The sequence below is a fragment of the Lissotriton vulgaris genome, chromosome 3_1 (assembly GCF_964263255.1).
Source record: "Lissotriton vulgaris chromosome 3_1, aLisVul1.2, whole genome shotgun sequence".
NCBI lineage: Eukaryota > Metazoa > Chordata > Amphibia > Caudata > Salamandridae > Lissotriton > Lissotriton vulgaris.
In genome coordinates this window covers 139,860,655-140,149,012 of record NC_141689.1, presented here as the reverse complement: position 1 = coordinate 140,149,012, position 288,358 = coordinate 139,860,655, and the positions used below count along the sequence as shown (strand labels likewise).

Genomic DNA, 288,358 nt, shown 5'->3' with positions numbered 1-288,358 from the left:
AATTACAGATAAGGAAGCAGGTGCCAGACTGGAATTTTAAAACAGTGACACATTAATAAATTAACCCCAAATTAATTTATGTCAGTTGAAGCAGGGCAGATGTGCTTGCTTTTTCCCCTCATAATCTACAGTGATGATGATGAACCAGAGGGTGGCATTGATGTACCAGAGGGTGGCATGGGTGAAACAGAGGGTGGCAGTGTTGAAACAGAGGGTGCTGTGAACCTGTGATGATGAACCAGATGTAGAAACAACATAGTCGCGACCGTTGCGTTCCGACAATTAAGTTCGCAATTGCGAACTGGTACAAAACCCTCGCAAACTGGCAGAAACCCTTGCAAACACAATAAAAACAAAAAAATCCGTGGATTTTGCGGATTGCGAGTTCGCAAATACGCAAATTCACGAACGCCAGATTCGCAAAATTTGCCCATGCTTAGATACCATTTACATTCTTCTCTAATAACATATCAATTCCAAGATCAGTCCTACTCATGTTCTAAGAACTGGCATGCACATTGCATACAATTCAATGTAAATACTGAAGGCAAAAATTATAATGCAAACACATTACGGTTTAGATAATAAACTGAAAAACATATTTAAAGAAAGAACAAACAATTACTATTTTTATTAAGGAAGTATAACAAATATTTTATTGATAATCATTTGAGCAATAGAATGACCAATTCATACTATTCCATTCATAACTTTATTCATACGTCCCACAAAATCTGGACTCAATTAAAAATAACAATTTGATGACATAAATATTAACAATTGATGTCGGGTTTTAATGTCCATAGGAGTACACTATGGTACAATTACAATTTACTTTTGTATTCTGTACTCCTGTACAATCCTCTCATTGACCTCTTTTAGTACACTGTGTTACAAATAGTTGATGTAAATGTATGCATTGTTATTTGTGGAGAGCACAAGAATAACCCAACAACTAGCAATGAAGTAGAAGATAAGCTAGTCAACTACCGGACTGAAACTCTTGGTGGTTTCCCAGAGTAATGTGCGACTAACAGCAAAGTGCATCAGAGCAATTACAATTGCAATATTATAGAAGGGGCATATGTCATAAAATCGGCAGCTTTGCGTACCTTAATGCCTATAGTGAAATTGTAGAGGTAACCCCAGTCGTGATGTAAATACCAGGGGGAACCCATCAGAACTGCTTGCCCTTTCGATCTGCATTGCACCCCTATTATATCAGCTCAGCTGCACTATTTTCAGTGGTGAACAGTCATTTTGTTATCAATTCTTGCAATGCATTTCAAAGGTAATTGGTACCCCCAATTGGCAAGGTACTTTAAAACTCAAACATGATCCAGGGCATGGGTGTTAAAGGGGTTACCAGAGCCCGCCGCACTATTTGTGCCACTCCGGGAGACCCAAGGGAACAGATGACTGCAGGAACAGTGCACACTGCTCCAACTCAACTTCACCCTCACCATGACTAGCAAGGTCAATGCATTTCCTGCATTTTATATATGTCAGTCACCTCTAAGATATGCCTCCTAACCCCAGGAGGCAGGATGCAGTATATTGAAAGTGTGAACATATAAGTGTAAGCCTATATGTCCCTCTAGTAGCCCTTGCCTTTTAGGATTACTACAAGTGATCTGCGGTCCATAGGATAACATTTACTGGCACCTCTGCACCCTGAGAACTTACATAAAGCTAGAGATTGCTTCCTGGCTTGTACAACCAGTGACAGAAGGGCAAACAGTTCTTGGCCATCACACCAGCATACTATAGCAGAACACAAAGTTGCATCGAAATCAAGAGTTATGGTGTAGTAAGGACTGTGCCTTGTTGCGCACATTGCTATTTTTGAAGAGGCTTTTTGGAAGTTTAAATGCCATTTTACCTTTTGCTGCTTTTTGCACAGAGTACTGCATATAGCTGTTGTTGTAAATTAGGCTGCGTGAATTTCTTCACATGAGAAAGGCTTCTTTTCGGCATCCCTAGACTTACATCGCGACCCTAGTCTGCACAGTCAGTGAAAGCCTCCAAGGTTATCATAACAAGGTAGCTGTTGTTCAGGCAGATTGACTCACGTTTTAGTCATAACATACATGCAGTTGCAAGCCAACGGAGGATCTGGCGCCTTTAATATTGCACTGTGGGCATAATTTCAGACACTTGGAAGAATTCTGTTTCCAGAGAGACAGGGAGCTTTTGCAGACCCAGATGTGATTCACTCTTGCTGACCTTTGAGGTATTGGGTCCCCCACACAAGAATAAGAGAGCTTCTATATTTTATAAAACATTGTTCCTACCTAGGTAGGGTGTTACACTAGGCACTATAAGACCTGCTTTTACAATAATTGTAATATGATTTCTCCTTTTGTGTTTTATGGAATTGTAACAATGCTGATCATATTATGTCTAATCATGTGTCAGCTTATGATAGCAAAGTACTCCATCTGAGAGCATCTAAGTCGCATGTTCGGGGTTGTCTAATCATTTGTTCCTTCGCTATAGGACGAAGAGCTAATGTGACACTGATGCTAGTCGGTTAGGGTTTCTAGGTTCTGAGGTGAGTTTTTTGATCCACCACAATTCACTGAGGTCCTAGGTCTCTGTGCACAGTTCTGTGTTGGAGCAGAATCCGTACAACAATGAGCCCTGATTTAGAGTTGGACAGGCTTTGTGCTCTACTCCTGTGGTGAATGACAAAAGTCTATGTGGTACTAGGGTCATCACTTGTTCACAGAAGAGGGCAAAGAAGCCCTTCTTAGCCCTCCAACTGCCAATGTATGCTCGCATAGCCAGTGCACACCACTGGTCGAATGCCCATATTGGGTGAGGTGTAGAGTCTTGCACGGGTTCAGATTGGGCAGTCCAGCACCCAATGAAAAAACCTGTATTCTCACTCACTGACATACCAATCAAGAAACATATATTTTTATTTAGTTTTAAAACATCGCAGTTGGATATTAATAAATCCATTACTTATGTTCATATTTACTTTTTTATGTTTTGCAACGGAAAAAAAAACTATGACTGAGACAGTAGAACACGAACATGAATGATGAAGGTTTAGTTTTTTTTGCAAGTCAGCTAACTATACTTCTATGTTTGGTGCTTGTGTTCCTTCTTCTCCAGAGGACATCACTGACCTGCACAGAAGTTAGTGCAAGACAATTCTGAGGAAGCATGTACTAATCTTTTCCTGCTGTAGAATGAACTGGGGCAGTGTGTTGTCAAGTGGGATAGCATGATGTTATATGGTGCCAAATGTAGTTGCATCTCTTCAGAGTATTGTTTTGTTTTACCTGAACTAAATTGCCTTTGATGGCTATAGTTAAGATGCTTGTTAATCAATGATATTACAAATGACATAATAGGCTTGAGTGGAGACCTTGGGCCTGATTCACAAAAGTAATAGTGAATAGATTTCTCATGTTAATTCTCACAGGAAAGTTTGCTCCCGGGTTTAGAAAGAAAAAGATCAACATTAATTACACCATGTTTATCAAAAAAAGTTAGAACGTTACTGGAAAAGCATGAGTTTAATTATTTGGGTCAAATCCTTTCAGTTATTTTTTAGAAATTAGCTTTTAAATAGGTGCTCATAGAGGACTCCATGAAGAAGTTAACAATCAGATAAAGGTAGGGTAGTAATATCTGGACAATTGGTGCCCAGATAAGAGTTGATTGGATTATTTACAGAAAACTAGTCAATCATGATTGGCTGGCCACATGAAATGCTGTGTTAGCCATTACATTACTTTGTCCCTCTTTTATGAAAATAAATTAACATGCAAAAGTGACAGAGTGAACACACTCTAACTGGACTTTTCCTACTACCTGGAAAAGCTGGTACTTATAGATGTTTTGGGCTTCCAGACATCTAAACAACTGGGACAAATCACTCCAGTCTATCTGCCTGAGGTGCCACTTTGCTGTGCTTAGGAAACAGATTTCTCACTTACAGAGCTTCTTTACAGCAGCAGATCTTATTCAGAGAATCTGGCTTTGTAGAACTCATTCTTTGAATATTAGAATGAGTGGTAAGTGGATTATCATTCTTCCATTCTTCTTGGCAGTGACACAACCAGAGCTGGATTGACGCTTGAGGGCCCATCAGTAGCAAGTTGGGGGTGAATATTGTGCAAAGTGTGACTTTGGATGTGAGTGACCGCATGATTGGTGTGAGTGACCGCATGAATCCGAACACTGAGCCAGTGCGGAGCACTGTGATGTCTCTAGTGTGATGCAATGGCTTCTAAGTGGCCTCAGTGTTGAGTGCAGCTGTACTGCTTTTGTAAGACATGTTATTTCGCTTGTGTTTAAACCTGTGGCCCTTGTCACATAACAGCAGCTTGGCATTTTTTCATCTTGTCAGAAATGAGAACTTCCAAAACAGAAAAATCCATTGTGTGAACTGGGCAGCCCAGTGCACTTGTCAGACTTTTGTGCGCTGTGTGGCTAGCTCATAGGGTGCTCAAGTAATGATGTGTCAGTGGCTACAGACATGTACAGTTGCACCTTTATCTGTATTTCTCACAGGTATTGAGTGGTGCAAGTGTGAGATGTGTAGATGATGGGTATGTGTGAAGATCTTACTTAGGTTCGACAGTCAAGGAGTTTGACAATCAGCCCTGTCTGTTGTACTGGTGGCATACACATGACAAGTAAGTTGACACAGATGTGGGGCTGGTCACTGTATGGCTTCCTATCATTCCTGGGCCAATGCATAGCTGGCATTGCTGTATCCCAGAGATATTGCACATGTTACTTTTAGTTTAATGTCAATCACTGTGCCACCCATGTCTGATTTGATGGCCTAAGCGTAGTGTGATGTCTTCCTCCTCTTGCATTTATTTATTTAAAATGTTTTATAGAGCGCAAATATGACTCACCGGTATCAGAGGACTGTCCTTAGAGTTAAAAGCAAGGATAAGTTTGGTACATTAGAGGTCAGCAAAGTGATACCACACAGAGTAGCAATCCAGATCAGGGACCAGGTAGTGGACTCTGATAGTTCAGTTTCACAAAGCGTGCAAAAGATTTCTAGTAACTTTCAGCAAGACAATCATAAAGTGAGTAGTCACAGTAAAAACAATGACAAACCTGAGATCTGCCCCGCTAATATAGATCTGGGAAGGCCCTGGTGTAAAATAGCAATTTATACACCAATCATGAAATAAATAGAGCACAATAAGTTGGGGTACATGTCAAATCTGTCAACACAGGCACTTTGGAAAAAAAAGAAGAAATAGTACCTGTGCTGAAGTTAATGTTCAACACAACAATGGGGCAACCCAATATTCCCTAAGGAACTGGGTATATTCAAAAACACAACACAAATGAACCTTGAGAAGTCATTTAACATTTCTTAGTATTTTAAATTCGTCACATCAGTGAACACAATTCCATCAGACTCAAGAAAGGTTTATCAAAACAAATATTTATTTCGTAGAGTTAATCTAGGTACATAAAGAAATATTTTATAGCGTAGCATAGGCATAAATCCATCTATTGAATCATGTATGGCAACTAAATGTCTACTGCTTCCTTGTTTTTAACATATGCAGTAGTTTCTGACACTTTTTACACACAAGTATATGGGCACCGTTGATGATTTGGCGATATATATATTACTTCTCAGTATACATACAGTTCAAACACATTGATTAGTAATGGCATATAATAAAAAAGTGTCATGGCATCGACGTTTCAGTCTCACAAACTGTTACTCCTCGAGACCATCATCAGGACATGCGTTGCACCATGAATCTAGCATAAAACAACATATACATAATCAGAAACATATTTACAAAATTACTTGAGTACAAAAATGTGTATCGTCTGCCCTCATGGTGCAACACATGTACTGATGATGGTCTCAAAGAATAACAGTTTGTGAGACCGAAACATGACTCTTTCTCTATTGGCTCCCTTCAACATTGCTGTAGACCGAAAATTCTGGCGGATCTGGACACCCCGTGACGGTCGGGAAATGTGCTATCTTTGCCCATTTTAATATGGCGAACACAAGGATCGAGCCAGGAGTGAGGAAATAGACATTTTCCGCCACCGCTAGCACCACAGATGTGCCAAAGACCGCCATCCTATTGAGCACCTAAGTCCCAATTTAAATTAATGTTCTGCAACAAATCTTTTCACAGGAGTATAAAGAGAAATCTTGCTTTGATGAAAAAGATTATTAAATATGTACATATGTGGCTTAAGAACTAGTAGACACTTTCCCACGTAGTCTATCAGTTTACAATAAAACGGATGATGAATGTTCATTAAGCATCTATAATACCATTTACATACTTCTCTAATAACATATCAATTCCAAGATCAGTCCTACTCATGTTCTAAAAACTGGCATGAACTTTGCATTCCCCTGTACAATCCACTCATTGACCTCTTTTAGTTTACTGTCTTACAAATGTTTGAAGTAATAGAGTGCATTGGTATTTGTGGAAAGCACAACAACAACCCAACAACTAGCAATGAAGTAGAAGATAAACTAGTCAACTGGGAGGGGTAGTTGGTCCCCAGGGATGTGCCTTCACACCCCTGACATGGCTAACTTAGAAGTTGATCATCTTGCTGCCCCAGCTTCTCTGTTCTCTGGCTGGCAAGTTCTCACTTGCAGATGTCAAGACATGATTCTGACCCCCTTACAGGCAATGTGATCACTCCCGTGAGTCAGGAACAAAGGCCTGGGCAAAAAATAGGTCCCACCTACTTCCTCAGGCTACTGAAGTGGCACCTTACCACAGTGAACTTCAAATGCTACACTGCCTCTTATATGCATCAGGGCTGACTCCCAAAGGAGAAAACAGCCCTCCCCTTTCCCCAGTCAAATATGCACCTGGGTATGCAGGATAGTTAGACATTCAGAAGGTTTTTGTTGGGCTCTCCTATTCTTGTGATGTTTGGAATCTGCAGACCTCAGGAGAATAGAAAGAACTGAGCAGAGCCACGTTCGGGCACAGATGGCTGGGATGAGGTGCAGAGAGGAGCTGATATTGTCCTGTTGAATTCATAAATAAATAACTTTCACTTACCTCTGTCTACGTGTCCTTACACTGGTGACCAGCTTCCAGTCAACCGGACCTCCACGTGTGTGACGATTGGCAATCTACTCCTCTTTGGAATCGTTTGAAACACTGCTGTTGGATCTTCGTCTTGTTGCCAAGAGGTATCAATGCTGCTCCATTGGGCCGTTCTACTGCTTTCAACAAGGTACTGTTCAATTTTCAGCAGGCTCTGTTTGTGCCAGATGCCCGTTTCTCCTTACAAGCTCCTCTTTAGCTTGCATATGCATTTCAACATGTACGCTTCAGAGTGAACCGTACACTGCTTTTTGTCACCACATCATATGTGGCAGCAATCTTCATCCAGGCAAGACTTTAGTAGTCTCATCCCATTTTCAACATGCTGATCTCTGTGATCCTCACTCCATAAATAATCCAGTGTATTCTTAGCTTTAGTCCTCCAGCTGTAACTACAGGCCCCACTCTCGAGGCCGATGTCGGCCCCAGGGACTCCGCATTGAAGCAAGACCAGGTTTAATTCTCTCACTTCAACAAAGCAAAGCAAAGTTTGATATGGTAGGGCGGGATATGGCGGGGCAGGAGCTCTCCACCCTGCCATAGCAAACAGCAATGTCCCAGGGGTGGGCCCCCCTGCACATTGCAGGAGCCGGCCCTGAGGTGTGGTGGTCTCCAGGGCCAAGGAGGGCTCCAAGAGGGGGGCCAGGTAGCCCCCTCCCAATATATGAAAAGCCCTGGGGAGGTGGTGGTCCCCGGGGCCCGGGGGTCCGCAATAGACACTCATATTTGCATGATTTGTGCCCTGGGGATGTGGTGGTCCCTAGGACAATTTGGAAGGCTTGAGTCCCCCCACACTTTGATTTTGAAGTCACCCCAGGGAGTTGGCGGTTCCCAGGGCTACGGGGGTCATGTGCCCCCACATCTCAATCTTGTAGCCCAAGGGAGGTGATGATCCCCGGGGCTTGGGGGGATAATTGCCCCAGGGACTTGGCAGTCCCCAGGGCTAGGGGGCCCAGAAGGCCCCCACCTGAAATTTACAATGACTAGTGGAGATAGAGATCCACGGGCAGTGTGGGGGGAGAAAGGAGTCACCCCCTTCAGTGTTAAACAGAGCCCTGGGGAGGTGGCAGTCCCTGGGGCTGGGGGGCTTCATGCCGCCTGCATATACTCATCTAAGCCCCAGGAAGTTGGCAGTCCCCTGGGGCTGCAGGAGCTCCCCCAGGCCCCAACTTTTTATTTGCGCATTGCCCCTGGGACCTGGACCGCCTAGAGGTTTATAGATAATGAAGCGCTTCATTTTTTGGTGCGGGGGTTTAAGCTGGATTCACACACACTGCTCCATCAGGATTCAAGCAAGCCGGGCCGAAGAGGCTGAAATGCCAGAAACCGGTCCCCGGTAGCTTGAGTCCTTTCTGGTAAAGAATTGGCTTGGTAGTTTAGTCTGCCCTGTTCCCATGATCCACTGGGCCAGGGACAGACTGATTTGCATATAGCCAGGTTCTGAGCTGGGATGGGGCAGTGAGATAAATAACGGTGATGGATCAAGCCCTGATCTTTGGACTGGGTAAGAGTGGTCTGCTCAATTCAGACACTCTGTTCATCACCACCCCCTTTTGTAAATCGATTTTGGCCACTATAGGTGTGGCAGGGTATACTCAGACATGAGTCCCTTTCTCACTGCTCCATCAGGATTCAAGCAAGCCGGGCCGAAGAGGCTGAAATGCCAGAAACCGGTCCCCGGTAGCTTGAGTCCTTTCTGGTAAAGAATTGGCTTGGTAGTTTAGTCTGCCCTGTTCCCATGATCCACTGGGCCAGGGACAGACTGATTTGCATATAGCCAGGTTCTGAGCTGGGATGGGGCAGTGAGATAAATAACGGTGATGGATCAAGCCCTGATCTTTGGACTGGGTAAGAGTGGTCTGCTCAATTCAGACACTCTGTTCATCACCACCCCCTTTTGTAAATCGATTTTGGCCACTATAGGTGTGGCAGGGTATACTCAGACATGAGTCCCTTTCTCACTGCTCCATCAGGATTCAAGCAAGCCGGGCCGAAGAGGCTGAAATGCCAGAAACCGGTCCCCGGTAGCTTGAGTCCTTTCTGGTAAAGAATTGGCTTGGTAGTTTAGTCTGCCCTGTTCCCATGATCCACTGGGCCAGGGACAGACTGATTTGCATATAGCCAGGTTCTGAGCTGGGATGGGGCAGTGAGATAAATAACGGTGATGGATCAAGCCCTGATCTTTGGACTGGGTAAGAGTGGTCTGCTCAATTCAGACACTCTGTTCATCACCACCCCCTTTTGTAAATCGATTTTGGCCACTATAGGTGTGGCAGGGTATACTCAGACATGAGTCCCTTTCTCACTGCTCCATCAGGATTCAAGCAAGCCGGGCCGAAGAGGCTGAAATGCCAGAAACCGGTCCCCGGTAGCTTGAGTCCTTTCTGGTAAAGAATTGGCTTGGTAGTTTAGTCTGCCCTGTTCCCATGATCCACTGGGCCAGGGACAGACTGATTTGCATATAGCCAGGTTCTGAGCTGGGATGGGGCAGTGAGATAAATAACGGTGATGGATCAAGCCCTGATCTTTGGACTGGGTAAGAGTGGTCTGCTCAATTCAGACACTCTGTTCATCACCACCCCCTTTTGTAAATCGATTTTGGCCACTATAGGTGTGGCAGGGTATACTCAGACATGAGTCCCTTTCTCACTGCTCCATCAGGATTCAAGCAAGCCGGGCCGAAGAGGCTGAAATGCCAGAAACCGGTCCCCGGTAGCTTGAGTCCTTTCTGGTAAAGAATTGGCTTGGTAGTTTAGTCTGCCCTGTTCCCATGATCCACTGGGCCAGGGACAGACTGATTTGCATATAGCCAGGTTCTGAGCTGGGATGGGGCAGTGAGATAAATAACGGTGATGGATCAAGCCCTGATCTTTGGACTGGGTAAGAGTGGTCTGCTCAATTCAGACACTCTGTTCATCACCACCCCCTTTTGTAAATCGATTTTGGCCACTATAGGTGTGGCAGGGTATACTCAGACATGAGTCCCTTTCTCACTGCTCCATCAGGATTCAAGCAAGCCGGGCCGAAGAGGCTGAAATGCCAGAAACCGGTCCCCGGTAGCTTGAGTCCTTTCTGGTAAAGAATTGGCTTGGTAGTTTAGTCTGCCCTGTTCCCATGATCCACTGGGCCAGGGACAGACTGATTTGCATATAGCCAGGTTCTGAGCTGGGATGGGGCAGTGAGATAAATAACGGTGATGGATCAAGCCCTGATCTTTGGACTGGGTAAGAGTGGTCTGCTCAATTCAGACACTCTGTTCATCACCACCCCCTTTTGTAAATCGATTTTGGCCACTATAGGTGTGGCAGGGTATACTCAGACATGAGTCCCTTTCTCACTGCTCCATCAGGATTCAAGCAAGCCGGGCCGAAGAGGCTGAAATGCCAGAAACCGGTCCCCGGTAGCTTGAGTCCTTTCTGGTAAAGAATTGGCTTGGTAGTTTAGTCTGCCCTGTTCCCATGATCCACTGGGCCAGGGACAGACTGATTTGCATATAGCCAGGTTCTGAGCTGGGATGGGGCAGTGAGATAAATAACGGTGATGGATCAAGCCCTGATCTTTGGACTGGGTAAGAGTGGTCTGCTCAATTCAGACACTCTGTTCATCACCACCCCCCCCCCTTTTGTAAATGGATTCACACACCCAGCACAAATTAAGCCGTTTTAAGAAAAAATAATTTTTTATTGGCCCTGGGGGACCTTGTGGGACCCTTTGGACTTTACTTCTGACTCTCCTTCGTGTCCCTTATTAACATATTGCAGCCTGACGCGCTTCGATGCTAAGATGCATCTTAATCATGGGCATCTGGATGTACAACTCCGTAGAAGGGCACTCTTTTATTTCTGTTCAAATGTGCAGGTGTTTCCAATTACCTTTAGTCGGTGTATGCTTAGTGCATTTTTAGGAGTGCATTCTGGGAAAAGTAGTTCCTTCTGGAGCATGATAATATTCCCTAAGTGTGGTTCTTTTGGATTTGTTAGTTTAAAGTCCATATCTATTCCTTGGTAGGATTCGGGGCATTTAGAAGAGTCTTGTTTACTCTAGATTTCAGTGCTGCACTGCCTCAGAACAGTTCTGTGGTGCAGCCTCTCTGCACTGTCCAGATGGTGCACCTCCCCAGGACAAGACTGCCCTGATCTTAACTTTCCACCAAATGTCCCAGCGCTTTGGGAGAGCATTCTACCGCAAATCTTTCATCAGGACTGTACTTCTGACTCTCCTTCATGTCCCTCATTAACATATTGATGCCTGACACATTTTGATGCTAAGATGCAGCTTAATCATAGGCTTCTAGATGTACAATTCCGTACAAGGGCTCTCTTTTATTTCTGTTCATAGGTGCAGGTGTTTCTAATTACCTTTAGGAGGTGTATGCTCTGTGCATTTTTCTTAGTGCATTCTGGGAAAAGTAGTTCTTTCTGGAGCATGAAAATATTCCCTAAGTGGGTTTCTTTTGGAATTGTTAGTTTAAAGTCCAGATCTATTCCTTGGTAGGATTCCTAGGTAGTTATATTTAGGACTTATTATCCATAGGAAAACCATAACATTCTTCTCCTAATAACTTTGGCACCGGTTGACGAATCTTCGCAAAATTTTCAGAACTTATGGCATGCTCCGGTCACCTCTAATGGTAAAAATGTTGTGGTTATTTTTTAAGCGGGTGCCGAGAAAAAAGGGGGGTCCCCAAACATGTTTTCTCCATGTTAATTCCCATAGGAAACTTTAGACACGGCTACAGCCCAAACTGCTGAATGAAATTATACCAAATGTAGCAACAAGGTAGGCCTTGTTTCAGAAAGAACTCTTTTTGTTAAATGGTGTAAATCCTTTAAGTAGTTCCTGAAAAATTCAAGAAAAAGTGGTGAAAATTGCATTTCCCTTAGGAAACTTAAGACACGGCTACAGCTCGAACTGCTGAACGGAAACATCAAATTTGGCATAAATGTAGTCCTTGCCGTAAAAAGAACAATTTTTTTAAAATCATGTAAATCCGTGCAGTAGTTGCTGATAAAAACACAAAAAAAATATCAATTTAGAGAGGCGCGGGGATCACCTCACCCTGCCGATCACAAGCTACATTCTATTTGGCTGTCAACACTTCAAACCAGGAAGTGTTGGCAGCCATCTGGTGCCTCGGTAGAACCAGAGGCTCAAGAAAAGAGCAAACAAAAAGCGCAAAACAAGACAAGGGGACAGGGTAGAAATACCCTGACCCCCTAGGCCTGCTCCGGGGGTCCCACAAGGACCCCCAGGACCAGAAAAAAGCATTTTTAAAAATAAATAAATCGTGAGATGCATGGACAATCTGCGGTTCCGGACACGAAAATAAAAAAAACAAAGCGCGCTTTGTTTAATTTAAGCCCCCTGGAGGGCCAGTTCCAGTGACAGTAAAAAATGTGTGCGGGGCCCCAATCCCCCCACACTGCCTCAAAGACCACCACCCGAGCTTTTCAAAAATATTTGCAGAGGTCACACGGCCCCCCGCAGCCTATGGGACTGCCACCCCCAGGGCTTCTTTTTTAATCTGTGGAGGGGCCTCTAAGGCCCCCCCAAACCCCAGGGACCAACACCCGCTGGGGCTTTCATTAACTAATTAGCAGAGGAACATGGCCCCCTGCTGCCCCATGGACTGCCACCCCCTGGGGCTTTTAGAAAAGAAAATACTCCTATGTGGGATCTTGAGCCCCCAACACAGCCCGGGGACCTCCACCTCCCCGGGCCACTGATATTCTAATTTGGGGGTCCGTTACGGACTTCGGAGCCCCGGGGACACCCACCTCTCGGGCTTTGTCAATAATGGGAGGAGGACCGCCAACCCCCCAGGGCCTGCTCCTGCAGTGTCCCGGGGTACCCACCCCAGACACTGCTGTTCGCTATGGCAGAGCGGGAGCCGTGCAGCTCCTGTCATAGCAAACTCTGCTTTTGTTTTTGGAAGAGAGAGCAGGGAAACCTGCTCTCTCTTCCAAAAACCAAAGCAGATTGCTTTTCCACACAGGGACCTGCATCTTAGCAGCTCCCCGTGTGGAAAAGCAATGCTGGCTCCTGCAGGAGGTGGGGAGCCGGCGGGACCATGGGGGAATTGAAGACCCCCCACGGTCCCAAAAGGGCTAGAAAGGACCTGAGGCAAGGGGCCACTCAGCCCCCTCTAAATAATTAAAATAAAATAAAAACAATGGCCATATCCTGGGGTATGGGGTCCCCACGGCCAAATATGGCCTCTGGAAGGGAGCCACGTGGTCCCGTTCCATTTTAAAGATTTTCTTTTATAAAGGAGTCAGGCTGTTGTAATTTAACAGAGATTAGGTTAAGCATTAGCAGAAGACATCTTGTATTTAGAGACTATCTTGTCCGTTGTGTGGAATCCATTTTGTATTTCTGGCAGCCATTTTCTTTACCATGTGCTCACCATGTGCTCTGTACTACCTTCCTGTTAACTGCTCTTGAAATCTGCCTAGAGATGAGATATATTTAGCCTCTCCTGCTTTGCACATGCTCAGTTGAGCTTACAGCCCTAACTTGTAACTGTCAGGATGTGTCCACCAGAATCAGCTAACTGTCAGCCCCTCCCACATGTTGCCAGCACACTCTCTGTATGACCTTATATGTATTTGAAACCAGCATTCTGTACTTGTACTGCCTTCATTTGAGCCCCTGTGTGGGTATAAAAGGACCAAGCTCCTTCCAGTCAGTGTGCTACTTCATGCATTACCGAAGGGTGCTGTGTTCCACCTCATGAGGTTTAATAAACTCTGTCTTTTCTATTCCAGTTTCTGTGCCAAATTCTTCCTATTGGTCTGAGGACTCTGTGCAGAGAAGGGTGAATTTCTTGCACTAGTAGGCCTTGCTGAGGCTCACCACTACAAATTGGTGCTTCCAACGCAGGGCTCATCGGCGACTCGAGTGCCCGAAGGACTGGTTGTGATGAAGGATTGGAATCTCGCATTGGACGCAATCACTGCCTGAGGAGACCCGAGTCTTGGCTAAGCGTGGGCGTAAAATCAGTTTTGCTGGCGAATTTGCAGATTTTTGGCAATTTCGCGATCCGTGAATCGCGCAAATATGCCCACAAATCCTCAAATTTGCAAGCTGCGAATTATTTTGCTTTATCGGGCTTGAAAAATACAATATCGTGCGTGCGGTGTTCACTTACCGTGATTCTGAGTCCGCCTAGTTGTTTTTTCTTGCACAACGAGAGTTTGACAACGCGAGAACATCATAAGGGCCCGCGATCACCCATTGCGGGAGTAAACAATGCCGAACAAGTAGATGCGGCGCGCTGCTTACTTCCGCCGGGAGATTTGAACAGCTTGCGTTCCCGAAATTGCAAAAATTGCAATTCTGCACAAGAAATTCACAGCAGAAAGCATAAACCTTGTGAAAATGATGACTTTGATCAGAATAACTCTTCAGATTGACATTTGGCTGCACTTTTTGGTGTCCATTTTTGGGGGGGGTAGGAGGAAGGAAGCGCCCCAGAGTCTCCAACTTCCTGTTCCTGTCCAGCAGGCTCCTCCCAGTGCTTTGTCCACGTCCTGGTCACTTTTGATTTGGATCTGGAGCTGGAAGGATTACTTTTTGTGGCTGCTGCTGGATATTTGTATTTGAGGACTTTTTGCACTTTGGAGTTTGGATCACTATTGGACTTGAGATTTTACAAGTAAGTTGTTGTTGTTTGTTTGGGGCATTGCAGTTGAGGCAACTACAGTTTTAAAACTTTTTTCACAACTTTAAAAAAATATATATTGTGGGTAGCCACAGTATCCAGTAGGTCCAGGGTTAGTCGTGGGTGCATGATACAACTGTTTCTGTGATTTTTTTTAACGCAATTCTCATTTATGTCATGGAATTTTAGCTCATTGTTATATGTTGAGTTTTTTTTAAATTTTGGGGTGCCTGTGAAACCTCACTAGCCAGTAGGACCAGGTGTAGTGAGTGGTGCATGGATCTAGTCTTTCTGTGGGGTGTCTTGAATTTAAACATCATTGAGGGCATGGATGGCATTGGATTGTGGTGCTTTTTGTGTGTTTTTCGACTTTTTGGGGTGTTGCTGAGGCCTGACCATGTGGGTGGGGGCCATTTTGAGGCCTGGTACAGGCAGGGCCTGGCCATGTGGTGGGGGTCAAGGGGCCATTTTAAAGCCAGGCAGTGTGCTCAGTTTGCCTTGCTTTCAACTATTATGCCCAGGGGTACTCAGTGGTGCATGGACCTACTCTTTCTTTGGGGTGTCTTGAATTTAAAAATCATTGAGGGCATGGATGGGATTGGATTGAGGTGATTGTTGTGTGTTTTTTTACTTTTTGGGGTGTTGTTGGGGCCTGGCCATGTGGGTGGGGGCCATTTTGAGGCCTGGTCCAGGCAGGGCCTGGCCATGCTGCTGGGGGTAAAGGGTCCATTTTGAAGCCGGGCAGTGTGCTCAGGCCTGCACCCAGTTTGCCTTGATTTCAACCATTATGCCCAGGTGTAGTGAGTGGTGCATGGACCTAGTCTTTCTGTGGGGTGTCTTGAATTTAAAATCAAGTTCTGGAAGAGCATCCTACATATAATTAATGACACTTATAGTTTGTGCATTGACAAAATAATAGGAACACAAGGTAAACGTTATTTCTTCAGGAATTTACATGGTATTTAAAATGATTGTTTTTATAAAACATGTTTGCCCTCAAATTGATTAGGTTTTATTCTGTTTGCACTCTAGAAACTCCTGAAGAAGGGAATTTTCCCGAAATGCATTGGGTGATTCGCATTAAAAACATGGCATAAGGAAACATGGATTCTCCTGTGTGTTTTTTTGGAATGCCAAGGACCAAAGCAAATGGATATAATGGATTAAAATACAATAGAGTGAAGAAATACTGAATACTTTATGTTAAAAGTGAAGAAAAACAAAAAAAGAATAGATTACGAATTTAATTCATTAAATTCATTAATAATAGGTTCTGCAGCTATATGGAGACCTAAATGTGTCTCCTTTGCGTTTTTCTCTTGTTTGTAGTGCACGGAGAGCGAGCATGCCAACAAAGTTTAAAATGCACAGTACAAGTAGTGAAGTACAATTAAAGAAGAAACAAGGTGTGCATCTCCCCACTACCCATGTATCGTGTCTTGAATTTAAACATCCTTGAGGGCATGGATGGCATTGGATTGTGGTGATTTTTGTGTGTTTTTCGACTTTTTGGGGTGTTGTTGGGGCCTGGCCATGTGGGCGGGGGCCATTTTGAGGCCTGGTCCAGGCTGGGTCTGGCCATCTGGTGGGGGTCCAGAGGCCATTGTGAAGCCAGGCAGTGTGCTCAGACCTGCACCCAGTTTGCCTTGCTTTCAGCTACTATGCCCAGGGGTTCTCAGTGGTGCATGGACCTAGTCTTTTTGTGGGGTGTCTTGAATTTAAACATCCTTGAGGGCATGGATGGCATTGGATTGTAGTGATTTTTGTGTGTTTTTCGACTTTTTGGGGTGTTGTTGGGGCCTGGCCATGTGGGTGGGGGCCATTTTGAGGAATGGTACAGGCAGGGCCTGGCCATGTGGTGGGGGTCAAGGGGACATTTTGAAGCCAGGCAGTGTGCTCAGGCCTGCACCCTGTTTGCCTTGCTTTCAACCATTAAGCCCAGGGGTACTCAGTGGTGCATGGAACTATTGGTTCTGTGGGGTGTCTTCAATTTAAACATCATTGAGGGCGTGGATGGCATTGGATTGTGGTAATTTGTGTGTGTTTGTCGACTTTTTGGGGTGTTGTTGGGGCCTGGCCATGTGGGTGGGGGCCATTTTGAGGCCTGGTACAGGCAGGGCCTGGCCATGTGGTGGGGGTCAAGGGGACATTTTGAAGCCAGGCAGTGTGCTCAGGCCTGCACCAAGTTTGCCTAGCTTTCATCCATTATGCCCAGGGGTACTCAGTGGTGCATGGGCCTAGTCTTTCTGTGGGGTGTCTTGAATTTAAACATTATTGAGGGCATGGATGGCATTGGATTGTGGTGATTTGTTTGTGATTTTTGACTTTTTGGGGTGTTGTTGGAGCCTAGCCATGTGTGTGAGGGCCATTTTGAGGCCTGGTACAGGCAGGGCCTGGCCATGTGGTGGTGGCCAAGGGGCCATTTTGAAGCCAGGCAGTGTGCTCAGGCCTGCACCCAGTTTGCCTTGCTTTCAACCATTATGGCCAGGGGTACGCAGTGGTGCATGGACCTTGTCTTTCTGTGGGGTGTCTTGAATTTAAACATCATTGAGGGCATGGATGGCATTGGATTGTGGTAATTTGTTTGTGTTTTTTGACTTTTTGGGGTGTTGTTGGGGCCTGCACCCAGTTTGCCTTGCTTTCAACCATTATGCCCAGGTGTACTCAGTGGTGCATAGACCTATTCTTTTTGAGGGGTGTCTTAAATTTAAACATCATTGAGGGCATGGATGGCATTGGATTGTAGTGACATTTGTGTGTTTTTCGACTTTTTGGGTTGTTTATCTTATGTTCCTCTGGCTTCCATTTTTTTTTAGGTGCACAAGAGAACCACCAGTGCCAGGAAGAAGTCCCACAGCAGTGTGTGCAGCACAACGTCACATGACGTCACGTGTGGCCACAGACAAGACAACTCTGCAACCCGTGCAACTGCGGCCTGCTGTTCTGACATCTGAAGAAGATGGCCCCAAAGAAAGATGGCCGTAGCGCCTGAGCGAAAAAAGTTGCCAGTGCCACTGCCAGTAAGAAGGAGCAGAAAAAGCAAGTGGCACCTCCTACCAAGGAGACTGGTGTGCCCACCGACACCTTTTTTGGGAAAAAATAAACTACGCTTGCAGCAGCAGCAGTGTCTGCCGGTAACAAAGCTGAAAGCAGCAGCTCCACTTCATTGGGCTTAGTGCCACCGCGCCAAGTTAGGTCCAAGACCATGAGTGCTGCTGGGCAGCCACTTTGGTTGTTCAATCACCATCGACCAGTGATGTTGGCTCATCACAAGAAAGTACCATCCAATCAATGCTGGGTGTTAAACAACCACAGCCGCAACGACAACCACAGGTGCAACTAGTACAAGCGCAAGTACATGGGCAAATAGAGGCGCAAGGAGAGGCGCAAGGAGAGGCTCAAGGAGAGGCGCATGGAGAGGTGCATGGAGAGGCGCAAGGTGAGGCGCATGGAGAGGTGCATTGAGAGGTGCAACTAAAGATTCATGGAGCAGCACAACTGCCTACAATGCTTGTTCCTCCAGAAGTAGGGGCACATCAGGAAATTGATATTCAAGCGTTATAATCCGAGGAAGCCACTCCTCCTGAGGATGATCCATTTTCTTCCAGATCCCCAGCAAGAAAAAGGTCAAGGAGGGCTTCTACTACTACAAGTTCTTCTTCAAGCCCGCTTCATTCTGATGACCTTGATCCTGATTGGAACCCACAAATGCAGTCTGAGAGTGAGGCAAGCCATGAGCCGACAAAGGTAACTAAGCCTAAAAGGAAGGTTCCCGCAAGGCTTCGACTTATGTGTGATGACGACGAACAAGAAGTGGTGTCTTCTGCTGCTGATGAACAGTCTGACGACAAGCCAGTCATCACAGTCGTCACTCCAGCCCCAGCAGGCATGCAACAGACAGACATTTTCACCCTATCCCGAATGGCTGCTGAGCGGGATGTGGGAGGCATGGCACTGGTACCACCACGGACCCAGTTAACTACAACACCAACACGACCTACAGCTTCCATCTTTTTTAGTCAGAAGGGCCGTCAGGGACCTCCATCTAGCTTGACCTCAAGTAGAGGTCCTGAAAGTGAACAACAGAAACAAATTTAGCCACGCCCATCCTCCACTTCATCTGGCATTGAAAGTCAAAGTAGCAACTCCACAACCAGCAGACATTTCCAGTCCCCAGTTTGGGACTTCTTTACTGTTAGCGAAAAGGCGGAAAATATGGTTGTTTGTTCGATTTGTAAAGTGTTGGTTAGTCGGGATAAGCTTGGTACCAACTATGGTACCGGAGGCCAGAGAGGTCATCTCAAAAAACACCACCCTATCTAGTGGTATACGCACCTACGAAAGATTGAGGAAGTCCAAAGTAGAACTGATCCAAGTGTATCCATTCACATTGCATCAGATGCTGATGAGGGGCTGATTGTGCAAGGGGGAAGTCAAGATGCGAGCAACATTTTTTCTGGTACACCCAGTACCCCTGGCAGCAGCACTGCAGTGGTAGCGCCCACACATGCAACATGTATGAGGCAACTAAGAGTCTGGGACAGACACCAATGCAAAAAAGTCCATCAATGAGCCTAACTGGTTTGAAGTCTGCATCATCATCATTATCATCAAGTAAAATGGACCAGCCCACCATTAGAAGCATGCTTTGGTCGGAGGCGCCATTTGAACGCAACCACCCAACGGTACGTCTGTATAACGCAAAGCTGGCTAAAATGCTAGCGCTGGACATTCTCCCTTTATATTTCGTGGAAGGGGTGGGGTTTCTAGAATTTGTGACAACAGTCTGCCCTAAATGGAAGGTTCCTAGCTCGTCCTATTTTGCAAGAGTTGCGGTTCAAGCACTATATCAAGATGTGCTGGAGGTGATTGGGGCAGCTTTGCAGAAGAGTGCTATTCACACTATCCACTTGACAACATACATGTGGACCAGTTGCCAAGCCCTTGATTACAAGGGAACTCCCTCCCCATCCACCTTCGGCTGACCCAGGACCACCTCGCCTTCAGGAGATAACTCAAGACCTGGCTGTTCGAGCAGTAGCGGACCCCCTCCCCCAAGCGACTTGAGACCCTTCCGGGTGAGTAGTGCGCTATACAATTGTTATGATTGATTGATTGATTGATGTACATCACTGCACACTGGGTCTCTTTTGCTCTTTTGCAGGGGTTAGAGACAAGTCAAGTGCAGGTGTTGACCCGGACACACTTTTTCAAGCTACTCGGAAACCTGCAACATTAGCCATGTTTGCCATGGAGAAAACTCATACTGCACCCAACCTTTTAGAGGAGTTTGATAGGAAGGTCTCTGAATGGCTGCATCCAAGAGATCGCATAGTTGGTTATGTTTCCACAGATAATGGCAGTAATATAGTAAAGGCCATGCACCAAGGTGACTATTTCAGAGTGCCGTGTTTGGCGCACAGTATTAACATCGCGGTGCAAGATTTCTTGAAAAATGAAAACACAGTCAGCAAGTTACTGACCACCTAGAGAAGAATCTGCACACATTTCAGCCATTCTTTTAAGGCCCGGAAGCAGCTGAGGGGCATTCAACATGAACGTAGACTGCCACTAAAAGGACTCATCCAGGATTTGGCAACACGTTGCAACTCAACCTTTTACATGCTTGAGCGTCTGTCTGAGCAGTGCATGGTAATCAATGAGTATGTCTTACAACGTGGTTCTACTATGAAAGACATGAGGCTAGAGTTGGAGGAATGGAAGCTAGTTAAAAGCCTGACAGACATGCTTCGTCCTTTTGAGGTCTTCGAGCGTGAAGTCAGCAGGGAGGACTGTTCTTTGGGCAAAGCTATCCCATTGTTGGTCATGCTAGAGCACAAACTGAAGGCGGTGTCTTCAACGTTCAGAGATGATGGTGAAAAGCAAGACGCATATCAGTTGGCGGAGAGGTTATTAAGCCGCCTAGTTGACAATGAAAGTCTTTAAAACATACATACAGAACAACATTGCATTTGTGCCACTTTCTGGATCCACCATACAAAAAGGCAGTGGCCAGCAAAGCATTCATTCCTTTTAATGAAGCAGATGTTTCAAAGTACATACATTGGCTAGCTCTGTCAGCCACTCGGTTCGAAAAAGATCGGCAGAAAATTTAAGGAGCCGGCAGAAGTCCAACTAAATCAGCAGGCCATCCGGCGTCAAGTTCCACTTCTGAATCTGTGGACGAAGGGAGTCACTTTCACTCACAGCCGTTAATGACATCAGCAGCAAACGTATCATCATCCTCACTTGCACCAGGCCCAGCCATAATATTGTCGGAAGCGGATTGGCTAACTCATCAAGGGTTTGCTTGTTCCAGTGCTGCAAAGGCCTCAGATGGTACGCAAAGTGGAGCAACCGTGGAGAACCTTGAGTCGATGGTGCAGGCCTATCTTGATGCCCCAACAGAGGTCTTTGTTAATAAGAACCCATTGCTATATTGGTACATGAAAATGCCTCCATAGCCACTGATCACCAACCTGGCTATACATTATTTGTCTTGCCCACTTGCAAATGTGTCTTCTGAATGTGTTTTCAGTGCAGCTGGTGCCATTGTAACTTCAAAAAGGACCCGCCTCTCGCACAAAAATGTGGAGAGGTTAACACTGATCAAGATGAATCAGCACTTCATACCACCAGATTACAAAGTATGTGAATGCACGCAGGAAGAAGACGACACCGACTTAGGTGACGGAAGTTCTTCTCTGTTAGCTGACCTACTCCCGTCTCAATTCATGGAGTTTTTAGGATGGCCTCTACTTCCCTGACACCGAGGCCTGAAAATGACTTCCTTTTTTTCGTCCTTATTCACTTTTATTCCTGTGTGTCTTTCTTTGTTTTGCAACTTTTACCACAACAAAACTCTAATCACCTAATCACAACAAGTTCATCAGCAGCACTGTCTTCATCTTATATTCCTTATTGATTTGAAGGTGCCGCAGTCTGCATTGCTGAGGTTCACAAGTTCACAACTCAATCATGCTCCTCTATACTCCTCCTCCAGACTACCCCTATCCATTTCCCTCAAGGCAGATGAATAGATTACGAAGAGTCCCCTCAAGTGGGACTGAAATTGCTGACTGACTACATGCTTGCTGATTGCTGACAGAGTTACTTCTGATATTGACAGGAGAGGCTGCCCTGTGGGCCCTCGCTTTCCGAAGAAGATATGGACAAAAAGTAGAACAGGTAATGAATAATTGAGAAGATGGCATGCAGTGGACAGCAATGGCTGTCTAGCTCTGATGAAACCAATTGCAGTTTGTTTTTTAGCATGAAATGATGAATCATATGTCTTGTCTTAGTTATTATTTAATCTTTTACACAGTAATTGTAACTCATGTCAACTACTCTGTTTTTTTAACCTTGTTTAATTCAAATTGTACTTCAAATTCAGGGGCCACTATGTTGCATTTCACAATATGCAAAATGTCCTTGGAGCGGACTCACTTGCCAATATACCATGATGATTGATTAAATAATATATATATTTTTTCTTTACAGTCGCTCACTGGGATGGATGGATCACCAGTGTCAGTTTACGTAAAAACTATGGCCAATTCGTGAGTGGCAAACAGGTAAACCAGTCTACAACAACTACTACAGCAGAACTACATGTCTGTCTATTCGTCGTATGTAGTGGTCGAGGGCGAGGCAGTGTACTGTTGTTGTTATGCCAGGCTGAGTCCATTCCAGACAGCAGTTCATGTAAAATTGGGGCTCTGTGGCTTGCTGCATACAATTAGATGTGCTTTGTCTGTCTGACAAAGAGCCTAGGCATGCTACATCAGGTTGCTTCACTCAGTGGTGCCTGCCTTGACTGTCTGCATGGCACTGCCTCAAGCTTGGGTCAAACATCCGTTATGTTTGCAAAATGTGCTGTTTTTCGGTATTTCGCAAATCTCGCGAAATTGCCGAAAAATCGCAAATTCTTGAGCGGAACAGATTTTTGGCCCATGCTTGTGGCAGGGCCATGCAGACATCAAGGCAGGCACCACTGAGTGAAGCATCCTCCTGATGTAGCATACCTAGGCTCTTTGACACAGACAGACAAAGCATATCTAGGGTTTAGGGTTCAGTGCGATTTACTAGGGTTTTGGGTTTAACCTTATAGGAGCGACGAACGTTCAGGGCCCAGTGCTGAACGTTCGAAGAACAAATGCTGGCCCGTTGGCCAATGGTCGTGCACAACACTGGCAAAGTAGTGCTTGACACGACCGTTGGCCGATGGCAGCACTTAAGGGGTTAAGTTGGTAGGGTTCCTGCTGAGTTTAGGGCTCAGGGACCGATGCAGGCTCGTTCATAATGACGTTGGCAAGGTTTTAGGGGGGTTTGGTGTTCCTTGGTCCAGAATTGGCAGAATTTTGGCCTTTTTGGGTGTTTTGCGGGCACGTGTGTTTGGGTGAAAACTAAGTGAGAACTAGTCGTAGACCTTCTTCTTCTTCTTCTTCTTCTTCAAAGAGCACAGTGGTTCAATTTTGTTCTGCCTTGCTGAGATTCTTGGGAATTGCTGGAACAAGTGTCCAGGTAAATTTCAAGAGATTCAAAGTAGTGGAAGTGCTGAAAACAGTAATGTTTTGTGAACAGCGCAATTTGCCATGTTTTGAATACACCAGTATTGCATGTTTTTGGGGGGCTGTTTGGGGGTGTTATAGATTAGTGGGGGTGGGTCAGGGGGGGCTGGGAGCACTGCTGGGATAGTCTAATTTTGATTGCGAGTGGTTTGAAGAAAATCCATTGTGGAAAAGGGGGGTTTGGGCCTAGTTGCAGACAGCGTTTTGGCACAATTTAAACTGAGGCCTAGCAGTATTGCGTGTTTTAGGTGGGATGTTTGGGGGTGTTCTAGATTTGTGGGGGGGGGGGGTCTAGGGGTCTGGGAGCACTGCTGGGATAGCATAATTTTGATTGCAAGTGATTTGAAGAAAATCCATGGTGGGAAAGGGGAGTTAGGGCCTAGCTGCAGAGCGCGTTTGGATTGATGTTGACTGGTTGGCTGAAAATGTTCTAAGTATGTGTTTTCGCATTTTTGCTTTTTACCTGTTTGGGGGTGTTCTGCTTTTTTGCGGGTGGCTGCAGGGATCTGGAGGCATAGCTGGGAACGTCTATTATCGGAATCAAGTGGTTTGGACAAAATCCATGGTGAAAAAGTTTTTCACTTTTCAGACTTTTCGCTCACTTTTGTGTTTTCGGGGGGCTGTTTGGGGGGGTTCCTGGTATTTGGGGGGGTTGATGGGGGTCTTGAAGCAATGCTGGGCATGAATAATTTTGGTTGCAAGTGGTTTGGAGAAAATCCATGGTGGAAAAGGGGAGTTATGGCCTAGCTGCAGAGCGCGCATGGAGTGATCTGGGAACTAGGCCTACATTTTTCGAAGTGCCTGTTTTAGCATTTTTGCTTTTTGCCTGTTTGGGGGTGTTCTGCTTTTTTGCCGTTTGGGTTCATGGGTCTGGGGTCATAGCTGGGAAAGTCTAATATCGGAATCAAGTGGTTTGGACAAAATCCATGGTGAAAAAGTTTTTCTGTTTTTGCTCACTTGCCTGTTTTTGGGGGGCTGTTTGGGGGCTTCTAGGTTTTTGGGGGTGGGTTTTGGGGTCTGGGAGCACTGCTGGCACAGTCTAATTTTGATTGCACTTGTTTTTCAGAAAATCCATGGTGGAAAAGGGGAGTTAGGGCTTAGCTGCAGAACGCATTTGGACTGAATTGAAGGTAGGCTCATTTTTGCTTTTTGCCTGTTTGGGGGTGTTCTGCTTTTTTGCGGGTGGCTGCAGTGGTATGGAGGCGTAGCTGGGAAGGTCTAATATCGGAATAAAGTGGTTTGGACAAAATCCATGGTGAAAAGGTTTTTCACTTTTCAGACATTTTGCTCACTTTTGTGTTTTTGGGGGGCTGTTTGGGGGGTTCCTGGGGTTTGGGGGGGGTTGGGGTGTCTTGGAGCAATGCTGGGCATGCCTAATTTTGGTTGCAAGTGGTTTGGAGAAAATCCATGGTGGAAAAGGGGAGTTAGGGCCTAGCTGCAGAGCGCGCATGGAGTGATCTGGGAACTAGGCCTACATTTTTCTAAGTGCTCGTTTTTTCATTTTTGCTTTTTTCCTGTTTGGGGGTGTTCTGCTTTTTTGCCGGTGGCTTCAGGCTCATTTTCCCACCTCAGGATCGTCCGCATGCGCCATGAGACTCCCTTGGGATGTGATATGTTGCACAATACAAGTATCCAGACTAGACTAGACTAGACTGAAAGGTCTAATATCGGAATCAAGTGGTTTGGACAAAATCCATGGTGAAAAAGTTTTTCAGTTTTTGCTCACTTGCCTGTTTTTGGGGGGCTGTTTGGGGGGCTTCTAGGTTATTGGGGGTGGGTTTTAGGGTTCGGGAGCACTGCTGGCACAGTCTATTTTTTATTGCTTTTGTTTTTCAGAAAATCCATGGTGGAAAAGGGGAGTCAGGGCTAGCTGCAGAGCGCATTTGGACTGAATTGAAGGTAGGCCCATTTTTGCACTATGCCTGTTTGGGGGTGTTCTGCTTTTTTACGGGTGGCTGCAGGTGTCTGGGGGCATAGCTGGGAAGGTCTAATATCGGAATCAAGCGGTTTGGACAAAATCCATGGTGAAAACGTTTTTCACTTTTTAGACTTTTCGCTCACTTTTGTGTTTTAAGGGGCTGTTTGGGGGTTCCTGGTGTTTGGGGGGTTGAGGGGTCTTTGAGCAATGCTGGGCATGCCTAATTATGGTTGCAAGTAGTTTAGAGAAAAACCATGGTGGAAAAGGGGAGTTAGGGCCCAGCTGCAGAGCGCACATGCAGTGATCTGGGAACTAGGCCTAAATTTTTCTAAGTGCCTGTTTTTGCATTTTTTATTTTTGCCTGTTTGGGGATATTCTGCTTTTTTGCGGGTGGCTGCAGGGGTCTGGGGGCATAGCTGGGAATGTCTAATATGGGAATCAAGTGGTTTGGACAAAATCCATGGTGAAAAAGTTTGTCACTTTTTCACTCACTGGTGTTTGGGGGGTTGGGGGTCTTGGAGCACTGCTGGGCATGCCTAATTTTGGTTGGAAATGGTTTGAAGAAAATGCATGGTGGGAAAGGGGAGTTAGGGCCGAGCTGCAGAGCGCGCTTGGATTGATTTTGGAAGTAGGCCTGAAATGTTCTAAGTGTCACATTTTCCATTTTCGCTTTTTGTCTGTTTGGGGGTGTTCTACTTTTTTGCGGGTGGGTTGACGGCTCTGGGGGTATTGCTGGGAAGGTATAACATGGTGCGCAAGGGTTTTGGATAAAATCCATGGTGAAAAACGGGGGTTAGGGTTCTAAAATCGCAGTTTACACTTTACACCTAGCTTGAGGGGAAAGATCCGCAAATTTCGCCCACAATAATTTATCCTTGAAAAGGAGACTGGGAGTACGTACTTTCGAAATGATGCTTGTATGTTTTGTATACTGTTGACTCTGAAACTGAAAGTGTTATTTTTGCACTACACAGCGTACCTTATATTTTTTTCTCTGTGGTGTTTTAATATCACTTCCTGTTTTTCCATCAACAATTAAAGGCTGGCTTTTAGCCTCCGCCATGGCAAAAAGGATGACCTCAGGCTTAGCGACCCGCAATTCAGCATCCACCAGGCTGGCGGTGGACAAGGTGTCTTCTGGTCCCCAACATTGATCGGCGGAGCGTCAGATGGAATGGAGGAGTACCGCAAAAAAGAAGAATGGCTGGATGCATGCAATTTCCCAAATTTAACAGGACAACTACAACAACATACAGTTACAGTATCCATCTTCATTTCTACTTATCTTTTAAGTAATGGTATTGCTGTGAACTTCTGTGAGTGTGACTCTGTGCATTTGTTTGCTCTCTGCTTCAATTCATCCCTCCAGCCATTGTATACTTTTTTCTTTGCTATTTTTTAAACTCATTTAATGTACTAAGTGGTTCTTCTCTCTGAGAGCAGATAGGCAAGTGAAATTGAGTAATTACTGCAACCCTGTACTGTCACATTGTTTCTTCATAGTAAGTACATTGTAGAAAGTACTACTTACTTTACAGTAACCTGTCCATTTTGTAAACAACTTCATGCATGCAGTAGTGCATGCACTTCCTTTATGTCCCTTAAAAGATTTATGGATGGCTTTGTATCTAAATATTTGTTTATCTTCAATTTGTTGTTTGTCCATGCTGTGTTTATTTTCCTCTCTCCACAAAACTTTCCCCACAAACCCCATTCCCATCCAAGTTTTAAACCCTAACCCTCTTCCCCCGGGCTGTGTGGTTTTCATTGAGGTGTGAGTAAATTACAACAATAATTCCACGCACTTGCTGGGGAGGATAAGGTCAAAGCAACAGAAAACCTCCTCCTCCTACACGCGGCGAATGATTACGCTGCAGTGCCCTTCACCTTCAGTACTATTTCTTGTAGTAACCAAAGCCAAACTCCACACACCTAGTATAATTTGAAAACTTTAGCTAAATTATGGCACTGTTCTTTTGTACTATGCAATCTATCGTACTGTTGTAATGATCCGCTCAGGCCACTCAAGGTTTCGTTTTCTTTTTTTTCATATGCTGCTACTGCCACTGTGTACCACCACTACCACCACAACGATACCATTTCATCCGCCCAGGATTGCCAACCTTCATCGCCAGTTGCCATGCAGCCAGCCCTGCGCCTAGCCCTAGGCCTATTCTCAAACACGAATCACAGGTAAGATAAGCGTTTGGGGGGAGGAAGAATAATGGAGTAGGAGGAGAGAGGAGAGACTGACGGTAGTACTACTAAAGTAGTAGGAGAATTGAATTCACTAACTCTGTGAGTGGCACTTACTTTTGTAAACATTTGGGTGATTACTTAGACAATTTGAATCAAGCAGCTAGTTAAGTTTCAGGAAAACAAACAAACAGTTAACCCCTTCCCCCGTCTGCCTCGCAAAACAGTAAAAACGCGTATGCAATGTTTAAGTTGAAAGTAAATAATTATTTAAATCCATACCAAAAATAAACTATCCCGTAAGACCCGACCCACCCCGCTCCCTAACCCCAAAGAATGTCCGTGAAAAAGTCCCCAAAGTCCCCAAAAACCCAACTCCCAATTCCCACCCCCCAAAAAATCTTTAAAAAAGGGGCAAGGGACCGTCTCTCCTCCTCTACTGCCACCGGCGGTGTCCTTTGGCCAGGTGGGCCCGTTGCTCCCCAAGTAGGTTCTTCTTGAGCAGGCTCTTTATTCTCTTCATCTCCTGCTCAAGGTTGGACACCCTGAGGGTTAGGCGGTGGATGCGGGCCCTGCACCTGCTGTGGGGGCAGTTGATTTTTTGGCTGCTTGGCGGTGGAGGGTGGCGGTGGTACCACGGCTCTGTACTGCTGGAGGCTTGCACTGACTGGCTGACCCAGGGAGAGCGGAGGAGAATGCAGCTGTCGCAGTGGATGTTGTGGTGGACTGCGTGTCCTCCTCCTCCTGGACCACCAGCCGCCAATATTCGGCAACAATCGCCTCCATCTGCCTTTGCCGGGCCTGTGTCAGTTTGGAAGGAACATCTATATGAAGAAAGAAAGACATACTGTAACCAATGCTCTTCAAAATTAACACAAAATAATTCAGCAGAAAGTTGTGTCACAGTAGAACTAGCAACTTGCAAGCACAGTTCATAACATTTGTGGCCTGTATCTATGTAACCTCCCACGTTGTCAGCCTCTGCTCTAACATTAGTTAGTTAGTTTCAGGAATCAGTTTTACGAGCACTATATGGACTCGCTACATTAGAGTTGACTATGACAGTACAGCAGTCTTATTCTTCTTCTACTCTCTTGTTTAGCGAAATTGGTACGTAAACATCTGGAAGCTGGCATAATGCCAACGCAGTCAAATTGCACCCGAGAAAAACAGACGAAACCATGATGACACAGACTTGCGTTACTGTACCAGTCCAGTACATGCAGTTTGTGAAGCTCTTACTTTTCTATTACGGGTGGCACTGAGAATACTCTTTTACAAGGGCTACTGCTTAATTAATTTAACTTTCAACCTACAGTGCCAATGACTACTAGAAAAGGAAAATGAAGAAGATAAATAATATGATCATCTATCCCTTCACAGGATATTGGCTTACAAACGGGAAAACTCCCCTTTGCTGACCTGACCTGAGATTTAGCGGCTCTGCTTTAGCGCGTCGAGGCGGAGAATACCGCTGCTGTACCGGCACCGGAGCCCACCGAGAACTCGGGAGGAGAGTGTTCCCAGTCGAGTGCTGGGTGTACTGTATGGTGGTCTGCCGTTAGAGCCGGGGGCTAGGTGGTGGGATAGGCTGAGGCTACGGCTTGGCGTTCAGGGACTTGCTGCCGAGTGAGGGGAGTTGAGCTGGGCTGATCTGGTGTAGCGGTGCATGGAGAGACTGCCGCCGGCCTGGCTCCTGGGACCCGCTTGTGGCTCTCTTTGGCACTCCTCTTTGCTCCCAGCTCCCTGCCTCCCCTCACCTCCCCCCGCACTCGAACTTGTTTCCCGGAGCGGGAGCTGCTGGAGGAGGAGCATTTGCTCGGAGGCTGGAGCCAAGAGGGTGCCGAAGGAACCACCAGCTCGGTAGCCTGTGCAAGCATACACCGTTGACTTGTGAGTTTGGACGGAAAGGGAGCCCCTCGCTCATAGAGAGGAACGGAGTCGAACCGGGAGTGGGCAGGCGCTAGAGCTGGTGTGGATATCCCCTCCGCCATCGGCAAGCGCCTGTTTCACTCGGCTACAAACACCCCCCACCGGCCAGTCCCCTGCCTTTGGCCAGCATAGATCCCCCTAGCAGAAGGTGACACTTGTGGAGAGTCGAGCATCTTTAAAAAAGCCCAGGATTAACCACACTGCAGCCCCTTCACAGGATCAAGAAGTGGAGGGGCGAGGAACTGGGAGTGGGGAATGACAGCCGCTGCAGTCAGTTACGAGCGGCACCCAGCTGGTTTCCACGGCGGTGGGCAGGAGCTCTTGTGGCCACTCACCCAGGCCGGCTGCAGACCGTTTGACCGAGTCCAGCAGCAGAGGCATCAGCCACAGCTGGCCAAGGCGGCAGGCAAAGGGTCCTAAGTAAGAAGAGTCCAAGCAATTTTTCAAGATCAAGCAAGTGCATCTCTCCCTCTCCATAGGGGGCAGAGCGGAGGCGGCAGTTGTGAGGTGCACCTTTCCTCCGAACAGAGGGAAGTGCACCGGCTGGAGCCGCAAAGAGCTCCTCCCCCCACAGAGAGCTGCGTTGCGGATGAAACCAGAAGGAGCACACAAGTCTCATTGATAAGCAGGCAATCCACACAGAATAATGACAAAAAAAAGAGAAGGAAAAAACACTCCGCAACAAGAAAACGGCCACGCAAAGCCACTACACCAGTCTAAAATATCACCCAGAATTTTAAGGAGTGCAAGGGTTGCAGAACACAACAAAAAGTTATTTTTAAAGTCACCACCGAGAGGTCTCAAAACTCAATATTTATACAAACTTCCGCCCAATCCAGAGAGCACTTCAGACATGGTAGATCAACCAAGCACCAAGATTAGCGACGGGTTGGAATACAGTTCAGGGAGTCAGCTCTATCACACGCTCCCACCCAGACAAGCACAAAGTGCAAACACAGGAAGCATGAGCACTGAAAGACAACGTTCTCAATATTGTTCGGGGCCAAGAAATTCACCCCGGTAAGAAACTCAGACATACAAGCGACCCAGTAGTTGACAGCACTGCATTAATCTGCGGAAACCCAGAGCAAGTTGTGACCGCCCAAATGCACTGCCAGTAACAACATAAACTTCTTTCCCCAGTGCAGACATCGCCACAGAGTCTTATAGGCTCTGGTCCAAGAAAACCAGGTGTGTCAGAGCGGCTGCAAAATTCGGGTTGCCGATCTCCTACATTTTTTCTAAACTTGGAATCCAAGATACAAAGCACATTGGAGCTGACTCCAAATCTCCTCAGAAGCTCAAATGATAACCTGCGAACTCCCCCCCCTACACCAAGCTCCCAAAGCCAGAAGCTTTACGCAAGCAGCGTCATTCACGATCTAGGAGCATCCCCCTCTTCCGGTGAAACAGCGCAAAACATGGCCAGGTCACTCAAATTGGAGTTACAAATTGATCTCTTAGCTACCATCGTACAAAGACTAGCGGAGCTAAACAATAAGGTGGACTTCTTGGAGAATAAGTTTAGTGAAATCCAGAACAAAAGCATCGGCACTTGCTTGTGCGCTGCTCTCATGGACACATGGGCAACACTGCCAGAAATCCTTAAATGCTTGGTAGAATCATTGAAAATACAAATAGGAAGCAAGATGGGCCCAAGCAATAAGTGCATTGTCACACCAGCTTCAAACCCAGGAAGCCATCAGGAAACCGCAGGTGGGGGCAACATGGGGAACCCGACAATAAAACCTGAGACACAAGATCCTTTGGGATTTACCAAATCCTTCAAAAGTCCATTCGGCTGTAACTCCAGCGTTAGTACCTTTTCCCCAGGGAAGCAAACGGAGGGTAACATCTCCAACCAGAAAAGGAAGGTGGAACCCCTTTCAAGGAGGGCTAAGAAAAAGTTAAAGAAACAGGAAAAAATAGCTAATGTATCAAAAAATGTTTACCTAATTTTAAGGTTTGTAAGGAATTCTGGGTAGGAAGACATTGGGGGACTCAAGCATGCCATACCTCCCTGGACTCCCCCGGGTGTCTAGTTTTCAGACACCCGGGGTTTTTGGCCCAGGGCTCGGCGGCCATCTTTGGAAACTACCAAACCCAAACAGTTCTGAAAACTAGACACCCGGGGAGTCCAGGGAGGTATGGCATGTGTGGGTCCCCCAATGTTTTCTTACCCAGAATTCCATGCAAACCTTAAAATTAGGTTAAAAAAAGCAATTTTCCATACATTTTTCCGTGCCGGCACAAATTACCTACCACCCAGCGTTCCCCTTGTTCTCCCGAGTAAAATGATACCTCACTTGTGTGGGATGACCCTAAAACAGTAGAATTATATGTGCTTAATTTGACAGCCCCAAAAACTACAATTTCTTAAAACTACATTTTTGGCCTGTTCCGCTTTGGCCCACCCACACAAGTGAAGTATCATTTAGTTCTCCTTTTAATAGGGGGAACAAGGGGAACGCATGGTGGTAAGATATTTGTGTCGGCATGGAGATCCCACGAAAATATATATGGAAAAGTGTTTTTTTTTACCTAATTTTAAGGTTTGCAAGGAATTCTGGGTAGGAAAACGTTGGGGGACCCATGCATGCCACACCTCCCTAGACTCCCCCGGGTGTCTAGTTTGCAAAACTGTTTGGGTTTGGTAGTTTCTAAAGATGGCCGTTGAGCCCCGGGCCAAAACTCAGGTGCCCCACCCCCAAAAACAAGGTAGTGTTGCTAAAGGTAATATTCAAGTCTCCACCATACGATTTGGGCCTTTTCCTCTTGCAGCCACTATGCCTACCCACGCAAGTGAGGTACCATTTTTATCGGGAGACCTGGGGGAACGCTGGGTGGGTGAAAAATGTGTTGATCCCTGCAGATTTCAGAACTTTCCACCACAGAAATGTTAGGAAAATTCATTCTTTTGTCAAGGGATTCTGGGTAACAGAACCTGATGGTAGGCAGTCCAGTCACCCCATTCTGAATTTCCCTGGGTGTTTAGTTTTCAAAAATGTATAGGTTTGCTAGGTTTCCCTAGGTGCACGCAGAGCTAGGGTTTGTGGGGAGAGAGGGGCGCAGACAATGAATCAGATTTGTGACAAAAACGGTCAATTGCAGACACACGCTGCAGACATACTTCGTAGCTTTGTTCATGCATACTCAGACCTTTACACCTCACAACAACCAGCACCAACTCAGGAAACGCTGCTTTATCTGCAGGATATAACCATCGCATGGCTATCAGGTGGTCAAAGAGAATATCTAGCACAAACCATAACTGTTGAAGAGGTGACCGCCATAATTCTTGCGCTCCCCAACGGCAAGGCACCTGGGCCTGACGGATATACCTGCGAATTCTACAAGAAATGTGTGGACCTGCTTGCCCACCATATGGTCGCAATGTACGGTGCAGCCTTTGACCAGGCGACATTACCCCCGTCACTGCGGGAGGCAGTAATTATCACCCTTTTAAAACCGGGTAAAACACCTGACGACTGTGACTCATATTGTCCACTATCCCTTTTGAATGTAGACTCAAAGATCCTGGCTAAATTGTTGGCGGACCGCCTGCAACCCCTGATGACGAATATGGTCCTACCGAGAGACACTTCCCATAACACTAGAACATTATTTGCACTGTCCCACTACCTAACTCCCCGGACCAAAGCGGTGGCGGTGATGCTTGACGCTGCCAAAGCATTCAACTCCATTGAATGGTCCTATATTCTAGCGATCCTGCAGAGAATGGGATTCCTGTTGAGATTCATTACCTGGGTGACACTCTTGTACACGAACCCACAGGCGAGAGTGAGGGTGAATGGGTACATTTCTGCGCCCTTCCCTATAGCCAGGGGAACAAGACAGTGGTGCCCACTGTCGCCGCTGATCTTTGCTCTGGTCCTGGAACCCCTTGCCTGTATTATCAGACAGACACATAACCACTCGGCCCTGTACTTCCCTGGGAGACCTTTACATATTTCGTTATATGCTGACGATATGCTCCTGTATGTGCGAGATCCTGAACAAAACCAAAAAATGAAGTTCTCACACACGTCGTGCACAATTGTGTATATCTCGCAAGACATGAAGCCATATCACTGGAGCAAGATTTGCCGCCGGACCCCCGGGTTGCCGGCTGAAAGGCTGTGTAGTGAACAATCCTGTCTTTCTCCCGATTGCGGCCGGCCCCAGGGTTGTAGGCCATTGGCTGTGTTCATGTGTGCAACTTTCTGATAATAAAGATTGATGTTGAACTTAAAAAAACAAACAAATGTTGATCCACGCAGATTCCTGAACTTTCCACCACAGAAATGTGAGACAAATGCATTTCTTTGTCAATTTTTTAGATTTGCAAGGGATTCTGGGTAACAGAACCTGGTGGTAGGCAGTCGAGTCACCCCATTCTGAAGTTCCCTGGGTGTGTAGTTTTCAAAAATGTATAGGTTTGCTAGGTTTCCCTAGATGCCGGCAGAGCTAGGGTTCAAAAACAAAAGGTAGGCTCTTTTCCAAAAAAGGGCACATTTTCACTGCGAAATTGAGGTGCGACGACGTTGCGTTTTGCGCTGTTTCCTGTTGCAGGCACTAGACAGACCCAGGCAAGTGAGGTACCATTTTTTTCGGGAGACGTGGAGGAATGCTAGATGGGTGGAAATTTATTGATCCAGCGAGATTCCAGAACTTTCCACCACAGAAATGTGAGGAAAATGCATTTTTTGTTGTCAATTTTTTAGCTTTGCAAGGGATTCTGGGTATTAGAACCTGGTGGGAGGAAGTCGAGTCACCCCATCCTGAATTCCTCTGAGTGTCTAGTTTCTAAAAATGTATAGGTTTGCTAGGTTTCCCTAGGTGCCACAGAGCTAGAGTTCAAAAACAAAAGGTAGGCTCTTTGCCAAAACAGGACACATTTTCACTGCGAAATTGAGGTGCAACCACGTTTCCTGTCGCAGGGACTAGGCAGACCCAGGCAAGTAAGGTACCATTTTTTTCGGGAGACCTGGGGAAACGCTGGGTGGGTGGAAATTTGTTGATCCACCCAGATTCCAGAACTTTCCACCACAGAAATTTGAGGAAAATGCATTTTGTTTGTCAATTTTTTAGCTTTGCAAGGGATTCTGCGTAACAGAACCAGGTGGGAGGCAGTTGAGTCACCCCATCCTGAATTCCCCTGGGTGTGCAGTTTTCAAAAATGTATAGGTTTGCTAGGTTTTCCTTGGTGCCGGCAGAGCTAGGGTGCAAAAACGACAGCTAGGCACTTGGCCATAAAAGGGTCAATTTTTAACTGCAAAATTGAGGTGTGACCATGTTGCATTTTGCGCCGTTTCCTGTCGCAGGCACAAGGCGGACCGACACAAGTGAAGTACTGTTTTTATCAGCGACTTAGGGTAATTCAGATGTAAATCAACTGTTAATACCTATTGAGTTTTCATGCATTTCTCACTTCCCAATGAAAGACATTGTGTAAAAAAATAATTCTCATGCTAGTATGAGTATTCCCAATTTTGAAAATGTGCAAATATATACTGTTTCTAAACTTTATAATTTGTACCAAATTCAGAAATACATAGGTGTCTTTCATACCGATTTTTCCATGTATACATTTTCCAAGAATAAGTGCTCAATACCCAGTAAATAATAAAATACCATTGCAAGTTGCATCTCAGTTTTTGGCTCTGGTTTCGTCGGGTTCTTGGTGAAACTACAAGGCCTATATATCCCCACAACCAGGAAGGTCAATTGGATGTAACGGTATATTGCTTTCCAATAGCTGTCAAAATTACAAGAAGTTATAGGTGAAAATGTTGAGACAAAAGGCTGTTTTTTTCAACAAATTTTCAATTATTCCAATATTTAACTATTAGTTTCTATAAAGAAACCTTCTTGGATTTAGACGAATGACCCTTTTCTGAATTCAGAATGTTGTCTACTTTTCAGAAATGGTTAGCTTTCCAGGATCCATTATTGCTTTCAAACTCATTTCTACCATTAACTGTAAGGAGGTTCAAAGCTCTAAAAATAGTAAAAATAGGCTATGTCCCAGAAAAATGCCAAAACTGTGTAAAAAATGTTGTTTCTCTGACAAAAGACTGTCATTCCCTAAAAGCTGAGATAATGGAAATTTCAGCCCCACAAACCCTTTTTTGATAACATTTGCAGGGAAAAATCCAGAGGCTTTCATTTGCAGCTCGTTTTTCCCATTTTTCGGAAAAAAACTAAAATTTCACATTATTTAGCTTAATTTCTGGGACCCCTTCAAGGAAATCCACAAACCCTGGGCACCTTTAGAATCCACATGATGTTGGAAGAAAAGTACGCAAATTTGGCGTGGGTACCTTATGTGGTCAAAAAGTTACAGGGGCCTAAGCTCACACTTTCCCAAATCGCCAAAAAAAGGCTTAGCATATGAGGGGAAAAGGTCTAGCAGCGAAGGGGTTAATAATCAAGATCATATACCCACATTCTTGTCTCAAATAGGACCTCACATGGAGTGAGCCCCTCAGAGAATGTCTGGGCATATTGTTCAAAACTCACTGCACTCCATACTGATTTTTTACCCAGCTCTCACCTGTGCCTAATACTCTAGCTGTTAAAGACTGAATTAAATTCATTTTTTTCTCTCCACAACAGAATTTACCTTTGGGTGGTACGGTGAGGAGTACGGAAATGCCTCACCCAATCCTCCCATAGCCTCCTTGTAAGCCCAAGAGCCAAACGCAGGGCCCTGGTCAGAATGCAATGTGCCAGTTGCGTATGTCCCTATAAAGAGTTGCAAATCTTTTATAACAGTTCGAGTATCAACCGAGCACTGTTGCCAAAGCCATAGGAATCTTGAGCAGGAATCCACTGCAACCATGATATACCTGTAACCCCATCCCTTTTTGAGGGTTCTCAGTGGTCCAAATAAACACACACTAGTGGTTTGTCAGTTATTGACAATGGTGTCTGCTCTTGACGTGTTACGGTGGAACCTTTCATCTGCAGGCAGACGTCGCATTTCAAGATCTTAATTTTTAGTCTGCTTGGTTAAACCTAGCCACCAATAGCGTTGTTTCAACAAATAAACAGTTGGCGCTACTCCTGCATGTGCAGAACCTATCCCTTTGTGTGCTGCTAGGATTAAACCTACCCTATGATCCATGTTTGGAATTACTCTATCCCCCACTCCAGGAATCTGAGCAAATGGAATGTTATTGGCATCTAACTTTTAGGAGTATTTGGGTGGAAACATCTTTGGTAGTCCATTGCTGTTTTTGCATGCAGCAATGACAGCCAGCATAATCTCACTGTCTATTCTTGTTTTAGAATGAGCGATTGCAGCTACGGAAGCTGTGCGTACAGCCCCTTTTGCGGCTTTGTTAGCCAATGAATCCCCTTCAACGTGAGCTCCATCATGCTCATGTATGTATCACATGAGTCCTTGGTAGTTCCGATTTAAACTTCAATACCTGTTCCCATAGCATTTTATGCTTAATGGTGCCACCTTTTGCATCTTTGAACCCATTTTGAACCCAGTGCTGCAAATATTCATTATGTGACTGTACAGAGTAAAATTAATTGCGCACAATTAGGGTGGGGAATTCTCGATTCGTACTTACCAGTGGCAATATCAAGACTTTTAACTCTGCCAGCTGTGCCGTGCACTCTTCTGGAGATTGCGTTTTCGTGCAACTTGGATGGAACTTTCCATCCCGCATGTGACCTTAAATGATTGCACATGCTGTAATATATTGTTGCTTTCTTCCTATGACCGGTTGAGCAGATCCTGCAGTGTAAATTATATATTCATACTGATCTAGAGGCATTGTTTTATTTTGTAGAGTTCATATTGCAGAAATGCTTGTGTCTTTAGATTTTGGTCGTGCCTATATTGTACATCTGTTGCAGTAAGAGAATTAGCTTATTATATCTATCTCAGATGTAAGGCTTTAGCGTTAGGAATGCTGACCTTTGTCGCAGCCTCTAAGGCTGGCACCAGAGTTACTACTATAATTCGTTTCCCCAGAGCCAGTGCTCTTTCTCTCACTGCAGCAGTCTGTACTGCTGTTCAAATCTTTTCTGTGGAAGCAAAGCGCATTACAGAGTTTGTGTACAAATGTGATTTGTATGCAGTTGGTACTATTTCACATTCATTATATGTTAGATAGGTGTACCCACAACTATACAGATCACCAGGTTGTGTATGTTCACGCATGTCTGTAAGTGTTTGGAAGCTACCAAGTCAGCATGTAAGGACCGAAGGATATCAGTGTGTTCCTGCATCCATTGTCTTACTGAAAAACAGGTTTTATTAAGTTGTAGAAAAGTTTTACTCTTTCTGCGTAATCTAAAATGTATGTTTTACCAAAATTTAGGAATACCAGAATGATTTAAATGTTTTAAATGATTTTGGAGGTTGGAGCAGCTCGCATTTTTCTAAAAAAATGTCTGCCAGGCTTTTTCCTTCACTTGAAAGCTCATATCCTAAAAGCAGGATACTGACGTGGGCATTTTTTGATTTTTTAAAGTGGAATTTGTAGCCCTCAGATGCAAATCACAAAATTATGGTATTCACTCTGTTCAAGCGTTTATCCAGGTCATCGTCCATCAGATAAATATCATTCACATAGGAGAATGCCTCTTTATCCAAATTTTGAATTCCTTTGCATATGTATGTTGCAAGTGCCTGGGAATATGATCTGAGAATGCCAGTAGAATTACGGTTTCTCCTTTAGGGCAATCCATGACGAATGCAGGTGGCCAATCACGTTTAGCTAACAAAATGTCATAGCCAAACATCAGGTTCTCCCAAAAGAGACCTCTAACTGTCTTACATTTGTCCCCCACCATTTGGAGTGTTATTTCAAATAACTTATGTGGGACACTCACCCTAGTATCAGGTGTTTCCACTGTGAAAGAATCATTCATGTCCACTGTCGCCAGAAATTCCATCAGGTTCTGGTGAGCTATTGTTACTTCCGCCGCATTGTCTAGCATTGTCATAGCCCATTCCCTGTTCAGTAGACAAGTCCTCAGAATTCTGGGCATGTCTGATCTTTAGACCTACAACCTTCTTCTTTTTGTACTGTGGCTTTTGCTTTGGGGTCGCTTCTTTTTTGAAGTGTAAACTTGAGTGTGCTGCTTGTCTCTGGTATTCGTATGCTCTTCTTGTCTGTCTAACCGTCCCTCCCTCTCTGAGTTTTTCGATGAGCCCTGAAAGGAATGGGAGGAACGTGTATCAGTATTCTGATGCCAGTCAGGTTTCTTAATATTATCTCTATTCCCGAAGTTATACCTCTTTTAGGAGGGCTCCTGTGGAGGAGATATAGCTAAGGATTGAGATCTATTTTGATGTTTTTTGTTGTCCCACTTCTTTTTCAGTGAAGCAAGTGTCTGCATGAAAGTGTACTTTTCAGGACTGCCCATCAGTTGTGGTTTTAAAACATTCACATCCAAACTGTCTCTGCCTAATTGTGCATATACAGTTTCAATTATTTTTGCTAGTTCGTGATCCTGTCCTAAAGGACTGAACTCCATTAGGCGTTGGAAGATAGCCACTGAAACTGCTTCCCCTTTAATATTAGCTAATGTTATGACTGATACCTGGGCATAGTTACAAAGTAACTTCATCCCTAAGTTTAGGGCAGGCCCTGCACTGTACTCATTCTGTATTTATCTTAATTCATCAGGTATCACTGTTAATGAAGGAATGCCATGAGTATTGGTATATATATTCGCGCAAAGACTGTACCCCAAGAGGTAAAATCTTCTACTTGTTGTGTTGTCCCTATGGTCAAGCAGATTTTTAGCAATGTGTGTTTTTCATACGGGTAGTATTCAGGAATACTGCCTCTAGCTGTAATATTATCTGAGCTACTCAGAATGGCATTTGTTCATGTTTTGTGGGCATTTTACCCATCATCACGTGTAATGTTTGTGGTGTGATTTCAGTTGCTATACCCTGAGCTTGAGTTCCATTTTTTGCAACGATTGCTGGTTGGACTGTAAGTGTGCTCATGACAAATTGCGTCAAATTTCTATAGATTTTCATTACATCTTTGTGTTGTGTGAGTAAGTGTCCTACTAGCATTGTATCAATGACAGGATGAGGTGTGTAGGCCGCTAATATCAGCCATGTTGCCCCTTCTCCTCCGAGCAGGACGATTCTTACTCTTCTGCTTATGTGGGGTACGGTTCCTTTAAACCAGTATAAGTGTTCCTGATACGTGAGCAGAACTTTAATGTCCTCAAACGAACAATATCCTACTGGTGCATCTCCTTCTGTGTAGGAGTGGCATTTGCTCCTGGGAATGTAACTCACAAATTAAATACCACTGTTCTGTTTGATTTGTGTGCCTCAATAACAAAAGCTACAATGCCACCCCTTGGTCTTAAACCATGCTCTAGCAGTTTCAGGGTCACTGTATTCCTGAGTTTTTCTGCAATTTGTATTGCATCTTCATCTTCTTCTCCCGCTGAGAGGTGGTGTTCTTGATTTAAGTTATCATTTCCTCAGTCATTTTTTTTAAGTAAAGAAGAGTTTTCCAAGAGAACTAGGATAAGGTGTTTTACAATATGAGGAACACTGTGTCATTCAAGCTTGATTAACCAACAGCCAATAAATAGGATTTTTTGCCTACTCAACTGAGGTGGGGTTTGTGCCCACCCACTCCATACGTCTTCGGTGTTTTGTGAGGGGGGGTCTCTGAGAATAGCACAACTGAACTACTCAGATTTTACTGTTAAATAGGTACCCAACCAACGTTGGCTGCCCCATGTTGTGTAGTTCCTATATAACCTATACAGGATCTGCACGTTTTGATAACATAAACTGTGGGATTGGTGGCGGACTGATTCCGTGCATCCCCACTGGATACGTTAGCCTGTCTGTATAAGCTAGCTCACAGTGCAACTATAATCTCCTTTTACCATGGAGGGAATAGATTCCAGCAACCTCAGAACATGACAACCCTGAGCCCACAGAATCGTAGAAACAATATAGCATATTTCCCTCAGTCTCTCGTGCTCACTTAGTTTGTCTCAAAGATACACAGAATAAACAGGCTGGGCGCTTCAATAAGATTTTCTTGAACAGTTGTTATTCTAGTGTAGAATAGATGAGCTGCAACAACCATTAGACAGTAGCAGGGATATATGATTAGTAAATGGATGGCATATCTCTTCCATTGTGCGATAATCATGAATACATATAAGTTTATAAAACACATAATACAGGGTGCATACTCCTACGATGCCTCCCTAACTAGATGTACCTAAATATACCAAGCATCTGTGTAGGTGTTATTGCAGGAATCCCTCTGTGATCCAGTCAACCCCATTTACCTGAAATAAGAGAATGTGTGACCCTGTCTTGGTCTCGAGTTGGACACACCGCGAAGGATGGTAGAGCACTGCTAGCTTGGGTGTCTGCATGCAGGAACCTCAGAATCTCTGGTCAGTGTGTCAGCCGTAAAGTCTCGGTTTCCTCTATCTTTCTAAACAAGACATGATGTATATATACGTAATAATCAAAAATAGAATGGACACTGGTATCTACAAAACCTTTGGTTTGTATTCGAAAACCCTCATAGACATCCTGGTTTTATCGTTGCGGTGTATCTTTTATCCGCCCCCTCAGGAGTCATGGCGTATTCATAGGGTAGTCGATTAACATGCTGGATACCTGCCTCACCCGAGGCTACCTCCGGTATAGGTAGAAGTGTCCAGAGATACTGGAAAAGTATAAAAGTGGGATAAAAATAGTGTCTCACCCAAGAATTTATTTATTAGAAAAAAAGAGGGGTAAGCACTATTGCTAAAAGAAAGTGCGATATGATGGTAATCGTGTTATTGGATTACTTCATGTCTTGAAAAATGTGTCAACATGTTTCAGCTCTCTTGGCCCAGCCGGGTCTACAGAGCTTTCGTCAGGACAAACACAAACGTAAAAAGGATAGAAAATTATTAACTCACACCACTTGCGTAGTTTTGATGATAAGTATAGACAACTTATACTTAGATTCCCTGTGCTGTGGAAACAAAAGCCAACAATATCCATTATATATGTGGCTCCAGACGTGAGGTGAGCAAGCAGACATGTTGAGATTACATGTGGAGCACAAATTTCCTCATTAGGAGAGTACGCCATGCTAGTGGCATTAATACCGTGTCAAGAAAGGAAAGGATTAAAAACAAGGTCTAATACAGGAAGTACATTTAGGATTGCAACGTGTGCAATGTTATATTTATATAAGACCCACTAAAGTAGGAGGTCCTGTGTTGGTAGAACTCATTGTGGACGGGATTTTAAACCCTTAGTCTAGTGATCAAAGTACAAAGCACTACAACACGGTGCGATATAATTACCTGTATTGAGCTCAATGGCAGCTTCAACAGGGGTCGGAGAGTCGTTTGTGGTCTTTGCTGTAGTGGTACAAACGGGCCCGGTGTGTTAGTAGAACGGTTAACAGTCTTACCAGATAGTGGAGATCAGGTCCTGCTGCCATTCTTACCCAAGAGGTTCAGCGCTGTGTCCCCTGTGCTGACTCTGCCCCTGGCTATGGGCGTGTCTAGTTTACTCCTTCTTTTAAAATGGGCTTAGACATAAAGAAGGGACTACTTGCGGGCAAAGATGCTCCATATAAGATGGTTGCCTCCCGGTGCAAGAAAATGTACACATTCGGTGTTATACAGGATCAAATGTTTGATGTTGTGTGGAAAATGTCCACAACGGACGTAGTGTATGTACTAAGGGCAATTTCTTCACAAAATTATGAGTGTGGTTAAAATTAGTTATCACTAAGGCTGGGACTCATAGTAAGTACACACTTGACTCAGTAGAAATGGTGCCACGGGATGTTATCGTTCATCCCCACAATGTCTGTTCTGAGACTGTCCACCCACCTTTGTTCTTTTTCAAATAGGACCTGCTCAGCCTTGTTGCTTTTGTCTAGTAGCATTTCAAGAACCGTCCATCTCAAGTCGTCACATGAATGTCCTGCTTCTACGAAGTGAGTACACAGTTTGGTGGTATTTTTCTTGAGTCTCACATTACTTCTGTGCTCTCCTATGCGGAGTTTGATTTTGCGACAGGTCATGCCCACGTATTGTCGTTGGCAGGGGCAGGTCACTAAATAAATTACATGTGTGGAGTTACAATTTGTATGTTGTCTCTGGGTCCACAATAAGGTGTCTGTCAGTTGTAGGACCTTTGTGGTCTTGGTGAACTTGCAGACTCCACAGGTGCCACATGGGTAGTGGCCTGTAACTGGGGCCATAGTGATATCTCTGATTGTTGGTTTCACTGGTTTCTTTTTTGGCCTAGTATGTACAAGGACATCTTTGATGTTTTTGGTTCTTCTGTTGGCGAATCTTGGTTTGGGCCAGTTGAATTTGCCTGACGTAACAATCTGCCAATTTTTCCTTATCAATTTTTAGACGTCATAGGTCGCAGGGCAGTAGGTAGTGACGCATGTGACGAGATCCTTAATGGGTTCTTTACAGTTGTTTCGTAAAAGGCATTCACGGGGCTGGTGCTTTGCCCGTTTTTTACACTTAGAGATTACTGCTGGGGTATAATCTCTAGATTGTAACTTTCGGCTGAGTTCCTGCGCCTGTTTCCTGTAGTCACTCTCTTTACTGCAGTTACGTTTGTGTCTTAAAAACTGACTGTAAGGGAGATTATCCCGCAAGGGTCGGGGGTGGTAGCTTTGATACGAGAGTAGGCTGTTCTTGGCTGTGGGTTTGGTGAAGGTTTTGGTCTCCAATTTCCCATTTTCACAAAAAATCGTAAGGTCCAAGAAGTCAATGTGCTGGTTACTCGAGGTGAAGGTGAATTTTAGTCACCTATCTCTCCCATTAAGCCATTCCATGAAGGTGGTGAGATCTAGTTCGATATCCCAGATTAGTAGAATGTCATCGATATAACGCTTCCAGTGTATTATACTGGAAACGTAGGGGTTGGTATTGTTGAGGACAAATTCTTGTTCAAACTGGCTCACGTAGAGTCCAGCTACCGAAGGCGCAAAGGCGCTGCCCATGGAGGTACCATGACACTGTAGGAAGAGTTGGCCGTTATATTCAAAATAGTTCTCTTTGAGAGCTAATTGGCAACATTCAAGGATGAAATGCCGTGGAGTCTTGTGTGTCCATTCTTTCATGAAAAGCAGGTCTTCCAACATCTTTAGGGTGTCTTCTTGGGGTAGGCTGGTGTAAAGGGACTCAACATCAAGACCCATCAGTAGCATCGTGTTGGGATTGAATTCACGATCCGCAATCTGGATCAGGAGATCTCTAGTGTCTTTCAAGTAGGTTGGTGTGCCCTGAACTAAAGGTTTTAAATACTCATCGGCAAATTTGGATAGTGGCTCTAGTAATGATCCAATACCTGAGACTATCGGGCGTCCCGGAGGGGGGGACTTGTTTTTGTGAGTTTTTGGCAATGAATAGAAAAAGGGTACCTTGGGTCCTTTGGGTGTCAAGAAGTCAGCCTCCTTCTTTGAGATCCAACCATTGGCCTCTGCTTCATGTGTCATGATTGCGATAGTGTTGGTTAACCTCTCGGTGGGGTCGTTGTCCAGTTTTTTATAGAAGGTTTCATATATACCCATAGGACTCCCCATGGGTCCTACCTTGCTGTGTTACTATGTCAGCCTAAAGGGTCTCAACTTTATACAGAGACATTATACAGGAGATATTCGTTCTACTGTTAGTCCTGCTGTGCTTCCAAGAAGCCTCATGCATAATGTATGAGATTCGAACTAGGGAAAAACCCACATTCTAAATTCAGTGTCGTATCTAGGTAAAAGGTCAGTCCCTATGAACTATTATGTATGTAATATAGGGAAGAATATAGGTGAAAGGTTGCCATCTTACCTGTGCCTATATAGTGTACTTACATGTAATATAACACCCTGTCCCTTAAGGTTTCATGCCCCTCCCTCATTGCTCCCCTCGCCCTCCATGTGTGATCCCCTTTCCCTCCATATGCACTCTAAATTGTTCAGCCTTCCTCTGAGAAATGCAGATGTGAGTTGGCGCACCCTAGGGTGGCAGCGGTGTTGGCATGTCCCTTAGTAGCACATGCACTGCTGGGGCAACGCACTCCTTCCACCCCTCCACCCCTTCGGCTATCAGCCATTCTCAGAGATATGCTTGAAGCAGTGCTTGCAGGGAGCTGAGCCTGACACAGAAACTTGAGGGTTGCATACAGCCACCCCATCTAACGACAAACTACCTGGGTTAAATTTATTTCATTATTTGTCATGATGTGTTGTCTGAACTGTGACATTTGCCGAAGCTGACGCAGGGGGTTGCATCTGCGTGAGTCAAGGATGCTCCCAAGTTCTAGAGGCTGATGTTGTGCTTCTCAATCCTGAATGTCAAAACAATGCGATTTCTCATCCCTCCCTTGTTGTTCTCTTCTTCCTTCAGGCCTTTCGTCCCTCCTCTTCGGGTCTCCTCTCCCTCCAGGCCTATCATTTCTCCCCACTCCCTCCCTTTTAATGTACAGCGGATATTATTTATTATATGTATACTTCACCTCTACTCATATTTTACAGGTTTCTTTCTCTCATTTTCATTCTAGCTCCTTTCTATAGCACTGTATATCACCCTAGTCCCTCAACTAGTCTCCTTACACCTGTTATTGGTTATGTTATGTTATTGGTTCATTTTTATAGCGCACGGCTACTCAAAAAGAGTGTCCCGGCGCTTTTATTGGAGAAGGCAAGAAAACTGCAACATAATAACATAACACCAAATGAAAGACTAAAAGAGTAGTGAGCCAGAAATACCAAAAAGAACGGCTACTGAATAAAAAGCCACGTCTTAAGGCCTTTCCTAAAAGCCAATAAGCTAGTGGCACCCCGCAGGGCCAGCGGCAGAGAGTTCCATAGCTGAGATGCCAGCAATCCAAAAGAGCGTCCACCAAGGCGCGCTTTCTTTACCCGAGGGACGACAGCAAGGTGCAGGGATTCCGACCTCAGAGACCTGGTCGGATGATAAAAGACCATTCTCTTTTGGAGATACTTAGCTCCCCCCTTGTGAAGAGCTTTATAGACCAAGGTCAGAGCCTTAAAGGCGATCCTCTTGCGAATGGGCAACCAATGTAACGTTACCAGCAAGGCCGAGGCACTGGAGCACCTACTAAGGCCGAAGATAGCCCTGGCCGCGGCGTTTTGCACCACTTGAAGGCGCTGCAGCAGGTACTCTGGAAGGCCCAGGTAGAGAATGTTGGAATAATCCAACCTGGACCCAATCAGAGCCTGAACTGTCAACGTCCTATGTTCCACGGATAACAAAGGAAGAAACCTCCGCAGCATCCTAAGGATGCCAAAGCACATGCCAGACACCCCCAGGATCTGCGATTTCAAGGTTAACCTGTTATCCAGCTTCACCCCCAGATTCTTTGCCACCTGAGAGGAGCTGGATGGAGGGAACATGTCCTGTGGCCACCACGTCTGCCAGTCAGGCTCGGTGTCGCACCCAAAGAAAAGTACTTCGGACTTGTCGGAATTGCACTTGAGGCTGTTTAGATGGAACCAATGAAAAACAGCCCCAAGGCAATCCCGAATACTCTCCCCGTCAAAGTCGCCTCCTCTCATACAGGAGAAGAGGAGCTGGGTGTCATCCGCATAGGATACGATCTGGGCACCATGCGACTCCACCAGTGCCGCCAACGGGGTCATAATGATGTTAAAGAGGGTCGGGCTCAGAATAGAGCCCTGAGGGACCCCGACTCCCAGAGGCGGCATCACGGTGGAATCAGGCGGGGCCCAGATCGTTTGCCGGCGGCCGGCAAGAAAGGAGGAAAACCAGTCGAACACCGTCCCCCGTATGCCTATCTCGCGAAGTCTTGCGAGGAGACCATCATGGGGAACGGTGTCGAAAGCCGCCGACAGGTCTAGCATCACCAGCATGACTTTGCCCCCAGAGTCCAGAACCCCTTTAATGGTTTCCGAAACCTCCAGGAGCGCCGTCTCAGTGCTAAGATGGGGACGAAAGCCCGATTGGGTGGGGTGCAAGATCTCATTAGATTCAAGGAAATTGGAGAGCACGCCTTGAACGTGCTTTTCCAGAATCTTCGTGAGGGCCGGCAGCAAAGAAATGGGCCTATAATTAACTGGGGCCTTCGGGTCCAGGCCAGATTTTTTAAGCAAGGGGATCACCATCGCCTGCTTCCAGGCTTGCGGGACCACACCTAGCCTCAACGAAAGATTCAAAAGCGGATTAGCCAGCGGGTTGATCACCTCCGCGACTTTCGCTAGAAATTTAGCCGGGCATGGGTCAAGGGGAGAACCCGATTTTAAATTGCCCATCAGAGCCAGGGAGTCCGGAGCAGAGATCGGAGGAAACACACTCAACGTCGCCCTTGGCCCGGTCTGTGGCAGTGTGGTGATATCCCGTTCAGTTTGGCCCACAGACATTGGTACCAGGAATGACTCCTGGATGCGTTGGATCTTGCTCGTAAAGAAGTCAGCAAGATCCGCAGCCCAGGTACCAGATGGTTTTTGGTCCGAGGTGTTCGACCAAGGTGAGGTGAATTCTCTCACGATGGAGAATATCTCCTTGCAGGAGTTGGACGCAGCATCAATTCTCCTGGCAAGATACGCTTTTTTTTCCAGGCGAATGTCCCGGTGATAAGCCTTGACCACCGTTTTATAGGTCAGCTTGGCAACAGTGTCATATTGTGCCCGCCAAGCTCTTTCGGCTACCTTGCACCTTGCTTTACTATCCAATAATCAGGGTTGTGCATTATGGTAAAAGTCTGATATTACCCTATGGCATGTGATTTATATGCCGTCTGTTATTTCATCATGAAATATATAGATTGGCCATAAGAAGAATCTATAACTGTGACATGAATTTATCACATTACGTGTTGAAACATGTTGTATTCTTTCTACTTTTTCCTTCTAAATCAGCAATTTAAGATATTGTATTAATTATCTTTTTCTGCTTTCTTTCATAGGATTGCCTCTTCAAATATGTCTATGTCAGTGATTGGTGTTGGAGTTTGAAGCTTGTCTTTTGTCATTTTTGTGAAGCATGATTAATATTTATGGATGTGATTCTTTGCTTCAAAATTGTTTTTGTTTTTCTATGGAAAAAGTCATTTAACCCTCAGAATACTTCTCTTTGCACAATTAAGTGGACCTAACTCCACCTTAGGGCCTATTTTAGACACTTCTCTAAATATATATTTTCAATCGGTGATGCATTAAACATTTTGTCAGGTTAAATGGAAGTTCTGTGCAAACAATGAAATAGGTTTTTCTTAGTTTTTATTTTATTTTCATCAGTAAAAAGCGAATGCAATCTTCATAGTGAGCTCCCACGTGTAATTCAAGGTCTGCTTTTGAGTTGCAGAGAAACATAATGATATATTTTCATATAACCAAAACAATATCTTCATTGTTTAGCTATGGCTTGTATGGTGCTCCTTTTGCATTGAGTCGACATGAGAAGAATAAAAGGCTCAGCAGGAGCTTCATTGAATCTGACCAATGTGAATTATGACGTATGAGTCAAGGCACACTATGGGTAAATATGCTATTTTTATTCGCAAGCAGAACAGTGAAAATCAAAGAAACATTATTTAGTATACAGTCAATCATAAGGCAGAAAAGTGTTCATCACATTGAGTGCGAAGAAACTCAATGGCATCATCATCAAGAGGCATACATCACATAACAAGAGAAACACAGGAGTCACATTCAATTTGGAAGTAGTGGATCATTAATTAAGGCAAATGTCCCCACAAGATGTTTTTTTTACAAAAGTTCATCTTTGACATTACCTCTCCTCTATCTTTTCATCAACCACTGCAGGATCTAGCATTATTAAGGTGGAAATGTGTCCCCCTGCCCTGATAAACATTACCGCCGATTGCTAAGGTAATGAAACATGTTGGACTTTCAACTTAAAATGGTATAAACATGCCCTCTTTTTAATTGGGTGTAAACACTAGGTAAATATTAAACACATATGATAGGTGTTCACAACATATTTTAATGGGGAATGCAGTTGACTGTATGTTACACGTTATGGGGTTGAGATGGTAGATAGTTTGCACCATTATTTGTTACACCTTTCTCATTTAGGGTTTACATTTTCACATTTTCTTGAGTTAGGTCACATTAATTTGTTGCAAACTGGTGAGTACCTACCAGCAGCTCTGTGGACATTGCGTATGTGAGGCACTTTCTGACCCATCTCACATTTGTTTTTCGCTTTTTTATGACAAATGTGCCAGTATCATCATCAATTTTTAGGATAATTGGGATGCGTTTGTGGTTGAATGTTTTGACAAAATAATTGTACACATATGGGAGGTGTGACTAAATAATATAGGCATAGCCGCACCCAGGAGGCATTTATTGATACCCAGTGAATTAAGAATGCATATATTTATTGTGTGTCAGTTGCAGCCAGTCCTTTTTGTTGAGTAGCTTTGTGAGTGGAGGACGGCCTGGAAACATATCCCTCTGATGCTCCTTGTTTAAGAGTTGCCCAGAAAAAGGAAGCGTTGCATCATCAAGGTAAAGGCTTAAGTAAGATTTACAAATCCAAGCAGGGGGGGGTATGCATGACTTTGTAAAGAAATGTAATGCAGCACTGTGGCTTGTGCCACGTTGCTTTAAATTTCACAGTGGGAGTCATTTGATGGGTGAAGCATGGGGGTTCCTGTGCATCCATGTGAAGCAGGAGTATTACTCATGTATCCACGATTACATTTGATACAATCCTAGATATGCAACAATCATGGCACAATGAGGAGAACTCTGTTTATATTGCCTTGTTATTTCCTCTTTCATTACGTTATGCATTTAGCATCACACATTGAAAAAGAAATTTCTTCTTTGAACTGTTTTGTGCAGGAAGGTATTTCTTTTTGTACAAAAAGTATCCTGCCCCTAATGCAGGAACTCTGCCACCATGTGCAAGGGTGTCTGCTTTGGCCCAAGGTTGCCTCAATTGAGCCAGTGGTAGGTGAGAGGTGAAGAGCACTATATATCAGTAAATATTCAACACCCTCCCATTAATGCCGCAAAGAGTGGCACTTTCCTTGCTGCCCTTTGTTTGTTAATAATATGCCCATTGGTTTCCAAGGTCTAAAGGTCGGCAGCTCAGGCTACTGGGCCACATCTCATTTCACCTGTCAAGTTGATCATTTCAAAGTGTGGAAATGTTCTGACAGCTGAAGGAAAAGTGGCCTCATATAATGCACACAGGTTTCAGCCACACGCAGGAGAATCCTCTTCATGCTTAGATGGCATACAGCAAATTCTCAGGCGATTCAGCTCTACCAGCATCACTGGTGTCCCCCTCATTATAAGTAATGGAGCCGGCACATGGCCCTTCATCCATTTCAGATAGCAAAGTATCTACCTAGAGGGTTTAATGTAGAGAAATAGACACCTTCTGTGAATGTGAATCGACTTTAACATATGCTTTTCAAAATAAACAGATCTAATCTGTGTCATTTCAAATGTGTTCCTCCTATTGAACCAGTCAGGCCTCTAGATGTTGTAATTGGCTTCCCACCATAAACAACTGAGGACCCACGTTTTCCACAAGACAACAAACAGTCACAAAGTAACAGGTGGCAAAGCGAAATATTTTATATCCTAACAGGACCTCACAAGGACAAATCTTCTATATCCACCATTTGTCGAGGGGGTGAGCAGCACCAAAACCTTTGCCTACTGTGGTAATCGTTTAAATAGAGTTCTACCTCTAAATGCCTATTTACTTTAACATGTGATGTTCACAATAAAACACCAGATCTACTACCTTTCAATTATAAACATTCAAGCCAATAATTTTATCCTTTTCTTGTCACCAAGCCAACTCAAGCCTACAATAAATCTTCATCACCCGTATCCTCCAGGTCACACTATTCACATTTTTGTTGCACTTAAAGGAAGTACTCTTGCCTACCTAACAGATAGGAGCAAAAAGTCATTTAGGATTGCATCTACTGCATACTTGAGTGTGATCTGGGCATTCCTAATCTGAATATAAATAGCCTTTTTGCCACATCTACAGCAACTCATGCCTTTCACATCTTCTGTACGCTGTCCACATGCCAACTATCTGGAATAGGGTTATGCAGGTATGAATGTAAAGAAAATCACTGTTGGCAAAACAAAAGACACTCAGTCCTAAGAGAACCTAACAAGGATTATTGAACTCACAGACTTTGTTTGGGTGGATCACCAGCACAAAAACTCTTTACTACTAAATCTGTGAGTTTCCATCTAACAATATATCAGCAGAGTATAATCACAATTCATCCCTATAAGGCGTTTTCCCTTTGTTGTTGCTTTACACCTCAACCATGACCTGCTTATTCAAGTTTTCTTAAACTTGCAACGCCCATGCATACAGATATAACATTTCAAATATGTAAAAAACTACAAAGGCAAAATAATAAGCAATCCATCTAGATGGGGTCTATCAATGAGTAACTTAGGGAAAACCCTCAACATTTTATAAAGTGGGTGGCCAATGCAATAACCCTTTCCCACTCTGCTGATCTGTGAGATAACATGTAACTAAAAATCTGTCTATAGCCTGTAACTCCATGTAGTAAGCAACTATGAGTTTTACAGTTAATAAGCTAGACAGACTACCTTTGTCATAATGCTTCATAATAAGGACACCAGACCTGTCATTGGAGACACCATTTCCATAGCACCTAACAGGTATATATCCGAACCATCTAAGGCTTACAGTTTTAAGAGTAAGCCTTCCCAGAAGACAACCATCAGACACACAGTCATAAAACTAGAAGGGTTTGCAAAAAGCTGCCTGTCCAACTATGGGCTAATATGGACTCTCACACAGCAAGCCTTCTACATCTACAGTTTGTTACACTGAGTGACCGACACAAAACCCACTATGGAAAATGAGCGAGATTCCATATTACTTCTAACCTATCTATAGGCTTTAAAACAGACTAATAACATTCCAACCTTAAATATCCATAGACATAAACACAGGCTTTTCACAATAAATTTGTCAGGCCTAATGCCTACATGATAACATTGAATCATAGGCAGTTCAGGCCTATAGTCAGAATCACAGGTTGACACTTTAAACTGCTCAGTCCTGCTACATTGAGTGTACACTTTTCCATAAGCCAAAAAGTGGAACACAAGCAGTGTGGTCTTAGAAGAACACATGTTTGGCCCATTCATATCCAGGAGTCATGAGAACCATAATGCGGGTGGAGATTATGCCCCTTTCTCAGTAAGACGTCCAAAGCTTTTTTTGTTTAATTCATATAAGGTCAGGTAACAGTTGAACTTTTGTGCTAGAAAAAAAAGTCAATATAGATAAGTGAAGCCCTGGGTCTCAAACACAAATCTGCAGTGTGAAGTGTAAAGGTATTAACCATCCTCTTCTCATCTGTGCTTCTGCCTGAGAAAAGCAAACACTGTATATTATCTTGTTTCCAAGACAATGTCATGTATTTACGCATGAAAGTTTAAGCTAGGTCAGCTGGCTACATAAAACATTATCACAGCTGTGGGTAGGGCAAGCAGTTTTTTTTAATAGAAGCTCAGTATATGTTGCCTAACCAAATAAGTACTCCAGGCTCCCAACATGAGGAGGGAGCCAAAGCCTCCACCTGTAGGTCCTCCTTATAGTCTGTTTTATGATTGATCGCATAATGTCCGGCAACAGCTGCAATATCAGCCAGATCCAATGAGCTTTTGGATGAATCCAGATGAATGTTTTATAAGTGATGGGCTGATAGTTGGTGTGGTCATCAGGGCCAGTGTAGGATTCTCCAGGCATGGGAGTACCCGGCCTGGCCTGAGAGCTGCTGAGAAAATACTTTGAGTGAGGGAGGCATTGACAATGAAGAGTATGGGTGAGAGTGAGTTTCCTCAAAGGTCTTTGAAGAAGGACAATGGTAAGACATTATGGACCTCATTTACAAGGCCCCTGTACCACTGGAACATCACTTGTAATGACGCTTTGGAGGAACACGTTGCAGTGCCATATCTACAAGGCCATGTAAAGCCACTCTGCAAGGCTTTTGTAAGCCTTGTAGATATGGTGTGATGTACAGCAGCATAAGACGCTGCATTGCCTCACACTGTGTTGGGGAGGCGTGCCTTGGGCATTACAGTTTCTGTTCTCATGTAACACCCATGGCATTTGACATATGCCCAGATGTACACTGTAAACATGGCAATGGATCAAAAGTCTGCGCCTCTCAAGGGGAGGAGTAGAGGAGGCGAAATACAATTTTTTTTTCTACTTCTCCTAGTTTGTTCCTCTTTCTATGTGTTTTACATTCAGCAGAACACATACAAGGAGGACATTGACTCCATAAAGTGTAGCTGTGAAGGATGTTGTCCAGTGCTTAATTTGAGGTGCTGCTTTCCGGTGCTCAGCAGCGGTACTTAATTGGATACCGGTCCTCAGCACCGGCACCTGATTGTCAACACCAAACTTAGAACAGTCTGCCACATGGTGGAACTGCTCATCTAATTTAGAAATGAGCAGAACAAGGATTGTTTAGGAATACAATATCAAAAGAAAATGCTAATACCTACCTCCACAGCCGTTCCTTTAGCTTTGGGGACCTAGAATAATCTGAACTGTCGCATTTACATGCAAGATAGAGGGTTAGTAGTTTTTTGGGCAGCGATGACAGGGGCGATGAGTGGTGCAAGAGTCAGTGACCTCCTTGTCAGTGCCCTGGCCCTTAATATTTTACAAATTAACCACTGATGCTGTCCCTTCCTGCCCAAAAAGAATCATTCATAAAACAAAGCCACCCTTGCATCATGGGGTGTCTGCATTGGCACACGGCAGTCCATTTATCGCTTGTGCAGTGAAATAGAACAGGAAAGGGCCGTATATGATAGACACAGCACATTCCTGCCCTTTCTCTTTGCCATACCGCAGCAAGAAGGCTTTCAGAGCAGCTCTACGACAGCATATTGAAAATGCAGCCTTATCTTGTGGCTTTGAAGGAGTTCAATATGATGTTGAGATTGGAGAGAGACAGGAATTTGAAGACTTATTGTTGCTGGATTATATGGGAAGGTGCAGGTGCAAGAAATGAAGGAAGGTTAATGTTGTTAATGTGCTGTTGGATGTTCTTCATTCATTCACTGAAAAAAGTTTACTGGGATTGCATTTTTCTGTACAAAGAGTAAAAGAAGGGCCTGGACGGGGGTTGATGCAGTGCTTGGTTGTATGCCTTCTTCAGGCTAGAGGACCTGGTCAGCTATCAGCCCAATCCCAATTAAGGAGAGAAGCTTAGGAGGTGTGAGAGCTTCACCCAAAGGTATTGCAAAGCAAAATACAAGAAAAGAAGCAGATTACAGGAATTGCACACAAACTGCAGTGCTATAGGAACACACTGATTTAGGGTGCTGCAGCTTTCTTCAACCTGCTGTTAGCCTCTTCCAGCTTATGTATGATGGTTGGTAATTTAGCAGTGACCAGGAGTGAGTACTCTGTACTACTCTCAACCAATGGGCGTAAAGTCACAACGATTTCATCCAAGACTCCCAGCAGACCATTAAACTCAATGGAGATGCTGGCTGCACTGGTCTTGCCAGCCAAGGTGCCCAGGAAACTGGTGCATTTCCTCAATGGAAGGAGGAATTTGTTTAACTTTTTATACAGCGCCCTTTCCGAGTTTAGGTCTCGCTGTAGGATTTGAATTTGTTGAGTGTTAGCCGAAATGGTCTGTTCGGTGGAACGGATTGCCTCCTTGTCGGATTGAAGCTCAGATTCAAACTTGTCCACAGCAGCCTTGTGTATCTGTTTCAACCTTTTAGCTTCGTTAGCTCTATTTATTGCATCACGAATCGCTGCATTTGCTTTAGCGATCATGATCCCACCTAAAATAAATGGAAAAAAGACTACATGATTATTGGCACACTGTAACACTGAAGTGTGTGAATGAATATGAATTATGAGATTTTTCAGGACATTTAATTAATAGTGCATAAAGCATCTAATTGCATTTTCTTTTAATTTGGCTACGAGGCACCTTCTTCAAAGCATTTTATGTTTTGCTACTAGGATGACATGCTAACTATTAATATTGGGCTTGGGTGTATTTTTTTATTCTACCAGTGAAATTTGGTAATTCTGCATTACTCTTGTCTACAGGCACCAGCACCAAATTCATATTAATTAGCTGCAACATAATTTTGTGGTCTAAACCAAATGGGTTTATACCAGAAAAAAAAGATAAACCCATTTGGGTTAGATTCTATCTTTTTAATAAAAATAATCACAGCAGGAGAGCTACCTCGCTGGAAGCCACAAATAAAAAGTGAGCTTATTCTTACATTGTATATCCATCACGCTAGAACTGATTTTTCTTTTTTATGTGATTTCTAAACTGGCTAGGAGGGATGAAGCAGTCCCTCTATGTTTAAAAAACATATTTTAAACTTCAATCTGCAGTGTTTTTTTAATGTAGAGGAATTTCTCCCACTTTCTGCCGTGTTTAGAAACCACTGCCGGCAGTGCATACCCTTGAGCACCCATAAATACTCAGTAATCATTGTAGAGTATGTAAGGTCGCAAAGGGGTATGCAGTAAGCACTGGTGCAAAATGCATCATCACTTTCTGTGTTTGGGCATAAGGGTGCTTCGTGCGTTAAGAAAATAGTATTTATTGCTCACTCTGCCCTATCGGAATTCCACAGAATTTTGTGGGATTTTAATAGAATTCAACAGAATCAAGCTCTGCTCATTCCACCCGACGCTTGTCATCCTATGAAAAAACTATCAATTCCTTGACATTTTTTAAAACAATGCTGCATCTATGATTCATCTGATACCCACTGCACATGAAAGTGCAGGACATGAGTGAGGCTGTTTTGAGGGTGCCCCCCCCCCCGCAGATGTGCCATGTGCGTTTGATTTTAGACTGCACTTGTCATAGCCAGGCTGAAACATTTAAATACATGTCGCTTTCGATATTCCTAGTGAGCGAAACATAACTTTCAGGTCCATTGGAGGGACATTCACTAAACACCCCTGCGATCGCGGGCAGCAAGCACAGATGCAGGACTGGACTGCTTTGGGTATAATGGATACAGCAGGAATGAACTATATTTACAAAGATATAACACATTTCTGCTCTCTTCTTGACCTAGTAGACTGTGTGCAGCTAACAGCCATGGCTGACCCCTGGGCATCAGAGTGAAAGGTTCCTGCATTGCAGGCAGGACTGGTTCTGTGCAGAAGGGGTAACCTTCCTGCACAAAACAATCCTCAGAGGTATTTCCCTCTCTATATGTGTGCAGCAGAACTGAAAAGAGGAAATCACCAGAAATAAAGATGTTTCTCCTCCCACACCTCACTTGGGAAGGTGCAACATTCTGATGTCATCAAAGGTTTACTGACCTTAGTAAATGTGGGATTGTGTCAATATTAATAGGTGGACCCATGGAACGCCTCATCTATTCAGAGTAATCGAAGACACCGATTTAGGCCAAGCCATGCAGAGCTACTCAAGGTGGGTTTACATGGCTGAGTAAATGCCATTTAAAGGCTAGTGTTGCCTTCTGTCACCTTGGTGTCTTTCTGTAGTTATGCCTTGAGAGTTTGTATTTGTCCACACTGTATGTGTTTTTGTGTGTGTGTGTGTGCACGGGCAGGTGTGCACATGTGTGTTTGTGTGTGAATATGTGTTTGTGAGTTATGTGTGTGCAGCTGAGCCTTTTCATGTGTATGTATTAGTGTGAGCACGGTGAGGTTATGTGAATATGTCTTTCAGTGTATTCGGCCTCTCTATGTGTAAGTGTGTGTTAGAAACAAGGGCACAAATTAGCAAATATTTAGCAAATTATTTTGTGTTACTTTTTAAACACAGACCTGACGCAAAATTCAGGGTGGTATTTCTAAACCAATGCAAATGATGAGATGTGTTGTCAAATGACCACAAGTAATGCAATGCAGTGCAGCACACTGCCTTGCAATAATTTGCATCAAAGGAGTGTTCAGTGGACAGCGCATGGGCATTCCTTTGCATCCACTGATGGATTCACATCAACGCAGACTGGTGTACATGGATTTACAGCTCCCTGAGGCTGGCATCAATATTTTTATGATTCCTCCATTCTTCCTCTCTACATGTGTGGTGCATTCTGCAGCACCCAAAAACAGAGGAAATTGCATTAAAGCATAGTTTCTAGGCAGAAACATATCATTGCAGCACAAAAACTAACCTACCCACAACTCATTTACCCCGTCCTAGGTCGCAAGGTTGTCTGCCTTGATGCAGTGCTGCAGAAAGTGTGCCAGCACATGGAGCCAGCATCACCATGCCAATTCTTTGTAGATATGGCACAGTTCATCTCTCGCTAAAACAGCACAGAGCAGCAGCTATTTTTGCTGCGCGGCGTCGCAAAAAATCTTTGAAAATCTGTCCCTAGGACAGATTTTGAAAATCTGTGACTCTGTTGAGCCACGCCTTGCCTAACCTTGCCGAGCAGGATCATCGGATCATCGCTGGAAGAGAGAGGAGTGATGTGCGCAGCCGTGCGCAGCCGTACGCAGCTCAGTCAATCGAACGCCGTCCACGGAGGACCAACTGTTGTGTTTTATCTAGGACCCCGATCAATATTGTGACCTCATGCCCCTATACGGCTATAATCAATACATATCCCCTGTAATGGCATAACGATCAGAGCCATATTTCAGTAACTCGTCTCTGCAGCTCATGACAAGTCCATGACACAGCAGAAGCCACTTCCTTAGATTCCTAGATAGCACACCGAGTTCTTTCGACATCTCAAACCCCCAGCAACCTGTGAATGCCCCGCTTGCTTTGTTTTGATTAGTAATAGAACTCCTGCGAGCACTGTAAGAATGACCAGTTCTTAGTGACATCTTTATTGACGTCTTATGTCCAAAAACGTACGTCAAACTCGGCACCTTTCGGTATAAATATACCAACGTTGCTTTAAACAAACACACGGTGGTGGTGAATAATTGAGCAGATCAGCTGTCCCCTTGCAGAGCCCAGCAGATGCGAGAAGCCCACGGACGCTGCCCCTCCTCCTTGACGCGCTGAGAAAGACGCTGTCTTTTCTCCTGCAGAGAAAATCCAGCTCTGGCGTTTCCAGCCTACCCTTGCGGGTAACTGGGATATCGGGTCCTGAGAGGAAATACCAGACCTCCTGCATTCTATTCCAGAGGTACGGTGCTGACTAAACCCTTAGAGAGAATTCTTGAAAACAAACTCTTGGCAAAAACAACTTAACTTAAACTGACACTTACTCCCTCCCTTGTATTAGGCTTAGGTCAGGTACACCGGGGTAGGAGTAGTTAGAAGCACCAGTTGAGGTTGTTAGCTAATGTATATGTAAATGTATATATTTTATTCATTTTAACTATCTTATGGCTAAGAAAGCATATCAATGCTTTTACAGTGTGATTTCGTAATACTTCTTTTACTGAACGCACTTTTCTTAATAACAAGTCTTGCAATTGTGGCAATTCATTTCTCTTGCATGAGAAGGAAGACTGCTCAATAAATAATACTTTTTATTAAAAACGTCCGTCTCTCTATTCTCTGCATCCTGGTGAAAGTAAATCTGCACAACTGACTGAGTGAAATAGCTGTCTATTGTTTCACACGACTCTAGAGATTGACTCTTATTCTGAGGAGCAAAGTTGTCATGTTAATACGGTTGTCGGAAACTGAATCCCTTCTTGTCTGAGCCAAGGAAGCTGATAACTTCCTATTCAGTCAAGAAAGTTTCCAGTGACCTCTGTGCTAGCTGGCGCAAACCTAAATTAAGTCTAACATAGTCAGTAGAGACCTAGAAGACTGCAGTCCTACGTCTACACTGCTGTTTATGTTATTCCAATGAACAGGGCCTATAGGGAAAATAGGAACTACACTACACAGCAGCGCCAAACATCACGGACTAACCTACCCGGGAATGGGAAAGGTGAAAGACAAACGCCGCGGACTGTGCGTCCTGCGAAGGCGCACAGAGAGCAAATATACCTCGGACTGTTCGAGCCGCAAATCAGGAGCGGCACGGAGAAGCGGTGGGCGAGTGACTCACCTCTCACCCTTATCCCCTGTGTCTTCCATCGGAGCCCAGACCGTGCTGCCTGTAAAAGCCCCTCAAGCGTCCCAGGTCGTAGTTTGGGAGACCTAGGGACGCAGTGACTGAGTGGGGTGGGGCGCAACAGCCTGACATGACACCAGGGGGACAACGTGGAGCTGGAGCCCGAGTGCCCCGGTAGCTGGGGCAGAGGCTGATGCGGTAAGCCTGAAGGAAGCTGCCGAATTTTGGAGGGACAGAAACTGCATAATTGTCTAAATGGAATGGCTAACAGCTAGCCCAGCCCACCCAAAGAACACTAGGACACCCCTGTTTAGGGGTAGAAGACAGAAAAAGACCATCAGAGGAGGAAGGAGAACTCCATTCAATCCTTCGTAAGGCAGGCTGGTGGACAGTGCACCACAGAGTTAAGTGAGCAGGAGTGTGCAGGAGTGCATGATTAAAGCCGGAGCATATTAGCACTATCTGCTTAGTATTTGTTCTCACTGGAAAGTAAGAAGAAGCCAGGGAGCACAGTAGGGATAAATTAAGAACTCCCCCTGTATAATTCCAAAAAAGGATATGGGCCCTAAACTAAGGCAGAAATCACGGAAGGAAGCGCAAGATAATAGCCTGGAGATGAGCGAGGTACTGGCAGGATCCAGGTCATGGGAAGAGAGCCAAGAAAGTCAGATTTCCATGAAGATATTACAGAGGGAAGACGTAAGAAAAGGAAATGTAAAAAAGGATCTAAAAAGGCCTGCAAGCAAAAAAGGGGTGCAGCTCAATATCTACTAAAAAATAGACCACTGCGCCCTCTATTCCCTTAAAGGACCTTGTAGGCAAACATTACAAAGTCCAAAATCCATCAGCAATAAACGTGGATTCTGAAGAGGAGTCTCGCCCCAAGAGAACAATAAACACAGAAACAGAAGACGTGCCACAAGTGGACCAAAGCAAGAGGGGAGCTCAAGAAAAAGAACTAGAGGATAAGATAGAGGACCCTCTGTTAATAAACTTATCACTCCACAGCCAAAGCTCAAAATTGATGGCACCACGACTCTCTTCATCCCCAAAACTGTCTTCCCTCCAATCACCGGGGATTGAAGAGCAAGTGAGAAGGGAAAGCCTTGGGACTAGCTTCATCTGGGGGGCATCCCCCGACCAAGTGCTACAGAGCCACGAGAGTAGAAACGACTCAAATCGGCAGAACCCTGGATGACTGGAAGACAAGTAAATCCAGAGAGAAACAGCCCACAAGACCCAGACCTCTCAGCAGCACCTACTTCTTCAATGATGGACTTATTACTAATGTTACAGAAAACTCTACAGGGAATTCTCGAAGTATCATTGCTGAACAATGGGGTATTGAATGCTCAAAAGCAATTTCTAAAAAAGATAGAATACGAGCTGACTGTAATTAAAGGACAAATTACTACCTTGATAAGACCAGCAGGAGCTTCTCAAATTATTGATCAAAGTATAGGAAGTGAATTGGAACAGCCTATAGATGATGTGTATATATCTAGGCGCCCAATGCTGGTAAGAAGGTGTGAACATGTAAGAGCTCACACCAAAGGCAGGGTAGGCAAAAAGCTTGTCCCACAGGTAGCGACAAAGGAAAAGAAGAAGAAAAAGGAAGCTGGGGGTACACTAAATGTTTCAGCCCGGCCCTTTGTTCCTACCGGATATTCGGCAATAGAAGCCATTAGAAAGACACAAAACACACAAAAGAAGAGTCAGAGTTGCAAGGTTCCAAAAGACAGAGTACTAAAGAACAAACCTATAAAGCAGAGAATAATCCCATCACTAAAAGCCAAACGCAGACCCCCCTGAGGCATTGTAATCTGGAGGTAACACCTCAATCACATGAACTAGAAGTGGGTCAAACAGGGAGGGAAAAGTTAAACATAGCATCCCCCGAGAAAGGAAATGAGCGGGGGAACAATACATGGGTCTACTTAGAACCAGCTGTAGAAGGCCAAAGGGGCAAGAAATCAAGGAAAATAAAGCCCTCAAATAGAACACAAATTCTGTCGATCTTCTCCAAATGTATTAGCCTGAGTGGGATTGGCACAAACAATCTGAGACAAGTGGGCTTCATAGAAAGCACGACAGGTAGGGAAGTAACAAAAGTATTATTATACTCGGACCTGGTAAAGAGGGCGATTACGAGAGCAGCCAGTGAAATACTCCAAGGGGGAGTAAGGGTGATCACTGAAAAATACCTAAGGGGCGATGTATTACCAGGAAGGAATTTCCTAAAGTGCCATGCAGGGTTGGGGAAGAGACAGGTGAGGCTAGATAAGGTTAATGAAGAAGTGGGTAGCCGTCTGAAGGTAGTGATAAACAACACTGTAAAAGAGGATTAGTGGGGTAACTGGAGTCAAGGCAGTTATCTAGGAGATTCCTCTCAGAGTGATTTGAACGGAATTGGGGAAGCTTGAGGTCTAAGCGAGATAGAATAGGAGAGAGGGGTGCCGCATACCCTAAGCCTCTTATCGTGGAATATCAATGGGTCAGGCAAAGATCTAAAAAAAGAACACATAAAGAACCAAGTAAATGAAGTAGCAATTGTTTGCCTACAACAGACATGGGCATGCGGCGAAACCCCTATCTTCGAGGGCTTCTACCAGTTAAATCGACTGGCCACAAGGCAAATATTTGGACGCCCCTCGGGGGGAATTATGACACTTATCTCAACGAGAATATTAAGTAATGTAGCATTGCTAAAAGTGAAGTGTAAATCGCTACTGGCCTGCAGGATAAATCATCTGACCGTGTGTTAGACCTGACATCATTGGCTTGAGTCTCTCCTCCATTTTTTCTGTTTGCCTCTACTGTGTTACGATGTTTTGCTGGTATATGCTTTGGGCGCCGTGTCACTGCTGATCAGTGCCATAGCGCAAGTGCTCCCTCTGTTAAAATGATGTATCTATTGTATCCATGTTTGGCTTATTTGGTTTACTGTCAGTCCCTAGTCTAGTGCACCCGGAGTGCCAGGGCTTGTAAATACAAATGCCGCTCGTGGGCTTGCAGCACATGTTGTGCCACCCACAGGAGCGGCCTTGTAAACGAATGTCTACGGGTCGGTCATTGCGAGACCCACGTGCAGTCCTGCACTGTCACGTCGGCTGCGCAGGTATACCTACCTGCCAGCCCCTCCAACCTTCCCTTAGCTTCATGTTAGTCACCCCTATGGTAGGCCCGTGGGCAGGGTGCATTGTAAGTGTAAGGTAGGACAAGCCTGACCAAGTTGGCATGTCCTGATAGTGAAGTGCCGCCATCTTAGGGCTTCACTATTGCGAGGTAGCCTGCTCTCCGTTGGATAGAATGGGCCGCCGGGATTATTAACGCTATAATCCTAGCTGGCTCGGGGAGCATGGTGCAATGTCGAGTTTGGTATCCCTGAACTCGGGGTTTAATTACGCATCCGTTGGTGTGGATGGTTTTTGGACTCTGGGTTCGAAAATAGCACTTTTAGAAAGTGTCTATTTTCTTGTCTAACCATATCTGGTCTCTGCTGGTATTGCGTGTATGTGACAGGAGCTGGGTGGCTCCAAGAGGTCTGGATGAGTCAGTGTGGGATGAGTGGGACATTACGTTGAGATTAGGGGGAGAGTAGTTGTTGATAGCCTGCCTTGCCTGATACAATGCTGGCTCCACCTCCTGCCGAGCGACTGATGGCTCTGTACCTGCCATGGACGATCCTAGCCCCACCTCCTGCCAGGAGGGCGATAGCTCTGCTCCTGCCAGTGTCAATGCTGGCTCCACCTCCTGCGGGGCGTCTGAGGACCCGGCCCGGCTCAATGAATAGGCCAGGTGCTACTGCCTAGCTCCACCCACCACAGACCCAGGATGTTGGGAAATCCCCGGCATAGACAAAGGGATCAAAGACGAAAAGGGGTATAAGAGGGGGACCCCTGAACTAGGAAATCAGATCACTTCTGACAAGGAACCCTGTAACCAAGGACAAGAAGCCTGCTGATCTAAAGGACTGCTTACCCCTTCTGCCAGTGTGCTGTTGTTGGGGGAATCCTGCAGCGCTTCTTTATTTTTGCCAAGGAACCAGGAGAGAGGAACTGTGTGTGTACTCTCACGCTTGCTAAGAAAATCTCCAAGGACTGGAAGAGTGCCAGTCTCCTGCCGAAGTCACAGGGCTAAAGGACTTCACCTGCTACAAAGTGCTATCTGCTGGAAGTGTGAATCCAGCATCTCTGAAAGAACCAGCAACCACGACGATCGGACGCTGGGCCCAACCGACGCCAGCAGCAACGCCAGTGAGTAGGAGTACGGCTCTAACTCCAGAGGACCTCGTGTCTGCCCCGCTGCTGATCGCATCAACCGTGTGCCCTTCGACGCCGTGAGCGCTGCTCACTCTGTGCAACTGCATCATCGACAACGCCTGCTGTGGCCTGATCGACACCGAAGACGCGACGCCGGAGTGCTCGACGCCGCTGATCATTGTGTGCGTCCTTTTCCTAAGGTACTGTGTTGTTGGGGTCCGTGTGACTCCAGGCCCGACGTAGCGCTCCTCGCGGTCGACGCCGAACCTGTGGATTATCTCTGCCCAGCGTTGTGTAGCTCCCGTGTGAGTTACCCTGTTGCTAAGGAACTGTGTTTCCAAGAAGAAGATTTGCTTGATACTAAAAGACTCTTGTGCTAAAGAAGAAACTACCTTTGAACTATCCTTTTTCCTTCCCGAACGTATTTATTCCGATTGTGTACAGTTTTGCCGTTATTTTGGTCTTGTACTAAGCCTTATATAAAAATACTTATTTTTATAATACTACGGTGTTGTGTCCATTTGTAGTGTATTCACTGTATTACTGTATGTGGTCATAATTGCTTAACACACAGCCTCTGAGATAAGCCTGTTCTGCTCTGCCAAGCTACCAAGGGGGTGAGCAGGGGTTATCGAAGGGTGTGATCCCCTTGCCCTGACTAGAAAAGGAGTGTCCCTATTTGTCAGAAGTGTATACCTCTGCCAACTAGAGACAGCCGGTTCTAACATTGGATGCAGCGGTGAGGATTTGGACCTTGCATTTATGACCCATGTACAGTGATTAGTGTGCGCTACGTAGTGAAAGCAGACCATAACGCAGTCACAATCTGATTCGGAAGGATCCTATTTTTGTTCTCCGCTTTCCTGAAACTTGATTTTCTGAACACTGCCAGTTTAACCATGAGTGACAACGGAGTCACTGCCCCTGCTATCGTTGTTGTGGAGGAGTTCGAGAGGAGTAAGCTAAAGAAATACAAGAAAGATGAGCTGAAACACTTTTGCAACCAGTTTGAAGTTCCTACCACCGGCCTCTCGAGAAAAGATGATTTTTATAAAGCATTGCAGGACTGGTGGGAGTCCAGAAATCCCTCTGATGTGGTGGTGGTACCCACAGAGGAAGGGGATGAGGAGGTGCCAGTGAATGGACCTGTGCCCTCTCCCGGAAGCAGTGTTTCCTCCAAAGGTCTTTCCCCTGAAGAAAGAGAAGAAAGGGCGAAAGAGCGAGCTTACAACATGGAGATGGCAAGGCTAAAGATAAATGGGCAGTTGGAGTTAGAAAATGCAAGAGGTAGAAGGGAAGCTGATTTAGAGATCAAAAAGTTGGAGTTTGAACGAGAGAAGTTAGCTTTGGAGCGTGAAGCCAGGTTGAGGGAACTGGATATCCAAGCTAAAAAGTTAGAGTTGAATCCCTCTGGTGGCAGCATTCCATCCGAACCTGCAGAAAGTAAGTTTTACTTCCCGAAAGATGTGATCAAAGATTACAATAAGAATGAAGATATTGGTCAATGGTTTAAAGCATATGAGTTAGCATTGTTGGCCCACCAGGTCCCTGAGAAGAATTGGGGAGCAGGGTTGTGGGGTCGCTTTGTGAATGAGGGAAGAGATACCCTGTTAGACATGCCTGTTGCGGATAGGATGTCGTATGCTCATATGAAAGATGCTTTAATGTTGCGATATGGTTTAACCCCCGAGCAGTACAGACAAGCTTTTAGAGAATGTAAGAAGTTGCCTGGTACGACGTGGGTTGAATATGTGTCTTATTTTTGCAGAGCCATGGATGGTTGGGTAAAGGGCAGCAAAGTGGAAAGTTATGAATCTCTCTATGATTTGTTTGCGTGGGAGCACTTGTCTAATAACTGTTTTCCAGAGCTGCGCCAGCACCTGATTGATAGCAAGATATCTAACCCTAGAAAACTTGCTGAGGAGGCGGACCGCTGGGTCAGTACCAGGGTCCACAAGGGTCCAGTGGGAGACTCAGCCAAAGGTGGGCAGGGTCCCCAGCAGAAGAGTGGGGGGGACAAGGGTAAACAGAAGGAGTCTCAGAAAGGGCCCCAAAGTAATCCCCAAGGGAACCAAGGGAAGGGTTCCCAGCCTCCCCCTGAGAAGAAGTCAGGGGCCCCGACGGGTAAACCTGTTCATAGGGGCCCCCTAACCTGCTACGGTTGTGGGCAGGTGGGACACCGGTTTTATGACCCCCAGTATCCCAAGAAGGATTCGAATGCACCGCCGCGTGCACACCCTCGTCAGTTGGCAAGTGTAGCCTTGGGAGGGGAGGAGATGGTTGTCCACGGTGGGAGGGGTCCCGCAGAAATGTCCCTGGTCTCGCTAGGAGACATGCAAATGGTCCCTCCACCCCCTCTGCCTAGTAACACTAGTAAATATAGGCAGTGGGTGACCATTAATGGCCATAGAGTGGAAGCTCTCAGAGACACCGGAGCGAGTGTGACAGCTGTCAAGTGTCACTTGGTGTCCAGAGAGCAGGTGGTTCCCCACGCATTCTACCCCGTGATAGCTGCCGATAACTCCCAGAAAGAGTGTGAGGTGGCTCAGGTTTCCTTTGAATGGGGGGGAGTTTCAGGTACTCTTCAAGTTGCTGTGAGGCCCGCCATGCCTGTCGACTGTCTCCTGGGCAATGATTTGGAAGACTCCCCTTGGGCTAAGGTGGAGAGAGCGGCGCACTTGAAAATGTTGGGTGTGCCAGAGTGGGTGTGTGCAACCACTCGATCCATGACAGCGAGTAAGGGTGTTGATGGGGTCCCGGAGCCTGAAAGTACGGCCCAGGACCCAGCTGTGAAGAGAAGAGGCAGGAGGCGCGGGAAACCGGCCCCCGTTGTTCCCGTGGTCCAGAAGGAGGTAGACCCTGAGGGGGATGCCCTGGAGCCCACCGGGGAACAAATTGCCGAACTGGGAGATCTGCCCGAGCTGACCCACTGGCAGCAGGATGGTGGTCCCTCCAGGGAGGAATTCTGTGCGGAACAGAAAGAGTGCCCTTCTCTTGTGGGCATGAGGCAGCAGGCCTCAGCCCAATCCTCAGGTGATCAGTCAGGGTCACATTTTGTGTACTGGGAGAACGACCTCCTGTATAGCGAGCCTAAGGCTGCTGAGCCTGGGTCAGCCCGTGTGCTGGTGGTACCCCAGCGCTTCAGAGCCTTCCTACTGGGTTTGGCTCATGACGTACCGTTAGCTAGACATCTGGGGCAGGACAAGACCTATGACAGGCTTGTCACCCATTTTTATTGGCCTCAGATGCGTAGGGATGTAGACATCCATTGCAAGACTTGTCGCACTTGCCAGGCAAGTGGGAAAAGCAGAAGGAAGCAGAAGGCTCCCCTCCAACCTTTTCCGGTAGTCAGCACCCCCTTTGACCGGGTGGGTATTGACATTGTTGGGCCCCTGGACCCCAAGACAGCCCTGGGCAACAGGTTCATCCTGGTCTTGGTGGACCATGCCACAAGGTACCCGGAAGCCATCCCTCTCAGGACAGTGACGGCCCCCGTGGTGGGACGGGCACAGATGGGTGTTTTCTCCCGGATGGGGTTCCCCAGAGAGGTGGTGTCCGACCGAGGCACCAACTTCATTTCGAACTATATGAAGTCTCTGTGGAAGGAGTGTGGGGTAACCTAAAGTTCACCACTCCTTACCACCCTCAAGGAAACGGGCTGGTTGAGAGATTCAACCGGACCCTGAAAGGCATGATTATGGGTCTTGAAGAACCAATGAGGTGGAAATGGGACGTCCTCTTGCCATGCCTGTTGTTTGCTTACCGTGAGGTGCCGCAGAAGGCTCTAGGGTTCAGTCCCTTTGAGCTCTTATACGGTCACCCGGTAAGAGGACCTCTGAGTCTGGTCAAGGAAGGCTGGGAGCAATCTCCCAGGAAACCTCCCCAGGATGTATACAGCTACATGCTGGCCTTTCGGAACCAGACTCGGCGCTTCAGAGAACTTGCTCAGGCAAATCTGGAGGCCAGCCAGGAGGAGATGAAGCGATGGTACGACCGGAATGCCACTATAGTAGAGCTTCAGCCTGGTCAGGAAGTGTGGGTCATGTCCCCTGTGGAACCTTGTGCGCTCAAGGACAGGTGGACGGGACCGTTTAAGGTTGTGGAGAAGAAGAGCGATGTCACCTACTTGGTGGACTTGAAAACTCCCAGGAACCCCTTGCGGGTCCTGCATGTCAACCGTTTGAAGCCCCAGTTAGAAAGGTCCGAAGTGGGCATGCTCTTAGCGACAGATGATGGAACGGATGATGGAGGAGAGTGAGCCTCTTCCTGACCTCCTGTATGCTAAGGAGCAAGACGGGTCAGTGGATGGTGTGGTCCTCTCTGACACACTGACCCTTGAGCAGAAACAGGATTGTCGCCACCTGTTGGGACAATTCCCGGATCTGTTTTCCTTGGTTCCGGGTGTCACGCATTGGTGTGTCCATGACGTTGACACCAGAGACAGCCCTCCTGTGAAGCACAAGGCTTACAGGGTGACTGACAAGGTCCGAGCGTACATTAAGGAGGAGGTCTCCAAAATGTTCGCATTGGGGGTGATTGAGTCCTCTAGCAGTCCTTGGGCCAGCCCAGTGGTCTTGGTCCCGAAGGCTGCAGCGCCTGGTGCTTCACCAGAACTCCGGTTCTGCGTGGACTACCGAGGGCTCAATTCAGTCACGAAGACTGACGCGCACCCCATCCCCAGAGCTGATGAGCTCATCGATCGGTTGGGGGCTGCCCGGTACCTTAGTACGTTTGACTTAACGTCTGGGTACTGGCAGATCGCCTTGACTGATGGGGCAAAAGAGAGGTCAGCATTCTCCACACCAGATCCGGGTGATGCCCTTTGGGATGAAGAATGCCCCCGCCACCTTCCAGAGGTTGGTCAACCAGGTCTTGGCTGGACTGGAGGAATTCAGCGCCGCCTACCTGGACGACATCGCAGTGTTCAGCGCCAGCTGAGAGGAACACTTGCGCCACCTCCAGGAAGTGTTGTTGGCCCTGCGCGGAGCAGGCCTCACAATCAAGGCCAGTAAGTGCCAGATTGGGCAGGGTTCTGTGGTGTACTTGGGGCACCAAGTAGGGAGCGGTAAGGTGGCCCCCCTGCAACCCAAGATTGATACCATCCTGGCTTGGGCACTGCCCAAAACCCAAACACAGGTGAGAGCCTTCTTAGGACTCACGGGTTATTACAGGAGGTTTGTCAAGGATTACGGTAACATTGTGCACCCCTTGACTTCGCTGACTTCCAGGAAGCAGCCACGAAAGGTGATCTGGACTGATGCCTGTCAAACGGCCTTTGACACCCTGAAAACTGCAATGTGCACAGCACCTATACTCCAAGCACCCGACTTTTCGAAAGAATTCATTGTTCAGACGGACGCTTCAGAGCATGGCGTGGGGGCTGTTCTAGCTCAGGTGAATGAAGAGGGCCGAGACTTGCCTGTAGCCTTCATCAGTAGGAGGTTACTTCCCAGGGAAACGAGGTGGAGTGCGATAGATAGAGAAGCATTTGCTGTGGTCTGGGCGCTGAAGAAGCTAAGACCCTACCTGTTTGGGACTCACTTCCGGGTTCAGACAGACCACAGGCCCCTCAGATGGTTAATGCAAATGAGGGGTGAGAATCCAAAACTGTTGAGGTGGTCCATTGCTCTACAGGGGATGGACTTTACGGTGGAACACCGCCCTGGTACAGATCACGCCAATGCTGATGGTGTGTCCAGATTTTTCCGCCTTAGTGATGAGGACTCCCTAGGTTAAGGGTAGTTCTCCCCACATTTCAGCTGGAGGGGACACGTGTTAGACCTGACATCATTGGCTTGAGTCTCTCCTCCATTTTTTCTGTTTGCCTCTACTGTGTTACGATGTTTTGCTGGTATATGCTTTGGGCGCCGTGTCACTGCTGATCAGTGCCATAGCGCAAGTGCTCCCTCTGTTAAAATGATGTATCTATTGTATCCATGTTTGGCTTATTTGGTTTACTGTCAGTCCCTAGTCTAGTGCACCCGGAGTGCCAGGGCTTGTAAATACAAATGCCGCTCGTGGGCTTGCAGCACGTGTTGTGCCACCCACAGGAGCGGCCTTGTAAACGAATGTCTGCGGGTCGGTCATTGCGAGACCCACGTGCAGTCCTGCACTGTCACGTCGGCTGCGCAGGTATACCTACCTGCCAGCCCCTCCAACCTTCCCTTAGCTTCATGTTAGTCACCCCTATGGTAGGCCCGTGGGCAGGGTGCATTGTAAGTGTAAGGTAGGACAAGCCTGACCAAGTTGGCATGTCCTGATAGTGAAGTGCCGCCATCTTAGGGCTTCACTATTGCGAGGTAGCCTGCTCTCCGTTGGATAGAATGGGCCGCCGGGATTATTAACGCTATAATCCTAGCTGGCTCGGGGAGCATGGTGCAATGTCGAGTTTGGTATCCCTGAACTCGAGGTTTAATTACGCATCCGTTGGTGTGGATGGTTTTTGGACTCTGGGTTCGAAAATAGCACTTTTAGAAAGTGTCTATTTTCTTGTCTAACCATATCTGGTCTCTGCTGGTATTGCGTGTATGTGACAGGAGCTGGGTGGCTCCAAGAGGTCTGGATGAGTCAGTGTGGGATGAGTGGGACATTACGTTGAGAGTAGGGGGAGAGTAGTTGTTGATAGCCTGCCTTGCCTGATACAATGCTGGCTCCACCTCCTGCCGAGCGACTGATGGCTCTGTACCTGCCATGGACGATCCTAGCCCCACCTCCTGCCAGGAGGGCGATAGCTCTGCTCCTGCCAGTGTCAATGCTGGCTCCACCTCCTGCGGGGCGTCTGAGGACCCGGCCCGGCTCAATGAATAGGCCAGGTGCTACTGCCTAGCTCCACCCACCACAGACCCAGGATGTTGGGAAATCCCCGGCATAGACAAAGGGATCAAAGACGAAAAGGGGTATAAGAGGAGGACCCCTGAACTAGGAAATCAGATCACTTCTGACAAGGAACCCTGTAACCAAGGACAAGAAGCCTGGTGATCTAAAGGACTGCTTACCCCTTCTGCCAGTGTGCTGTTGTTGGGGGAATCCTGCAGCGCTTCTTTATTTTTGCCAAGGAACCAGGAGAGAGGAACTGTGTGTGTACTCTCACGCTTGCTAAGAAAATCTCCAAGGACTGGAAGAGTGCCAGTCTCCTGCCGAAGTCACAGGGCTAAAGGACTTCACCTGCTACAAAGTGCTATCTGCTGGAAGTGTGAATCCAGCATCTCTGAAAGAACCAGCAACCACGACGATCGGACGCTGGGCCCAACCGACGCCAGCAGCAACGCCAGTGAGTAGGAGTACGGCTCTAACTCCAGAGGACCTCGTGTCTGCCCCGCTGCTGATCGCATCAACCGTGTGCCCTTCGACGCCGTGAGCGCTGCTCACTCTGTGCAACTGCATCATCGACAACGCCTGCTGTGGCCTGATCGACACCGAAGACGCGACGCCGGAGTGCTCGACGCCGCTGATCATCGTGTGCGTCCTTTTCCTAAGGTACTGTGTTGTTGGGGTCCGTGTGACTCCAGGCCCGACGTAGCGCTCCTCGCGGTCGACGCCGAACCTGTGGATTATCTCTGCCCAGCGTTGTGTAGCTCCCGTGTGAGTTACCCTGTTGCTAAGGAACTGTGTTTCCAAGAAGAAGATTTGCTTGATACTAAAAGACTCTTGTGCTAAAGAAGAAACTACCTTTGAACTATCCTTTTTCCTTCCCGAACGTATTTATTCCGATTGTGTACAGTTTTGCCGTTATTTTGGTCTTGTACTAAGCCTTATATAAAAATACTTATTTTTATAATACTACGGTGTCGTGTCCATTTGTAGTGTATTCACTGTATTACTGTATGTGGTCATAATTGCTTAACACACAGCCTCTGAGATAAGCCTGTTCTGCTCTGCCAAGCTACCAAGGGGGTGAGCAGGGGTTATCGAAGGGTGTGATCCCCTTGCCCTGACTAGAAAAGGAGTGTCCCTATTTGTCAGAAGTGTAACCTCTGCCAACTAGAGACAGCCGGTTCTAACACCGTGGATAAGACATGTGAAAAGATAATTGTCATATATGTATATATGACAATGTGGGTGAATATGTAATTGAGATGGGGAACTTCAAACAGGATATAGACGATATTTTAGAAATGTATACCTCAGACGTATTGTTAATTTTAGGGGATTTTAACCATAAGTTACATCCAATGAAGGCAGATCGCTGGTACACAGAATTATTGGACACCTATGGAATAAGTTATGCCAGTTTTCCAACATGTGTTCCCTCGAAACTGGATTGGGATTTGGTCAACTATCTAGGGGAAAAGGGCCTTTTTTGCTTAAATGGCAGATTTAAAACGGACTGCTCAGCAAAGAAGACCTTTAAAAAAAGATTACAAAACTCCCCAATCGACTATGTCTTTATGCCAGCTTGGAACTTCCCCTTAGTGCAGGAATTTAAGGTACATCACAGTGAGGGTAGTGACCATAATCAGCTCTCACTGAGGGTAAAAGGGGGAAGGATGGAACCTAGAGAAAAGGTCATCCCTCAAGAAATGGAATATCCAAAACGGGCAACAACAAGATTAACTGATGAGTACCTGGAAAACTTAAATCATTCCAACAAAAGATAGAATTAGTAAATCACGAGAGGGAAAATCTGGAATGGTATGAGGAGAAAATAGCCCAAGTAGTCCAATGCCTTAGGATAGAATTAAAAAAGGATAAAAGAAAAGGTATAACAAACCGAGTCAGCCGCCTGAAATGGTTTTCAATGGACTGCCAAAGTAAAAAAAGGAAGATAAGGGGAGAAGCTAGAAAGCAAAGGAAAGAATTCAATCAAGATAGAAAAAAACACATTATTATTCTGAAAGCTGTGCTTAAAAAGATGGTTCTCGACGCAAAAAGGGAATACAAAGAGAAATGCTGGAGTAAGCTGTTAGAATCAATTGAAGATAAGAACTTGAGACAATTTTGGAGATTGATAAAATCAGCATCGTCCCCCCCAGCCAGAGACATGATTTGCGTTGTAAGTGAGGCAGCCTGGGATAAATACATAAGGGAACTGTATGAAGCTAGATTAGTCGTAGGAGCTAGAGTACCCCCAGGTTGGCAGAAAATCTCAGAAGAATTCAAATTAGACTTTACAGAACACCATGTAGAAGAAACAATCAAGTAGCTGAATCTAACCAGGGCTGCAGGGCCATATAATCTCACAGCAATAATACTAAAGTCCCAAACAAAATGGTGAGCAAGATTCCTTTCTTATCTCTTCCAAGTAATTTTAACAGTGGGTAAAATGCCATTAAACTGGAAGGGTGCAATAATCATACCTATCCACAAAAAGGGTGGAACTGAGGAACCTCAAAACTATAGACTGATAAACCTCCTGGATATAGGGGAAAAGGTATTCTCAAAACTAGTCTTAAATAGACTAAATGACTGGGTTGAGGAGAACTCAATATACCTATCGAACAGTTAGGATTCAGAGAGGGACACTCTAGAATAGACCACTGCTTCTCTCTATGGGCAATGGCAAGGAAGTCGACGGAGCAGAATGGAAAACTCTGTTGCTGCTTTGTGGACTTCTGAGCCGCATTTGACTCGGTGGAGAGGGACTGTCTCTGGGAAACATTAGTTAAGAAAAATATCCCAAGAGACCTGTTGACGATATTAAAAGAATTGCACCGGGACAACTGGGCTCAAGTAATTAGGGATACTGAGGGGTCACTGACGCCAAAAATACCTATCGAAAACGGTTTGAGACAAGGCTGCATACTGGCCCCTCAGCTATTCTCCATATTTATATCAGAATTACCGGAGTGTCTTGAAGTGAAGGGTAGCGCCAGCCCAAGAATGAATGGCAAAAAGGTGTTGTGACAGTTATATGCGGATGATCTCATAATAGTGGATCAAACAGAAATTGGCCTTCAAAGGAAGTTGAACTCTTTTAACGAATATTGTATGAAGAATTTTTTTACGGTAAACCTAGACAAGACAAAAATCTTGTGCTTTGGGAAAAAAGTGATTACGTTTAATTGGTTTTTAGATGATCTTAAATTAGAATCTGTTAACGAATACTGTTACCTAGGTGTATGGTTTGACAAAAGGTTAAATTGGCAAACACACCTAGAAGCCCAAAAAGCGAAGGCACAATCTTCAATTGCTGGTCTAAAAATGTTCAACCGTGACTATGGGAATAAGTCACATCGGGAGGAACTAAGAAAACGTCCCCACAGAAAATAAACTCAAAATGAAAAAGAACCCAAGTGTAGTTCACTTTTTGCTACCACTGACAGATTTTGCTTAAATTATCTAGCATGTATACATAAGCAATTGTTGAAAACAGATGTAAATCATAGAGAGTGTGTTTTTTTAAAAAAATGCCATTTATTACAAATCAACATTAAAAACAAATATATGCGGTAAATATGCCCAAAACATACAATTGTAAATGCTTTAAAAACAATTGAAAATCACAATTTATTAAAACAATGTATAAAAATAAAATTAAAGTTTTGATCACGAATATCACAGTTGTTCTTGTAGTCGACGCAGCGTTTCGGTGAATCGGTGATAACACCTTCTTCAGGACAAACAATTCTGTGTGTTATTCAACACTCTCCTCACGTATTCAATTACGAGGAGTACTGGGTCAGCTTCAGTCAGACATCTGGTATTTATTAATAAACCATTTTCATTCCCTTAGTATGTCAGGAAAAACAGCCTGGATGGAGTTACCGGAGGGGGGCCACCGAATTATGAATATGGACACCAAAGAGGTGAGATCTATAATTTTGTGTATGCCTGCCACTGGATGCTTTCAATTTCGTCCGCGGCGACCACCTGGCTTGTGGTTATGGTTAGTAATCAATCCAACCTTCAATTAATGGATCGGCCTCCTTGCTCCCCTCGCGGTCTCTCGGCGTCTTGTCTCCAGGACGATCTGCCTAACTAAATACCAGATGTCTGACTGAAGCTGACCCAGTACTCCTCGTAATTGAATACGTGAGGAGAGTGTTGAATAACACACAGAATTGTTTGTCCTGAAGAAGGTGTTATCACCGATTCACCGAAACGCTGCGTCGACTACAAGAACAACTGTGATATTCGTGATCAAAACTTTAATTTTATTTTTATACATTGTTTTAATAAATTGTGATTTTCAATTGTTTTTAAAGCATTTACAATTGTATGTTTTGGGCATATTTACCGCATATATTTGTTTTTAATGTTGATTTGTAATAAATGGCATTTTTTTAAAAAAACACACTCTCTATGATTTACATCTGTTTTCAACAATTGCTTATGTATACATGCTAGATAATTTAAGCAAAATCTGTCAGTGGTAGCAAAAAGTGAACTACACTTGGGTTCTTTTTCATTTTGAGTTTATTTTCTGTGGGGACGTTTTCTTAGTTCCTCCTGACTAGACTCCTTGTCCCCTATTTAAGTATAGAGGAGGCCTCCCTTCATTTTTATTAATAAGTCACATCGTCCATTGTTAAAAGCTTTCAATGCAATGATCCCACCACAAGTACTCTATGGAGCAGAAATCCTTTATTTGAGCGGTAAGGGAGTCTGGGACCTAGAGGAAGGAAAATGCGTGAAAAACCTCTTATCCCTGCCCCCATCAGCAATGGTGCAAGCTATAAGAACAGAACTGGGGACAACAGCATGGGGGGTACAGTCACAAGTCGCAGCGATTAGTTTCTGGAAACGCCTCGAAAATGAACAATAGAAATACAACAAAGTAATTTAAAATGGGCAAAAATGTGCAGGAAGAGAATGATACAGGTCTGCGAAAATATGAAAGTGGATATATGCCGTGATTCCCTAATAGTAGAGAGTTCAAAAAATGAGCTAAAATTGAATGGACAAGCTGCTAATAGAAGTATGGATAGGGAATACCTTGGTAAGAAAATATCGGTTGAATTTATGATGAATGCATGGGCAAAGGAAAACTGGTTCCCCTATTTGGATTTCTTGCCAATCCCGTGGCTTAGACAAGAGATTCTAAGATTACGCATTGGGATTAACCCATGGTTATCAAATAAAGAATTTAAAACCAAAATGTTGGACCCTAATGAGCGTTGTAAATGCAGGCTGGGTACAAAAGGGGATACCGTGCACTTTTTGCTGGATTGTATAAATATCTTAGATCAGCGTAAACTTTGGCTGCGCCCAATATTTATAAAATATGATATAAGAACTAGGGGACAAGCAATTGAGCTGATCACAGAACTACCAAGTATTGACATTGCAATTGCCCTTGGGAAATTTATAAAGGTAGTACAGAGTTTTATAATAAGTCAGAAATAGATTTTAGAGTTTTTAAACTGAACCTTGTCTAGAGATAGCCGGTTTTAGTAATTTTATCATACGAATCAAATGGAGGAATCAATTGTATGAGCACCCAGCGTTAAATGTCATATGTCTTGGGGAAGATCTTTTTATAATCAATGGAATAAGATTTTAACTATAAATCTGCATGAGTGATTGTTGGGAAATATTTTAACTCAATTAATTGTTATGTATTTGGTTAAAGATTATGATGTAAATAAACATACTTTTTGACTTGACTTGACTGTCCCTAGGTGTTTACTGAGTGTTATCTGTGACTATGTGATATGAAACTGCATGTGCTGTTGATTTTACAATATTCAATATGGGACAAGAGCAAAATATACCTGTTATTGGTCCAACTATCGGAATAAATATAAGTCCCATGCCCACTTTCTTTTGATCCTCTGCAGCGTGCCAAGCTCGAATCGCACTTTCTAGATCATTATCTGCATTCTTGAGGGCTTCCTTTGCTGCTTCTAGTTGTTGTTTAACAATGGACTCCTGCCCTTTCTGTCCAGAGAGTTGCACTTTAAGTCCTTCTTCCCGAGCTAGTAGCGCCTTTTGTTCATCATTTAGGCTGTTTATCTTGTCTAAGCGCTCTTCCATATTTTCGTTCAATGCTTTCACTTGTGCCAGGGATGATTCCTCTGCCTTTGACAGACTTTTCTCGGATGCCTCTAGAAGTTGGCGAACATTTTCAATGCCCTGCTGTAGGTCGGGGCTGGTCAGCAAGGTATCAGCAACAGACATCAAGGAATTTAAGCCATCCACAAAGGGCGGCAGAACAGCTTGTTCATAACTCTTTTCTGTAACAGGAATGGCACCCAGAATGTGACCCTGAAACACTGTACCTTAAAGGGCAGAAGAGAAGAACAAAGGTTAGAGATGTATTCAGGAGGAGACAGTCGTGTTTTACAATATTTTTAGATAGGGATGTCAGAAAACAAAGATACTGCTCTACAGCTTGACAATATTTTACAAATAACAGAGCATTGGCATTTCAGGCCTCAAAACAGTGCTGGAAATGCAATAAATCAATCAATCAGAGAACTTGTAAGCGCTGTACTTACCAGTGAGGGTCTCAAGGCACTGAGGGGAGGGGCGGGGGGTGCTGATACTGGTCGAAGAGCCAGGTCTTGAGGAGCCTTCTGAAGGTGAGCAGTTCTTGGGTCTGCCGTTGGTGGGTGGGGAGGGTTTTCCAGGTCTTGGCGGCGAGGAAGGAGAAGGATCTGCCGCCGGAGGTCCTTCGCTGGATGTGGGGAATAGCGGCAAGGGCGAGGCTGGAGGAGCGCAGCTGGCGTGTGGGGGGGTAGAAGTTGCGTCTATCGTTCAGGTAGGCTGGTCTGGTGTTGTGGAGTGCCTTGTGTGTTTGGGTTTAGGAGATCAAAGGTGATCCTCTTTTTGACGGGGGGCCAGTGCAGGTCTCTAAGATGGGAAATGATATGGCTGCGGTGGGGGACATTGAGGGTCAGTCGGGCTGAGGCGTTCTGGATGTGTTGTAGTCGTCGCAGGTGTTTGGCCAGGATTCCAGCGTAGAGTGCGTTGCCGTAGTCCAGCCCACTGCTGACAAGGGCTTGGGTCACTGTTCTTCTTGTTTCGGTCGGGATCCACTTGTAGATCCTGCGAAGCATGTGGAGGGTGTTGTAGCAGGAGGAGGAGATGGCATTGACCTACTTTGACATGGAGAGAGAGAGGAGTCGAGGATGAATCCTAGGTTGCGTGCATGGTCCAAGGGTGTTGGAGCTGCTCCCAATGTGGTCGGCCACCCGGTCTTGTCCCACACAGAGGGGGTAGGACCTAGGATGAGGACCTCCGTCTTGTACGAGTTTAGTTTCAGGCGGCTGCTCCTCATCCACTCGGTAACGGCTTTCATTCTCTCATGGAGGTTGGTTTTGGCAGTGTGTGGGTCCTTGGTGAGGGAGAGGATGAGCTGGGTGCCATCCGTGTAGGAGATGATGTTCAGGTCATGCTGGTGGGCCACTTGTGCGAGGGGGGCCATGTAGACATTGAACAGGGTCGGGCTGAGGATGAGCCCTGGGGTACACCGCAGATGATGTTGGTGGCTTTGGATCGGAAGGGCAGGAGGCGGACTCTCTGGCTTCTGCCGGAGAGGAAGGACGTGGTCTAGTCCAGGGCTTTCTTCTGGATGCCTGCTTCTTGGAGGCATGTTCTTAGTGTGCAGTGGCAGACCGTGTTGAAGGCGGCTGACAGGTCCAGGAGGATGAGGGCTGAGCTTTTGCCGATGTCTAGCTGGCGCCTGATGTCGTCTGTGGTGGCGATGAGGGCAGTTTTGGTGCTGTGGTTGCATCTGAATCCAGACTGGGATTGGTCTAGGATGTTGTTGTCCTTGAGGTGGTGGGTCAGCTGCATGTTGGCGATTTTCCGGATGACCTTCGCCGGGAAGGGGAGCAGGGAGATGGGCCAGAAGTTTTTGAGGTCTTTGGGGTCTACCTTGGGTTTCTTGAGGAGGGCGTTGATTTCGGCGTGCTTCCAGTTTTCCGGGTATGTTGCTGTGTCGAAGGAGATGTTGATGATCTTCCTCAATTGGGGTGCGATGGTTGTGTCAGCTTTGTTGAAAACGTGGTGTTGGCAGGGGTCTGATGGGGATCCTGAGTGGATGGACTTCATGACCTTGCGTGTCTCTTTGTCATTAGCGTGGGACCCGGAGGTCAGCTGGTCAGTGCAGGTGAAGTTCAGGGTGTGGTTTGTTGTGTTCGGGGTGGATGAAGAGTTAAAGCTGTCGTGGATGTCGGTGATCTTGCGCTGGAAGAAGGTGGCCAGTGAGTTGCACAGATCTTGCAAGGGTGGGATGCTGTTGGTGTTGCCTCTGGGGTTGGAGAGTTCCTTCACTATGTTGAAAACTTCTTTGCTGTTTTGTGCGCTGTTGTCCAGTCTGGCTTTGGAAGACGATCTCTTGGCTATCCTGATGAGGTGGTAATGTCTGAGACGGTGACCTTGTGGGCTGCGCGGCTGTCAGGTGCGTGGTCATGAAGCCATTTCTTTTCCATCTTCTGGCATCTTCGTTTGCAGATCTGGAGTTCTTCGGTGAACCAGGCGGCTTTCTTCCTGGGTTGGTTAATGGAGGGTTTCTTGATCGGGCCGAGGATGTTGGCACAGTCGTCGATCCACTGTCTGAGATTTCGGGCGGCGGCGTCTGTGTCAGTGGGGTCGTTGGGTGGGTTCTGGGCGAGGGTGGTGATCAGCTGGTCGTCGATGACTTTGCTCCAGTTGCGGCGAGGCAGCTGTTTAGTGCAGTGGTGAGTGGTTGGTTACTTGAAGTTGAAATGGATGCATCAGTGGTCAGTCCAGTGAAGTTCGGTGGTATGGTTGAAGGTATCATGGGTGCTTATGGAGAAGATGAGGTCGAGCGTGTGGCCGGTGGCATGGGTGGGTTCGGTGACAAGTTGTCGGAGGCCGAGGTTGGCGATCAGGGCGGTGGAGTTGGCGTTGTTGTTGTTCTCGAGGTGGAAGTTCAGTTCCCCGAGGAGAATGTAGTCCGTGGAGGCGAGTGCGTGGGTGCTGGCGAGGTCTGCAATGGAGTTGCTGAAGAGGGCTCAGGGTCCATAGATGGGTGTTCCTCTGAGGGTGGTGTTTGGGTCAATGTGGATTCGGAAGTGAAGGTGTTTGACGGAATTGAGGGGGTCATCTGCGAGGGTGTGGACCTGGAGGGTTGATTTGTGGACGATGGCTATCCCTACTCCCATCCCTTTGGTGAGGTCTCAGTGGGAGATCTTGTAGCCGTCTGGGATGGCTATGGTGATGTCAGGTGCCGAGGAGTCGTTCCACCAGATCTCGGTCAGGAAGGCAACTTCTGGTTCAAAAGTGTCGAGCAGGTCCCAGAGCTCGACGGCGTGTTTGCGTGCGGAACGGGTGTTGATGAGTATGCAGCGGAGGTGGTTGGGTCTGGTCCTTGGAGGTATGGTGGTTCTGTCGCAGGTTAAGTTGCAGGTGTGGCAGGAGAAGGCTCCGTGGGTGTGTTTCGGGGTGGGCTGGAAGCAGCGGTGGTCTCGGCCGGTATTGAGAGCGTGGAGGATGTTGGCATCTTATTGCAGTCTGGGGGTGTGGATAGCGCGAGGCCCAGGGGTTCTAGCGCTGGGCGTGGTCCAGGTGTGGACGGGCACAGACGGGCTTGCCTTTGGCGCGCCAGCTGCGCGCGCCAGCTGCGCGTCCGAGCAGTGGCCGCCATATAAGGGGTGGCGGGAGGGAGGAGCAGCTGGGAGGTGGGAGCGGGACAGCGAGAGGGCATGGCCTCAGGGTTTTCGGCAGAAAAGAGTGGGATAACAGAGAGCATGGGGGTATCAGTGTAAAAGAGCGGGATAACATAGAGCAGGGGGGTTGCGACCAGAGCGAGAAAGGGCTAAAAAAAAGGCACAGAAGGGATAACAGCGCACAGGACAAGAGCAGGAACTAGACCAAGAGCACAGGTCTGACCCAGGTCACCGAGGTGATCAGTGGCAGACAGTGGGCGCGAACGCCCACAGGAGCAGGAGCGGCAGTCAGATGCTGGAGCTATTCAGCAGCAGGGTGGTGACCTGGCCTGCAAGCAGGGACCGGGGTACTGATGCAGGCTATCCTCCTGAATCTTGCATCTGGCAACTACTGCAAAGCAAGATTCGGTTACTCCAGGGAAATAAGCCAAATTTGTCCTGGTACCCTCATCAGGGAACTTTCAGCAGAGCTGTACGTTATGTGTTTTTCATTCAGGGCATTATCTTACAAGAGATGGGTAAGGTCTCTCGATTTCAGTTCCCGCGTGGCCCTATATAATTGGCTCCACTAAGAAGTCAGATCCACTACTTTTATATGAGTCTTAGGGCCACAACTACAGAACATTTTTGCAGTTGGAAACAGCCAATCAGGCTGTTTCTGCTTGAATACATGCATTTACATATGTACAAAACACAAATTACGATTCAATGACACATTACCGAATCACAATGTATGTGTGCAATTCGGTATTTGGGAGGGACGTGTTTAAGGATTCCACTCCAAATACTTTATCTGAATGGGATGTATTAATCTTTAGGGCTGCAAAATATTCCTGTTTTATCAACTCCTTAAAGGAGCTGGTAAACTATTTGCAAATAGGAAGGGGTCCCCGGAGCACTCCTTTAAAATGATAAAAAATATATTTTTGAGATCAGGCAGTTTAATTTATTTCTTCTTTAAATGCAGCCCATTTCCCTCTATGAACAATGGGCTGCATTTAAAAATTATATATATTTTTTTAATATCAGGCAGTTTAATTTATTTCTTCTTTAAATTTAACCATTTCCCTCTAAGAAAAATGGTCTGCATTAAAAAAAAACAAAGATTGCTTTAATAAAAACCAATCACAGATATGGTTGTCTTTTGACACTAGCAGGCCACCATCCATATGATGGTTGTGATTCCTAATGGGTCACAAATTTCGATCTACCTCTTTAATATGCATGAGCTAGGTCTATTTGCAAAGCACTAGGAATCACTAATGAAACTCGAAAGGGCTTCATAAATAAGGAATTCTGATTGCCTAATTGAGATTCATGAGGACAGCGCAAATATTCCTAAAATTGATACATCTGGCAATAAGTCTTGGCTGGGGGGCCAATTGAGCTTTAATATCTTTAACATCTTTATTCCAGGAAGTAAACACAATCACTGTGATTTGGGGGCACGTCTTAAGTTTTCTAAGCTTGGTATGAACAGTTATGCATGCACTTTAAGACTGTCAGATGAAATGGGGGCATATTTTGAATTTCAAAGCTGTAAATGGAAGTTATGGATGCCCTATAAGGATGTCAGATACAAATGTACTGTTAAGTCTTTATAACTCTCCAAAGGAATTCATTTTAGGAACACCGGAATAACAAAACATTGAGACAAAACAGGAAGGCTCAAACGTTATGATTTGCTATTCAAATGTAGCTCCTAGATGCCAGTCCCAAAAAATCAATAATTGGTGGAACTTGTATCACACCAGTATATCTGTTACGGAGCCAGTAACCTCCCAAGCTATCTGTATAAAATGCAAATCTGTGACCTTTATACTAAATGGAGTTTGTTGCAGAAGACTCCAATTGTCTATTCAATTTTTTGACGAGTCAAAGTGGTGTTCAGTCTGAACACTGATTTCACCAACAGCGGCATTAAACACCAGAGGTATCTTATTAATTTCATACTGCATAATTTGCATGGGACACAAATGTCTCTGCAGCAGCTGTATTCATTCCATATGCAACTTTAAAATGCAGAACATTTTCCACAATGAAATAAGCCTGAGTGTGTTAACTATCACATTTGTCTTTTTTGCTAATTTCTTGTGGTAGAGTTTAAAAAAAAAAAAAGAGGTAGAAGTTAACATTCAGATTCATGCACTTGCTTTCCAATGCCAATCCTTCACCCCAGATTTGTAAGTTCTCAAAGTAGAGTTTTTCCAATTCAAAGTCTTTAAAAAACTTAACCATTGCATCACTGGAAGTGACATCACATGATCTTTGCCCTGATGAAAACAGTACTGTAAATCATGACAAGACACAGGGTCCTAATCAGAGGAAATCTTATGGTTCTAACAACACCAACATCTTGTGATCTTTCAGCAAATCCTTTGAGCACTATAACCATCCTTCACCTCACAAACACTCCGCTTTGTCATCACCACACTTTAGCAGTGTATCATGTTCAGTTAGTAACTCCAGCAAAACTTTAGATACATCAAGTTCAGGAAACTGTGATTCTTTTAAAGACGTTTTCATCATTTTTTTGTTGCCAGGAGACTTGTTTTATTCCCTTAACCTTATCACTACATAGATTCCCAAAAAGCAGGAAGTTAAATGAAGTAATTGCAGACTGTGAATTGTGTCAGAATAAATCATATTTGTGGGTATGACCCTTGGAGGGAAAGTGGTAAAACTAAAGTGCAGCCTCCCCCATCTACATGTAAACTCTCAAATATAAAAATGTTGGCACATGGGGGTGTGTCTTTAGTCTCAAATTCTAAACCAAAGACTGTTTATAAAACAATTGTGCTTAAACCCACTAACAAAAAAATACATTCAATACACTTGCAATGTACTCTCCTTAACAAGGATTGTCAAACGTTCTGTATACTAATTCTTAATGTCTCCTACCATCTCATTACACACTCTTCCAATCCAAGAAAAATGTTGGGGGCATATTCTCACTTGAATCCAAAATTGTGATATTTGAGAGAAAGAAGTCACCGACTGGGAATACTTGCTTCTTTGTCTTGTCTTTTTCCATTCTTGATTCCAGGTTTCCAGTCATACTCAGGCCTAGTGTTGTACTCATTGTCTGAGGGAGTGGTACCACATGAAGTGAGCTTTGGGAATGCTGATTAAAGAGATGGTATCAGTTACACTGTTTGACACAGTTTCCCACCTCATCCGCATCTTCATCTAACACCTACATTATTGAAATCCAAGGACACGCACTGCCATGGATCTGCTCATTCCTGACTGGAAGAACACAGTCAGTCAGCATGACACTGTACACCTCTGATGCCTGCAACCTCATCTGCAGAGTTCTGCAAGGATTTCTCCTGCATACATGATCCTTTGCGCCAGCACCATCTGTTCTCAGGACATCAATGTCCTTTGCTGTGGCAACAATACACATATCATTCTCTCTCTCATGGACTAGACTCCCAGTACTCAGATCAAGTTAAATGTCTGCATGACTGATATTACCCAATGGATAAAGACCACCTGACTGAAGCTGTGATCTTTGGGAAGATCATTCAACCATTAGATGCCAATTGGTGGCCATCAGAATTAAGACTGGATGACACTCATCACCCATGCCCAGAAACTCTGGATCATTATCAACATCAAACTTGATTTGATCACCCTAAGTAATGCGATCATCATCTCAAGCTTCCTTTCTCAAGATGCTGAGGATGATTGTCAAATGTGTCACAATCAGCACCCAGAAGACCGTCTTGTACACCCTTGTCATGAGCAAGTTGGACAAGGCAATACCCCCATATGCTGGGAACAACATAAAACCCACCTGAAGGCTGCAGACTATTCATAAATCTAGCTAGTATCCCTTTCAATCTCACATGACACACTCACACAACACTAGACCCGTATGAGCCCCACAGGCATCTCATACACAAGCAAGCACAATTCAAACCCTTCATCCACACATTTATGTCTCTATGTAACACTTGCCCTTCATACCTCAACACGCGCATTTACTTTCACAAACTTTTCAGTCACCACCACTTGCCAGAAACCTACGTACAGACATTTAATTTGTATGGAAAACCAGATACTGTGATTGAGCCTACACCCACATCACTCCTTGAATTCCACAAGAGCAGAAAACCCTAAAATGCAGGTATCCCACTGTCTAAGATTTCCGTTTACCTAGCTCAGTGCCAGGATACCCTCTAAGGTGATAGTGTGCTCTACAAATGTGTATCACATAACGTAGAATAACATAACATAAGTTAGAATAACATAAAATAACCAATGTTCTCGATTTGGCCTGAAACTTTCATAACAATTTGAGTAGCTGGAACAGGGCTATCAGCCTGATTCATGATCGGGCCGTTTTGCGAGGCTCAAATAGCGAATCATAAGGAATCGCTATTTGAGACTCGCAAAACGGTAATCATGTAGGAATCGCAATATTAATTGCGATTCCCACTGATTCCTTATTTGCGATTAGCTAATTGCTAATCGCAAATAAGGAATGACTCCCCATGCATTCCTATGGGCCAAAAGGCCCATAGGAATGCATGGGGAGTATTCCTTATTTGCGATTAGCAATTTGCTACTCGCAAATAAGATAGCGATTTAAAGGGTGCCAGGGGTGTCCAAAGGACACCCTGTAGCACCCCTTAAATGCAAATTGAAACAGGTGTTGCGCAAACACATGTCCAAAGGACATGTGTGTGTGCAACATAGCAAGTTTTTGCTATTTACCGAGAGGTCTGACCTCTCGGTAAATAGCGGCCCAAAATTGCATTTTCGCAATTTTCAAATGCTTCATGAATTGCATTTAAGGAATCTCAAATAGAGATTCCTTAAATGTAATTCCTCGCAATTTAGCGATTTTGCAATTACCGATTTTTGCATTTGGGATGCTGAATCCCAAATGCAAAAATCGCACTCGCAAAGGGCCGGATTCTCAGAATCCGGCCCTTTGCGAGCCGCTTTAGCCTTCATGAATAAGGCTGTATTTTGTTAACTTACACGGTGATGATTTTTAAAGTCATGTGCTCAAAGCTGGAAATAGTACAGTATTTATATCCTTATCTAAAATAAACAAGAGAACATAACATATATGATACCCACAACAACTTAACAAAGAAATAACTGAGTACAAACAGCCAACACTTTTCCAAAACTCAGCAGCCTCAGTACAACACATCACATTGCAACATACACACAGCATCACCAAAACAACAGAAAGTATTATTGCATTGACCCATATACATAAATGTTCTTGTCATACATTACCACCAACAGAAACGTGTTATCATAACACAGTGGTAAAATGAGTTTGTCCGAAGCACTTGCTTAAATTTCCATCAATCTTTACACAGGGCTTTGAGGTCATCAGCATCTTGTAGTCTGCCTGGAGGGCCAGGAAAGAGTGAAAGAGTGATGCTTGTGCATTCAAAAACTCAATGTAGAGGATGTCTGCATATATTGATATGTAAGACAGAGGGGCTAGAGCAAGTAACCCGGAAGGAGTACTAAAGGTGATATGAAGAATTTTGTGTTCCAGGGAAGAGTCATTTGGTATAATTTCCCTGTATATTCTTTGCAAAGTGGCTTTGGGTGTTCAATCCAAGACAATTAGTACAAGGCTCTGAGAACCATTTCAGGTCAATAACAAGAACTAAGGGCCTGATCAATGGCTTTGATATACATCATTTTCAAATGCAAATTCAAGTCCCTGTTTTACAAAATGTAAAACTGAACTTGAAAACCCACTTACTCATTTTTAAACTGGTGAAACTATGGTGAAATTCATTACCAATGGTGACATTTGTGGGTGATCAACAATATTGATTTGTACCAAAGTAGGTGAGGGTTTTCACATATATTTGGCAAAGACATTTCAAACCCTAAATGTAGTTGACATGGACAACTCTACCTTATATACATTTTGCATGTCCATTTCCACACTTGAATTAGTTGGAAATGTATACCAGATTAATCTGGGATGGTGGTTAGGATGGGATGGGGACTATCTCTAACACGGTTAAGGGGCTCAGGGGAAACAGACACCCAATTGAAAAAAGAATGCAAACAAAAATCTATCATAAACAAAAGAAATGATCTGTGTTTGAAGTGCCGGATATGCTAAAAAAAAATATATTGGGCATCTTGCTTAGTTTTTTTGATCTGCTTACAAATTGTGTAAAATCCTTGCATGTGGAGGACTCATCTAAACAGAAGACAATCATGCATTTAGCAGTAAAAGTGCTCCTGCATGGTGAGAGCAGCAGAAGCTGAAGAAGAGAGCAGCAGCAGCAGAGAGGAGCGCCAAGGAGCGCCAAGCTGTGGCCGGGCCTCTGACAGAGTCCGGGGGGAGTAGCTCTAAGCACAAGATGCTCCTCAAGTCAAAACAGAGCCGTGAATCTGTAATTATCTTCGCTGTGTCCGCTGCAGTTGCTGCGATAGCCTCGTTTGATGCTAGTGCAGGAGCCGTACAAGGGGACTGCGCGGCTACGTCCAGGTGCAGCCTGCGGTTCAGCTGGTGTGCCTTACTCACTAGACAGGCTTCTGGAAAAGACACAGCTGGTGGGGGACTGTAGGCGAAGAACCAGCAAAACAACCAGGATTAGGACCAGGTCCAGACTATTGGGATCCATTGTGGCAGCAGACTGTAGTATTCTGGGCGCTAGGCCCACATACTAGCTTAATGACTGCACAGACACACTGAGTAAGGTACTGTAACTGGCCACAAGCACGTGCGCTCTGGCCCTTTTATTAGCCGGGTCACGTCACTCAAGACGCCTTTGGTGGATGGGTGTGGGGTGTGTGTGCCCACTCCCATGAGGGAGTGGTGTTTAAACCAGTGCCTGGCGAGACTCTAGAACGTGTCTCGCAGGACACCACATTCCTTTCCAACTTTATTAATGAACAAACAAAAGGTTAGTCCAACCAACGCCAGGCGTGGGATGATGACTCTGCCTGCAGCAGGACCTTCTCAGTTGGCACTCGTAGTTTAACCTGAAGGGTCCAGGACAAGACCGCTGGCTTGGTGATGTCCGCTGCAAAGCGACAGTTTACTTGTGATGACATGTCTTGCATGTCTTGCATGACTTCCCTTTTGTTTACGTCAGAGATGGTCTGTGGTGGATTCAAACAGTTTTTCAATGGGATGCGTCATAAGCATGGACGGAGTTCATGGTGATGATTCGTGGAGGTGTTGCCTGATCACTTGTCTCAGTGGACCCTTTTGGCTGTAACCACTGAGCCGTCGGGGGGGAAAAGTCTCTCTGCACTCTCCTGTCTGGAGAGGCCCATTGCCGGGGCTGCTGCGGGACTGCAGGAAGGCTACACTGGGGCCACTTGTGTGCCGACTGGGGCAGCTGCAGGACCACCTAGGAGCCGTTGCTTGGTCGCACGCACAACCCTCTAGGGTGGAGGTGAAGGATCCAATTTCTCTTCCCTTATCCCTAATCATTTTGCCTCCTTCAGCCATAGGTTCAAGGAGTCAAAACTTGACTGGCGTCTCTTCTTCATAAACAGTTTGTTTTGGATGTAATTAATCTTTTTCTCATCAAACTACCCCATTAGAGGCCATTGCAAATTGGAATTATCTTTAGTGTACTTATTCCAAATCGTATTAAACAAAATCGGTGTAAGACCGTGTTTCACATACATATCAAAACTGGGGCTGCCCTCGGGAGGGTCTTTCTTCCAGCCGTTTATTTCGCCGACAGCAGCACCCAAAACATATTTTACTAAAAAAAGACATTATTGTAATGTTCACACAATTCTACTCATATACTCCAGAAACCATTTACATTCGGACATGTCCTCTTCACCACTCACACTCTCATATTCTTCTATTTTCTCGCAATAAAGTGCTGTGAAGCGTTGTAAGGCAATTACTTCTTCAGTACTGATTACTTGTTCTATGCAGATGACATGTCTTCAGAATGAACAGAGCCTGTCGACTCCTGTTTGGGAACCGATTTAACAGAATTCCAGACCACCTAAATTCAACAACAAAAGGAACAGTCGCTAGACTGTTCTGAGATCACCTGGTAGGCGAACCACGAACCCTCTTACAAGCCATCCTATGGTCCTGTTCTGGTTTGGCCGGGCGTCTGGGCGCGTAGCTCCAGAACCCTAGCTTACCCAGTTGCTCCCAGGGCTTTCCCAAAGAGGATTTGGCTGAGTGAGTAACTCAGTACACCGCTACCAGGTGTTGTCTCAGGTTTTCACCAAACAAGTCCGTGAGGTATCTACCCGCGCAGCCACTTCGCCACAACATCAGACCCTCAGATTCCCTTGTGGTCCGGCTTCCCCGGCCACCTTTAGAATGCAGTTAACCGCTACCAAGGAGACACTCCTTCCAAATGTCTCTCTTCCAATACAATAAGAATTCACTCACCTGGTGCACTCAGGTCGATTGCAAGTTTTCCACTGCCGACTCCTAGACAGACCGGCACTGTCTGTTTCTCTCTCGGGTTAAGCCCGTAGGACTCCAACGTGGGGTCTTCAGCAGCTGGGAGGGATACTGGGCTCGAGAGTGGAATTTCTTGTTTTCGTACCACAAACAGGTGTTTCAAATCAGGATTCTCTTTCCGTCCACCCACTCGGCCAGAACTCCCCCCTGTCCCTTCTACTCCTGTTTACAGGAGGGGATGACCCTATCGCGGAGTCCCGGCGGAGTCGCCAACTGAAGGAAACAAAATATTATACTAATGGACTATATCCACCAATAGCCCATATACCTTATTTATAAATAATAAGTCAGTCGGCAATAGAGAAGTTTCAATCCTTTATTCTGCAGATGCAAGCCCTGACAGGGGAGCCTCAGTCTACACGACCCTCGGAGGTGCACAGAAGAGACTGGCTACATACAAACAGGGCAAAGCATATGTATGTTTCACACATAGCACGATGTCACCTTACTAGGAAACATACAACTTGTCAGTGAGCCAGCAGGAAAACCAATATAAGGCAAAATTGATTGCTAGTAGCTGGGCCTAAGCTATTCTGGGGGCAGGTCAGTAAGGTGCCTCCCTTTCTATCTTTAGCTTGGGGAGTGCAGGAACGGGCTCTGCTAGAATGTGCGCATCCCACAGGAAGTGCAGGTGTGACCTTGGGTTTCCCTGAGCTACAAACTAACAAGTGGAACAAACAGCTAGGTCTGCCATCGTGGTTTTGTGCAGAAAGCCTAATCACGTGATTTCAAAGAAACAGCATTGAAAACAGGGAAACAAAACAAGAAGGCTCCGGTCATACCAATAGTTTCACGCAGCACAAGAGTGAATCATTCCTAACTACAATAATACAGTGTGACTAATGCTATGCAAATGTGCGGTTATAAGGTTATATTGTATATATTAGGCCAATAACATGTATTCATCGTATTTATATCCCATCAGAGGTGTCTTGGCCGATGCTTGCTCTCACCCTACAGGTTAGCCCTAACAAAACCCTCCAAACAAAAAACAATTGGTGACCCAAGCACCACCAAGGCCACTGTTTGGGGCTGGCAAAAGGACAAATCCCAGGATGCACTAGTCCCGGTTCTAAGACACGCATTTTACAGGACACTAGTATCACAAGTGCGAGCCGAAAGCCAACCGGCTGCACACATACCCCAAAAGAGCCCTACTTTTAAGTCTGGCAAGCTGCAGTGAGCCGAAAATTGATGACTCTCTTCTAATTACTGGGTCGCATATGGCCAACATTGCATCCTCATCCACAGGAAAGGCACCTCACCTCTCAATTGACAGGAAATATGAGGCAGCATCGTCAAATGTGAAACATGCTCTAGTGACAGTGGCTCAAATTCACTTGAACAAAAGCCATGATCAAGATGTCCAGAATATCAAGAACACTAAGCCTCTTTTATCAGCCACAAGCTTTGTCTCATCTTTATATGACCCAATTCCAGATTCTCCAGTAGTAGGGGACCTCACTGCCTCCTTCTTCCAAAAACTCGGTCAAAAAATGTAAAGAACTCTGAAGCTAACCCCAAAATTGATGGGGTTTTATAGCCTCCATGGTACTCAAATGATAGTGTTGATGAAGATCTACGAAAAATGTCCATAAACAAAGCATTACTGTGACAATCATCAAAGATCGAGGTCCACATACACCTCCTGCAATCAATAGCAGCCTACCTCATTAATTTAGGCACCACGGTGGAAGATCTGGAAAAGAGAATAGTTCAGAATCCTGTTGCTAACCCTGGCCCATGTTCCTGCCGAATTCTCTTTGACAAGTGGGCTTCTCTTCCTGAGGTCCTAGCGGACATAGTAGAGATAGTCAGAGGAAGTTGGGTCATGTTGACTTCCAGTTCAACAGACGGCCAGGCGACCTCAAACATTTACCACCTGGCTATGAGCAAGGAAGAGGCAGTCCCTCCAGGCCCTAAGTTAACAGACAAAACCAAACACATTCAGGTACAAAGGCCGGGGAGCCCGGCAAATGGGCCTAATGCATCTTCAGGCATACACAGGGCCAACAGCAGGGAAAGCGATGCTCCAACAACCAATACTCAAGAACTCGCCCCAAGTATAATGGATAGGACAGATACTCCCCTATCAAGGTGAGCAAAAAAATCTGAGTAAACAACTGAGAAAAAAACAAAAAGGAGACAACCACCGCTATGGAAGACAGATCGCTTACCCCCAGAAAGTAATGTTAAAAATAGACAGTTCTATCCAATATTTACAGCCAAAAAGGGGGACAAGATGGATGCTTTGTCTGACCCGAACCATGGAGACCATACAGGGCAGATAATCTTACCAAACCATAAGACTGCGAAGGGCCCTAAGACTCCTGCCAGACCAAGTCCTTCTCCAGGGCATGAATTAGCGGTTAGAACATGTACTGCACCAGTAGACATAACCGCCCAGGCAACGACAGCTGTTACACTACCGAACCTTGATGGCCCAACACAATTTCAGCCAAATATCGAGAAGCGGATAAGAGCAAGAGCAAGTAGGAAATACCTTGAAAAATCCAAAAAGTACAAGCCCTATGTTAAACTCGAAGTTCATGCACTAAGAATAAAAGATTTGGCTCCAACCACAGACTCCCGATCAAATGTCCATGAGGCAGTTCTTACCCCGAGATATCACATCACGGGGCAGCATGACATCCTAAATCAGAGTACCATCCTCCACCTTTTTAAACACCTAGCCACCCTGGATCAAATACAAACAGAAGACTTGGAATGGGTCAGATGTATGAGTCTTCAGGGGAAAACCCGTGGTGTTTCCACAGTTGTTGGTCTGAAGCAAAACAAACTTCAACAAGCTGTATTGGACGAAGTATATCAACTCGTTGAGTGGGGCAAAAATGTCCAGCTTTTACCGCAAACAAAATATATGCAGGTCCTAGTGGGATCAAGGGCTCCATGTCCGTCTTGCATGGGACCAACAACCAAGGGGCCCACAGCAGAAGTTGGATGGGCTCAGAGGCCCAGCCAGGAATCAGGATCTCATGTTTGAAGAATAATCGGGCCATACATGCAAACATGCTCCGGATAAAATAGGGACATTAAGAAGCAAGCAACACGAATCCTATCTGTTGTGGCCGCAGGCCTGGCAAGGCAGAGGTAAGGGGAGTAAACCCATTGCAGCAGCAATTACCTATAACCTCATGGAACATCACAGGGATCAGCAAATTCCCCCCCCACAAAAAATACAAAGCCGTTTCTAGAAAAGGTAGATATATTATGCTTCATGGGCCCTGTCCAGCACTCCATTTGCAGGGTACTAATAACACCATTTACCAGTAACAAAAAGGAACCTCGTCAGTCAGCCGTCTGGTGGACTATCAGTCCTCATAAAACATGCCAACAGCCTTTAGCTACAGAAATCCAACCTACAACCAATGGGTTACAAGCTTTATAGATTAGAGGCCTGAATCTAAACGCTCATCCACTTCGCCTCCTGCCAATAAACTGTTACATCAACCCAGCACACACCTTGATGAAAGACTTGATGGTTGCGCTGACACAGACGCTAGACAATCTCCTGAACAAATATGAATCCCAGTATGTAATCTTAGCGGGGGACTTCAACCTGAATGATCTAGAAAGAACAAACTCCCCTCCCCGGTGCAAGGGCCGGGCAGAACCCCTCTATAAAATCCTCAAAAATACCAAGCTATGCACAACTCACACTCTAAAGGAAGCATGTTTGAAATCCTGATATCCACAACCTTTCAGAACATCTCGAGAATCAACTTTTTCATAGTCAGGGAAGCAATCGCAGCCAGATGCATGAATGCGGTTTAAAACAAGCTCCCATACAGTGCCCCCCCACAATCGCCAAAACAACAAGCTCAAACGGGGTTGTGTGTTGGTGCCCATCCTCTACACCGCAGACCTGGGCATTGCTCTGCAAAGCGCCAATCTAGTAGCGCATTGGCTGGAAAGAGTGAGGCTGCCGATACTACAATATGCTGATGATAAGCAATATTGGATCACACCAACATGGGCCTACAGAGAGCCCTACATGCACTTGATTGATTTAATAAGGATAACTTTCTGACAGGCAACCAGGGGAAGACCAAGATAATCATCTTCAGGAGATACCACCTTAATAGGAAAGCACAGTGGCTCCTGGGTGATTTCCAAATTTACACAGTGGATTCTACAACTATCTAGGGGTCAAGCTCTCAGAACAGGTCAAGGCCAACATTCATTTGAAACATCAGACCTCCAAGGAAGGCTAACAATGTTATGCACTTGCTAAAACAACTGAGCCAACATCTCCTAAGTCCTTTGGCTGGACCAATAATGACTGTTCTAAAAGCAAAACTGCTTCCAGCTATCAGTTACGGCCACTTTGCCTTCCCTGGGTCATTGGATGTCTTCTTAAATTTAGACCAAGCCAAAGCATACAAATCAGTGCTCCTTATCCTGAGGACAGCCAGAAAATCCAGGCTGAGATTGGAGCTTGGCCTCGGGAGACCAGATCTGACGTGCTTGGGGGACCTTATGAAGCTATACCTACGGATCTTGAGGGCTCCAGCAGACTCCTTAAGATATGAATTGAGATCACCTTTGAGGAGGCGGGCTCAGTCTGTATGCCAGCCTTGGCTCTGCTATTAACATACTGAAGATAGACACAGCAAGTCTGCAGCTTTTGGAAATCCCACTCAATGCCAGGAAAAAAGCAGTTAATAAAACATCCTTTGCTCAAGAAATTAAGGCCCTTCGTTCAAGTTATAACTTAGAGACACTAAATAAATCATGGATGCCAGCAAAAGCCCAACTCTACCAAAGCAAGGCCTTGACACAGCAGGCACGAAGTAAAATACTTTTATTCAACTTAAAATGTTATGTATTGCTGATTTTAATCCACCATGGGCATGCAAGAAGGAAAATACAGAATTTAGGCTGGGCTTCTTCCTGAAGAAAGACTGGCTGCATCTACTCTGCTGCTGTCCCTAACTAACCAATGAAACTTGGTGCCTCCTTCATCTGATCTGTATTGCCAATGGAGCAAAGACCTGCAGAGAAGCCTCAGCCTTATGCTTTTCCAAATCAAAGTCAATGAGTTTAGCAAGATTGGGGAAATTCACTTACCTGATCAGGATTGCCTTAAAAGATTCGCAAGAATGCAATCCTGCTCTTGTAACTGACACGCCAAATCCAGCTGAACCAAACGGGCTGCTCCTCGAATGGCACTGAGGAGTTCCACCCTTTTAATCAGAATTATCAAGTTTGAGTATTTTTAAAATTCTGTAATGATGTGCTTTTGATCAAAATGAATTTTGAATAACACTGGGGACTGCACAGTGTGGGCATAGGGCTGACCACAAAAGTCAGGACATGGAGGTGGGGGTGCAGGGGGCAGGAGGGAAGAAATGTCCAGTTCAATTATGATCCTTCAACAGGGTTTTTGTGTTTACTGTAATGATTTTCATGAATCGAACAGTTAATATAAATTCAGTAAAATTGAATGTGCAAGTGATTTGCTGAGAATGTTCATTGAGTCAAACTTTTTTGAGAATAAGGCCCAGATTTAACCTCATTTTTTTAATACAGCCCTGGCACAACATCTTTTATGGGATGTACAAAGACACTCATATGAGATTTGCATGTAAAAAAACATAATGGAAATCATCGCATTACCACCCTTTCTTACCTTACATCAGGTAACGTTACATGGGTGATGCTCGGGCATTCCTATATAGTGTGATGCAGACCCATATAACAAGACTTGTTAACATGGGTTTGTGCTAAAATGGTACTCCTCTATTACTTTTTGCATGTGTGCTGAATTCTGCAGCACATATAAAATGAGGATATAGCCTCCAAGCTTTGTTTTTTTGCAGAGGGACTCCTCATTACAAAACAATGATTCTGCCTACAAAGCAGGCACCAATTGACCATGACACAAGAGTGCTTGCATTTGTGGTGGGCATCCTAATTTGCACCAATGAAATGAGAAAGCAGAACTGTGCAAAATCTTTGTAGATGTGCCACTGTTTAAACTTGCACTGTCTGGTTGGTTGAGGCGGTGCTCTAGCCAGGAATATCCTGCCACTCCCATCAGGGGTGGGAGATTACATTCACTGTATAAACTCTGCTCACACTTGGGTAGTGTCAAAAAAGAAACTTCACACTTGTACTTAGATAAAGTTTGCCTTCAACCCACATACTAATTAACACAACATGAACATCATATATTTCTGGACATAGATCACATTCAAAAATATTACTAACAGTACTAGGCTCAGCCGTGTTAAAATGACATCAGTATATGGACAGTTGGGAAATATCCTTTTTTACCCTCCAGCACCCTTGTGCAGTGTGAAATATTGTCATGACTTGGCCCACCGTGGCAAACATTACAATTCAATTCTACACAGTTATAGGGGTGTATACACACAGATAATTACAACACTTTTTCACCAGTACTGTGGGCAAAGGCTGCATGGGTAAAAACCAATGTCAATTATAATATTGAATTTGGCAAGAAATCAACATGTAAAGCTACACTGCTGGGAGATATATTGCATAGCAGGTGATCCTCATGCAGCCACTCCCACACACTCACTCGTCACTGATACTCGGTGCCACAGATATCAGGCATTTCCATGTGGGACACTCTTGCACACATGCACAAAGCACTGTCATGATGTGCAAATGATATCACAGTGCAGACCCAGTGGCACAACTCCCCCTTGCCCTTTTAGCTATCCCCCACTACCCTACACACATGGGTTGGTAATAAAAAGCACTCCCTTTGAAGACCAGGCCAGTCATGGCTGGAGTCACACTTAGTCAGGGTTCCTCAGAAAAGGTGGGTCTAGGTAGCAGGTCTAATTAGGAGACAAAGGGGTGCCTTGGCCACCACCCCAGAAGATAACCCACAGGATGTGGAGCAGAAGTGGGCTGAAGGTGATAATCATTCACTCAAACAATTCCACAGTATGCTTTCCGGGACCAGCCCAGGTCTGCAAAGTACAGGGGCTAGGGTCATGCAGTCTCCTGACCTGCTTGTAATCACTCTCGAAAGCATTCCTTCAGCCTAATCAACCACTCGCATTACACAGGATGCTGGGTGACGATAGGGCTGTTGGTCGATCCGCAATGAGGGCACAGAAGAAATAATCAAGCGTGGGGGATAAAGCAGGGAACCCCCTTAGAAGAAGGAAGCACCCCTTCAAACACATGGCAGTTTATGTAGCACCTAGGTAAAGCAGGCAGCACGTGTGCTGTGACAATTCCAGTCACATTCAATGAAGCATTGCAAACTCAGTACCTCCATGGAAATGAGGCAAAATGTCCAGTACATACTATCCATGTCGCACCAGACAGTTCCGATCACACACATTGAAGAGTCATATTCTCAGTATCTCACTAGAAATGAGGCCCAACATTTGGTGCATGTTGATCTGAGTCGCACCAGACAATTCGGATCACACACAATGAAGAGTTTCCAATTCCATCCCTCCCAGTAAATGAGGCCCACCACTTAGTGTGTGTTAATATGGGTTGCACCAGACAATTCCAGCCGTAAACACAAGCACAGGTTCAGCAGGGTTCGTCTTTACCTCTGAGGGTTGCAATCTTTGAATCGGGCACCTCATACAATGCAGTTGGTGTGTCCCAAGAGAAAGATGTGGCACGATTGACGAAGTAGGACATGCTGGATTCCGCAACTGGTGAATATGCCACCACCATTGCGTGTTGATGTCCCCATGATGCAAGGACCAAACGATTTGAAGCGGGCAAGACTGCTGAACTCTGTATAAGGCAATCAAGGCTCTAGGCGCAATTCTTATTTCCATGCTCACCCCACGCTACCAGTTCGGATCCAACAGACGATGTGGGCCCTTAGGAGGGCAGCACTATCCAGGTGTCTGAAGTAGACGGTGTGGTTTCCTCAAAGAGAAATTGATGTCTCTGAGATCCCAGAAGAACAGGGGGCAAGACAACAAGCCCTTTTGTTTGAATCACAGCTGTCACCCCTAAATTCAATCCTAAATCCTGTATGCCGTGAGATTATGGAATGTAGATATTAATCATTATTAGGGCCATACTACGGCTCTTAACGGCTACGTGTCAAAACATCTCCCTCCAATCTATCCAGTCAGGCCTTTAAATGGCAGAAGTCGGTTGTTCCAGTTGCATGGCTGATGCTTATGCTGTTTGAGGGGAATGCACAGATGTTCTCCGCCAGCCTCCAATTCGGACTGGAGCCAAGCAAAAATCAAATAGTTTTAGAGCAGAGAAATGCCCTCTTCCTAGAAGTGGCATTTCTAAGCTATCAATGTCAAATCCACTTTTACCACTGAAAAGTGTTTGTCATTGTGAATCCAATGATAGGAATCATTATGAGGCTACTCCATTGCAAACCGTTATTGCAGACTGGGCTAATTTCATCTACTTCTCTATTTTTATTTATGGGAAGAGCAGGCCTCATAGGTAGTGACAACACACATGGCTATTCATTACTATCTGGGCAGAGAATACACATGTCTACCTGCCCTTCCTTTCACCTACCACTCACTTCACCTCTTAAGACTTACCCGAGGGGTGCTCTAGGGTTAGTGAAAGGTCCCTTCAGGTTTGCCAGTGGTTTACAAACCAAAGCATAAATGGCGTACACACTAGCCTGCAGAGGCAGGCTCGACACTTGTTTAAACAAACCATAGCTGCAAGTGTGCAAACACAGGCCTACAACAGCAAACCTGACACATATTTTAAAACACCATGTCAGCACCACTTCTTAACATGTGTAGGAAGGTCCCGCACCATTTCACTCTGCAACCACAGAGTCAGGGCCCTAAGACCACTAAAAGAGAATGAGCAACACCCGATCTCCTTCGTAGGGCAAACCCACATGGGGTTCCCTACTTAGGAAGCATGGAACTACCTTGTGCAAATTCTCTGTCTTTAGCCTACAACTTGCTCCCTCCCTCAGAGCTTCTCCTAGAGGCACTCTAGTGGTAGTGGAAGGCCGAATTAGGGATATCTAACGAGTTAGGAATGCTTCCCTGAGCCTAAACGCAACTGTACACCCGCAGACCTGAAATGGCATGCCCGAACATGTTCTAGAGGCTATTCTTGCGAGTGACCCAACCAGTACTGGGGCCCGCTAGTAACCAGTACAGTACTTGCCCTGGGTATGTGGTATAACGTTTTACATGGTACTCACAGAACATAGACCAATCGGGTAAGCACCGCTTCCTAGTGGGGTATTACAGTGTGAAAGTGCCAAGAGTCCTAATGCCACAAAAACAAAATAAGGAGATACCAGGAGGAAATAAAGCTAAACGTTTTAGGGAAATCACATAAGATGAGGCCCGTCCAACAGCTGCAATTCTAATGTCTCGAGGTCACACAACACAGCACATCAACATTGCTTACTACTTCTGTTTTGCATCAATTCTTTGTGAATATGCCCCTAAATTTAGTTCGGATCTTGCATCACTTTTTCTCATGAAGCATACCATTCAATCATCATGCAAGTGGCTGTGAAACACAACTCAAATAGTCAATAACATTTGTATGAAAGCTACATGTTTTATTCATGGAAAAAAGAATATTCTATCCGGTCCTGTTCCTAGATTTGGACCTGCGGTTGAAGCTGTTCTTGATGAGAGTTAGGTACTCGAGTGACAGGTTAAAGACAGCAATTCATAAAATATGTTTTGGAACTCATGAAAAGATTTACTAATGCTTTAGTTCATGACAATAAAGATGTTAACAAGACTGGGCAGTGTACTTGTTAAATGACTGATTAAGCTGCTCAAAGGGAACTGTTGTAGGGATTCTGCTCAGTAACAGAACTATGCTAGGGACAATAGAACATGTGTAGATAGGGATTGAGTCACCATACCACCTCAGTACCATGAGCCCTGGTCTGAATAGCTATTGTGTCGTACTTAACCTCCTACTTATATCCAGAGAGACAAGCAAATTGATACCCCAGAACACAACACTCCCAACCCTCTCAGGGATCGCAGTGATAGGACACCTTCCTTCACTCACACACTTGTACTCGTCCACACTAAGAAATGATAGAGGCTTGAAGGAAGATTTAAATGTTTATTTAAACTAGTGTGCTTTAGAATGCAGTATATGTTCCACAATAAGAAAACAACTGCTTAGCAAAAATACCATCAGCGTAGTCAGTAACATGTAGATTACGAAAAGCCCTGTCATATTATAAAACAGATTAGCTTAACCCCTGTCAACCTTCTACTGAAGCAAAATGATTATACAGAAAAAAGTTCTGGGATAAGTAGCAGTCTCCGTACCTTAACATACACAGATGGGCTTTCTACATCTCAGATACAGCCTTCAATCAATCAATCAATCAATCAATCATTTGTAAAGCGTGCTACATACCCGCAAGGTTCTCGCGGCGCTGGGGGGGCGCTACTGATCGACCAGCCAGGTCTTGAGTATCCTCCTGAAGGTCAGCAGGTCTTGGGTTTGTCGTAGGCTCAGTGGGAGGGTGTTCTATGTCTTGGCGGTGAGGTGGGAGAAGGATCTCCCACCCGTGATTGTTCTTCAGATGCGCGGGACGGTGGCGACTGAGAGGTCAGCGGAGCATAGCTGGCAAGTTGGGGATGTAGAAGGAGAGCTGTATGTTGAGGTAGGCTGGGCCAGTCTAGCAGAGTGCCTTGTGTGCGTGGGTGAGGAGCTTGAAGGATATCCTCTTGTTGACGGGGAGCCAGTGCAGGTTTCTCAGGTTGGGGTGATGTGGCCGTGGCGTGGTATGTCGAGGATCAGTCATGCCGAGGCATTTTGGATACGTTGTAGTTGTTTGATGAGCTTGGACGGGGCTCCCACATGGAGGGCATTTCCGTAGTCAAGTCTGCTGCTGACGAGGGCCTGGGTAACTGTCTTTCTTGGATCTGTCGGGATCCATCTGTAGATCTTGCAGAGCATGCAGAGGGTGTTGAAGCCGGAGGAGGAGATGACGTTGACTTGCTTGGTCATTGAGAGCGTTGAGTTGAGGATGATTTCCAGGTTGCGTGCATGGTCGGTGGGAGTCAGGGCTGCCCCCAGGGCGGTCGGCCACCAGGAGTCATCCCAGACTGAAGGGTTGGAGCCGAGGATGAGGACCTCCGTCTTGTCCGAGATCAGCATCAGATGGCTGGTCTTCATCCAGTCGGCAAATGCCTTCATTACTTTGTGGAGGTTGGTATTGGCTGTGATGGGGTCCTTGGTGAGGAAGAGGATCAGCTGAGTGTCATCGGCGTAGGAGATTATGTTGAGGTCGTGCTGTCAGGCTACATGTGCGAACGGGCCATGTAAATGTTAAACAGCGTCGGGTTGAGGGAGGATCCCAGGGGAACGCCGCTGATGATCTTGGAGGCTTTGGAACGGAATGGGGGAGGCAGACACTCTGGGTTCTGCCGGAGAGGAAGGAGGTGGTCCAATCCAGAGCCTTGTCTCAGATCCCTGCGGTGTAGAGGCGTGCACGTAGTGTTCAGTGGCAGACGGTGTCGAAGGCAGCAGAGAGGTCTAGGAGGAAGAGTGCTGCGGTTTCACCTTTGTCCTGCAGGGTCCTGATTTCGTCAGTGGCCGCGATGAGGGCAGTCTCAGTGCTGCGGTTGCTGTGGAACCCTGACTGGGAAGGGTCCAAGATTCTGTTTTTTTCAAGGTATCGGGTTAGCTGTCTGTTGACAGTTTTCACAATGACCTTGGCCGGAAAGGGGAGTAGAGAGATGGTCCGGAGGTTCTTGAGGTCTCTTGGGTATGCCTTTGAATTTTTGAGTAGGGCGCTGATCTCTGCATGTTTCCAGTTCTCCAGGAAGGTTGCGGTCTCGAAGGAGAGATTTATGACATTGCGCAGGTGGGGTGCGATGGTGCTGCTTGCTCTGTTGAAGACGTGGTGCGGGAATGGGTCAGACGGAAAGCCGGAGTGGATTGAGAGCATGGTCTTGATTTTGTCATCGATGCTCACGCTGGCCCAGGCTAGCAGGGGCTTTGGTCGATTGTGTACGGAGGGTATGTTGTGTTGCTGTCTGTTGGGGCTGTCTGGGTGTTGAAGCTGTCGTTGATATCTGCTAACTTGCGGTGGAAGAAGGTGGTGAGGGAGTCACACAGGGCTTACGACGGTGGGATGTCGTTGGTGTTGGAGCTGGGGTTCGAGAGTTCCTTCATGAAGTTGAAGAGCTCCTTGCTATTGTGTGCATTATTGTTGAGGGTGTCTTTGAAGGAGGTCGTCTTGGCCACTCTCTGTGGGGGCTTTCTTCATTGGAGCAAGGATGTTGGTGCAGTCCATGATCCAGCGTCTGAGGCTGTGGGCAGCGTCATCGGTGTTGGAGGGTTTGGTGGGTGGGCTGAGAGAGAGGTCTGCATGTAGTTGGTCTTCGGTGATTTTGCTCCAGCAGCAGCGGGGTATCTGTTGGGTGTCGTGGTGTGTGGTGGGTTTCTGGAAGGGGAAGTGGATGCAGCGGTGGTCGGTCCAGGGGAGTTCGGTGGTGTGGCTGATGGAGACATACGGGCCTGAGGAGAAGACTTGGTTGAGCGTGTGCCTGGAGGAGTGGGTGGGCGTTGTGATGAGTTGCTTCTGTCCAAGGTTGGCAAGGTTATCAATCAGGGTTGTGGAGTTGTTGTTGTTGCTGTTCTCAAGGTGAAAGTTCAAGTCTCCAAGGAGGATGTAGTCCGTGGAGGTCAGGGCGTGTGTGCTGATCAAGTCGCAATGGAGTCGCTGAACTGGCGGCGGGGTCCTGGGGGTTAGTAGATGAGGGTGCCTCTGAGGGTGGTATTAGGGTCTGTGTGAATCTGGAAATGCATGTGTTGGGCGGTGCTGAGCGCGTCGTCCGTGCTAGTCGAGACCCTGATGCTGTTCTTGTGGACGATGACGATTCCGTTGGTGCGGTCTCTGCGGGTGATCTTGTAGCCATCTGGGATGGCTATGGCGATGTCAGGTGTGGAGGAGTCATTAAACCAGGTCTCTGTCAGGAAGGCGACGTCGGGGGATGTTGTGTCGTGCAGGTTCCAGAGCTCGACAGCATGCTTGCATGCAAAGCGGGTGTTCGGTAGTATGCATCGGAGGTGGTTGGGGTCTTTCCTGGTTTGTCGGTCTGTGGCTGGTGTTGCTGCAGTTCCGGCATGAAGGGGCCGTGTGTACGTTTCAGTGCGACCTTGAAGCAGGTGTAGCTCCGTCCGGAGAAGAGAGCATGCAGAGTGCTGGCTTCATAGTGGCGGCGGTCGTTTTGGCGGGTGCAGGGGCCAGGGGTTCGGGTGCTGTGCGCGGTCCAGGCGGCGATGGGCATAGCCGGGCTCGCCTTGGGTGCGCCTTTTGTGCGCCAGCGGCGCTCCCGCGCAGGGGCTGGTATATATGGGGAGGTGGGAGGGAGGACCAGCTGGGAGGCGGGGGCAGCAAATGGGCAGTGGGCAGTCAGGGGAACGGGGCCGCAGGGGATGCAGCAGCGAGAGCGGTGAGGGACAAGCAGGGGGAAAAAGGGGCACAACAATTGAGGGTAAAACGAGTGGCACAGAAGGCAAAAGGGCACAAAAAAACGAGTGCAGATGAGTACAGAGGGCAGAAAGGCACAAAAAAATGAATGAAATATTAGTGGAACAGAGGGCAGAAAGGCAAAAAAATTGAGGGAAAAACGAGTGGAACAGAGGACAGAAAGACACAAAAAACGAGGGAAAAACAAGTGTAACAGAGGGCAGAAAGGCACAAAAAACTAGGGAAAAACGAGTGGCACAGAGGGTAGAAGGGTACAAAAACGAGTGGAATAGATGGCAGACAGGCATAAAAAACGAGAGAAAACGTGTGGAAAAGATGGTAGAAAGGCACAAAAAACGAGGGAAAACACATGCAGGCAGTGGGGGAAGACAGACAACAGCAGACACAGACACAACAATGAAAATACAGGCAACACAATAAAAGCAATAAAGCAGAGGGTAAATAAACCTACCTACGTCCTACCACTGGCCACCAGGGATGAGGAGCAGATGGTAGTCTACGGGTGGTGGAGGGCCTCATGTGGGTGGTGGAGGGCCTCAATCGTATTCTTGATCTTATCTCAGAAAAAATAACTTTCTCTCTGAGTGTTACATTATTGTTCATACCTATCTGACAAGGCGTACATGCTTCTACAGAACAGCTGCATTCCTGCGTTGTGTCTAGGTGTTAGTGCCTGACCAGAACACAACAACAAAGGACATTGGTGTTTGACCTTGTCGGCTGTATTCAAGGTAAATCTCAGGAAAGAACAGAATGCAAAAACAACAGCAGGTTCTGTGTGAAAATACAATATGGCACAAAGTCAAACGTGTTTATATAGTAACGTGTGCAAAACTAATATGGACTGTGTCGTACAGAGTTAGGCTAGAAGGGAAATGTACAATGGCCATGCAAGGAACACATGACAAACTCCCCTTGGTTAGGAAGTTAGCAATGGAAGGGATACCAGAAATGTTATGATAGGGAAACTAAAAGCTGTTGTTATCAATGAATTGTTCATCAGAGTTGGAAAAAGACAATTTGAAAATAGAAACTATCCAAAAGATGCATGGCAGATGAATCCAGTTTTTAATTAACCATGGTAGAAGCAAAGGACTCCATAATGGTGTCCAACACCATGTAAATGGACAGGTCTACGACCCTGTTCAGTAGCTCCAGAGAGCAGACATGATCCTCAGCTCCAACTGATGCAGACTGCATCGACTTCAATGAAGCTTTGATCTAGTATTCGTTGTGTTGATACACAGGAACTCCCATTGGCTATGTGCTCCAGGTTCAGATTTTGTAGAGTTCACAAACCCAAGGAACAGTCCTGATAAGTTCGAGATCCAGGGCAACTGGTGCCTGTTGACCCAGGCATATCTCCATTGTCCATTGAAAGGGATGCCTGATGCAGTGAAATACAGGATGTATGCATGTGAATTAAGCACAGTGAAAGGTAAAGCACCAACGAACATCCAATGCCTGCAGTGGAATAAGGCATAAGAGCTGAAGCATATGCTTGTGGCCGTACTGGAGCGATAGCATGTCCTGGGCGGCCGCAGAAGTAACATCCATTGGGAAAGAGCAGCAACAGGATGAGATTGCTGCAAATAAGGAACAACAATAATGGGAAGCCACCAAACAAGCTGGAAATGTTTAAAAAAAGTGAGCTACACACGCAGTATCAGAGGCATTACAAATTTGATGTGGAATTCTTTGAAAATTCAAGGGGAGATTTCTAATTATCAAAGACTGTATTTCAAGAGTAGTTCTATCCACCTGCGAATTGAAGGTCTCGTAGGCAGACATGAGAGCCACCTCTTGTTGAAACAATAATACTTGTGTCTGCTTAGCTTGTTAAATATGCCATTTAAAGTTGGAAGGAAAGGTCACAGTGAGCTATCCACAATTCCGTATGGAGGGGGAAACAAGATATTGTTGCAGCAAGTGACTTACTGGGAAATGGATGCAATGTCCCCAGGTGTTGCAGTTGTTTGAAGAGAGATTCAGATCATTAAGCAAACACAGAGTCAAGTTGATCAATTTTCTGGGCAATCTAAAAGGAATTGTCCACGTGCTTTGGTGGCCATTTGCCCATAAATTAATGTACAATGACCAGACAAATAACAAGTCGCACAGCTTGTTGTGGTTGAATAGGTACACCAGCTTTAGCAGGACCAGTCAGGATGGCACAGGAAACAAATTATATTAAGCCTCGATATAAAATAGCTACTATTTTGTTATACAATGCACGTGTTTCTGCCAAATTTATTGAAGCTAAATTTGGGTAGGGCACAAAACCTGCACGAGTAGGCCAAGTGGCCCCGCAAATACCTAAGGGGCATTATGAACAATGCCAGGAACATGTAGAAGTAAGCCATTAAACAAAGTCTGGTTTTCCCAGATCGTAAGAGGAACTACAAGAAGTGCATAAGGACAAAGATTTGGTGCAATGGGTGCAGTATAATTATAAAGTATATTATCATTATTGTCAACAGCGGGAGATGTGACTCAGAAATGAAAAACTTCAAAGTGGTATTCTGCATCCTCCTCAATCACAAAAACTGCAGGAGTCCCCTCAGGGATTTCACGCTGAAGTAAGTATTGAGTAAGTGCTGGGTGTCAATAAGCCGCAGTTGCGTTGGCCACAACCAATAATCAGAGTATTCAAAAAGGCAGCACAAAAGGGGCTATCAACCTTTTGATATTCACGCTTGAAGAACCAATAAAGCTAGGCATTCCCTAAAAACTGTCGTGGATAATTCCCCTAAACCACAGACTTCTCGCAAAACTGTGCAAAGTTTTTGTGGACAAGCACAAGCGCTACTCAGGATCCCTGATATATGTACCTGACCAAACATTGGTGGCACACTGTTGCAGGGGGTTTTCTCAGGAATATAACTATGCCTGAGACCATAGAACATTAGTAGATAGGGACTGAGCCAGCATAAAACCTAAATACCATGAGCCTGAGTCCGACTAGCTACGGTGTCTCACTTGCCCTCCTACTCATATGCAGAGACACAAGAAATTAAAACCCCAGAACACAACACTCTGGACCCTTCTAGGGATCGTGATTACAGGACACCCCCTTTCACTCACACACTTATACTTGTCCACAATAAAAAATGACAGAGTTATGAAGGAAGTTTGAAATTTTTATTTAACCCCTTCGCTGCGGCGGGAATTCTGCCGCAGCGCTAAGGGGGCGGGGGGGGCGAGCGGCGCTCCCATGCTCGTGACGGAGCCGCTCCGTCATGAGCCGCGGTTGAGCTGTGCTCATGACAGAGCGATTCCGTCATGGCCCGCCCCGCTCAATGGAACGTCCAGGGCAGGCGCGAAATTCGGAACCGCTCCGTCATGAGCACAGCTCAACCGAGGCTCATGAAGGAGCGGCTCCATCATGAGCATAGAACGGGTTAAAATATTGTGCTCAAGAATCCAGTATATGTGCTAAAATTAGAAAACAACTCCCTAGTAAGGGTGGGCGTAGTTCGCGTAGTAGCTCTACGTGAAGCTACGCGAAGTGCACTTCGCACTACGCGAACTTCACGTAGCACTACGCGAGCTGCGTAGTAGCATGTTCGCACTGTGCAAGATGCGTTTTCAATGATTGCAGAGTGCGGACAAGCATCCGGCACTGTGCAATCATTGAAAACACCATCTTGCACAGTGCGAGCTGTAGTTTTCTGCTGCTCGAGTAGATTATTAGTAGATTAACCTGGGCAAGCCTCATCTTGAGCCAGCTACTATACATCGGCTGGCTTGTGAGGGCTTGTTAATTTCACCCAGGAGCATTAGAGGGCGGCAGCACTCGTCTAACACCCATACCCTGAGCTACGGCTTACTGAATACTCGTTCTCTGCAGAGCCATAGGTTGGAGGTCTTCACACTTTTGGAAGACGGGGAGTTAGATGTCCTCGCGCTCACCGAAACATGGCTGGAGGATTGTTCAGCGCCAGATTTAGTGGCGGCCCTTCCAGATAATTATCTAGCCATTCATTTCAACAGGGCGGGGGCCAAGAGAGGAGGAGTAGCCCTCTTATATCAGTCATGCCTCCATGCGGATAGGTTCCTCTCTGAAACCCTTGGAGGAGCCGAGGTCATGGGGGTTAAGCTTAGGAGGGGAGCGGTCTGTGTGGTGTTCTTGGTGGTTTATCGGCCTCCCTGGGCGTCGCCAGACTTCCCCACGCTCTTTGTAAAATTGGTCCAGGACCTATGCACAAGATATGATAAACTGGTGATCGTTGGGGACTTCAACTATCATTGGGAAAAATCCCCCAAGGAAGGACAAGCGCTACAGATCGAGGAGGCGGCCTCCTCACTAGGTCTTATTCAACAGGTCAAGGAACCAACACATGACAAAGGTCATGTACTCGATTTAGTCTGGACCAATATGCCAGTCCAGGGCAGCACGGAAATTCTACCCTGTGCTTGGTCCGACCATTCTTTAATAAAGGGCAGACTTATACTGAAGGGCCCTCCATCCAAACCTGGGGAGGGCTGGAAAACGGCCCACAAATGGAGAAATCTAGATGGAGAGAAATTGGTCCACCTCTTAGAACACCGCCCTCCAATAAAAGAGCAGGATGCCAACGTTAATGCTCTATGTGGACACCTCCAGTACAAACTGAGGAGTGCCATTGATGTGGTAGCACCTCTTCGCAGGACGAAGAAGGTGGCAAGAGGAGCTGGGGCACCTTGGTACAATGATTCCCTAAGGGAGATGAAACGTGGGGTGAGGAAGAAAGAACGGGCATGGCGTAAAAAATATGACGCCATCTCCAAACAAGAATATGTCTCATCCTTAGCCCAGTATAAACTAGCCATACAATCTAGGAAGGCTATTTTTTTCGAGGAGAGAATAGCGGCTGCAAAAAACCCGCAAAAAGAAATCTTTCGGGTTTTTGCAGAGCTCAGGGTCAACAAAGAGCAAAGTCCCGAGTTTACTCAGGAGGACTGTCAGAGGTTTCAGGATTTCTTCGTAAAGAAGATATCTGACATCTTAGACGAAATTGAGGAAACTGTACCCCTCGATTGCCCTCGCCTACCGGACCTTATCGCCCCGTTAAACATCCCATCATTAGTTGAGTTCGCCCCTATGTCCAAACTAGAATTACTTAACATCATAGGCCGAGTTAAATCGGGTTCCTTGGTAGACCCCTGTCCTCCTGACATATTCAAGGTGGCAATGCCAGGAATAGAGGAAGAGGTCCTGCACTTATTGAACACTTCTCTTCGCACAGGACAGATCCCTATAGCCTTCAAAGAGGCTCGCCTGATCCCCTTATTGAAGAAACCCGGTGCAGACACAAAATGTCTGAAAAACTTCCGGCCCATCTCTCAGTTGCCTTTTCTGGCCAAAGTGATTGAGCAGCATGTGTTAGCTCTACTCTCGGCCCATCTAGAGAGTAACAACCTGCTGGAGACCAATCAGGCAGGGTTCCGTGCTAATCATAGCACGGAACTAGTTATGCTATCTATTCTGGATGAGCTAAGAACCCGGGCTGATGTAAAAACACCAAGTGCCCTGATACTATTGGACCTCTCCGCGGCGTTTGACACCGTGTGTCACAAACAGCTTCTGTCGCGGTTGAGATCCTTTGGTGTCATGGGCACAGCACATGCATGGCTTGCATCATTCTTGCAGGGTAGGACACAACGAGTGCAGCTGGGCGATTTACTCTCCACCCCCGCGCCGATCACCTGTGGGGTCCCACAGGGCTCTGCTCTGTCACCCCTACTTTTTAACATCTACCTGCAGCCATTAATTGCTCTCCTGAACAGGATGGATTGCCTAGTGTATAACTATGCCGATGACACCCAGATTATCATCCGGCTGGATGATGGTCCAGGAGCATCCACTAGGCTACAGGACATACTGAAAACCACAGTTAACTGGATGTCTGAGAACTCTCTGAAGGTCAATCCGGACAAGACGGAAGTGTTGCCCATTTCCATCTCGGGCAACCCCTGGAGCGATAAATTCTGGCCTAAGGAGTTGGGTACACCACCAAAACCGGCAGCCGCAGTCAAAAGCTTAGGCCTATATGTGGATAACAAATTATCCATGGAAAAACAGGTTTCCACTGTAGTGGGCACCTATATAGGCCTCCTAAAACAACTAAGGAAGATCTCTGCATTGCTTTCATTCCCTACTTTGAGACACGTGGTCTCAGCCACAATTCTGGCTAGGCTGGACTACGGGAACTCCCTATACCTAGGCTTGCCTCAGCGGTTGCTGGACAAGCTTCAGGGAGTTATGAATGATGCAGCTAGGCTCATATTCAAAAAACCTAGGACTGCCCATGCCTCTCCCCTGATGCAGGAGCTGCATTGGCTCCCAATACGTCAGCGAATTGTATTCAAGGGATTGTGTATTGCTCACAAGGCTCTGCACGGCAAAGCACCCAAATATCTGAAATCCCGAATATCCCCCTACACGCCGGGTAGGACTTTGCGTTCGTCGGACGCCACTTTTCTGTCCCAATCTCGCTTCAAACTGACCACGGTGGGGGGCCGTGCGTTCTCCAACATGCTCCCAGCTTTATGGAATAAATTGGATTCAGATCTCAGGAAGGAAAGTAATTTACTTCTCTTCAGAAAAAAACTAAAAACTGTGTTGTTTAAACAAGCATGGAGTAGCTCTTAGGTGCACAGCTGGTTTCAAGTGAATGTAACATCTCATCATGTAACATCTTTCACGTAAATCTGGACAGACAGCGCTTAGAGACCCCTGTGGTTATAACGCGCCATACAAATTAAATAAATAAATAAAATAAATTATTACTTGAGCTGCAGCTTTCTCAACGCGAACTGGTAGTTTCTCATTGAGAGCGGTCGCTAGCATGCACAAACACTCACAATGAGAAACCTTACCTCCCTGCGTTGAGAATCTCGCCGGGATGTAATTTTGCTTTCTCGCGGTCGCGAACATGACGTTCAGGACCGCGAACAAGCAAAAAATTAGCGCTGCACTACGCTACGCTGCACAACGCATGTTCGCACTGTGCTACGTGCAGCTCGCGTAGTGCGAAGTTGCGCAAACTTCGCGAACTCCGCGAGCGTAGCGTAGTGCTTCACCCAGGCCTACTCCCTAGCAAAAATACCATCAGCATAGTCAGTTAACTGTATATTATGAAATGCCCTATCACATTATAAGGCAGATTAGCCTAATCCCCCTCCCCTTCTACAGAAGCAAACTGATTATACAGTAAATATCTCTAGGATCAGTAGCAAACCTCTTACCTTAGCATACACAGATGAATATTCTACATCTCAGATGCAGTTATGATCTTCTCTCAGAAAAAATCTCTCTCTCTCTGAGTGTTACATTACTGAGCATAGCTACACAACAAAGCATACATGCTCCTAAGCAACATCGAATATATAGGTGAGCAACCCAATATACCCTTGCGGGCTCGGGCAAGGTTAATTCAAAGAGAATTGGCCAGCAATGGGTTTTGTTGATTCACTATTTTACAGCACCGTGGGGACCTGTATTACATCATCGGGGTACCCGGGTCTGAAATCGATCAGTGGCTGTTTTGGATTTATTAATTTCTTGAAAAAGAAGTCCAGTAAAATCAAAACAACAAAGTGTTACCACACTAACACGATATATACATTAAATAAAAGAATGGAAAGACCAGGATTTTGTGTTATTTGAAAATTATTATTCAAATCAGACAGGGTACATACATGGATATTATTTAGATATTTAAGGTACTTGTAGTATCTTCCTTTAACATATCTAAACATTAAGTCCAAACTGCTCCAACATATAATCAGTGAGTCAAGATTACTTCAGTCCATCTCTGCATATTTTGAGTTTTTACCTTCCTTTGATTTTCTTCTGATTATTGGGTTGAAATCACTGATTATATGTTGGAGCAGTTTGGACTTAATGTTTAGATATGTTAAAGGAAGATACTACCAGTACCTTAAATATCTAAATAATATCCATGTATGTACCCTGTCTGATTTGAATAATAATTTTCAAATAACACAAAATCCTGGTCTTTCCGTTCTTTTATTTAATGTATATATAGTGTTAGTGTGGTAACACTTTGTTGTTTTGATTTTACTGGACTTCTTTTTCAAGAAATTAATAAATCCAAAACAGCCACTGATCGATTTCAGACCCGGGTACCCCGATGATGTAATACAGGTCCCCACGGTGCTGTAAAATAGTGAATCAACAAAACCCTAAGCAACATCGGCATTTCTGTGTGTGCCTAGATGTTAGTGCTAACCAGAACACAATTAAAAGAGACATTGTTGTTTGACCTTGTCAGCTGTGTTCAGACTAAATCCCAGGAAAGAACTGAGCACAAAAACAACAGCAGGTTCTGTGTGAAAATATAATGTGGCACAAAGTCAAATGTGTTTATATAGTAACGTGTGCAAAGTTAATGCACCTTGTGTCATGCACACTTAGCTTAACATAGGGAGAACTAAAATGTGCCATGCACTGAACACATGACAGAACATTCATATTATTGTGTGGGCATTCTAGCAGGCACATCCCCATTCTGGGTTAGTGTAGAGGGCAACTGCAAGCCTAAGTGAACATCAAAGGTGGACAGTGGGGCAGAAGAATTCCCAAAACTGGAGGGGCTGAAGGGAGCAGGAGAAGGAAAGGTTTGAGGAAGTATGGTCTACATGTTATTCAAGATTGTGAACCATGTTTGTACCTGCTCTGTCTGCTAAAATGGATAATAGGAAACTGGGAATCTTTGAAACATTTATCTTTTTATTTTGAATGTCTATACAACGCCAACCACATTGTTGAAAACAACCAAGTGCTTTACATGGGCTATTTTAGAGCATGCAAAGAGGCACATTAAAGCAAAATGCCTGTGGATCAACATAGAGTACAATGGTCTTCAAACTTAAGGGCGCACCCTCTGGGAGGGTGTGAGATCAATTGGAGGGGGGACCAGTCTGTGTCCCTCCAGTGGGGTGCAAGAGCCCTAGAATGCACCCACTCACACTTCCTTTTTTGTTTTTTAGCCAATTCAAGTCATTGTGCATTTTTGGCCCTATTTTTAGAGGAAGTTGACTTGTTCTGCAAATGGCTCAGTCTCAAAGTAAATAGGAGCCCCCTCTCCTTGCAAGACCAGGAATGGAAACTCAATAATGGAGCAAGGGTAAACATAATGCTACCAAAGCACTTTACAATTTAATTCTTAACAGTCTACAGACTTTAAAAATCAGAATGTAGATGAATTGGGTAGCAAAGAGTAATAGAGGTCCAAATGAAGGACCTGCAAATGTATAGATCGATCATAAACATGTACCCAGGCTAGACAACAATAGAGTGGGATGTCACCTGAATTAAAGCAGCTCCAGCAAATGCTAACAGTGAACTCAGTATCCAGTTTATGTAAAGGGGTGTCACATCGGCATCATGCACCCAGGAAACAGCCTTTACATTGCATGTGTTACAATGCATGTGATAACAATATGGTCATCACAACAACCACGTTTTTACATCGCAGTACATTACAACGCAAGTCATTACATCGACTTGCTGTGGGGGTGCGGTTACATACGGAATAGTATCATTTACTATTCTAACAACTTCCCTACTGTTGTGCACACTGGAATTGAAATAGTAAATTATACTATGACTAACTCCAGCGCACCCCCTGCATGTTGACGTATCAACTTGCATTCTAATGCAGTGCGATGAAACAACGCAGTCTTCGTAACAACCTCGTTGTAATTGTATACTTTGTTAAGGTATGCGATGTAAAGGGTTCTATTCCATGCACCCTTTTGTTGTGAGTGGACTATATCATAAGAACTCATCAACACCTTCTTGAAGGGACTGTTAGCATGTTGTTGTTCAGAGCGCTGCGAAAGGGTGTTTCTAGATTGTCTGGAAAGGGCTAGAGTTACTATCCTGAAAGGGTGTGAAGGAGACCAGATCATTTCCAAACTCAAAAGAGGTGGAGAGAAGGGGGTTAGTCAAGAGAAAAAAATTAAACGGGAAAATATGCATTTGTGCATCAGTCTGGATTTCTCCAGTGTGTAAATCCACTCTGTACAATTATACTCTGGAGAAATGCCAGCCTAGGGGATATGTTGCATGAATTATACTTTAATATACCAGGAAAAATGTGTTTGTGGCAACTTTCCAGGTGTACTACTTATTCAAGCAAAGGAATACATCTCTAAATATATAGGGGCTCATTTATGAGCTCTTGATGCAGTACAGCAACTCACCTTTCTGCACTGCAGTGCGTGACAGGGAAACAGCAGGAATGCCCCCTATTTAAGGCAATATGGGGAAATCTTGTACTTTCCCTCGCACCCTTTTACCAGACTTGCGCTACTGCAGGCACCCTTGCATTACGGTACAAGGGTGACAGTGTTAAATGAGGGATTGTTTTTATGAAGGAAGGGACACCTTCCTGTGCAAAAATAAACCTGGGACACAGATGTCTCTTTCTATGTGGGATGCAGAATTCAGCACACATAGAAAGAGGTAGAAATTAGGAGAAATAGAGATATGTTTCCTTGTTATGTCTCCGCTGGGAAGGTGTAAGATTTTGATACATCCCAGGTTTACAAGTTCTTGTAAATATGAGAATGTGTCATGAAAACACCCATATAAAGCCCATGCAGCATAATAACCTAACACAGCAATTTATGCTGCAGTGTATTACCCCAGAATTTAGAAGCAACTTAAAAGCCATGCAAAGTGGCTTTGAGTTGTTCCAAAAATGTGACTGAAAGGTTTGCGTAACACATGTAACATTGCATGGTGGAAACATGACACAATACTCTCATAAATAAGCCCAATCTTTTTTTGTAAATTTAACCAGTGTATTTATCACTGACAATTTCTCAGCTCTCTATATTCAACTAAATTCTTTTCATTTTTTAAATAAATCATTTTACCATAAACAACCATAAGCAATAAGCAATAAGCATAAGCAATTTATGGTGGCTACAAAAGAGTGCAGATAGGTAGAATGAGTGGGCTATGCAATGGTCCATGATGCATAGGGTTGGACTGTTATTGTCGCTTGTCCTTCTAACATGATTAACTACCTGGTTTTTAATCCCTCTGGGGAACCTCCATAGTGTAATTATGCAAATTTCTGACATGTCAAGTCACTAACCTGTGATCACAGTAAGAAGAAAGGAAAAGAGTTGAGTGGAACCCATGCCTTTGTTTAGTTTCTCTCGGCAGGAGGAATCCCAGCTCCTGAAAAACATTCAGAATTCTTTTTTTGTCAATGAGGTCAAAGATTCGAGCAGTGGCATCTTAGGGGGAAGTTATATATTCATGTACATTACATTTATATGCATATTTTAGTGATTGATTTATGAAGGCAGCCCAGATGGGAAGACTGAACCACCCCTAGAGGTCAATGGGGGAAAACAGCCATCACATCACATGCGTTACAACGCATGGAATTACAACGTGATTGTTACAACACCTGCTTTGTTTCATTGAAGAACCATTAAAATGACTTGCTATAGGAGGCTCTCTAAACTAAGGAATATTATAATATACTTTTCCAACACCTTCCCTACTGTTGTACACACTAGAGTTGGAATGATAAATTATATTATTCCTAAGTGCAGTGCACCCCTTACAGCAAGTTGTTGTAACAACTTGTGTTGTAATGGTACTGCAATGTAACAACGCCTGTCGTTGTAACAACCCTGTTGTAGTTGCATGTGTTGTAAACGCATGCGATGAAAAGAGAAACAACCTTTACAATGCAGTCATTACATCGCACTACCTTTACAATGCAGTTATTACAACGTAACAACCTTTACAATTCATGCCATTACAACACATCCATCACATCGCATGTCACTACTATGCATGTCATTACAAAGCATTTCACTACAATGTATGTCATTACAACGCAATATAAGTTACGTAATGGGGAATAGTAGTTTTTTCCCCACCCCTATCCAACACTTACCCTACTGTTGACCTAACTGGCGTGGGAATAGTAATTTTTACCCCTACACTATCCAACACTTACCCTACTGTTGCACTCACGGGAGTGGGAATAGTAATTTGTACACCTACACTATCCAACACTTACCCTATTGTTGCACTCACTGGAGTGTGAATAGTGAAATTTACCCCTACACTATCTAACACTTACCCTACTGTTGCCCTAAAGGTAATATGCGTATGTGTAATGGTATACATTGTAGTGGAATGTGTGTTAATGTAGTTCCTAAAAATCCATTGTGAAGGCATGCAATGTAAAAACATGTGTTGTAAAGGATGTTGCGATGTAAAAATTGCATTATAGAGGAATGCATTGTAAATGTTTGCATTGTATCATCATACATTAGATGTAAACAACTATATTCGCCAATGGGCCATAAGGGCATGGAATTGCTTTGAGTCTTCTTTAGAGAACCAGCAGACAAGGAAAAATACATCAAACATTTTCATTTTGGGGGCCCACTGGAGGGTTTTGAAATTAACTAAAGAGTATGCTACAGCCCAGAAACCTACTAGATGGAAAGGAATTCATGAAAGTGAACTACTGATCTCAGCATACAACACTAAGTTAAACCCACCTGTGAGGCACACTGAGGGCGAAATAAAGAAAGAAAATGCAGAGGAGAGTGCCTTTCCACCAATGATGTGGAATATCATGAAGCCTGTGACCAAAGAGCTGCTGCTCTGAATCTCTTATATATGAAGCAGAGCTCTCAGTCACTCCCTCCAATTTCCTCGGACTGGCGAAGTGAAAATAGAGACAGACCACAAGTAAGGTGACAGTATCTTTTTACTGCGGTTTGTAGATGATAATTCAAACAGCCATGACGTGTTTCGGGCAAGATTGCCCTTGTTCACATGCAGTTAGTCAGCAGTACACATCACTTTTTTATAATGCCAAACAATCCACAAACATTCCGCCCACAGTCAAATCATGTGACCTATAGACATAGAAAAAATAGTACTATGTAGTTAAACAACTCGGAAGTTGAAACCATACATTAGGATTTTTTTCTCATTATTTTCACAACCCTCCAAGTATAGCAAAATATTGGATGCAAATGTTTAAATATTATAGTCTGCATGAATGCAATTTAAAAACATTCTGTTCTGGGTAAATCCATAAACTGATTAACTTAGATCTGTTTCAAATTATGTACAAATCTAAAGGTCACTAGTTCTTCTCCGAACTATTAAAATTTGAAATTCATAGGCGGTAAAGTGCAAAGATTTAGTGCAAGAGAAATTAATTAAGTTACGTGCCTGAACTAAACTGCCCAGTGTGCAAAAAAGCTTTCAATAACAGTGCAAACATTCACGTCTAAAAAAGTGATAAAACAGATATATAAATATGAATATGAGTATTAAAAAATGCACTAGAATACTGTCCCCATTAAAATTGGCTTCAGCCATAATTTATTAATAAAAGGCATATCTAAAACATTTATAAAAAAACTCATAATTTCATTGTATATAAAAAAAGATCGTGAATAGAAACCTCATAAAACTACAGTTTATGAGATAAAAGTAAAACAATAAATACAAGTGGAAAAGTGGAGGTGATGCATATAAATAATTAAACTATGCATAAAAAACAAATAAATACAATTGTTCTTTGGGTTCTAGCGTGGATAACAGGGAACCTGACTATCCAACACTTATATACAAAAAGGTATATTGTAAAATACGAAAGATCCATGAAGCAGAAATTCTAGGTGGACAACAGGGAACCTGACTGCCCACCTGGGATAGTTAATGGCAAGGGCAATGTATCTCAATACAAATTACAAATTACCACTTTGTCAAGGAACTAACAGGGTATGATAAGGCTGAACCACACTGGACTCAACAAATAGGTTGTCATTTATAATAGAGGCTTTTACAGGAAATGATGAATGTCCTCTGTGTTGTTGAGGCCATTCGGCCATTTGCTGTCGAATTCTAAGATAAACCGAGTTTCCAGCTGTCTCAACAACAATTCCCTATTATCCCCTCTGCAGGGTTGGGGGACTGAGGAATCTACAAAATAAGATAAGCAATTCAAATCCTTGCTACTGGATAGGCCGGGTCATTGTGTAATATGGCTCTTAAATGCTGGAGAATCCTGACGTGCATAGGCGATTTTGCACTGCCTATGTAATTTAAATTACATGTGCACGTCAGGACATATACGGCAAATTCTGTCTTGCAGGTATAATTACCTTTAATTGGAATATCTACAGAATCAAATGGAATAATGTAGTGTGTTTTGTTAATTCCGAAATTGCAGGCCCTGCAGTGGGAACATTTTCTGAACCCCGAATTAGGTTGGAGCCAGGAATTTTGTTGTTTAAGTTCAGGGCTACTGGTGTCTAACTCAGCTCCCATATTTTTTGCTCTCCAAAATGTGACCAATGGTTGCCTTGGTAATTCATGATTTAAAATAGTATCGGTCAATAGTATGGGCCAATTCTTTTTAACCATCACTCTGATCTTATTTTCTTCATTGCTGTAACTTGTAATGAATCTGGGGCATTCATTTGTCATTGCTTCAGTAGAAGCTGCCATCTCACTGTACTCTTGAATGGCTGTTTCCTTGGACAACAGACACTCTCTAGATTTTAATCTAGCCTTAGCCAAGGCATCATTAAAGATCTTGTCTGTATATCCACGTTTTTTCAAACGGACCCTTAATTCTTTAATACATTTTTCAAAATCACTAGAAAAACTACAGATTCTTTTTAGTCTTATTATTTCCCCGTAGGGGATGCTGGAGATGGTGTGTCTGGGGTGTAGGCTGGAGGTGTGCAGGGTGGTATTCCCAGCCGTGGATTTTCTGAAAAGTGTGGATTCCAAGCGATTGGCATTGACGTACACTTTGACATCAAGAAATTCTATGGACTGTTTGTTGATGTGTGAGGTGAATCTAAGGTTTAAGTTATTTCTGTTTATTTCTTCAATGAAAGAAAGAGCTTATATATATATATATAGATATACTAATATAATAAAGAAAGAGCCCAAACCTTTGAGGTGGGTAATCTCGGGAACCACAGCACCAATCACAACACCCAATACAGCTTTGGAAAGGGCAGTTGCAGCAGAAGGACATAGGCTATGCAGACGCCCACCATATACATTTAAAAGGTAAAAGAACCGTGCCAGTAAAGTAGTCCCTTGTGGGTGTGTCCACGTTGTGCTGTGGGCGTGTGCTGGGGGTGGTACAAATGCTGGGGTCGTGAGGTACGTTCCGCCCTTCATGCCATGTCTAATATTGTGTACTAATCCCACCCTGCTCCCTTTAAATACCCCTGCACCCCATAATCATAACCCACCCTTACTCCTTAAAATACCACAAAACACTTAAACACTAACCCATCTTAACCCTATAAATATACCGTGTAACCCAAAACCCAAACCTATCCCTAAATCCTAAGAAATACCCCCGTACTCCAAAACCCAAACCTAGCCCTGAACCCTATAAATACCCCTGTACCTCAAAAACCAAACCTACCCCTGAACCCTAAAAATACCCCTGTATCCCAAAACCCAAACCTAGCCTTGAACCCTAAAAATACCACTGTAACCCAAAACCCAAACCTACCCCTGAACCCTAAAATACCCCTGTACTCCAAAACCTAAACCTAGCCCTGAACCCTTAAAATACCCATGTACCCCAAAACCAAAACTTACCCCTGAACCCTAAAAATACCCCTGTACTCCAAAACCCAAACCTACCCCTGCTCCAGGCGAGGTCGCCCCCACACACCGCTGCTCCTGCCCGCTGACTACCTGTGCTCTGCTCTGCTGCCTTAGTTTGTGGCCCCTGCCTTGCATTGTGCTGTCTTTGTATTTTTTCATTTTCCCGTGTACTGCTGCCTCGTTTTCCCCCCATCTGCTGCCTTTGTTTTTCCTTTTCCTGTGTACTGTTGCCTCCTTTTCCCCCCATCTGCTGCCTTCGTTTTTCCTTTTCCTGTGCACTGTTGCCTCCTTTTCCCCCATCTGCTTCTTTACCCCTGCCTTGTGTGCTGTTCCTTCTTTCAGCCGCTCTCCCCCTGGACGACCCAGCCACCACTGAGCCGCCCTCGGACCTCCTTCCTGCCGCAGACTTCCGGCGACTCCACCCCCCTCCTGCCCATTGGCCGCCCCGCTCCCACCACCCAGCTGACCCGCCCTCCCGGCTCCTTACTTATGACACCCCCTGAGTGACCGCGCAGCGGACGCACGCAGCGGGAGCACCGATTGAGCGCCGAAGGTGCGCCAAAGGTAAGCCCGTCTGCGTCTGTCCGCGCCTGGACCGCGCCCAGCGTCAGACCCCCTGGCCCCCGCAGACGCCAGCCCACCCGCCTGACCTACGACGCTACCGAACTCAACGCACTCAATGCCGGCCGGATCCCCGGATGCTACCGAGCCACCCCGAGACGCACTCACGGACCCTTCAGCTGTCACTCCTGCAAGTTCTCCTGCATCCGGACCTGCACTGCACCCGCACCCACCAAGCCGAGCACCAGCAGTAGCCACCTGAAGTGCATCCTGCTCAACACCCGCTCTATCCACAGACACACCGTGCCACTCTGGAACCTGCTCGACACAACAGTACCTGACGTCGCCTTCCTCACGGAAACCTGGATGAACACCTCCTCAGCGCCCGACATCGCCATCGCCATCCCGGACGGATACAAGATCATCCGGAAAGACTGCGCCAATCAGACCGGAGGAGGCATCGCCATCGTTCACAAGAACACCATCCGCATCTCGACCAACACCAACGACACCATCACAGCCGCCGAACACATGCACTTCCAGATCCACACCGACCCCAAGACCACCCTCAGAGGCACCCTCATCTACAGACCCCCGGGACCACGCACACAATTCAGCGAAGACATCGCCGACTTCATCAGCCCGCACGCCCTCCCCTCCACTGACTACATCCTCCTCGGGGACCTCAACTTCCACCTGGAGAACAACAATGACCGCAACAGAACCACCCTGCTGGACAACCTCGCCAACCTTGGTCTCAAGCAGCTGGTGACCACCCCCACCCGCTACGCCGGACACACGCTTGACCCAGTCTTCTCCTCCAGCAAGGACATCGCCTTCAGCCACGCCACCGGACTCCACTGGACGGACCACAGCTGCATCCACTTCAGCTTCAGAAAGAACACGATCCGCCACCACCAGCAACAGGCTGCACGCAGAAGCTGGAACAAGATCACAGCCGACCAGCTCGCTGCATCCCTGAGCCAGGACCCCGCCGCCAGCTCAGCGAACCCCAGCCAGGCCGCCAACAACCTCACGAAGTGGATCAGCAACTGCGCAGACGACCTCGCCCCTTTGAGGACCCCGCCCAGCAGACCCGGCAGTAAGAAAGCACCATGGTTCACCGACGAACTCAAGAGCTCCAAGAAGAACTGCCGAGCCCTCGAGAGAGCCTGGCACAGAGACCCAACACCAGACAACATGAACACCCTCAAGCTCGCCACTCGAAAACACCACCAACTGATCCACACCACCAAGAAAACCGCATTCACGGAACGACTGGACAACAACGCACACAACAGCAAGGAACTTTTCAACATCGTCAAAGAGCTCTCCAACCCCAAAGCCGGAACCAACGACATCACCCCATCACAAGACCTCTGCAACTCCCTCACCTCCTACTTCCACAACAAGATCGCAGACATGCACAACAGCTTCACCACACAGGTAACGCACCCCACGACCGCACCTGCACCCAACACCACCACCCTCTGCACCTGGACCCCGATCAACACCGAAGAAACCCGACGCACGATGAACTCCATCCACTCCGGATCTCCAACCAACCCTTGCCCGCACCACGTCTTCAACAAGGCCGACGCTGTCATCGCACCCCACCTGCGGCACATCATCAACACCTCCTTCGACACCGCTACCTTCCCAGAGAGCTGGAAGCACACCGAACTCAGCGCTCTACTGAAGAAACCATCAGCGGACACCGCCGAACTCAAAAACTACCGTCCCATCTTGCTCCTCCCGTTTCCAGCCAAAGTCATCGAGAAGACCATCAACAAGCAGCTGGCCGCCTCCCTCGAGACGAATGGATCCCTCGACCACACGCAGTCTGGCTTCCGGGCCAACAACAACACCGAGACCGCCCTCATCGCAGCCACTGATGACATCCGAGCCCTGCTCGACAACGGGGAAACAGCGGCCCTCATCCTCTTGAATCTCTCCGTGGCATTCAACACTGCCTGCCACCGCACCCTAGTGCAGCGCCTCAGCAACGTCGGAATCCAAGAGAAGGCTCTACAATGGATCATCTCCTTCCTCGCCGGAAGGACACAGAGAGTCCGCCTCCCCCGTTCAGATCAGAAGCCACAGAAGTCATCTGCGGCGTTTTTAAAGGCTCCTCGCCCAGCCCCACCCTCTTCAATGTCTACATGAGCCCCCTTGCGGCAATCGCACGCCAACACAACCTCAACATCATCTTGTACGCCAACGACACCCAGCTGGTCCTCTCCCTCACCAACGACCCCGCCACCGCCAGAGCCAACCTACAGGAAGGGATGACAGACGTAGCCGAGTGGATGATGAACAGCTGCCTGAAGCTGAACTCAGACAAGACGGAGGTCCTCATCCTGGGCTCCTCGCCCTCTGCCTGGGACGACTCCTGGTGGCCCCCTGTCCTGGGCAGCGCACCCAAACCAGCAGACCACGCACGCAACCTGGGCTTCATCCTGGACTCCTCCCTCTCCATGACCAGGCAAGTCAACGCCTTCTCCTCGTCGTGCTTCAACATCCTACGCATGCTACGTAAGATCTTCCGGTGGATCCCCACCGAGACCAGGAAGACGGTCACCCAGGCCCTCGTCACCAGCCGACTGGACTACGGCAACTCCCTCTATGCCGGAACCACTGCCAAACTCCAGAAGAGACTCCAGCGGATCCAGAACGTCTCAGCAAGACTCATCCTCAACATCCCCGGACACAACCACATCTCCAGACACCTGAGAGACCTGCACTGGCTCCCAGTCAACAAGAGAATCACCTTCCGTCTCCTCACCCACGCACACAAAGCCCTACACAATCAAGGTCCAGGATACCTCAACAGCCGCCTCAACTTCTACACTCCCACACGCCAGCTTCGATCGACCAGCAATGCCCTCGCCGCCGTCCCCCGCATCTGAAGAACCACAACGGGAGGAAGATCCTTCTCCTACCTGGCCGCCAAGACTTGGAACTCCCTCCTGACCCACCTCCGCCTGACCCAAGACCACCTCGCCTTCAGGAAGCAGCTCAAGACCTGGCTGTTCGAGCAGTAGCGGACCCCTCTACCCAAGCACCTTGAGACCCTCTGGGTGAGTAGTGCGCTATATAAATGCTTGATTGATTCCTTGATTGATTGACCCCTGAACCCTAAAAATACCACTGTACCCCAAAACCCAAACCTACCCCATAACCCTGAAAAACCCCTGTACCCAAAAACCCAAATCTAGCCCTGAACCCTTAAAATACCTCTGTACCCCAAAACCCAAACCTACCCCTGAACCCTAAAAATACCCCTGTACCCCAAAACTCAAACTTAGCCCTGAACCCTCAAAAGACCCCTGTTCCCCAAAACCCAAACCTAGCCCTGAACCATTAAAATACCCCTGTACCCCAAAACCCAAACCTAACCCTGAACCCTAAAAATACCCCTATACCCCAAAACCCAAACCCAGACCTGAACCCTACAAATACCTCTGTACCCCAAAACCCATACCTATCCCTAAATCCTAAAACTACCCCTGTACCCCATAACCCAAAACTATATCTGAACCCTTAAAATACCCAAACACCCCAAAACATATACCTCAGTACCCTAAAACATATACCCCTATACCCAAAACATGCTTTTACCATTCATGCATTCACAACGAATGTCATTGTAAATGTATGCATGGTAAAAGCATATAAAATGTAATGCCATGCGTTATAATGGCATTACGGAGTCATGGTACTTTCGTAATGAAAGTATGCGGAGTGATGGTATGCGGAAAGAAAGTTGTGGGTGTTTGCCCTCCCCGGTAAGTACATTGGTGGCACGGTGGACCACATCTCCAGCAATATACTCATATTTTTTCACCACCCATTTGAAAAATGCACAGGTCTCTCTCATTGATGACCATCACCTACTTACACTTTTTGACACAACTCCCGCCACAAGTTCTAAAATTGCGAACTTTAGAGCTGGGGAGCTACGTTCGAATCTCGGCATCAGCTCAACATCCTGTGATTTCAGGCAAATCGCTTTGTCTCCCCGTGCCTACCACAAATGAATGTGTTCTTCTGTAATGTAAATTGTGCTCATTCCATGTTGTCGAGTTTGCGCTATATAATGTTGCCAGGAAAAATAAAGTTCACACAATACTGAACGTGCACTCTTAACTGCATCAGCAGTGCACTGTGAATCGGAGCGTTTCACAGGCCTGTCACAGATAAGAAATGCTATCAAAACGAAATCCTACAAAACAATATACTACTGGCCGACAGCAATTCATACCCGGACAACTTCGGGACGGGCTGCTAGTATATATATATATAGTCGGAAACAGACCCCTGTGTAGGCAGCCAGCATTCTTTGATTTTGAGATTTGTTCACACGCCTTTCACATTACGGAGTTGATTAAATCTCTTAATCAAAAATTCTGGCTGCCTACACTGGAGTCTGTTTTGGAGTACTCCTTGTACCACGGAGAGATTGTTTTCCATAAATTGACGGCGTTCCAGTTGTGAGGATGCACCACCCTTGGAAATGAGGGGCAAAGGACATGTAATTGTTTCACGTCCATTTGGAAAAATAGACCGGCATAATGTTTAGGAATTCTTTGCTCAGAGGCCCACCAGAGGGTAAAAAGAAATCTTTTTATGATTGTGTGCAGGAGCGGGGAACAAATATTTAAAGAGGCATCCTCGATTACACTAGAGGTATTGTACTACACATCCTGGAATACAATTATTATACTTACTCAACTGTGAGGCCCACTGGAGGACAAGTGAAATAAAAGACAGGCTGGGACAATGCTTCTTTTAATACTGTGCAATGTGTCAAAATATGTGGACTATTTTTTACAGTCCCATGCCATCTCCCTTACATCTTATGTAAAGGACACTACCAACTTTTTGAGAAAGAGTAATGAGGAGGCATGGCAACCTAAATATGTGCTTGTAGTTATGGATATTGAATCCATGTACATAAGCATTATCCATTCTTATGGTCTAGCTGCAACTAAGTACTTCTTGCACAATAGAGATATCAGCATGAAAGAACACAACTGTTGCTAAGTGAGATGATAGAACTGTGCCTATGTAATAGCTATTTTTCATTCAATCAGGACATATACCAACAGCTTAGAGGGGTGGGTATAGCTGCATGCTTCACCCCCAACTATTCATGTCTTCATGTTGGCTGATGGGAGAGGTGTGACTGCTATCAATTCTAATGAGCAGAATCTTAAATATACTGCCACAATTGATAATAAGAGAGTGTAATTCTTAGATGTTCTTGTATATATCAGTGAGGACAAAATCCACACAAGGCTCATTCGCAAACAAACTGCTAGTAATTCGATTTTACATGCAGACAGTTTGCATCCCCGTCATCTCATCAAAAGCATACCTTATGGCGAATTTGTGCGTATTCACCGAATTTACAGTTTAGACACTGATTCGCAGGTTTGTCAACAGGAGGCACTGTGTTGGTTTCTTGAACAAGGCTATAAGATGTCCCAGATTTAGTCAAATCTAGCCCTGAGATTAAACCCAATCTCTGACTGGAGGCCGACCTGGTCTGGTTTAACCTCCCTCTCCCTCCATTTTTTGTTCTTGCATTAAACCCAAAGGTACATGTGCCCTCATGCCGTGTTTGTACTTTTGCAACTAACGCAACACACTATGTGACTGCATTCAGTGACAAAAGAATAGAAATGATGGAATATTTCACTTGTCCAACTGAATATGCCATATATATATACACTACCGTACATAAACAGATTCTGCAGCATGTCAGGGCTATTGTGAACTCTGACTTTAGTTATCCAGTTGCCAGGCACTTGTTGGTCCATCAGAATAAACAGAAAGACTTGACCTATTCTGTGTTAGGTGCCATTCCCCTCGCCGGACCGAAAGGGTACCGAGAAAAAAGGTTGTGTCATTCCGCCCATCGATACTAAAATGCCTAATGGCATGAACACAGGTGAAGACATGCACAATATCCTTTAGTCCTTCAGTCTCCCTGTAGCACATTCTTGGTATATGAAATATGAAATCAAAATATATTTCTTTAGTGTATTGTTTCTGAGTCTCTCCTGTATCAGTGAACTAAATTGTATCTGTCTACATTTTTGCTCTCAGTTTTCAAACATGGCTTTGTAATGTTTCATTGAATTCCTAAAATTCTTTTAATCAGCACTGGCACTTTAATATTATTCAGGCATGAATAATTAATGTATGCTGCTATTGATTTTGTGAGTTGCACAGCACTATTTCTGCATGTATCCGTAAGCAGGATCCAACCTAGGATCTCCAGATCTCCAGACCACTCCACTAGATGAGCAGACCGTGCACCCGCCCTCCCGTCTACACACGGTTTGTAGGCACATTACTAAGGCCAATTCAGGCCCTTTCAGACCCCGCTACGCTCCATTCCTCCAGTCCACACACCTGGTTATCCCGACTCGAAACACGTCCAAGTGGGACCCACGTGATCCTTAGACATGGCGCACCCGCTTTCTGTTGCTGTTCTAAGAAATTCTAATTCCCCACACACCCTACTTCAGTGAGCTTACAGGCTGGTTTACCACCCTTCTTAGCTCATTGCATCACCCCAGGCCAGATTGGATTTCTCACCGGCACTAAAGGGCCTTATTCTCGGACCATTCAAACAGTTTAAAAGCCCTGAAAAGAAACAAGCCTTTGCGTTGTTAGGAAACACGTGTCGGCTGATTTTTTGATTCAATATGATTTTTCTCATTAAATATCTCTCAAGAACACACTGGTGTTAACCTCAGAATATTTTACCATTTTACCATTAGAGACTACAGCCACTTCTTTGTATCCCCACCACGTGTGACTGGGACTGTGCCTTTGTAACTGAATCTGATTAAACAGACCTAGAGCAAGTGCTATGCTAAAAGACAGTTAGAATACAGTGAAAACACCTACATACACTAGGGAACACTATGCGTTGGGGTACCCCTGGTTTACCATGACCTCTTCCTGTACGACCTTAGTACATAATAGAAGGCCTGGGCGGAACGGAATTTGCAGAATTTGGGTAATTTCGCGTTCTGCCGAGAAAGCGAAATTGCCCAAAATTCAGCGTTCGGCGACTTCGTGAAATTTTTGCTTGTTCGCGTTCTCAAAATGCGTGTTTGCGGAATTTCTGCGTGTTTGTGGAGATTTTTTACCGTTTCACAGAGATTTGCGTAACGCAATTACGCAAATTCCACCCACCCGAAAGAATAGGGCAGGGGGATTAATATTACCTCTTAAAATGCGCCATGGGGTGCATTTGCACACTGATGAAGGAAGGGGGGGGTGCCTGAGGAGAATTGTGCAAACACGCCCTTTGGCCGTTTTTATTTGGGGGATAAAGTACCCTTGAATCCTGAGTGTCCCTTGGGTCCAAATAGCCCACCAGGCATCTCCAGCAAGCGCCACAGAGCTGCGTTGCAGAGAGGTGAAAAAAGGGCTCTGCCTGGACCGCCTCTCTCCAACACAGCATAGTGGCTGGTACTGGAAGCACCCTGGTGGGCTAGATGGCCTCTAGGGGCCCTCAGGATTGAAGGGGAAATCCACAGAGCGTATTTTCACAATTCACTTCAGGCCCCGCTTTAAGTTGACAGATTAAGTCCCCTTGAATCTTGAGGGTCAATAGGGTCAAACTAGCCCACTAGGTACCTCCAGTAAGCAACACAGAGCTGCGTTGCAGAGAGGTGTCAAAAGGGGCACGGCCTGTACCACCTCTCTGCAACGCAGCGCACTGGCGCCTACTGGAAGCATGCAGCGTTGTCTTGATGGGAGCCAAATGCATTTTAGGACTGCGTTCTAGTAGTCCAGTCCAAGTACTAGTGCTTGTGTGGCCTGTTTGAGATCACTGGACGGAATGAAGGGTTTTATTTTGTTCAGTAGTCTGAGGTTAAGGAAGGCACTTTTGGCCGAATTCGTGATATGTCTCATCATGTTCAGTTTTGGGTCTAGGGGGAAGCCTAGAGATTTGACAAAGTCTGCTAGAGTGAGATCCCCGTTGAGCGCACAAATGGCTTTTAACCATTCCGCAATTTGGGGGTTCTCTTCTTTGTTCGAGATGAGGAGTATCTCCGTATTGTCAGGATTTAGTTTAAGATGGTTACATGTCAGCCAGTCCTGGATGTCTCTCAGTACATCATTGAGTCTTTGAATGTCTTTGAGGGAAGTAGTTTCCTCTCTGCAACGCAGCTCCCTAGCGCATACTGGAGGCACCTGGTGTTCTAGTTGGCCCTCTGAGACTCTCCGCGGACCCAGCGCGCATCCCGCAATTTTTTTTATTTTTATTTTGTCATTTTTTGGGCCCTGGGGGTCCTTGTGGGACCCCTGAGCAGGCCTAGGGGGTCGGGGTGTTTTTACCCTACCCCCTTCTCATGGTTGCGTGTTTGTTTATCTCTATTCTTGTGCCTCGGTTCTACCAAGGCACAAGATGACTGCCAAAACTTCCTGGGTTGGAGTGTTGACAGCCAATTAGCATTGTGATCGGGAGGGTGCGCGGATCCTGCGCGCTTCTAGATATCGATATTTTTTTAATTTTGATTTAACGTTTTTGGACCCCCCCCTTTTTTCTCACCCCCGCTTGCCGAATCACCCAGAAACTTACAAGATAGGAGCAGACCAGAGCGGGCCATAAGTTTGAAACTTTAGGGAAGATTCGTCAATCTGCGCAAAAGTTATCTGGAATAGAATGTAGCAATTTTCCTATTACCTATGGTAACTAGTTCATAATTATAACTACAAACTGGCGACCGACAGTAGGTAATATATATATATATATATATATATATATATATATATATATATATATATATATATATATATATATATATATATATATATATATATATATATATATATATATTTGTAAGTGGGAAACAATATTTAATAAATATGTTAGTGGGAAACAATATTTAATAAAGAAATCTAACCTGATGCTTTATCGCCGCCTGGTGGTTGCGTTGAGATTGAGTCTTTGTGATTGATATATATATATTACCTACTGGCGGTCGCCAGTAGGTAGTTATAGTTAGGATTTTTTTCAATGCAAAATCTCAAAATTCTATTTGGAATAACTTAGGCGCCGGTTGACGAATCTGCCTGAAAATTTCCTCAAATTTGCCTCTCCAAGCTCCGGTCCTTTCCTGAAAGTCTGGGGGAGATTCGTCAAGCGGGGGCCGAGATAAAAGGGGGGTCCCAAAACGTGTTTTTCCCATGTTAATTTCCATAGGGTGGTCGAACTCACTTTTAGCCCGAACGGCTAAATGGATTTCCACCAAACTTGGCAAAATTGTAGGGACTGGTAGCCCAATGTGCCTTTGCTATGTCTCAAGATGTATGCTCCAGTGGATTTTGATTAATTTAGGTTCAAAAAAATATATATATCTATAGGCGCGCCCCGGTACGCGCACCGGGCGCGACACACGACTTGCGCACGGAAAGCTGATTGGCTCACGGGTGTCTGTAATCATTCCAAACAGTCCGGAGGGGCCGCCATCTTGTGTCTCGGTAGGATCGAGACACAAGAGGTGGCAAAAAAAAAGCGGGAAATGACCATAAGGGGGCAGGGTAGACCCCCCCTAAACCCCTCGGTTTGATGTGGGGGCTATAATAGGGTCCCGAGGGGCAAAAAAAATAAATAATCAGTTTGCGCGGGGGGAGCACCCGGTACGTGCTCCGGGGAGCGGACGGAGGAGCGTAGCATGGGGGAAAACCCAGTTTATTCACTGTGTCACCTCTATGACCCTTTCTTGCGTCAATACGTCCCTTTTGCATACATTACACCTGACGTAGGCCTTCAGTCTTCTAGTCATGCGTCATATTAAATATATGACGTATTATGTCGGAAGTACTTACAGATACGTCAGTATTTCAGACGTATCTGTAAGCGCAAAAGTGATGCATTGCTGGAGTGTGTCACAAAAAATGATGCAACTCCAGCAATGCATCCTTTCACAGGGGGCCAGGCCCCATGTGAAAGGGCCTGCACGCCTGCTGTGGAACAGGCGTAAGATTTGGACGCAACAGCGTCATAAAAGTGACGCAGTGATATCTCACAGATTTCACTGTGTCACCTCTACGACCCTTTCTTGCGTCAATATGTCCCTTTTGCATACATTACACCTGACGTAGGTATAATGTGGCGCAGGGGCTTACAAAGTGACGCATCTACCTAGATGCGTCACTTTGTAAATATGACTGAATAAGGTGCATTTTTTACAGGACTGGTGCATCACAAAAAGTGACGCACCGGTGGCGTTAAAGTGACGCATTGCCCATAAATGAGGCCTTTAGTCTTCTAGTCATACATCATATAAAATATATGACGTATTATGTCGGAAGTACTTACAGATACGTGAGTATTTCAGACGTATCTGTAAGCGCAAAAGTGATGCATTGCTGGAGTGTGTCACAAAAATGATGCAACTCCAGCAATGCATCTTTTCTTACCCTTCCTCACCCCAGTTCCTTTTCAACATGTTCTTTGAATATCCACATTACCCATGTTCACTCTCCTTCTCCTTACTTTCCTTCCCAACACTCACCTTCTTTCAGTCCCCCTACTTCACTTCCTTTCTTCTCTCATACCTTTCTGTTCTTTCTTACTCATTTTCCTTTCTATTATCAATGCACTCCACTTCACTTACTCTTTTTCATTTTTTTAAGAATATAGCTCTTTGATGAGAATTGAAGGTAGTTCTGAAAAAAACTTTTTTTTTCTTCTTTTTTCTTTTTTTAGAACAGAAACAAAAACAGGGAATGGAAACTGCTCAACAGGAGCGAAAAAACAAAAAAAATTAGGGCTGGGAATGGCAGCGATGGTTCTCCAATGCTCGAACCATGAGCAGGACACTTTGCTCCCCAAAGGTAAGTAGTTGATCGCAGTATCTGCATTGCGAAGTATTGTGGAGTTCCCAAAATGAATATTTCTTGGTGGGGTCACCCCGTGACAGGACTGTATGCAGATCCTGCACTCCACTTTTGGAGCATTCACCTTTTTCTGGTCATCTGGTATGGAAAAACATTTCCAGATGAAATGCTCTTTCACCTTTGGCTGAGGAGGCTCTTCATCGATGAATTCAGGCTCATCTTCACTGCTGGATGGTCTGGCAGCCATGATTAACCAAGCAAGATCGAAGAGAAAAAAGGCAGGTCTTTCAGTCACAAAAGTGAAAGAAGAAGTGAAGGAAATGGGTGGGGATTTCATTCTTTGTAAAAAAAACTGTTAGCAACCAATGAAAAGTGGTATTTTAAGGTTACATGACTTGACGCGCTGACGCTGCGTGCACCGGAGCGCTTCCGGGGTCGTATACGCGGCGCGAACGTAGGCGCTTCCGGGGGCGCATACGCGGCGCAAACGTAGGCGCTTCCGGTGGCGCTTACGCGGCACGCCAAAGTGATGTTTTGATAGTTTCATGGAAATGCAAAATTATTTTCATTTCCTTATTCAAAAAAACTGCTTTTATATGTATGGTACTAAATGTCTTGCGTTATTATTTACTTTTCATTCATGTTTTTTTACACAAACGCAAGTAGCGCTCTGGGTGCGCTCTCCGGAGATCTTACCGGTGCGCGGACCCAGAGCACCCCAAGAAAAACTATAAAAAAATGTATATATTATTATAAAAAAATAATACTAATTAATACTCACACAAAACAGCAAATTAAAAAAAATCGTAGGTTACAAACTCGATATAGAAAGGAATTAGCATTTAAGAAACCTATAAAATTCACTGAAAAAAACATAGGTTTCACACCAGTTAAAGTTAGGAATTAGCATTTAAAATACCTATTGATTTCACTGAAAAAACCATAGGTTTCACTCCAGTTATAGTTACCTGGAAAATTTACTCACATAAAACCATTGAAATTCCCGCGTTATAGTTAGTTGGACTCACTATAACTTGCGCGCCTGCAATGCACTGCTGATGATGTCACATATTACATCACTCATGACATGGTCAGTGACATCACTCATGACATCATTGATGACACCATCCTTGTGACAGAGTGACAGACCTCCTTTCAGTGTAATGTAACCCTTGAAACACATATTCAAAAATAGAAACTAACATTTTCAAAAACATAGAGATTTCCCTACCAGTTACAACAACCAATTCAGTAATTCTGCCATCTATATACACATCCATTCATTCAACAACAGTTCTATATAGTCACTCATACATATACTAACTCATCATAGGTAGTGATACACCTATAGATCCTGTTACACACCGACAGTCATCCAAAAGTTAGTCACACACATACTCACACATGCAAATAAACTATTGAACATCCATTAATTTGCATATACGGCTATACACACACTACCACTTTACTTCTAAGGAAACTTACACATACTCACTCTCTTAAACAATCACTTATAGAAACACATACTTATTTAAACAGGAACTCTTACAATCTCTCACTCTCACATATACTCACTTATATACATCAATACTCACATATACTAGATTAAAACATATGTCTTTACTAAAAAAGACAATAGTGAGACAGTCATTCACTCACTAACACACACATATACACACTCATCCACCTATACAGTCCTGTACATATGCTGTCTTCAAAACACATACAAACCCATGCAGCTACTTAGACACAGAGTCAAACACTGATACATATATTTCAATATTTAAAAGTTACTTGTTAATTTACGTATTCACTAAAATACACCTAATAAGGCAGTGAACCAAATTATTTATTTATAAAAAACATAATAAACATAAACATCCATTTAGACACATATTTTACCATTTATTCTTCCATCAACCTTTACAAATACATATATAAAACATATTTATTTTTCAGAAAGACACATTCACTGGCTGGTGTCATCAGTGATGTCATGAGTGATGTCACTGACCATGTCATGAGTGATGTAATATGTGACGTCATCAGCAGTGCATTGCAGGCGCGCAAGTTATAGTGAGTCCAACTAACTATAACGTGGAATTTCAATGGTTTTATGTCAGTAAAATTTCCAGCTAACTATAACTGGTGTGAAACCCATAGTTTTTTCAGTGAATTTACTAGGTTTTTTAAATGCTAATTCCTAACTATAACTGGTGTGAAACCTATGTTTTTTTCAGTGAATTTCTTAGGTTTTTTAAATGATAATTCCTAACTATAACTGGTGTGAAACCTATGGTTTTTTCAGTGAATTTCATAGGTTTTTTAAATGCTAATTCCTAACTATAACTGGTGTGAAACCTATGGTTTTTTCAGTGAATTTCATAGGTTTTTTAAATGCTAATTCCTAACTATAAATAAGGCCCCAAACCTATGTTTTTTTCAGTGAATTTCAAAGTTTTGTTAATAGGAAATGTCTATAGCTATGAAATGTAATATTTTTGAAAATGAATGAATCCTATATTATATTTGTATTTAAAAAAATTTTTTTAATGTATATTTTTTTTAATTTTTAATTTTTTTTTTGCCCTGGAGCGCTCCCGGTGCGCGCCCCGGTGAGCACCCCAGAAAATGTAGTCTTTTGAAGCGTCCCGGGTCGCGCACCGGGGAGCATCCCGTTAGCGCCAATACCGCTGCCGAAAACATCATTGTCACGTACGGCGTAGCCGCGTCCACGTGATACGCACGGCATAAGCGCACCCGGATGCACTCGAGCGCATACGATCGCGCAACGTAAGCATCCGATGCGCTAAAGTGACGCGCCCGGGGGCGCGTCGGGTCATGTGACCTGAAAATAACACTTTTAATTGTTGCAGAACAGTTTTGGTTTCATAATGATGAAACCCCTGGTCTTGTGACCTGAAAATAACACTTCTCACCTTTTTTCCTTACTCTGACTTTGTCCTTTGACTGAGGAAGACCTGTTTTGAAATCTTTGAGGTATATTTTATACTTTGAAATGGCTACAGTAGCATCATCAGCTCTAGCATCTGCACCACCACCACCACCACCAAGAGGACCACCACAACATCACATTGGTGGTCAAGAAGAAGAGGAGGAGGAGGAAGAGGGGGAGGGGAGGAGGTGGCTGGTAGAACACAATACCCCATACCAACCCAAGCCACACATTGTATGGGATTTTTTTTCCATCCCTGAGGGAAAAAAAGAAAGAGAATGTGGCAAAGGTAACTTGCCTTATCTGTTACATGGAACTTTCAAGTGGTAAATCAAATAAAAAATATTCATTTGGGAATAATACCATGATTAGGCACATGCAGCACAAGCATCCGAACAACTATGCTGCCGCAGAGATGAGAGAACTGGCCAGCAACCCTCCCCAATCTACACCCAGCACCTCCAAACGAAAACAACCCACTACATCGGGACCAGAGACAAGGGAGACAATCCCTTGCATACAACCACCGTTTGGAGAATTTAGGATCACATGTATTTTTTGTGGTAAGACCATCTCCTATGGTGAGCAGAGCCTAAAGCTCATCCTCCTTGCTGGTGACAACCATAATTGCCCCAAAAACCCCAAATTTTTTCCTAATTTTTTTTTTCAGTTGAGCCATTTTCAATTCCCTGTTTTTTGTTTCAAAAAAATACAAAATAGTTCATAAAAGCCAAAAAAAGTAAAAAAAAATCCAAAAACATAAAAAAATACAAAACAACAAAAAGAAGAAAAAAACAGTTCTTTTTAGAACTACCTCCAAATTATAAAAAAAGGCTACATTTTTTTAAACTCTATCATTCTTTTTTCCCCATGGAACGCTCTCCGGTACGCTCCGCGGTGCACGTACCGGGCGCTTCCCCCAGCGCAAATAAAAAAAATATATTTTTTGCCTCGCGGGGCCCTTTTATAGCCCCCACATCAAACCTAGGGGGCCAGGTAGGGTCTACTCTGCCCCCTTATGTTCATTTCCCTCTTTGTTTTTGCCACCTTTTGTGTCTCGATCCTACCGAGACCCAAGATGGCGGCCGCTCCGGACTGTTTCGAATGTTTACAGACACCCGAGAGCCAATCTGCTTTCCGTGCGCACCTCGCGAGCGCGCCCGGAGCGCGCCCCGGTGTGCGTACCGTAGCGCGGCCATAGATATATGTATTTTTTTGAACCTAAATTACTCAAAAATCACCGGAGCACATTTCTTGAGACATAGCAAAGGCACATCGGGCTACCAGTCCCTACAATTTTGCCAAGTTTGGTAGAAATCCATTCAGCCGTTCGGGCTAAAAGTGAGGCGGACCGCCCTATGGAAATTAACATGGGGAAAACACGTTTTGGGACCCCCTTTTCTCTCGACTCCCGCTTGACGAATCCCCCCCAAACTTTCAAGGAAGGACCGGAGCTTCGCGAGGCAAATTTGAGGAAATTTTCAGGCACATTCATCAACCAGCGCCAAAGTTATTCACAATAGATTTTTGAGATTTTGCATTGAAAAAAATCCTAACTATAACTACCTACTGGCAGTCGCCAGTAGGTATATATAGTTAGGATTTTTTCTCTATGGGACTTTTGAAAATTCTATGTCTAATAACTTTGGCGTTTGTGGACGGAATCGGCTGAAATTTTCAGAAAAATGGCACATTGTGTTTCTGAGCAGCCTCTGAAAATTTGGGGGGGTTTCGTCAGGGGGGGGCCGAGAAAAAAGGGGGGTCCCAAAATGCGTTTTTAACATTGAGTTTTCCATAGGGCGTTTGGCCTCACTTTTAGCTCGAACGGCTGAATGGATTTCCACGAAACTTGGCAAAATTGTAGGGACTGTTAGCCCGATGTGCCTTTGCTGGGTCTCAATATATGTGCTCCAGTGGATTTTGAGAAATTAACGTTTTAAAAAACAGATATATCTGTGACAGCGTCCCGGGTAGCGCACCAGTTCGCGTACTTTTCGCGTAACGGAGCTTTGCGAAGCGAAGCTGATTGACTCTCCGGTGTCTGTCAACATTCTAAACAGTCCGTAGTGGCCGCCATCTTGTCTCTCGGTAGGATCGAGAGACAAGAGGAGGCCAAAACGAAGGGGCAAATGACCATAAGGGGGCATAGTAGATCCTCCCTGACCCCTTATGTTTGATGTGGAGGCTTTAAAAGGGCCCCACGGGGCCAAAAAAAAAAAAAAAAAAAAAATCATTTTTTTTCGTGGGGTGCGCCCGGTACGCGCACCGGAAAGCGGTCCGAGGAGCGTACTATAAGGAAACAAGAATGATTTACTTTTAAAATATTGTATGTTTATTGATTGTTCGTTTTGTTGGTTTTTTTTTGTTTTTTTTTATTTTCGTAGCAACATGTAGGTACCAATGCAGAGTCTAAAAATCAATAAACACCGTCTCCTTTGTAGATATCTTGCTAGTTGTTTCTGAAGTTTTTGTGGTATATGGAATTCATACCATAGTCTGTCTGGAAAGCCGAAACAATATGGAGGTAGGAGATGATAAAGAGATGTTAAATACACATTGGAGATAATATAGTGGAAGAATGGAAGTAACTATGAGCAAACTTAGTATGAAACACAAAAAAGTTGCACAGTATATTTAAAGTCTGACTTCACATTATAATCAATTTGCTACTAGTTTACAATATACATATGAAAATAAATGAATAATGTGTCAAACAATTTTTGAATTATGAAATAAAAATTTATTATTCTGATTCTTTTTCAAAATTTAAAAGAAATTCTAAAAATTCATTTTTTTTTTCATTTTCCAGTAGGAAATCTACTGCTTCCACACATTGCAGAAGTTCATTGTTCCGTGAATCATCATTGAATCCATGGTCAATTTCTGACTCTTTTTTTGTTCCTGCTTCAATTTCCAAGTTATTTTTCTGTTGTCCTTCCATTTTGTATGCTGAAAAATGAATTCTTAAAAAATATATCAGTACATATAGGGCACTGTTGGGTTTAAGTACAGACAGGTAGTTTGGTTTTTTAAACAGTGATTTTTTCATTGGGCAGTGTATGGTATCAAACTGGAAGTAGAAATATGAAAAAAAATATCAAATAAACTCTTAGTCAATTCTGAATTATACAAGGCAAGTCTAACTCCATCCATAACTAAAACAGAGAAGTCTATTTTATTCTATAAGTATTACATAGTGATAGAATATAACTATCAGAAAATGTTTTCCTAATTAGCTTACAGTACAGAACATACTTCAGTTTTTAAAATAATATCTTACCTTTTAAATACAACTTGAAGTTATCAGTTGAAATGTAGTGGATATGCACTTCAAGAAGTAGTAGTCAAAATGGCTGTGTTTCTCTCTCTTTGTTTATATATATTCAGGTACATAGCCAATCAAATGTCATGATATAATAGTAGAAATTGAAAGTAATATTTTAATTGGTTGTCAATTCCAACACTTGAGATATGTTTTGTGAAGTAATTTACCTCAGGGATTTTAGAGAGTTCTACATGCTAAATGGCTAAATGGAATTCCAACGAAATTTGTGAAAATGGTAGGGATTGGTATTTAGTATGAGCTAATGTTTAATTGGTGAAAGTGTCTCCAGTGGTTTTTATGTAAATTACTTTCCCACCTTTTTTGAGCGAGTGCTTGTCAGTGCGTGTCCCGGTACGCGAACCTGCAGCGTTACGGGAGTCCTCCATTTTGTGTTTCGGTAGAATTGAGATACAAGATGGAGGGTAAATAATGTTCAGAATGGGTAGAAGGGGGTACTTTAGACGTATCCTGACTCCCTACGTTTTCTGAGGGTGGCTGAGGAGGCTCATATATGTCGCGCCGTTAGCTGCCGGTACGCGAACTGCGTAGCGAACCAGGAAGCGTACATAAGTGAAAATTAGTGAAAAAAGGTACGTTCGAAATTTCAAAAGAGTAAATAAAGTTAAGGTAGCTCTGAAAAGAACTTTTGGGTTCTGTGTAAGTTCTAGGCACTTATAAGTAGGAACCAATACACATTCTTAAATTTAGTATGAAAACTCTGTTCCCCTCATCTGAGAAATGCACTCCATCTCCTCTGTAGATATCTTGCATATAGTAACGCAAGTTATTGTTGTAGATAGCACCCATTCCATGGTCTCTTATGTAAGCTGAAACAGACTTATTTACATGCTTCCTCGATTTCTCAATTTGTGGACAAAATTGATTGGACCACCTCCATTTTTGTCTTTGGCATATATTGGAATATACCAAGGCAGTTTGAGGAAAAAGTGTCATCAATTGCTCAAAGGTGTCTTTTAGGAGCATTTCCAGACCTACCCCAGTCAAAGTGCCCAAATCATTTCCTCCAGAGTGCACTATTATGAGGTCAGGGTTTGGCAAATGTAAAAAGGTTTTCACCAATGGTATCAATTGGTGACATTTCAATCCTCTTCGGCCAATCCATTTGATTTCCACATTTTGTAAATTGAGGTTGTGTAAATTTCTGTTATCAGCATACCTGTGAGCCCAGTGGATGTAGCTATGTCCAAGAATCCAGACTGAAAACATGGCTAGAGGAGTTTTTGCTGCAGTCAGATGAAGTGTGGGAATGAAATGGCAGTTGAAATAGTGAAGTTTGTAATGAAAAAAACTGTGGAGTTTGAGTGCAAATGATTCATTAGTAGTGATTGGTGTATTTCCATTGCTGAAAACAGAAAGTTAGGGTACATGGATGTGTTCTTTGAAAGATGTAATTTGAATGGTTATTTAAAAATGTTGTTATGAAACATTGCAGTGGATTAGCAGGTGTACTGAGAGTTCAGAGTTCATTTGAAACATTGTTGTGTGAACTTGTAAACATGAGAGGTCTGGCAGGCGGTAGTTGCTATGGAAAAAGGGCAGAAAGGGCAGAGGGGGGAAGGGTGTTGATTTGAAAATAGTGAGGGAAGTGTTTTGATTGGCTGACATGAGAGATATGTGTGATGAATATCAGCGTTTCAGTGCCTTTGTTGGTTCCAGCCTCTGGAGTGCATACCTATAATTCTGCTAAAGAAAAATTGGTGTGTTTCTGAGACTGTTTTGAAATTCAAAAAGAATTTGTAAAGGTGAGTTATGGTTTCTATATTTTAGATAAAGACTAGTATGCTTTTTTGCGTAAATAAGAAAGCCAGCTGTGTATTTAAAATTATGTTTTGCGTCAAGTGTTTGCATTATGCTTTCAAAGACGATTTTGCATTCTTTTACCAATTGTAATTGTAGATAATGTAAAGTATTAGTACTGACAAGGTGTGTATGTACATAGGAACTGTGCTGTGTTTTCAAATTATGATCAGAAAATCGTTTTTAAGGAAAAGGCATGCTTTAAAAAATTATGAGAATGTATTTACTTGTGATGTGACTCCTGCAATGCGTCGCTTTTGCGGAACAGATGCATGATGCATCTGTGTTGTTATTGCCCCATGCTGCTCTACAGTGTATATGTAAAAAATGATGCATAAGTGTTGCACGGGCATTGTAAATACTCTCCTATGTGTGCTTAGCCATTTCAAGTCACTTCCCCCTGGTTCAAGGGCCTTGTAAATATGTCCCCATGCGTGTCTGGTCATTTGTAGTCACTTTCCCCGTGGTGCAAGGCCCTTGTAAATACGCCCCCATGTGTGCTTGAAAAATTTTGATTTTGATTGTTTGAGTTACATAGCCATGTTAAAAGATATTGAAAAAAAGGTGCAAGTACCTTAAAAAAACGTTTTCATGTGTATTAGGGCATTTTAAGTCAGTTCCCCATGAATGTAGGTATATAATTGTTTTACATAAAAGGTTTAAAAACGTTTTTTGAAATCAATTGCATGCACACCAGAATCTGTATTTTACCATCAAATTGGTTTTGATGGTAAAATACCGATTCATAAGGCTCCTGGAACTCTGAAGAGTCCCACCAACATATGGGTGGCTTCAAATCGGTATATTTAACGATCTTTTATTTTACCGAATCGGTAAAATTACCGATTCGGTAATTTTACCGATTCGGTAATATATTGCCCCCTACATGCCAAATTTTGTAAACTGGTCGTTAACGGACGAAAATACAGTTTTTCGGCCATTACCGACCGACCTACATCTGGCCCTTAAAGTCTTAGGGGCAGATTTATGATGGTTGTGCTGCTGTTGCGTCACTTTTATAATGCAGGAGAGATTTACAAGATGCACCATGTTGCAAGATAGCAGCCGCGGGTCGTGGAGGGAGTTACGGTGGGGCAGGCAGGCGGGGAGGGGGAGGGGCAGGGTGGAGGAATGTAAACACTGGCATATGGATTATTGCAGGTAAGTACACAATTTAATGTGCGTAAAGTTTCATGTGGGCTTTTTGTTGCAGGGTGGGCAGTCATTTGCATGAAAGCCCTGTAATACTATCACTATCACAGTAAAATTAAAAACATTTTACTGAATCTTTTTTATAGCATTGCTGAATCTAATTCTTACTGTTATTGATTTACTGTTTGGTAATAGTGGTTAATAACATTTTTTATTATATTTTACCACAGATTCAACTGCAGATTATTTAGAAATTAGACAATGCCGTCTAAGGATAGAATCCGAAAGGCTACGAAACGTCAAAGACAGCAGATTACTAAATGCTTGCAGCAGTCCTCTACATTAAAATCACCTCAACGCACGAAGGAAGCTCCGGGTAAGAGAACGAAATCATTCCTTAGAAACATTTGTAGAAACAAAAGTATAACTACAGAACAAGTTTTAGTCCAGAAAAAGAGAGCCAATTTAAATGGAAAGGAAAGGCCCGTCAAAAAAGTTACTGCTAGAGCAGGAGATAACTCTGTGCATGGCAGTAGAAGGGAAAATACATTCAGAGACATTCGTAGGCGAATGTTCCGCAACAGGGTAATTGTCAATTTGCTAAAACAATTTAAGAAAGGTCAACAGAAAGTGGCATTTTATAAGAAAAAGAAAATGTAGAGAAAATTATTGATCAGGCTTTCGAAATTAAGCGAGAGTTATTTATTTTGGTAATTAATAGAATTAGGAAACTAAGCAAGGTAATCTATGTTTTCAAATCAAATAGTAGATGGAAGAGAGAAGTTAATCGAAATAATTTTTGTGAAGTTTTCTTAGAAGAATGGATGCATAGTTCAAATAGTGAGGCATTTTTTAATGAGGAGAGTTATTTTCAGGACAATGATTTGGTGCATGCAGTTGACAGCAGTGGTCGAGCATATGAGGTAAAAGATGGTCGTCCGGTTGAAAAAGAAATACTTGTGTCTGCAGATGCAGAAGAGGTGTTAAGTGATGAGGTTTTAGGGAGACGTCCTAAGGGACCAGTGTGCACCTGGAAGTGTAGTTCTATTTGCAGTGTGCGACAGGATTCCATCAATTTGCTTTGTGATTTTATACTGACATTTAATAAGAAAAGTTTAAAACAAAAAATAAAGTTGTTGCAAGAATTAGATCCTTGCAGAGTGAGACAAGTGACAGGTCTGCATGGTCATTCACTGGCTTGTCTTTCTAGGAGAGTATGCCAGAGTGTTTTTCATCATTTCAGGATGCTAGCAGTGCATCATAATAAAGTGAGGAAATTAGTTAGAATGTTGTATTATGCTAAGAGTCCAGCAATTATGCTTAAAAAATTAAGCAGAGCTCTTTTGCATGGTTCTGAAGTAGATGTGAAGAATATTTGTCAAGAAATTGAGTTCTGTTACTTTGCTGGTAAAGAGAACAATGTTGATATTGATCCACTAGAAGAAGGTAATGTGGAAGACAGTGTACAGATTTTCAGTACACATAAGTTTCACAAGGAAATTTCCACGTTTATGGTGAAAACATGTGAGAGGCCTAATTTCACTTGTGTGTGTTGTCGACTGACTTATTATAAGAATCAGACTAAGTTAGTGGATTTATATGCAAAAAGTGATATGGAAAACAATAGTGAATGAAAGGATTTTGTCACATACTTGATGGTAGAAAATTGTTTTGATTTGGGAGCAGAGCAACGTATGTGTACTTATTGCTATAACAAATTAGACCAAAACCAGATGCCTGCTAGAGCGGTTTATAATAATCTGGAATTAGTTGACATTCCTTCTGAATTGAAGTATTTAAATACTTATGAATCTATTTTGATTCAAAGTGTCCATCCCTTTCAGGCTATTGTACGAATGGAGCCAAAGACAGGGAAGTTGCCTCCATCAGATTTACAGAGAGGATTAAAGGGAAGGGTTGTTTATTTGCCTTTGGATTTGAAGAAAAACATTAATACAATTGGAGTAGAGAAAGTGGAAGAGGAACCTCTGGTTATCATAGTTAATGGTGTTCCGACAAAGAGTAAGAAAATCTGGCAAGATTTAGTGGATGTTAGGAAAGTCAAAAAGGCAACATTGTATTTGATATAAAATAATGGAAAGGGGCGACAACTCGGTCCCCCCGAACGTATGGTGGAGTACCCCGATCCCCCCGGGAGGCCATCTTGGGCGGGAGGCGAGTCTCGGCTGGTATGCCCGAAGCGGCGTAGCCGGAGTGCGCCTTTTCCCGCCCTGGAGTGGGTTGTCCTAGACGCTGACGCCGCCGGCCACGCCCCCGGAGGCAGGCGGAGGCGGGTTTACGCCCGCCCGAAGACGGATAAAAGGAGCAACAAGCCAAGAAAGCATCCTCTTGTTCCTGTGCTCTGAAGCTGCACCTCCCCGCTGCACTTGAGCTCGAGACGGAACGAAGAGCCAATTTTGAGCGTTGTAATTTTGTTCTTGTTTTACAGATATCTTCGTTGGAGAATGCCGGGCAAGAAGGTCGGAAAGCGGGTCGGTACCGATCAGATGCTCCGCATGCTCGTAAAGGAGGTAGCTGAGTTGAAGAAACAGATGGCGGTGAAGAACGGGGAGGGAGGCCCGAAGCGAATCGTCGGACCAGCATTGCCGGGAGTAGTCCCTAGCGGGAGAGGCAAGAGGTCCAAGAGGGGGGCACCTGGGGGGGAGGCCCCGGTTCCCGATACACCGATAGAGGAGCCAATCCCGGTTCTGAAGGAGGGGCATCCGATCCCCGTGGTAGTCACCCCCGTGAACGGGGAAGATATGCCTCCCGAGTTGGCTGCACAACTGGCAGCGTGGTTGGGAAAAGATAGTGAGGGCACCACGGCTGACGACGCCAGGGCAGTAATGAGACAATTGCGGGAATCTAGAGAGGCTGCGAAGGCACCATCTTCTGTTCCCCCACAGGTTCCGGTGGCTGAGATTGCAGCAGGCGCGAGTTCAGCAGCAAGTACAGCACCTAGTTCAGGTAAGCGGCTACTGCCGATTGCGGGGGAGGGGTCTGTACCCTCACGAAGGGAGAAAGTGGCCCAGCATGTTCCACTCGAAATTAAGGAAAAGATTTGGGCTGATAAGTATGTGAACAAGTTTTCTTTGCTTACTGACCATTACGAGATCGAGCATGTGAAGGCCCAAAAAGAGCTTATGCATCCGAGTGTTTGGCGCGCAAAAATGGCCGCCTTTAAGGTCGACGAGAACATAGGTACTTGGGGCAGAGCGTTTGGCATTTTCACCTCCATTATGGGTGAGCGAAGGCCTGAGTTGTTGACGGAATTGCCTATTTATCAGACACGTATTATGGAGTATTCTCTAGCGTACGAGGGCAATCAGTGGTTTTGTTATGACAATATTTTTAGGAAGGCTAAGGAGCACGACCCAGCTCTAACTTGGGATTGTTATGACTCCATTTCTTGGCAAAAAATGGAGAATTCAGGCATGTTAAAGGTACCATTGTCGGGGGGTGTCGGGGGTGAGTCTTCCCGCCAAACCGCTGGGACACCCTTTCGGACGGGTGCAGGTAACGAGCATCACTCGAAGTCGAGTGGCAACGCAGGTAAAAAGGGGATTTGTTGGAATTTTAACAGGGGAAAATGTACACGGCCTCAGGGGTCATGCAAGTTTAGACACGAATGTGGGGGGTGTGGACAGTCCTCTCATCCCGAGACCATGTGCAGAGCCAAAACGGGTGATAACGGTGGTAGGGGAAGCGCCAAACAGGTCTGAAATAGTCCGAGGGGCGCCTTTACCTACCCCGGTTGATACCATGGCAATGATTCCTTGGCTCAATGAATACCCGGATCATGTCTCCGCTGGGGTGTTGCGAGACGGGTTTTCGTATGGTTTCCGTATTCCAGTGGGGGATTTTCAGGGTAAAACTAGTTGTAAGAACCAACTGTCGGTCCTGCAGCATACGGCGGTGGTACAGGTAAAGATTGGGAAAGAGGTGACTCGACGGCGGGTTGCCGGTCCATTCGATTTACCACCGGTTGCTAACTTTGTTTGTTCCCCCTTAGGGGTGGTCCCCAAGAAGGACCCGGGTGAGTTTAGGCTAATACATAATTTGTCAGCCCCACGAGGTCTTTCCGTGAATGATGCGATAGACCCGGAAGTGTGTTCGGTGCGGTACGCATCTTTCGATGAGGCCGTCGCCATGTTGAATCGCCTGGGGCCCGGAGCGCTGATGGCCAAATCAGACATCGAGTCAGCGTTCCGGTTGCTCCCGGTACACCCAGACGATCAGCGTCTCCTTGGTTTCATGTTTCAGGGTCGCTATTACATGGATAAATGTATGCCAATGGGTTGCTCCATATCTTGTGCTTATTTTGAAAAGTTCAGTTGTTTTTTGCAATGGGTATTCACAAGAAAGACGGGTTTTCAGCATGTGATGCATTATCTCGATGACTTTCAGTTCCTGGGGGCAGCCGGGGATCCAGAATGTGGACAGGCTTTAAGAGAGTTTTGTGCCTTAATGAATCACTTTGGCGTGCCATTGGCACCAGGTAAGACTGTGGGTCCCTCGACTTCACTCGAGTTTCTGGGGATCGAGCTCGACTCAGAGGAAGGTTGTTTTCGGTTGCCCAAAGAGAAGGTGTTGAAATTCAGGGCATCTCTTGAAACATGTATTCGAGAGACTAAGGTAAACCTGCATCAATTGCAACAAACGGTGGGCCAGTTGAATTTTGCCCTTAGAGTAATCCCAATGGCCCACCCCTTTTCCCGCTCGATTGCACAAGCCATGGTCGGCCTTAAGGAGGGACATCACCGCACGAGGCTCTCGGCAGAGATTCGCCAGGACATGCGCATTTGGTTGGCATTCCTGGCGGATTTCAATGGTCGAATTGTCTGGAACAAGCCGGCGGTGTCCTCCGAGGAGCAGGGGCTGTGGACAGATTTGGTGGGGAGTATAGGTTTTGGCGCCATATTCGGTACGCAATGGTTGGCTCAGAAATGGCCGTCATGGTGGCACGAGTGCGGGCTGACAAGTAACATTGCTTTCCTCGAACTCTTCCCTATTTTGGTGGCCCTGAAAACATGGCCTGAGGAGTTCCGAGATCACTCTGTGGTGTTCTGGTCTGATAACATGACCGTGGTTGAGTGTATCAATAGTCAGGCAGCACGTTGTAAATGGATTCTGAGATTGCTTAAAGAAATTGTATTGTTGTGTATTCAGTTGAATGTGCTCTTTAGGGCGCGACATGTCCCAGGGGTGCTGAACCAAGCGGCTGATGCGCTTTCTCGTTTCCGTATGCAGGCCTTCTGGGGTTTTTCTGTTCACAGCGGACCCGGTGGCGGCACCCTTTCCTGAAGCTCTCTGGTCTCTCGGTGCCCCGAACTACAAAACCTCTTGGGAGAGAGTTTAGCACCAGCAGCGGTTTCTACATGGGGGCGTTTGGGCGCCGCCCCACCTGATTTCTTGCCGTGCGAGAAGAAGGCAGAAACAAATGGTAGTTATTTATTTATAACTACCATTTGTTTCTGCCTGCCCTTCTCGCACGGCGAGAAATCAGTGAACTTCCTGGTTGGTTACTAATACTAACAGAGCCTCAGGGCAGGGGGGAGTGGCTTGGGGGAGTGGCTTGCCCACTGTTGTGAATACGGACTGTTTGGACAGCCTGAGAGGCTGTCCAAACAGACAGTATTAGCAACAGTGGGCAAGCCACTCCCCCAAGCCTCCTCCCACTCTTCGTTCTGCAGGATGCAGACTCGGAGAAATGACGAAGTAAGGGCAGCCGGCCGAACGAATCAGCGCCGGCTGCCATGGAGGGGAGGGAGGCTGCCTGCAGCCTCCAGTGACGACGAGAGCCCACAAGACCACGTCAGACGCAGCGGCGGCGCACGGGCATTCGAAATCCAGAAGGCCGGAGTCTGCACTGCAGTCTCGGGACGGGACTCGAGTCGGGAAGCCAAGCCATTAAGCCAAGGTAAGTTTTTTATATTTCTTTGCCATTTCGGCTGACCTCTGACCTCCGCCGTGAGGGAATGAGAGTGAATGATCTTGGTGCCTAAGCCTCCTCCTGACCGCGCTTTTATTGGGATTGTCTCCTCACATGACACTGCCATGTGGTGTTTTCTTTCCATTTGTTCACTGTGCAGGTTTACTTGGTTTCAATATTCTTTGGCTCTTTTTTTAGGGGGATTCATTTGTACGCATTGGCCTCAATTTAGCTTTCTGCCCTCAGAGCCAGAAAACACTAAAAGTAAAAGTAATAAAAAGTGCTCCCTACTTCCTCTCTCATTCCATCTACGGGAGAGAGGATGTGTCGATCACTCTGTGTCTACGGTTATGAGGTGAGCAGCAGGGGCCACTGGGAGGGGTCCGGGAGTCTCAGGCATATGTAAATAGTAGTGCATGTAGCCATACGCAATTGATTAGGAGTTCTGTTCCGCCGAATGCCAGTATTACATTGAGCAGTCAGTGTCACATTTTAGAAGTTTGCTTGCTAAATGTGGAACGTTGTTTTAGCCATAGTCTAGGCCCTGGGGATATGCAAAGATGTATGTATGTGCATTACGGAGATGTATGTGCATTACAGACAGAGAGTGTGAGGGAGGTGATGTGAAAGGAGAAAAAGCTCACAAGAGAACGAGCTAAAAAACACTTCCACAACCATGGAGTGCTGAAAGTAAAAGTAATAAAAAGTGCTCCCTACTTCATCACAGGGCGCGAAGCGCGTTATTTGTCTGAGACAGTCACCCTATCCTCTGCACGTCACCCCATCCCTCACAGTGTTTAAGTTCATTTATACCTGTCCTCACCGTGCCAGACTGCATCGACCACCCCTAACTGCCACGTGACGTACATACCTAGGATCCGGTAGATCTAGATAGCTGGCACCCTGTGCTCTGTGGCAGAATCTCCACCAACACTTATATGGCAATATATAAATGGGCGGGTTGAAGGTAAGGGGTTCTCAGCAGCCTTCCAAACACCCTTTCTGTTGGTCACCCTTGCGCACTTCGCACGCTCGCGATGTAAGTCTCATACGCAAATTTTACGCCCTGCCACTTTCAAATGTCACCAGCCGCCACTGTTTAGCACCCAGGACAAGGAAGGCATATGAAGGGGCGTTCCGTTCCTATTGGTCCTTTTTGGGTTCCGCTAGGGGGGAGCTTTGGGGCCAGGAAGAGCTTGTCGTAAAATTCTTGCTGTCTTTACATCAGGCAGGCAAATCAGTAGCTACGGCCCAGAGGCATCGGGCCGCCATTTCCTTTATGGCAAGGGCTCATGGGATCCAGGACCCGACAGCGTCTTTTGTGGTGCAGAAAGCGCTACGTATGTGGCAACGCCTTGAGGGTCGCAGAGTAGATGAGAGGCACCCGATAGGTCTGGATAGGTTGGCCCTGTTATTATCCGTACTCCCTGCGACATGTTCATCCCAGTATGAAACAGTGTTATTCCGGGCCGCCTTTGCGTTAGCATTCCATGGGGCAATGCGGGTCAGCGAACTGGTGGCGAAGAAAAAGCGGGATACGGTGGGGGGACTGTGCCGAGAACACATTCAGGTAAAAAGGGAGACGATGACTGTCTCGTTTGTCAGGTCCAAGGCCGATCAGGGTGCGATAGGGGATTGTGTAGTCATACATCGGATTCCCGGATCTCCCATGTGCCCTGTTGTTTGCTTAGAGGAATATTTAGCGCAGAGGGCGTCATCATGGGGGGGGGACCTTGTTGAGGCACGCTGATGCCACCCCACTGACGAGGTTTCAGTTCCAGCGGGTGCTTGCAATGGCGCTTTCGGCCGCGGGCTTGAACCCCGGCGAGTTTGGGACCCATTCCTTTCGGATAGGGGCTGCTACTGAGGCTACAGCCAGGGGTCTGAGTGTCGAAAAAGTGAAACGTTTGGGGCGTTGGTCCTCGAATTGTTACAAAAGGTATGTGCGGTTGCACATGTTGTGAAGCGGCTATCATGTACTCACGCTTCTTGTTTTTGTTTGGTTTACAGTTTCGCAAGCTTACGAGGCGGGGCGGACTGTGCAGTCGACCCGACACCTGGGAACCAGCGGTCAAACATCACCGGCTGCGGAAAAAGTGGTGTGGGTCGTGGGCCACTCATACGTGAGTCGTGCCGCGGACGTATTCAAAGCAGGTGACATGATTCACAAGGCTGGGGAATACGGGTACAGGGGGACCTTCTACGGAAGGGGCGGGCTCTGTATTGACCAGTTTCAATCCTTTTTCGAGGGTTTGTTAGGGCGGACAAGGTCACCGCCGTCTATAATCATAGTCCATCTTGGGGGTAATGATTTGGTGACCACTGGTAGACGACTGCTTCTCGAGGCAATATTTCCACGGTAAGTTGGTTGGCGAGAAGAGTTCCAGGGTGCACAATTGCATGGTCCCATATGATTCCACGAAAAGTGTGGCGGGGGGCGATTTCGGTTTCTATTCTGAATCACTCAGTGAAGAAAGTAAATAACAAGTTGGGTAGATTGTTTCGTTCAAGGGCACTGCATTCTATTCCGCATGGTTGTATCAAGGGGGACAGTATGTATTTGGGAGATGGGGTCCATTTGTCCGGGGTGGGGAATGAGTTACTCATAGGAGACCTCATAGCTTGGCTAAAGAGTTTAAAACATGACCTTTAGGCAGGAGTTGTTGTGGGGGGTCCGGATAGCCGGTCAACTATCCGGCCTGTGGCGGTAAGGTCATGATCGGTGAGCAGTAATTGGAAGATCCCTATGGGGGGACATCACCCATTACGGATGGGAGCGCCCGGGGGAGGTGGCCATTGGCCCCTCAACGGGGAGGCGGTCCCTTCTAAGGATGGGCCGCCGAAAGAAAAGGAAAGGCGGTCAAGGCCCCTTCCTTGATAGGAGGGGCTACGGGCCCCTCCTGGGGAATTTCCCGGGGCCAGGACACCTGCGACGGCAGATGTGGTAAGTTGTGTGGGGTGGGGAGGGGGTTTACGCTACCTTCTAGACACCTCACACGAGTCCTCGGACGACCTTTAAATGGCGTCGAGTTCATTGGGGCCCCCGTCAAGTCAAGGGAAATTGGTAGATGCATTTGAGGTACAGCCTCTGTGCGGTCGCCCCTCCCAAGTGGGGGGGGTAATTCTGGTTTAGGGATCTGACACCGGTTACGACCTTGCCGTTGGCCCTTAACGTTAGGATGTACAATTTCAAGTTAAATGTTTTGTAGGATGTTAGTTCGGCTAGGAGAACCTTTGTATTAGAAATATGTTAAGGTTAGCCAAACATCGTAATGTGGAAATGAAATTGTACATAATATGAAACTGTTATTTTAATGTTTTGATTTTGTTTCATATTTTAATAAATACGGCCGGGAGGGTCACTCCCTCCCGCCTTCCAAAAGTTCAGAACCGTTTCTGTTTTCCATCCTTGGGGACTACGTCGAGAGGGGGTGGCGGGTATCTCAGCCATATGGAAAGGGGCGACCACTCGGTCCCCCCGAACTTATGGTGGAGTACCCCGATCCCCCCGGGAGGCCATCTTGGGCGGGAGGTGAGTCTCGGCTGGTATGCCCGAAGCGGCGTAGCCGGGGCGCGCCTTTTCCCGCCCTGGAGTGGGTTGTCCTAGACGCTGACGCCGCCGGCCACGCCCCCGGAGGCAGGCGGAGGCGGGTTTATGCCCGCCCAAAGACGGATAAAAGGAGCAACAAGCCAAGAAAGCATCCTCTTGTTCCTGTGCTCTGAAGCTTCACCTCCCCGCTGCACGTGAGCTCGAGACGGAACGAAGAGCCAATTTTGACCCACCCACCAGCCCCTGAAGACAGCAAGTGGTTTTTTAAAATAAAGTTGTGATGTGGTAACTCTATTTCTTACAGGTTGTGATTATTGACGTGTTATTTGTATATGCAATAAAGAGAATGTTCATTTAGAGTATGTTTTTCGAATAAAGTTTTGCACTAGTGTTGATCAGTAATCATACGTGAAGTAGTTATGGTTGTCTTTTTAATTTAGTAATTTAGTTAATTGTCGTATTTATTTTGGTCGGGCGGTAAGGTCATGATCGGTGAGCAGTAATTGGAAGATCCCTATGAGGGGGCGTCACCCATTACGGATGGGAGCGCCCGGGGGAGGTGGCCATTGGCCCCTCAACGGGGAGGCGGTCCCTTCTAAGGATGGGCCGCCGAAAGAAAAAGGAAAGGCGGTCAAGGCCCCTTCCTTGATAGGAGGGGCTACGGGCCCCTCCTGGGGATTTTCCCGGGGCCAGGACACCTGCGACGGCAGATGTGGTAAGTTGTGTGGGGTGGGGAGGGGGTTTACGCTAACTTCTAGACACCTCACACGAGTCCTCGGACGACCTTTAAATGGCGTCGAGTTCATTGGGGCCCCCGTCAAGTCAAGGGAAATTGGTAGATGCATTTGAGGTACAGCCTCTGTGCGGTCGCCCCTCCCAAGTGGGGGGGGTAATTCTGGTTTAGGGATCTGACACCGGTTACGACCTTGCCGTTGGCCCTTAACGTTAGGATGTACAATTTCAAGTTAAATGTTTTGTAGGATGTTAGTTCGGCTAGGAGAACCTTTGTATTAGAAATATGTTAAGGTTAGCCAAACATCGTAATGTGGAAATGAAATCGTACATAATATGAAACTGTTATTTTAATGTTTTGATTTTGTTTCATATTTTAATAAATACGGCCGGGAGGGTCACTCCCTCCCGCCTTCCAAAAGTTCAGAACCGTTTCTGTTTCCCATCCTTGGGGACTACGTCGAGAGGGGGTGGCGGGTATCTCAGCCATATGAGTACTACAAGAATGTATGTGTTGCAGAAGAGGAAGTAAGTGAAGAAGAGGACAGCGATTTGTGTCCTGGACAAATTGAGAAAGTAGAAGCCTCTAAAAAGGAAGAAATATATGAACATTATAGTGTTCATCCTTTGCATTCCAAGGAAGTCATGGGGAATGCTATTGAGTTGTTTCAAATGAAACAAGCCAAAGGGAGTCCCATTAGTGTTTGGGAGGAAAGTTTGGAAGCTCAATGTTTCCCACAGTTATTTCCCACAGGTCGAGGAGGACGATATGATGAGCGACCTGTTCAAATTCCTGCTTCAGAATACCGGACTTTACGATTGTATGCAGAAGATCCTAGGTTTCGTCAATGCATTCCCTATTTATTTCATCTACTGTTTGAAAGTGATCTCTCTGGATTGTCTTATGCAGTGAACCACATCTTGAAAAGTGGTGTACAACTGCGAAATATCTCGGCAAGGGACTTTATGGATAAAGTCAATGTGCAAGACAGTATTTTGGATTCTCACCTGATTAATCTGATGGCATGTCAGCGTGGTACTAATGAGTATTGGTACCGTCGTCATGGTGACTTAAAATGTATGCTGAGGAACTTAGGAACTCCCACATGGTTCCTCACTCTCAGCTGTGCTGAGTATGGCTGGGAAGAGTTACTTGAATTTCTACGAGAGGCAAATGAAAACATTGAAAATATTGAATTCAAGACACCCGGAGAACTGTGCTCTTTGGATCCTGTGAATGTATGCAGGTACTTCAATCAAAGATTTGAAGCTATGATGTCTTTCATCACGAACAAGAAAAATCCACCTATTGGAGAGGTGTTGGATTTCTTCTGGAGAAAGGAGTATCAAGCAAGAGGTGCTCCTCATATACATATGCTGCTATGGATCAAAGATATTTACAACAAGGGGTGGTGAGGGACAGAGTCTCTGAATTAAGCAGAAAGCTCTCACCCAGTCAAGAGATCAGGGCTAGATCCAACACCGTTTTTTAGCTCACTGCACCATCCCAGTTTCAGAACCTGGCTGTATGCAAATTAGTCTGTTCCTGTCCCAGTGCATGATGGGAACAGGGCAAACCAAACTACAAAAGCCAATTCTTACACTGGGAAGGAAACAAGCTCCCGGGGACCGGTTTCTGGCAGTACAGCCGTCTTCGGCCCGGTTTGCTTGAATCCTGATGGTGCAATGAGCAAGGGTCTCACATCTGAGAATACCCTTCCACGCTTAGGGTGGACAAAAATATTTACAACAAGGGGTGGTGAGGGACAGAGTCTCTGAATTAAGCAGAAAGCTCTCACCCAGTCAAGAGATCAGGGCTAGATCCAACACCTTTTTTTAGCTCACTGCACCATCCCAGTTTCAGAACCTGGCTGTATGCAAATTAGTCTGTTCCTGTCCCAGTGCATGATGGGAACAGGGCAAACCAAACTACAAAAGCCAATTCTTACACTGGGAAGGAAACAAGCTCCCGGGGACCGGTTTCTGGCATTACAGCCGTCTTCGGCCCGGTTTGCTTGAATCCTGATGGTGCAATGAGCAAGGGTCTCACATCTGAGAATACCCTTCCACGCTTAGGGTGGACAAAAATATTTACAACAAGGGGTGGTGAGGGACAGAGTCTCTGAATTAAGCAGAAAGCTCTCACCCAGTCAAGAGATCAGGGCTAGATCCAACACCGTTTTTTAGCTCACTGCACCATCCCAGTTTCAGAACCTGGCTGTATGCAAATTAGTCTGTTCCTGTCCCAGTGCATGATGGGAACAGGGCAAACCAAACTACAAAAGCCAATTCTTACACTGGGAAGGAAACAAGCTCCCGGGGACCAGTTTCTGGCATTACAGCCGTCTTCGGCCCGGTTTGCTTGAATCCTGATGGTGCAATGAGCAAGGGTCTCACATCTGAGAATACCCTTCCACGCTTAGGGTGGACAAAAATATTTACAACAAGGGGTGGTGAGGGACAGAGTCTCTGAATTAAGCAGAAAGCTCTCACCCAGTCAAGAGATCAGGGCTAGATCCAACACCGTTTTTTAGCTCACTGCACCATCCCAGTTTCAGAACCTGGCTGTATGCAAATTAGTCTGTTCCTGTCCCAGTGCATGATGGGAACAGGGCAAACCAAACTACAAAAGCCAATTCTTACACTGGGAAGGAAACAAGCTCCCGGGGACCGGTTTCTGGCATTACAGCCGTCTTCGGCCCGGTTTGCTTGAATCCTGATGGTGCAATGAGCAAGGGTCTCACATCTGAGAAGAGGGTGGTGAGGGACAGAGTCTCTGAATTAAGCAGAAAGCTCTCACCCAGTCAAGAGATCAGGGCTAGATCCAACACCGCCGGGCCGAAGAGGCTGAAATGCCAGAAACCGGTCCCCGGTAGCTTGTCTCCTTTCTGGTAAAGAATTGGCTTGGTAGTTTAGTCTGCCCTGTTCCCATGATGCACTGGGCCAGGGACAGACTGATTTGCATATAGCCAGGTTCTGAGCTGGGATGGGGCAGTGAGATAAATAACGGTGATGGATCAAGCCCTGATCTTTGGACTGGGTAAGAGTGGTCTGCTCAATTCAGACACTCTGTTCATCACCACCCCCTTTTGTAAATCGATTTTGGCCACTTTAGGTGTGGCAGGGTATACTCAGACATGAGTCCCTTTCCCACTGCTCCATCAGGATTCAAGCAAGCCGGGCCGAAGAGGCTGAAATGCCAGAAACCGGTCCCCGGTAGCTTGTCTCCTTTCTGGTAAAGAATTGGCTTGGTAGTTTAGTCTGCCCTGTTCCCATGATGCACTGGGCCAGGGACAGACTGATTTGCATATAGCCAGGTTCTGAGCTGGGATGGGGCAGTGAGATAAATAACGGTGATGGATCAAGCCCTGATCTTTGGACTGGGTAAGAGTGGTCTGCTCAATTCAGACACTCTGTTCATCACCACCCCCTTTTGTAAATCGATTTTGGCCACTATAGGTGTGGCAGGGTATACTCAGACATGAGTCCCTTTCTCACTGCTCCATCAGGATTCAAGCAAGCCGGGCCGAAGAGGCTGAAATGCCAGAAACCGGTCCCCGGTAGCTTGTCTCCTTTCTGGTAAAGAATTGGCTTGGTAGTTTAGTCTGCCCTGTTCCCATGATGCACTGGGCCAGGGACAGACTGATTTGCATATAGCCAGGTTCTGAGCTGGGATGGGGCAGTGAGATAAATAACGGTGATGGATCAAGCCCTGATCTTTGGACTGGGTAAGAGTGGTCTGCTCAATTCAGACACTCTGTTCATCACCACCCCCTTTTGTAAATCGATTTTGGCCACTATAGGTGTGGCAGGGTATACTCAGACATGAGTCCCTTTCTCACTGCTCCATCAGGATTCAAGCAAGCCGGGCCGAAGAGGCTGAAATGCCAGAAACCGGTCCCCGGTAGCTTGTCTCCTTTCTGGTAAAGAATTGGCTTGGTAGTTTAGTCTGCCCTGTTCCCATGATGCACTGGGCCAGGGACAGACTGATTTGCATATAGCCAGGTTCTGAGCTGGGATGGGGCAGTGAGATAAATAACGGTGATGGATCAAGCCCTGATCTTTGGACTGGGTAAGAGTGGTCTGCTCAATTCAGACACTCTGTTCATCACCACCCCCTTTTGTAAATCGATTTTGGCCACTATAGGTGTGGCAGGGTATACTCAGACATGAGTCCCTTTCTCACTGCTCCATCAGGATTCAAGCAAGCCGGGCCGAAGAGGCTGAAATGCCAGAAACCGGTCCCCGGTAGCTTGTCTCCTTTCTGGTAAAGAATTGGCTTGGTAGTTTAGTCTGCCCTGTTCCCATGATGCACTGGGCCAGGGACAGACTGATTTGCATATAGCCAGGTTCTGAGCTGGGATGGGGCAGTGAGATAAATAACGGTGATGGATCAAGCCCTGATCTTTGGACTGGGTAAGAGTGGTCTGCTCAATTCAGACACTCTGTTCATCACCACCCCCTTTTGTAAATCGATTTTGGCCACTATAGGTGTGGCAGGGTATACTCAGACATGAGTCCCTTTCTCACTGCTCCATCAGGATTCAAGCAAGCCGGGCCGAAGAGGCTGAAATGCCAGAAACCGGTCCCCGGTAGCTTGTCTCCTTTCTGGTAAAGAATTGGCTTGGTAGTTTAGTCTGCCCTGTTCCCATGATGCACTGGGCCAGGGACAGACTGATTTGCATATAGCCAGGTTCTGAGCTGGGATGGGGCAGTGAGATAAATAACGGTGATGGATCAAGCCCTGATCTTTGGACTGGGTAAGAGTGGTCTGCTCAATTCAGACACTCTGTTCATCACCACCCCCTTTTGTAAATCGATTTTGGCCACTATAGGTGTGGCAGGGTATACTCAGACATGAGTCCCTTTCTCACTGCTCCATCAGGATTCAAGCAAGCCGGGCCGAAGAGGCTGAAATGCCAGAAACCGGTCCCCGGTAGCTTGTCTCCTTTCTGGTAAAGAATTGGCTTGGTAGTTTAGTCTGCCCTGTTCCCATGATGCACTGGGCCAGGGACAGACTGATTTGCATATAGCCAGGTTCTGAGCTGGGATGGGGCAGTGAGATAAATAACGGTGATGGATCAAGCCCTGATCTTTGGACTGGGTAAGAGTGGTCTGCTCAATTCAGACACTCTGTTCATCACCACCCCCTTTTGTAAATCGATTTTGGCCACTATAGGTGTGGCAGGGTATACTCAGACATGAGTCCCTTTCTCACTGCTCCATCAGGATTCAAGCAAGCCGGGCGGAAGAGGCTGAAATGCCAGAAACCGGTCCCCGGTAGCTTGTCTCCTTTCTGGTAAAGAATTGGCTTGGTAGTTTAGTCTGCCCTGTTCCCATGATGCACTGGGCCAGGGACAGACTGATTTGCATATAGCCAGGTTCTGAGCTGGGATGGGGCAGTGAGATAAATAACGGTGATGGATCAAGCCCTGATCTTTGGACTGGGTAAGAGTGGTCTGCTCAATTCAGACACTCTGTTCATCACCACCCCCTTTTGTAAATCGATTTTGGCCACTATAGGTGTGGCAGGGTATACTCAGACATGAGTCCCTTTCTCACTGCTCCATCAGGATTCAAGCAAGCCGGGCCGAAGAGGCTGAAATGCCAGAAACCGGTCCCCGGTAGCTTGTCTCCTTTCTGGTAAAGAATTGGCTTGGTAGTTTAGTCTGCCCTGTTCCCATGATGCACTGGGCCAGGGACAGACTGATTTGCATATAGCCAGGTTCTGAGCTGGGATGGGGCAGTGGGATAAATAACGGTGATGGATCAAGCCCTGATCTTTGGACTGGGTAAGAGTGGTCTGCTCAATTCAGACACTCTGTTCATCACCACCCCCTTTTGTAAATCGATTTTGGCCACTATAGGTGTGGCAGGGTATACTCAGACATGAGTCCCTTTCTCACTGCTCCATCAGGATTCAAGCAAGCCGGGCCGAAGAGGCTGAAATGCCAGAAACCGGTCCCCGGTAGCTTGTCTCCTTTCTGGTAAAGAATTGGCTTGGTAGTTTAGTCTGCCCTGTTCCCATGATGCACTGGGCCAGGGACAGACTGATTTGCATATAGCCAGGTTCTGAGCTGGGATGGGGCAGTGAGATAAATAACGGTGATGGATCAAGCCCTGATCTTTGGACTGGGTAAGAGTGGTCTGCTCAATTCAGACACTCTGTTCATCACCACCCCCTTTTGTAAATCGATTTTGGCCACTATAGGTGTGGCAGGGTATACTCAGACATGAGTCCCTTTCTCACTGCTCCATCAGGATTCAAGCAAGCCGGGCCGAAGAGGCTGAAATGCCAGAAACCGGTCCCCGGTAGCTTGTCTCCTTTCTGGTAAAGAATTGGCTTGGTAGTTTAGTCTGCCCTGTTCCCATGATGCACTGGGCCAGGGACAGACTGATTTGCATATAGCCAGGTTCTGAGCTGGGATGGGGCAGTGAGATAAATAACGGTGATGGATCAAGCCCTGATCTTTGGACTGGGTAAGAGTGGTCTGCTCAATTCAGACACTCTGTTCATCACCACCCCCTTTTGTAAATCGATTTTGGCCACTATAGGTGTGGCAGGGTATACTCAGACATGAGTCCCTTTCTCACTGCTCCATCAGGATTCAAGCAAGCCGGGCCGAAGAGGCTGAAATGCCAGAAACCGGTCCCCGGTAGCTTGTCTCCTTTCTGGTAAAGAATTGGCTTGGTAGTTTAGTCTGCCCTGTTCCCATGATGCACTGGGCCAGGGACAGACTGATTTGCATATAGCCAGGTTCTGAGCTGGGATGGGGCAGTGAGATAAATAACGGTGATGGATCAAGCCCTGATCTTTGGACTGGGTAAGAGTGGTCTGCTCAATTCAGACACTCTGTTCATCACCACCTCCTTTTGTAAATCGCTATGGATCAAAGATGCACCCAAATTTGGAACAGATCGGGATGACTTAGTTTCATAGAACAGTATGCTACATGTGCTGTTCCAAAGACAAACGAAGACAAAAGTCTAAGAGAACAAGTTTTACGGCTTCAAAGCCATCGTTGTGGAAAGTACTGTCGGCGTAAATTCAGAAACAAGGACAAGTACTACACCAAATGTCAATTTGCATTTCCACGGTCGGTGATATCAAAAGGAAGAGTTAACAATTTGATGTCTTCGCTGCGACATAATGTGACGAGGAAATCACCCAAAAACACATACAATTTGAAAAGAAACGAAGAGTCCAAGTACATTAACGACTACAACCCAGTGACTTTGTCCATGTGGAATGCTAACATGGATATACAGTTTGTGGCTGACAACTGTATGGCTGTGGCTCGGTATGTGACGTCTTACATCACCAAAAAAGAAAAGACATAACTGAAGGATATGTGGGAGGATATTTCCCATGAAAAGAGCCTCAGTAAGAAGTTGTACAGTTTCAGTCTGAAGATGTTGTCGCATCGAGAAATCGGAGCTTACGAATGTTCTGACCGGTTATCTTCTGCAATTCTCTATGCCAAATCTAGGAGTATCATTTGGGCGAGTCTAGGTCTTGCTGCAACGTGTAATCGAGTTCTGAAACCTGTACGGGAAATTGAGTATTTGGCGGAGAAGGAGCCAAACAGTACAGATATTTTGAAGACCAACATGTTGGATACATATTATCCAAATAGAAGCAGTCACCTGGAGAATGTTTGTCTGTATGATGTTCTTCAAAATTACGTTTTCAAGAGGAACATCAAAGAAGATATTGATAAAGGAGTGTATGCTGTAATTGGAAGTGAGGGATGTCTGGTCAAGCAAAAAAAATGTCAATTGATAAACCATCGAAAATTGGATTGCAAATCTCCAGAAAGAAAAGAGTTTTTCTATTTAGCTCTTTTGCAATTTTTCAAGCCTTGGCGTGCAGAAGAGGAACTGCTTGGGGATTTCCTCTGTTACGAAGACTCTTTCAATGCAGCCAAGGAGTCCATAGAATGTCCTGTTTTTCCAAAATATCTAGAAATGTTGAATGCCGAAATCGAGCAGGAAGCAACAATTGCAGCCGAGATTGCTAGAGACAGTTCTCAGGACAGTCAGAGTTCAGTTTCATTGAGTCAGGATCCACTAGGAGAACCAGTTATCGAAAATGAAGCTGCCACTGCCATGATTGAAGTGGAAAGAGCCATGGCACATGCTCAGGAGGATGCGGTTAACTTAGAAGATTTGGAAAGACAACTCAACGTTGAGCAGAGGAAAATATATGACGAAGTTACCAACCAAATTGAGCATGGATTAAGTCATGAGATGAAAGAGTGCTCATGTACGTCGTTGAAGCCTGTCCGACTATACGTGAGTGGAGAAGGAGGAACTGGAAAAAGTTTCCTTCTTAAAGCAATTTCATGTTATCTGCAGAAAAGGACTGAGTCATCGCTGTCTTGTGTTGTGACCGCTCCAACTGGACTGGCAGCTCATAACATTAAAGGGATTACTTTGCATCGGTTACTGATGCTGCCAGTGGAGCATGATAACAAATTACAATACCACAAGTTATCTGGGGATGCTTGTTGTGAAGTATCTAGAGTGTTGAAGAAGATGAAACTTCTTATCATTGACGAAGTAAGCATGGTTTCCAATGTCATGCTTGCCTTTGTGCATTTGAGAATGCAGGAAGTTCTTAAAACAGAGTATGATGTGTTATTCGGTGGCAAACACATCATTGTTTTTGGTGATCTTCTGCAGCTGACACCAGTGAAAGGATAACCAGTGTTTAAATTGCTTACACATGAAGATACCAAGAAATGCCTAGGGAGCATTGACAACGTTAACATATGGTTAAACTTCAGTTATGCTGAGCTGCGTGAAAATATGCGTCAGGCGAAGGACGAAGATTACAAGAATATTCTACAAGATGTTAGAATCAGGAAAGTGACTGAGCGTGGTAAAGAAGCTTTACATGCACGATTACTGTCAAATTTATATCCAGAAGAAGATGTTTTGCCAGAGGATATTTTTCAGAAAATTACTGTGAAGAAATCTGGAATATGTTTGATGCCAACTCTTGCAGAATGTTCCATCTTCAACAACAAAATGTTGAATTTAGAAAAACAAGAGATTGTGAAACTGGAAGCTATTGACAAAATAGAGCATATGGGAGCAACAATAATTTTGTCTGAGAATTTGAAATCTAAATTGGATTCATTAGAGAAGACTATATCCAAAACTGCGGGTTTTGAAAAGACTCTGAATGTGTGCTTAAATTGCCGTATCATTTTGAGAAGGAATTTACATGTTGAAAGAGGTCTGGTAAATGAATCAATGGGTAATGTTGTTGATTTTGAGAAATACAGAAGTAGAGATGGAATTGAATTTTTAAAAATTAAATTTGATGGTATTGAGGAAGTACAGCTAATTGGTCGTTGCACAGCAAGGTTTTTGCTTGTAAAAGACTTATATGTTCGCCGTAAGCAGTTTCCTGTTTGCTTGGCATATGCGGTGACAATTCATAAATCGCAAGGTTTAAGTGTAGACACTGCTTTAGTGAATATTGGCAGTTCTGTGTTCAAAGAGGGTATGGCTTATGTAGCATTGTCACGAGTCAGAACTTTATCGGGATTGTACTTGATTGACTGTGATGTCACAAGCATTTGTGCGGATCTAGATTGTGTTAAGGAATACAATAGGTTAAGAAGAGAGTATGCGCCACATTTACCTCAATATCCTTTGTTTGAGAAACGTGTGGTAGGCCGGAAACGAAGAAATATCAGTAATAGTAGGGAGGTTGAAGCAAAAAGACCAAAAGTCGATGATCCAAAAATTGTAAGCAGGAATAAAATGAATTCTGTTGAAGATGTTGTTGGTTTTCAATTTGAAAATAGTTCTGGTGTCAACTGCTATGCTAATGTAGTTGTTAATGTTCTCTTTTCACTAGAGACTTTAAAAGAACAGATTGTGATCAATTCAGAACAAAGTTTATGCTGTTTGTTGAATTCTGTGTTAGAGAAATGTAGTGCTGATAGAACGAGAGTAGAAAGTGTGTCTGAAATTCGTTTTCTGTTAGACGAATGTTCAGGTCAAACAGAATTCTCTGAAAATATTCAGCAGGATTGTCAGGAGTTTTTAATGTATATGCTTGATGTATTGCAAGATGAGGGTGTAGATGTAGATTATCTGTTTGGCCTTTCTTATCTATGGCAGCATGACTGCGAGAACTGTAGGCTATCAAGTACTACTAGTGTAGACTCAGAAAGATTTATATATTTAACTTTGCCTGACAGTAAATCAGTATCCTTCAATAAGCTAGTAAAGGCAGCCGATCAAAACATGGAGTGTAACCAATGTAAGTCTGCAATGCTGTCCACGTTAATTTTACGAAGTTATGGCCAGTATGTCATTTTAATGTTCCAACGATGTAGGCCTGATGGAACTAAATTGACAACTTTAATTAATAATTTTGTGGCTTCGCAGTTGTCAATATCAGGAAGGACTTTTATAACTACTGCAATTATATATCATGACGGTCCTTCAACTAATTCAGGACATTATACAGCTTATTTAAAATCTGGAAACGGCTGGTCATTCTGCAATGATTCTGGTTTAACTTTCAAAAAAAGATTGCCTTTCCACCTTCAAAATTCTTACCTGGTGTTCTTACAACCAAAATTTTAGGAAAGGAATCTTGGGATTTGTTTAGAGGAATTTCCAGAGGCTCCTACTCTATATGGCCTTGTGAATAATTGTAGTACAGAGTGAAAACTGTTTGTTTTTATAAGCTAAGTCAAGCAGCAGATCAAAATAAGGAGTAGAGGAAATGTAAGTCTGCAATGCTGTCCATATTTTTTATGGAAACTTATGGGTGAAATGTCATTTTACAATTTGAACTACATAAACTGGATGAAAAAAAGTTGTTAAGTCTAATTAAAAATGTTTTGGCTACACAGTCATCGATTTCAGGAAGAACATTTGCAACTGCAGCTATTATATATTATGATGGTCCTTTGAACAACATCTGGATATTACACAGCTTATTTGAAATATAAAAAAGGCTAGTCTTTCAGCAAACATTACCAATTGAGTATGAAGCAATGTTGCTTTTTGACTTGATTACTGAAGTGAGAATTTAGGGTAGGTAATTGGACTATAATGATTCTAGGGGTTGCTGTAATTTAGTGTGCTGTTTTAAATTGCTTTGTATGTCTCAGTTTTCTTAAAACAATGGAGTTTATCTTTCAGAAAGTGGCGGGCAGTATATAGTAACAGCACAACCGAGTATAAGCTGTTCATAGGACATCCTTTGACGTCATAGAAAGTAAGTTAATTTTGAGGAGTTCTGATTTCTGCTTAGTTATATTATTTGGGTTTTTTAAACACAATCATTTTGATTGTGTTTTTTTTTTCCCCGCTGTTATATGATGAATACCTTCAACTCACTGTTTTCAGTGAAATTTGATATTTTCTGATAACAGCAAAAATAAACCATTAAATATGTATAATTAATTTTGTACTTTGAATTGTGATTTATAATATGTATAATATGTATTCATTTTGTCTCATGCTCACTCTTTTTTTACTACCTTGTATTAATTTAAATTTTTTTGTTCTTTCTTACACAGATTAAAAGTATAACAATGATAATTGACTACGTTAATGACAATTATAAGGTAAGTGTTTAGTACTCTTTACGTTACATGTCTATCAGATTTAACTTTTATTAGTTCCACTGCTTCATTTCTTTAATCCTTAGTTTCCTGCCTTTGCTACTTCCTTCATTTCTTTTTCTATTACTTATTTATACTACTCTTTTCACTCCTTTTATCAGTCCCTCTTTCAACAGTAACTGTGTGTTACTCCCTCTATTTGTCTTTCTTTTCACATTACTCTCTGTTTATTTACTCGTCTTTTTTAAAAAAAATATTTTTTTAGTTTGCTCCCGGTTCGCGTACCGGACCGCTAACCGGGAAGCGAATCAAAAGAAATAGAGGATGCTAGAGTGCTAAACATTCTAGCAATTTTATTTAAAATTGAAGGTAGTTCTGAAAAGAACTTTTTTTTAATTATTTTTGTTGTTTTATATTTTCTTTGTGTTTTTTTGGAGGAAGGGGAAACAAAAATGATTCACTACAAAGGGCTCAACAGGAGCAACAATAAAAAAAAAAAAAATTACTTTCTGGGACGTTTTGGACATTGATGATATTCATATGCTCTTCTGAAGATTTGGGACCGTTTCCCTTGCCTCTGATTCTGTTATTGCTAGTTCATTGGTGGATGTACTGGCAGGTCAGGGGTTATCCACCAAATCTCGAATTTGTGCAGCACTATAATTAATCGGGTGCCACCTCTCCATGTGTCGATGCATGGTATGATTACCATAACTTTTTTTTTTTTCGGTCCCTCTGGAGAGTACATTGTGGCAGATGAGGCAGGTAACGTACCTGGCATTTACTTTTTCTTCATGTGGAGGAAAAGAAAAAAATTGCCAAATAAAATTTTCTTTAACATGGGACGTCCTTGGCATTTCTTTCAAAAACACCCTTGTCCCTTGCTCCTGTTCCTCGTCTTCCTCTTCTTCCTCCTCTTGTTGGAAGATGACCTGTGGAGTTGGTCCTCTCTTCCTTGGTGGTGATGGTGGTGGTGGGGATCCACCAGCTGCAGCTACTACAGATGCCATGACTAAACAAGCAAAAACAGGTCTTTCTCTCATAAAAATGAAAGTCGGAGTGAGGAAAGAAGGTGGGACTTTCATCATTTGGGAAAAAAAAATGTTCTAAACCAATGAAAAGTGTTTATTTTACGTCATATGATCAAGCGTTCCATCATTAGGAAACTAAAAGTAAAATGAACCAATGAAAAGTTTTATGAACTAGTCACATGACCTGTTATGCTTACATTACGCGCTCCGCGCCGCGCCTCAGATCGTTTCCGGGGCTCTACGTTTCGCGCCTTGGTTCGCGTTCCAGAACGCTTCCGGGTGCGCTAACGCGGCGCGTCATAAGGCGCATTACGGAGTAACGCGATACGTTGCGATTACGCGACGCGTCACGATGTGGCTTTCTAACGCGGTACTTGCACTAACGGAACGTTTACCGGTTCGCGGACCGGCAGCGAAACTAGAAAAAATTATTTAAACTATAATATAAATTAAATTAAAAAAATATAATACAAAAATATATCAAATATATTTGTGAATTAGAATAAGAATACATTTTACAGCTTTTGATATTTGCTAATAAAAAACCATTGAAATTCACTGATGACATCTCATTTGACATTACTCATCACATCAATGATGATATCATTCAAGTGATAATACGATGAACCTCTTCAGATTCTAATATAACCTTAGATACAATCAGTGTAAACTCACAGACTGTCATTCATCCATGGAGGTACTCACACACCTAGTCACTCATGCAGAAAATCAATCACACCTCCATTTCCTCAACTTTACAGTTATACACACCTTACTTATTCAAACATATACTAACACATATTTACTCTCTTATACAATCCCTGATACAAACTCACAATGATCCATACAGCCACTCACACATTCACTGGCTCTTATGCAGTTATTTATATATGTCAACTCTCACATGTACTGTGTTTTACATATGTACTTACTTTGACATGTAGCACTGAGATATCCATTCACTCACCAATACACTCATGCACACAGTCAACCGCCCATACAGCTGTTTCCACATGCACTTCTGAACCCATACATCTAGTGAATCAACTGCTCACACATCTATGCACAGAGTCATACACCTCCCAGCCACCCACACACACACTCACTCTCCCATACAAATACTTGGGCAACCAATCAATAACCCATATAGTTAATCATAAATCTACTGATCAACACATGCAGCAGTTTACAGAGCAACAGTTATAATGATGCACAAATTAAGACAGTTTAGTCACTAACCCATGCACTCAGTGAGACACATTTAATCACTCTCTCATACAGTCAGTCATGCACCTACTAAATCCTTCATCCAGACACTTCTACATCCACTCATTCTTGAATATGTAAGACATATTTTAACTTTACAGAAACATACAGTCACTGGATGATGTCATCAGTGATGTCACTGGCCATGTCATGAGTGATGTAATATGTGACATCATCAGCAGTGGATTGCGGGTGCGCGATATATAGTTCCTGCAACTAACTATATATGCGAATTTCAATGGTTTTGTGCGAGTAAATTAAGGTTTTGTAAATGCTAATCCCTAACTATATATGGTCTATAACCAATGGTTTTTTCAGTGAATATATATATATATATATATATATATATATATATATATATATATATATATATATATTCACTGAAAAAACCATAGGTTTCACACCAGTTATAGTTAGGAATTAGCATTTAAAAAAGCTATTAAATTCACTGAAAAAAACATAGGTTTCAAACCAGTTATAGTTACCTGGAAATTTTACTGACATAAAACCATTGAAATTCCCACTTTATAGTTAGTTGGACTCACTATAACCTGCGCGTGTAATGCACTGCTGATGACATCACATATTACATCACTCATGACATGGTCAGTGACATCACTCATGACCTCAAGACTCAAGAAAAAAAATAATAAATGAGTGAGCATGAGGAATGGGGACACAGAGAGTGGTGTAAAGAGAAAGAGAGCTAGAGGGAGAAACACAGAGGGACTGTGTAATAGCTAGTAAAACAGAGAAAAGGTATAAGAGGAAGTAACTGAGAAAAGGAAAATAAATAAGGGAGCAAAAGAAGAGAAGAAAGAGGAAGAAGACTAAAGCAGAGGTTCTGGGGGAATGTGAATGGGTGATGAAAGTAAAAGAAAGGAGAGTAAAGGATGGGGAATGACAGGTAGTGACGGAACCAGAGAAAAGGAATAGTGGTGACGGAGGGAAAGAAAATAACAGTGAGTGTAAGTAAAGAGGAGTGAAAGAGGGTGGATAAAAGTGAATAAGACATGGGGAGTGACAGAGAGAAAGAACAGAGAGAGTAAAGGAAGGAGTGTCAGAAAGGGACTAAGTGAACCAGAAAAAAAGGCAAGTGAGGGAGTGTGGATGAGCAGGGGCACTGAAAGAAGTTGAATGTGGTAGGAAAGTAAGGAAAAGAGAAGTAAACATGGAGGATAAGAATAAGTGAGGGAAGCAGAGTAAGGAAACAGGTGTGAGGTAGGGTGAGAGAAAAGTAGTGAGGTTAAAGCAAAGGGTGATGACAAACTACATTTTGTAGTCAGACTTACCATATAATTAATAAAAACGTACTTGCATGTTTAAACTACACTTTGTATCTGTGAAAGACAAAAGAAAAAACAAGTTATAATATAGTAAAATATATATTTTAAAATAGAAGGTAAGGTAAAAAATCAAAAAAAGTGTACTAAGAAATAAAGCAAGAGTGAAGGATACAAAAACAGAAATAAAGTAATGTAGAAAGACAAAAAAGAGGGAAAAAGAAATAGAAGGAGAACAAATTACTGAAGATAAGTAAGATACTAAAAGAATGTGAGATACCAAAACGAAATCAGGAAAGAAAAGAAAGTAAAAGGCAAAATGAGTGAAAAGGAAAGGAGTCTAAATGAGGATCCATTAATAAGAAAGAGGAATGGAAGATGACTGAGAGTGAGTGAAGGGGAGTCACAGAGTGAAGGGATGAAAGGAATGAGGTTAATATAGAACGATAGAGGAAAAAAGGAGTGAGAAAGTAAGTACACAGAAAGACAAAGGGAAGGACTGAGTGAACTGCAGTACAATAAGTGAAGAAAGGAAAAAGAGTAAAGGAGCAAAAGAAGGAAAAAGAGGGGAAGAGAACTAAAGCAGTGGTACTGAGAGAATGTGAGAAATCTGAAAAGTGGTGCAAGGGAGAGAGGAAATGCAGACTGTTGAAATTGGATTGAGGAGTTGTGAAAGAATTGGAGTAAAGGAACAGCGATGAAACAAAGTGAAAGAAAGGCAGTGTAAGTGAGTAAAGAGAGCTAAATAAGGGTGGAAAAAGGAAAATGAGTGTGAGACAATGGGAATATAATATAAATTACACAATACAAACTATAGAATGGAAAGGGGCGACCATTCGGTCCCCCCGAACGTATGGCGGAGTACCACGATCCCCCCGGGAAGCCATCTTGGGCGGGAGGCGCGTCTCGGCTGGTATGCCCGAAGCGGCGTAGCCGGGGCGCGCTCTTTTCCCGCCCTGGAGTGGGCTGGCCTAGACACTGACGCGGCCGGCCACGCCCTTTGGGGCAGGCAGGGGCGTGTTTACGCCCGCCCTGAAGACGGATAAAAGGAGCAACAAGCCAAGAAAGCATCCTCTTGTTCCTGTGCTCTAAAGCTGCACCTCCTCGCTGCACGTGAGCTCGAGACGGAACGAAGAGCCAATTTTGAGCGTGGTAATCTTTCTTTTTGTCTTACAGATACTCTGTCGGAGAATGCCTAAGAAAGTCGGAAAGCGAATGACTACCGACCAGATGCTGCGTATACTCATGAAAGAAGTGACCGATCTGAAGAAACGGATGGCGGATAGAGACGGGGAAGGGGGACCGAAACGACCTTTGGCAGGAGCTGCTCCGGGAGGAAAAGGCAAGAGGCCCAGAAGGGGAGCAGCTGGGGGGGACATCCCGGTTCCCTGTGCCCCACTCGAAGAGCCAACTCCGGTGCCGGCAGAGGGGAATCCGATTCCCGTGGTGATCACCCCCGTGTCCGGGGGGGATATGCCGCCCGAGCTGGCAGCACAATTAGCAGTGCGGTTGGGGAAGGAAAGCGAGGGCGCCACGGCTGACGACGCACGGGTGTTGATGAAGCAACTGCGTGAAACGAGGGAGGCGGCGAAGGCATCATCGCCAGTTATCACGCCGGCTGCGGCAGTAGAAAAACCACCAGGAACAGGTCCAGCCGCAGATACAGCTTCCGGTTCAGGTAAGCGGCCATTGCCGATTGCGAGGGATGAGTCTGCACCTTCACGAAGGGAAAAGTTGGGTCAACATGTCCCTCTGGTTATTAAGGAGAAGATATGGGCAAATGAGTATATAAACATCTTCTCGTTGCTTACCGATCATTATGAGATGGAGCATGTTAAGAGGCAAAAGGAGCTCATGCATCCGAGTGTTTGGCGCGCAAAGATGGCCGCCTTTAAAGTTGATGAAAACATTGGCACTTGGGGGAAGGCGTGGGGAATTTTTACCTCCATCATGGGCGAACCTTAGACCCGAGTTGCTGTCCGAATTGCCGATATACCAGACACGGATCATGGAATATTCCGTATCATATGGGGGCAATCAGTGGTTCTGTTACGATAATATTTTTAGAAAAGCAAAGGAGCACGATAAAAACTTAACTTGGGATTGTTACGATTCTGTTTCATGGTCAAAAATGGAGAGTACTGGTATGTTAAAAGTACCATTAGTAGGGAGTAGCGGGGGTGAATCCTCCCGCCAATATGCCGGGACCCCCTTTCGATCAGGTACAGGTAACGAATACAACTCGAGGCCGAACGGCAACACAGGTAAAAGGGGGATTTGTTGGAACTTCAACAGAGGTAAATGTACGAGGCCCCAGGTGTCATGTAAATTCCGTCACGAATGTGGAGGGTGTGGGCAGCCATCCCATCCGGAGTCCATGTGCAGAGCCAAAACGGGTGATAACGGGGGGAGAGGAGGCGCCAAACAGGTCTAAAATAGTCCGAGGGGCGCCTTTACCTACTCCGGTTGATACCATGGCAATGATTCCTTGGCTCAGCGAATACCCGGACCACGCTTCCGCTGGGGTGTTGAGGAACGGGTTTTCATATGGTTTCCGCATCCCAGTGGGGGAGTTTCAGGGTGTAAGAAAATGTAAAAATCAAATATCGGTCTTGCAACATACGACCGTGGTACAGGAAAAGATTGGGAAAGAGGTTACTCGAGGTCGAGTCGCCGGTCCATTTGATGAGCCACCGTGTGCTAACTTTGTTTGTTCTCCTTTGGGGGTGGTCCCTAAGAAGGACCCGGGTGAGTTCCGACTGATACATAATTTATCAGCCCCACGTGGTCTGTCCGTAAATGATGCAATAGACCCGGATGTGTGTTCGGTGCGGTACGCATCTTTCGATGAGGCCGTGGCCATGTTGAATCGCCTAGGGCCCGGGGCGCTGATGGCAAAGTCCGATATTGAGTCAGCGTTCCGGTTGCTCCCGGTACACCCAGACGATCAGCGTCTCCTTGGTTTCATGTTTCAGGGTCAGTATTACATGGATAGATGTATGCCAATGGGTTGCTCTATTTCTTGTGCATATTTTGAACAGTTCAGTTGTTTTCTGCAATGGGTCTTCACAAAGAAGACGGGTTTACAGCATGTCATGCATTATCTCGATGATTTTTTGTTTCTGGGGGCGGCCGGGGGTCCGGAATGTGGACAGGCTTTGAATGAATTTTGTACTTTAATGAAGCATTTCGGTGTGCCATTGGCACCAGGTAAGACTGTGGGTCCCTCGACTTGCCTCGAGTTCCTGGGGATCGAACTTGACTCTGTGGAAGGTTGTTTTAGATTACCTAAAGAGAAGGTGATAAGATTCAGGGCTGCCCTGGAAGCTTGTATTAGCGAGTCCAAGGTCAGGCTGCATCAGTTGCAACAACTGGCGAAACAGCTGAATTTTGCCCTGAGAGTCATGCCGATGGCCCGCCCTTTTTCCCGCTCGATCGCTCAAGCCATGGTCGGCCTGAAGGAGGGTCATCATCGCACACGGTTATCGGCAGAGGTTCGTCAGGACATGCGCATTTGGTTGGCATTTCTGGCGGATTTCAATGGTCGAATTGTCTGGAACAAACCGGCGGTGTCCTCCGAGGAGCTGGGGCTGTGGACAGATTCGGCAGGGAGCACTGGTTTTGGTGCCATATTCGGCACACGATGGTCGGCTCAAAAATGGCCGTTATGGTGGCATGAGTGTGGACTGACAAGTAACATTGCCTTTTTGGAACTATTTCCCATTCTTGTGGCCCTGAAAACTTGGCCCGAAGGGTTCAGAGATCACTCTGTGGTGTTTTGGTCTGATAACATGACCGTGGCTGAGTGTATCAACAGCCAGGCAGCACGATGCAAATGGATTCTGAGATTGCTCAAAGAAATTGTGTTATTGTGTATGCAGTTGAATGTACTATTCAAAGCAAGACATGTGCCCGGGGTAATGAATATGCGCTTTCTCGTTTTCGTATGCAGGCCTTCTGGGGTTTTCTGCCCACAGCGGACCCGGTGGCAGCACCCTTCCCCGAAGCTCTCTGGTCTCTCGGTGCCCCGAATTACAGAACCTCGTGGGAGAGAGTTTAGCACCCAGGACGAGGAAGGCATACCAAGGGGCGTTCCGATCCTACTGGGCCTTTGTGGGGGCTGCTAGGAGGGAGCTTTGGGGCCAGGAAGAACTAGTAGTGGATTTTCTGCTGTCCTTACATCAGGCAGGCAAATCAATGGCTACGGCCCAGAGGCATCGGGCCGCCATTTCCTTTATGGCAAGGGCCCATGGGATCCAGGACCCGACTGCGTCTTTCGTTGTGCAAAAAGCGCTACGTGGGTGGCAACGCCTTGAGGGTCGCAGAGTAGATGAAAGGCGCCCGATAGGTCTGGATAGGTTGGCTTTGTTGTTATCGGTACTTCCTGCAACGTGTTCATCCCAGTATGAAGCAGTGTTATTCCGAGCCGCTTTTGTGCTAGCATTCCATGGGGCTATGCGGGTAAGCGAACTAGTAGCAAGGAACAAGCAGGATACCATGGGGGGACTGTGCCGAGAGCACGTTCAGGTCAGGGGGAAGACAATGACTGTCTCATTTATCAAGTCCAAGACCGATCAGGGTTCGATGGGGGACTGCATAATGATACGAAGGATTCCCGGGTCGTCCATGTGCCCGGTGGGTTGCGTTGAGGAATATTTAGCGCAAAGGGTGGCATCATGGGGGGGGACCTTGTTGAGACACGCTGACGCCACCCCACTGACGAGGTTTCAGTTTCAGCGGGTGCTTGCGATGTCGATTTCTGCCGCGGGCATGAACCCCGGCGAGTTTGGGACCCATTCCTTTCGGATAGGGGCTGCTACCGAGGCTACAGCCAGGGGTCTGAATGTCGATCAAGTAAAACGTGTGGGGCGTTGGTCCTCGAATTGTTATAAAAGGTATGTGCGGTTGCACATGTTGTGAAGCTGTAATGATGTACTCACGCTTCTTGTTTTTGTTTGGTTTCAGTTGCGCAAGCCTACGAGGCGGGGCGGACTGTGCAGTCAACCCAACACCGGGCCAGCGGTCAGACATCACCGGCTGCGAAAAAGGAGGTGTGGGTCGTGGGCCACTCATACGTGAGGCGTGCCGCGGACGTATTCAAAGCAGGTGACATGATTCACGTGGCTGGGGAATACGGGTACAGTATGTCCTTCTACGGAAAGGGCGGACTCTGTATTGACCAGTTTCGATCATTTTTCGAGGGTTTGTTAGGGCGGACAAGGTCACCGCCGTCTGTAGTCATAGTACATCTTGGGGGCAATGATTTGGTGACCACTGGTAGACGACTTCTTCTTGAGGCGATGCTTTCCACGGTAAGTTGGTTACCGAGAAGAGTTCCAGGGTGCACAATTGCATGGTCCCATATGATCCCACGGAAAGTGTGGCGGGGGGCTCTTTCGGTCTCTGCTCTGAATCATTCAGTAAGGAAAATTAATAATAAAGTGAGTAGACTGTTCCGTTCAAGTACACTGCATTCTATTTCGCATGGTTGTATTAAAGGGGACAGTATGTATTTGGGGGATGGTGTTCGTTTGTCTCGGATGGGGAACGAGTTACTCATAGGAGACCTGATAGCTTGGTTGAAAACTTTAATACATGACCTTTAGGCAGGAGTGTTGTGGGGGGTCCGGATAGCCGGTCAACTATCCGGCCTGTGGCGGTAAGGTCATGATCGGTGAGCAGTAATTGGAAGATCCCTATGGGTGGGCGTCACCCATTACGGATGGGAGCGCTCAAGGGAGGTGGCCATTGGCCCCTCAACGGGGAGGCGGTCCCTTCTAAGGATGGGCCGCCGAAAGAAAAGGAAAGGCGGTCAAGGCCCCTTTCTGGGTAGGAGGGGCTACAGCCCCCTCCTGGGGAATTTCCCGGGGCCAGGACATCTGCGACGGCAGATGTGGTAAGTTGTGTGGGGTTTGGGAGGGGGTCTACGCTACCTTCTAGATACCTCACACGAGTCCTCGGACGACCTTTAAATGGCGTCGAGTTTATTGGGGCCCCCGTCAAGTCAAGGGAAATTGGTAAATGCACTTGAGGTACACCTCTGTGCGGTCGCCCCTCACAAGTGAGGGGGATATGTCTGGTTTAGGGATCTTGACACCGGTTACGACCTTGCCGTTGGCCCTTAAACGTTAGGATGTACAATTTCAAGTTAAATGTTTTGTAGGATGTTAGTTCGGCTAGGAGAACCTTTGTATTAGAGAATATGTTAAGGTTAGCCAAACATCGCAATGTGGAAATGAAATTGTACATTAATATGAAACTGTTATTTTAATGTTTTAATTTTGTTTCATATTTTTAATAAATACGGCCGGGGTGATGGTCACTCCCTCCCGTCTTCCAAAAGTTCAGAACCGTTTCCGGTGTCCCATCCTTGGGGATTGTGTTGAGAGGGGGTGGCGGGTATCTCAGCCATAAGGAAAGGGGCGACCATTCGGTCCCCCCGAACGTATGGCGGAGTACCACGATCCCCCCGGGAAGCCATCTTGGGCGGGAGGCGCGTCTCGGCTGGTATGCCCGAAGCGGCGTAGCCGGGGCGCGCTCTTTTCCCGCCCTGGAGTGGGCTGGCCTAGACACTGACGCGGCCGGCCACGCCCTTTGGGGCAGGCAGGGGCGGGTTTACGCCCGCCCTGAAGACGGATAAAAGGAGCAACAAGCCAAGAAAGCATCCTCTTGTTCCTGTGCTCTAAAGCTGCACCTCCTCGCTGCACGTGAGCTCGAGACGGAACGAAGAGCCAATTTTGACCCACCCACCAGCCCCTGAGGACAGCAAGTGGTTTTGAATAAAGTTTGATGTGGTAACGCTAATTTTTTGCAGGTTGTGATGATTGTCGTGATAACTTTGAATATGCAATAAAGAATGGTCAAATTGTAGTTTGTTTTGCAAATAAAATAATGATGCACTAGTGTTGATGAGTAATCACGCCTTTTAATAAGTTGTAATTGTTACTGTCTTTTAGTAATTTAGTCATTTAGTAATTTAGTTAGAATTGTCGTATTTATTTTGGTCGGGCGGTAAGGTCATGATCGGTGAGCAGTAATTGGAAGATCCCTATGGGTGGGCGTCACCCATTACGGATGGGAGCGCTCAAGGGAGGTGGCCATTGGCCCCTCAACGGGGAGGCGGTCCCTTCTAAGGATGGGCCGCCGAAAGAAAAGGAAAGGCGGTCAAGGCCCCTTCCTGGGTAGGAGGGGCTACAGCCCCCTCCTGGGGAATTTCCCGGGGCCAGGACATCTGCGACGGCAGATGTGGTAAGTTGTGTGGGGTTTGGGAGGGGGTCTACGCTACCTTCTAGATACCTCACACGAGTCCTCGGACGACCTTTAAATGGCGTCGAGTTTATTGGGGCCCCCGTCAAGTCAAGGAGAATTGGTAAATGCACTTGAGGTACACCTCTGTGCGGTCGCCCCTCACAAGTGAGGGGGATATGTCTGGTTTAGGGATCTTGACACCGGTTACGACCTTGCCGTTGGCCCTTAAACGTTAGGATGTACAATTTCAAGTTAAATGTTTTGTAGGATGTTAGTTCGGCTAGGAGAACCTTTGTATTAGAGAATATGTTAAGGTTAGCCAAACATCGCAATGTGGAAATGAAATTGTACATTAATATGAAACTGTTATTTTAATGTTTTAATTTTGTTTCATATTTTTAATAAATACGGCCGGGAGGGTCACTCCCTCCCGTCTTCCAAAAGTTCAGAACCGTTTCCGGTGTCCCATCCTTGGGGATTGTGTTGAGAGGGGGTGGCGGGTATCTCAGCCATATGACTTATACAATATGTTACATTGTTTATTTTTGCTGTTCTCAGAATATATTGAATTTCACTTAAATTAGTGAGTTCAAACTCTTCATCATATAACAGCGGGGAAAAAAGAACACAATCTAAAAGATTGTGTTTAAAAAAAAACATAAAAACTTACAAATCATAAATGTACACTAATCTTTGATTCACTTACTTTTCCTTGAGGCCAAATAGTAGATAGTGAAGGTCCTATTGGTGGAAAAAAAGTCTGCTGTTCTCTATAACTTCCATTTCATCGACTTCCTATGAAAAAAGATCTAAGAACATCATAACTTACACTTTCCTTACGGCCAAATAGTGTCAGATATATGAGTATTTTTTTTTACAATTTCTCTAATTAAACTCTGAAATTACTGTTTACCCGAAGTTTTCAAAGAAAAGCTCATATAACATTTTAACAATCTTTAAATATTCATATTCCCTTTTTTGATCACTCATGTTCAACATTTCCTATAAAACTGATATCACTTACTATGAGAACCACTTACAGTACCTATATGAGATAAATAATTTTAAACATTAGACTAACTAACTAACTAAATTTTATTAACTACTCCCGTCAATTACCTTCACTAAAACTTTGGTTTTAAAAACACTAGGTAAGAATTTTTAAAGTCATATGGCAAACGTTGTTTATAAGTCAAATGAGAATCATTGCAGTAACTCCAACCTTTTTGACATTTTATGTAGCATGTATAATGTCCTGATGTTGTCGAAGGACCTTCATGATAAATAATAGCTACAGTTGTAATGGTTCTTCCTGAAATTGATAACTGAGAAGCCACAACATTTTTGATACATTAGCATAGCAGTTGACACCAGAACTGTTTTCAAACTGAAATCCAACAACATTTTCATCAGAATCCTTTTTCTTTCTGTTTTGAATTACAGTTTCATTTACTTTTTGTCTTTTTGCTACTACCTCACTGCAATATGGCTGAGATACCCGCCACCCCCTCTCAACACAATCCCCAAGGATGGGAAACCGGAAACAGTTCTGAACTTTTGGAAGACGGGAGGGAGTGACCCTCCCGGCCGTATTTATTAAAATATGAAACAAAATTAAAACATTAAAATAACAGTTTCATATTATGTACAATTTCATTACCACATTGCGATGTTTGGCTAACCTTAACATATTCTCTAATACAAAGGTTCTCCTAGCCGAACTAACATCCTACAAAACATTTAACTTGAAATTTTTGAAATTGTACATCCTAACGTTTAAGGGCCAACGGCAAGGTCGTAACCGGTGTCAAGATCCCTAAACCAGAAATATCCCCCTCACTTGTGAGGGGCGACCGCACAGAGGTGTACCTCAAGTGCAACTACCAATTTCCCTTGACTTGACGGGGGCCCCAATAAACTCGACGCCACTTAAAGGTCGTCCGAGGACTCGTGTGAGGTATCTAGAAGGTAGCGTAGACCCCCCCCCAAACCCCACACAACTTACCACATCTGCCGTCGCAGATGTCCTGGCCCCGGTAAATTCTCCAGGAGGGGGCTGTAGCCCCTCCTACCCAGGAAGGGGCCTTGACCGCCTTTCCTTTCCTTTTCGGCGGCCCATCCTTAGAAGGGACGGCCTCCCCGTTGAGGGGCCAATGGCCACCTCCCTCGAGCGCTCCCCTCCGTAATGGGTGACGTCCACTCATAGGGGTCTTCCAATTAGTGCTCACCGATCATGACCTTACCGCCACAGGCCGGATAGTTGACCGGCTATCCGGACCCCCCACAACACTCCTACCTAAAGGTCATGTCTTAAAGTCTTTAGCCAAGCTATCAAGTCTCCTATGAGTAACTCGTTCCCCACCCGGGACAAATGAACACCATCCCCCAAATACACACTGTCACCAGTAATACAACCATGCGAAATAGAATGCAGTGTATTGGAATGGAACAATCTACTCACTTTGTTATTAACTTTCCTTACTGAATGATTTAGAGCAGAAACAGAAATAGCCCCCCGCCATACTTTTCGTGGGATCATATGGGACCATGCAATTGTGCACCCTGGAACTCTTCTTGCTAACCAACTTACAGTGGAAAGCATCGCCTCAAGAAGCAGTCGTCTACCAGTGGCGACCAAATCATTGCCCCCAAGATGTACTATGACTATAGACGGCGGTGACCTTGTCCGCCCTAGTAAACCCTCGAAAAATGATTGAAACTGGTCAATACAGAGTCCGCCCCTTCCGTAGAAAGACACACTGTACCCGTATTCCCCAGCCACGTGAATCATGTCACCTGCTTTGAATATGTCCGCGGCACGCCTCACGTATGAGTGGCCCACGACCCACACCTCCTTTTTCACAGCCGGTGATGTCTGACCGCTGGCCCGGTGATGGGTCGACTGCATAGTCCGCCCCGCCTCGCAGGCTTGTGCAACTGAAACCAAACAAAAACAAGAAGCGTGAGTACATCATACAGCTTCACAACATGTGCAACCGCACATACCTTTTATAACAATTGGAGGACCAACGCCCCACACGTTTAACTTGTTCGACATTCAGACCCCTGGCTGTAGCCTCTGTAGCAGCCCCTATCCGAAAGGAATGGGTCCCAAACTCGCCCGGGTTCAAGCCCGCAGCGGCAATCGACATCGCAAGCACCCGCTGAAACTGAAACCTCGTCAGTGGGGTGGCGTCAGCGTGTCTCAACAAGGTGCCCCCCCATGATGCCACCCTTTGTGTTAAATATTCCTCTACACAACTCACCGGGCACATGGAGGACTCGGGAATCCTTTGTATGATTATGCAATCATCCATCGCACCCTGATCGGTCTTGGACCTGGCAAACGAGACAGTCATTGTCCCCCCTCTGACCTGAACGTGCTCCCGGCACAGTCCCCCCATCACATCCTGCTTGTTCCTTGCCACTAATTCGCTTACCCGCATAGCCCCATGGAATGCCAGCGTAAAAGCGGCTCGGAATAACACTGTTTCATACGTGGATGAACACGTTGCAGGGAGTACGGATAATAACAGGGCCAACCTATCCAAACCTATCGGGCGCCTTTCATCTACTCTGCGACCCTCAAGGCGTTGCCACCCACGTAGCGCCTTTTGCACAACGAAAGACGCTGTCGGGTCCTGGATCCCATGAGCCCTAGCAACAAAGGAAATGGCAGCCCGATGCCTCTGGGCCGTAGCCACTGATTTGCCTGCCTGATGTAAAGACAGCAGAAATTTCACTACCCACTCCTCCTGGGCCCAAAGGTCCCCTCTAGCAGCCCCCAAAAAGGCCCAATAGGAACGGAACGCCCCTTCATATGCCTTCCTCGTCCTGGGTGCTAAACTCTCTCCCACGAGGTTACGAAGTTCGGGGCACCGAGAGACCAGAGAGCTTCGGGAAAGGGTGCCGCCACCGGGTCCGCTGTGGGCAGAAAACCCCAGAAGGCCTGCATACGAAAATGAGAAAGCGCATCAGCCGCCTGGTTCATCACCCCCGGGACATGTCTTGCCTTAAATAGCACATTCAATTGCATACACAGTAATACAATTTCCTTGAGCAATCTCAGAATCCATTTGCATCGTGCTGCCTGGCTATTGATACACTCAACCACGGTCATGTTATCAGACCAGAATACCACAGAGTGATCTCTGAACCCCTCGGGCCAAGTTCTCAGGGCCACCAGAATGGGGAAAAGTTCCAGGAAAGCAATGTTACTTGTCAGTCCACTATCATGCCACAATGACGGCCATTTTTGTGCCGACCACTGAGTGCCGAATATGGCACCAAAACCAATGCTCCCTGCCGAATCTGTCCACAGCCCCAGCTCCTCAGAGGACACCGCCGGTTTGTTCCAGACAATTCGACCATTGAAATCCGCCAGAAATGCCAACCAAATGCGCATGTCCTGGCGAACCTCTGCCGAGAGCCTTGTGCGATGATGACCCTCCTTCAGGCCGGCCATGGCTTGAGCGATCGAGCGGGAAAAGGGGCGGGCCATCGGTATTACTCTTAGGGCAAAATTCAACTGTCCCACCAATTGTTGTAATTGATGTAGCTTAACCTTAGACTCATTTATACACATTTGCAGGGATGCCCTGAATCTTAACACTTTGTCACCTGGTAAACGAAAACAACCTTCTTCGGAGTCGAGCTCGATCCCCAGAAACTCGAGGCAAGTCGAGGGACCCACAGTCTTACCTGGTGCCAATGGCACGCCAAACTGATTCATCAAGACACAAAATTGAGTCAAAGCCTGTCCACATTCCGGATCCCCGGCTGCCCCCAGAAACAAAAAGTCATCGAGATAATGCATAACATGTCGAAACCCCGTCTTCTTTGTGAAGACCCATTGCAGGAAACAACTGAACTTTTCAAAATAGGCACAAGATATAGAGCACCCCATCGGCATACACCTATCCATGTAATAGTGACACTGAAACATGAAACCAAGGAGACGCTGATCGTCTGGATGTACCGGGAGCAACCGGAACGCTGACTCGATATCAGATTTTTCCATCAGCGCACCGGGCCCCAGGCGATTCAATATGGCTACGGCCTCATCGAAGGATGCGTACCGCACCGAACACACTTCCGGGTCTATCGCATCGTTTACGGAAAGACCTCGTGGGGCTGATAAATTATGTATCAGCCGAAACTCACCCGGGTCCTTCTTGGGGACCACCCCTAAAGGGGAACAAACAAAGTTAGCAACTGGTGGCACATTAAATGGACCGGCGACTCGACCTCGAGTAACCTCTTTCCCGATCTTTTCCTGTACCACGGTCGTATGCTGCAAGACCGATATCTGGTTTTTACATTTCGCTATACCCTGAAACTTCCCCACTGGGATGCGGAAACCATATGAAAACCCGTTCCGCAACACCCCAGCGGAAGCGTGATCCGGGTATTCGCTGAGCCAGGGAATCATTGCCATGGTATCAATCGGAGTAGGTAAAGGCGCCCCTCGGACTATGTCAGACCTGTTTGGCGCCTCCTCTACCCCCGTTATCACCCGTTTTGGCTCTGCACATGGACTCAGGATGGGATGATTGCCCACACCCACCACATTCGTGCCTAAATTTGCATGACCCCTGGGGCCTGGTACATTTACCCCTGTTAAAGTTCCAACAAATCCCCCTTTTTCCTGCGTTGCCGATTGGCCTCGAGTGGTTGTCGTTACTCGTACCTGATCGAAAGGGCGTCCCAGCATATTGGCGGGAGGATTCACCCACGCTACTCCCTACCAATGGCAACTTCAACATACCAGTATCTTCCATTTTGGACCAAGACACAGAATCATAACAATCCCAAGTTAAGTTTTTATCATGTTCTTTCGCTTTTCTGAAAATATTATCGTAACAGAACCATTGATTGCCCTCGTGTGATACAGAATACCCCATGATCCGTGACTGATAAATCGGCAATTCGGACAGCAATTCGGGCCTACGTTCACCCATGATGGATGTAAAAATCCCCCATGCTTTGCCCCAATTGCCAATGTTTTCATTTACCTTAAAGGCGGCCATCTTTGCGCGCCAAACACTCGGATGCATGAGCTCCTTCTGGCTCTTAACATGCTCCATCTCATAATGATCGGTAAGCAACGAGAAGATGTTTATATACTCCTCTGCCCATATCTTCTCTTTGATAGCCAGAGGGACATGTTGACCCAACTTTTCCCTTCGAGAGGGTGCCGACTCATCCCTCGCAATCGGCAATGGCCGCTTACCTGAACCGGAAGCTGTATCTGCGACTGGACCTGTCCCAGGTGGTTTCTCTACTGCCGCAGCCGGCGATGGTGCCCTCGTCGCTTCCCTTGTTTCACGCAGTTGCTTCATCAACACCTGCGCGTCGTCAGCCGTGGCGCCCTTGCTACCTTTACCCAACCACGCTGCTAATTGTGCTGCCAGCTCGGGCGGCATATCCTCCCCGGACACGGGGGTGACCACCACGGGAATCGGATTCCCTTCCTCCGGCACGGGAGTTGGTGCTTCGAGTGGGGTACAGGGAACCGGGATGTCTCCCCCAGCTGCTCCCCTTCTGGGCCTCTTGCCTTTTCCTCCTGGAGCTGCTCCTGCCAAAGGACGTTTCGGCCCCCCTTCCTCGTCTTTATCTGCCATTCGCCTCTTTAGGTCGGTCACCTCTTTCATAAGAACCCGCAGCATCTGGTCGGTAGTCATTTGCTTTCCCGCCTTCTTGGGCATTCTCCGACAGAGTATCTGCAAAACAAACAAGAAAGATTACAACGCTCAAAATTGGCTCTTCGTTCTGTCTCGAGCTCACGCGCAGCGAGGTGGTGCAGCTTCAGAGCACAGGAACAAGAGGATGCTTCCTTGGCTTGTTGCTCCTTTTATCCGTCTTCAGGGCGGGCGTAAACCCGCCCCTGCCTGCCCCTGGGGCGTGGCCGGCCGCGTCAGTGTCTAGGCCAGCACACTCCAGGGCCGGAAAAGGCGCGCCCCGGCTACGCCGCTTCGGGCATACGAGCCGAGACACGCCTCCCGCCCAAGATGGCTTCCCGGGGGGATCGTGGTACTCCGCCATACGTTCGGGGGGACCGAATGGTCGCCCCTTTCCATTATTCTCATTTCTTCTATTTCGGCCTACCACACGTTTTTTTTCAAACAGAGGATATTGAGGCAAATGTGGAGCATACTCTCTTCTTAACCTATTGTATTCTTTAACACAATCTAGATCTGCACAAATCTTTGTCTCATCACACTCAATCAAGTACAATCCTGATAAAGTTCTGACTCGTGATAATGCCACATATGCCATACCCTCTTTAAACACAGATCTTCCAATATTCACCAAAGCACTATCTACACTTAAACCTTGAGATTTATGAATTGTCACCGCATATGCCAAACAAACAGGAAACTGTTTTCGGCGAACATATAAGTCTTTTACAAGCAGAAATCTAGCAGAACAACAACTGATTTGTTGTACTTGCTCAATGCCATCAAATTTTATTTGTAAAAATTCAATTCCATCTCTATTTCTATAATTCACAAAATCAACAACATAACCCATTGCTCCATTTACCAGACCTCTTTCAACACTTAAATTCCTTCTCAAAATGATACGACAATTTAAACACACATTCAGAGTCTTTTCAAAACCAGCTGTTTTAGAAATACTTTTCTCTAATGAATCCAATTTTGTTTTCAAATTTTTTGACAAAAGAATTGTTGCACCCATATGCTCTATTTTATCTATTGCTTCTAGTTTCACAATTTCTTCATTTTCTAACTTTAACATTTTGTTGTTGAAGATGGAAAATTCTTGCAGAGTTGGCATCAAACATATCCCAGATTTCTTCTCAGTCATTTTTTTTTAAATATTCTCAGGAAGAATGTTTTCATTTGGATACAAATTTGAAATTAATCGAGCATGTAAAGCTTCTTTCCCAAGCTCACTTACTTTTCAGATTCTTACATCTTGTAGAATATTTTTATAATCTTCATCCTTTGCCTGTCGCATATTTTGAAGCAGTTTAGCATAATTAAAATTTAACCATATATTAACGTTTCCAATGCTTCCAAGGGACTTCCTGGTATCTTCATGCGTAAGCATTTTAAACACTGGTTGTCCTTTTACTGGAGTCAACTGCAGTAGATCTCCAAAAACAATAATGTGTTTTCCTCCAAATAACACATCATACTGTGTTCTAAGAATTTCTTGCATTCTCAAATGCACAAAAGCAAGCATTAGATTTGAGACCATGCTTACTTCATCAATGATAAGACGTTTCATTTTCTTCAAGACTCTGGAAACTTCAGAACACGCATCTCCAGATAGCTTGTTGTAATGCAATTTATTATCATGCTCAACTGGCAGCATCAGTAAACGATGTAGAGTAATCCCTTTAATGTTATGTGCTGCCAGTCCAGTTGGAGCGGTTACAACACAAGACAGCGGTGATTCAGTCCTTTTCTGCAAATAAGTTGCAATGGCTTTAATCAGAAAACTTTTTCCTGTTCCCGCTTCTCTACTTACGTACAGTCGAACAGGCTTAAATGATGTACATGAGCACACTTTTTTCTCATGTCTGAATCCATGTTCAATCTGTTCTGTGACTTAGTCATATATCTTTTTCTGCTCAACGTTTAGTTGCTTTACCAAGTCTTTTAAGTTAACTACATCCTCTTGAGCTTGTTCCATAGCTCTTTCTACCTCATCAATGGCAGTTGCAGCTTCATTTTGGATAATTGGTCCTCCTAGTGGATCCTGACTCAATGAAGTAGAACTCTGACTGTCTTGAGAACTGTCTCTAGCAATCTCATCAGCAATTGTGGTTTCTTGCTCTATTTCTTCGTTCAACATTTGCAGATAATTTGGAAAAACAAGACATGCTATGGTATCCTTAGTTGCATTAAAAGAGTCTTCATAACAGAGAAAATCTCCAAGTAGTTCCTCTTCTGTATGCCATGGCTTAAAGAGTTGCAAAAGAGCTAAATAGTAAAATTCTCTTTTGTCTGGAGCTTCGCAACTCAATTTTCGATGATTAATCAAATGGCCTCCTCTCTGCTTCACTAGACATCCTTCATACCCAATGACAGCATATTTTCCATTATTGATATCTTCTGTGATGTTCCTCTTATAACTGTAGTTTTGCAGAACATCATACAAACAAGTGTTCTCAAGATGAGTACTTCTATTTGGATAGTATGTATCCAACATGTTTGTCTTCAAAATATCTGTACTGTTTGGTTCTTTCTCCGCCAAATATTCAATTTCTTGTACAGATTTCAAAACTCAGTTTCGTGTTGCAGCAAGACCTAGACTCACCCAAATGATTGTTTTTGATTTGGCATAGAGACTTGCTGATGATAACCAATCAGAACATTCGTATGCTCCAATTTCTCAATGCGACAACATCTTCAGACTGAAACTGTATAATTTCTTGCTTAGACTCTTTTCATGTGAAATGTCCTCCCACATTTCCTTCAGTTCTGTCTTTTCTTTTTTTGTGATGTAAGATGTCACATATCGAGCCACAGCAATAGAGTTGTCAGCAACGAACTGAATATCCACGTTAGCATTCCACATGGACAAAATCACAGGTTTCCATTATTCTCATTTCTTCTATTTCGGCCTACCACACGTTTTTTTTCAAACAGAGGATATTGAGGCAAATGTGGAGCATACTCTCTTCTTAACCTATTGTATTCTTTAACACAATCTAGATCTGCACAAATCTTTGTCTCATCACACTCAATCAAGTACAATCCTGATAAAGTTCTGACTCGTGATAATGCCACATATGCCATACCCTCTTTAAACACAGATCTTCCAATATTCACCAAAGCACTATCTACACTTAAACCTTGAGATTTATGAATTGTCACCGCATATGCCAAACAAACAGGAAACTGTTTTCGGCGAACATATAAGTCTTTTACAAGCAGAAATCTAGCAGAACAACAACTGATTTGTTGTACTTGCTCAATGCCATCAAATTTTATTTGTAAAAATTCAATTCCATCTCTATTTCTATAATTCACAAAATCAACAACATAACCCATTGCTCCATTTACCAGACCTCTTTCAACATTTAAATTCCTTCTCAAAATGATACGACAATTTAAACACACATTCAGAGTCTTTTCAAAACCAGCTGTTTTAGAAATACTTTTCTCTAATGAATCCAATTTTGTTTTCAAATTTTTTGACAAAAGAATTGTTGCACCCATATGCTCTATTTTATCTATTGCTTCTAGTTTCACAATTTCTTCATTTTCTAACTTTAACATTTTGTTGTTGAAGATGGAAAATTCTTGCAGAGTTGGCATCAAACATATCCCAGATTTCTTCTCAGTCATTTTTTTTAAAATATTCTCAGGAAGAATGTTTTCATTTGGATACAAATTTGAAATTAATCGAGCATGTAAAGCTTCTTTCCCAAGCTCACTTACTTTTCAGATTCTTACATCTTGTAGAATATTTTTATAATCTTCATCCTTTGCCTGTCGCATATTTTGAAGCAGTTTAGCATAATTAAAATTTAACCATATATTAACGTTTCCAATGCTTCCAAGGGACTTCCTGGTATCTTCATGCGTAAGCATTTTAAACACTGGTTGTCCTTTTACTGGAGTCAACTGCAGTTGATCTCCAAAAACAATAATGTGTTTTCCTCCAAATAACACATCATACTGTGTTCTAAGAATTTCTTGCATTCTCAAATGCACAAAAGCAAGCATTAGATTTGAGACCATGCTTACTTCATCAATGATAAGACGTTTCATTTTCTTCAAGACTCTGGAAACTTCAGAACACGCATCTCCAGATAGCTTGTTGTAATGCAATTTATTATCATGCTCAACTGGCAGCATCAGTAAACGATGTAGAGTAATCCCTTTAATGTTATGTGCTGCCAGTCCAGTTGGAGCGGTTACAACACAAGACAGCGGTGATTCAGTCCTTTTCTGCAAATAAGTTGCAATGGCTTTAATCAGAAAACTTTTTCCTGTTCCCGCTTCTCTACTTACGTACAGTCGAACAGGCTTAAATGATGTACATGAGCACAATTTTTTCTCATGTCTGAATCCATGTTCAATCTGTTCTGTGACTTAGTCATATATCTTTTTCTGCTCAACGTTTAGTTGCTTTACCAAGTCTTTTAAGTTAACTACATCCTCTTGAGCTTGTTCCATAGCTCTTTCTACCTCATCAATGGCAGTTGCAGCTTCATTTTGGATAATTGGTCCTCCTAGTGGATCCTGACTCAATGAAGTAGAACTCTGACTGTCTTGAGAACTGTCTCTAGCAATCTCATCAGCAATTGTGGTTTCTTGCTCTATTTCTTCGTTCAACATTTGCAGATAATTTGGAAAAACAAGACATGCTATGGTATCCTTAGTTGCATTAAAAGAGTCTTCATAACAGAGAAAATCTCCAAGTAGTTCCTCTTCTGTATGCCATGGCTTAAAGAGTTGCAAAAGAGCTAAATAGTAAAATTCTCTTTTGTCTGGAGCTTCGCAACTCAATTTTCGATGATTAATCAAATGGCCTCTTCTCTGCTTCACTAGACATCCTTCATACCCAATGACAGCATATTTTCCATTATTGATATCTTCTGTGATGTTCCTCTTATAACTGTAGTTTTGCAGAACATCATACAAACAAGTGTTCTCAAGATGAGTACTTCTATTTGGATAGTATGTATCCAACATGTTTGTCTTCAAAATGTCTGTACTGTTTGGTTCTTTCTCCGCCAAATATTCAATTTCTTGTACAAATTTCAAAACTCGGTTTCATGTTGCAGCAAGACCTAGACTCACCCAAATGATTGTTTTTGATTTGGCATAGAGACTTGCTGATGATAACCAATCAGAACATTCGTATGCTCCAATTTCTCAATGCGACAACATCTTCAGACTGAAACTGTATAATTTCTTGCTTAGACTCTTTTCATGTGAAATGTCCTCCCACATTTCCTTCAGTTCTGTCTTTTCTTTTTTTGTGATGTAAGATGTCACATATCGAGCCACAGCAATAGAGTTGTCAGCAACGAACTGAATATCCACGTTAGCATTCCACATGGACAAAATCACAGGGTTGTAGTCGTTGATGTACTTGGACTCTTCGTTTCTTTTTAAATTATATGTATTTTTGGGTGATTTCCTTGTCACAGTATGTTGTAGAGATGACATCAAATTATTTACTCTTTCCTTAGAAATCGGAGACTTTTTGACTTTCCTAACATCCACTAAATCTTGCCAGATTTTCTTTCTCTTTGTCGGAACCCCATTAACTAGAATAACCAGAGGATCCTCTTCTACTCTTTCTACACCAATTGTATCAATATTTTTCTTGACATCTAGAGGCAAATAAACAACTCTTCCCTTTAATCCTCTTTGTAAATCTGTAGGAGGTAATTTCCCTATCATAGGCTCCATGCGAACAATAGCTTGAAAAGGATGGACACATTGAATCAAAATTGATTCCTAAGTATTTAAATCCATCAATTCAGAAGGAATATCTATCAACTGAAGATTATTATGAGCAGCTCTAGCAGGCATTCAATTTTCATTTAATTTTTTAAAACAATAATTACAAATACGCTGATCAAAACTCAAATCAAAAGAATTCTCCACCAACAAATAACTTACAAAACCCTTCCATTCACTATTATTTTCCAATTCACATTTTGCATATAAATCAACTAACCTAGTCTGAAACTTATAATGACTAAGTCGACAACACACACAAGTTAAATTAGGCCTTTCACTTGATTTCACCTTAAACTTGGCAATTTCCTCGTCAAACTTTTCTGTACTTGAAATCTGTACATTGTCTTCCACATTACCATCCATTACTATATCCATTTCTACACTGTCCTCTTTGTTCCCAAAATAACGAAACTCAATTTGTTCACAAATAGTCTTCACATCTACGTCAGATCCATGCAAAAGAGTACTGTTTAACTGTTTAAGCTTAAGTGCTGGACTTTTTGCATAATAATACCTTCTCACTAATTTCCTCACCTTATTATGATGCACTGCTAACATCCTAAAATGATGAAAAACACTCTGACATACTTTTCTAGAAAGACAAGCCAGTGAATGCCCATGCAAACCTGTGTTTTCTCTCACTCTGCAAGGATCTAACTCTTGCAAGATCTTCATTTTTTGTTTTAGACTTTTCTTACTATATGTACGTAAGAAAATTCAAAGCAAATCGATTGAATCCTGTCGCACACTACAAATACTACTGCACTTCCATGTGTACACTGGACCCTTCGTACGTCTCCCTAAAGCTTCATCAGCTAACACCTCTTCTGCATATCTAGACACAAGTTTCTCTTTTTCCATCACACAACCATCTTTCACCTCATATGCTCGACCACTGGTGTCAACTGCATGCACCAAATCATTTTCCTGAAATTAACTCTCCTCATTAAAAAATGGCTCAGAACTTGAACTATGCATCCAGTCTCTAGAAAAAACTTCACAAAAATTAGTCCGATTAATTATTCTTTTCCATCTACTGTTCGATTTGAAAACATCAATTGCCTTATTAAGTATCCTAATTCTATTGATTACTAAAATACATAATTTTTTCTTAACTTCAAAAGCCTGATCAACAATCTTCTCTACACTTTTCTTTTTCTTGTAAAAAGCAGCTCTCTGTTTACCTTTCTTTTCATTTTTTAGCAAATTTAAAACTACCCTATTGCAAAACATTTGTCTATGAATGTCCCTAATTTGATTTAACCTTCTATTGCTATCCATATTCTTCTCTCCTGCTCCAATAGAGACATTTTTTGAGGGCCTCTCCTTCCTTTTCAAATGTGCTCTCTCCTTCTGGATCTTCACATTACCGATAACATTTGTTTTTGTTTTACATATGTTGCGAAAAAAAGACTTAGGTGTCTTACCATGACCTTTTTGGGTGTTTTTTGAAGTACTTGTTGTAGAGGATTCCTTTACTTCCGTTGCTAATTTTGTAATTTTCCCGTATGGCATTTTTTCTTCTCCTTTGCCTTGACGGCATTTTTGCTTACTTTTTAAATGTTGATTTCAATCTGTGGTAAAGAAAAAAATAACACATTATAGACCACTATTAGCAAACAACAAAGTAATCACAATAAGCAAACAATATAAACACTAATTTCCAACATATCTAAGTTTATACCACAGCACCTATATAACTAGGAGTAAGAAAAAGAAAACAGCTAGAGGGAGTAACACAAAAACACAGAGAGACTCAGACAAAGAAACAGGTAGAGGGAGTAAAACATACAAAAGGACTAAGACAAAGAGAGTGTATAATATGTTGAAAGACAGAAAAAGGATGTAATAGGGAAAGGAAGTAAATCAAAAAAAGGGAATAAATCAGAAAAAAGATGTACCAGGGTATAAAACAGAGAAAGGGTGTAACAGGAACTAACACAGAGAGAGGGTGTTAGAAGAGAAAAAGTTGTAAAAGAGACTAAAACAGAGAGAGCCTGTAAAGTTAGAGACAGAGTGTAAGTTTCAGAGAGGGTGTAAGAGGAAGTAAATCAGAGACAGGATGTTACAAGAAATAGGACAGATAGAGGGTGTAACAGGAAGAGAGAAAAAAAGTCAGAAAGAGAAACGGTATAAAACAGACAAAAGGTGTAATAGAGAGTAACTCAAGACTAGAATAACACAAAGAAAAAGGTTGATTAGATAGTATCTGCATGATTCAAGAAATATATTAACACATTTCACAATCATGTCATCTATGTTCCCTCAGATTACTCATATTTTTGCATAATGATTGGTTAAAATATTTTGCTGCATAGAGAAATTATCTTTTTAGAAACACAGCAGAAGACTTATGTACAAGCATTCAATTTCACTACTGAAACTTCACTGTTTCACAAAATACAAATCCCCTGTTTGCAAATGTTCATAGCAAGCATTATCAAAAAGCAAGACACAAACCAACAGCAAAGAAACTCAGGGCCTTATTTATGAAGGCCTTGCACCACCGGTGCGTCACTTCTTTCCCATGTTACAAGTGACGAACCAGCGCCACAGGGCAATCATAAATAAGGCCCAAATGTAAATACCATTAATTTGCCACCAAAATCGTTTTGGGAATAACATTTTAAAAACACAGCGCAGGACTTATGTACAAGCATTCAATTTCACTACTGAAACCTCACTGTTTCACAAAATACAAATCCCCTATCTTACAAATGTTCATAGCAAGCATTATCAAAAAGCAAGACACAAACCAACAGCAAAGAAACTCAGGGCCTTATTTATGGAGGCCTTGCGCCACCGGTACGTCACTTTTGTCCCATGTTAAAAGTGACGCACCGGCGCCACAAGGCAATCATAAATAACACCCAAATGTAAATACCATTGATTTGCCCCCAAAATCGATTTTTGGAATAACTTTTAAGAAACACAGCACAGGACCTATGTACAAGCATTCAATTTCACTACTGAAACCTCACTGTTTCACAAAATACAAATCCCCTATCTTGAAAAGGTTCATAGCAAGCATTATCAAAAAGCAAGACACAAACCAACAGCAAAGAAAATCAGGGCCTTATTTATGAAGGTCTTGCGCCACCGGTGCGTCACTTTTTTACCATGTTAAAAGTGACGTACCGGCGCAACAAGGCAATCATAAATGAGGCCCAAATGTAAATACCATTGATTTGCCACCAAAATCGTTTTTTGAATAACATTTTAGAAACACAGCGCAGGACCTATGTACAAGCATTTAATTTCACTACTGAAACCTCACTGTTTCACAAAATACAAATCCCCTATCTTGCAAATGTTCACAACAAGCATTATCAAAAAGCAAGACAGAAACCAACAGCAAAGAAACTCAGGGCCTTATTTATGAAGACCTTGCGCCACCGGTGCGTCACTTCTTTCCCATGTTAAAAGTGACGCACCGGCGCCACAAGGCAATCATAAATAAGGCCCAAATGTAAATACCATTGATTTGCCATCAACATCGTTTTTGGAATAACATTTAAGAAACACAGCACAGGACCTATGTACAAGCATTCAATTTCACTACTGAAACCTCACTGTTTCACAAAATACAAATCCCCTATCTTGCAAATGTTCATAGCAAGCATTATCAAAAAGCAAGACACAAACCAACAGCAAAGAAACTCAGGGCCTTATTTATGAAGGCCTTCCACCACCGGTGCGTCACTTTTTTCCCATGTTAAAAGTGACGCACCGGCGCCACAAGGCAATCATAAATAAGACCCAAATGTAAATACCATTGATTTGCCATCAAAATCGTTTTTGGAATAACATTTTAGAAACATAGCACAGGACCTATGTACAAGCATTCCATTTCACTACTGAAACCTCACTGTTTCACAAAATACAAATCCTCTATCTTGCAAATGTTCATAGCAAGCATTATCAAAAAGCAAGACACAAACCAACAGCAAAGAAACTCAGGGCCTTATTTAGGAAGGCCTTCCACCACTGGTGTGCCACTTTCTTCCCATGTTAAAGGTGACGCACCGGTGCCACAAGGCAATCATATATAAGACCCAAATGTAAATACCATTGATTTGCCACCAAAATCGTTTTTGGAATAACATTTTAGAAACATAGCACAGGACCTATGTACAAGCATTCAATTTCACTACTGAAACCTCACTGTTTCACAAAATACAAATCCTCTTTCTTGCAAATGTTCATAGCAAGCATTATTAAAAAGCAAGACACAAATCAACAGCAAAGAAACTCTGGACCTTATTTATGAAGGCCTTCCACCACCGGTGCGTCACTTTTTTCCCATGTTAAAAGTGACGCACCGGCAATCATAAATAACACCCAAATGTAAATACCATTGATTTGCCCCCAAAAATCGTTTTTGGAAGCACATTTAAGAAACACAACACAGGACCTATGTACAAGCATTCAATTTCACTACTGAAACCTCACTGTTTCATGAAATACAAATGCCCTATCTTGCAAATGTTCATAGCAAGCATTTTCAAAAAACATGCCACAAACCAATAAGAAAGAATCTCAATCAGCTTCCAAATCTGAGGTAATGCAAGTGACATCATTCTAAAAGGTTCAAATATATTTATTTAATGAGGCAAACACTATTAATTTCTTCTCAAAAATATAAGCCATCCATTTACCCCCAAATCGTTTTTTAAATAACTTTTTACAAACACAGCACAAGTCCTATGTACAAGCATTCAATTTTACTACTGAAACTTCACTATCTGCTTCCAAATCTTCTCCATAGAGCAAACAATTCTCTATCTAAATTAAATGAATCATTACTTACCTTTACAAATGTTTTGGGAGATTGAGAACAGTGTCAGACACACACACCAATTTTTCTTTAGCAGAGCAAAAGGTGTGCACTCAATACACTGAAACTAAGACTGGCAGAGAAAACCTCTAATTCTACACACATATGCCTCATTTCAACCAATCAAAACTCTTCCCTCACTTTTTTCAAACCAACACCCTTCCCCCTCTCAGACCTTTCTATCTGTTACCATAGCAACTCCCTCCTAACTGAACTCTCAGGTTCAAAAGTGTATTCTACAATGTTGCAAATTATGTAAGCAAGGATGTTTGACCTCTCAATACACCAGCTTATCCAGGGCATTATTGCTTTTAGTGACTTTTTCTTAACCATTCAAATTGCTTCTTTCACACAACACAACCATGCACCCTAACTTTCAGTTTTCAACTATCTGAATCCACCAATCATTGCTTGTGATTCAAGAGCAGAGAAACTCCACAATTATTTTTTTGTAAACTCCTACTGTTCCAACTGCCATTTCATTCCCACACTTTATCTGACTGCACCAGAACCTTCTCTCATCATGTATTCTGTGTGGATTATTGGACATATCTACATCCACCTGGCTCAAAGGTATGCAGCTAGCACAACTTTTCACAACCTTGATTTATCAAATGTGGAAATCAAGTGGATTGGCCAGGGAGGATTGAGATGTCACCAATTGATACCATTGGTGAAAACCTTTTTGCATCTGCCAAACCCTGACCTCTTAATAGTGCACTGTGGTGGAAATGACTTGGGAACTATGACTGGGGTTGGTCTGGAAATGCTTTTAAAGGACACCTTCGATCAATTGATGACACTTTTTCCACAAACTGCCTTGGTATATTCCAATATATGCCAAAGACAGAAATGGAACTGGTCCAACCAATTGTGTCCACAATTTGAGAAGGCACAGAAACATGTGAATAAATCTGTTTCTGCTTACATGAGAGACTACGGAATGGGTTCAATATACAACAATAACTTGCGTTACAACATGCAAGACATCTACAGAGGAGATGATGTGCACTTCTCAGATGAGGGGAATAGAATATTCCTCCTGAATTTAGGACTGTCCATTGGAACCTACTTGTAGGCACTTAAATCAGCCACAGAACCCAAAAGCTCTTTTCAGGGCTACTCTACCTCTGATCACTCATAATGATTTTCTTTTTCTAACTTTTTTCACTATTTTTCACCAAAGTACGCTCCCCGGTACGCTTCCCGGTGCGCGTACCGGGCGATCCCCCCGTGAAAAATTTAAAAATGTTTTTGGGGGGGGGGACATAAATGGGCCTCCTAAACCCCCCTCAGAAAACCTAGAGGGTCAAGAAGTGTCTACCGTGTCCCCTTCTACCCATTCCCAACGTTGTTTGTCCTCCATCTTGTGTCTCAATTGTACCGAAACACAAAATGTCGGACTCCCGTAACGCTGCCCTCGCGCGTACCGGGGCGCGCACCGGTAAGCGCTCCCTAAAAAAAGGTGGGAAAGTAATTTACAGAAAAACCACTGGAGACACTTTCACCAAATATAGAATAGGCCTTACTACATAGCAGTCCCTACAATTTACCCAAATTTGGTGGAATTCCATTGAGACATTTAGGCTGTAGGCCTGACTAAATATCCTGAGGTAAATTACATGACAAAAACACATATGAAGTGTTAGAATTTACAACCAATTAAAAAGTTACTTTCATTTTCTACTATTATTTCCTGACATTTGATTGGTTATGTACATGAATATATATAAAAAAAGAGAGGGAAACACAGCCATTTTGACTACTGCTTCCTGAAGTACATTTGAAAAAGAATTACACTGAGAACTTTAACTGCTTTCTCAAAGGTAAGTTGTTATTTTGGAAAGTGAAGTATGTTGTGCACTTTAAGTTAATTTGAGAAAAAATATTCTGATAGTTATATACTATCCTTCTGTAATAGTTATAGATTGAGATAGGCTTCTCTGTTATAGTTATGGATTGAGTTAGGTTTCTCTTGTATAATTATAAATTTACTTAGGCTTTATCAGATACACTTTTTTATATTTCTAATTCCAGCCTGATACCATACACTGCCCAAAGATAACTTCACTGTTAAAAAATCAAAACTACCTGTCTGAACTTAAACCCAACAGTGCCCTATCTCCACTGATATTTTTATTTTTTTATGCAATTTACAGCAACAAAATGGAAGGAGAACAGGATATTTCTTTTGAAATTGTTTTGGACAACAACCCTGAAGAAAAAATTGCTGAGAATGATAACTTTGATTTTATAAATGAGTCTCTGGACCATGAATTAGTTCAGTGTGTCGAATCAATAGAATCACAGAATGAAAAAGAGGACATTCCAGACAATATATTGTTAGAAGTTTTATTAAATTTTGAAAAAGAATCAGAAAAATAAATGTATATTTAATAATCAAAAATTGTTCGGGACATTTTTCATTTTTATAGGTAATTCATCAAGTAGTTTCAAAATGTTTATAATATAAAGTGAGACTTATAGTATACTGTGCAACTTTTTTGTGTTACATAGTAAGTTTGCTCATAGTTACTTCCTTTCTTCCACTATTTTATCTCCAATGTGTATTTAACATCTCTTTATCATCTCCTGCCTCCATGTTGTTTCTGCTTTCCTGACAGACTATGGTATGAATGCCATATACCACAATAACTTCTGTAACAACATGCAAGATATCTACAAAGGAGACAGTGTATATAACATTTTAGATTCTGCATTGGTACCTACATGTTGGTACTTAATAAAAAAAAAAACAACAAAAAGAAAAATTAATAAACATACAATTTTTGAAAAGTCTGTCATTCTTTTTTCCCCATGGTACACTCCCTGGTGCGCTCCCCGGTGTGTGTACCCGGCGCTCCCCCCGTGAAAAACGAAAAACAAAAATGTCATGAGTGATGTCACTGACCATGTCATGAGTGATGTAATATGTGACGTCATCAGCAGTGCATTGCATGCGCAAGTTATAGTGAGTCCAACTAACTATAACGTTGCAATTTCAATGGTTTTATGCGAGTAAAACTTCCAGCTAACTATAACTGGTGTGAAACCTATGGTTTTTTCAGTGAATTTAATAGGTTTTTTAAATGCTAATTCCTAACTATAATTGGTGTGAAACCTATGGTTTTTTCAGTGAATTTCAAAGATTTTTCAAATGCTAACTCCTAACTATAACTGGTGTAAAACCTATGGTTTTTTCAGTGAATTTCATAGGTTTTTTAAATGCTAATTCCTAACTATATATAAGACCCCAAACCTATGTCTTTTCCTTTGAATTTCAAAAAGTTGTTATTAGTAAATGTCTATAGCTATAAAATGTAATATTTTTGAAAATTAATGAATCCTATATTTTATTTATATTTAAAACAATTTTTTTTATGTATATATATATATATATTTTTTTTTTCACCTTGGAGCGCTCCCGGGGCGCGCCCCGGTGAGCGGCCCGGAAAGCGTAGTCTTTTGAAGTGCCCCAGGGCGCGCTCCGGAGAGCATCCCGTTAGCGCTATTGCAGCGAGCGAAAACATCATCGTGACGTATCGCGTAGCCGCGTCCACGTGATACGCACAGCGTAAGCGCACCCGGAAGCACTCGAGCGAATACGAAACGTAAACATGTGACGCGCTTACGCGACGCGCCCGGGGGCGCGCCGCGTAAGCGCGTCGGTCATGTGACCTGAAAATAACACTTTATATTGGTGCAGAACAGTTTTGGTTTCATAATGATGAAATCCCTGGTCTTGTGACCTGAAAATAACACTTCTCATTGGTCCAGAACAGTTCTTTTTTCCAAATGATGAAAGACCCCACCTTTTTTCCTTATTCTGACTTTGTCCTTTGATTGAGGAAGACCTGTTTCAGCAATACGGAGAACAATTTTTTACTTTCAAATGGCTACTGTAGCAGCAACAGCAAACAAAGAGTATTGTACAAAGTTCCCCAGTGGGAGCCAGTGGTTTAGCTCAGTTAGTCTTTTCTCTCATTAGTTATAAAGGGATAAGTGAATGGTGTAGACCCTTTTCAGAATATAAGGATACCTCACACAGGTTACCGACAGGACAACAACTGTTGTCCCAGCCGATGGCCGTCCAGCGTCATCATCGGTATCCTGCTCCTACGGCAGGCTGGCGGTGCAATGCCCGTCGGGCAGCAAGGGGAGCTGCACTTTGGTGGAGATCTTTTATTCCGAGCCAACGGGTGTGTGTGTGTGAGGGGCCTAAGAAGTGCAATAGTGAGCATGGGGGTGTGTGTATCTAAAAAAAGTCAGTCGAGTCCATTGGGGATTATTTTAATGGTCAGGCTCGCTGCTTTATTAAAAATAAAGGGGTATTAAGGAGTGATGGGCAATGGGACCAATCCTTATTCAACCCTTGATGTGAATGCGGTCGACATGTTTCTTGCCATAAGGGCAATTCGTCAGGACCTTAGTGCTCATATAATTGCTGGAATCCTCTTAACTAAGAGAACCCCGGTATACGACCTGTGTTGTGTCGTACGGAAATGGTTACATCCGTGGGACCTCCTGGGAACCGTTGTGATTTCTCCTGAAGGCCTCACGAGCTGTCCAGTTGGGGCCAGCAGTGAGTGAGGAGATCCTCAAAGGTCGCTGATGGCAGGCATCTCAGCACCTACCCATCCCACGGTAAACCGAAGTCAGGACAGCCAGCAAGGTAGTTTGGCCTACTGTAGCAGCAACACCTGGAGCATCTGCACCACCACCACCACCACCACCACCAAGAGGACCACCACAACAGTACATTGGTGGTCAAGAAGAGGAGGAGGAGGAAGAGGAAGAGGAGGAGGGGAGAAGATGGCTGCCTGAACAAAATACCCCATACCAGCCCAAACCACACATTGTATGGGAGTTTTTTTCAATCCCAGAGGGGAAGAAAAAAGTCAATGCGGCCAAGGTAACTTGCCTAATCCGTGGCATGGAGCTCTCAAGGGGCAACCCAAACAAAAAATATTCTTTTGGTAACAATACCATGATTAGGCATATGACCCGCAAGCATCCAAACAACTATTCTGCTGCAGAGTTCAGGGAACTGGCCAGTAACCTCCCCCAGTCTTCAAGGACCACCTCCAAAAGAAAGCAACCCACTCCATCGGGACCAGAAACAACGGAGACAATGCCTTGTATTCAACAACGATTTGAAGATTTTAGAATTACATGCATTCATTGTGGCAAGCTGATCTCCTATGGGGAAAAGAGCGTAAAGCTCATCGTCCTTGCTGGTGACAATCACAATTGCCCCAAAAAACCCTAATTTTTTCCGTTTTTTGTTTTTTGCTCCAGTTGAGCCATTTTCCATTCCCTGTTTTTTTTTTCTCCCCATAAAAAATAGTTCATAAAAGCCAGAAAAAGTACAAAATGTTCATAAAACACAAAAAATATAAAACAACAAAAAGAGGAAAAAAACTGTTATTTTTAGAACTACCTCCAATTTATAAATAAAGGTTAAATTTTTTTAAAACTCTGTCATTCTTCTTTCCCCATGGACTGCTCCCCGGTCCGCTACCCGGAGCGCGTACCGGGCGCTCCCCCCGCGCAAATAAAAAAAAAAAAAAATGTTTGTCCCGCGGGGCCCTTTTATAGCCCCCACATCAAACCTAGGGGGTCAGGGGGGGTCTACCCTGCCCCCTTATGGTCATTTCCCCCTTTGTTTTGGCCACATCTTGTGTCTCAATCCTACGGATACACAAGATGGCGGCCGCTCCGGACTGTTTTGAATGTTTACAGACACCCGAGAGCCAATCAGCTTTTCGTGCGCACCTCGCGTGGCGCACCCGGTGCGCTCCCAGGTGCGCGTACCGGGGCGCTGTCATAGATATATATATATTTTGGAACCTAAATTACTCAAAATCCACTGGAGCACATATCTTGAGACATAGCAAAGGCACATCGGGCTACCAGTCCCTACAATTTTGCCAAGTTTGGTGTAAATCCATTCAGCCGTTCGGGCTAAAAGTGAGTTTGACCGCCCTATGGAAATTAACATGGGGAAAACACGTTTTGGGAGCCCCCTTTTATCTCGGACCCCGCTTGACGAATCCCCCCCCCCAAACTTTCAGGGAAGGACCGGAGCTCGACGAGGCCATTTTGAGGAAATTTTCAAGCAGATTTGTCAACCGGTGCCAAAGTTATTCCAAAAAGATATATATATATATATATATATATATATTCAATGAAAAAACCATTGGTTATAGAACATATATAGTTAGGAATTTGCATTTACAAAACCTTATTTTACTCGCATAAAACCATTGAAATTCCATATATAGTTAGATGCGCTAACTATATATCGCGCACCCGCAATCCACTGCTGATGATGTCACATATTACATCATTCATGACATGGTCAGTGACATCACTGATGACATCACTGATGACATCTCAAATGACATCACTGATGACATCACTGATGACATATCAAATGACATCACTGATGACATCACTGATGACATCTCAAATGACATCACTGGTGACATCAGTCATGATATCATTCATGTGATAATACAATGAACCTCTTCAGACTCTAATATAACCTTAGATACAATCAGTGTAAACAGACACTCACAGACTGTCACTCATCCATGGAGTTACTCACACAACTAGTCAGTCATGCAAACAATCAATCACACCTCCATTTCCTGAACTATACAGTTATACAAACTTTACTTATTCAAATATATACTAACACATATTTTCTCTCTTATACAATCCCCGATACAAGTTCACAATGATCCATACAGCCACTCACACATTCACTGGCTCTTATGCACAGTTATTTATATATGTCAACTCTCACATGTACTGTCTTTTACATATGTACTTACTTTGACATGTAGCACTGAGATATCCATTCACTCACCAATACACTCATACACACAGTCAACCACCCATACAGTTGTTTCCACATGCAGTTTTGAACCCATACATCTAGTGAATCAGCTGTTCACACATCTATGCACATAGTCACACACCTCCCAGCCACTCACACACACACACTCACTCTCCCATTCAAATATTTGGGCAACCAATCAATAACCCATATAGTTACTCATATAGCTACTGATCAACACATGCAGCACTTTACAGAACAACAGATATAATGATGCACAAATTAATACAGTTTAATCACTAACCCATGCACTCAGTGAGACACATTTAATCACTCCCTCATACAATCAGTCATGCACCTACTAAATCCTTCATCCAGACATTTATACATCCACTCATTCTTCAATATGTGAGACATATTTTAACTTTACAGAAACATACAGTCACTGGGTATTGTCATCAGTGATGTCATAAGTGATGTCATTTGAGATGGCATCAGTGATGTCATGAGTGATGTCACTGACCATGTCATGAATGATGTAATATGTGACATCATCAGCAGTGGATTGCGGGTGCGCGATATATAGTTAGCGCATCTAACTATATATGGTATTTCAATGGTTTTATGCGAGTAAAATAAGGTTTTGTAAATGCAAATTCCTAACTATATATGTTCTATAACCAATGGTTTTTTCATTGAATTTTCAAGGTTTTGTAAATGGAAATTCCTAACTATATATGGACTATAACCTATGGTTTTTTCTGTGAATTTTATTGGTTTTTTAAAAGCTAACATCTGTAGCTGTAAAATGTATTCTTCTTTAAAACCCAAAATATATTTTAGATGTTTATTGATAATTTTTATTGAAATATTTTTTTTCTTCGCTTCCGGTAAGCGAACCGGGAAGCTTTCCGTTAGCTCATCTTGATGCCGCGATCTAGTACGCGAACCGGTAAACGTTACGTTAGCGGAACTGTGACGCATCGCGGAAGCGCGACGTATCATTGTCGCGTAATGCGTCTTATGACGCGCCGCTTTAGCGCTCCCGAAAGTGCTCGGGACCGCGAACCGGAAACGATGCGGGACGCGGCGCGCACCACGTAACGTAAGCGGAACAAGTCATGTGACTTGTTTATCAAAGTTTTCATTGGTTCATTTCACTTTTGGTTTCCAAATGATGTATGACTAGGTCATGTGACCTAAAAATAACACTTTTCATTGGTTCAGAACTTTTGCTTTTCCCAAATCATGTAAACCCCTTCTTCTTTCCTCACTCTGACTTTCATCTTGGTGAGAGAAAGACCATTTTCCATTTTGATTGCAATGGCTTCTATCTTTGCTTCAGCTGGTGGACCCCCACCACCACCTCAACCTCCTCATGACAAGAGAGGACCACCATCACAATTCATCTCCAACAGAGAGGAGGAAGAGGACGACTTAGAAGAAGAGGACACTGATGAACCTGAATTTATTCAGGAGTTGCCCCGTGTTTCCCGAAGGAAAACAAGTTTTATTTGGCAGTTTTTCTCAATTCCTCGAGGGGAGAAGAAGGTTAATGCCAAATATGCCACCTGCCTAATTTGCAAAAAAAGATTATCTCGAGGCACAGAGAAAAAGTATAGTATGGGCAACTATACTATGCATCGCCATATGGTCAGGTGGCATCCATTAAATTACAGCCGGGCAGAGTTAAGGGACCTGCAAGATAATCCCCCGACAACTCCTGTGGCCAAATCAACTTCAAATATATCTTTGACTGCAAGAGAGGCACAGGAAACTGTGCCAAACATACAGCCAAACTTCAAGCACATGAAGTTTACGTGCATACATTGTGGTGCTATGCTCTCATGTGGCAACATGAGCGTAAACTTAATCAACTTGGTGTTTGATAACCATAACTGCCCTAACCCACCCAAGCAGTAATTTTTTCTTTGCTCCTGTTGAGCACTTTTCAATGCCTGTTTTTTTGTTGTTTCCCCTCCATGAAAAACACAAAAAAAACATAAAACTGTTCTAAAAATAAAAAAAAACAAAAAATGTTCAGAAAATAAAAAATCAAAAATAAAACAACAAAACATTAAAAAAAAAGTTCTTTTCAGAACTACCTCCCCTTTCAAATAAAATTGCTAGAATGTTTAGCACTCTGGCAAGCTCTATTTCTTTTGGTTCGCTTCAAGTTCGCTGCCCGGTTCGCGAACTTGAAGCGAACCAAAAAAATATTTTTTTTAAAAAAAGAAGAGTTAGTATAAGGGAAGTAAACAGAGAGTAATGTAAAAAGAAAGACAGCTATAGGGAGTAAATCAGAGATAGTGTCGAATAGATCTATTTATTAATTCAGGATGACGATAAGGTGTGATGTCTCCTGAGGTTTGTTTAAGGTGAGACCTACTCAGGGTTACGAATCAATTTTACACTTGTTGAAGAATACAGAGCAGATAAAGCATGTGAAGGCCTACCAATGAAGTAAATCATGTCCTCTTATTACATCATTCATGACATGGTCAGTGACATCATCAGCAGTGCATTGCGGGTAAAAAGAGTAGAAAACATTTACCTTATAATTCTTGTTATTTAAATATTTTTTCATACTTTCAATCTGCAAAAATATTACAACATGTATTTAAAAATTACAAAAGAAAAGGGAAAAGGTTCAAGAAGAAACACTTTTTCAACAATTTTGACATTTACAGAAGCCTCTGCTTCTCTACGTCCCCTACACAATCCTAAAGATATATATTTTAAACAAACAGTATCTTCATGCTGATGAACTGAGACCTATTTTGGAACATGGTACTTCTTTTGCACTGCTGATGTCTCACAATAGTGATGCAATAGCAGCGCAAAAAAGATGTAAAGCCATCATAAAATTGTGTCTCATATTTTAAATGATAGTTTCAGGATGCAAATAAGATGTGTGCTTTGAAGAGCTTTCTTTGAGGTGAGGCCTATTCCTTTTTTTAAAAAAAACAGTACCCAGAAGTACAGCACTGTAAGCATTAAAATTGACACTTACAGAAGACTCAGTTTCTCCATATCTACCTCACATTTCTAAATGTATATCATAAGTACAAACAGAAGAACATTAATTATACATGTTATATGGTTTATTTTTGCTGTTCTCAGAATGTATCAAATTTCACTTAAATCAGTGACTTGAAGGTATTCATCATGTAACAGCGGGGAAAAAAAACACAATCAAAATGACTGTGTTTAAAAAACCCATACAACCTAAGAAATCTGATTTCAAAACTCCTTAAAATTAACTTACTTTCAATGACGTCGAAGGATCTCCTATGAACAGCATCCACTCTGTTGTGCTATAAATATTTTCAGCCTGCCACTTTCTGAAAGAAAACCTCCATCGATACGAAAAATATGTTACATAGAAAAAAAAGACTTCTCTCATTCTATCACATGTTTCCACTAGGCCAAATCATGTTGCCGCGATTCGCAACTCTTGTAATTCTTCCAATCAAATCCCGACATTTTCTATTTTCGCAACTTTCAAAAATAATACATTTAAGATTATTTTCACAATCCTGGACTACTAATATCTTACCCTTCTTTGTCACTCATGTTCTCCTTTTCCTATGACACTGATACTGCTTACTATGAAGCAGACTTACTTGCATCAGGTTTATATAGTTGTATTTTTAAATTGACATTATAATTAAAAGTTTTGGACCAATAATCTAGACAGCATTGCAGACTTACATTCCCTCTACTTCATGAACCTTTTGCAATTCTTCACAGGAAATCCCGAGATTCTTTCATTAAAATTTTGGTTTTAAAAACACCAGGTAAGAATTTTTAAGGTCAAACGGCAATTTTTTTTTGAAAGTTACAACAGAATCATTGCAGAATGACCAGCCGTTTCGAGACTTTAAATAAGCTGTATAATGTCCTGATGTTGTTGAAGGACCATCGTGATAGATAATTGCTACAGTTACAAAAGTCCTTCCTGATATTGAAAGCTGAGAAGCCACAAAAATTTTTATTAAAGTTGACAATTTTGATCCATCAGGCCTACATCGTTGAATCATTAAAATGACATACTGTCCATATCTACGTATAAATAATGTTGACATCATTTCAGATTTACATTGGCTACATTCCATGTTGTGATCCGCTGCATTTACTAGCTTATTAAAGGAGACTGATTTACTGTCTGGCAAAGTTAAATATATAAATCTTTCTGAGTCTACACTAGTAGTACTTGATACCCTACAATTCTCGCAGTTATGCTGCCATTGATAAGAAAGCCCAAACAGGTGATCTACATCTACACCCTCATCTTGCAATACATCAAGCATATACATTAAAAACTCCTGACAATCTTGCTGATTATTTTCAGAGAAGTCTGTTTGACCTGAACATTCATCTAACAGATAACGATCTTCAGACACACTTTCTACTTTTGTTCGATCAGTGCTACATTTCTCGAAAACAGAATTCAACAAACAGCATAAAATTTGTTCTGAATTCAACAGAATCTGTTCTTTTAAACTCTCTAGTGAAAAGAGAACATTAACTACTACATTTGCATAGCAGTTGACACCAGAACTGTTTTCAAATTGAAAACTGACAACATCTTCAACAGAATCCACTTTCTTTCTGCTAACAATTTTCGGTTCATTGACTTTTAGTCTTTTTGCAACAACCTCCCTACTATTACTGATATTTCTACGTTTCCGGCCTACCACACGTTTCTCAAACAAAGGATATTGAGGCAAATGTGGCGCATACTCTCTTCTCAACCTATTGTATTCCTTAACACAATCTAGATCCGCACAAATGTTTGTGACATCACAGTCAATCAAGTACAATCCTGATAAAGTTCTAACTCGTGACAATGCCACATATGCCATACCCTCCTTGAACACTGAACTGCCAATATTCACCAATGCACTGTCTACACTTAAACCTTGCGATTTATGAATTGTTACCGCATATGCCAAGCAATCAGGAAACTGTTTACGGCGAACATATAAGTCTTTAACAAGCAAAAACCTAGCAGAACAACGACCAATTAGCTGTACTTCCTCAATGCCATCAAATTTAATTTTTAAAAATTCTATTCCATCTCTATTTCTGTACTTCTCAAAATCAACAACATTACCCATTGATCCATTTACCAGACCTCTTTCAACATGTAAATTTCTTCTCAAAATGATTCGGCAATTTAAACACACATTCAAAGTCTTTTCAAAACCCGCTGTTTTAGATATAGTCTTCTCTAATGAATCCAATTTTGATTTCAAATTTTCTGACAAAATAATTGTTGATCCCATGTGCTCTATTTTGTCAATAGCTTCAAGTTTCACAATCTCTTGCTTTTCTAAATTCAACATTTTGTTGTTGAAGATGGCACATTCTGCAAGAGTTGGCATCAAACATATTCCGGATTTCTTCTCAGTAATTTTCTGAAAAATATTCTCAGCCACAATCTCTTGTTCGGGATATAAATTTGAAAGTAATCGTGTATTTAAAGCTTCTTTTCCATGCTCGGTCACTTTTCCAATTCTAATATCTTGTAGAATATTCTTGTAATCTTCATCTTTTGCCTGACGCATATTTTCATGCAGTTCAGCATAATTGAAGTTTAACCATATATTGACGTTGCCAATGCTCCCTAGGCACTTCCTGGTATCTTCATGCGTGAGTATTTTGAACACAGGTTCTCCTTTTACTGGTGTCAGCTGCAGAAGATCTCCAAAAACAATGATGTGTTTGCCACCAAATAACACATCATATTCAGTTTTAAGTACTTCTTGCATTCTCAAATGCACAAAGGCAAGCATGACATTGGAAACCATGCTTACTTTGTCAATGATAAGTAGTTTCATTTTCCTCAAGACTCTTGAAACTTCACAGCAAGCATCCCCAGATAACTTGTGATATTGTAATTTGTTGTCATGCTCCACCGGCAGCATCAGTAGACGATGCAAAGTAATACCTTTAATGTTATGTGCTGCAAGTCCAGTAGGAGCGGTGACAACACAAGACAGCGATGACTCAGTCCTTTCCTGCAGATAGCATGAAATTGCTTTAATGAGGAAACTTTTTCCAGTTCCCGCTTCTCCACTCACATACAGTAGGACAGGCTTCAACGATGTACATGAGCACTCTTTCTTCTCATGACTTAATCCATGCTCAATTTGCTTGGTAACTTCATCATATATTTTCCTCTGCTCAACGTTGAGTTGTTTTTCCAAGTCTTCTAAGTTAACTGAATCCTCCTGAGCATGTGCCATGGCTCTTTCCACTTCATTCATAGCAGTGGCAGCTTCATTTTCGATAATAGGTCCTCCAAGTGGATCTTGACTCAATGAAACAGAACTCTGACTGTCCTGACACCTGTCTCTGGCAATCTCGGCTGCAATCGTTGCTTCCTGCTCAATTTCCAAAGTTAGCATTTCTTGATATTTGGGAAAAGCAGGACATTCTATGCTATCCTTAGCAGCAGTGAAAGAGTCTTCATAACAGAGGAAATCTCCAAGCAGTTCCTCTTCTGCACGCCAAGGCTTGAAAAGTTGCAAAAGTGCTAAATAGAAAAACTCCTTTTTTTCTGAAGATTCGCCACTCAATTTTCGATGGTTTACTAATTGGCATTTTCTTTGCTTGACCAGGCATATCTTCTTTGATGTTCCTCTTGAATATATAATTTTGTAGAACCTCATATAGACAAACATTCTCAAGGTGACTGCTTCGATTTGGATAATATGTATCCAACATGTTGGTCTTCAAAATGTCGGTACTGTTTGGTTCCTTTTCTGCCAAATATTCAATTTCCCGGACAGGTTTTAGAACCCGATTTCGCGTTGCAGCAAGACCAAGACTCGCCCAAACAATACTCCTGGATTTGGCATAGAGACTTGCTGAAGACAATCGATCTGAACATTCGTAAGCTCCGATTAGGAAGGAAGGAAGAAAAGGAAACACAGCCATTTTCACTGTTACTTCCTGAACTACATTTCAAGAGCCTTTTCACCTCCCTGTAAAGTAAATTGATAATTTGTAAGTGGCACTTTAAATTAATTTGTAAAAACGTTTATTGATAATTATTTACTGTCCCCCTGCTATAGTTATAGATACAGATAAGCTCCTCTGTTACATTTATTGATTGACTTACACTTCTCTGCTATAATTATGAATTTACTTACTTTAACTTCACTGTTAAAAAAACAGAACTACATGTCTGAACTTAAACCCAACAGTGCCCTAACTCTTCTAATATAATTATTTTTTTATGTAATTTACAGCAAAAAAATGGAAGGGGAGCACGAAAAAACCAATGTTTCCTTCGACATTACAACAGAAGACATTTTAACTGAAGAAAATGTGGATGAAGATTTTATGGATGAATCTTTTGATGAACAATTTATTGAAAGCTTACAAGACACAAAAACATCCATGTTTGACGAGATTCCAGATGATGTAATGCTGGAAGTTTTAATGAACTATGAAAATAATAAATACATTTTTTTTAAATCAAAATAAATAAATAAATAAATAAATTAAAAAAAAACGAACAAAAACAACAAATAATTAACATACAGTATTAGAAATGTCTATCATTCTTTTATCCTTATAGTACGCTGCCCAGAACGCTTTCCGGTTTGCGAACTTGGCGCTTACCACGGAAAAAAAAAAATTTTTTTTTTTTTGGACCCTCCTAGGCCCTTTTAAAACCTCCACATAAAACCTAGGGGGTCAACGAGGATCTACTATGCCCCCTTATGGTAATTTCCCCCTTTGTTTTGGCCTCCTCTTGTCTCTCGATCCTACCGAGAGACAGGATGGCGGCCGCTCCGGACTGTTTAGAATGTTGACAGACACCGGAGGGCCAATCAGCTTCGCATCGCAAAGTTCCGATACGCGAAAAGTTTGCTAACCGGATCGCTGCCCGGAGCGCTGTTACAGATATATATCTTGATTTAAACGTTAATTTCTCAAAATCCACTGAAGCACATATATTGAGACCTAGCAAAGGCACATCGGGCTAAAAGTCCCTACAATTTTGCGAAGTTTCGTGAAAATCCATTCAGCCGTTCGGGCTAAAAGTGAGTCCAACCGCCCTATGGAAATTAACATGGGAAAAACGCGTTTTGGGGCCCCCCTTTTTTCTCGGCCCCCCCTTGACGAACCCCCCCCACATTTCTAGGAGCTGCTCAGAAACAAAATGTGCCATTTTCCTGAAAATTTCAGCCAATTCCGTCCACAAACGCCAAAGTTATTAGGCATAGAATTTTCAGAAATCCCATAGGGAAAAAATCCTAACTATATATACCTACTGGCGACCGCCAGTAGGTAATATGTATATAGATATATATATAAAAGACCAGTCTTTTTAAAGTGACCGTTCTTTTTGTGGAACAGCTCCAGTCATGTCCACAGTTCCCAGCGTGCAACATCATGGTAAGTCCCAAAAGCTGGGTCTATAGCACTACAGTGAGCGCTGTGAAACACTGCGTCAAGGAGGGGGCATATGGGGCAGGCATCATCCATCCATTAGAGTGTCCAAAGGTCCCTCAAAGTCCCCAACACAAATATATATCTATATCTATATATATATATGCAGGCAGTGGGAGAGGGTTGGTGCAGACAGAAAATGAGATATTGCAGGCAGAGAGTAAACTGGTACAATCAGAGGATAGATGGTGCAGGGCTGCAGGCAGAGGGACAGATGGTGCAGTGAGTGAAACGATGGTGCAGAGAGAGGGTGAAATGGTTCAAGCAGAGACACAGATAGTGCAAGCAGACACAGACATGGTGCGAGACTACCGGCAGAGAAGGGATACATTTAACATGGTAGCGCTGTGTAATACTCACCAGCAGCCATATCATAATAGGCCTCTGCAGATGCACATGAGAGGTTGCAGCCAGTGGGAGAGGGTTGGTGCAGACAGAAAAGGAGATATTGCATGCAGAGAATAAACTGATACAATCAGAGGATTGATGGTGCAGGGATGCAGGCAGAGGGACAGATGGTGCAGTCAGTGAAAAGATGGTGCTTAGAGAGGGTGAAATAGTTCAATCAGAGAAACAGAGGTGATGTAGTTGTAGAACGTCCTATGCAGTATGTTTTTCAGGCAATGCAAAAGAACTCCCAGGATTAATAGAGTGAGGAAGGGTGGCCGTGCTTTTAGTTTCACCGCCACCACACTATGGAATACTCTGGCATTGAGGAGCAGCCAAGATCTGCCCTCTTTTAAAAGGGATCTCCAGACCTACATGTTTCCAAGAGCAATGTAATACACCTCGCCTGATGGTTAGACACGGTCTCAGCGCCAGGATACCCTTCCGGGTGACAGCCACGCTTAACAAGCATTAAATACATACATACAACTGTGTCTGTAACATGTAGTAATTATTTCAGTGAATTTCATTTGTACATTCTCAGTCCCACCTTGACTCATTACACTGCTTAAAGTTCCCTTCATTGTCCTAAACCCTGAAACTCAATTCCTATAAAAATATTCTAAACTCTTGCAAAACAACTGCAGTGTTGTAAACCCAGAAAGAATATTCCCAACAAGAGTCACTTTCATTGTAGTAATCTTTTTACTGAAAAGGAAGGGATAGTGTTATGTGTTTAAGATGACAGTGTGAGCCAGTTTTTATTTCAGAGGAATGTGACATTATAATTTGCCTAGGGAATACATGTACTTATGAACTTGATAAAGGTCATTTTTTATTATCTATTAGTGGAAATTATGTAATTAAATGTTTATTTTTTTGCAAGGTGCACCAAAATTATCATTTTGCTCAAATAGATCAGGATCAGGAGAACTCTGCTGCAAAATTTGACATCTCATATGAAGTAATAGAGGACTCAAATTGACCTTTTAGAAAGGATAATAATTAAGAAAATTCAGATTTCTTTGATGAAAGTGTGGATATTGAATTATTAGAAGCGTTGGAAGATATTGAATTTCAAGACAAAAATTTTGAAATTGAGGACAATGGTAATGAAATAGCAGATGAAGTGATGTTGAAGGTTTTATTGGAGTATGAAATGTTTAATTAATTAATACATTTATAATTTAAAATTAAATTATTCTAGTGAGTCTTGTAATAATTTGATTTGTTGATGTGTTTAAAAAATATGGGAATGCATGTTCTAATGAAGTGAGTCAAAGTTTAGGATATGTAGTACTAGAAACTGCTATGCAGTACATCTGTCTAGCCTCTTAATTTGCAGATAGTCTTAATGCTGTGTACTGAAGACTAGTAGCACTTGCTTGATACCATACACTGCGCACACACAACTGTATTGCTCTAAAGTCAGAAATATCAATCCCACCATGACTCCCTACACTCTCTAAACCCAACTGCACTGTTCTGAACCCTGAAACACCATTCTCAGCAAAATACCCTATAATGTTGAAACAGCACTGCACTGCCATAAAGTCTGAAACAGCACTCACTGCATGATTTCCTACTCTCTTCAGACACTGTTGCTGTACCTTAAACTTACTTATGCAGTGAACCAGTGTTTTCATCATATAGTTGTTCTAATTTCTATGTAGTATGTTAGTAGTGGTCTATAACATGTTTTTTCTCTTAAACAAGAGATTGTTATTATCTACAGAAAGAAAAACCAACATGCCTACAAAGGATGCCAAAAGAAGAAAATATAAACAGGTTTTGTTTTCCAAGAAAACACAATTACAAGATGTATCTAAACAGCATTGTACAGAGAGAAAGAAGAATGCTCCTTGTAATACAACAAAGGATTAACAGCAGATTAACCTTTTTTCACAGCACTAATCTTCCTAGGCCAATTGTTTTCCCTAAAATTATGGGTTGTAAAAACACTAGGTAAGAATTTGGTAAGTCAAAAGGCAAACATTGTTTAAAAGTCAAATGTGTGTCATTACAATGAGTCCAGCCTTTTGCACATTTTAAGTAAGCTGTATAATGTCCTGTTGTTGTAGAAGAACCATCATGGAAAATAATTGCTACAGTTACAAAAGTTCTTCCTGAAATTGATATTTGAGAAGCCACAAACTTTTTAATTAAAGTTGTTAATTTAGTTCCATCAGGTCTACTTTGTTGGAGCATTAAAATCACATACTGTCCATATCTTTGGATAAATAATGTTGATAACATTTCTGAGTTACATTGGGTACAGACCATGTATTGATTTGCTTCTCTAACTAGATTATTAAAAGTCACTGATTTGCAGTCTGGTAATGTCTATTTCAGTACTACTTGAAAACGAACAATTATCACAGTCATGTTGCCATTTATAAGAAACATCAAATATATTTTCAATATCTATACCTTTGTCTTGCAATACAACAAGCATATCCATAAGACATTCCTGACAATCTTGCTGAATATTCTACGAAAATTGATTTACTCCAGAACATATGTCTAAAACATTTCGAATATCAGAAACTGTTGACACGGCGTTTCGGTGCCTCAAATAATCTTGCACCTTCTTCAGGACTTGTTCATTTAAATCATATCTATAAAAAACATATCACAATGCATTTCATTAGGTCCAATATTTAATCTAACAATTGCACATTGATTCATTAACATTTTAGCTAGTCTCCTAATATTTGGTAACCCCGCCATTCTGTAATCCGGATCTATTCTCTGCGTCCCCTCTATTACTAAGTTCCGACACCTTAGTATTATTTATTTATTTATTTATTTATTGGTACTTGTAAAGCCAGCATATACCCTGAGGTGTCTTGGCGCTAAATAACTTGCCGGCTGGGTGAAACTGCCTTGCTCTAATGATAATTCTATACCTGGAGTCAATTAGAAGTTTATTTATTAAACAGCCAAGTTTTTAATTTCTTGCGAAATTGGAGTAGCGTGGGACAGGCCCTAATGTCTTGGGGTAGGGTATTCCAAAGTTTGGAAGCCGCCACTACAAACCGTCGGTCTCCCCACATCACAGTTTTGGTTCTAGGTACCATAAGTTGGTTACTGTTAGTAGAGCGCAGTTGGCGTGTGGGTTGGTATGGTCGTAGATGGTCTTTAAGGAACTGTGGACCCTGTTTGTTTAGGACTTTATATACAATACACTGGGATTTGAATCTGGCTCTGTTCTGAATCGTCAACCAGTGTAGTTTGGGAATGGCATTAGATAAAGGAGCAAATTTTGGAATTCCCAGAATGAGACGTGCTGCTGCATTCTGTATAGTCTGCAGTTTTTTTAGGACTCTTGCTTGGGCATTGATAAAGAGCCCATTGCAATAGTCTAAGGATGTCAGGACTAATGAGCTGACCAGAGTTTTGATGGCGGTGGTTGGAAGATAGGGACTTATCTTTCGGATCATGCGCAGTTTATGGTGGGCAATTGATGCCACTTTGCTGGCATGGTCCATAAAATTAAGATGATTGTCGAAAATTATTCCTAAATTCCTTACTTTGGTCACTGGATTAGGGGGGGCGCCAAAAGTTTGTGGCCACCACGAGTTAGGCCATTCTGGTGAGAGTTGCCCAAAAATCATAACTTCGGTTTTTTCCGAGTTTAGTTTTAGGCAATTTGCTGTCATCCAATCCCCTAGTTCTGTTAGTCCTCTCTGGAATGTTTTAGCTACTTCCTCACCATCACCCCTTATAGCCAACACCAGTTGTGTGTCATCCGCGTAGGAGGTAAGGCTCATCCCGTGTGCCTTGATGACATTGGCCAGGTCCGACACATATATGTTAAAGAGTGTCGGACTCAGGGATGAGCCTTGAGGAACCCCACACGGTTGTGACAATTTGGCAGATTGATAAGGGCCCAAAGAGACAGCCTGCGTTCTCTCCGAGAGAAAGGAGGCGAGGAGATCTCTTGCCGTGGAGGAGATGCCTGTTTTTCCGACACGGCCGACCAGAGTACCATGGTCGACCGTGTCGAAAGCTGCTGAGAGATCCAGCAGTACCAGCACCGCATGGTCTCTTATTGTTCGGATGTCTTCGGTTGCTTTGATAAGGGCAGTTTCAGTCCCATGGTATTTCCTAAATCCATACTGAGTATCGTCTAGCTTCTTGTGGGTTTCTATATACTCAGTTAATTGTTGGTTCATGGCCTTTTCCACCACTTTGGCCATGAACGGAAGACTAGCAATGGGTCGGTAATTTTTTAGTTCTGACTTATCAGCTCCTGGTTTTTTCAGCAGAGGTTTGAGCAGTGTCGTTTTTAGACTAATGGGGTATATCCCAGAGAGCAGAATGGAGTTACAAACTTGAGTCAAGACTGGTATAATCGACTCCATCACCGGTAAGAGTGCCGATAATGGGCATGGATCTAGCTTGGATCCAGCTTTGATTGTCGCTACGATTTGTAGTACTTGATCTTCTGTCAGTGGTTGAAACTCAGTAAAAGATGGAGTCCCTGTGGGTGATAAGTTTTCCTGACTAGTATTGGTTTCGTTCGAATGCGTGATTTTTGCCAGAAATGGTTGATAAATATCATCCACCTTCTTAAAAAAGAAGTCGGCTATGGCGTCACACATATCTTGGGTTTGGGGTGGGGACAAGTCTGGGATATTACCCGAGAGCACTTTAGTTATATCGTACAATTTTTTGCTCGAGTTCTTCGCCTGCTCAATTTGAAGCATAAAGTACTCTTTTTTTGCCTTAGTAATCATGGCTTTGTATATTGTCAGAGCCTCATTATATTTAGTTTTGCTTGTAGGATCATAAGATTTTCTCCATTGTCTTTGCCAATATCTGTTCTGTAATTTTTGTGTTTTTAATTCGTCCGAGTACCATGGTGCGGTGGGGGTAGTCCTATTTGTGGATATTTTCTTTGTGGGGGCTAATGAGTTCATAGCCTGCCCCAACCAGTCATTAAGTTGTTGTGTAGCCAGGTTGGGATTAGCGGAGATTGATGGGCGAGAATCGTCCAAAAAGGTTTTTAGATCCTGCTGATTGACATTATGCCAGGCTTTAAAGGTAATAGGCTGGCGAGGGGGGATGTCAGTAATGGATTTTTTGTCCATAGCTAATGTGCAAAAAACTGCATAGTGGTCTGTCCACGGTAATGGGCGAATGTCATTTACTTGAAGCCCTTGGGCACTTGTGAAGACGGCGTCCAAAATATGTCCCGCTTGGTGAGTGGGGGAGATAACCAGTTGATGTAACCCCAAGACTTCCATACCTGCAATGAGAGCTTGGGTGTCTTTGTTATTGTTGTCGTCTAGGTGAAAATTCAGATCGCCTAAAACTGTGATCGATTTTTCTAAGGCTAGAGATTCCAGCTGAGTACTAATGCTTGTTAAAAAGTCTGTTCTAGCTCCTGGGGGCCTGTAAATAAGGAGCCCTTTAAAGTTATATTGTTGGCTAAGTTTAATCGAAAACATCATGGCCTCACACGAGGAGTCTTGTATTTGAGTCGCTGATACCTCCATGTTTTCTCTAGCTATAATGGCGATCCCTCCGCCTCTCTGTCTAGGTTTATCATTCTGTTGTGATCTATCTTGTCTATGTGCTTTATAGCCTATAGGAGTAGCAGATACCATGTCCGGGCCAGATGATTCATCTGTCCATGTCTCCGTGATGAAGAGTATATCTAGCTTAGAATCTGTGATTAAGTCTGCAATTTCTTGGCTATGTTTGCATAGGGACCGTGCATTAATAAGGGCTAAGGATGCTTTAGTAGACGTTGCTATTCGTTTTAAGGGATTCTTTACCCTTTGCGGCAGGGTTGTAAAAGGACAGTGAGGACAGCAAAGTTGGGTTTCTGTCTGCATTTTACATAAGTTAAATATGGCACAGTCATGGTTCCTTAGAGTTCTAAGGTTAAGGAGAGTCTCCTTAGTGTAGACCAAGCTTGCACCTGTCAGAATCGGGCCAGGGGTCGTAGCCCTCGGCCCGGTCCCGGCGCGGACGTGCGCAGACGGGCTTGCCTCTGGCGCGCCTCCGGCGCGCCGCCGGCGCGCCCGCTGCGCCCGCCCGCTGCGCGGACGGGTGATACTGTCATTTTTATACATACTTCGGGCGGGGCGGGAGGAGGGTGGGAGGGGCGTCGAGCTCTCCGGCGAGCCTGCCCAATCAAAGATGGCTGCCAAAGTTGTCTTGCAAAGTTCCCAGCGCCTCAATGGATCGACGCTTAGGAAAAGGGTGTGCCCAGCGAGTTGATTTCGCTGTGGGATGTCAGGGAGGTTAAAAACGCTCCAGTTAAAATATTTACAGAGTTCTAAAAACAATTAGCGAAATCACTCGTTTTACAGTGCAAAAAGGTGCAAGAGAGCACAAGAGCCTCCGGCTTCCGCCTCAGAGGGAATCAGCAAGTTATACCTCGCGGAGCCGAATAATGCTCTATTAAATACCCTGGGAGGGCGGGAGGGGCGTCGAGCTCTCCGGCGAGCCTGCCCATTCAAAGATGGCTGCCAAAGTTGTCTTGCAATGTTCCCAGCGCCTCAATGGATCGACGCTTAGGAAAAGGGTGTGCCCAGCGAGTTGATCTCGCTGTGGGATGTCAGGGAGGTTAAAAACGCTCCAGTTAAAATATTTACAGAGTTCTAAAAACAATTAGCGAAATCACTCGTTTTACAGTGCAAAAAGGTGCAAGAGAGCACAAGAGCCTCCGGCTTCCGCCTCAGAGGGAATCAGCAAGTTATTACTGAGAGGGATGACCTAACTAGCGTTGTATATTTTTATCGCTAGGATGAAATGCATTTTAATATGTTTTTTATAGATATGATTTAAATGAACAAGTCCTGAAGAAGGTGCAAGAATTTTTGAGGCACCGAAACGCCGCGTCGACAGTTTGTTCCTTTTGTAAAATAAATATGATGTATATGTAGACTTGTGTAAAAATGCTTAAACAGCATTTTTTTTTAAATTCGAATTTTTTAAAGCTGACTAACAGCAAAGTCGAATGTGCACAAGATTGTTTTTATGAAATAATGTGTTATAATTTTTAAATTATTTGAATAAATGAATGAAACTTTTTACTTTTGTGTATGCAATGTTTTCATGCTATCTTGTGGTCTGATACATATTAAGTTGTAAATTTGGTAACCTACGCAATATTTAAATCCCTCTCACTGATGCAAACGGCCCCCATGGGAACCCAGCATCACTAATCATTTGCAAAATCAGGAGAAGGAGTTTTTTGTTTTCATAAGTATCTTGCTGGATTCATGCTAGCCTAGCTGATAAGGGGTTATACCCCAAAGCCGGTCCTAGGATGCCTGTTTCCCATCTAGGGTGGACTTGGCTTGGCATTTTGGGTAAGACTATTCCCATGAGGAGCAGGATCAAGTCTGATTTGCATATGGCTGTGTCCAAACTGGGGATGGATGTTGAGCAATGGATTTAACCTTGATCTCTTGACTGGGGGTGAGTGTTTGAAAGGTTTCAGCACTTCGTCCATCATCTTGTTCTGTTTGCTTATAAAATTTAGATTGACTACGTAGAATCTATCTCTTATTGCATACTTTTTCTGCAGTACTAAATAAGTGGGTGAAACATAATGAACACAAGTCAACTATCACCTTCACACAGACTTACTCTTGAATACAAATACATATAACATGTTCAATGCCTCAGCACACCTTTTTTGCATTAGGAGCAAATGTGCAAATACTTACACTCATTACTGACCCAGCCTCTACTAAAATAGGTAGAAAAGAAATTTGGTACTCACTTTTCACTATATAATCTATAAAACAAACTTATTGGATGATGTCATCAGTGATGTCATCAATGATGTAATTTTAGACGACATCAACAACGGCATAAATTATGTCATATAACATGCCATGAGTGATGTAATATTTGAAGTCATAAGCAGTGCATATCAGGGTGAAAGTTATGGCTAGCACTGCTAAATATAAGTGGTGTATTTCTGTGTCAAAGCATTAGTGTTTTCACTGTTACTTTAACTTTTGTTTTAGTGAATTTTTAAGTAAAGCAATATTATTATGAGTATATGTAACCCCCTTGGCACACACTGCCAAAGGACATTCAGCCAACCCTTTACTCCTTACTCTTGGATGACAGGAGTACATGATAGGGTGTGCACTGGAACTGACTTCTACTCTGAGACCTACATCTGCATGATAGAAGTGCGTAGCAGGCAGTGCAGAGTAATAGCCCTCTCTTCTCAGACCTCTCTTTTGCATGACTGGGTAAGGACGTACTGCCCCCTTCTTTTCAGAAATCTCCCTATTATGCCGGGTGTGCATAGTAGAGTGTAGGAAGGACAGGGCCTGTCCCAGATTATGAATATTAGTAGCAGGTTTGGGATGGACTAGAATATCTTCTGAGACCTGCCTCTCAGATGAAGGGTGTGCATAGTAGTGCATGGGGAGGGAATAGCTTCTCCTGGAGACCTCTCTCACAGATAATTGTTGTGCATAGTAGAAAGTGCATAGGGTCTGGACACTCCTTTCAACCTCTCTCTCTGATAACAGTTGTGCATAGCAGAGCATATAGAGGGGCTGGCTTCTTTGTTGATACCTCTGTATTCAATAATGTGTGTACATATTAAAATGTGTGGGGAATTGGCTTCTTTGCTTACAGCTGTCCCCAGAACATTCGATGTGCATAGTAGGGTATGGGGACAAACTTACCTCTTATCTAGCCCTCCTCCACATTGTCATGAGTATGCATATTAGTTATTGGAAAGGGACTAGTCTTTATGCTTACAACCCTCCCTTGGATTATGGTGGTAGACAGGAAATTGTGGTGAAATATTGTCCTCTCTCCTGACTCCTCTTTGCTGGATGATAGTTGTGCGTGCTGGGGGAATCAGTGATGCTTTAAATTATGTCTTAGATCATGCTTTGACTGATGTAAGGTGTGAGGTCAAAAGCAATGCACTGCAAGAGTGCAGCAAGGCCCTGCATCCAATCACCATGGGCAGCCAACTCCATTGAAGAGCTACATCATGAGGCAGTAAGAGCACACTCTTTTTATCACTCTTTGTATCTTTGCATGTCACCATGCAACTCTCTTTTGCCCAGATAATTACTTGCTCAGTCACTGACTCTTACATTCACTCACTCACAATCCGTAGTTAGCCCAACTACAGTTTATCGACATAAAGGCACATGTGAAAACACCCCCAGAACAAGAGGAGTAATCAAAATCTTCCTGTTTCAAAGAGTTATATCTACATAGAAAAATAGTATTCTTCTAGGAGAGAAAAACATGAAAAAAGTGCACATTTCTATAACTCACGGATACGGGAGAAAAGAGCACAGGAGGAAATTAATTATTTTGATTGTCACCTCTGAATATTTTGAGTTAGAGTAAATCAACAGTGAGCTTAGGTATGCAGGTGATCAAGTACTATAATTTGTAAATTTGCTACCTGGCTCCCCTAAAAGCAGCACAGCTAAAACACTTTCTCTATTTTGAAATTAAATGTTTATCATGAGCAATCTGAAGGGTCGGTAAATAAATCACAAGGCATGAGTCAGGATTGACCCCAGGTTACTTTGTTATGTCAGTCAGGGCCAGTCCATTGTTTCAGGTACTGGTCTGTGTTAGTACCTCCAGGAGGGGCGCTGGTCTGGATTCCCATATATTTCTTGTCCCTTACCTAGTCTCTGAAGAGGTCACACCAGGTACAGGTTCTTTAGTCTGTGCTCGAAGGATCCCTCTGCACAGTGCATGCCTCCGTGTGCAGACTCTCTTCTTTTAGAGAGCCTGGAATGCAATCACAGGAGGAGGAAGAAAGTTGGATGTCCCACAGCACAATGGCCACTCCCCTGGAGCTATCTCCCATGCCTACAAAATGTCTCCACCCACCGCACCCCCAGCATGCTGATGCAACTGGAAGGCCAAACTTTAAAAAAAGTAATTTAGATATTCCTACAATCATCAATTTACAAAGTTTCACAGATGGCATGTACCCAAATAATGTTGCCACATGTAAAATGCCAAATGAACGCTAATGCTTTAGGAATAAATCAACAAGGGCTTGAGGAGGGTGCAAATAATCAGGTAAACAAGAGAAATATGTGGCATTGGTTCATAAGGATAAAGAACTCAGGAGTTTATCAGTAAAACACAGCAAGGCATGATAAATGCAAGACAAGTTACTTACCACATTCTCACCTTTACTCACTAACTATGCCATTTGTCTTCATTCACATATGCACACCACCTGCACCATCAACTGCCTCACACCCCCTCTTTCAGGCACAGAATTATCAAGATTTTATAATGATGCACACAAAGGTGCACTAAATCTTTTACATGATTTAGGGCTAGATGTAGAGACGTACTGTAACCTACAATTTCAACCTAAAACTTAGCAAGTAATCTTGGCCAAAAAGAAGGACTTTGTATTTCCAAAGTACGAAGAATGATGATCTAGATACAACTTCCTATTCTAAAGGACTCAGAGACATTTGGGTGCACACAAAGGTCTATCTGGCACACAATATGCAAAAATAATAATGAATTTTGTAAGTATCCTTTTGACTGTGCTACAGATATTGGAATCATGTGATCTATAGAGGAGACTAGGACAGAAGCAGCTATGGCCTTATCTTTACCAATTAGTAAGCACAGGCACAAAACAACAAGTATAAGAAGTACCAAATCCAGCTTTACACAAACTGACAAATGTTTCAAAAGACAACACAATCATTGTTCCGATCCCTTGGCATTCATGGTTCTATCTTGAATGGACTCAGAGACCTAGTTGAAAATGGCAAAAATATAATAATCATTGGAAAAGAGACAGTGAAATTATCTATGGTATTGAGAGAGAATGATGATGAGACTAACCCTGGGAGCAGGACTATGCTATGCTCACGGACCGTACGTAGTTTGCACTACTATGCGCTACACGAATTGCACGTATCACAGTGCAAAAACGTGTAGCGTAGTGTAGCAGGCATTTTTTGCTTGCTCGCAGTCCTCAACGTCAAGTTGGCGACAGCGAGCGAGCAAAATCAACATCCCGGCGTCACTTTTTCCGCATTCGCGATCAGCAACATCAAGTTGCCATTTGCGAGCGTGGAAAATAAACCTCCGGACGAGATTCTCAACGCGGGGAGGTCCGGTTTCTCATTGCAAGTGGTCGCGTATGCTCACGACCGCTCGCGATGAGCAACTTCCACTCCGCGTTGAGAAAGCTGCCGCTCGAGTACATATCTACTCGAGCGGCATATGTAGTTTGTTAGACCTGTACAAGGTGTATAAACTGTTAAGGGTTGTGTATGGGCTGTCTCCTGAAAATAAACATGCACCCTGATATGCTGAGGATCTTGTCAGCAGCACTCAATGAGTTCCGATAAGCAAGTGAACCAAGCTAGAAACTATGGGTATGCCTAGTTTGTGTATGTGCTTTGATAGAAAGATGATAGAAAGACTAGTAGAAAGGCGTATGTGTAATAAGTATTTAAAAAATAGGAAATAATGCCATTTAGTATTTTTTAATGGTCTGACTTGCTATTTCGGAATTCTACATGGCCTTCTCAGATGTACAAAGGGCCAAAAGCAGTCAAAATTTGTGTTATCTACACTGTATAAATCACAAATTGCAACAGTTATGTAGGAATTGCAAATTTGGTTTACCTATTTGTGACTCCTAAAACAGATGTATGAATTTGGCACTTAGGAAATGCAATTACCATCACCTTCAGTGGAAACCAGTTGCAAAATAAAAAATGCATTAAAAATGCATTTTTTTAATTGTGACATGAAGCGTATATATGCCCATAGGAAATCGTAAGTTAGGAAATGCAATCTTTTTCGGATTTCTCCCACAGGCGGGAAAGCAATCACATTTCCTATTTGCGATTCCCTACCAGCGATTCCTAAACTGTAGGAATTGCTATTAGGGAATGGCAAATTTTCTACATATCTTTTTGTATTTTGAACCTTAGTACAGCTGGCCCTAGGTTCTCTAACCCCCGAAGACTGATTTCAAATAGAAAAAAATATTATTTAATGTTACATATGATTTCCTATTTAGAACAAAACAACAGACTGTCACAGTGCAAGCTGACTATGTGCATCCCCCATGGATGCTGCTGTAGCGGCAGCTATGGAGGGTTCTACTAGAACCAATGATTGTATTCTGTAAAAGGTTTCAAGCCAATAAGGCATGTACTAAGAAAATGTGAAGTATGATCTGTTTATGTTTTGCTAATATTCTTTATTTTTTAATAAAATACCCTTACTCAAAACATGTGTGTTTCATTTCCTGGGCTGTAGCGGATGATAACATGTTGAGGGCAGAGTTAAGAATATTTTATTACAAAACAAGAGAGGTTTGCAGCTTTGGAAGCATTGAAGCTCTGTATAGAAGGGCTTTAGTTAAAAATTAACCTGTAAACAGAACCCTGGAGAAGTCTTGGTTATCAGGGGAGGAGGCATATTTAATCCACATACCAGCCAGAAGGTGTTTTAAGAGGCAACCTACAATAATGAATGAGCAAATAGATTATCAATGGCAGGAAGACATTATCAGCCTTCAAGATTAAGCAATCAGATGTGTTGTCTAAGTACACCTTTGCAGAAACGCTAAAAGATAAAAGTGGGATTAGCGTTACCAGGGCTTTTAAAGCCATCTTTGAGAAGGGGCGGAACCCTTAAAAACTACAAACAGACGCTGAAAAATAATTCTTAACTAAGTAATTTCAGAAATTATTAAAGTAGCACACTGTTTAGCATTTTGTAACACACCCGTAAGTAGAAGCAGCGGCTGAAGAACGGTGTAACAGAACTTAAAAGTCTAAGATGCGGAGATATTTCACAGCTTACAACACCTACATATATGTTGATGTTCTACAGGCATTTATAGATGATTGTAATGCCAGTTATCAGTGCACCATAAAAACAATGGCCTAGAGGTAATGCCTGGGAATTATTTAGCCATCTGGAGAACGTTGTACGGGTGCTATTTCGCTACAAGTTACAAACTTTTTTTTAAAAAGGTGATTTTGTTAGTATTTCAAAGTTGAAAGGGGTCTTTACAAAGGGGCATCGGCTGATTTTTAGCAATAAAATGTTTAAAGTGGAACGAGAGGAGGTTAAAGAGGGGTTGTGTATTTACTGGTTAAAGGACTACAATGGGGAAGCAGTGTCTGACATCTTTTCCAAGGAAGAGTTACAAGGGGTGCCCAATGATCCGCACAGGGTGTATAGGGTTGAAACGGTTCTGAAAAGGTAGCAGAGCTAACAGGCGGGAATTTGTGAAATGGAGGGGATGGTTGGTGAAATGTAAAAGTTGGTGGTCACCAGCTCCCTGAAGGTTGTGAGGTTTAGGACTCACTAAAGGGTTTGGGAAGATGGAGACAACTCCTGTTTATATTACCCTGTCATCCAACACCTCCAAGGATATGTTCCCCAAAAAACAGATTTCTAATTGCACAGTGAAATTGGTTAAACCTGTGGACCTGACAGGATATTGGGAGGTAGCCCTAACAGAAATCCAATACCCAACAGCATAGAAGACATGTGCACCAAACAATGTCAAATTTTACATCAAGCCTGAACAGGACTCTTTGAGCATACACCCCGGGTTTCTACACGGCTATTACCCAACCCATACAAGTGTTGTAGAAGCCAACAACAAATCCATATCCAGCATTGAAATGTATATGAATATTCACCTGATGATAGATAGGATCAGATGTAAGGTCTTTCTTGAAGCCCCAAATCAGAATATTGTGTACAACTGCTCTGGCAAAGTAAGAAGGGTTTAGGCACTTTGCAACATATGAGAAGTTAGGTAAAACTGGATCACATATGACATGATATTAATAGTGGGATTCTATACACTCTACATGTATAGTGAAATTGTAGACGCACAGAGGATTGGTGATAGTCCTTTACCATTGTTAAGATGAGTCCATGTGCAGGGCTGACGATGTCGCAGTTTCTAAAAACCATTATGATATTTGATGACCAGTCTGAGCCAGTGGTGTTTAAATACCAGAAAGTTATTTTTAGGCTTCATTTAAGACTGAGACACAACAGTGACTATTAAGAAGACATCCTGGCGGTTGTGGAAATATACAGTGATCCGTTTATGTACAGGCACTATTACAGATACCAGGCCGGCTACTGGGGACCACTGTACTTTCAAGAGTACCCCGTTATGTACGGGTCCGGCTTTGGAGGTTTCTTCCGTAGTTTGTTTATAAGAACAATGTAATTCTTGAAAATTGCAAAGCCCCACGTTAAAGCTGCTGTAACAAACATAGCCCAAGATGTGATTCGGTTTGTCACATCCGTTGTCACCAAGAACATAAAAAAGCAGCCGCAAGAAGGCACTGGGCTGGTTTACAGACCGCACACAAGTGTTCAAAGGAAACATCTCTCTTTCAGATAAAGGGGTTGCTGGTCCCCTATAAAAAAAAGAGGAGTTCTTTAAATGGCACTCTCAAAAGAAGAACAACAAGCCGGAAGAGAGCTTTAAACAAGAAGAGACCATCCTCTAAATTAAATATTTTTCAAAGCATCGCAAACAGAAGCATGGCCTTCAAACATTGCACATGAGGAAAATGCGCAAAATCAGAATTAGACTTGTTTACTCTAAAACCCATGCAGACGAGCATCAAACACAGCTTTTTCATAGAGGTATGGTCTTTAGCCGCTTTGATGTCAAGGTCCATGGATTTGTATTTGGATCTCAACAACTCTATATTGGTACCAATATAGCATTTGCTGCCAAAGTGGGGACGATCACCTATCCCTAATCAACAATGTTTAATGTACCATAGGGGAGTCATTACTGTCACTAATGGTGAAAGAGGCGTAAATCTGAGCAATCTTGTCCTCAAAGAATTCAGAGAGCTGAGTACGGAGTTCTTGGGACACAGGCTGCTGTCTGATCAGAGCTTGGGGGTCTGTAAATGATCTGACAATTAAAAGGTTTCTCGCAGGGCATTACTGACTTTGTCAATCTTCTCAGCTAAGCTCTCTGAATTCTTTTGTACTTGACAAACAGATTCCGGTACTCCTTAAGGGCTTTACGGTAAACTAGTTTACTCTCCATAGTGTACCCAGATCTCCAGCGTCTTTCCAGGATTTTACACGCGGATTTCTGTTGTCGTAGTTCATCCGAGTACCAGGGGGCTGCAGGTGAAGCCCTAAAGATTTTTACCCCCTTAAGATGAGGCAGTGAATCAATTGCCTTGCAGATCCACTCATTGAGATTAAAAATCCGAGAGTCCAGATCTTCAGCGGGGGTAGGACAGCTATCTTTAAAAAACTCCTCGAGAGAGGTCTGGGAAATTTGACTCCAGTTTCTGCCTAGTTTCCTCTGGCAGAGGCAGGTCTGTCAATACGAGTCAGAAGGATGGAAAAAGGGATAAGAAAATGGTCCGACCATATTACGGGTATAGGGTCATCAATAGAAATGTCAGAAAGGTTGGAGCAGATTAAGTCCAATGTGTGCCCAGCTCTATGGGTGGGATGAACAACTAACTGGGGCAGTTCACAAGCAGCCAGAGTAGATATGAAATTCAAAATTATAGGGCAGTCGGGATCATCAACATGTAAGTTACAATCGCCAAGGACCGTTAAATTAGCATAACGGGAACATGATTGAGTTATGTAATCCAATGGTGCCGGGAGATGAGAAGGGTTAGAATTAGGTGGGCGATATAGCAAGAGGCCTGAGAATGATACTGATGCTGAAAGTTTAATACAAAAAGGAAGCCCTTCAATACTATCAATAGGGTCAAAGTGCGGGGAGGTGATCGTCCATTTATTTTTAAAAATAATGGCCAGTTCGCCCCCCTTCTTACCGCCCTGTCGGTTTGCACAAATAATTTTAAATCCTTCAGGGATTGCCAAGGTAATGGCCGGGTTAGTCTCTTCATTGAGCCAGGTCTCGGTCAGAAACAGAAAGTTCCAATCATTATCCAGAAGGGATTACTGGATGTCAAAGGAGTGCTTGGCCAAACACCTACAATTTATCAGTGCGATCTTAATGAAAATAGTCAATTTGGGGACCCGTGAGGGTGGCCAGGATAATATCTTATTAAAATCCTTAAAAGTGTTTGAGGAGAATCCACATTGCTTACAGAGAATATCCACACTTCGGGGTTCCAACAGGTTGGCCCGGCCAAGAGAGCAGCCAAAGGGTCGTAATGCATATAGTTCCCTGCAACTATAGGTGGTTCTTACCCGGTTACTGCACCCGGCAGCCTGACTGGCCCCAGCCACGTTCTGGTCACGGACGGGCACAGACGGGCTTACCTTTGGCGCGCCCGCTGCGCGCGTCTGCTGCGCGGCCGTGAAGGTGGAGCCATTTTATGGTGTGGAGGGCGTGGGAGGGAAAACAACTAGACCTCCAACCCCAGCCTCCCTCCAATGTGGCGGCTATGTCGTTTCCCTGATCAGCGCCTAATCGGCCGAGGGGAAGATTGTCACCGGGCAAGTGAGAACAAAAGTGCCAATGTGCATAACAAGTATAAAATATCAGAACAATGTTAAAAGCAGTTTTTTAAAAAGTACAAGCGCCTATGTCCCCGGATTTCCACCTCAGAGACCTGTTGAAAATCAATTTTATATAGCAAAAGGTATCCCATGTGGTTCTTCCTTGATGTGCCATTGTACATAGGTATTATGCATGATATGGTAGTCCTGCTGAGTTTCCTAAAATCCAAGAATCCTCATGCATAATGTATGAGGATATCGTTCAAGGAAAATCCCAGGTTATGTAAGCGGTACCCTAACTTGGTAAAGGGTCAGCCCGTCATGTATGATTTGTATGGACGAATATAGGTGAAAGGCTGGGTTGTTACCCGGGCCTATATTGGGGTATCTATATGGAATATAACACCCACTCCTCATCTTTCTAGACAACATAAATACATTCTAACGTACTATTAGGCTGACTAGGCACTGGTATGCAAAGAACTACAGTAAAGACTATAACTTTGGTAGAAATTGGTAAACAAAAGTCTAAAAAATGCTAAAAGCACAAGCAATAGCTCTAATAAGTCCATATAAATAGCTTGAACAACTACAAGCATCAGAAAGCCATGCAGGTCATAAAAAGTGTCAAATGTTTTGAAGCTCTGTTTTGAGTTGGTTAAAAATAAAAAAAAGTCTGACATTCTCCCAGCACACGACAAGCCAAATGTTTATGTGTCGTGGCTAGAAGACACAACATTGCTTTTCCCTGCCTTCACAGACGACGATCCCTGTAGCACCTCGCAGATTAAATCAATTGAACACATAAAATTTACAAAATGTACTGAAATAAAATAGCACCAGGAACACTTTTATAACTACTTTGTTTGTCTACATCCTCCCAGCCCCCACCTTAGCACTGATGCTAAGGGGAGAACTGGATTGCAGACCACCTCAAAAGGATATTTCCCTCAATGAAACACCTATCATTGACCCAGACTCCATGATAGCAGATACTGAGGGCATGTGATCATCCAATGATTGACATTTCTGCGACCAAGGAGAATGTTCTTCTTCCCTATCCTTGCTTCTACACAATGACATTGTGCCAGGAAGCATGGAGGTTGGATGTTCTTTCTTTAGCGTTGCAATTGGATCTCTTTTTTGCTTTTCCTCTCATCTTGTCAATCCTGAGAGTATTACAGAAGATCCGAGATGATCAAGCAGATGTCTTATTGAAAAATGCTGAAACTGACATCATTGGCTTCTCCTGCTTCTTCACCTATCAGTCTAATCCCATTGGTTATTCATGAGATTCCAGATCCTCTGAAGGGGCTGTAGCCATTTGAGGCACTTTTTTGATGCAACTCTAGTTGGCGCTATGGCTCTTGAACAAGGTGAATCTAGAAGCATTAGGTTGCCCAGTTAGGGTATTTTCCTTGATACAACTGCTTGGATATCTAGTCAAAGTCAAGTCTTACCTCAATTGGCCTTTTAAGCATGGTTAAATCTAGGGAATGCTCAAGGGTGTCAATGCCCCTTTGAGGATTCTTGAGTTTTTATGGAAATCTCCCTCTCTCTTAGATATGTACCCAGAACAATACTCTTCAGTGACCAAGTTGTGAATAATGTCATATTCGCTTAGTTCTATGTTAGTTTCATGTAGTGTCCTTTATGACTCAGGAGATGGAGAGATTAATTTGTTTAGTCATCTGAATTGAAAAAAATAATTTTTAATATACTTGTTTTTACCTTTGGGTCAGGTTGCAGATAGGCATTGTTGTGCCTGATGAACGAAAAAGAAATAGGATGATTTGTAAGTTGCGATTAATGATGACTCACAAAATATGAATCAGTTTTCCCAAAGACATATTTGTATATTTGTATGGTTGTGAATTGTTAGTATTGACGTACATAACTTACTGAATCATAGACACTAATTCAGTGAAAATTACCTAATATTAATATTGCATTGGCAGTTAGTGACGGCATAAGTAAACCAGCAAGTTAGAAAGCTACATTGTTCTACCATCTTCCAAGACTTACCTCCTGCAGCCTTGGCCTGCAGAACAACATTACTTCTATGGACATGTCTTTTAAGTCTGAAGGTAAGCACTGACTAGGCAAACCACTACTCATAACTAAACAGTACTCCATAGCAGTCTTCCATATTTTTTTTATTTTGATCTGGTCTCGCATATGAGGTCGGCACTTTGATATTTTAGGTGTCCGTTTTTACTAAAAACTCTCAAAATGTTTAACTTTGGTTATTGTGCCTACATTTTTGTCATTAAAATGTACTCACATGTTTCAAAATTGGATTGGAATTTTATGTTTTCACTCCTTCACTGCTTTACACATTGCCTCCATGCTAAGTCTGATTGCTTTGTATGTAAAGGTACAAGGAGGGAAAGGCACAGGTAAATTTTGTGACTTTTGTCAAGGAATTGCAACTGTTGCTTGCCAAGGGCTTGCATTCCCAGCCAACCAAAAACCCAATTTCTCACACTCCCTGTATGACAATCAGGGGCTTTCCATTAACTGTAGACAGTGTTGTATTAAAATAGTTGGATTAGTGGTTGGAGCATATCATATTTATACTAACCCCCTTAACTGCCTGCCAGGCAGTCCTCAGCCCATTTTTGACTATTTGGTTTAGCTTGAGCCCAGGCCTCAATTTTGTTCAGATAAGATATCCTTGCCAAATATACATCCTTTTTGTTCAACATCTTAGGAATTGTAAAGATACCAAGGGTTTGGGGGGCATCAGAGAGCCTGGCTAGAATATAGTTGTCACTTAGCAAGGCTCTGCTGGCCAAAGGAATAATGATATGCATATCTGCAGTGCTAAGTTGCTATCTTACCAGATTTGAGCTACCATCTGCAGCGGAGAGCAGTAATGCAGCTGTGCTGTTAATTTCCCTGATCAGTGGGTCTGGCAGTATGATCGCCCTTCCCATTCGCCACCCCGCTCCCGCCTCCCAGCTGACCCTCCCTCCCACTGGACCATAAATAGAGAGGGTGCCCAGTGAGGTGCAGTGACCTTGTCCCTCTGGGCCGGTCACCCCACCGTGCACACTCCCCGTGAGTGAGCCCGTTCCCAAGCGCCGCCACTGCTCTCAGCTGTGCCCCCGACCGCCGGAACCGCTTCTGCTCCACCTGGATTGCGGTTCTCCTGTGCCTCCTTGTAACCCGCTTGCTCTCCCCTGCCTTTCACCGCTTTTTTAATCCTTGGAAACTGCTTTTGCCTCTTTGTATCATTTGCCGCTTTTTGCCTCCTTGTAACCTGCTTGCTCCCCCCTATGTTTTTTCCTCGGCCGCTGGTCCCCTCATTAGGACGCCCAGCCCCTGCCGCGTTTCCCGCCACCTCCCCGACGCTGCCCCCCTGCGGCCCCACCCCCTTCCCTCGCTCTCCCTTCCCATTCGCCACCCTGCTCCCACCTCCCAGCTGACCCTCCCTCGCTCCGCCCCCCCCCACTCTCCACATATGGCAGAGTGGCGTATGCGCAGCCTTGATGCGCAGCGTTGTCGCGCAGCGTTGTCGCGCAGCGGGCGCGCCGATTGTGCGCCGAAGGCGCGCCAAAGGCAAGCCCGTCTACGCCCGTCCGCGCCTGGACCGCGCCCAGCGCCAGGACCCCTGGCCCCCGCAGACCCCAGCCCGCCCGCCGGACGTACGACGCCACCACCCTCAACGCACTCAACTCCGGCCGATTCCCGGGCTGCTACCGAGCCACCCCGAGACGCACCCACGGACCCTTCTGCTGCACCTCCTGCAAGTTCACCTGCATCCGGACCTGCACTACTCAAGCACCAACAAAGACCAAGGCGAGCAACAACAGCAGCCACCTGAAATGCATCCTGCTCAACACCCGCTCCGTCCACAGACATGCTGTCGAGCTCTGGAACCTGCTCGACACCACAGCCCCAGACGTCGCCTTCCTCACGGAAACCTGGATGAACGCCTCTTCAGCTTCCGATATCGCCATCGCCATCCCAGACGGCTCCAAGATCATCCGAAGGGACCGCATCAACCACACCGGAGGAGGCATCGCCATCATCCACATGAACACCATCCACATCACGACCAACACCAACGACACCCTTGCACCCGCCGAGCACCTGCACTTCCAGGTCCACATCAACCCCAAGACCACCCTTAGAGGCACCCTCATCTACAGACCCCCGGGACAATGCACACAATCCAGCGAAGACATCGCCGACTTCATCAGCCCGCACGCCCTCTGCTCCGCTGACTACATCCTCCTCGGGGACCTCAACTTCCACCTGGAGAACAACAACGACCGCAACACCATCACCCTGCTGGACAACCTCGCAAACCTGGAACCCAAGCAGCTGGTCACCACCCCCACCCACTACGCCGGACACACACTCGACCCCATCTTCTCATCCAGCAAGGACATCGCCTTCAGCCACGGCACCGGACTCCACTGCACGGACCACAGCTGCGTCCACTTCAGCTTCGGAAGGACCACGATCCACCACCACCAGCAACAGGTTGCACGCAGAAGCTGGAACAAGATCACAGCTGACCAGCTCGCGACCTCCCTGAGCATGAACCCTCCCACCAGCTCAACGAACCCAAGCCAGGCGGCCTCCAACCTCACAAAGTGGATCAGCAACTGCGCAGACGACCTCGCCCCCCTGAGGACCTCGCCTAGCAGACCCGGTAGCAAGAAAGCCCCATGGTTCACCGACGAACTCAAGAACTCCAAGAAGAACTGCCGAGCACTCGAGAGAACCTGGTGCAGAGACCCAACTCCGGACAACATGGCTGTCCTCCAGCTCGCCACCCGAAAGCACCACCAACTCATCCATGCCACCAAGAAAACCGCATTCAAGGAACGACTGGACAACAACGCACACAACAGCAAGGAACTCTTCAACATCGTCAAAGAGCTCTCCAACCCCAACGCCGGAAACAACGACATCACCCCTTCGCAAGGCCTCTGCAACTCCCTTGCCTCCTACTTCCACAACAAGATCGCGGACATACACAACAGCTTCAACACTCAACCGACGCACGCCACGACCGAACCATCGCCCCCCACCACCACCCTCCGCGCCTGGACTCCCATCACCACCGAAGACACCGTCCGCACGATGAACTCCATTCACTCCGGATCTCCGACTGACCCATGCCCTCACCACGTCTTCAACAAAGCTGACGCTGTCATCGCACCCCACCTGCGGGACATCATCAACACCTCCTTCGACACCGCTACCTTCCCGGAGAGCTGGAAGCACGCCGAACTCAGCGCCCTACTCAAGAAGCCATCAGCCGACCCCATAGACCTCAAGAACTACCGCCCCATCTCGCTGCTCCCGTTTCCTGCAAAAATCATCGAGAAGACTGTCAACAAGCAGCTGGCCGCCTTCCTCGAGACGAACGGATCCCTCGACTCCTCGCAGTCTGGCTTCCGGGCCAACCACAGCACCGAGACCGCCCTGATCGCAGCCACCGATGACATCTAAACTCTGCTCGACAACGGAGAAACAGCAGCCCTCATCCTCCTAGACCTCTCCGCGGCCTTCGACACTGTCTGCCACTGTACCCTAGTACAGCACCTCAGCAACGTCGGAGTCCAGGAGAAGGCACTGGAGTGGATCATCTCCTTCCTCGCCGGAAGGACACAGAGAGTCCGCCTCCCTCCGTTCAGATCTGAAGCCACCGAAGTCATCTGCGGCGTTCCTCAAGGCTCCTCGCTCAGCCCAACCCTCTTCAACATCTACATGAGCCCCCTCGCAGACATCGCACGCCATCACAACCTCAACATCATCTCCTACGCCGACGACACCCAGCTGATCCTCTCCCTCACCAACGACCCCGCCACCGCCAGAGCCAACCTTCACGAAGGGATGAAAGAGGTAGCCGAATGGATGAAGAGCAGCCGCCTGAAACTGAACTCGGACAAGACGGAAGTCCTCATCCTGGGATCCTCACCCTCCGCCTGGGACGACTCCTGGTGGCCCCCCGCCCTAGGCTGCGCACCCAAACCAACAGACCACGCACGCAACCTGGGCTTCATCCTGGACTCCTCCCTCTCCATGACCAGACAAGTCAACGCCGTCTCCTCATCGTGCTTCAACATCCTGCGCATGCTACGTAAGATCTTCCGGTGGACCCCCACCGAGACCAGGAAGACGGTCACCCAGGCCCTCGTCACCAGCCGTCTGGACTACGGCAACTCCCTCTACGCCGGAACAACCGCCAAACTCCAGAAGAGACTCCAGCAGATCCAGAACGCCTCAGCACGACTCATCCTGGACATCCCCCTCGCAGCCACATCTCCGGACACCTGAGAGACCTGCACTGGCTCCCGGTCAACAAGAGAATCACCTTCCGACTCCTCACCCACGCACACAAAGCCCTACACAACCAAGGCCCAGGATACCTCAACAGCCGCCTCAACTTCTACGCTCCCAAACACCAGCTCCGTTCGACCGGTCACGCCCTTGCCGCCGTCCCCCGCATGGGGACGGTCCTTCTCCTACCTCGCCGCCAAGACATGGAACTCCCTACCGACCCACCTCCGCCTGACACAGGACCACCTCGCCTTCAGGAAGCAACTCAAGAACTGGCTGTTTGAGCAGTAGCGGACCCCCCTCCCCTAGCGCCTTGAGACCCTCTGGGTGAGTAGTGCGCTATATAAATGATATGAATGATTGATTGATTGACTGGCGACTGTCACCATTAATGGAGGTGTAGATTTCTTCTCAGATCATCTTAGTCATCTTAGATCACACTGTATATAGCTCTAGCAACAATCACAATAATACAGGTGCTGTTGCTACACTGCATGCATTCATCAGGGATAACCGTTATTTAGCTCAGTGCACCATCCCAGCTCAGAACCTGGCTATATGCAAATCAGTCTGTCCCTGGCCCAGTGCATCATGGGAACAGGGCAGACTAAACTACCAAGCCAATTCTTCACCAGAAAGGAGACAAGCTTCCGGGGACCGGTTTCTGGCATTTCAGCCGTCGTCAGGCCGGCTTGCTTGAATCCTGATGGTGCAGTGAGCAAGGGACTCATGTCTGAGTATACCCTGCCACACCTATAGTGGCCAAAAACGATTCAGAAAAGGGGGTGGTGATGAACAGAGTGTCTGAATTAAGCAGACCACTCTTACCCAGTCCAAAGATCAGGGCTTGATCCATCACCGTTATTTAGCTCACTGCACCATCCCAGCTCAGAAGCTGGCTATATGCAAATCAGTCTGTCCCTGGCCCAGTGCATCATGGGAACAGGGCAGACTAAACTACCAAGCCAATTCTTCACCAGAAAGGAGACAAGCTTCCGGGGACCGGTTTCTGGCATTTCAGCCGTCGTCGGCCCGGCTTGCTTGAATCCTGATGGTGCAGTGAGCAAGGGACTCATGTCTGAGTATACCCTGCCACACCTATAGTGGCCAAAAACGATTCAGAAAAGGGGGTGGTGATGAACAGAGTGTCTGAATTAAGCAGACCACTCTTACCCAGTCCAAAGATCAGGGCTTGATCCATCACCGTTATTTAGCTCACTGCACCATCCCAGCTCAGAACCTGGCTATATGCAAATCAGTCTGTCCCTGGCCCAGTGCATCATGGGAACAGGGCAGACTAAACTACCAAGCCAATTCTTCACCAGAAAGGAGACAAGCTTCCGGGGACCGGTTTCTGGCATTTCAGCCATCGTCGGCCTGGCTTGCTTGAATCCTGATGGTGCAGTGAGCAAGGGACTCATGTCTGAGTATACCCTGCCACACCTATAGTGGCCAAAAACGATTCAGAAAAGGGGGTGGTGATGAACAGAGTGTCTGAATTAAGCAGACCACTCTTACCCAGTCCAAAGATCAGGGCTTGATCCATCACCGTTATTTAGCTCACTGCACCATCCCAGCTCAGAACCTGGCTATATGCAAATCAGTCTGGTTCTGGCCCAGTGCATCATGGGAACAGGGGAGACTGAACTACCAAGCCAATTCTTCACCAGAAAGGAGACAAGCCTCCGGGGACCGGTTTCTGGCATTTCAGCCGTCGTCGGCCTGGCTTGCTTGAATCCTGATGGTGCAGTGAGCAAGGGACTCATGTCTGAGTATACCCTGCCACACTTATAGTGGCCAAAAACGATTCAGAAAAGGGGGTGGTGATGAACAGAGTGTCTGAATTAAGCAGACCACTCTTACCCAGTCCAAAGATCAGGGCTTGATCCATCACCGTTATTTAGCTCACTGCACCATCCCAGCTCAGAACCTGGCTATATGCAAATCAGTCTGTCCCTGGCCCAGTGCATCATGGGAACAGGGGAGACTGAACTACCAAGCCAATTCTTCACCAGAAAGGAGACAAGCCTCCGGGGACCGGTTTCTGGCATTTCAGCCGTCGTCGGCCTGGCTTGCTTGAATCCTGATGGTGCAGTGAGCAAGGGACTCATGTCTGAGTATACCCTGCCACACTTATAGTGGCCAAAAACGATTCAGAAAAGGGGGTGGTGATGAACAGAGTGTCTGAATTAAGCAGACCACTCTTACCCAGTCCAAAGATCAGGGCTTGATCCATCACCGTTATTTAGCTCACTGCACCATCCCAGCTCAGAACCTGGCTATATGCAAATCAGTCTGTCCCTGGCCCAGTGCATCATGGGAACAGGGCAGACTAAACTACCAAGCCAATTCTTCACCAGAAAGGAGACAAGCTTCCGGGGACTGGTTTCTGGCATTTCAGCCGTCGTCGGCCCGGCTTGCTTGAATCCTGATCGTGCAGTGAGCGGCATCGCCACAGCGAAAAGGCACTGCACACCACTCATCATAATATGTCTGGTGGTGTCTATTAGACACCGCCACCATATTATTCCTTTGCCCCCCCCGGCCGCAAGGCGACCGGGCGGAAAAGTGGTGGGCGGTGGGTGTTTCCCTCCGTTGCGGTTCCCCCCGCCATTGTAATGTGGCGGGGGAAAAGGGTGGCGGGCGGGCATTTCTGTCCGGCAGATTGCCACCATGGTGGTGGCGATCCGCCCGACATCGTAATGGAGCCCTAAGTTCTAGAATTAGCTGATTGTAACACTTGGGATAAGGTGTTTGCAGCGGTATATTCGATGTGTTTCAGCACCCACTCCATTACCGTACTCCCTTCCTTGATAAAACGTGTTCAGGATGAACATGGAGCCAAAGCGGCTCTACAATTGGGGATAAGACTGGTGTTCATCGTGTTTTTTGATATGATCCTTTCCCAATGTTAAAGGGTCAAAGGGTTAAGGGTGATGCAGTGAGCTTACAAGAGACTAACCGCTTGGAAAATATGGCAAGTTCAAGTTCGGGCATTTGTATAGCGCGCTACTCACCCAGAGGGTCTCAAGGCGCTTGGGGAAGGGGTTCATAATTCGTCGAATAGCCAAGTTTTCAGTTCTTTTCTGAAGGAGATGTGGTTCTGAGTAAGGCGGAGGTGGGTGGGGAGTGAGTTTCAGGTCTTGGCAGCCAGGAAGGAGAAGGATCTGCCACCCATGGTGGATTTCCGGATGCGTGGGACTGCGGCGAGGGCTTGATTGGAAGATCTTAGTTGGCGGGTGGGTTTGTAGAAGGACAGTCGAGTTTTGAGGCATTCGGGTCCTAGATTGTAGAGGGCCTTGTGTGCGTGGATGAGAAGGCGGAAAGTAATTCTTTTGTTGACGGGAAGCCAGTAGAGGTCTTTTAGATGTCCGGTGATGTGATCTTGGCGCGGGATGTCTAATATGAGTCTCGCTGCCGTGTTTTGATGCGCTGGAGTTTTTTCTGTAATTTTGTTGTGATTCCGGCGTAAAGTGTGTTACCATAATCCAGTCGACTCGTGACCAGTGCATGGGTGACAGTCTTTCTTGTCTCGAGGGGGATCCAGCGGAAGATCTTTTTGAGAATGCGAAGGACGTTGAAGCAGGAGGACGAGACGGCGTTGACTTGTCTGGACATCGAGAGAGAGGAGTCTAGAATGAAGCCAAGGTTACGTGCATGGTCTGTGGGTGTGGGTGCTGTGCCCAGAGGGGAAGGCCACCAAGAGTTGTTCCAAGCTGAGGGGGAGGATCCTAGGATGAGCACCTCCGTTTTGTCTGAGCTGAGTTTTAGGCGGCTCTGTTTCATCCATTCGGCTACTTCTTTTATGCCTTTTTGAAGATTGGTTTTGGCTGTGTTGGGGTCTTTGGTGAGGGAAAGGATTAGCTGGGTGTCATCGGCGTAAGAGATGATGTTGAGGTTGTGTTGACGCGCGATGGAGGCGAGAGGACTCATGTAGACGTTGAAGAGGGTGGGACTGAGTAAGGATCCTTGAGGTACGCTGCAGATGACTTCAGTGGCCTCTGAGTAGAATGGGGAAAGTCGGACTCTTTGAGTTCTCCGAGCGAGGAATGAGATGATCCAGTCCAAGGCTTTTCCTTGTATGCCGATGTTGCTGAGGCGTTGTATAAGGGTGCTGTGGCAGACTGTGTCGAAAGCGGCGGAAAGGTCAAGTAGGATGAGGGCCACTGTTTCTCCGTTGTCCAGGAGTGCTCGGATGTCGTCGGTCGCTGCAATGAGGGCGGTTTCGGTGCTGTGTTTGGCTCGAAACCCGGATTGAGATGGATCAAGGGAGTTGTTGGATTCAAGGAAGGCGGCGAGCTGGCTGTTGACGGCTTTCTCGATGACTTTGGCCGGGAAAGGGAGGAGTGATATGGGTCGGTAGTTTTTCAGTTCTGAGGGGTCTGCTGTGGGGTTTTTCAGAAGGGCGCTGAGTTCGGCGTGTTTCCAGCTTTCTGAAAAGGTGGCAGAGTTGAAAGAGCAGTTGATGACATCGCGGAGTTGGGGTGCGATGATGGAGTAAGCTTTGTTGAAGATGTGGTGGGGACAGGGGTCAGAAGGCGAGCCAGAGTGGATTGAGTTCATGAGGCGAATGGTGTCTTCAGTGGTGATGGGGTTCCAGGCACTGAGGTTGTTAGTTGGAGGAGTAGGATCTGAAGGGGGTGGGGCGGGTTGATCGCTGGGAGAATTCTTGAAGCTGTTGTGGATGTCGGCAATTTTGTTGTAGAAGAAGGAGGATAGCGCATCGCAGAGGTCTTGGGAGGGAGTGATGTCGTTGGATGCTGCGGTGGGGTTGGTGAATTCTTTGACGATATTGAAGAGTTCCTTGCTGTTATGGGTGTTGTTGTCGAGGCGGTCCTTGAATGCTGATTTCTTGGTGGATCGAATCAGTTGGTGGTGTTTGCGGGTGGCTGCCTTGAGGGTGGACATGTTGTCTGTGGTTGGGTTTTTTCTCCATGTTTTCTCCAGGGTGCGGCATAGCTTCTTGGATTTTTTAAGGTCATCATTGAACCAGGGAGCCTTTTTGCTAGCTGATTTGATCTGGTGCTTTTTCAAGGGTGCTAATTCGTCAGCACTGTGGGTGATCCATTGCTTGAGATTGGTGGCCGCTTGGTTTAAGTCCGTTGAGAGGGTGGGAGGGTTTTGGTTGAGTGATGTGAGGAGTTGTTCGGAGGTGATTTTGTTCCAGTTTCTTCGAGGAATAGGTTGTGGGCGGTTGTGGGTCAGGGTGGTTTTGTAGCTGAAGTGAACACAGCTGTTGTCCGTCCAGTGGAGAGCTGTAGTGCGATCGAAGGAGATGTGTTTGCTGGAGGTGAAGATAGGGTCGAGCGTGTGTCCGGCTGTGTGAGTCGGGGTGTCGACAAGTTGTTTGAGTCCGAGATTGGCCAGGTTGTCTAGAAGGGTGGTGGTGTTGCTGTCGAGTATGTTTTCAAGGTGGTAGTTGAGGTCTCCTAGAAGAATGTAGTTTTCGGAGGCGAGGGCGTGCGGGCTGACGAAGTCCGTGATGTCATCGCTGAATTGAGTACGGGTGCCTGGAGGCCTGTAAATGAGGGTGCCTCTAAGGGTGGTCCTGGGGTTGGTGTGGATCTGAAAGTGGAGATGTTCGGCGGTTGCAAGATTGTCGTCGGAGCTGGTTGTGATTTTGATGGTGTTTCTGTGGACGATGGCGATGCCTCCTCCTGTTTGATTGGTGCGGTCTTTTCGAATAATCTTGTAAGTGTCCGGTATGGCTATGGCGATGTCGGGAGCAGAAGATGTGTTCATCCATGTTTCAGTAAGGAAGGCGATGTCAGGTGACTCAGTGTCGATTAGGTCCCAGAGTTCTTTTGCATGTCTGTGGACTGAGCGGGTGTTCAGTAGGATGCACCTCAGGCCGTTGGGTTCGGAGCTATGTGTGGAGGAAGTGGGTGTGGTGAGGGTCCTGAAGCAGTTGAACTTGCAGGAGAGGCAGGCGAATGGGCCGTGGGTACGTCCTGAAGTAGCCTCGCAGCATATTGGTGTATGTCCGGGGTTGAGGGCGAGGAGAGTAGCGGCCTCGTAGGTGATCTTACAGGGTTTGGGAGTGGCGGGGACCAGGGGGACTGGCGCTGGGCGCGGTCCAGGCGCAGACGGGCGTAGACGGGCTTACCTTTGGCGCACCTTCGGCGCGCATGGGGCGCGACCGCTGTGCGTGAACGCTGCGTGTTGGAGCATCTATCATAAATGGAAAGAGGAGGGTGCGGAGCGGGGAAGGGGCAGATGGGAGGCGGTAGCGGGGAGGGGAGGCGGTCCAAGGGGTAGCACAACAACAAAAATGGTGGTCGGAATGGAAAGCGAGGAAGGGATCAACAGGCAATACGTTAAACAAAACAGAGTGTGTAAAAGTATAAACAATCAAAGTAAGAGTCTCTGAAATGACGCGCATCTTGGCAGGGCAGTGAGGGTGGCTCTACGATACTAGGCGCTATATTTGTGTACAAGCGCAGTTGAGTGATATAAATTAAAAGTTAACAATTAGGCTACGGTATTACATATGCTGCTATGTAAATGAGTTAGGCTATGATACCACACGCAGCAGCGTGATCGGAAATGCGCTTCAGCTGTGGGCGCTGCACAGAGGAGCACGAACAGGGATCTCGAGTCGGGGAGCGACCACGTTGGCACAGGTCCAGATGGTCACAGCTGTGCGTAGGAGGAGGAGAGCCCTATATTCGTGGGTGGGAGGGGCAGATGGGAGGCGGTAGTGGGGAGGGGAGGCGGTCCAGGGGGAAGCACAACAACAAAAATAGTGGTCGGTATGGAAAGCGAGGAAGGGATCAACAGGCAATACGTTAAACAAAACAGAGTGTGTAAAAGTATAAACAATCAAAGTAAGAGTCTCTGAAATGACGCGCAGCTTGGCAGGGCAGTGAGGGTGGCTCTTTGATACTTGGCGCTATATTCGTGTACAAGCACAGTTGAGTGTACAAGCAAGGCGAAATACCAAATATTATTGCAAAGTCTTCTAAAACCATAGGCTGAAATAGTCTAGGAGTTAAGCCTTTTACTCAACTGCAGACGCAATCTCAAATTCAACCCAGACTGATAAAGACAGGCGCCCGTTCTTTCCTATAAAGAATTGGATAAATAAAAAACAGGTGTCGCAACAGCAGAAGCAAGATTCGCGTGCTGGTTCGGTGAGCAGACAAAATATCTATTTTTTAATATTGATATACAGTAATATCAAGTTTTTTTATATCGTAGGGACAGAATATCGATAACAAGAATATCGTTGAAAAGAATTTTGACCTTAAGGTAAGTAATATTGTTTTTTTACATCGAAGTAAGTAATATCGTTAGCAAACATTTTGTTGTTAATAATATCGATATTTATATTAGTGGTATGTATTTTATATGTATGTTTAAAAAAATTGTAATGTCTTTTTATTATTTTTAAAGATATATATTAAATGTTTAGAAATTTTGTGTTTTAGTATAAGAGCAGGTTGTGGGTTTATACAGTAATAGGATGGGAAGTAATGTAATTATAATTAATTAAACAATATGATTGTATTCATTCTTGTAAATATTAATTTAATGTTAATTAATTATTGATTGGTAATTAATTTGTATTAATCAATTAATGTATAATACATTATAATTCATGTATTATTATTTTTATTTAATGTTATTGTTAATCAAATAATTGTTAATTAATTATTTTTTATTAATTGAATAATTGAAAATTACATTAATATTGTTAATTTGTATGTGTAACGGGTAGAAAGTAATTTAATTATCATGCAGTAATAAATATTTTTTTATTTATTGTTATTGATAATTATTGTATAGTTAATAAAGTATTACTTGGCAATATTTTTTTATAATTAATTCATAATATATTAATTATAATTCATCTATTAATATTTTCTGTCTGTTTTGTTGTTAATTAATGTATTGGAATTTTATTTTTAATTAATTTGTATTAATTGATAACTACATTAATTATGTTTATTTTTAAGTGTAGTGTGTTGTGTGTTAATAGGGGAATGGGGTTGGGAAGAAATGTTTATTTATTCAAGTACATATTAATTTAATTTTATTGTTATTTATCATACATTTCTTAGTTAATTTAGCTTATAATATGTTATTTATTTTTCAAAAAATATTTAATTAATAAGTATAATAATTAATTTAACCCCTATGCTATCCAAATGTTCAACACCGTTACATTCACAGTAGTTGGAATATTAGGGGCACTATTATGATGGCGGGCAAACAAAGTCCGCCCTCCACGTAACGGTATGCGGGGTCGCCTGCCAGGGGTGTGGAGGTCCCGCTGTGCACATTATGATACGCCCACCACACTGGCTGGTGCATCCAGAATATTTTACATTGCGGCCTGTGTTGCTGCAATGTAAAAGCAGCATGTTGTGCGGTGCCTGCCACCTTGTGCAGGCAAATGTTGGGGGTACAATGGGTATCCCCCAAGTGAAACCCCCCCAACACCCCACGGCCCCGCAATTGGCCCCCAACACAGAAGACTGCATGCCTTTCCATGGCAGCATCACCGCCATGGAAAGGCCAATTGCCGGCATCATCATTATGCAGACACCGCCACTATAATATGCATGTATTCCGCCCGGTCGACGAGTCGACCGTCAGAAAAGCGGCGAATGGTCTTTTCATCCGCTGCGGACCCCCATCCATGCTAATGTGGCGGGGGTTCTTTTGGGTATGGATGGCAGGCAGATCGTCCCCACCGGTCCAGCACTGGCTACCGCTGGCCCGGCTGGGGCGATCCACCCGCCATCCTAAAGGGGACCTTAATTTTTACCCCTACGCTATTCAACACTTTCCCTACTGTTGCACTCTCTGGAGTGGAAATAGTAATTGTTACCCCTAAGCTATCCAACATTTTCCATACTGTTGTACTCCATGGAGCGGGAATAGAAATTTTAACCCCCATGCTATCCACACTTTCCTTACTATTGCACTCAGATTGAGATTCAGATTAGCTTTATTTGATTTTTGTTACATAAAATCATAAAAGCAACATTTCATATATATACATACAATTCATGTACAATAAAAAAAAAATTGTTAAAACAGTATTAAATCATTTTAAGGTACTTTGCTAATCACTAAATTCCATTTTCTTAAAACATTTTTTTTAAAACAGTCATCACCATGGTACAATTTGCTTTTCCTAGTTGCAGCAGGCTAGGAAATGCAGGGCGGCATTGCCGACAGGCACCTTGTTTCAAATACTGTTTAATCCACCTTTTACGCTCTCTCTCATACAATTTACAAAACAATACTATATGAAAGGTGTATTGCACCGATGTACAATCACATGGGCAAGGAGCTAGGGTTTTGGACCAGTCATTTTTGCTTGGGAATGTAACTAAGCGGTGGAATAGATTAAACCTAAATCTTGTTCAAATAAATCGGTCAAAGCCCAAGTTACATAAGCTCAAATATGGCTGAATTGTGTAGGTAGTCAGCGATAGTTGATGCTCACTAACTGTTTTCTTCGTCATCTCTCCTACACACCTAAGAAGTTCAAAGTGAGCCATACATAGCCTCTTCAATTCAGATTTCGAGATGTCCATGATTGAGACTGGATTACTAAAATACTCACGCCGTTGTATGTCTGTAAATATTTTCCTGATGTAATCAAGCCAGGCTATGCGCTTTGCATTTTCAAGGCCCATGACATCCTTTATTATATCTTGTTTAGGACAAGGGCCTCTGAGACCCATACTCTGCGCCAGAGTAGAACTGGTTGCAATTTAATACAATCGGATATGTAGTCCAACCCCATTTCCTGATGACAATTAAAGACTGAGGTACCTTTCGGGAGAGCTAATAGGTATCTAAGGAAGTTATTTTCTTCAACTTGGATCGCCGATGTATCCTGATACCCACAGATCCCTGCCTCATACAGTGCAACACTTCTGCTTTTAGATATATAAATCTTTAACATGATTTCAGGGGGTCTTTTGCCCAGCTTGGTGGCAATATTTTTTAGCGCTCCAATAGTGCGCTTAAAAGATAGGGTCCTATTCTTGATCTTGGGCCCCCAGGAGCCAAAGCCCTCAATTATGACCCCTAGGTATGGGAAAGTTTTAGTGTGCTCAATTACAAGTCCCGATACAGAAAAGGGGGTGGTGATGAACAGAGTGTCTGAATTAAGCAGACCACTCTTACCCAGTCCAAAGATCAGGGCTTGATCCATCACCGTTATTTATCTCACTGCTCCATCCCAGCTCAGAACCTGGCTATATGCAAATTAGTCTGTCCCTGGCCCAGTGCATCATGGGAACAGGGCAGACCAAACTACCAAGCCAATTCTTCACCAGAAAGGAGACAAGCTACCGGGGACCGGTTTCTGGCATTTCAGCCTCTTCGGCCCGGCTTGCTTGAATCCTGATGGAGCAGTGAGAAAGGGACTCATGTCTGAGTATACCCTGCCACACCTATAGTGGCCAAAAACGATACAGAAAAGGGGGTGGTGATGAACAGAGTGTCTGAATTAAGCAGACCACTCTTACCCAGTCCAAAGATCAGGGCTTGATCCATCACCGTTATTTATCTCACTGCTCCATCCCAGCTCAGAACCTGGCTATATGCAAATTAGTCTGTCCCTGGCCCAGTGCATCATGGGAACAGGGCAGACCAAACTACCAAGCCAATTCTTCACCAGAAAGGAGACAAGCTACCGGGGACCGGTTTCTGGCATTTCAGCCTCTTCGGCCCGGCTTGCTTGAATCCTGATGGAGCAGTGAGAAAGGGACTCATGTCTGAGTATACCCTGCCACACCTATAGTGGCCAAAAACGATACAGAAAAGGGGGTGGTGATGAACAGAGTGTCTGAATTAAGCAGACCACTCTTACCCAGTCCAAAGATCAGGGCTTGATCCATCACCGTTATTTATCTCACTGCTCCATCCCAGCTCAGAACCTGGCTATATGCAAATTAGTCTGTCCCTGGCCCAGTGCATCATGGGAACAGGGCAGACCAAACTACCAAGCCAATTCTTCACCAGAAAGGAGACTCTGTCCCTCACCACCCCTTGTTGTAAATATTTTTGTCCACCCTAAGCGTGGAAGGGTATGCTCAGATGTGAGTCCCTTGCTCATTGCACCATCAGGATTCAAGCAAGCCGGGCCGAAGAGGCTGAAATGCCAGAAACCGGTCCCCGGTAGCTTGTTTCCTTCCCAGTGTAAGAATTGGCTTTTGTAGTTTGGTTTGCCCTGTTCCCATCATGCACTGGGACAGGAACAGACTAATTTGCATACAGCCAGGTTCTGAAACTGGGATGGTGCAGTGAGCTAAAAAACGGTGTTGGATCTAGCCCTGATCTCTTGACTGGGTGAGAGTATTCTGTTTAATTCAGAGACTCTGTCCCTCACCACCCCTTGTTGTAAATATTTTTGTCCACCCTAAGCGTGGAAGGGTATGCTCAGATGTGAGTCCCTTGCTCATTGCACCATCAGGATTCAAGCAAGCCGGGCCGAAGAGGCTGAAATGCCAGAAACCGGTCCCCGGTAGCTTGTTTCCTTCCCAGTGTAAGAATTGGCTTTTGTAGTTTGGTTTGCCCTGTTCCCATCATGCACTGGGACAGGAACAGACTAATTTGCATACAGCCAGGTTCTGAAACTGGGATGGTGCAGTGAGCTAAAAAACGGTGTTGGATCTAGCCCTGATCTCTTGACTGGGTGAGAGTATTCTGTTTAATTCAGAGACTCTGTCCCTCACCACCCCTTGTTGTAAATATTTTTGTCCACCCTAAGCGTGGAAGGGTATGCTCAGATGTGAGTCCCTTGCTCATTGCACCATCAGGATTCAAGCAAGCCGGGCCGAAGAGGCTGAAATGCCAGAAACCGGTCCCCGGTAGCTTGTTTCCTTCCCAGTGTAAGAATTGGCTTTTGTAGTTTGGTTTGCCCTGTTCCCATCATGCACTGGGACAGGAACAGACTAATTTGCATACAGCCAGGTTCTGAAACTGGGATGGTGCAGTGAGCTAAAAAACGGTGTTGGATCTAGCCCTGATCTCTTGACTGGGTGAGAGTATTCTGTTTAATTCAGAGACTCTGTCCCTCACCACCCCTTGTTGTAAATATTTTTGTCCACCCTAAGCGTGGAAGGGTATGCTCAGATGTGAGTCCCTTGCTCATTGCACCATCAGGATTCAAGCAAGCCGGGCCGAAGAGGCTGAAATGCCAGAAACCGGTCCCCGGTAGCTTGTTTCCTTCCCAGTGTAAGAATTGGCTTTTGTAGTTTGGTTTGCCCTGTTCCCATCATGCACTGGGACAGGAACAGACTAATTTGCATACAGCCAGGTTCTGAAACTGGGATGGTGCAGTGAGCTAAAAAACGGTGTTGGATCTAGCCCTGATCTCTTGACTGGGTGAGAGTATTCTGTTTAATTCAGAGACTCTGTCCCTCACCACCCCTTGTTGTAAATATTTTTGTCCACCCTAAGCGTGGAAGGGTATGCTCAGATGTGAGTCCCTTGCTCATTGCACCATCAGGATTCAAGCAAGCCGGGCCGAAGAGGCTGAAATGCCAGAAACCGGTCCCCGGTAGCTTGTTTCCTTCCCAGTGTAAGAATTGGCTTTTGTAGTTTGGTTTGCCCTGTTCCCATCATGCACTGGGACAGGAACAGACTAATTTGCATACAGCCAGGTTCTGAAACTGGGATGGTGCAGTGAGCTAAAAAACGGTGTTGGATCTAGCCCTGATCTCTTGACTGGGTGAGAGTATTCTGTTTAATTCAGAGACTCTGTCCCTCACCACCCCTTGTTGTAAATATTTTTGTCCACCCTAAGCGTGGAAGGGTATGCTCAGATGTGAGTCCCTTGCTCATTGCACCATCAGGATTCAAGCAAGCCGGGCCGAAGAGGCTGAAATGCCAGAAACCGGTCCCCGGTAGCTTGTTTCCTTCCCAGTGTAAGAATTGGCTTTTGTAGTTTGGTTTGCCCTGTTCCCATCATGCACTGGGACAGGAACAGACTAATTTGCATACAGCCAGGTTCTGAAACTGGGATGGTGCAGTGAGCTAAAAAACGGTGTTGGATCTAGCCCTGATCTCTTGACTGGGTGAGAGTATTCTGTTTAATTCAGAGACTCTGTCCCTCACCACCCCTTGTTGTAAATATTTTTGTCCACCCTAAGCGTGGAAGGGTATGCTCAGATGTGAGTCCCTTGCTCATTGCACCATCAGGATTCAAGCAAGCCGGGCCGAAGAGGCTGAAATGCCAGAAACCGGTCCCCGGTAGCTTGTTTCCTTCCCAGTGTAAGAATTGGCTTTTGTAGTTTGGTTTGCCCTGTTCCCATCATGCACTGGGACAGGAACAGACTAATTTGCATACAGCCAGGTTCTGAAACTGGGATGGTGCAGTGAGCTAAAAAACGGTGTTGGATCTAGCCCTGATCTCTTGACTGGGTGAGAGTATTCTGTTTAATTCAGAGACTCTGTCCCTCACCACCCCTTGTTGTAAATATTTTTGTCCACCCTAAGCGTGGAAGGGTATGCTCAGATGTGAGTCCCTTGCTCATTGCACCATCAGGATTCAAGCAAGCCGGGCCGAAGAGGCTGAAATGCCAGAAACCGGTCCCCGGTAGCTTGTTTCCTTCCCAGTGTAAGAATTGGCTTTTGTAGTTTGGTTTGCCCTGTTCCCATCATGCACTGGGACAGGAACAGACTAATTTGCATACAGCCAGGTTCTGAAACTGGGATGGTGCAGTGAGCTAAAAAACGGTGTTGGATCTAGCCCTGATCTCTTGACTGGGTGAGAGTATTCTGTTTAATTCAGAGACTCTGTCCCTCACCACCCCTTGTTGTAAATATTTTTGTCCACCCTAAGCGTGGAAGGGTATGCTCAGATGTGAGTCCCTTGCTCATTGCACCATCAGGATTCAAGCAAGCCGGGCCGAAGAGGCTGAAATGCCAGAAACCGGTCCCCGGTAGCTTGTTTCCTTCCCAGTGTAAGAATTGGCTTTTGTAGTTTGGTTTGCCCTGTTCCCATCATGCACTGGGACAGGAACAGACTAATTTGCATACAGCCAGGTTCTGAAACTGGGATGGTGCAGTGAGCTAAAAAACGGTGTTGGATCTAGCCCTGATCTCTTGACTGGGTGAGAGTATTCTGTTTAATTCAGAGACTCTGTCCCTCACCACCCCTTGTTGTAAATATTTTTGTCCACCCTAAGCGTGGAAGGGTATGCTCAGATGTGAGTCCCTTGCTCATTGCACCATCAGGATTCAAGCAAGCCGGGCCGAAGAGGCTGAAATGCCAGAAACCGGTCCCCGGTAGCTTGTTTCCTTCCCAGTGTAAGAATTGGCTTTTGTAGTTTGGTTTGCCCTGTTCCCATCATGCACTGGGACAGGAACAGACTAATTTGCATACAGCCAGGTTCTGAAACTGGGATGGTGCAGTGAGCTAAAAAACGGTGTTGGATCTAGCCCTGATCTCTTGACTGGGTGAGAGTATTCTGTTTAATTCAGAGACTCTGTCCCTCACCACCCCTTGTTGTAAATATACAATTACAAGTCCCGACGCCTTAAGGTTTTTACAACTTGCATTCCCTTCCCACACCGCATCACTTATGATTTTTTAGCATTGATCATAAGACCCCTTTCTTTCATTAATTCAAGATATTTTGTTAGGGCTTTCTGCGCTCCCACCTTAGTTCTCGCCATCAGTACTGCATCGTCTGCATACAGAAGTGATACAATTGGGTTATTTTCATACCTTGGGGAGTCTATTTTGCAAGCACCCAGTTCTTCCTCAAGTTTGTTCGTATAAAGGGTAAAGAGAAAGGGTGCCAATACGCACCCTTGTCTTACCCATTTTTCTATACTGAAAGACCCAGTGCACTCTCCCCTCAGCCCATATCTAACTTTGGCAGTTGCCCCCGAATACAGCGGCCTTAGGAAGAGTACAATGGCAGGCTCAACTTCCATTTCCTCAAGAGTTCGCCACATCTTGGAATGTATCACGCAGTCAAAAGCTGCGGATAGGTCAACAAAGACCTTCTTTAGCCCGAGTGTATTTGGCTTGTAACAAAACAAAGTTTAGAACCTGCTCTACTGTACCCATCCCTTCACGAAAGCCATTCTGTACAGGGCTCAGAATATCGTGTTCCTCAGCCCATAGTTGTAATTTATTTAAAACCACCCTCCCCGCCATTTTCATGAGGGAATCTAGTAAAGAGATTGGTCTATAATTTGACGGGCACTCCCTGTCCCCCTTTTTGTATATCGGTATAATAACCGATTCTGACCAGGTACCAAAAAACCTATGGCACAACAAGCCTGAAGAACCCGGGTACAGGGTGGGGCCCATAGATCTGTATTTAATTTAAAAATGTCATTTGGGATCCTATCCGGTCCCGGGGCTTTATTATTTTTACTAGCTTGTATAGCCAACTGTACTTCCTGCAGGGTGATCCTCATAGTAATAGGATGACAATTGCCACCTCTCAGTGGGCACCCTATAAGTTTTTCATCTATTGTGGAGGCCCCCTGTTTATTTTCATAAACCTTTGAAAAGAAGTCAATCCAGGTTTTTTCGTCTATGGCGATTTTCAGCCTTTCTACCTCCTTTTTACTAAAGAATGGTGCATTGACTGCCTCCCAAAAGGCCCTGGCATCTCTACCCCGTGAGGCAGTCAACAGGTTCTGCTACGCTAGGTCCTTGATTTCCTTTTTCCGCTGACACCTTGCCTGCTTGTATACCTTCCTGCAATGTCTTATTGCCTCGTGATCCCTTGGTTTTTGGCTCAAGGCGTCCTTAAGAGCGGTATACGCCTTGGTACACCTAGAGTCAAACCAACCCGCCCCTTTGTTGGGCTTCTCTCTCTGCACCCTGGTTAGATTATCTTGGATGATCCTTGTAATTTTGCCAAAGGCCTCTAGGGTACGTTCTTCTCGAGAATTCTCATACCAATATATCAGAAATGGCCAAGGGTATTATTTCTTTAAATTTATTGGTCGAGTCTACAGTGCTCCATTTAGGTGTTAACCCATTGTAGCAAGCTATGGCAATGTTTTGAGTAAAAGTAAGTGACTCGATAGTAGTGGTACTAATTAGCTCTCCTGTGGTTATAGTCATACTGAGAGGAAGGTGGTCACTTAGTCCAATAGTTGGAATCTCAAAGTTTTCTACACAATGTGTGAAACTATTTGGCACAATTATAAAAGAAATAATGGAATGACAACCTCTTGCTAGGAACGTAGCACTAAATTCTACCTTGGGTGTACACATTAAATTTGCAAAGCCAAGGTCAAGATTTGCCATAATATTATTTAGTACCTCTCCTTTATCGGAGTGCATAAAGTGACACCTGCTCACATATTCCCCCCTTCCATATTCCTGAAATCCACAGCTTTCTTGGTCACAGATATTCAAATTAAAATCCCCTACCCAAACCAGCATTTTGTTTCCCCCCTCAACAAATTCTGGGCATTTAATTCCCCTAGCAAGCTACTTAAAACCCCTGAAAACTCCTTATTTTTTATATTGTTATAGAAATTGACTATTGGTAGCTCAACCCGATTGTTAAGGGTGACTGAGACCATCTGATAGTAATGTGTGAAATAATTTCTCGTAATTTTTGCAATTTTTAGTAAGTTGGAGATATAAATACAGATTCATCCTTTATGTCTCCCAAACAGGGAACAAACCGCAGGGATGTGAAAAGTTTTGAAACCTAAAAGATGTTTCTCATTAATAAGCCATGTTTCTTGTACACATAAGATGTCAATGTTTTCGATTAAGTCTCCCCAGATTGTGTTGGGCACTTTACTCTCTAGTCCACATACATTCCAGGAAATAATCCTCACCAAGCCACCCCACCCCCTGTGTGCTTTCTGCTTTAACAATGATTTCTCCTTGTTAGTGGTCACCCCCTGTGAGTCTGGTATGAGATCTAGTCCAGCATGTTCTTTCTCGTAGTTTGACTCTTTATTCCCAGTTGACATTAACTCTAAGCCCCTACTGTCCCTAATATTGATTACTGCCACAGGTGAGATGTCATGTAAAGCATCTTTAGTGAGTACAGTTTCCTGTATGTTGGAGTCTAATTGATCATACATTATCCCTGTTATTCTATCTCCCTTGGTTACGTGATCATGTTGGTTTTGTGTTGCAGGAGGCTTCCTCCCTGGCAGAGCATCTATGTGTATCAGTGTGACTTTATCTTTTCGACCACCCAGTCAGTCACAGTCATTTAGACCAGAGAGAGGTATAAACCGGTTCGGTCCTATCAAGACAGGAGCATATCCCGGATTTCCCCTTTGTGGCCGGAATGGGTGGCATAGATGTCTCTTTCTAGGATATTCCCAGGGCTGGCTTATTTGTGAGTACGGTATCCTATCATCCTGATTTTGATATGGGGGCCTAAAGTGCCTATACTGGTGTTGAAATATCGGCCTATTGTAATAAGCCTGAAATTGGGATGAGTACCTAGAGTGATCTAGCTGCTGTTGAAATGGGGGCCCAAGACAAACATCCTGATAATGAGATGAATGAAATGATTCCCCAGAGCGATCATTCTGTTGTTGGAATAAGGGCCTAATGTGATCGTCCTGATGTTGAAATAATGGCCTAAGATTAGGTACAGGGACCGATAGAGCTCTGGGGTAAAAATAGGGCAGTTCACGTGGTGTAATTACATTGCTACCATCTTGGGGGCTACAAATAAAGATGTATCTAACTGCTCTATCATCTCTAAAATTTATTATAATGATATCCCCCGTTATGTCTTTTAATATATCCCAGCCAGGGAAGACGCCTCACATGTAGAGTTTCACCATTTATATTTGGAGGGAGTGGTCTGTTCTGTTTTAACCAAAATATAACTTTGTTTTTTAACTGGTATTGATCTTCTCTCTTAGTATCCTCCAGAACAGGCACTCCAGCGAGAACAACCACCAGAGGAGCTGCTTCCGGAAGCAATTCTACATTGCACCTCTTGGGAAGAATTACCTCATCAGGGATTTCACAGTTGTTTGTTTTCTGTTGATTCCCTGGGTTTTTAAGTTTTACACCTGTTAAAACCTCTTTATCACTGGTTTTAACATTGTGTCGTGTTATTTTAGGAGGTAATGTCAAGGATTTCAAATTAACTTGTTTAGAGGTTTTTGCTTCCATTTGGGTAGTGCTATTTGAGGATAGACCAGTGGTCATAGACACTAAAGGGGGCTTTGGTAAATCCTTAATAGCCCCTTTAATTTCCCTAATTGACTGCTCTAATTTTCCCAACTGCTGAGCTAATCTTTTTAGTCTCTCCATCAGTGGCAATATGAAAGACCTAATTAGGTGTTCCATACTTCCCATAAGATCAGTAGATGATGTTACATTTTCTGGGAAGAGTAATGTGGTAGATATGGCAGGTGTTATGGGTACATTAGGTGAATAGCTCTTAGAATTATGATAGTTATTTTGAGTGATCTTATTTCTCTGAAATCCACTCCCCCTCTTTCTTCTTCCTTTCGGGGGTGGACTTGGGCTCGGGATTTTTATAAGATTTATTGGGTTTTTGGACAGACTCTACAGTTGTCTGCAGTGAGTCTGTCAGAACTTCTACCTCTGGCGTCAGTTTACAGGGAGATGCAGAGACACTTAATTTTTAATTCATTACTTGCATCTGGTAAAAAAAGAATCTGTCTTGGAGGAGTAATGGGATGCTATCATTAAGTGTTGCCCCTAGTCCCTCACATTCAGATGGTGTACTAACATATGTGCCGGCACACGGTGAGATAGCAAGTTGTAGTGGACCCAAAGATGAACGCCTGTTCTTCATTAATTCAACTGAGCGGCGTCTATCGGCCGCCTCTCGGCAAGTACAATTTCCCTATCGATGCCTGCTGTAACCCTGATAACGTAGTTATCTAAGGTTCCCTTGTTACCTCCTCCAAGTAATACAATTTTTTCTTTGCGGAGAGTTGAGGACATGATGCGTACAGAGACAAAGGGATCCTGACCACACTAAACCCCTACAGTTACCCCGCCCGGTCTAACAGGCAAATAGTGTTTAGAGAAAACAGAAATAAAAGGCTTAGCGGGGGGGAGGCAAAGCAGCGAAGGGGTGAATACCTATTAACAATAATGGTTTACTTATTATTGTAATTGGTTTGATAGCATTACTAGCATTATAATCTGGACTCTGGGTTTTTACATTGGACAGAAATGCCTGCTATTGTTATAATAGCTTTTAGGGCCCAGTCAGTGCAGGAACATGGTGACGTTCATTTTTTACATGTACAAATTTTAAATACCAGGCACCATAACTTGTGAGCTACAAGGCTTCCAAAGGGTTCTTCAGGCTTACCAGTAGGATACACTGGTAAGCCTGAAGACACTGATTCATTTGAAACACCTGTGGATGGCACAGTATATAATAAAGTATACAGCTAATATCTACCTTTTCATGCCATGGGTATATTTCTTCATTATATACCATAGCCTTATAGAAAATTGGAATTCGCCAATCAGGAATCAGCCACTTTCTATGAGGTCAGAGCACATGCACTAGGCACTGAAAACAAGTGCCTGAGGGCCATATGTATCAAGATACCAATTAGCGATTCTGTAATAGCGATTTTTAAGAAATCGTTATTTCAGAATCGCTAATTGGTATGTATCAAGAAAATCGCAATTTTTTAGCGATTTCTAGATATTCCTTAATTGCGAATTCGCAAATTGCGAATTCGCAATTAAGGAATACTTTCCCATTCATTTCTATGGGCCTCCTGGCCCATAGGAAGGATTGGGAGTTTATTTTCAATTTGCGATTCTCAATTTGCTAATCGGAAATTGAGAATAATTTCAAGGGTGCAGGGGTGTCCAAACGACACCCTGTTGCACCCCTGAAATAAGTATGGGTGCACATTTGGTGCACATACATGCCCTATGGGCATGTATGTGCGTCACATGGCACTTTGAAAAATGCAAAAATGGTCATTTTTCAAGAAATTGGCAAATTACCACCAACTTGAAATTGGTGGTAATTTATGATTCCTTAGGGACAATTAGCAATTTTTTTAAGCTTCATACATTGCATTTAAGGAATTGCTAAATTTGCGATTCCTTAAATGCAATTGCAAAATAAGGATTCGCAAAATTTGCGATTCCTTGTTTTGCAATTGCACTGGATTTTCATTCATACATCCCATTTAGCAAATTCGCATTCGCGAATTTCAGCCTCTGCGAATGCGAATTTGTATGATAGATATGGCCCTTAGTGTGCTAAGTCTAAAAATCAGCTATAAAAATCACAAAAAAATTGGTCTGACCACACAAAAAAAGAATTCTTCCATTTGTACCGATTAGATCTTACTGTCCCAATTCTAATATGTTCTATCAAGTACAACCTTCTAGCCACACCCAACAAACAAAAAAGCAGTACACGATCTGCAACAACACTCACTTCACGAAGATCATCATGTGGAAAGTCTACACTGCTTTGAACCCCTTATGATTATGATAAAAATTCTCTTCTGTGCCCTAATCTGTTGTCTCCCCTTGCCCTCTTTACTATTACTGTTCTTTCTAATATAATAAAACCACATTTCAGACTATTCTATGATGTAATTTATTTGTGTAACCTATGTATGCAAGCAACAGATAATTGTGATCACCGTAATTATTTTCTGAAGCCACAGTTTTTTTAATTTCTCCTCAATGCTATGCTAAATAAAAGTGTACTCACTACGAAGTGTGTTGCTTTAAAGGAGACCCATTGTTTGTCTTTCTATGCACCCATGTGGACCTTCAAGAAGCCCACTCAGTCCAACAGCAAGGTGCTTGGAGTTACCTGAGAAGGACATATTTATACATCAATGAGGAATTTGTCTAGTGCAAACCTGGTCAAAAGAGGGCAGAACACTGTATACGGTCCAATGCAAGCATACATCCATGAGTAATAGGGAAGGAAGGAAGCTGTATTCTGAGAGCATAAATGTACTGTAATTTGTGATGCATTATTTTTTAAAGAGACTTGTCTTTAATTATTTTCTAAATTGGAGCAGAGTTTGGATGCTCTTTTGGGAGTCATCTGATGTCACCCTCCGTTGTGAAGGCCAGGTGATAGTAGACACAGCCATAGGGTGTTGTTTGCACCACAAGGCTTCTGAGCATCATGTAAATAAAATATCATGTCATATGGAGCTGACCTCCAGGCACTGGCTCAGCTTCTGTTTGGCCTCAGTTGTCATCAATCTGCAGGCTGTCACAATGGCACATTGTTATTGCTTTAAGGACGCCTAGAGTCTGCCAGGAGACAAATATTCTCATGTGAACCTGAATTTAAATGTTATTAGTGAGAGCTAACAATCCTCAACTCTACTGCCCCTTGTAGAATGTCTGTTTCAGTTGAGATGCTCTATACAGAAAAGGCAGAAATGGCTCAAATTCGATTTTCTGCAGTCATTTAACACCAAACTCATGGCCACTTTTACTTACTGTTCCAGAACAAATCTTTTCACAGGTGTATCAAGAGAGAACTTGTTTTTAATGAAAGAAGAAAGTTGAGTGTCTATGTATGTTGCCTAATTACTAGAACACACTTTAATAAGGGGATTGTCAGTATAAAGGGTGAAATAACTCACAATGAATGTTCATTAAGCACATTTAATACCATGTACATTCTTCTCTACTAACATGTCAATTCAAGGATCAATCCTACTCAAGCTCAAAGAACTGGCATTACTATGCATACCCCAGCAAAAAACTCTCAATAACCTCTATTGATCAACCGTGTTACAAAGATTAATCCAATGACTAATGACAGAAGTAGAAGAAAAACTAATCGACTTCCTCACTGGCACTAATCTTGGTTTCCCAGAGTAATGTGCTACTAATGGCAAATTGCTTCAGTGCAATCACAATTATAATATTATAGAAGGAGCCTATGTCATAAAAATGGGCAGCTTACTATGCCTCTTCACCTCAGTGAGGATTTACAGGAAACACCAGTTGTTATGTAAATACCTTGGTGAGTCCTCACAATTGCTTGCACGTTTGTGACTAGTACACCCCTGTTCTCTCAGCTCAGCTGCACTATTTTCAGTAGAGAACAGTCATCTTGTGGTCCGAACTTGCAATACAATGCAATACATTACAAATGCATGACCTTGTCCCTCTTTCATAGAGTTTAGACAGACCGAGTGGAAGCACACTACAGGAAAGGTTCCTTTTTGCATAATCACCTCTGCACTTGTTGCCCCAATGCTGATGGTTATGGCTCTGAAAGCTCACTTTAGCCTGCAGCCCATGCCCTAGCACAAGAGCTCTCACCCAAAACACGATGTAAGCAAATTGGTACTCCTAATTGGCAATGGAATTTAAACTCCTAATGCGTACCTAATAAAGTGGAACCAAGGGTATCTATGGCAACGGTGTTAAGGGGTCACCATGTCCTGAAGCACTATAGTGACCCAAGTGAAAGATGACAGCAGACCTGCCATTGCAGAATGCAGCAACATTGTAAACTGCTCTAACTTGACTTCACCCAGGAAACAACCTTTACAATGTGGTCATTAAACTGCAATACCTTTGCAATGCGTTTGTAACAACAAAGGCGTTGTTATTACGCGATGCATTTACATTGCAAGTCTTTACAACGATTTCCACTATGGGGCACTGAGGTATTGGAAATAAATTCCAACACCGTCCCTACTGTTGGGCAAACTGGTTTAGGAATATTGAATAATACTATTCCTAAGTCCAGCACACCCCCTAATGGAAGTCGTTGTAAAGACTTGAGACAGAAATGCATTGTGTACTAACAACGCAGTTGTTGTAGCGACTGCGTTGTAATAGCATGCGATGTAATACATAGCGTAGTAAAGTGCTATTTTCCTTCACCCACACCATGAGTGGCAGGGTCTAAGCAATATTTTTTGTATATATCTGTCATATACTAATATAGGCTTACTAAGCTCAGGCAGAAGTTGCAGTATATTAAAGATGTGAAAATATACGTGCAAGCGTATATGTCCCTATATAACACTTGCTCTTAAGGATTACTATAAGTGATCTGTGGTCCATAAGATGACATGGGTTTACACATGTTCACCGTTGATGATGTTAGCTCCATTATGACTATATCATGTTTGGTATCAAACAATGTTCCTCGTCACCCCTGCCATGATTCCAATGTCGAGATTAATGTGGCATCCACTTTGGGGACTACCTTTATCGTTTTCCACCTGGTTGCCCCAATGTTTCCTGTGCCCTGGCTGGCAGCCTGGAACTGCTACCACCAAGACAGGAATCTCACCTCTGGCCAGACATAGCGAATACTCCCAGGAGTCAAAAACGAAAGCCTGCCTAGGAAGGAGGTAACACCTCCCACCTTGACAGGATTTCAAGTAAAGTTACACGTCAAGGCCATGAGCTTCAAAGCATGCACCACCAGTAATATGACTCCCAAATTAGGATTCTGCCCTCCCTCTTGGCACATTTTCACCCAGGCAACTGGAAAATTAGATAGGAGCCGTACAACCCCAGAAGGCTTCGCACACCCCAACGGTTGTTTGCCTGATTCTTACAGTTGAGGAAGCTTTTCATTATTTTGAAATGGTGCAGAACAGAGGGTTCTAGGTAGAAAAGGTGACCCACACACCCGGAATCTCAGGGGCGGATGAGCTATAGGGAATAGTAGCCCATTGGCCACTTGCATCCACTCCAAAAATGCCCCTAAATACAGGATGTAAGGGGCACCCTTGGAACTAGAACCTCAGATGTATGACAACTGCAAAGAAGGGCAAAGACAAGGCCCTAATCTGTGAAAAGAGGAAATGCTAAACATAAAGCCAAAAGCACCTCCAGACTCCCTTGGACTAACAACATTTTTCTCCGGGAACTGCAGGGAAAAACAACCTGGAACAATATAATTGCTGGCCATTGGGACCCCCGAGGGATCGCAAAAAAGTACATGATACAGTGCATTGTGAGAAATAGATGTTGAAGTATCATCTCACTGACATTACCATTGCCAAGGCGTGTTGATGGCTAAACCAGCTACCACGACCTTTACTTGACACTGCAGTGAAAGGGAACTCAATCGCATCTTAGACCATTGTCAGCAGTGACCCTGTTTTCAACTCTTTGCATATGTTTGATTCCCCAGCACCATCTAAGTGGTGAAACGAGAAAGATAATGAGGCCTACCCAGCATCACTACATACTGCTGCAACTTCCTATCCTTGACCAATACCTCTATGGTTCCTTCCATAGAGATAACAGCATCCCACAATCACAGTTCTAAGTTGTCTGCTGATAACTCCTGAATATTTCTGGGTCTGCATGAGGACTACTCTAACACAATCCATTTCAACTTGTCTATAAAGATGCCTGCAAACTACCTAGCCCAATTACTTCCAAAACTGAGACTCTGGCATCAGGACTTTATTAGCGATTGATATGCTCCTCACAAACTGTAACAATCCATTGGAAAGCCAATCCCTAAAGATTGCCTTTCAGTGTAAGTCAGACCTACTAACCTACTGCCTTTACTTTGGTGGATGACTTCTATGCTACATAAATACATTTTTATTCAACTTTTTTACCCCATTATTTTCTTTGATTCAACACATCTTAGCAGCAGTTATAAGCACATTCAATAAATACCAATAGGCCTATCAGTTGGGTACAAATACAAATGCATCTCTAAACCACATTAATGAAGTATAAAATGAAGAACAGCAAAATTGAACTGTGATTTACAGTACATAGATTTAAGCTCTGAGGCACCCAATGATTGGAGCGGCAGACCCTGATGCAGAGGTCTAGCCCGGGACCAGGGTTCAATTCCCCACCTCGGCGGGTCTTGGGCTCAAAATTCCACGGACCTGATAATTCTCGCCTCGGTGCCTATTCCAATCATGGAGTCCTAATCTGCAACTCTGGGCAATAGCTTGCTTAATCTCCACAACGGCCCCAACAGCGCTAAGGATGCCTGGCCTCCACCTTGGGGGTGCCCAGGAGTGGACGCCTCACAGGGAAAGCCAGGATGGGATCCACAGCGGTATTCGTACAAGCGCCTTGAGACCCTTGCGGGTGAGTAGTGTGCTATACAAGTATCAATTTACATTTACATTTACATTTACATTCCCATTGGCTTACATTCAAACACACTATAGTTGGCCAGTCTGAAAGTGATCCCCAGATCTCCCTACCTTTTTGTTTAGCTTTTTTTCCCCTACCCTCATAAAGTGCAGCTTCCAAATTAGACGCATATAGAAAGCACCCTTCCATTGCTTGAAAGATGGACATTAGGAAACCAGCCATGCTGAGACTATACAGAGCAGACAGACTGCCATCGCGATAAATTAATAATGTATTGCTAATAATTTATTGCTAATTTATAAATAATAAATTAGCTGGGCTCCAGTCCTTGATAATGACTCATTGAAACCCAACAACATAATCTGTTGTGACAAAAAAATATTCAGCTTAAGGAGTTCCCCTAAAAACAGAGCCATATCTTATCCAAGTGTATTCAGGCAGGGGCCGGAGCAAAAAAATATGAACCAAATCTGCCCTTGGTTCCTGGGGCCTCATTTATGAGGCCTTGCGTCAGTTTTGCGCTGCGGATGCGTCACTTTTTGTGACGCATCTGCGGCGTAAAACATGCGCCTTGTTGCGCCATATTTAAAAAGTGACGCATCTACGTAGATGCGTCACTTTTTAAACCCCTGCGCCACATTATACCTGCGTCAGGTATAATGTATGCAGAGGGGGCGTTCCCCCGCAAAAAGCCTCGTAATAGTGACGCAGTGAAATCTATGAGATTTCACTGCGTCACTTTTAGGATGCTGTTGCGTCAAAATCTTGCGCCTGCCTCACAGCAGGCGTAAGTCTGACACAAGCCCTTTCACATGGGGCTTTCCCCATGTGAAAGGATGCATTGCTGGAGATGCGTCACTTTTCTGACACACTCCAGCAATGCGTCACTTTTGCGCTTACAGATGCGTCAGAAATACTGACGTATCTGTAAGTCCTTGCGACATGATGCGTCATACATTAAATATGGCGCATCATTGGTGTCGCAAGGAGTGCGCAGTGAAAAGTGACGCATCGCTGTTTTCACGCAGCGATGAGTCACTTTTCATAAATGAGGCCCCTGATATTCAAGGCAAAGAATCCCAGCATCCCCACCCCATTTAGCTATTTTAGAATGGGTACAATATAAATCAAAGATTGTTTTGTAATGCTGGTTTTGCAAATTATATGAGCATAATGTTGAGCAACCTAGTTTGAAAGATTCTAAGAAACCAGAGTTATCCCTATTGAGCCTCTCCTGCCATTTGGTGTTATGTTTTTCAAGGTTTTTTGGGATCTTCTCCATTAGACACCCATATGCTTGTGAGATTATGTCATGAGTTCCCTTTTAAAACCTCAAGGAAAATATCCTTGATAATCTAGCAATGCCCCCCCACCTTTTTCAATAGTAAATCCCTAAATTTCTAAATTTTAAAGCGTCTCTGGTACCCTATGTTAAATCTTATCCAAATCTCCACAAATTATGCCATTTGACCTCCTAGGAGTAAATCTGCTATTCGTTTGAGCCCTGCTTGTTCCAGTTTGGATAGGCTCCCATCCTGGAGGACTTCAGGCAGTTGGATATTATGATGAATAGGGGAATATCAGCAATATCTGCCTATTCCCATTTTCTTCTGTATTCCGGACCAATTTTCAAAAGCAGCGATTAGATTTTTAAACTAGGTTCTTTTGTAATAGCTCAGTTTAAATATCTTTAACAGAAGAGCAAAAAGAGGAGAAAAAAAGAGGATCTGTAAGTAAAGAAGAGTTAAATCGCCAACGGGAAGATTTAGGAGTTGGAGGAGAAAGATCAAAGTCAGTAACAATAGGAGAATGATCAGAGATGACAATAGGTTCAATAGACGAGGATATAAGATTTTGAGATAAAGAGGAAGAAAGAAAGATATAGTCTAAACGAGAAAAAGAGGCGTGTGGTGGGGAGAAAAAAGAAAAATCTATAGTATCCGGGTGTGTGAGCCTCCATGAATCCACAAGGTGAACTTGTGTGATAGTATCAAGAAACTGTTTGTTGGGTTTGTGAGGGGTGAAACGTTCAGAGGACTTGCGGTCTAAAAAGGGGTCAACGATCTGATTACAATCCCCGCCCAATAGGAAGGAATCATCCTTATGTTGGATACATTTTGCAGTAATCACGGGCCAAAAAGAGGAATCAAAACCTGTAGGACAATAAACATTGAATAAGGTAATTGGGATGTTGTTAATAAGCAACTTGACTAGAATCCAGCTACCATCCTCATCTTTTTCTTCAAGAATTACTTAGCAACACCATTCTTTTTACGAGATGATGGAAAAAACCAAACATTGCCAACCCACAATCTTTTTAGTTTCAAAGATTCAACGTCTGAAATATGGGTTTCCTGAACGTGAACAATATCAGGGTTGTAAGAGGAAAGGTGGGATGGTACTCTCAGCCGCTTAACAGGATGATTAAATCCTTTCACATTCCATGAAATAACTTTGAAAATCAAAACATAATAAACTGTTCAAAGTTGAAAAGTGTAAGAACATATTGTACAAGCAATAAGCCAATCATTAACTTAGTAGAAAATAGAACAACCATTAAGGTAGAATAAAAAAGAATAAGGAAAAAGAAGATTAAGGGAAAGGAAAGAGGTTCAGCAAAGGAAGGAGAAGAAAGAAAAGAGAAAAGGCATAGAAGACAGTACAAATCCAAAAGGATGACTGTAATAAACATACCTGAAAGGGGAAATACACAAAGGGGAAGTGGGGAGGTGGTGATGTGTTACAAGACGGGTAGACCAGGAACATGAGCAGAACCACACCGAGACCTCACAAAAAGGAACAAAGGGTGGAACAAGATGATGAAGGGAACAGCTGATACATATCTGCATGGGGAAAAAGGAAATAAATATTAGAACACGGAACATGTGACACAAGGTATATAGCCAGAAACCAGAGAGAAGATTTATGTAAAACATACGCAAGGAGACACAAGAAAAAGAAGACGACCAAGATGAGAAGATTGAGAAGACCAAGAGAAGGAGTAGACAGGAGTACATGAAAGTAGAGAGAGAAAACAACTAGAGAGCAGTACATGGATACAACAAAAACATTTCAGCCACTGTTTGATGGAGAGGAAGAGGCTTCCATCCCCTCCTCACTCTGCAAAACAATGAAGTTGCGTAGTTCACCAGGATCTTGAAATGACCAAGTCTTATTCCGATAAGTGACTCTGAAGGTACAAGGGTGAAACAAGCCATATCATGCTCCAAGGGATCGCAAAGAAGGACGCATTGCTAGAAATTCCTTACGTCTGGAGGCAGTAGCATTAGAGACATCTTGAGACAAGTAAACTCGCTGACCTTGCCAAGTCAACTGTTTCTTGATAATTGCTGCTGAAATAATCGAGAGAAGATCTGTGAACTTCAAAAATAGAATAATAACCCCACGAGGTTTGGTAGATGAAGATGTTCTTGGACCCAGTCTATGAGCTCTTTGAATACTGATGGACGTAGAAGGGGGCATGTCCAAAAGTTTCGTGAGGAAGGAGGTAAAGAAAGTCACTGGATTGTCACCCTCAAGATTTTCTGGTAAATTGTAAATACGAAGGTTGTTTCTTCTATTGCGATTTTCCAAATCCTCCGTATGTTTCTGCAGAGAGAGGACAGTCTTTTCTAATGCTACAATGCGTTGCATGTTGGCTTGAACCTCAGGGATCTGTAGTTCAACAGAAGAAATGCGAGCATCCATGGACTCCCATTTGTCCTTCAAAAGCTGCATATCCTTGCTTGTCTCTTCGATAAAAGGTCGCATTGCACGAATTTCCTCCAAAATTTGATCAATAGGAGAAGAGGAAGAGGAATTATCCGGTGTAGGAGAATTTTGTTTAAGACGTTTGCCGGATGGAGCAGGAGGAGAGGTTCTACTGGAAGACGAGTGCCCCGAGGGGGATCGCTGAGAGGAAGAAGTCGACATTTTTGAAGATTGAGTCGATGTAGACGCAACAGTTGAAGAACTCACCGGGGTATTCACAGAGGAAGCAAAGACAAATTTAGGTTTGCGTAGTCTCACCATAAGAAGTTCACACTTCAGTCAACAACTGATCTCAATGCACTGAGAAGTAGAGAAAAGTGCGCGAAAAATACACACTTCTGTAATTAGCTGTGTCTCAGAAGGACATCCTAGCATAAGGGAAGCCAGGCATGTATATAATACAAGACGCTCCAACTATATATCACTGTGAATAATGCCAATAAGAAAGAAGTAGCAGCGTTGAAGCCTTAGTTGAACATGACAGGGTTCACCAAAACACCTTCATCGGGTCCAAAGCTTGTGCTTGGCATGAAAAATTAGTAAATATGTATTAAAAATATAGAACATAAAGGGGTAATATCATGAGGTGGATGAGATGAAAATTATCTCCCTGAGGAAGCGCTTGCAAGTTGCACTAGAGAGCGCCAGTGAATTGAATGGTGCATACACTAGCAATGCTGAAGACAGAGGGTGCTGAAAATGTCAGTTGTGGAAAGCGTATCATGAGGCACCTGAGGCGTAATGATATAAACAGAAAGTCAGTAGAAAGACATTATTAGCAGCACTGGTGCACTTTCAGTGAGTAGGAGGACGGTTAGATTATAAAAACCATTAGCGCTGAGGTGGCAAAGCGTCTGAAGAAAGCGGGTCTCACAAAGGCAGCGCCATGACGTAGAGCCTGAGCAGACACTCCTCAGAACAGAGAGCGCAATGAAAAATTTAGGAAAAAGTCACTGAACACTTCAATTGCTCACCCCCAAGTCCGTTGACGCCGAATGACACATGGCAGTAGAAGTCGTCCTGGCGTGTTGTGGAGTCAGAGGTCCGGCAACTCGAGGAACGTCTAAGATGGCGGCTCCGTGAGGTACGACAGGAACATCGCGGAATCAGATGAGGAGCGGCACTCTGAAAGTTGCAAAGCCACTCCGCTTGTTCCCCTCAAGTTCCGATACAGGAATTCGGCAAAGAGGTACAGAGACAGCCCCGTTCACATCGGGAAAGTAGCTTCAAGGTGAAACGGTGCGGCGGAGCTCAGCACCTAGCCGGCCATCTTGCGCGGGACCTAAGCCACGCCCCGTTCCCTTCTAGTTCTAGTATCCTGTGCCATACAACAGAGTATATTTAGTGCCAGGGTTTCCAACAGGCCTCTATCACTCCCAGCAATGTGGGCTTCTTAGAGTGAATAGACTTCTGCTCGTAAAAATTTCTTTTAATACCCTTTTTCTTTTCGCTTCATCATTTAGACCACAGATTGTGATAGTAGCTATACAAAGCTTATCAATCTCCCATATAAGGCAGAGTTTAGCAACTTAGATCTTCATATTCTTGTTCCCAACAGAGGTAGATCATAAGTATACACCACCTCACATATTCCATTTGTGTTGTTCATTTGTCGTACAACTGTCATAAACCAACATACTGTTTCTTTTTCCCATCATCATTTTTTATGCTTTTTATCTTTACTGAAAGCTCCCATATAGCTTTTTTATATGATATTTGGAAATCTCTCTGTCTTTGGATGTAAAGTAGAAGGGTCCACCCTTCTCAGGTCCTTCTCCAAGGTCAAAGATGCCAAGTATAGCAGGTTCTGTCTACTAGGTATCCTTTCACAAGTCAGCTGCATTATAAAGAAGTCTGAAGCATTATAAAGAAGTCTGAGTAATGGTCCATCTTTGCAGGGTTCACCCGCCTGTGGATGGGAGAGCTCCTCTCTGACCAATGAAGTCAAAGTTCTCAGATGCTAATATATCTACTTGCAGAAGATCCTGTTTGCCTCAATGCAAATAGGTCAAAATGCCATGTCCCTGATTTTTAAGATGGCAAAAGCCTTTGTTCACAGAAAGCTTTTGGTCTGAGGGTAATGGGTGTGTGTAGGAGTGCCATAGGGAAATCACTGTTATTCTCCTATATCTAAAACTGAAAGTCAGTTTTCAGAATGCCCTGTATCCACAACAAACTCAGAGACAGAAGTCTATTAGGAAAAAAGACGGCTCTTTCAACAACCTGGTACACAAGAATTGTCTTGACATCCTGTAATTTTCCTTTTGAGTGTGCCATAAGTATTACATGAGGCTCAAAAGAGCTGTCAGGCAGGATTTCGAAGCCCAGAGTCACAGGAGGCCCAAAGTTCCCGCTTAGAATATTCTGAGAAGTGTAGTTCAGAAAAGTATTTCTGCCCATTCAGGTCAACCTATTCAGTGCTCCTTGGAGGAATTTCATACTTCCTTCACACCTTGAAAACGTAAAACCTTCTTTGTGCCAAATTCAATCAGGGAAAAGCTAGAGAGTAAAAGCAAACTAGTCTCTTGGAACTTTAGACCAGGAAGAGTTGACTTTTAAAAAGTTACACGTTGTTCATATTTATTGAAAATCTGACTTCACCATTGAATTGAAAAATATTAACTACTAACAATACCTGTTTACTTTTTTAGGTTGAGCCTAGGCAGCTCTTGCAGTGTCTCTTCAAGACATTACGTAATTTCCATGTGGGCTTACAGCCAACCTTCATATTTCCATTTGGCATTGTCAATGTCCTTAAAAATTCCTTGCTTGTAAGTGGTAAACTTCTCTCTTCGTCCCACCTTTTAGTCAAATGTTAACTCCCAGGCAGCAGTGCCCCAGGATTAATCCTCTTCCACATGTCTCATTATAGCAACTGTAAAAGGGACTACTTTTTCCTTTGCATAAGCCCACGTTACAGAGCGCGGGATGTTTTCAATTTCTACAAGCTCTGATGTCAGGTAGATGCGATTTCCTCTCATGTTTTTTTTTTTAGAGTTTAGAGAGGGGGGTCTTTTCAACATGAAAACGTTTTGTCAGAGATAATTGTGACCACAAGCCTTTAGTTATGCGCCGAACAGAAAATCGCTACCATTATGATTTAATTATTTATCAATATTGCACCAATATAAGATGACGGCCACACGTCATGCGCGATGACATAATTAACGTCATGACGAGGTTAGCATATGTCCCGACTAATAAACCTGATAACTTCACAATACGAACCAAACTCTTCAAGTTCTTTCGTAAAATTCGGCTGAAATACTTTTTTCGAAATTCTGGACCCCATTCAAATCCCTCACTAACGGGTCTTAGAATACCTTCCACATTTGTTCCTCATGCCAGTACGATGTCACACAAGATCCTGGCCTATGAGGCCATGGTTTGGAGAGATGTACAACAACTTCTACTAGAGAAATCATTACCAAGTACAATATAAGTAGAACTGAAAAGGCGGCACTGCAATCCCTCTACCGAAATAATGAGGTTGAGATCAAACCAGCCGATAAAGGCGGTGCCATTGTGGTCCAGGACGTGTCTAAATACGAATCTGAAATTCTTTGTCAATTGAATGACGGCATGAGTTACCAACAACTGAGATCTGATCCTTCCAAAGCTATTGCCCTGGAAATCTTGGACTTGACACAAGCGGGCCGCAATCAGGGTTTCCTGAACTGAAAACGAGTTTCTCTATCTCAATCAAAAAAAACCTCGACTGGCCACCATTTACACCATACCCAAAATTCACAAAAGCATGGTGGACCCCCCTGGACGCCCCATAGTTTCGGTATGCGGCTCCATACTTGAGCCTCTTGGGAGATACATTGAGCTTTTTTCTCAAACCCCTTGCAATTCTATCTACGTGACACAATGCACACAAAAAACATCGTCGAGAATGTATCCTTCGACCCTCAACACCAAGTGCTATCTACATGTTATACACCTGTATTCCTCAACAGGAAGCTCTAGCTGTGATAACGAGATGTTTACAACGAAGACCGGCTCCTGTACAAGTTCCTACTGAATTCATTGTGGCCCTTTTGAGGATAGCCATGACAAAAAACTTTTGTATATTCAAAAATCAGTTCTATCTCCAGACATCAGGTGTAGCAATGGGGGCTCCCTTTGCTCCAGACGTGGCTATTCTCTATATGGCGGCTTTCAAGGATGACACTGTCCTCAATGATTTCAATCCATTCAGAGACCGACTCAGTCTCTGGATGTTCCACTATGTCTATACTCCAGCTCAGGGTCACGTGATGCGGTCCCCATAGTTACGGTAAAACCAGGAAGCTCTGTTCGCCATTGCAGACACGAGCGGCACTACACGCCAGATTCATTCGGCTTACGGTGAGTCATTCCTTTGTGCTAACCCGGCCCTATACAGCCCGTAACTGTAATTCAATTCTTTATCTAAATCCATGACACGCTCTCCGTGTTCCTCCACAGATGCCACGGAGCGATCCTTTTTTCAACTGAAATACCCTCAGACCAAGTGCCACCGCTACTTAGTTTTCGGGTAAGCCTCGTCATTCCACCAGCGATGCGCAATATAAAAGTCCCACTTGGCCTTCAATTCTAATCAAATATCTTGTTCCAGATACTGCCATAACCACCGTCCCCGGACCCAATTCGACCTTCACCGCTCACTAAACGTCCTCATTGTAAGTCAATTTTATTTACTTATACGGGCTATGTGAAGCACTGCCATGCCCATTAATGGAATAACAACATGTCTATTCCTCCACTCTCCGACCTATTGGTCCTTACCAACTAAGTGAATTCTTTTTATTTTTCTTTCGTCATTCTTAAAAATTGAACAATTTTCCGGAGACACTAGTCCTGTCCCTTATTTACAAGATGAGCATTAATTCGAATGGTATGCTCTTTTGTGTGCATATGATTTTTAATTAAAACGTGTTGTGTCTCACGACCAGTTGAGCAACCATTAAACACTCTCCTTAATATATATTGATTAGGTTGCCTGCCCCGCACCCAGTCCTGATGAAGACCCCACAGCAAGGGTACCACTAATCCCTGCGAACTACTGAGGGTCGAAACGTCGATAATAGCTCCTTGTTTATCAGCTTCACGCCAAAATCTTGACATTAAATGTAATTTGTGAAGTATGATATATGTTGATTGATGCATTGAACCAATGGTCTTTTGTTTTGTATATTGAAACTCACATACAAATGCATCTCTGATACTTGGTTGATTTTACGGTCACAATTCCCTTTACCGCACTATCCTCACCTAATCACCTCCTCCTCTCCCCTTGGGGCACTGTACAACCGATTATAATCTGTAATCATTTGACACTATATTCAATATACCTATCCCCATTGTGAATAAAAACAATGCGGATTCATTCATTGTTTCTCTAAATTCTTTTACAAATTGTATGTTCATTGTTACACTTACGCTGGGACCCCTCCCTCTCAGTGCTTGCACCCATGAACACAAACCCTGAACATCTGTTCATCTGTTAGTACCATCTCACAACTCAATGTGCAATCACTTATCAAGTACTCTGCCCATTCGGCAGAACCTTCAGACCCATGCCACCACCACATTTGTAAGCTCGGTAGGAAGATGATTGGCAACAATCCCAAGAGAGTCCTGAATGCCTCCATCAAATCAGCCTACTTCCCTCTGGAATGGCCATGTGTTGAAGTGAGCTTCGGCCTGAAAAAGAAACCTCAGTTGACTCATTATAATAAAAGAACTTCCAGCCCATCTGCCTGCTCACTTGGAACACCATAACCTCCTGGACTCCTCTCAATCTGAATTCAGAGCACACCACAGCATTGAGACAGCCTTGATGGAAGTCACAGATGATATCAGGGACCTCTTAGAGTGTGGTGAAACACTAGCCCTCATTGTCCTGGACCTTCCAGATACCTTCAACACCATATCCCACCACATCTTCTTGATCAACAAACTCCACTGAATTGGAGCCCAGGGAGAAGCCCTCAAATGGATTGTTTCATACCTCATTGGAACATCACAGAGAACCCATCTTCCCCAATTCACCTCAGAGATTATCTTCAGCATCAAACAGGGATTGTTCCTTAGACCCACCCTCTTCAAGACGCACATGACCCCCCCTGATCAATGCCATCAGTTATCATGTACTCCACATCATCTCTTCCCAGCACCTCTCGCTGTCAGAAGACCCCTCCTCCATGCGTACCAACTTTCACAAATATATGATGAACATCGCTAACTGAATGAAGGACAACTGTCTCAAGTTCAACTCGAACAAGACGGAATCTTTGGTATCACCACCTTGCCATGGAACAACACTTAGTGGCCTGCTGAACTTGGCTCTTCCCCTGCATGGATAGAGCATGTCCGTAACCTCAGCATCATCTTGGACAGCAAGTTATCTGTGCAGAAACAGGTAAACACAGTCTTGTCCACCTGGTTCCACACCATATGTGTGCACCATAAAATGTTCAGGTGGTTCCAGAACAACACCAAAAGGATCGTTACTCACATCCTGGGCTGGAATATGGTAACACTGAACACACCTCCTGAAGAGACTCCAAACAATACAAAAAGCAACAACAAGATAATCATTGTCCTCCCCAGATGTACTCACATAAACCTGCACCTCAAGAAACTACACGGCTCCTGATACATTAGAAATGCAAGTTCAAGATTAAGTCTGAGTGGTGAAATCCGCTCCCTTCGCAGTGTTTGCAGAGTTTTCTGCACTCTGTGCGCGATGTGCAGCGGATTTTATTCCCAGTTTGTGATCGCGAACGGTAAGTTAATGATCTTGAACGGTAAGAATTTCTACCCGTACTGCACTCTGCCAATTGTGTAACTTCGCTGAGTTTTTTTTTTACTTTGCAGTGTTCTGCATAGCAAAACACAGCAAAATACGCCCAGGCCTGTTCAAGATGCTGACCCACGCATTCAAAACCCTACAGAACAATGGATCAGCATACACCAGAAAAAAAATTACCTTCCACCAACCACACACCTGTGATCTACCTCCCTTTTCCTTGCAGACATCGCCCAGATCCATTGATCCAACAGCGGAGGAAGTTTCTTCTCTCATCTGGCATCTAAAGCTTGGAACAACTTTCCCCTAAACCTCAAGAATGGCACATCACTCCGGTTTTCAGAAAAAGACTCAAGAAATGACTGTGCGAATGAGCATCCAGCTCCTTGATACCCTCACAGGTAATTTGCTGTGCTTTATCAATCCCAATTGATGTATATGTTTAATATGGGAGAGAATGTGTAATGTATTTTGGAGTACCAATATAGTTAAAAGGCTAAACACACAGCTCTATAAAAATCCCACTCCAATTTCTAAAATATAGAGCAAAGCCTAATATACAAAATGAGAACAAATTGACAAATATCTAATATGGGTAGTAGGAGTTAGGTTTGTAAAAATATTTATGGTTAATAGTCATGTTAGACTGAAAGGATCTAGGGGTGATTTGAAGCCAACCATAACGTATTGTAGATTGAATACAAAAAGTTTATTTGCCGTTTTAGGCCTGAGAGCAGGGAAGTTCAAATGCGTTTTCATATTCCCAATGTTAGCAACTACACTGTTGTTTTTCTGACAAAAAACTCTTTTTCATTTTGGAAAAACCTGAAAATCAATGTGACATGGATGAATTGTAATTGGATACTTTATATGCTTATTCCTCCCAAAGCTCCAGCAATATGGAGAAACAGTTTGAAAAATGTCCAACCTCTTTGGTGCCCAAAACATTGTTAGAATTATACTTCCAAGATTCGGAGGACCACAAAGTAAGCACGTAGACTCCCAGGGTGTCATGCAAAGTCCATTCCAGCTCCATGTTCCAATGACCACCCTAAACTTTTCTCTGAAATGTTCTCTTCAATTTTTTTTATATTCCTGTATCCACACAGGGATCAATTTTATGATCCTTGGGAAAAAAAAAATGCTCTTTGTTTTTAAAGTACAAGTGGTCCACCCTTTTCACAGAAGCCAAGATAGCAGGTTCAGACTTCTTGATATCCTTTTGCAAGTCAGAAGTATTCTCTGGAAGTTTGGCTAAAGGTCCACTTTTGTTGGGATCACCAGTATGTTGGTGGTGGGTACCTTAAGACAGTACTAGCTCCTCGATGACCAATGGAGTAAATATTCCTAGGCCCTGACCAACCTACTCGCCCAAGATCCCGTTTGCCTTTTTTTAAAACAGGCCAAAATGCTATGTGCAGGTGATTTCCAACGTGGCCTGATACCATTACTAGCATTACAATCTAGCCTCTGGATTTCTACATAGGACAAATAGGCCTGCTATTGGGATAGTCACTTTTAGGACACTATCGGTTTAGGGACATGCTTGCTGACATTCATTTTCCTAATGTACCGATTGTAACATAACATAACATAACAAGTGTATTTGTAAAGCGCACATTCACCCAGAGGTCTCTTGGCGCTGCATAACAGATGTTCATTGTTACCCAACTCAATGGTACTCACGTTATCGACCTCAGATGGATGAAAGGCTGAGTGGACCTGCCGGTATTTGAACCTGTGACCATGAGGTCAAACACAGGCCCCTGCAAACACCTGGGCCCAACATTCTGAGCTACAAGGCTTCCATAGGGATGACTTAGTGATATTTAAAGGATTTTTTAACCTATTGAAATGGGTCATTTGAACAGGTCACATGGCTGGTTTTACACTGCTAAAGCCAGGCTACAAAGGTACGCCTGAAGCCATGTTCCCTTTGTATCACTAGTAGATGGCACAATACATTTTGCTGTCTAGAGCTAAAATCTCACTTTTTATGGCATTTGTTTATTTCCTCACCATATACCATAGCCTTATAGAAAATTGAAATACTGCAACCAGGTATTAGCCATGTTCTATGTGTTTATTGGCTCAAACCACATCCACTAGGCATTAAACAAAAACAGCTATAAAAATCAGCAAATAATTGGGCTAACTACAAAAAAAAGGGTGTTTGTCCATTTCAACCAATCAGAATTTACCTCCACACTCCTAATATAGTTTGCCAACACCACCCTGCTAGCCGCATCCAACACAAAAATATATAGGACCTTTCCTGTCACAACATTCACCTCACAAAAATCCTCATATGTAAAGTCTGCAATACATTACACCGTATGTGATTCATACTCAAACTCTCTTCTGATTCCAATTGGTTGCTTCTCCTAGTCCTCTCTAATACTATTGTTGGTTGGCTGAATCGTTTGCTTCTTTAATTTAGGATCCTTCTAAGCAAGACTGTGACTCCTACTAACATAATAAAAACCTGTTCCAGCCTATTCTATGATATAATTTTTTTTCACATATGCCTGCCTTGGCCAAATGTGATTATCATAATCATTGTTTGAAGCCACACTGTTGTCAATCAATCAATCAGTGACACTTATAAAGCGCGCTACATACCCGTAGGGTCTCAAGGCGCTGGGGGGGGGGGGGTGCCGCTACTGCTCGAACAGCCAGGTCTTCAGCTTCTTCCTGAAGGAGAGGTGGTCTTGGGTCAGGCGCAGGTCGGACGGGAGGGAGTTCCAGGTCTTGGCGGCCAGGTAGGAGAAGGACCTTCCTCCTGTGGTTGCTCTTCGGATGCGGGGGACGGCGGCGAGGGCGTGGTTGGCTGATCGGAGGTGGCGTTTGGGAGCGTAGAAGTTGACTCGGCTGTTGAGGTAGCTCGGGCCTTGGTCGTGTAGGGCTTTGTGTGCGTGGGTGAGGAGGCGGAAGGTGATTCTCTTGTTGATGGGGAGCCAGTGAAGGTCTCTCAGATGTCCGGAGATGTGGCTGGATCGTGGGATGTCGAGGATGAGTCTGGCTGAGGCGTTTTGGATCCGCTGGAGTCTCTTCTGGAGCTTGGCGGTGGTCCCGGCGTAGAGGGCGTTGCCGTAGTCCAGTCGGCTGGTGACGAGGGCCTGGGTGACGGTCTTCCTGGTCTCTGTGGGGATCCACCAGAAGATCTTCCGTAGCATGCGTAGGATGTTGAAGCACGCCGAGGAGACGCTGTTGACTTGCCTGGTCATGGAGAGGGAGGAGTCCAGGATGAAGCCCAGGTTACGTGCATGGTCTGTCGGTTTGGGTGCGGTGCCCAGGGCGGGAGGCCACCAGGAGTCGTCCCAGGCGGAGGGAGAGGAGCCCAGGATGAGGACCTCCGTCTTGTCCGAGTTCAGTTTCAGGCGGCTGGTCGTCATCCACTCGGCTACCTCTTTCATCCCTTCGTGTAGGTTGGCTCTGGTGGCGGCGGGGTTGTTGGTCAGGGAGAGGATCAGCTGGGTGTCGTCGGCGTAGGAGATGATGCTGAGGTGGTGTTTGCGTACGATGGCCGCGAGGGGGCTCATGTAGACGTTGAAGAGGGTGGGGCTCAGGGATGATCCTTGGGGGACGCCGCAGATGACTTCGGAGGCCTCTGACTTGTACGGTGGTAGGCGGACTCGCTGTGTTCTTCCGTCGAGGAAGGAGATGATCCATTCCAGCGCCTTGTCCTGGATGCCGATGTTGCTGAGGCGCTGTATTAGGGTGCGGTGGCAGACCGTGTCGAATGCCGCGGAGAGGTCTAGGAGGATGAGGGCCGCTGTTTCTCCATTGTCCATCAGGGTTCGGATGTCATCGGTGGCGGCGATGAGGGCGGTCTCGGTGCTGTGTTTGGCTCGGAAGCCGGACTGTGAGGGGTCGAGGGATCCGTTCGTCTCGAGGAAGGCGGCCATCTGCTTGTTGACGGTCTTCTCGATGACTTTGGCTGGAAACGGGAGAAGCGAGATGGGGCGGTAATTCTTGAGGTCGGTGGGGTCCGCTGTTGGTTTCTTGAGTAGAGCGCTGAGTTCGGCGTGTTTCCAGCTCTCGGGGAAGATGGCGGTGTCGAAGGATGTGTTGATGATGTCTCGCAGGTGGGGTGCGATGACTGCGTCGGCCTTGTTGAAGATGTGGTGGGGGCAGGGGTCGGTTGGTGATCCGGAGTGGATTGAGTTCATCGTGCGGATGGTGTCTTCTGTGCTGATCGGGGTCCAGGCGTGGAGGGTGGCGGTGGGGGGGGGTGGCTGGTCGGTCGTGGTGTGCGTTGGCTGGTTGTTGAAACTGCTGTGTATGTCTGTGATCTTGTTGTGGAAGTAGGAGGCGAGGGAGTTGCAGAGGTCTTGCGATGGGGTGATGTCGTTGTTTTCTGCGTTGGGGTTGGAAAGCTCTTTCACGATGTTGAAGAGTTCCTTGCTGTTGTGTGCGTTGTTGTCCAACCGGTCCTTGAATGCTGTTCTCTTGGCGGCGCGGATCAGCTGGTGGTGTTTCCGGGTGGCAAGTTTGTAGGAGGTCCTGTTGTCCGGTGTCGGATCCCTTTTCCAGGCTTTCTCGAGGGCTCGGCAGTTCTTCTTGGAGCTCTTGAGTTCGTCGGTGAACCATGGGGCCTTCTTGCTGCCGGGTCTGCTAGGCGGGGTCCTCAGCGGGGCGAGTTCGTCCGCGCAGTTGCTGATCCACTTCGTGATGTTATCGGCGGCCTGGCTGGGGTTCGCTGAGCTGGCAGGAGGGTGTTGGCTCAGGGAGGTGGCGAGCTGGTCTGCTGTGATCTTGTTCCAGCTTCTGCGGGCGGTGTGTTGCTGGTGTTGGTGGGTCGTTGTTCTCTTGAAGGTGAAGTGGACGCAGCTGTTGTAATCAATTCAATTCAAAGCTCGTTGTTCGATTATCATAAAAATAACCATAAAAGCACAGTACAGTTGACAAAGTATAAAAACTCTATTATAGTGCAAAATCATGTCATAGCTGCATAGCTGCATTGTACAAATATTGAATAGATAGATAAAATAGGATCACATAATCATGGATTTACAGTAATTATTTTTTTTTTAAACATGCTGAAACAGTGGCAATGACATTACTTCATCCAGACATTGCAAAGCCAATAGTGCGGGGCAAAATTGTCTCAGGCCAAATTTCTGCAATACAGGGATGATCCATCTCCTTCTCGGTCTAACATAGTATCCACAGAAAAATAATATGTGAATAGTTGACTGAGTGGAGACATAATCACACGGGCAATTACATAAATCTTTAGACCAATATTTTAGTTCTGGAAAACTTAGGGATCTATAAAGGATGTTCAGTCTGAAACGTGTCAACTGGAAACGGTCATAATCACCAATAGTTAAAGAAATATATGGCTGTATACTGGATGTCAACTGTTTAAGTTGATGTTTTAGGACACTTGATTTTTTCATTTAGTTTAAAACTCTAATGTCATCCAAATAACCTATACGGCTGACTTTAAACAATTTCCTAGACACATTACACATATTATATGGCTCAGTGAAATACTCTCTATGACCAAGTTTAATTAAGAACATTTTAACATATTCCAGCCATCTGATGTGTTTGGCCCCATCCAACTCTAAAGCATCAGTTAAAATGTGACAATTAAAAGCAGTTTCATCTGTGGTCCAAATTCTGTTCCATAAGAGACAAGGATCAACCTTAATCAGGTCTTCCAGGTATGGCATGCCCAGTTCCGAATGACGGATATCTTTTGAGGTACTATCCAGAACAACCAGGTTAAACCTATAAAATCTAATTTTAGGCAATCTGCAGGGCATTTACCCAGCTCCATATGTGGCTATCGCAACACACTAAGCCCTATAGATCTGAAGCAGTTCCACGGGAGGACGTCTACCTAATTTACGACTAAAATTCATGAGTGCCATCAGCGACTTGGTAAACAACAGCTGTCTAGTTTTAACTGCTTTCGTCCAGGATCCTGACTTGCCAAATAAAATCTCCAAATAGGAGAATGTTTTAGTACACTCAATGGGCTTTGAATCTATAAAAAGGGTGTTGGTCTTCTTATTGAAGTCCACCCCACAGTTCTATGCAAAAGTGTTAGAACAATTAACCCTAAGCCCCAGATTTGACATACAGTTAGAGAAGGAGTGAACAACCTTTTGTAAATGGAGTGGCATGCAGGCCATTAAAACTGCATTATCCGCATATAGGAGTGCAGGGATAGGGCCCTTGGAGGCTGTCGGCAGATCCCTACACTCCTTAACTAAAATATTTCTAGATTATTAATATATAGTGTAAAGAGGAATGGAGCAAGGATGCAGCCTTGCCTCACTTCCCTCAACACACTAAAGTGCCTTGTGCATTCTCCGCCTATCCCGTACTGAACCTTCGCCCTAGCCCCTGAATAGAGCTGCCTCAGAAAAGTAATTATTAAAACATCCATACGCATGCTCTCTAATATCTGCAACACCTTGTAGTAAATTACACAGTTGAATGCCGCCGTTAAATCAACAAAGGTCATTAATAGTCTTTCCCCTTTTGCCCTGGTGTATTTGTCTAGTACTATATGTATGTTTCGGCCCTGTTCTACTGTGCCCATGCCCTCACGGAAGCCATATTGAAGATCGCTTGTAATAGCGTGTTCCTCCACCCATGCCTGCATTCTATCCAGTAGCACTCACCCAATAACCTTAATTGCAGAATCCAGCAGCGAGATGGGCCGGTAACACGCTGTGTTTGTCCTGTCGCCTTTTATAAAAATCGGCACAATTACTGACTAATACCAGGTTGATAAAAGACCTATAATTCAAAGTTGGATTAAAAACGGTCCACCGGAATACCATCTGGACCTGCAGCTTTCCCACCCAGTCTACAGTTTATTGCTATGATTACCTCGCTAAGGGTAAAATCAAGTGTTACTTTCAGGGGTTCCCAAACAGACATATTGTCAGTCATAATTGACATGATGCCCTGGGTGTCTATAGCCGATTTGTCAAACAGTTTTAAGTAGTGTAAAATCCATTCCGATTCGGTATTAGCAATCTCAACAGTTGCTATATCCGTATCGGCCAAAAAGGGTGCATTTACTGCTTTCCAAAAAGCAGAGGAATCTCGATTTTCAGAGGTGTCTTGCAGGGTGCATCATGCTTCTACTTTTAGTGCAGCCTTTCTCACTTTCAATGGACTCTTGAATTCTCTTCTAGCCTCTCTAATATGTTTGTGGTTCTTCACAGTAGCGTGTAGGCAGTGTTTAAGGTTGGAGTATGCCTTTGTACAATAAATATCGAACCATCCCTGTTTATTGGTTGCCTGTTTTTTAGCTTTCAAGCATAGAGCTTCCTTGGCATATTTTGAGATAGCGTTCTAATATTTCCTGGTCTGTCAATTTCTCATCTAAACAAGGTAATAACATATCTTTATAATTTAGCTGAGTCAATATTTTCCCATCTGAGTGTGTAACTATTTTGCCTACTCAGAGTAATATTATCTACAGAGTGAGATGGAGCAGCTCTAGCATTAATACTCTGGTTGTACACCATCACATCTACACTTAAGGGAAAATGGTCACTTAGGGCAATCCCATAAGTATTAAAATCCTTGGCACGTGTAGCATGTCTGCATGATATTAAGATAACATCAATAGTAGAGAAGTTACTACGACCATTGAAAGTGGGTCGAGAGGGCACCATAGGTGAACACAAATCATTAGCAAATCCCATGTCCGAGGTAAACATGACATCATTCAAAAGATTTCCATACAGTGTATGTGGAAAATGAGAAAAGCTAGAACCTTTATCAAAGGCAACTCCACAAATCTAATTATCAGAATATTGGAACAGCGGAGAATTGAATTCCCCGCCCCAGATAGAAAATACATCATTAGAGACTTGGGACTGTAAGTTATATAAATGATGGCTCATAGATCTCAAGATGTCCTCAATCAACATTGATGAAGCATTGTGGAAATATTAGATATAGCTATACGGAAAGCATGTTCTAGATGAAGGCTAATGACTTGGTAATTTGGTTCAATAGCGTTTAATATGATCTTCCTTACATCCAAGTGATTTGAGATGTATGTACAGAGACCATCATTTGCCCTCCCATGAGGAGATGTTATTGCTGGGTATGGAAGGTTTTGTATCCATTTATATGGATGATGGATGAGATCCACCGCCCAGGTTTCTTGTAGGCTGAGATTACTGTTGTAATCATTTCTCCTCACTGCTATGCACAGACAACAAGCTTTAAACTGCATACATGCTATGGAGTGTGTTGATTTAAAGGAGACCCCTTACTCTGTCTACCTATGTGCCAACTTGTACCTGACAGCAGCGCACCCAGTCCAACAGCAAGGTTCTTGGAGCTACTTGCGAATAATATTTAGGTGTGAACGAGGTATTAATATAGAGAAAGCCTAGTCAAGAGAGAGCAGGGCACTGTATAAGGTCCAATGCAAGCATATTGGCCATGAATGATAGGGAAGTAAGCTGTATTCTAGGAGCATAAATCTAATGTCACTGTTTTATGACATAGTATTCTTAAAAGAGACATGTCTGCAATTAATTACTGATTTGAAGCAGAGCTGGGATGTTCCTTGGGATTGTTCTTGTGTCTCCCAGCCTTGTGAAGGTTAGATGATAGTAGCCACCAGTTGCACCCAAGGTTGTTTTTTGCACCACAATGCCAGAGCATTATTTAAATAAACATTCTTGTCATATGAATCTGAACTCAAGACATTACTTCCGCTTCTATTTGGCCTCAGTAGTTATCAATATATCACAATGGTACTTTGTAATTCCTTTAAGGATGCTTAGAGTATGCCAGGAGACAAACATACTCATGTGAACCTAACTAGAAATGTTAAGTGTGAGAACTGGCTTATCTAATGAGTCTATTGCCCTCTGGTGTGCAATGTTTATTTCAGTTAAGATGATCTAAATAGCAAAGACATATAACGTACACATTTTATTTTTCTAGAGTCATTAAACAAAAAAACTCAGCCCCACTTTTATTTCTTGATCCATAACAAATCTTTTCACAAGATTATCAAGAGAGAACAATGTTAAATATGGATACATGAGGCCTAATAGCTAATACACACTTTCACAAGGAGTCTGTCAGTTTACAGTACAACAAATATCACATTAAGGGGTCCATTACGTTGAAGGATGGAAGGCCATTGGTGCTGGTGGCGGTGGCAGAAAACCGACCTGTCTCCCGCCCCAGGTGTGGTCATTGCGGCCTACAAATCACAATGAACGCAGAGAGGCCATTTTCCTTCCGCAGCAGACTGTCAGGCCCCACACATTTTTTGCGTACGCAAGGGTGGCGGATGGAACCTACAGGGCAGGACCGGCATGCGGAAATACGTTCCATCTGCCAAGCAGATCACGATGTTTCTGAGAGCCCTTGCACCGCCGTGTAAAAACCACCACGTTGCGAATGGCGGAAATACAACTTCAGGGAGGAAGAGCCGAAACACAAGGGCCACCATGTATCCCGCTGCACCACTTGCCTCACCTCCGGAAGACAAGACGCCGCCGTGCCCAACAACAGAGGTACATACCAAACATTTCCATGCATCCAACCCATGAACCTCCATGAACCTCTACAACTCCCAGCAAGCGTAGTGGCACCACGATGTCCGTGGCAACCTGCCAAATGCAAAGTTCGAGGCCCACCCAATCACCATGAGTGATCCTCAGTGCCCATGAAAGCAACTGGAGCCAATGACGAGCCTCACAGTTGCAGAGCGCGTACCCCCAACTCCCCTGAGGCACCCATTGGCTGATGGCTCATCTGCATAGTGTGTTCCACACCCTGGTGCCCTGGAAGTTGCGACCACCACCCTGCAACTTTCAAGTGGGGCCGATACGTGTAGCTGCAGTGAACACATACTACATTTGCAATGGCACCCTGACAATAACACTGCACATCGCAACTCATCTGCCCAAAGTGACTGGTGCACTCCATGTATAATGTTGTGGGGCACGAGGCCCCCATGCATACAAATTAACCGCACAGACACCGTACATGTATAGGAGAACCGGCACAGAGCACTTGCGTCCTGCTCCATTGGCCGGGTCACATGTCCAGTGACACCTGTGCCGGGTGGCTGGGAGGAGGCAAGCCAGCCCTCTGGGAGTGGCTGGTTCATCAAAACAACTAGAACAGTGACCAGCTGTTCACTACACTGTGAAGGAATGCGAGTGTGGGACCCGTGAGCAAAGTCTTCACACACATGTGGGTTCACGTTCAGGCTCCTCACCCACGCACACAAAGCGCTACACAACAAGGGCCCCAAATACCTCAGCAACCGCCTCTCGTTCCACATCCCCACTCACCAGCTCCGCTCCGCCAGCCTCACCCTCGCCACCGTCCCACAAATCCGCAGAACCACCACCAGAGGAAGATCGTTCTCCTACCTGGCAGCCAAAACATGGAACTCCCTTCCAGCGCACCTAGGATTGACCCAGGACCATCTCACCTTCAGAAAACACCTCAAGACCTGTCTTTTTGAGCAGTAGCAACTCCCCCCCTTTCAGCGCCTTGAGACCCTCACGGGTGAGTAGCGCGCTCTATAAATGCATTGATTGATTGATTGATTGACATGTAATGCCCAAGGAAAGGAGAGTGAAATTACATAGAGTCATGCCTTATGGCCAGCATAGACTTAAATGAGGGAAGGAGTCAAAAAGGACAAAGGTATCTCCCACTGTGCCAATGTTGTGTAATTAAATATCCAACCTGTGTATGCCTCATGAATATCCCTTGACATCTGACTGGCATTTCTGGACAGGGGTCGTCTTCTGAAGGGACATTGGTGTAGGCAGATAACCAGAGGTGTCCGTTGTCTGTAAATCAGACATACGTGTAACCCTGAGAACGTCCAACACACATACTGGTATGGTGTGCAGTGTGCCTAGCTGACACTGACTGTAATTGTCCAACACATGTCCGAGTCAGTGCTCCTACAGACCAAACGCCCTCAAAACACCTGCCCACCAGCATGTACAACATGTGATTACCACACCTTGAAATCCCCAATGTCTTTTGTAACATTCCGTGTAGACCGATGTACTTACATATTTGCATGACTGATTGTCTTTGTACAATGTTGATGACGGTGGCAGAGAGGGATTGCACGGAGGAGGGCTTGAGTGAGAAGTGTCACTTGCCTGATACTCCCACCTCAGGAATTCTCCTCTTCCCATCAGGAGGACCTTTAATGGGGAAAAAAAACTTCTTGAGAGTGACAATATCTAGAATGAGAATTAGTAAGAAAGAATGCGTCTCCCAGGCACTTGGAAGCCTGAGGCAAGATGAAGGAGGGACAGAAGTGACAAATTGGGCATGCAGTGGCCCACTCGAATACCTCGTTGGACAACACAAATAAATATATTGTAGGACTTGGCCTTTTTGGCTACAGTTTCACAACTTTTTACTTTCCAAAATGGCCTACGGAGGGGGGCAAGGCAGCCCTCCTCCTAGATGATTTTTTTTTTTTTTAAAAGGGCCATGCCCCGCGGGATGAGGTCCCCGGGGCCGAGTATGGCCTTGGCTCCCTTCCAGATTTATTAATAAAAAAAAATGAAAAATTAGGGGGCAGGCCCTAGGGGATGGGGTACCCAGGGCCAAAATGGTAGAAAAGAAAGGGGGCCACATTGCCCCCCTTCTTAATCCTAAAAAATGAAGAAAAAGACCCGCATTGCGCCGGAGGCCACACCACCTACCAGCATCACTCTGTAAACACGCCCCCTGGCATGATTGCAGAGGGGGAAATAATTTCCCTTGAACACTGGGGGTCCTTGGTGGCCAATTAACCCACTGGGAATCTCTAGTATGCGCCAGGGGGCTGCCTTGCAGAGAGGTGTTCTGAGGCCATGCTCCTTTTTACACCTCTCTACAACGCAGCTCTGTGGCACTTACTGGAGTGGAGGTAGCTGGTGGGCTAGTTGCACCCCAGGGACCCTCAGTATTCAAGGGGAGTAAATCCCTCAATGTAAAATGTGCCACAGGGCGTGTTTGCACAGTGGTGAAGGGAGGGGGCATGGCCTGAGGTGATATGTATGCAAACACACCATGTGGCTCATTTAAGTTGTCGGATTAACTCCCCTTGAATACTGAGTGTCTCTGGGGGCCAACTAGCCCACCAGGTACCTCCAGTAAGTGCCAGAGAGCTGTGTTGCAGAGTGTTGTAGAAAGAGGCATGGCCTCTGAACACCTCTCTGCAACGCAGCCTCCTGGCGCATACTGGAGGTACCTGAAGGCCTAATTGGCCCCCAGGGACACACAGGATTGAGGAGGAATTAATTCTCTAACTTAAAACATGCCACAGGGTGTGTTTGTGGACATATCACCTCAGGCCACCCCCTTCCTTCACCACTGTGCAACAGCACCCTGTGGCGCGTTTTAAGTTGTGGAATGAATTTTCTTTCAATACTGAGGTTCCCTGAAGGTCAATTAGCCCAACGGTATCTCCAGTATCCGCCAGGGAGCTGTGTTGCAGACAGGTGTTCCGAGACCACGCCCCTGTTTACTCCTCTATGCAACACAGCTCTGTGGCACTTACTGGAGGTACCTAGTGTGCTAGTTGACCCTTGGGACCTTAGGATTGAAGGGGACCTAATCTCTTAACTTAAAACGGTTACAGGGCGCTTTTGCACAGTTGTGAAGGGAGGGGTCTGACGTGATGTGTGCAAGCACGCCCTGTGGCGCGTTTTAAGTTAGGGAAACAAGTCTACATCAAACCTGAGGGAGAATGGGGGCCAAGTTGCCCACCGGGCGCTTCCAGAAAGCGTCACTGCGCTGCGTTGCAGAGAGGTGGTGCAGGCTGTGCCCATTTTTACATATCTCTGTTACTGAGCTCTGTGGCACTTACAGGATGTACTACGAATTCCGATTTACTCACCTGTTATCAGGAGAGACTTCAGTGCTGCATCTTTGAGCCCAGTACTAATCATGAAAAGTATTTCTACCCATACTTACCAGTAACTTGAATTTCCTTCCATAGGCTAACATTGACTGGTTTCACTTGGCAAATCTTCTAAGTGTGGAGAATTGGAACTTCAAAATATTCACCTAAAATCATCCGAACAACGAATTCCAATTTACTCACCTGTTATCAGGAGAGAACCCAATGCTGCATCTTTTACCCCAGCACTTCTCCTGAAAAGTAATTCTAAGCATACTTACCAGTAACTTGTATTTCCTTCCATAGGAATCCATTGTCTGGTTTTCAACAGAAAAATTTCTAAGTGTCTATTTTCACAAATTAAAAATATTCCCAACAAATTGCCTGTATGACTTAAACGCATTCTTTCAACTGTTTACAGGAGATGCACCAGTGCTGGATCCAGGATCCACCACTGAGTAAGAAAAAGTGAAGATAGCACTACTTACATGCTAAGTGAATTCCCTCCCTTAGGCTAACATAGGTGATTCTATGTGAAAAAGTTTCTACGTGTCAACTTTTAGAATAGGATTATATTCCTTAAAAATAAATACTCTAACCAAAACGCTTTTTCTCAACTGTTTACAGGAGATGTCACAGGACTGAATCTATGATCCAGTCCTGTGGTTAGAAAAGTAATCCAAAAAAGTAACTAATTGTATTGAACTAGAAATCCCCATTGAGCTCAATGTTGCATTGTGTTTGAAATTGTGCTGCCCATTGCAACAACTGTAACTACGGTACTTAAAAGTCTATTGCCTATTTGCAAAGCATTTATACTAAAGTAATTTATTCTGAGAAAGTATATTTTGTAAAATAAAGTATAATGTAATTATAATGTCATTTAAAAATTGAAATATCTAAAAATAAATACTTTAAAAAAATGTAGTAAATCGGTATAAAAAATAAATGTAAGAATTAATATATTTAAAAATTGTCATTTAGAAAACCTTTGAAATTCACTGAAAAAAACATAGGTTTTAGGGGTGTTATAGTTAGGGATTAGCATTTAAAAAACCTTAAAAATTCACTGAAAAAAACATAGGTTTTAGGGGTGTTATAGCTGGACATTTCACTCGTACAAAACCATTAAAATTACTCTGGTACAGTTAGTTGTACTAACTATAACGTGCGCGTCCGTAATCCACTGCTGATGATGTCATACATTACATCATTCATGACATGGTAAGTGACATCACTGATGGCATCACTGATGACATCTCAAATGACATCACCTATGACATCACTGATGACATCACTAATGACATCTTCCATGTGACAATCAGGTACACCTCATCATACACTAGTGTAACCTTTCATCACTCATTATAAAATATAAACCACCATTTTTGAAACCAGTGACACACCAACCCAAGTTTTTAAAAAAACACTCATTGATTTGTAGATCTACACACACATCTAAACACTTACCTATACATTCACTCATACATGTTGGCAAATATCAATAGAACAATATTAAATATACTGATACATCTATATCAACATTACAGAACAGCACATATCCTACTCACTTATGCAGTCATCCTACTCACTTATGCAAATAATTCATCATACTTACATTTACTCAGCTACACGCATATACAAACATAACTTTATTGATTGATATGGAAAGTAACTCATACTTAGTGTGCTATAAAATCACTAATATTAGTATGCACTTTTCCATACATTTAGTCAGACAACCACTGATTATTATATATACTTATTTATATACACCAACTGTCACATATGGTGCCTTTCATATTTCAACATTGTTAGATATGTATCATTGAGCAATATACTTACTCATCAACACACCCATAAAGAGAGTCACTCCCCAAACAACTGTTCCACATGCAGTCTTAAAATGTAGAGTTTCACATAGGTAGAAACCAACTTATGCAGTTGTTTACACAACAAGAGACAGAGTGATACAGATATCCACACAGTTTATTAACTATCCCATATATTTAGTAAGACACTTTAAATTAGGCACTTAGACAGTCAATCAAAGTTCTACTAAATGCTCCATCCAGACACTTATACATCCACTTAGCCTTCAATGCAGATTCCTATATATATGATACCTTTTCAAATATAGAAGCAAACCACATTCACTGGATAATATCATCAGTGATGTCATTTGAGATGTCATAAGTGATATCATCAGTGATGTCACTGACCATATCATGAATGATGTAATATATGACATCATCAGCAGTGGAATGAGGGAGCGCGATTTATAGTTAGTAACACTAACTATAACGGAGGAATTTCAATGGTTTTGTACGAGTCAAATGTCCAGCTAACTATAACACACCTAAAACCTATGTTTTTTTCAGGAGACAGATTGGGCAGGTGCATTACTACTGAGGTATTCACTGTATTATAATAATTAAAAGTCATTTATTTAAGGTTAGAAAATTGGTGTAATTCATATACAGATATAAATAATTCAATTGTTTAAATATTTGAAAAGATGTTAATGTATTACAAAGATGTAAAAGATGTATTATTTATTTACATACCATAAAAATGTCAACAATTGTACAAAAATAGTACATAATATAACATATTTTAGAAAATTATACAGTGATTTTTTAATATATTTTTAAAGCATTTGATACTTGTTTTCCCCACTCTTGACAATTAGGTTCAAAGGTCAATATTGCCCTTTTTCTATTTTCATTTCTACTTGATGCTCACCGTTGTACTTATGTTTCTACAGTTAGTGGAACTTCAAAGTCAAGATCAGAAGCAAGAACGAATTGCGCTCAGGTTAGAATAATTTACCCTACATTACTAAGTTATAGGCGGCTACTTTTATCGAAAGGTATGAAGGAATTTATTTATTTTATTTATTTATTTATGGTCTTGTATCGCGCATGAATCAGCCCCGAAGGGGTATCTTCGCGCGTGGCTTCTGAGTGAGTTAGGCAAAACTATAAATCAGAAAAGGCAGAAGGGAGGCTGAGTTAGTCCTGTGTAAATAAGTAGGTTTTCAATTGCTTCCTGAAATTAAAAAGGTGATGAGTTTGTCTTAGCTGGGGGGGGAGGGAATTCCACAGCATTGGACCTTTAAGGGAGGGGGCACGGCCACCCTGTCTTGCTCTGTTTACTTTAGGTACATATAGCAACATAGTGTTGCTGGAGCGTAAAATGCGTCCAGGGGAATAAGGAAGAAAAATGTCCTTCAGGTATCTGGGACCAGAGCCATAGATACATTTGTGCATGATACAGCAAAGCTTAAAATGAATCCGCTGTTGCACTGGGAGCCAATGAAGGTGGGAGAGGAGGGGGCGGGAAGGGGTACGGGGGGGGCATTCAGGATAAGTCTTGCCACGGTGTTCTGTACCACCTGCAGTCTGCGAAGTTGTTCCTGGTTGGCGGATATGAGTAAGCTGTTACAATAGTCCACCCGTCCAAGGACTAGTGCCTGAACCAGCGTCTTCCTATGGGTGTTTGGTAGGAGAGGGAAGATACGCCGTAGAAGACCAATTGTGCGGAAGCACATTCCTGCAACCTGACTGACGTGATCTTTCATGATCAGGGTTTGGTCCAGGCGTACCCCCAAGTTCTTGATGGTTTGCTTGGGCGCTGGGACAGGTCCGAGCTCAGGTGGCCACCATTCCGGGGACCAAAGCAGGGTGGCCCCTCCAAACAACATGACCTCAGTTTTGGTCACGTTGCATTGGAGGAAGTTCTGGGCCATCCAACCTGCCACCGCTCTCATGCCGTCTTGGAAAGATTGCATGACTGCAGGTGTAATGGTTTGAAAGGGGAAAAGCAGCTGAGTATCGTCAGCATAAGAGATAGGTGAGAACCCGTGAGATCTAATGATCTCTGCCAGGGGGGCCACATATACGTTGAATAACGTGGGGCTTAGACATGAGCCCTGTGGCACCCCCTTGGTGAGCTTCCTGCAGACAGATTTGTAGGAGCCTAATTTGACCCCTTGTTGTCTGTCCTCAAGGAAGCTTTCCAGCCACGCAAGGGCGGTCCCTTCTACTCCAACTCCCTTCAGACGGCCGAGAAGAACTTCATGCGACACCGTGTCGAAGGCAGCGGACAAATCCAATAGCACCAGAATCACTGAGCTCCCTCTGTCAAGTGACATTCTGATGTTATCTGTCACTGACAGAAGGGCTGATTCGGTGCTATGGTTGGGCCTAAAACCAGATTGTGAGTGGTCTAGGCCGCCCGCTGCCTCGATGTAGTTGGACAGGTGTGCGTTGACATGCTTCTCGGCCATCTTGCTGTAATAAGGTAGGAGGGAGATAGGGCGGAGGTTGGAAGGCTCCGTCCAAGGAAGGGCCGCATTCTTGCGGATTGGGTTCACCACTGCTCTTTTCCATTCAGTTGGTACTTTTCCCTTTTTAAGAGACTGGTTGATAATATCCTGAATGTATGGGGCTAGCAGGGTACGAAGGGGGGTTAAGATTTTAACAGGAATAAGATCATCCGGAGATCCAGATTTGACTTGAGTCATTATTATGTCAAGCTCTTCAGTATTTATAGGAGGGAATGTAGTTAGGGTAAGGTTTGTATTCTCATTGAGGGAGGAGGCATTTTGGGAATCGCTATTAGGTTGGGATCCTAGGATTTTTCCATAAATCGTTTCTATTTTATTTTCAAAGTAAGATGACACTTCTTCACATAGGCTTTGTGAGAAGTCATCTGGGCATATACATGCCGTAGGTTTTACAAAAGTATCCAGAATCCTATACAGTTCTCTGGGAGAGTTATCGGCTTCCATGAGCTGTTGAGCGATGTTATTTTTACGGGCAGCCTTGATGTGTTTGTAATAATTGGCTTGGGCTGCACGATGTGCCTTTTTATTATCCTCAGAGTGTGATTTCCTCCATCTCTTCTCTATCCTTCTGCATTCTTGCTTCTCTTTTCTTAGGGCCTCGGTATACCATTTTTCCTGTTTAGCCACAGGAAACTGTCTGAATGTTTTCAGAGGGGCGATTTTATCGATGGCTACCGTCAGGGTTTGCTGAAGCACGGTTAACTTTTGTTCTACTTCGTCAATATCTCTGATCTCGGGTTTTTTCCACACCTTTTTTAGCGCATCCAGTGTAAGTTTGTGCCACTGTCTGCGTGTGGTAGATGGGAGGGATTTCTTTGGGGGACCCTTATTAGCTTATTATTATTATTATTATTATTAGGGGGTCGTTTGCTGTGTGTGTTCCTGCTGCCGTTGGGAGACCAATTTCACTACTTGCGGAACCCGCTTCGCGGGTCCCGCTGCGCTGTTGCCGCCACCAGGAGCCCAGGAGTCACAGGAGCCAGCTGGGTGAGAGAGCGTGCGATAGGGCTGCGAGCGAAGGAACCGGGACTCGCTTTCCCAGGAGTCCCGGCAATCCTCCGGCCTATCATCTGGCCCGCTCTCCCTGACCGCCCCGCCCAGCTCACCTTTAAAAATCCCCGCCTCTTACTGACATTGGGGTCGTTTGCTGTGTGTGTTCCTGCTGCCGTTGGGAGACCAATTTCACTACTTGCGGAACCCGCTTCGCGGGTCCCGCTGCGCTGTTGCCGCCACCAGGAGCCCAGGAGTCACAGGAGCCAGCTGGGTGAGAGAGCGTGCGACAGGGCTGCGAGCGAAGGAACCGGGACTCGCTTTCCCAGGAGTCCCGGCAATCCTCCGGCCTATCATCTGGCCCGCTCTCCCTGACCGCCCCGCCCAGCTCACATTTAAAAATCCCCGCCTCTTACTGACATTGGGGTCGTTTGCTGTGTGTGTTCCTGCTGCCGTTGGGAGACCAATTTCACTACTTGCGGAACCCGCTTCGCGGGTCCCGCTGCGCTGTTGCCGCCACCAGGAGCCCAGGAGTCACAGGAGCCAGCTGGGTGAGAGAGCGTGCGACAGGGCTGCGAGCGAAGGAACCGGGACTCGCTTTCCCAGGAGTCCTGGCAATCCTCCGGCCTATCATCTGGCCCGCTCTCCCTGACCGCCCCGCCCAGCTCACCTTTAATAATCCCCGCCTCTTACTGACATTGGGGTCGTTTGCTGTGTGTGTTCCTGCTGCCGTTGGGAGACCAATTTCACTACTTGCGGAACCCGCTTCGCCGGTCCCGCTGCGCTGTTGCCGCCACCAGGAGCCCAGGAGTCACAGGAGCCAGCTGGGTGAGAGAGCGTGCGACAGGGCTGCGAGCGAAGGAACCGGGACTCGCTTTCCCAGGAGTCCCGGCAATCCTCCGGCCTATCATCTGGCCCGCTCTCCCTGACCGCCCCGCCCAGCTTATTCCAGCCTTAGGCCCATATAAACCTTTGTAACCCACTGCGCGGGAGCGCGCGGGAGCGCCCGGGGCGAAGCCCGGGCAAATGGCGGGCCCTCTGAGGCCCTCGTAGGCCAGAGCAGGCCGGGCTGGGCCCACTCTCTAAATCCCACTCCGTAGGCTTGTGTTACAGGTTAGTTAATGGCTACCCTACCTGATGGGGGGTCACCTGGGAAGAAGGGCAAACTTCGCAATGGGTCACTAGACAATTACTTTCCCAAGGTACTGTCCGAGGGGGAGAAGGAATTGATCATGGCTGAACGCAGGGCCGAGCGGAGGCGTTCAATCGAAAGCTTGAAAAACAGATCCTTTATTGACTCTGCGTCTGTATCCTTGTTCACCGAGGGGGACTTAATTGACCTTGGGAGGGAAACCGTTAGTCAAGAAGGCTTCCCACTTTTACTGCGTGACTGCACATCTTCGCCTGGTATGCCCCTTGATCCTATTGTGATTGACCCCCCTACCCAGACCCCATGCCACCCTGCTGCTCCCCTGAAGTTTAAATCATTGAAATCCAAGCAACTAGTGGTTGCACAGATACACGGACCACCACCAAATAAAAAAAGGAGGAAATTAAGGGCGGTACAAGGCAAAGTTAAAATTTCCCATTTAGACTTTGGCAAAGGCCCTAAATTATCTTCACCGCATGTAAGGGCTACCATGGAAGTTGCAACTACTGTAACACCCGAGGCATCACCAATGGTGGCTACTCCGCTTGTTGAGGTCCCCAATATAGCAGTTTTAGTTAACAGTCAGGGGCCCTTACTTACAAACTCATCGACTCCTCCTCCACCTGTAGGGGATTTCGAACTTTTACTGAGGTCTCTGTTGCTACCCGTGATTGAGAGTCTTAGGAAAGTCGAAAATAGATTGACCCTAGTAGAGGCTGCCTTAAATAGTATGGCCACGGCGACCAGGGCTCAGGGGAGTGGGGGAACACAACCAACACCTTGCACTGGGGTCTCGTCTAGCAAGACTGTAAAACCCCCAGTAGCTACCCCCTCTGCTCTACCCCAGCCGTCTAAACAGTCGTCTCAGCATCAGGGAAAGGCGGCGCCTGCTATACATAAAGAAAATCCTACAACGAACCCGATCATTTCTGTAGCTGGGGCAGAAGGTGGCCCCCTAAGGCCAATGTCAAAGGCTCCCCCAGTAAACAGTAGCGAGAGACAGGGGGAAGGGGGACGCACCAGAGGTCCTTTTACTAGGGTACCTCAAGTGGAAATTCCACCTCAGGCGGTGCCCTATGTAGTAGTTATGACCGGGGTTCCTCCATTAGCAGACAATAAGAAGGAAGGTTATGGCCAATTGAAAAACAAAATAATTCACTGGTTGAGGACATTCAGGCCTATAGCCCCAAATGTGGATGGAGATATTGTACATGTTAGAAGGATCCTGTGGTTGGGTAACACTAGGAAAGATATTGACGGGGATCTAGTGGTGGTCAATTTTAGAGACCCCCGTGCAGTGGACTACATTTTAAACTGGCCATATGCAGGAGGAGGAAACTCTATCACACCTAGGCCCTTAACCTACTTTTACCCGAGGCCGGTTCCTTACCCCCCCAAACATAGGGAAGAGTCTTATGCCCTATGGCCCAAGCAGTTTGGTTACAATAGTACTCATCAGGTATTTGGCCAGCATCAGCTTTACCCTAATGGTCAGTCTGGTTGGTTTACGGTTCCACAGAGACATCACCCAAGCCACAATGGTGCAATGGAGCACCTTAGACCCTTCACCCCCTTAGATACTTTCAATAGGTTTTCGCAGCTCAGTGGCATGGAGGACTGCGATTGATGCTTACAGCCTATGGAGGAGGGAGGCGGTAGACATGGAGTGGATCCCCAGCAAGGAGGAATTATTTGTGACAATTCCCAGGAGATTACCATAGATGACTCTAATGTCATCCACTCGAATATGCCTCATTTTGATGCCCCGGATAGGTCTATTGTTGTTGATTGTTCTGAACCCGACAGGCAATTTTGTTGTGTGAGTAACAGCCACCAATCTAGAGGTGTGGGAATGGAGCCGGGGGGGGGTGATCACGGAAGGGTACTCTCTAATGCACAAGGGTCCTAGGGTAATAAACCTGATTTCCTGGAACGTAGCCGGGCTAAAAAGGAAATTAGACATTCCTGAATGGCATGAATTCATCGAGAAGTTTGATGTCTGCCTGTTTCAAGAAACTTGGTGCTTGATACCAATTGATAAATCTGGCTACACTACCTTCTTCTCCCCAGCAATAAGTAGAGGGAAAGGTAGACCAGCAGGAGGTCTTTTAGTCTGGATAAGAACTGACCTAGATTGGGACATGGCCTCTAATGACACCCAGTGTAATGATCTAATGCACCTTTCTTCCAGGGGTCATATCGAGGGGATTAGGCTTGAACTTTTTAATGTGTACGCTAGAGGGGCTGTGGGGGATAATACTTCGGCAACCATATTGAGCCTTGATTCTGCTCTAGCTAATTGCCCTCCCTCAGCCAGAATTATGGTGGGTGGCAATTTTAATTGCACGTTCGAACCTCTTCTTGGTGATGATCCTCTAGGTACTGAGGAGGACGACTCCAGGTGGTCTATCCCCCCCTTGACGGTACCCCCCATCCGGAAATGGTCTGCTAGGGCAATCCAACTGAACGCCCTCACTAGGGAGCACAAATTAAGAGCCCTTAATGGCAGGACCCGGTCTGATATATTAGGTGCAACGACTTTTAACAGGCTATCGGCCCCGTCCAGAATTGATTATATTTTAATGAGTGTTAGTATGTGGATGGACCTTATTGATATGGAGGTGGTACCCACCCAGGATAGCGACCATAATCCGCTTTGCTGCAAGTTTAAATGGCGCAAAATTAAAGAGAAAGGGATGAGTGCACCGTTGAAAGTAACCAAAGAGATCATCCCCTACGAAAACAATCGTAGATTGAAGTGGGACAAGGCTCAGTTAAACGCAGACCAACTAGAGACCATTAAATTTACCATCGAAGCCCTGTACAGGGACTTGGAAGTAATGGATCGGGTGGTTGCTAGCCCTCCGTGCCTTTCTTTACAACTAGATTCTGCATATAAAGGCACGATAGATCAAGTGAGTCTTTATTTCACCTCTAAAGGGAAATCCCCCAGATCAAATAGGACTCCCCCCATATCCAGCAACCCATGGTATTCAACGGACTGCAGGGGGAAGAGGAAAAGTCTGTCAGTTGCCTTGCTCTCAAGGAATCCTACTCTGGTTAGAGCGGCCAGGAGGGAGTACTTGAGAGCAATTGCTCTGGCAAAGCGCGAGTGGGAGGAGGAGCACTGGAGGGAAATAACAGACGCCGTCAGCAGGAGGGACTCGACGTTATTCTGGGATTTAATCAATAGAGCTAGACAGGGTAAATCCCAGCCTTTAGCAACCCATATAACCAGCCTGCAATGGTTCAATCACTTTTCATCTCTGTATGGTGGCAGTGAAGATACATCTGGCCCTTTGGTTGCTTGTGGGGAGGGAAGGGATCCTGACGGGGAGACGGAGTGCTTATTTATGGCCTCCGAAGTAGTGGCAGCAATTAAACATTTGACGCCCAAAAAGGCAGCTGGGCCGGATGGGATCCCTGGGGACCTCTTGATTGCTGAACCCCTAGCCTGGGCAAATTTAATAGCTACCATAATGAATTTGTTAGTAAAGGGACACCCCGTGCCAGATTCATGGAAGGGTGCCGAGGTGGTCACAGTGTACAAGAAGGGGGCAAGAGATGACCCTGCCAACTACAGACCGATTAGTCTGATAGACATAATCCAGAAAGTGGTTGGCAGGGTCATTATCGCCAGGGTGGGCGATTGGATGGAGGAGGAAGGCATTCTCTCTCATCTGCAGGCCGGATTTCGCCAAAGGGTGGGCACGATGGACCAGGTCTTTCGGCTGTTTGGGATCTATTGGAAGGCAGTTACCATCAAGAAGGGGAGCCTATATATGGCCTTCATAGATCTCAAGACGGCCTTCGACCTGGTCCCCCGTGCTAAACTGTGGGAGATTCTGGAAAGTTTGGGCTTTCCTGGCTCACTCTTAAGATTAATTGTAAGACTCCACGAGGGGACATACGCTAGGATCAGATGGGGCACACAGGGCCAACTGACAGATAGGGTACCTGTGAGGAGTGGAGTCCGTCAAGGGTGTGTCATGGCTCCGACTCTCTTCTCCTTGTTTGTGAATGGAGTGGTGGACCATCTGAGAGGAGAAGAGATGGATGCCCCAACCCTGGCGGGGGAAAAGATTCAGACCCTGCTCTTTGCTGATGATACCTTACTGATAGCTAAATCCCCGACAGGCCTGCACAAACTCCTGCAGCGTTTCTCCTCCTTTTGTACAGAGAGAGGCCTAACCATCAACACCACTAAAACTAAATTGATGGCCTTTTCACCCACCAAAGATTTTAAAAACAATTTTCTGCTTAATGGGACTCCCTTGGAGTTGGTCGAGGCATTCGACTATTTAGGGGTCCGGCTAAATAGCCGAATGACCTGGAAGGATCACTTAGCGAAAATGCTATTGGGCCACAAAAGAGTGTCGGGGGTGATCTTACGAGAGCACCGGGCATCAATTAGCAAACCAGTGTCCCCGGTAATGGCCATCTACGATGGCCAGATACTCCCGGCTGCATTGTACGGCTCCGAACTATGGGGGTTCGACAATGTAAATGAGCTAACCTTAGCAGAAAATAAGTTCTTGAGAGATGTGGTGGCACTCCCTGTTTCCACCCCGCTTATCCCCTTGCGGTTAGACCTGGGTAGACGTGCCCTAAAGGATATAGTGAGGCTGCGACCACTGCTTTTTTGGGTCCGCCTGAGAAGGACTAAGGAGTTGGCCAAATATGCTGAAGTACTGGACGAGCTAATTTTACTCGACTCTGGGTGTAAAATTGGCTGGTTGAAAAATTTGAGGCTATTGGTCTCCCAATTGGGTTTGAGAGATATTTGGGAGTCTCAAGCGCCCCCGCCAAAAATGGTGATCAAGAAATTATATTGGGATTGGGTTCAGGCTGAAGCATCACGTGGTATAACAGGGGGTTCACTTACAGAGTCTTTTCTGGAGTGTAAGAGTGTAAGGAAACTTGAACCCTTCCTTGACTTGATAACTAAGCCTCTAGACAGGGCCCTCTTTTTAAAATTAAGGTACGGTACCCTCCCGGTACGCGAATTTACTTCAAAATGGTCCAACCAGGGCGGCCCCTTGCGATCTTGTCCTGGCTGTGCGGCCCCTAAAGAGTCCGTGGCCCATCTTCTTTTTGCCTGCCCCGCGTATAAAGTGGCGCGGAAAAACTGGTTGAAACCAGTATGTAAAGGTTTGGGGATGAGGTGCCATCGCTCGGCCTTACGAGTGATTACATCGGATCTATCATCTACCCCATTGATATGCGGGGTGGCAAAGTTTTTAGGTAGTGCCTGGATTATTAGATCAAGATCTCTGGGAACGATTGCAAGGCCTCTACCTACTTAGAGTGGAGTTGTTTGATGCTCCTAATTCTGTGTGCCTGGAGTATTTTTTTGTCTGGTTTTATTAATTATGTCAGTGCTCAGTCGTATTTTAAGTATGGTCAACCCTTGTTGTTGCTAGTATAATTTGATGAAATGTATTTTAAAATGTGTATTGTTGTCTTTTATGGTGATCAATTTACCGAATAAAGATTTATACGATACGCTTTAAAAATGCTAAACTGCAATAGAAAGTGATCTGACCAGTGAACTTGAATAGGTTTGAAGATAGATGTTGGATAGAAGTATCTGGTGTATTTTATGTGTTTGTATACTTTTCCCATTCCCATGCAGGTTGTGTTCATATGTTCAAAGTCAGTTCAGAAAAGTTATAAGATAAGTTTGTAAACATATATATATTTTTTTAAATAAAGGCAACATTTTTACTTTTTGCCTAAATTTCTTTACAGTGATTGCACTTCTCTTGGAAGGAAGATCATGTGGCTTCCAAAAAAATTGAATACAGTACTACAGCGTTATTTTTGGGATATTACAATTTGGAAAGACATTTCTTATGGTTATTTTATTTATTTATTTATTTGCGGGTTTATAACGCGCTTGAATCGACTCCTTCCGGAGTATCTCTGTGCCCAAAAACACCAGAAGCATGGTCAAGCGGTCAGTGGATAGCAGATTAGTTCTGAAACAAGAATGTTTTGAGCTTCTTCCTCAAGCTCAGATGTTCAGAACATTGCCACAGCTCAAGGGGAAGCTTGTTCCATAGAGTCGGGACAACTACAGATAAGGCCTTGCCACCCTGTCTGGCCTTTCTCACAGCTGGCACTCTCAGGAGAAGCTGGTTACTGGACCTAAGAGACCGAACCGGGTTATATGGAATGAATTTATCTCTCCAGTGTAATGGCCCTAGTCCATTTAGGCTCTTGTGTATTAAACAGCAGATCTTAAATTTTACCCTATTACGGACTGAGAGCCTATGCAATTTCTCCAAGAGAGGTTTAGACGGTGTTCTGGGGGGGGCGTTTAGTACCAGCCTGACAGCAGTGTTTTGAATCATCTGGAGTTTGGCGAGTACTCCATCATTTGACGATAACAGGAGGCCATTGCAATAGTCGAAACGACTAAGTATCAGAGCTTGCACCAAGGTTTTCCTGGTGAAATCCGGTAGCAGGGGAAAGATCTTTCGCAACAAGCCGATCACATGGAAGCAGGAACCCACAGTGATGTTACAATGCTGCTTAAAAGAGAGTTCATGATCTAGGCGCACTCCTAGATTTTTCACAACCACTTTTGGGTCTGGGACCGGGCCAGGTCTTGTGGCCACCAGTCCGGGGTCCACAGGATCTTTGATTCCCCAAAGAGCACAACCTCCGTTTTGCCTAGGTTGCATTGGAGGCAATTAGAAGTCACCCAATTTGCTACCGCCTTCATGCCATTGGAGAAAGATGTTTTCACTTCTCCGTGAGAGTTTTAAAAGGAAACAGGAGCTGGGTATCATCCGCGTATGATACTGGGATGAAACCAAACTCTCTCAAGGTTTTAGCCAGGGGGCCACGTAGATGTTAAAAAGAGTTCGGCTCAAACAAGAGCCCCGTGGCACCCCCTTGGTATTCTCGGTTTCCACAGAGCGAAATGTACCCATACTAACCGATTGAGTCCTTGTGGAAGACTAGACCGCGACCCGCTTCGTACTAGCAGAAGTGGAGTGTGTATGTCTGGCTCTTACCTGTCCACCCTCCGCTCTACGGCGCTAATTGCCGAGTCGGACCGGGCGGGCAGGCTATACCATCGAGCGCAGACTTCCCTATGTACAAGTAAGTCTCTGTCACCCCTGTGGCACCAAGCAGCATGGGGAATTAATTTAAAATAAACGCCGATACAAGTGTGTTTTAAAGTTATTCAAGTCGTGCAATAATTAAAACATCAACATCCAGGATTTCAGGCATAAAATGCTTAGTCCGATTTTAACTGGGCGTGAGGTAGCTAGCTGGCATCAAGCGGATCGGGGAGACTCTGCCACTGTCCTCCCTATCGCGGTCCGCTGGCAGCTCCTCGCTGCCTAAGTAGCCCTTCCTTGTGGAAGACTAGACCGCTACCCGCTTCGTACTAGCGGAAGTGGAGTGTGTGTGTCTGGCTCTTACCTGTCCGACCTCCGCTCTACGGCGCTAATTGCCGAGTCGGACCGGGGCGGGCAGGCTATACCATCGAGCGCAGACTTCCCTATGTACAAGTAAGTC

At 44.5% G+C, this 288,358-nt stretch overlaps 1 protein-coding gene across 1 annotated transcript; it reads right to left on the bottom strand.

Annotated features, from left to right (window-relative positions):
- Positions 1-53,742: 53,742 nt before the first annotated feature.
- On the bottom strand, positions 53,743-208,714 carry LOC147726101 (uncharacterized). The gene is made up of 3 exons (XM_086963418.1): positions 207,745-208,714; positions 75,343-75,849; positions 53,743-54,224 (listed from the first exon to the last, which is right to left on the bottom strand). The coding sequence occupies exons 1-3, from the start codon at positions 208,712-208,714 to the stop codon at positions 53,743-53,745; spliced, it is 1,959 nt and encodes a 652-aa protein (XP_086819544.1).
- Positions 208,715-288,358: the final 79,644 nt, after the last annotated feature.

Excerpts from the sequence above, each read along its gene's own strand:
- LOC147726101 (XM_086963418.1), bottom strand. The coding sequence starts at position 208,714 with ATGGTATCTGCTACTCCTATAGGCTATAAAGCACATAGACAAGATAGA. Across the intron at positions 75,850-207,744 it reads TATAACTAAAGTGCTCTCGG|GTACAGTGTTTCAGGGTCAC; the intron begins GTAATATCCCAG and ends CTGCCCTTTAAG. Across the intron at positions 54,225-75,342 it reads GATAGTTGGACCAATAACAG|GTGGGATCATGATCGCTAAA; the intron begins GTATATTTTGCT and ends CATTTATTTTAG.